This window comes from Amia ocellicauda, chromosome 21 (genome assembly GCF_036373705.1).
Source record: "Amia ocellicauda isolate fAmiCal2 chromosome 21, fAmiCal2.hap1, whole genome shotgun sequence".
Classification (NCBI taxonomy): Eukaryota; Metazoa; Chordata; class Actinopteri; order Amiiformes; family Amiidae; genus Amia; species Amia ocellicauda.
Window position 1 is genome coordinate 11,165,701 of NC_089870.1, and position 243,793 is coordinate 11,409,493.

Below are 243,793 nucleotides of genomic sequence, written 5' to 3' on the forward strand. Positions count from 1 at the left end.
TTTAAGTTCCTTGAGTTTAACTGATTCAACTTTGATCCAGATGTTGGCACATTTTGGGGAAAATTATCCTTTTTACAGTGGTAAGAGAGATTTGACCACGAACCTGCCGAGACATCATTCTCACGCTGACGTTTTGTTGGATATACTGTTCTCAACAAATCTGGAAAAGTAAAGAAAACATGGGAAAACGTAGCTGTAGAAATACATTTTGAAAAGACAGAAAGGACTGAAAGGTCTAACGAATGGACCGCTGAATGGAAACTAGCAGGACAGTGCTTAATGTGTGTATACTGGCATCGGTAAAATCCATTAGATGAATTGAAATATTCAGTGCAAATCAATGAAGACCAGAGAAGGCTGCATTAAATAAGATACTTCTCAGTCTTTCCTAAGGGGAGGGGGGGTATCCCTGAAACCTATTGTACTGTAGGAGTTCCTTCTTATAGTACAATTACATTACTTCCACTGTTCATCTTATACTACATACTGGCACAGCCAAACAGCCATATACAACTTAGGCATCAAATTAATAAGAACACTTTATGAAGAGCTGAAGATCAGTGAAAAGTTGTAGTATGTGCAATTAAGTTTTTCCCCTTAGAAGAAACCCATCACTACACAGTATTGATTCTTGGCAAGCTAAAAACCTTTGGATTACAGTTTTCTTCTACCACAGTAACCTAAGTAACACTTTATATTATATGCAGTGAAGTATGCAGAGAAAACATGGCCTTTTGCATTGTAATTCTAGGTTCCATGCTGTTTCAGAAATCCCTAGCAAATGAAGTGTAGGACTGGTTGATAGCCAAAAGGCATTTGGTGCTGAAAATAGCCACCAGAAGTGAGAATACTTAAAGGGGAACTAGTGTGCTCACCAAAATAATTGGTGTATATAGACTCATGTGTTTAGTAGAAGTCTATGAATAAAGTGTGCTGTGCTCTTAAGATGTTGTCCTTCTGTTGTCTAGTAATTGTTCAAACGTTCCTGAATCACAGAAGAGCTCTGCTTTGGGATATTTACAGTGGCCATGATTGTGATGAAAGTAATTCTTTTTCATTTTAAATGTTACTAAAATGATGGGAGAGAACAGAAAAATCACAGATACTTACACGTTCCTACTAACACATGATTACATTGAGTAAATGAGTAAATTTTGGTGAGTGCGCTAGTTACAGTTTAACAGCGAATACAGAGAAATTTTATTTCATCGGTAGTTCCTTATAAATATATATGCCACAGGAAGTCAGGGAAAGCTGGGGGCTTCTCAGGGGGCTTCCGTCTCCATCTCCGTCTCCAGAGCCAGGACTGGCGGTCAGAGGGTTTCTGACATGGCATCACAGATAAGAAAAAGATATTTAGAATAAAAACAGAAAAACAATGCTCAAAACATGGTTGAGCCTTGATCACGTCGAATGTCGAGCAAAAATTACACTTGGTGGATCACGAAAGCTAAAGACAGTCTGATACTCACAGAGAAAGGCTTCTCCTTTGTTGTGAAAGACAAAAGAGGAAGTGGTATAAGGTTTCAGCTGCTACCTGGTTGAGAAGTAATGTTCCATACTCCCTTTGCGATCAGTTTTCAAATTGAAAGATAACAGCTGCTCCACAATAAAGCTATCCTTGTTGTTCTCCTTGATTATTTTTTTTTGTCAGTTTGAAGTTCAAAGCTGTAATTATGTTCAGCAGTGTTGTTTGTAATAGATTTAACTATGAATTACAGTAGTTAAACCCTTTTTAAAACTCTTGTATTCAGCAAGAATGACTTCACATTTCAAGGCAACATTGCTGGTCTACACCTGGTTTTTATTTTTGTTTTTGGAGGTTTCCCAAAGGAGCCATGATTTTAAACTTCGATAAACTTCAAATTCACTGTTTATGTGATGTAACAAAATGTTCAATTCATTAATAATGTAATTAATGAAGAGTGTTTACCCAATTTCTCTGACAGATTAGAGATGCTACTATAACCCACTGATTCGGTTTGGATTTCTATTTGTGCTCAATATTGGTTTGACAGATGAGACGAGATTAATGTTGATAGTGACAGCAGCTATACTAACAATGTGCGCTGAGTCTTTTTTCCACTGTAAAGCCAGCTTGTGTCCTCGGAGGACACATGGGGGATTTTCTTGGTTTATAGACCTTCTAAACCAGTTCTGCACAGTCAGCCTTTTTATAAAGATATCCATTTCTTTATATCATGGACCCAGTGTTAAAAGTAATAGATTTTGATTCATTTTCCTTCTGACCAAACGCCTACAGCAATACTCCTCCTACTTGCTAACAATTTGCTGATGATAAGACTTGCTCTGAAAGTTTAGAAAACAGACAACCACCTCACATCTCAGTGTCAGTCTCTCTTCCTATGTTAACAATCTGTTCTTTGATTGCATTTACAGACTCTATTCAGCCTTATGTTACCTGTTGATTTTGTAAGTCAAGGAAACTTGTTTTATAATGTAGAAAATATTGTACAATTCAAATGTTATTGCATATTGCTGTGTCTTTGATTTTGTAAATTTTATTTTATATGGGCATGGCAAAGAGCCAGATGTTATGATATTCTAGTAGACAATTGTTTCATCTGTGCCCCCTATCCCCCCTCCAATGTATTTAAGCTAATCCTCCCCCAGTTTAATCATTAAGGCACTGATGATGATAAAATCCTGCAAAAGTCAATTTGTCATTTGGTAACTGAGAACTAATAATTTATCTTTATGAGCTGGTAGTAAGTGTGAAAACCCCAGAGCCCTCATTAGATTGGGTACTGCTTTAGTGTGCCAGACAATCTCGGTATTTTAAATTATTCTTGGATGTTTCCCAAGATTGTATGCACATACCTTGTATTTTTAGGCAGGTGCATAAAGAAATCTTTAAGCTGGTAAAAAATATATATTTATAATAAGATAATAATAATAAACTACCTGATTTGGCATTTATTTAACCCTTTCTTTGACTAGATGGCTGAAAACAGCTGTATCAGGTCTATGTTCATCATCCCCAAAATATAATAAGTGGAGAATATTTTAAATGGCTCTGGTCTCATCTCATGTACGCCTGGAAATGTCACATGCTTTCTGTGTATCTGACCCAATTTATCCTCATCTGGAGCCTCCAGAAGAGGAGCCAGCTTACCACTCAGGTTCAGCAGTATGTGTTTGAAACCCACATGGCACAAGCACAGATGATATAGGAAAAGTAGGTAGCTGCCCAGGCTTGGTAAGTAAGGTTACTTTTCCTTTTCGAGCAATGTCCAGAGCAACGTTCTGTCACTGTAAAGAGCCATTGAGTACTTTGAGTACAACTCTATTCGGAGTTAAAGAAATGTTTTAAAGTTTACAAGCAGTTCTGAAAAGGTTTTTGTTTATAATCTTTAAAATTGGTTTATATGTGACAAGTACAGGAAGTGAAAGGAAGTGTGTGTGTGTGTATATATATAGTATACATATTGTATGTATATATAGTATGTATGTATGTGTATATATACTATGTAGAAATATAATATGTTAGTGTGTGTGTGCATTTGTTTGTAATTTATGTGTGTGTATCTGTGTTTATATTTGTATGTGTGCATTCTAGTTCATGAGTCAATAAAGTGTAATGAAACATCGTTTGGTGGACACCTACTAAAACATTTAGAATAGGACCATGAAATAGATCTCATCTTGAACTGTACTGCAGGCTGCATCTCTCTGTGAAAACTATTACATGGCTGTGGGTTCTACAGTATATAAAGGGTCCAATCATATCCCCCTGGAGCTTTACTTAATGTGTTTTTAATTTTTGAAAACCTTTAATTGTACGCTGGCAGTATTGCCCTCTAGCACACATAAATCACCTGGAAAAAAAGTGTGAATATGAGCGTCACCTGCTCTAGGGTGGTTGTAAAACAGTTACGTCACTTTAGAGGCAGTAAATTGTACAGTGCTGAGAAGTGGGCACAATGTGATACAGAATTGAAAAAAGCAAAGATACTGAGGATTTGGTCTTCCCTGGAAATGTGGCATTGCAACAGCCAAGCAAAGTTGTGCCATAGGGAGATCTTTGCTTTGATTTACAGAATTAATTATGTATTTCAGTATGTACATGGTCTGTCCCATACATGTGCTTTATATTCCTACAGCCTACTCCTGCAACATAATCTTATATTGTCACCATATTCCATAAAGTTGCTTAAAGCTGTAAATGTTTTGTATGCTCCTGGGACAGTAGAAAAACACTGAACAATAAAACAGTGATTCGATCCAGGTCCATATTTGCCACAACCCTTGAGTGCCATACAGTTCTCGGCAAACTATCCTACTTTCTTATTCTCTACACTAATAGAAACTCCCTGACATATTGTGCATTGCTGTACTAACTTGGTTATCCTTATATCAAAACAACACTGTCAGTGAGACCCGGGTTAATCTAAGCGCTGCAGGAGGGTGTGTTGCAAGATTGTTTTTGTTGGCCTTTTTGGTTAAGAAGTGTCCCATTCTTTGGAAAACTAATCTCTCTTTTAAACTCAGGAGCCTGAGGTGTGCTTTTCTTGCCTGCTTCAAGGAGTCTTGAACCTCGTGTGATTCCACAGTCACCGTATGAACTTTGGCTTTTTCTGTAGTAATTTGTACGTTCTTGTGACCAGTTACTTTTTTTGCCATTGAGTATCACCTACATTAATATTTTATCTACTCTGTACTCTACCAACATTAAATTGAGATTTTGGTTAGAACTATATGTGTGTCGTAGGGTGTAGGGAATCAGACCAGAAGTGTTTTGGAGGCCTTTTCTTCCTCCCATCTGCCTTCACCTAATTCTATGTTTCTGTGAATCTTGTTCTCTCTCTCTCTCTCTCTCTCTCTCTTTCTCTGCTGTTGGCCGGGCCAATGTGCAAATCCCAACCATTCAAAAGTGCTAGAGAGTAGATTGTATTAACCTCAATAATGGTAGTTTCTTTTCGTTTCTTTTTAACCCTCAACCCAGATGATGGGTCCAAACTGACGCCCACCATGGAGACCCACGTCTTTGATGGTGACGGTAAGCAGCTCCCTTAATGTTTTTAATGTTTTCTTTTTTAATTGACAATTTTATGTGATTTTTTTTCATTGAAAGCTAAACTTGTTTGCAATCGCCAGTTCTTAATCAGCTCAGCTCATGGCCAGATTGTTTGTACCATCACACTGGGAGCCCACAGCGCAAACTGCAGAGCTATGGCATTGTATGGTGGAGTAATTCAGCTCTATTTGTAACACTGTGTGCAGGCTTGCAGGCACAGGAGTAGAAACCATAGCTGACTTCATATCCACCAAACCCCAGATGTAAACCAGCAATGTCTGTAGTATAAGAACCAGTATATGTTCTGACTGGAGGCTTTAATTGGTGAATCCATCTGATAGGCCCATTTTTCTTTTAAATAGGTCACATTGACTTAGGTGCATCTGTGCTTCTGTCTAATGGCATAAAAAAGATGATTAATTATTGCAACTTATTCTCTTAAATTTGCTTTTAAAACGATTCATTATTTTCATGCAGAGATCACCGCTCCAACTCTTTGGATTAAGCAGCTGGTCAATAAAGACAACAAGCAGAACAGCTCCAGCACTCGGAAACCAGGTAAGATTACGTTTTTATTGGGACAGTGATGTTAATATTGTGTGGACAGAATACATATACATATGAAAAATGCTGAGCATGTTCACTCAATGTGAAGGGAGTTTATCTTGCATGACAAAATGGAGAACACTTTCAATCTTTCAGTCAATTGTGTGACTGCTTCTGCCAAATTTCTGTTCGTGGAGCTCACTACATAACAAAAGTTGTCTGCATTGATTGTCGATGTGAATTAAGTTATCACCGCAGCACGTCGAGTTTAAAATATCACTTGATGGCGAAGCATACAACTGATGCAGAGAGCTCTCCTCCCCCTTGCCAAAGGCAGACCACACTAGATAATTTGCAGCGGAGATGGATGGACAACTCCACAAGCAATAGACTCACCACAGCGATAACTAAATGGGTGGCTAAATAACTAAATGTAAACAGGCTTGTGTAAGTAAATTGCTCAGTGCACAGAAAGAGAAGTAATGGGAACCTGGTATTTATATGTTATTTTTTTCATGTGTCTAATAGGCATGAACAAGTTCTTTGAAAAACATCTATGACCTTTGAAACATGTCTAGTCTTCATGATCTATGTTGAGTATGGTTTCACTAATAATAACATAGATTTGCATAAAGCATCCATATTTGTCCATGTCCATGTTGATTAGAGTATTAAAAACTTGAAAAGTATTAATTAAAGGTACATTTATAACAGATAAAAGTGTATGATTAAATTGCGATTAATCACGAGTTAACTCATGACAATCATGCGATTAATCGCGATTACATATTTTAATCGATTGCCAGCCCTAATATGTATATGTATATACACTCACCTAAAGGATTATTAGGAACACCTGTTCAATTTCTCATTAATGCAATTATCTAACCAACCAATCACATGGCAGTTGCTTCAATGCATTTAGGGGTGTGGTCCTGGTCAAGACAATCTCCTGAACTCCAAACTGAATGTCTGAATGGGAAAGAAAGGTGATTTAAGCAATTTTGAGCGTGGCATGGTTGTTGGTGCCAGACGGGCCGGTCTGAGTATTTCACAATCTGCTCAGTTACTGGGATTTTCACGCACACAACCATTTCTAGGGTTTACAAAGAATGGTGTGAAAAGGGAAAAACATCCAGTATGCGGCAGTCCTGTGGGCGAAAATGCCTTGTTGATGCTAGAGGTCAGAGGAGAATGGGCCGACTGATTCAAGCTGATAGAAGAGCAACTTTGACTGAAATAACCACTCGTTACAACCGAGGTATGCAGCAAAGCATTTGTGAAGCCACAACACATACAACCTTGAGGCGGATGGGCTACAACAGCAGAAGACCCCACCGGGTACCACTCATCTCCACTACAAGTAGGAAAAAGAGGCTACAATTTGCACAAGCTCACCATAATTGGACAGTTGAAGACTGGAAAAATGTTGCCTGGTCTGATGAGTCTCGATTTCTGTTGAGACATTCAGATGGTAGAGTCAGAATTTGGCGTAAACAGAATGAGAACATGGATCCATCATGCCTTGTTACCACTGTGCAGGCTGGTGGTGGTGGTGTAATGGTGTGGGGGATGTTTTCTTGGCACACTTTAGGCCCCTTAGTGCCAATTGGGCATCGTTTAAATGCCACGGCCTACCTGAGCATTGTTTCTGACCATGTCCATCCCTTTATGACCACCATGTACCCATCCTCTGATGGCTACTTCCAGCAGGATAATGCACCATGTCACAAAGGTCGAATCATTTCAAATTGGTTTCTTGAACATGACAATGAGTTCACTGTACTAAACTGGCCCCCACAGTCACCAGATCTCAACCCAATAGAGCATCTTTGGGATGTGGTGGAACGGGAGCTTCGTGCCCTGGATGTGCATCCCACAAATCTCCATCAACTGCAAGATGCTATCCTATCAATATGGGCCAACATTTCTAAAGAATGCTTTCAGCACCTTGTTGAATCAATGCCACGTAGAATTAAGGCAGTTCTGAAGGCGAAAGGGGGTCAAACACAGTATTAGTATGGTGTTCCTAATAATCCTTTAGGTGAGTGTATATGGATGTACTTAACAGTATAGGCATGAGGTAAGTATAAATTAGTTCTCTGTTGCATTAACTTAAATTTTGAAATGCATAATAGAATCAAGATGTGCAATTTGTTTTTCTTTTAAAAAAGTTTCTCAATTCCTCATAAAATCTGTTAGTCATGAACGTTCATGCAAGCTTCTGTAAAAATATGAGAAGATTGATGCGACCTACCGCAAAGCTTATTAAAGTACTATGAAAAATATTTGAATTTGTTCATTTGTTTTGTAGGTTTAACACAGAATTTAAACACTAACTGCCAAAGTGAAAAATAGGGCATTGTATTTTTGTTTTTGTCTCAGTTTTCAACTTTATAATGGTAAAAGCTTTATTCTGGTCATGTATTAATATGGTTATGACCATCATAGTACTGAAAAAATATAATATATTCTTAAAGGGTCAGTTTACTGTTGTAGCATAATATCAAATAATTATTACTATTTAGTAAAAAAATTGTACATTTTCCCAATATTTTATTTATCAGGTTAATTAATTCAAGCACAATTGGAAATATAAACCATTTCAAAACACATACAAAAATGTGTTTTTGGACTTTTTATCCGAGTGTGTGGTATTTGTTTGGTAGCAGTACATTTAAGCATAAAATGCACGATTCCTAAAATCACAGTTTTATGCATCTTTGTATTAAAGTGTATAAGTAAGACATACCACTTTTCCATATCGATACTATCATATATGTAAGTTTTAACTTCCCAAATAATAGCCAATTTGAAACCCCTGTATGTATGCTCCTTCAGGTTTTCTGGATGTATTGGGTCATGACTTCCTGGATATCGGAAACATTACAAAAACTACCGGATTTGTTGCCCCCAAGGCAAATTGAGTGATTATTTTTATTTATGTATTTATTTATTTATTTAAATTGGAGACCATTTCAAAAGGATCACACAGGATTTAAAAGTAAAAATGATATACATTTATATTTATTGCCAAAAGTGAGCACTGGGCTGAAGATGATGATGATAATGATGTACATGTATATAGCACATTTCTTTTTGCTGTGTTTTCATTTACTTGCAGTGCCTACACTTTGTGTGTCTACTACTATGAATATTGTTGAAATACTTTGTGTTGAGAAATATTCTCAGAAATGTGCCTTATTTTACATTATTTCAAATATCTTTAAAACATATGAAACTGAACATTCTTATGTGAAAAAAAGTAACTTGCATGGTCAAGCTGAGTAATTGTGTAACATTCTGTATTGAAAGTGCCCACGTCATTCTAAAACATGTAGCAGAATAGAGGAGGAGAAACGGTTTTTGCTCAAATTTAATCATTCTTATGTTTTTCATTGTAATTTGTTTAGATTTCTGTGTCTCCTGTAAAATTATCCCCAAATGATCTGTGTACCTTCTGGGCCTAAATTGCAGATCTCTGAAACAATCTTGCCTCCACGCTTGAACTCAAAGTAATAAAGTGTAGACTAAGACAGAACCTGACAATGGGGCCCACGCTGAGTCTGTAGGCAGACTTTACATAGTCCCATACACTGGGTACAGCCCCCTTTACTTTGTACGGTCCATTTCATGACCAACATCAGCTGTGTTTGTTACCCGGGTCTGTATGGTACCTAACTTGTTGTGGAGCAATCAAGTCAACTTCATTAACCTTAAGTTCTTCATGAAACTTACTTGTGCTTCTGCCAGCACTGTTGCATGACTGCTGTCTGTCCCGTAAGATGGCAATGGCTGACTTGAAAGTTAATCAGTTGAATTACCAGCAGCAGCTTTGTAGATGACAAGGAAATAAAGTCTTGAGGCTATATATTAAAATAATAGCTGATCCTTCATTGTAAGATCCTACAGGGATTGTGTTGTGGTGGCAAGGTCAGGGATCAAACATCCACATTATGTAGGTAGTGCAAGAAAGAGTTTCAGTAATTTTTTTTCTCTCATGGAAGGATCAGTGTCCACAGCTGGAAAGTTTGGAAGATTGATTTGCAGGGATTGAACTGGAAGTGTGTGGTGTTGCTCTGTAGATTCTGAGGGATCAATATAGCTCTTGTTTTACACTGAGGGAAAAAATTATTTGATCCCCTGCTGATTTTGTACGTTTGCCCACTGACAAAGAAATTATTAGTCTATAATTTTAATGGTAGGTGTATTTTAACAGTGAGAGACAGAATAACAACAAACAAATCCAGAAAAACGCATTTCAAAAAAGTTATACATTGATTTGCATGTTAATGAGGGAAATAAGTATTTGACTCGGTGGCAAAACCCTTGTTGGCAATCACAGAGGTCAGACGTTTCTTGTAGTTGGCCACCAGGTTTGCACACATCTCAGGAGGGATTTTGTCCCACTCCTCTTTGCAGATCCTCTCCAAGTCATTAAGGTTTCGAGGCTGACGTTTGGCAACTCGAACCTTCAGCTCCCTCCACAGATTTTCTATGGGATTATGGTCTGGAGACTGGCTAGACCACTCCAGGACCTTAATGTGCTTCTTCTTGAACCACTCCTTTGTTGCCTTGGCTGTGTGTTTTGGGTCATTGTCATGCTGGAATACCCATCCACGACCCATTTTCAATGCCCTGGCTGAGGGAAGGAGGTTCTCACCCAAGATTTGATGGTACATGGCCCCGTCCATCGTCCCTTTGATGCGGTGCAGTTGTCCTGTCCCCTTAGCAGAAAAACACCCCCAAAGCATTATGTTTCCACCTCCATGTTTGACGGTGGGGATGGTGTTCTTGGGGTCATTCCTCCTCCTCCTCCAAACACGGCGAGTTGAGTTGATGCCAAAGAGCTCGATTTTGGTCTCATCTGACCACAACACTTTCACCCAGTTCTCCTCTGAATCATTCAGATGTTCATTGGCAAACTTCAGACGGGCCTGTACATGTGCTTTCTTGAGCAGGGGGACCTTGCGGGCGCTGCAGGATTTCAGTCCTTCACGGTGTAGTGTGTTACCAATTGTTTTCTTGGTGACTATGGTCCCAGCTGCCTTGAGATCATTAACAAGATCCTCCCGTGTAGTTCTGGGCTGATTCCTCACCGTTCTCATGATCATTGAAACTCCACGAGGTGAGATCTTGCATGGAGCCCCAGACCTAGGGAGACTGACAGTTATTTTGTGTTTCTTCCATTTGCGAATAATCGCACCAACTGTTGTCACCTTCTCACCAAGCTGCTTGGCGATGGTCTTGTAGCCCATTCCAGCTTTGTGTAGGTCTACAATCTTGTCCCTGACATCCTTGGACAGCTCTTTGGTCTTGGCCATGGTGGAGAGTTTGAGAGAGTACTTTAAGAGAGTGCTCCTAATCTCGGCTCGTTACCTGTATAAAAGACAGCTGGGAGCCAGAAATCTTGCTGATTGATAGGGGATCAAATACTTATTTCACTCATTAACATGCAAATCAATTTATAACAATTTTTTACGTTTTTCTGGATTTTTTTGTTGTTATTCTGTCTCTCACTGTTAAAATACACCTACCATTAAAATTATAGACTGATAATTTCTTTGTCAGTGGGCAAACGTACAAAATCAGCAGGGGATCAAATACTTTTTTCCCTCGCTGTAAGTCCTTGTATGGGACTTTGGCTATGTGCAGATATCTATTCAGTGTCTGTATAAACATTTCCACTTCACCATTGGGTTGTAGTAAACTGGGAAAAATCATCACTGTTAAATGGAAGACTATTAGCTGACTTTGTAGTTCTCTTGAATAGTCATCCATCATAAGTACTTGAGTCCATGGAGCAGATGGTAAAGACGTTGTTTTCAGTGGTGAGCGGGTGTTGCTGTTGGTGGCTTCTTGACAGGTTATGTATGATTTCATGCATTTTTCTACCATTGCATTGCCAGGGAACCATACTTTTTCTTGTAGCAGTTGGTTTGATCAATGCCTTGATGGCCTTCAGGACCAAGATAAACTACAAGGCTGTACAGCAAGTCAGGGATTACAATTACAAAGATGATTCATTGCAGATGCTGTGATTTCAAAAAGCCTCTTCAACAAAAGTTTCAGATACATCTGCTATGCAGTAGAATTGTCATTTTCACAAACAAGTTATTCCATGTGTCCAGTTCTGAATAGGTCAGTCAGATGTTGAAGACAAGGACCTGATTGTGTTAATTTGTGGATGTCATCTTCAGTAATTGCACAGGGATGGAAGAAATGACAAAACTATCCTGTACTTCTGCCAGCACTGTAGCATGACTGCTCTCTGTCCCATAAGATGGCAATGAGTGTCTTGAAAAGTTATCAGATTGATTACCAGCAGCAGCTTTTTAGGCAACAGTGAAATTAAGTTTTGAAGCATGTGCACCCAACTAATGCAGTTTGAGGTTAGTTCTACCAGCTGGATAATGTTTTTACCTTCAATACTGCAGGTCAGGTGCAGTAGGTCATAAGCTGCAGCCTTAGTAATGACAAGCAGTGTGACAGCCATGTTGATCTACTTCATATGTTGCATCTTCTGCGATTTTGTCAAGGAACGTCAGTTTGAAATGTGACTCACATTGACAGAGGTTTAGTCAAACCACATCTATCTTGACTGGTGGGGTTAGTTAAAGATTAGCAGGTAGAGAATTGAGTGGGCATGTGCATAATATTCAAGGATGCATTTTGCTTCCTTCTAGTCCTTCTGGATCTCATCTCAACAAGCACATTGCTTGGACACCACTCGACTTTCCTTTCACTCATTGTGCTAGCTTGTTTTTTTGTTTTTTGTTTTATAGATCTGTTAATCGTCAATTCTGCCAGTTACAGCCTTGGGATGCAAGTTGCAGACATGTTGAATATGTCTTAAGACTTGCCCTGACGGTCACCTTTTAAAATCTGTACACAAGAAAACAGTGAAGAATCAAATCGCTTACAAACTAGGTTGGTTAAGATAAGATTTTAGCATTGTAAAAATGAACAAAAGAAATGCCACAGAGCAGGGATAGCTTGGAGTGCTTTATATGTTTTATTGGACTATTGTCAAGTCTCTTTGTGATTTAGATCTGCCCCCCCCCCAGTGAGCAGGAGTGTTCAAGCAGACAGGGAGGCTGCTAGCTTGGACAGGGCTGGGAGTGATGTTGATCTTTAATGAATTTTCCACAAAAATGCAGTGCTGGGAAAGCTCTCTGGGAGAGGGATTTAGCCAGGAGGTAGGAGTGACGAGCCTAGCCTTTGGAAGGATGCACTGTATGAATTCAGAGTGGTCAGTCATTTCTCTTCAAAATCATAATTTCATATTCAGCTGCTCTTCACCACTGTACTGATCTCACCTGGGTTTTTGTCCAGACTGATCTTCTACATCTGTAGTTTCATACATTTCTATTGAGTGGTATTCTACCCACCCCTTATTTTAACTCGTTTTAGTTAGCTGGCATCTTTAATGTTCTCTCTCAACTGAATCAGTGTTGTTTAATTCAGAAATAAGTATAATTTAAAGAACAATATTTCTTCAATTAAATGAAAACCTCTACTCTGGAAGGAATTGACAGACCTCAGACAACCATACAAGCTTTGCAGGTACTACTTGGTGTCTGGGATCACTAGGAGATGAGAAACGTTCTGCTTCTTTGCGATCTGCTTCACCCAATCCTTAAATGGGGAATACAGCAAGAGGGGACAGTTTTCCAGATGTCAACCTGTAGCCTTTATGTAGAGAGAAATGCAACATTAAAAGGTGGAAGATAATGTTGCAGTTTTTCTACAGTCTTGGTGGGTGTTAACCTTGCTATTGTTCTCCACCTACAACAAAGCAGGTATTCGAATCTGCCCTGCCTAAGGTCCACCAACCTTAATAAGGTTTAAGGTTTTGTTGCTTCTGTGTGTCATGACTGGTAAAAATGCGTGTTGTGGTTTTCCTCTTTATCCTGAAGGAGTCTGGAATGTGGTAAAATGGTGTTCTATTGTTTATCTTTGTTATCTAATCTCATCTTGTTGTTTGTTTTTACAGACAACAGACCCATAGAGCAAACAAAAACAAAATCTGTGTTTAAACTAATACATTTTCCTCCACTTTAGCTTTACTATATATATTACTTCATAATCTGTTCCTTTTGGTGTGAATGAGTATGACACAAGAACATAAGTCTTTATTCCTTGCTTGTTTTTGTTGTAGCTAATACAGTGGGGGGGAAAAGTATTTGATCCCCTGCTGATTTTGTACGTTTGCCCACTGACAAAGAAATTATCAGTCTATAATTTTAATGGTAGGTGTATTTTAGCCGTGAGAGACAGAATTACAACAAAAAAATCAAGAAAAATGCATTTCAAAAAAGTTATAAATTGATTTGCATGTTAATGAGGGAAATAAGTATTTGACCCCTTCGACTTAGTACTTGGTGGCAAAACCCTTGTTGGCAATCACAGAGGTCGGACGTTTCTTGTAGTTGGCCACCAGGTTTGCACACATCTCAGGAGGGATTTTGTCTCACTCCTCTTTGCAGATCCTCTCCAAGTCATTAAGGTTTCGAGGCTGACGTTTGGCAACTCGAACCTTCAGCTCCCTCCACAGATTTTCTATGGGATTAGGGTCTGGAGACTGGCTAGGCCACTCCAGGACCTTAATGTGCTTCTTCTTGAGCCACTCCTTTGTTGCCTTGGCTGTGTGTTTTGGGTCATTGTCATGCTGGAATACCCATCCATGACCCATTTTCAATGCCCTGGCTGAGGGAAGGAGGTTCTCACCCAAGATTTGACGGTACATGGCCCTGTCCATCGTCCCTTTGATGCGGTGCAGTTGTCCTGTCCCCTTAGCAGAAAAACACCCCCAAAGCATAATGTTTCCACCTCCATGTTTGACGGTGGGGATGGTGTTCTTGGGGTCATTCCTCCTCCTCCAAACACGGCGAGTTGAGTTGAGCTCTATTTTGGTCTCATCTGACCACAACACTTCACCCAGTTCTCCTCTGAATCATTCAGATGTTCATTGGCAAACTTCAGACGGGCCTGTACATGTGCTTTCTTGAGCAGGGGGACCTTGCGGGCGCTGCAGGATTTCAGTCCTTCACGGCGTAGTGTGTTACCAATTGTTTTCTTGGTGACTATGGTCCCAGCTGCCTTGAGATCATTAACAAGATCCTCCCGTGTAGTTCTGGGCTGATTCCTCACCGTTCTCATGATCATTGAAACTCCACGAGGTGAGATCTTGCATGGAGCCCCAGACCGAAGGAGACTGACAGTTATTTTGTGTTTCTTCCATTTGCGAATAATCGCACCAACTGTTGTCACCTTCTCACCAAGCTGCTTGGCGATGGTCTTGTAGCCCATTCCAGCCTTGTGTAGGTCTACAATCTTGTCCCTGACATCTTTGGACAGCTCTTTGGTCTTGGCCATGGTGGAGAGTTTGAGAGAGTACTTTAAGAGAGTGCTCCTAATCTCAGCTCGTTACCTGTATAAAAGACAGCTGGGAGCCAGAAATCTTGCTGATTGATAGGGGATCAAATACTTATTTCCCTCATTAACATGCAAATCAAGTTATAACTTTTTTGAAATGCATTTTTCTGGATTGTTTTGTTGTTATTCTGTCTCTCACTGTTAAAATACACCTACCATTAAAATTATAGACTGATCATTTCTTTGTCAGAGGGCAAACATACAAAATCAGCAGGGGATCAAATACTTTTTTCCCTCACTGTAGAAACAGAGAATCCTGAGTATTGAACAGCTTAGCAAGCTTGTACCCATGGATATTGTGTGCAACACAACTATTAATGCCTCAGAAAGAAAAAATCCTGGACAGAGATTTACTCTGACAGATGTTTGGAAATGCAGTTTTGTAGGAATTCCACTCCCTGCCTGCGTTTAATTAGTACCTCCTGTCCTCCCAGGAAATCTAACCAGGGGAGTAGATCTTGTCACATGAGTGGGTGCCCACTCTTGGTCCTGATGGGCAGCCTCACTTGGATTGTGGATTTCTGGTTTGATCATCTAACTTATTTTTCCCAGATCCTGTGTATTGAACCGGAATTTAACTTATAAGATGTACATCTGCACCATTTGAAACTATTTAATCCTCTTCTAATGAATAAACAACAATAAAGTGCGGGCCAACAAAATGTACAGCAATACAAAGGTTAAAAATGGTTTACTGTTGTGTAATCTAACTTTAAAACTTAAAAAGGAAATGTGTTTTGATTCCTGATGCTTAGGATTTGATTTTCAAATATTTTTACGGCATTGTTACGCAAAGTAGGAACACACTCTTAACATTGCCAAAGACAACCTTTTTGAAATAGTTTGCATTTTCGTTCAAAGGGAGAGACTGCTTTTTCTTCAATTCATAAGCCTTGCACATTTATTATACAGTCACTAGGACAAACAAACAACTGCCACAGAGATTTTTTTTTTTTTTTTTGCGAATTGTGTAGTAGGATGTTTCTGACCAAGGACTTTATCATGGGCAAACACTGTAAGAGAGAGCAGAGAAAATACATTAATTATAAGACAGGGTTGACAAGAAAATGGAGGGGGCATACCTAAACATTGTGTTTACAGGAATCTTCTTGGTCAGTCCCTATATACCTTTCTCAAAAGTTCAACACTATTTGTGTTGGCTTTAGCTATGAAAGCAATGCAGTGTTTTGGTTTTGGAAAGTCAAATGATTAATCTCGCAACACATGGGATTATACAAGTCCATGTTAATATTTCCATATCCTTCCCGAGCCTAGATTTACCTGCACTTGTGTTGTATGGGCAAAAATCTGCCGTGTTCCTGAGACAATAGAAGGTATGGTGTGGAGTAGCTATCTTAGGTGTGCGTTTGTATTTGCCATGAGAATTGCAATTCTGTTTATTATACAAGGTCAACTTGTTTGTGTATAATGCACATTTCTCACGGTATGCACTGCAGTTGAAAAGATAAGTGGAGACTAAAGGCAAAGCAAGTTTGACGAAACGTTCATGGAGGAGAAATGGATATAGTTTCACAAAGAAAAAAAAGAGCAAGGGTCCAGCTTTTTCCATTTATATATATAAAAAACAAGTTTAGTTTCAGAATCACAGCAGCCTGGCGCCAGTTTACCCTCTGTATAATAAACAGTGCTAAATAATTTGGAAGTGAAAGAACTTTGGCGGGACTTCGAGAGCCTTACAGCACTACAAGCACTTAAAATCAAGCAAGCTCTCTTGGTAGGGAAAGAGTTAGTGGACAAGTTCAAGAGCAGTATTTTAAAACAGAGTAGCTCTGAAGTGCTACTATGCTTTTGGGTTCAGAGATGTGTTCCCTTTTTATTAGTATGAAATACATTTTAAATTATTTTTATTACAGAAAAGAAGACTTAGATTAGGTTCTTTCACCTACCTAAGCTTGTGTCTTTCCCACTTTTTTCCAGATGGAAAAAATTTTAGACAAAACATATAAAGTGATATGAAAAGATTTTGAATTTGTTATTTAGCCAACTCAGGTTATTGCAATTCCTGCAGTCAATTTTGTATGTGATTGAAACCAGGTAGGTAATTAGCCTTCAATTGCTTTGAAACTAATCTACTATTCTATACTATCTAATCTGTTTTACTGGTGTAACTTATTTAGCCCTGTGGAGCTGTTTGATATTGATTTTTATTTTAGAATAAATATGTGAAATCTGCACCAAATATTCAAATATTGATTTGTATATCTGATGGGTTTGTTTGTGGACATTTCTCCTCTTGAAAATGCCAGGGTTGGGTTGGAATTGGGCATCCATGGCCCTCTTTGGTAGCCTTATCACAACTGTTCAGGAGCAACACAATTAAATTCATAGTGAATAGTGGACCATCCAGCATCATAGACATTTCCTGCAGTGTTTGTGACTTCTTGATATCTCATCACCTCCCTTTATTTGCTAGCATGGCATGGTAACCTTTTATTTAGACACTAACTGTCAGATGTAGGATTTTCTACAATTATAGGCATAATAATAGGACTGCTTTGATCTAGGATGAGCATTTTGTATGTCTATTTCTGAGTCTATATATGGAGCAAGTTGGAATGTGCAGGATAAATTGTAAGGCTTGGCCTCTGGAGACAAAAAGAATGCGTCTGAGACCAATACAATACATGTTAGCCGTCAGCTAGTTTTATGTGCAATGGACGCCTTTTACAGTTTACAGTTTTTTTTAACTTTTTTTTTTTTTTTAACTACTAATATTTACCTTTAAAAGGTCAGTGTCATCTGATTTATCCCATGGAGGTCTACAGTAACAGAGCAATGATACAGTTCACTGATTCAATTTTGTGTGGGAGCATTTCCCCCTTTGAAGTGGGACTCAAAAGCAATTTCCTGTTATTGCTTTATTTTACTAGTTTTATATTTCGTAGTTTTCTCTCAGTTCTGTTCTTTTGTTTTCCTTTTGTAGATTTGCAATTTTGACAATATATCCATGCAAAACCTGCTGATGAATTGAATGTGTGCAGATGAGGTGTGGGAGAAATGTAGGTGTCTGATATGCTTTCATATTGAAATGAAGAGCATTGTACAATGCTTGGTTTTATGCTTCCTCTGTTTCAGTATTAAAAAGTCTTTCCAGACAACTGCTTGCTGGAAAAGTTGGCATAGATCATAATGGATAAATCATGCAGAACACACACAATAGGATGCACAACAATTAAGACATTAAATATGAGGAAATTCCAGATGTTTAAACACAGCTGCTTCAAATTCGATGTTAATGCTGGCCCCTACTTTAATAGAGTGTAATCTGTTTTATTCAGGTTTTCCTCCTGTCAAACCCATATCTAATGCTAGTGAACCAATAACACCAAGGTCTGGTCCTCTACCAGGCCTTCATGGAACTTGCATTTGAAGTGGTTCGCTGAGCACTGAGGTCCCAATTGATCCTGCTTCCATTCTCATTGCAAACTGACCTCATGGTTTATGATACGCAGTGCTTTCATAATGTATTATACTGTCTCGTTCTATCCTAGAAATGGTTTTACAAAGAGTGTCCCTGAACTGAAATGCCACAAGACCACTGGCTCCATCAACTATCTTCTTTTCTAAAGATGTTTATTTGAAAGTTACAATCTCCTTTGTATGGAAGCATGAAGCACTTTATTTTGTCCCTTCCCTGGTATTGTTCTTGCTTCTCTGTACAGTATCCAAAATCTCTCTCCAAAACAAACAATGCCCCCCCCCAATATACAATTATCATTGTTGTTGCATTGTCCTTATTCAGCAAAGTATTTGAACTTTATGAAGATGTCATTTTTAGGGATGTTTTGATTTGGTCAACCTGGATTCATCTAAGACATGATTCAAATTGGGAATGTAGGAGAATTAATGAATGCCTTTGACCACCCTCTGCATTTTTTCTTTGACCATGTATTTGGTGTAGAATTGGAGGCTCACCTTGTGTGTGTCTCTGTATTGAGTGTGTGTTTTCGTGGTTTTAGAGAAAGTTCCTTCTTGTGACCAGGAGAGACAGACTGCCCTGGAAGAAGCAGGGATGAACACACGGGAAGCTGCCTTTATCCCCGAGTGTGATCCAGGAGGCCTCTTCAAGCCTGTCCAATGCCACCAGTCCACAGGCTACTGCTGGTGCGTTTTGGTGGACACTGGGCGGCCCATCCCTGGAACCTCCACAAGGTGAGCCTTCAGAGTTTCTCACAGGAACATGATGTACATAAGAATCCCATTGTGTAACAGTTTGTGAGATTCAGGGTTTTATTAGATGTTGGCACCTATACATCAACGACACAACATGCTGGATACTTTATGCTAGTGACCTTGTTTTGAGATAGATTTAAATGTTGAATTAAAATGTTTACAAAACTTGTTCTGTTCCATAGCAGATCCTGTATCATTATGCATGGTGTCATCTCTGGGCTTTTGTTTGAACAAACAAAAGTCAGCATGCCCCTATAAAATCAAATCTGCTTTTCCTAATCCTTGACTATAATATGAGACAGATCTTTCAACAGACTTATTGTATCTTGTCTTTCACCCAGTTTAGACATGTTGCGAGTGTTTCATGTGACCAAATGAGATCACATGACTTAAAGCACTTTCATTTGCTAGGTAGGACATGATTAAGGTTTGTTGATGGAATAGAATATCTTAAGACGTGTTGAAATTTGTCTGAAGGTTGCTTCTATCACATGGTTATTTTGATAAGTTTTATGATGTGAACCTCACCTGCTTCTGTCTCTTCCGGTACAGATTATTATAGTGCTTTACTTGCTTGTGCTTCTGTGCATATGTTACTGTACATTAAAGTCAGTTTGTCACCTACTGATCAATTCAGTCTCCTATGGCTACATAACTCATGATTTTGCATTCTTAAATTGGCTGCCTGATTATAAAACTTTGATTGGTCAGTCAAGCCAACCTTATAAATATACATTTTGGCTAAACCCCCTCATGTTAGTCGTGGTCTGCAGACTATAAACAAATGGATGTATCTACAAACTAGGACTGGTTTTGATGGGTGGCCGGACAAGTACTGCTGTACATGCCAAGATCATTGCTTCTCCACCAAAGGATAGTAAGCATTAACTATGTTTAGATAACATTGTTGCATACTGTTTATTTTACTCCTGTTTAAATTTGATCAAGTCCTAATATGCATGATATTACTGTGGCATTGTGTTTAACTGCATTATGATAGCACCATTGTATAGTGCTTTAAAGTTAATAATGATTAATTTAATTATTAGTAGTATTATTAATGTAGGAGTTGAACTAATGAAAGCACAGCCAAACAATGCCCTATAGTAAAGCCTAGGAAAGAATGCATTAATGGTTTCCATGAACTCTGATTATCCAATTGCAGAATGTTAGTTATCTGATTCCTGGAGACTGGCGAGCATATCCATGATATTGCCATGTCTCTTACTCCTACAGAGAAAAACAATGTGTGTGTATATATATTTCAAATAGTGTTCTATTAAACTGCTACCATCACAGTTTCAGATTTTTTTTCCCAAAGGAGGAAATAAAGAAAAAACGTATATATGTGTATATTGCATGGATTGTTTTTGGCCAACCCTGTTCTGTGGGAACCACAATCATTCACTGAATATTTGCAAAATCACTTGAAGATCTGCAGATTCAATTTCAAGAACTCTTAGATGCAAGCAAGAAAATTGGACTTAAAATTAACCTGAGTAAAGTAAAGTAATGTTTAATAGCTTTGTTAAATCTAAGAAAACTTAAGTAGATTAATTGATACTCAGTTACGTCTTATTTGGACAACAAATGCCACTATATATCATCACCATATATATATTGGCGAGCTTGTATTTTCAAATATTCATACTTAACATTTCTGGTTTGAAACATTTGGCAGCTGCAAATGCTTTCTGTAAAACATGCCTTTGCATTTTTTTTTTTTTAAGAGCTATATGTTTTTGCTGTCAAGTGTATCTGTACCACATTACAGACAATTCAATCTGTGGAACTGTTGTGGCTTTGTCTTCTACCTCCTGCCACCGTTGCTGGAGTTGTGTATTATGTCACATATCGCAAAATCTGTGTTATGTCTCCAAATTGGTATAACCTTTCTGTGGGTGAAATCAACTTGACAGGACACTTTCAATCATTAGCAGCTGTTGCTAATGGGTGATTGATGCCTGCTGGCAGACACTGGACTTCAAAATGTGATTTGCATGTTTTATGAAAACTGGGGGATTTCAAGTTTGTTTTTTCTTAATGCTAATGCATTATGCTACATTTTATACAATACAGACCATGTCTTGCAGCTTTTAAACTGATCAAAGCATTCTTATTGTCATTTATTTTCTTATAGGCTTATAAGCATTTTCTTATAGGCATTTATTGAATTACTGTTTGCATTATTATAATTTTGGTATAACATGTTTTAAATACCTCGGCAGTTTTGGAAGACAACTCTTTTTCAGATTAACTTGATCCATTTACTGGCTTTTTTCATTTTGTAAACATTTTACATTTGTTGGCAGTTTTCCATGTATTTTTTAAATGTCAGTACATTTCATTTTTTGGCATTTCAGAGTTTACAGCTTTCTTCCAGGCACAGCTGTAATTGTTATATTCATGAAGATAACAAAACAAAAAGTCTTGGCAAAGCTCCCTGGGTTTGGCATCCCTAGGTAGACCTTGCCAATAGCACTTTAACACCCTCATTTAGATTTTCTAAAATCAATCATGTATAGAGGGAAAAGTTTTAATGTCACTTTTGGTCAGATCAGCATTTCAAACACAAATGCACCGTTACAATTTTGATCTCCTTATTATTCATTTTTTCCAATTAAAAACGCTTGATACTTTTGGAAGACAAACGACAATCGATAAGGTTTGTACTGTAAATGATACATGAATATGACTTTACAATGCCCTGAAGTTCAGTGTTAATAGCTCAGCCCACAAAGTTTCTGGAGGAGATGTAGATTGAGTGTGCAGTGCTCAGTGAGTTTACAGTGCTGACTGCTGACTGGCCCGTCTCTATCTCAGGTACCAGACCCCCGAGTGCGACAGTGCCGCTAGGTCCCGGAGCTCAGAGGTGGAGGATCCTTTCAGGGACCGAGAACTGGCAGGTAAGGATTTCTTAGTGGTCACAAGGCACTCCTTTCCTAGTTCTTGGTGACCCCGGTGTCTTCTGGGTTTGTGTTGGGTGAATTTCTCTAAGTCAATTGTGTCAATGTCAATGCAGCTTCATACTTTTTTTTTTTTTTTTTTTTAAAACAACTTTGAGCACTGCTGTCCTACTTAGCATCCCTAGTTGGTAATCGCAAACCTTTTTTAGTATAAAAAACTAGACCTAATTAACATGACTGTCATAAGATAAGTCCAGATTTTTTATTCTCACTATTATTTGTGTTACACTCCTGATTGGATTCCATCCCCCTCAAAAATGGAAAAGTAAAGCTTTGAAGATTTTATAAGACAATTTAATTTGCAAGACCAAAGCAAAGCAACTTCTAACATGTTTCTCAGATGCAATAACATTTTAAAGGGATCAGAATTTTTAAAGGAGGAAAGCCACATTTCTGGAACACTAGACATGATTTAAGAGTTGGCACACTGTCGTGATTCCTGCGAGGAAAGAATGACGAGCAATATCCTACCTGCAAACATCTGACAATAGTCATATTTTATCAGTTTCTTGCTTAACACTTAAAAATAGCATTTCCTCTCTTAAAAAGGTAGCAGTGAAACAAGTCATTAGATCATTCTTTCAAAGAGGTGTAATACATCTTTAAAATAGCACACAAGTATGAACGTGTGTGCACTTTCTATAGACTTTGTTGTTGTTGTCGTTGTTGCTGTTACCTATTACTTTATGTTGTACCATAATAGTTGTTAATCCAACATCTGGTAACTTCACAGAATGAGTCAAGCATATTTTCTCACTGTGTAAGCACATGTGGATATTTCTTTTGTGTCTTCGTGGAGGTGAGGGGCCAGTAGTTATTTTTATATACTGTACAAGGATGTTTAGTTTAAACAACAGCCTCAGGTTATCAAAAATGCAAAAGGCAACTGCAAATGAAAGTTAATTAACTTGGGCCTAGAGGGCATTTTTTCACAATTACAAAAAAGAAAAAGAAAACCGGTGATTATATATACAGTATGTGCAAGCTGAGAGATTCAGTGTCGTCATGTCTGATGTTACACTCTGTTAAAGATGAACTCAGGCGCTGAGTCGCAGTATTTGTCATTACTCAGAAATGCTAATTGGATTCACCTGGTATGCCACAGGACCACTGCCCCCCCACAGCATGCCCTGAGCCAGCAGAAACTCGAGTGAAAAGGTGGGAGTAGGGGGCTTGGTGTAGGGAGCTGAGGGGGCAGAGAGACCCAGAAACCGTAAAATGAGACGATTAATTTATTGCGTTGTGGCGTTTGAAGTTCTCTTTAAGAGACTCAATTAAGGTGGAAAAATTTGCACTGGTCGAGCGTGCTGTAAAAGCATCTGGACGATTAAAGGAAATGGAGGGGGTGAAAGCGCTACCTTAGGTGTTCGGCGTCATGTCGTAAAAGTTAACAGGGCTGTGGGTCTCCACTAGGGCCCCTCGTGGAAAGGCAGGGCTGCGCTCTGTCACCTCGCACTTTTCCCCCTCACTTGACTTTCTCTCCTCTTGCAATTTTCCCCTTTTATTTTCTGCCCCCAAGGCATCATGTGTAGTTGGTGTGTATGTAATATATATATATAATGTATGTATGTGTGTGTGTAGGTGTGTATGTGTATAATGTCTACAGTGACCTCCAGAATAATTGGCACCTTGGTAAAGATGAGCAAAAAAGGCTATGAAATAATGTCATTGTTGTTTATCAGATTGATCTCACACTCAAAATATAAGAGAAATCTAAACTTTTAGTTTAGGTAAAATCGTTCAAAGGAAAATAAAACATTTTACACACACACACACATATATTTGCTATAACACTATTTCCTACGAATCACTGCTTTACTGTTATGAGTACGGAGGGAATATGGGGTGGGGGGGGGGCGCACTCGTGTCCTATAGTGTCCAAATCCAGTATCACATGTTAAATATATTTAGAATCCTAAGTCTTGGATATGAGTACATGGATATGAGTTTCTTTCACTATGGTCTAGAGAATAAGAATTAAAGATTGTACTGAGACTTACCTTTCCTTCCACTACCTCACTTTTAAAGCATTGCTGCTTAAGTTTATTTATTGCAGAAGCCTTCAATATCTATGTTCTGACTAAAGCAGCAGTTTTTAACTTCCAGGTATGAATTTTAAAATACAATAACATTGTATACTTCTTGTTTAATAGCATTTTATTATGTTTTGTTAGTGTGGTTGTCTTTATTTTTCTCTGTCATCTGCAATGACAAAGTCAGATAACTATACACCAATCAGCCATAACATTATGACCACCTGCCTAATATTGTGTAGGTTCCCCTTTTGCCACCAAAACAGCCCTGACCCGTCGAGGCATGGACTCCACTAGACCTCTGAAGGTGTGCTGTGGTATCTGGCACCAAGACGTTAGCAGCAGATCCTTTAAGTCCTGTAAGTTGCGAGGTGGGGCCTCCACGGATCGGACTTGTTTGTCCAGCACATCCCACAGATGCTCGATTGGATTGAGATCTGGGGAATTTGGAGGCCAAGTCAACACCTTGAACTCGTGATTCATCAGACCAGGCCACCTTCTTCCATTGCTCCGAGGTCCAGTTCTGATGCTCACGTGCCCATTGTAGGCGCTTTTGGCAGTGGACAGGGGTCAGCATGGGCACCCTGACTGGTCTGCAGCTACACAGCCCCATACGCAACAAACTGCGATGCACTGTGTGTTCTGACACCTTTCTATCAGAACCAGCATTCACTTTTTCAGCAAATTGAGCTACAGCAGCTCGTGTCTTGGATCGGACCACACGGGCCAGCTTTCGCTCCCCACGTGCATCAATGAGCCTTGGCCGCCCATGACCCTGTCGCCGGTTCACTGCTTTTCCTTCCTTGGACCACTTTTGATAGGTACTGATCACTGCAGACCGGGAACACCCCACAAGAGCTGCAGTTTTGGAGATGCTCTGACCCAGTCGTCTAGCCATCACAATTTGGCCCTTGTCAAAGTCGCTTAGATCCTTACGCTGCCCATCTTTCCTGCTTCTAACACATCAACTTTGAGGACAAAATGTTCACTTGCTGCATAATATTTCCCACCCACTGACAGGTGCCATGATAACGAGATTATCGGTGTTATTCACTTCACCTGTCAGTGGTCATAATGTTATGGCTGATCGGTGTATGTTATCTATACTATACCTGATTATCCAGGAAAGGCAGGAGCTTTAATACTGTACTTCTAGGCTGTTTTGGATGAGTGCCAACTCTATTAATTAAGGACTCCCTTACTACATATCTCAAAATCACACATGCTCTTATTTTGTGTCATAACAAAATGAATGATTTCAGCTGTTCACTGGGCTTTTCACAAAAACATATTTATCAGTGAAATTGGCTGCAAATGCTCTAAAGATAACGACTTTAGTAAGAAAGATCAACATTTAAAAGCTTGTCCTTGTCTTCTGATGATCTCTGGGGCCACAAGGCTTATAACAGTGATCTTCAACTCAAGCCCCAAACTAATTAATATTACAGATCATTTGCTCATTTGTTTATGAAATGGAAGTGTAGTCCTCACAGGCTGCATGGTAATCGTGTTTTTCCAAATGATTTTGAAATTTAATTTACCAAAATTTCTGCTTAATTTAGTAGAATGTTTCCATGTCTTTGTAAATTAGTTTTGTGGTGAAATCTAAAGCCTGGTAAAACAGGGCTCCTCAGAGTCAGAGCTGGAGACCCCTGCCATACAGGAGGGGAAACTCTGTCTGACTCACTGAGTGACTGGTCTCATGAAACACTTTGAATGTAAATGTTAGAAAGTCCACTGCTAAAAGGTCTTGATGTGATGATGTGAGCAATATGTTTCCACCCCAGGAGACAGATGTTGTGCGGTTGAGTCAGAGTTTTGCCACCTGTTTTCGACTCAACTTGGGCGAGTCCCTTCTGACTGTCTGTGAGACCTCAGGCTTCAAGATCTCCAATGACATCTTCACCCTTTCTCTCTTGGCTTAGGTTGTCCAGACGGAAAGAAGTCGGAATTCATCACCACCTTACTAGATGCCCTTACCACAGACATGGTGCAAGCCATAAACTCACCCACTCCCTCTGGTGGAGGGCGGTAAGTGATCGTGCCAGCTGAAGAGCACTTGATTTGATTTATGTATTTGTTTGTTTGCTTGTTTGTTTATTTAATATTATTATTATTATTATTATTATTATTATTATTATTATTATTATTATTAATAATAATACATTATTTATACGACACCTTAAGAGGAGAAAGAGTGAGAAAAGGATATACAAGTTGTATATCTCTGCATTGAATTTAGCCATTTTCAAATAATCAGAAATGATGATGCATATTCAATATGACTACAAGTATCTAACAGATGTCTCCCTTTTTCTATATTTTTGAACCTGACATAGTGTGAAGTTTAGGTAGGCTGAGAGCTCAAATGCCCCCAAGGAATGCAATTGTTCAGAAAGAGTCAGAGACAGGGTCATTGAGTAATAGCTGTACTCATTAACCACTGCTCTTAAAGTTTTACCTTTGTGGAGAAGTGAACATATTTGACATCACAGTATGGCAAAAAAAAACCTGTTCTCTACCAATTCATGATCTGAAAGCAAGGCCTATTGCAGTAGGACATGGATTGTTTAATAGAAATTCTCCTCCAGTCCATACCAATCTGTTCTTTAGTTTGACCAGCTCTGTATTATTGTCATTGAATTGTCACATGATCAGGAACTTTGAGTTGCTTGTTGCGCAGCAATGGAACGGCTCTGCCTCTGCAGCAGGTAATAATAAAATGGCCCCACTTTCACAGCAAAGATGTTTTTGTTGCATTTAATATTTATCTTATGGACTTCAGGGCTCACTTAGCAATCCGAGCGGCAGTTTTTTTTTTTGTTTTTTTGTTTTTTACTGGTTTATCAACTCGAAACCCCTGCTGTTTTCTCACTTGCCTTTAGGTTATAATGCATATGCCAAGTGCCAGGAAATACAGAATTAAATACCAGGGTGTTTCTAATGTTGCACCTGCACTGTGGCAATAAAGAACCACCATTGCTGGCGATTGATTCGTGCTGATTTTCTCTTGTTGCTCTTGTAGAGCATTTTCACATATCTGCAATTAAACGGTTTATTTAAGTTGCCTACAGATTTAATTTCTGATAGGCTTCACACTTCAGGGGAAGGGAATCTACCCAGCCTTTTTTTACAGAAAAAGTTACTGGCTGTATTTCACCTTAATATGGAAGATGCCAGTATCAATAAAGATTCAGAAAATAATACATATATTTAAGCCCCAAAATTAGCTCAAAAATAGGGTTCAGTTTATGCATGGGTGTAGCGAAATTTTTATATTTGTTTTTACTTTTATTCACCCTGTACTCATTGCTGTGTTGGTCTGTGATGACATCACAGAAGCCGACTTTCACAAGTTATCTGGCGACACTGATGAGGAGAATTCTGAGTTTGAAGGGTTTAAGTTACCTTTTTTTATTTAATATTATTACTATGTAGGCCAGACAGTTATTATTTAATGAAATGAAAGACTTCCAAAACAGTACAAAACAAAACTAAATTAGTTTTATTTTGTTTGATAGACATTTTTAAATGTCATCAGTTATTGTTTATTGGTGTGTGCTTTAGAAATTTATATTATATATGCAGTAGTACTGGTGCATGCTTTTTGTTTCCACTATCTTGAGGATTATTAGTAATTTAATATTTGGGTGGTCAGCTTATGCATGAATGGACAATTATATATTTTCTTATTTTTACTGAAATAGATTTATATTATAAGTTTCTCAGTTTGAAAAAATCAGTAAAATCATATTTACTAACTTAATCTCATGAATGTGTTTGTCTTCTGTGTGAGAATACAATACACATAACTACTATACATGTACATCCTATAGCTCATGTATGTGATACAATTGTGCTCTTGTCTTTTTTCATCATTATTCTTCCTTGTCTTTGCTTCTTTTCACAGGAGATTCATGACATATTTTTACACCTGCAATTTAGATGTTTATGTATTTATATGCCTTTTTTATTGCTATATGTAGTAAGCTATGGTTTCAGACTGCCGTTCTCTTATATCAGTTACTTGAGATCTTTCAGTATCTTTAGCTCAGATTCTAGATTATCTGTTAGTGAAGCAGTAACTTTGAGGATACCAGCTGAGCTGAAATCATTGACCATTGAAAGTGAGCATCAGATAATTAGTATGAAAGAACAGTACATGAAATCAAATGAGGAAATGGATGCCAAACAAACAATATTTCAAATTTGTTGGACAGGGGCCTGTGAAAGCATTAAAGCTGCTCTGCTCCCACTACTGTTTTAGGAGTTTTTTCTGATGAATCCACCCTGTCATTCCCCAGGTTCATGGAGCCAGACCCCAGCCACACGTTGGAGGAGAGAGTGGTCCACTGGTACTTCGGGCAGCTGGACAACAACAGCAGCCATGACATCACCAAGAAGGAGCTGAAACCCTTCAAGCGCTACGTCAAGAAAAAAGCCAAGCCCAAGAAATGTGCCCGCAAGTTCACAGACTACTGCGACCTCAACAAGGACAAGGCCATCTCCCTTCTCGAGCTCAAGGGCTGCTTGGGGGTCAGCAAGGATGGAGGTGATTCATTAATAATATTAATAATGGCAGCAGCTGCACTAGCTGTTCTGCATGGTTTGCCTTTAAGTTCTTCTCTGAACCCAAAAGTTTCCATTGAAAGTATTTGAAGACGCACAGTTAGGTGCTGCTGTGTATGGTCTCCATGTGCTTTCTATTCTCTTCTCTTCTATTCAAAAGGTCTTTTCTACTGCCAAGCGAATGTTGTTTAGCTTAATTTTTTAAATCCCAGTAGAAAAGGACTGGGTGTTGTAACTACTAATGGAAACAAGAGGGAGCACTTTTTATTATTATCATTAGACATTACCAGCTATTGTTTTGTCTACATGTATTTAACGTGTATCTAAATTGGATATCTCAAGGAATAAAATGCAGACCGCACCTTTGGTGAATTAGTATGACTCGGCACCTTTGAAACGTTATAGCGAATTTCACCAGCCCTTGCTTAAAGATTTTTATCTTGCCTTCAGCTGTATAAATACATTTGTGCACTGCTCAGTTTAGGAAGGAGCCCTATATCTCTTATTATTTTAATGATACCACTGGATTTTACAGTATGAATAAGGTGCAATGTAAAAAAACTGACCGGAAATTCAAATTAAAGAATAGCTTCTTCTTGGGGTTTGTCTTGGCATGTTTGGAGACATGTATATCATAAACTGTGACTATTGCTCATTACACACTTTATTACTGGTCAATTTCCTAGGGCATTTAGATAAATTATTGCTCAAAAATAAGAACAGCTTTTTTAGTACTATTTTGTGAGTCTTGTGTGCATTTTTCTGCAATAGGTAATCTTTTTCCAGTGATCGTTTTGCAATGCTTGCTTTATTTAGAGGTCTTAGGATGTACATGCTAATGCGAGTCCCTGCCTTTCTGCTGAGTCATTTGGAAGCAGTTTCACACATAATTTTCATTTGAAAGATGGATATGTAATTTACACACCTGGGAATTTACGGGCTCCTGTGTTCTTTTGTTCTGTAGCAGGGGGACCAAGTTCTGTATGTCTAATGTAATTAATTATAACAGAGCAGAATTTAAAACTAAAAACAGGCAACGCCAGTAGTTTAAATTAATAAAGATGTTTTGTTGATGGAAACAGTTTGGAATGCACCAATCTTGGATCCTTATTTATTTTTTATTTTTTTGCTCCTCTGATTTTTATTTGAAGTAGGTAACATGCACAGGCCAGTCAAAACATTGCTCTGAGCCAATTAATGTCTCATAAGGTGGTGGGAAGACAAATGGAAAGTGTGTGCAGATCCCAGTGAGATACTCCATCTGTTTGTGAAAAAAATAACTAATAAAAATTCATAGACACGTTTTTAGAATGCTCAGCATGGCAAGTTACTAATCTTGAACCTTTCTGGGATTATTGCACCACTTATTTATAAAGCATATAAGGCATGTGTCGTTGTGTCGAGTGTGTTGTTAACTTTGTGTTTGTTTTTCTCTTCCACAGGCAGTACTGTGAGCAGCATCCAGAATGTGAAAAGGCAAGGGGCTAACTCATTCAGTAAGGCATAAACAGTACAGCTTACACCATTATATGGCTGTCCTGATACAAGCTACTGATCTGCATAAAACACACCGCAATTATTTTTAATGAAATCACATATTCCGTATTTTAGTTCTCTTTGAAGAGATAATACCTGTACCATACTGAGTGTTTGTGTAACACCTGTTGCATTAATTAGCCTGTTCCACTGTCCAAATCCCCTCATTTGACCTTCATTTGAGCTGTATGAATTGACCACCGTGAGATGCACTTTATGATGGCAGTGTGAATCTGAGATCCTACTGATGCACTACACTTGTATTGACCTGCAACATTGGACCGCTGTCTGTGGATTGTGTGTTGGCAATGTAGGACATAGTGTCTCTTGGAAATGAAATGGCAAAGAAGGATGTGTTTTGTAGGGCTATTATGAAATTATTGTGCAGAATGAAGGTGTTCATAAATGTAATATTTGTTCTAGGCTTGATCCTTGCGTTCACAGTATCCCCAGTGCCCCCCATGATAGCCCTTGAATGACTTAAATATATACTGTAACATTCACACAAGAAATGTGTTTGGCTTGTTAAGGAGGTTTCCTAATTTTACAATTATGTCAATCTGATCCATTGATTTGGAGTAAATTAAATAATTGTGTCCATAAGCTAACCTCTGTAACATTCTCAGCTCTAGTTCTAAATGGAAGGTAAATGGAGTTCTGTGGAACATTCCCATTGAACCGTTTCTTACTGGAGAAACTTCACATTGAACCATTTCTCATTGGAGAAACTTTCCCCAAGCTTTGTTTCAAAGTCTTTGTGAAAGGCACAATTAATATTATTATTATTATTCGTGTTTTGCTTTCCTTTGGCATTGTTTTACTTTAATTTTAACAAACACATCTGCACTCTCGAATTCACATGCCTTCCCCTGTGTTTTTCTTGGCTGTTTTCCAGTGCCACCTGTTTTTACAAAAGTGGGAGGCAGTAAAGCCTATGAAAATTGGCATTGCCCCAGCACCCAGTCCTTCACTTCAACAGCCGTACCTGTTAATAAAGTGGTTTTCTTTTTAATAACCTTTATTTGAACAAATCCAACCAATCAAGATCACAGTGAATTGGCCCAGGCTCTGTTAACCCTTTACACAAAGTTATTCCTTATCTGAATTTGCATTTATTTTATCCACCCTAATGCAAAAGTAAAGGTGCTTGAATACACAAACTCTCTCACACTGTAATCTATCCTGTCCATGTAGAAGGCTTTTTTGTTTTTAAGACCTGTTATGCTTTATTTTGACTTTGAATGGCTTTTCAAAGCCGTCCAACTGCTTCCAACTGGAATTCTGTAAATTGGGGGCAAAAGCACAACATTGGTGGAAAGAGGTTCTATGCAAAATGTGTTTCTTTCCTCTCCTCCCTGATTATGAGTTTAGCTTAGGACTGATAAATCCAATGCCATCTGCTAATATTGCCAACTGAGGCTGAGTCAGTTCTGTATACTTACTGTTGTCTCCAAAAATTTGCATTAAGCCAAAATTAGAGACTTCACTCTGATAAGAGGTAACATTAGAAACTCTAATTCTATTATTGTGTTCTATTTAATTTTGTACGTTCATAAGCCAGAGGTGTGGACAACTCACATATATCCTTGGAAGCCAGCACTTTCTAGCCATCAGTGTCTTCTCTCAATGCTAAATCAAACTAAAGGATCAAACTAAATCATAATGTAATCCAATACTAAAAAAGTTTTTTTTTTTTTTTTAAATACCTTATTCCATTAATTATGGCTTGCTTTCAGGCACATTTTGCAACATTTAAACTAAGCCTATTATTTTTCCTTCAGTGTAATATAATACCATCGGCTGTGAAGACAATCTTAATATATACCTGGCAAGGTGTCGAAAAGTTCAAGTTACTGCAGGCAATCTGATGATGCAATTTGGGGCTCTCAACATGATGGGAATCTGGAAAACGCTTGTGATTAAAATAAAACAATTCCCATACTGATGCCCAGAGATTCAAGAAGATTCTGTCATATTTTTTTGTATAAACTACACTTTTCCCTCTACATAATGCATATTTTGCATGCATTAGTCAAGAGGATGAGTGGGGGGTACTTACCCTGCATAAATGTTCATTGCTCCACCACCTGGTAAATGACGGACCTCTTTCAGCTTACAAATCTCTTTGAAATAATAGAGCCTGCTGAACAAAGGGTGACATCAGCGAATTATTCTAAAATAAGTTTCTTCTGCTTACACTGCACAAAAGCAGCAGGAGAGCTTCTCAGGCCCACGGGCGATTTTCTTTTGAATTTTCCATCTCTTCAGATTCACCGCCAGCTGGTAATTATAACTCCTTTTAAAGGCAAAGTGTTGGAATTTGCATAGTTTTTCACTGTTGCTCCTCATCTCATGAAGTAAGGTTTGACTTTGTTGTTTTTTTAATTTCTTTTGTGCATCGGTTTGTTGTATCTGTGAGTGTTGTGGGGGAGGGGGGTTGCATTTGAGTGTTCTGTCCACTGAAGATCTTTGCCTGTTTTCTCTTGCAGAATCATTCAAGGATTTTAATCAGAGTTGCATATTCCAACTAATAATCCCTTTCAAACTGTTTTATGATTTCAATTTTATTGACAGTAATTATTGTTTATTGTAATTATAGTAATTATTGTTTCACTTTCATTACGTATTAGTGCTTGTTGCAGTAATATGTTTAATCTAAAAAGGTCAGAAGGTATAGGAATTACAGTCTTTCAATGACCCACTGGGTAGTTGTTCATTTCAATACAGTTTGAATTCCTACAGGGATGTGATTTAAGTGAAACATTTTATCAATCTGACTTTTTTATAGCCAATCACAATTCTAGGAAATGTAATGTATTATTTTGAAGGCAGTCAACTTGATGTTGGCACACTCATCAAAATGATTGATTGGTTTATATGGACTCATGCGTTAGTAGAATGTATGAGTAAAAGATCTCTCTTGAAATTACTACTCCTTTTACTCTCTAAGCACAAGGGCTCATCAATAAATTATCAGATGACATTACAAGGCATACCTATCAATATAACATCTCGAGTTAAATAATTATAAATTATTCATAATTAACAGGAGATAAACATTGACTTTATCCTATTTATAAAAAAATGAATAAACAACAATTAAAGAATACGAATGCGTTATGGGCCTTTATTAGATATAGTTATTGCAATGCAACAGGACTCATGTAAATAATGCCTGAGTGCACTAGTTATGCTTTAAGAAAAGTGGGTGTTTAAAGGTTTGAACTTAGGTCTATAGAGTGTATAGTTCAGTAAGGAGGGCGTTTCCGTGATTAGGCAGTTTATACACTGCAGCCAGTTATGGCGCCGTTGCATGGTACATAAGGATTTGTCAAGGCAGAAGTGGAAGATGACTTGATTCAAACTGCTTGTTTATCCAACAAATTGGAAGACTCCGAGATCCAGGGACTTCCAAACAAGTCTTTTAAAGGTCCCTGCTGTGGATGGTACAAACCCAGATATCTGGAAGTGTACAGTTCTTCCAAAAGTTTCTTGATACCAAGTCATCACATTAGAGGAGACCATTTAGCCCCTTAATGACCGCTGAGCTGAAAGCAAGTAAGGCATCGACTGTGTGGCGGGGGAATTTGTCCAACTCTTCTGTGTGAAGAAGTCTCTCGTTTTCTTTGGAAGGCTCAGAAACCTGCTTTCCATCCGCGGTGGCTGTTGAGGAGGCCACTAGTTTACAGCCCTGTATTGACGTAGAGAGAACGTGACCCTGTTGGACTACTTTGGCCAACATTAAATTGGCAGACCAGCTGGTACATTTTTTCAGAACTAGCTTTTTGAGAGCAGTGATCCATGTCCTTGTTTGCACAATATATCAAACCCTGGGAAATGTGCCTCTAAAGGAAAGCCCAGTTCGAGTCTAAGCAGGACATTTAATACATGTGAAAAGGGGGTGGGAGGATGCCAATGCATTTACCCTTTAAGGATTGAAAAGCGTTTCACATCACTTGTTCATACTTATGCACTGTATCCTCAACAGACCTCATATTCTGTACCTTTGTTTGCACAGACTTATTGTGTTCCTTTCCAGCATGTTTTCTGTTTGCATCATTTACAGGAATTCTTCTAAAGGTCATGGCTGTCTCTTTTTCCAGCAAGTGCAACGTCAGTAAATACTCTTGACCAAACCAAAACACCCAGAATAATAGAAATGATAACACTAATTCTCAGAACATATTAAGAAACATCATCTAGATGAATAACAGACCTCACTTAGTGTACAGAAAGAGGAGTGGAGATAGAAGTGGTTGAAAATGTTTTGAAGGAATTGGCCATTGGGATTTGTGTTTTCTTTAGCAATAGAAATGTGAAAGTGGTAACCACCAGCACTCTTCAGACAAAAGAAAGGTTATGACATCAGTCACTAGTTATGTTTCCTAGGTTGTAGTTTGTTTACCATTATTATTGCTTCTCCCCATTTTGTAGGTGAGAAAAAATATGGCGTCGAGAGATACTGCTAGATCTTTCTTGTAGTTAGTTTCTTGATTTAGGATTGTGCTGGGCTGAACTAGTCATTATACTGCCATGGTACGTCCTCTACCATGAACTTACTTTATCAAATTAGGGTGCATTTGGCTTTTCGTCAGAGATCCCACGCTTTTATGAAGAGAAGCATTATTGAAACCATTATCATCACAATTTTGCAGTTGCTTTGAAGCCCTTGGTTTGGGCACATGCCAATAGATGCTGTAACAGAACAACCAGCGCATTTTACTCCCTTCAGAACCACCAAGCATGGTTCATATAGTGAAAAGCGTTATGCCTATTTTCTGCAACATTCCATTTCTTGTGATCACTTAAGAGGAATTGTAGAGTATGCATTCTGACAAGGCATGACTTTCTGGTTTAATGCTGACAGACATGTGGTTTCTACAATAACAACCATATGAAGTTTCATGAGTCCCCTTCATGTTGTTCTCATCACATTGAATCTGTAAGTGTTTTCCTTCACCTTTATAGACTTATGCACTCCATAATCTGTGAAAATGTATCCCCATACTATACTTAAGAAATGTTATAAATGTGGAAAAGACAATAAGAAGCCAAATGAGATCTGCCTGTCTTGCTCATTTATTTTGTCTTAGGGAATTTTGTCCAGCCATTTCTCGAAGAGAGGCAAAGATCCAGTTTCAATTAAACGACTGGATAGCTTTAACCAGACCACCACAACCACCACAAAGAAATGCCACCTGTTTTTAGTCTTAAATGTTCCTACTGCTTCATTGTTGAGGGCGAAGCAGTTCTTGTGGTTGACTGCCTCCATCCCATTCAGCATTTTGAATTTTAGTTGTCCTGGTTGAAGATGGTTTAAACTTAGTTTTTGTCTATGTTTGAAAGTTTGCCTCTCAGATCAAGACCAGTTAGCTGTTGGCTCTCCTTTGAGATTTTGAATAATTGACTAAAATCCCCTTGTAAAATCCTCAGTGGCCGACTAAAGATATACTGTTCCATTAAGCTGTCTGCGTCAGGCGATCCTTGGTCACCAGGGATTACTTTAATCTTTGAGCTCTTTTCATGGACAACAGAGTTCTTCTTGTAATGTGTCTTGTAACGTGTCATTACAATTTGCAGCTATTTCTGCAGCTTCAGGCAAATCATCTTTATAACATTTTTGACCAATTGAGCATGGCGCTAAACTATGTTGCTGTCCTCCAACATGCTTACCATCTCGGCTCCTCTCTCCTGCTGTACCAAGTGTTCTGGGATTCCCCTGCATGTCTCCCTGCCATGTTTACACAGTCCTGCTGGTTACCACAGCAAAACCACAGAGAACCATTAACTCATTTATTTATCCTGGCCCAGTGTCTTCAACTAAAACAGTGGACCCTAATGGGCATAACGTCAGACCTTTTTCAACAGCTATTGAATGCAGACTCTGCCAGGATAAACAGCGAGGCATTTGGAAAGCAGGGGTTTACCAGCCAGATTACGTTTTTTTGTTATGTTTCCCTTTAGCTCACGGGAGAGCAAAAGACAGATTTTGTATCATGCCAGTCGAGCCGTTTAACACGTGATGCAAGTGACTTATTAGGATAAGCCCTTCCAAAAGCTATACCAGGACTTTGGTATAATGAGGCAAGATTTGGAATTCCAAAACAAAATTTGAGGCAAAGGCTTAGCATTTGGTTTTGGGTTTCTTGGACTGTGTACCTTCCTTTCTGGTGTGGTGTGTGTTGGTTTATTTTTTCAATTACATGTTCAAATTTTCTGATGATTATCAATAGTCTATTGTGTAAATATATATATAAACACACACATGTACACCAAAGCCTACTGTCCGTTTTACAGCACTCGTAGACGCAGGGGAAAAGGCAACTAAAGTCACTTAAGTTACATACAGTGAGGGAAAAAAGTATTTGATCCCCTGCTGATTTTGTACGTTTGCCCACTGACAAAGACATTATCAGTCTATAATTTTAATGGTAGGTGTATTTTAACAGTGAGAGACAGAATAACAACAAAAAAATCCAGAAAAATGCATTTAAAAAAAAGTTATCCAAACTCTCCACCATGGCCAAGACCAAAGAGCTGTCCAAGAATGTCAGGGACAAGATTGTAGACCTACACAAGGCTGGAATGGGCTACAAGACCATCGCCAAGCAGCTTGGTGAGAAGGTGACAACAGTTGGTGCGATTATTCGCAAATGGAAGAAATACAAAATAACTGTCAGTCTCCCTCGGTCTGGGGCTCCATGCAAGATCTCACCTCGTGGAGTTTCAATGATCATGAGAACGGTGAGGAATCAGCCCAGAGCTACACGGGAGGATCTTGTTAATGATCTCTAGGCAGCTGGGATCATAGTCACCAAGAAAACAATTGGTAACACAGTACGCCGTGAAGGACTGAAATCCTGCAGCGCCCGCAAGGTCCCCCTGCTCAAGAAAGCACATGTACAGGCCCGTCTGAATTTTGCCAATGAACATCTGAGTGATTCAGAGGAGAACTGGGTGAAAGTGTTCTGGTCAGATGAGACCAAAATCAAGCTCTTTGGCATCAACTCAACTCGCCGTGTTTGGAGGAGGAGGAATGACCCCAAGAACACCATCCCCACCGTCAAACATGGAGGTGGAAACATTATGCTTTGGGGGTGTTTTTCTGCTAATGGGACAGGAAAACTGCACCGCATCAAAGGGACGATGGACGGGGCCATGTACCATCAAATCTTGGGTGAGAACCTCCTTCCCTCAGCCAGGGCATTGAAAATGGGTCGTGGATGGGTATTCCAGCATGACAATGACCCAAAACACACAGCCAAGGCAACAAAGGAGTGGCTCAAGAGGAAGCACATTTAAGGTCCTGGAGTGGCCTAGCCAGTCTCCAGACCATAATCCCATAGAAAATCTGTGGAGGGAGCTGAAGGTTCGAGTTGCCGAACGTCAGCCTCGAAACCTTAATGACTTGGAGAGGATCTGCAAAGAGGAGTGGGACAAAATCCCTCCTGAGATGTGTGCAAACCTGGTGGCCAACTACAAGAAACATCTGACCTCTGTGATTGCCAACAAGGGTTTTGCCACCAAGTACTAAGTCGAAGGGGTCAAATACTTATTTCCCTCATTAACATGCAAATCAAAACTTTTTTGAAATGCGTTTTTTTCTGGATTTTTTTGTTGTTATTCTGTCTCTCACTGTTAAAATACACCTACCATTAAAATTATAGACTGATAATTTCTTTGTCAGTGGGCAAACGTACAAAATCAGCAGGGGGTCAAATACATTTTTCCCACACTGTACAGGTAATGGACAATACAATTGAACCAACAAGTCCCATACAGGGCAGTGAGCCATCATATGTGGCCAGAGCGGCCTGTATGAACCATGGCATAGTCTACCAGCATCTGGAATTCTTCAGGAGGGATGAGGCACCATTCGTCCTGGAGCAAATCAATCAAATCACAGGTGGAGGTTGTTTCATTCCAGAATATCCCATAAATGCTTGATTGGGTTCAGATCTGATGACTAAGAAGGCCATGACATGGATAACATCAGTTTCATCTTCATTAAACCATTGGGCGACCACATGCGCTCTGTGGATCCATACCATAAATTAGCAATTAACATTAACAGGGAATGAGTGCACCCAAACCATGCCAGGAAAATGCACCTCACAACATTACAGAACCACCAGAACCCTTCACTGTTGCAACCAAGCACTCAGGCCTCCAGAGTTTTTCAGGTCGGCACCACACGTGCACTTGTCCGTTAGTCGAGAACATGATGAAGGACAGTTCATCGGACCATATCACATTTTTCCACTCCTCAGTAGTCCAATGACTGTGGTCTTTGAACCACTCGACTTGCAAACGTGCACTACCAGGAGTTCTCGGCAGAACATTTTTGATGAAACTGACTGTTCACGCCCCAGGTTGAAATGTGCAGTCAAACGATCTGCAGTTGCTCGCCTGTTTTTTCATACATCGAATTAATCACAGATATCATGATCCTGGAGTATGCGGTCCACCTACTGTCACCCTTTGCTGATGCTGTCTTTCCCTCGCAGTTCAATGCTTACATCACCTTAGACACATTGCCAAACATGCCCCAAAAATAATTTTTCTATATGACCCTAAGCATGCTGGGATGTTATTTGGTGTCCCCTCATTTACCCAGGTGTTTCTATTTGTTTGTCTACTACCTGTACATGTAGTAGTTTTGTTGAGGGAAGTTTCTGTGAGTGACATCAGTGAGTGACAAATCATACTCTAAAGAGAACTTCCAAAAGAAGCACAAAAAATAAAGCCACTAAAACAGGGGACAAGGGAAATACCTGGAACAAAGCATATATTTGTCTTTGTCAGGCTTTACATCAGCAGTCTTTATTACTTAACATGTTGGTGGAGAAAAGTCTTACTTGTACAGTGACTGAATAATGTCAATGCTATCATTCTGTGAATAACTCCCAACTTCTTATCATATTATACATTATACATAATGCGTTATTGCCATTTCAGTTCCACATATGTTATCCTGTGACAATTAATCTACGAGGTAATAGGTACGATATAAGTCATGATGGTGGGTTGATGGCAGGAACAGTACTGTCAAAGATGCTTTCTTTCAAAGACATCTGCACACATAATCAGAAAGATTGGCAGATGGAATGGGAAACATCTGATCGTTGTGCATTTGGTGGGTGGGGGTCTGTGGCATCTACTATTGTTTAGCCACAATTCATGGGGGAAAAGCCAGCTGTTAAAATGCAGCCAGCATTAAGCTATTTTTCAAACCAACTGACCCTTTCGATCTGTGAAGTTTGTGCTGCGCCAAGAACAGTTTTGTTGTCAAACTCACTTATACTGTTCGATGTCCTGACAATGTGGGAACTGTGTATGCTTCTTGATCGGTAGTGTTTTCTTCTCCTTACATATCAGGGTGAAAGGAAGTTAAAAAATCATCTAATCTAATTGAAATGTCCAAAAGCAGGTTGCATGATCTCATTGAGCTGTATCAGAGCACATTGGTGGTGATCTCTTACACCATGGGCGAATACCAACCTGAATATAATCTGTCCTAAATTGTGCCTCAGTTTGACACACAAAAATATTGTGGTATTCTCCATGTAACAGGCAGAACATGGTATATATCACAATATATTGAAATGTGCATCTTGCCTGTTATAGCTTTCAAACACGGTTCACAGTTGATGGTGCTCTGCTCAGTATCTTGTTTCAAATATTAAATCACCCGTTATTTCTTAGCAGTCAGCTCACATCCACTAGTGAGCTAAAGTTTCATCATCTTCCTCTAACAAATGATCATTTTTAAACCTTCCTATGCTGTTCAAATGAGTACAGATGAGAAATTAAACCTGTGTTAGAACATATTATATTTTTGATATAATAGCTTTCGCTTATGTTTATTTTTGATCTATGGGTGACAGGAAAAGGTACATGAAAATGTTATAATACTTTCCCTGTGATATTTGTATCTTCATTAAAACAAATGATACCGGTATATCTCCCAACCCAACCTCTAGGAACAGGTATTCAGCTTGTAACAACATGAAATCATTACAGAAGTAAAAATAATGTTTGCCAAGTTTTTGTGATAAAGACCAAAATCAGCAAGAGCTTCACAAAGACTGAGTAACCCCAGTCTTTTTCTAAGAGTTTGAGTTCCCATGGTGTGAATGTATTAAGTAAAATATAATTTTGCTGAAAGACAATTTCATATTGTATGTGAAGGCACTGAACAGTGTTTCTAAGAGGAAACTATTAATTTACTCCTAGTCAGAGATAGAAAACAGCAGATTGCTGCAGATTTTATTGTTAGGTCTTTCAGGTATGTTTTTTTTTTTTTTACTACTGGCAACCTTTTGATATTGGAGTCTTCTGCTACATTTCAAGGGACTTGCAAAATATTCTGCTTTTTAAGCACATCTTAAATTCACCAATATATTTTCAAACAGGGCAGAACCTGTTACGATTGTGTAAATTGTGAGATCAGGATATTGTTTTTCCACTGGTGTCACTCCAGCCGGGGAGTGGGAGTGTCTTGAGTCTTTGCACATCTCTGAGCATTTTCATAGGCTAATTGCTTTTGCTGACTGTGTACATATGTGAGCTTATCCCCGCAGTGTATGCTTACAATGTCATACTACCACATTATAACAGAAATTAGATTTGTACAGTGGTGCCGCAATTTATACTTGTATGGTCTGCCACTGCTTGCCAATCTTAAATGCCCTGTTGTTGCTTTGTTTTTGTAATTTTCAGCTCTTGCTATGGGTCAGCCATTTAGGTTAAACATTCTCTCCATCTGATGCGATCGATGTTCCTTGAGGATTGTTGGTGACATCCTTATGCCATCTCCGGGTGGTGCACAATGTCTGTGTTTGACTGTAACTGTAGATCGACACAGTCCACCATCCTCTTATTGGCAAGATAGAAAACTTATTTTGCAGACCTCTAGCAGACGCAGTGTGTTTGTATGGCTATCTATCCAAGAAAAGCTGGGGAAAGAACAACCGACCTTTGGAGATGTGCGGTCATTATGCAGAGAGAATTATAGAGCGAGTATTCTTGTACCAGCTCGATTAGCGTTTTTTTTTTTTTTTTTTTTTCTCCACCCCCCCTTCCCCCTTAGTCATTTTGAAATCCCATCTGGCTGTTTTCATTATTTTTGGAATGAAAGGAGAGCATTATGGTCCAGTCTTGCATAACAACCTTCAGAGACATTACAGCGTTACTGATGCCCTTTTGAAGGAAATTGTGCAATGCATGTAATGCTGAGTGGTACCTTTTTAATGTATTTTATTTAAGGTAACGTCAGATAGATCTGTTCGGTCTATTAGGTGTTAATTGTTCTTACTCATAACCCGAAACACGGCTTGTTTATTTAGTAATGTAGAAACAGCCAAAGCATTCCATTGACTTGTATAGAATTGTACGCTTTAGTTTCTCAGCACACCTTTTCACAAGCTTACACTAGCTGTTGCCTGAATTGATGTGTCTGCATTTTATACATTTTTAAATATACATAGATATTGTGTTTACATATTGTAATTTTGAAACCAAACCTGGGAAAAAATTGTCATTGCCTTCAAAGAGCTTTTTCTTTGACTCTTGAAAGCTGACAGCCAGGCTAAATCAGTTTCTCGTGACCAAGTCTCTTCTAAATCTTTAAAAATGAACTTCCCCAATTCTTCAGTCTATCAGGATCCTCGGATTTCATAATATCATGTTACTATTCTATCAGATATTGCTCCAGTTTGGCTTGGGCGGGTGAGGTGTTTTGTGCTATAATGATATGGGTATTTCACCAAGTCAACAAATGAAATAATTAGAATGATATATGTCATTCAGCTGGAGCCATATAATTGAGCCATCTGTTCTGGAGAAGAGGCTGAGTATAAAAGGAGACCAAAAGAGATGAAAGTAACTTATGGTAGTTTCCAAACTTTCCCTCCGTCAAGAAAACTAGGTAGTTAATTCACTTTGGTTCACATTGAGTCCAAAAGAAACTTGAGCCTTTATAAAGTTTGTATGGGACAATTATAAGTCAAAGACCGTCAGAAGCAGGAATATAAAACCTGAATTATTTGCATAGATGATGAATAACCTATTAAAGCTTGAGCGTTGTGTATGGTGGGAGGTTTTTACAACACCTGAAGTGAAGTTATTTGCACACAACCAAAGTGAATTCAAAAGCAAGAACACTGCTTTATAACCAGCATTATTTAGACTTTGGGGGACATTGTCTTACCTCAGTCAAGTCTGATTATTGTAGAATATGTTTTATAAAAAGATATTTGTAGGCAAGTTCAATTTGCTTTTTCTTTGTACCCTGAAATGGCAATGTTATTCGTGTTGATGTATAGAGCAACATAATTTAGATCTGAGCTATACAAAGCTTGATTTTGTTGTTTTACAGAACACAAGTAGTAACAAGGTTATTATTCTCCCACAACATAGCAATTTTTATTTTCATCCTTTTCATCAGTTTATCAGTTTATCAATGTAACATATTTTACATTCATCAGGCTTTAAATCCTAATAAAGATCCAGTGTGGACTAGTGGTTAGGGCTCTGGCCTCTTGAACATAGGAGCATAAGTTGCTCCCTGTCAGCAATGATAGTCACATTCAAACCAACAATATCTCGATGATAGGTCCCAACCTGCAGTACAAATGGAGACTTTTACTGGCAGAGTCACTTGCTATCTCTGGCTTTTATCTTTTCTTTGCCTTTCAGAAAGGCCATTTTCCACCCAGGGCTGTTGAATCCCAAACATTGCTCTCAGAAATAGGATCAGTTTATTTAATTTCTCCCCCCAGCTCCTGACCTCAGTAAATTTAAACTGTTTTCTTTGTAGACTTTTTAAAGGCATAAATGTCAAGATTTATGGTTGTATAAATGTAAAGTGAGCGCTTGAACGTGAGCACTTGGGGAAAACGTGAAAGGTTTGTTAGTTGAAGGTCATTCCTGAATGGCACGGTTTGTGTATCCTAGAGGATCTGTCACTGTTGGCCTTGTCTACCTCTTTGTAGCTTCTAGTCCATATCCTCCCACTGTCTGACAGTTTACTTCTATACTGCTCCCCTGGGAGCTATTGCTCCATGAAGCTGTTTATTTGAAAGGGGGGGGGATCCAGATTTTAAAGAAACCATTCAGAGTTAAATCTCTCCTGGTGATTTTTTAAATACTATTTTAATTAGCAATTACATTATGACATAGAAATGTCTGTTTTATGTTGTAAAGATTTATTTTTTTATTTTTACAGCCTTTTTTTTATGGCTGTGAAACTAAAAGTTGTCATCTGCGTGCTTGGTTGTCGAAATGAGGGATGAGAAGCCTAGTTTGCTATAACATTAGCCTGCAGAGACTAATCCAAAATAATTTCTTCCATTGGGGCCTATAAAACCTGGACCATTTTCATGAAAAAGACATGCACAGGTGCAAGTGCTTAAGTTGCCTCTTAACAAACTAATCTCAGGTTATCCACCTGAGCATGTTCCTCAATCCTGTGCTACTATATCACCATCTTTATTGTGCAGTGCCCAGCGCAAGACCCCCACCCCAGCCCCCATTGGGAACAGCGTGGAGAAGAATACAGGAACACACACTCCTCTTTCCAGAGCATCTGCAAGCAATCTGGATTTCCTGCTTCTATTCCGCCTCCAATCAGAGAACTTCAAGCCCCGATTGATTGATGGGGCTCAGAAGGCGTCCCATCCAAAATAAGCATTATGCTCTTAAGCCCTGGCAACACAGTACCCCCAAGAACAGCTACCCAAAGGAAATGTCCCGGACTCCTTCTCCTAAATCTACAGTGGAACATAATTCTAAGATAACTCACAGTTAAACATTCATTACATGTTGGACAGAAGATGATAATATTGCTGTGCATCAAAAAGGTGAAATGGAGACCGGCATCATATATTTAAATAGTATGTAATCTGACCACCTCATTTGGATTCAGAAACCTTTCTTATTGTTCAGTGGCTCGGGACACAATATGCCACAATCACAATGTCATTTTTTATCACAATCATTGCCTAAGGCACTTTTGCTTCAAAAACATTTGTTTGCACAGTGCCCGGAAGTAAAAGGGTATTCCTCATATTTTTGTGAATGAGGATTCATGTGATAACATTCACTATAATAACAAAATGACTTGTGTCAGGACGATGTTTCTCCATTGCCTGTAAAACGGACAGTGATATACAGATTTTGTGATCCAAAGCTTTTTCCAGAGAGTGTAGAACAGATTCCTTCAAGGTCAATCACAATAGCATGTGGCCTGAATGTGGTCCTTACACCAATGACAAACTCTTGGGCGAGCAATGCGAAGATCTGTCACAACCTCCCGACAGCCACTCTTCACCTCGGCCCTATTCAGTTATGTTTCTCTATGGATTGTTTTAAAGGAGGCATTGACTTGAGTGCTGTTTATGCAGCTCGGAGTACAGAGCAGTACAATGGACCATTCTCAATAGAGCAGTGGAGAGCACTTGGCCAAAATGTCTGTGCTCTTGGATCTGACACAGATAGGCAAATGTTCCCACACTTAGGTGTGTTATTTGCAAATTCAATAATAAGAATCCTTTTTCCTATACGTAAGTTCCCATTCCGTATGACAGGTGTATCTCATTATTTTGGATTAAGCATTGCACAAACATGTCCAGTCCTTTATTTTATAATAGTGGTTATTTTCTATACTTTTTTTTATGCTAGCTTTTAAATTTGCATCAGAATAGTAAATGGAATATACGAGTAATGAATTCAGAACCAAGGCAAATTGGCAGAGGAATCAAACTTTTAGTATGGATTGTTGAATTTTTGATATGCAGTGTTGAAAATTAATATTTAATGTGTATTTTCAGTGTACATTTTTTATAACCTGTGTACCAAATGTAATTTTTCCAGTAGTTTGCTTCTAAAAACCAAACCTGTCTGTTCAAACCTCAAACCAAAAAATGAATATAAACCTACAAAATTACTCAAGAAGAAGAAGAAGAATATAAACATTTAAATATGCAATAGCTCCGTTTGTGCTAACATTTCAAATGTAACCGTTTGAGATTCCTGTGAATTTGTAATCTGGCAATATTTCGTCTTTTTGAACGTATTTGAAACAATGGTGCCAGCTGTAATTATGAACAGAAGGAAATCATGCTCTTTCTCTGTATTTATTTGCATACTCTTTGAGACACATGAACTCATAATATCAGGAGTAATGAAAACGTTAGGGCCTGCACTGTCCAACCGGCTGACTGGGGCTTCATCGCACAGTGAACCCAATTAGCATATGTTTTTCCAGTTCTTGAGCACACGAGGAAAGGCATAAACCCTATCTGTGGGTAGCAAAGGTTTTATTGCAGTACTTTTGATTTCCATGTCAAAGAACAAGAGCTGTTACTACTCTATACATATCAAGTAAATAATTGCACAACTTACACTCTTCTGTAGAAATCACATGATGGATTAATTTACTCCTGGTTGACCAAAGCAAAATGTTTCCAGCAATGTCTAATTTGGTACATGTTTCTTTGTTTCTGGTAACACATCAACATACAACATACAGAGGGAAATGTTTGTCCAGTTTCTAGAAAATGTTTCTTGCACGTGTGTGCTGCCATTACACAAGTGTGTTTAATGAGCTTTTTTCAAATCCTCAGCTTTCAGTCAATTCAGTCATGTTACTCCATTGGGTTGTTTTGCTTGTCTGCTTGATGTATGGCCCTGGTCACAGATAGAAGCTTGCAGTGGTGCCATGTTTGCCTTCAGTTGTTGAATCACTCAGCATGTTGCTGTTCAAACAGCATGTGCAACTGTGGGGCATATTCATAATACCTCTACCACTGAGTTACATTTGCCTGTGTATTTCTTCCTAATAATATGTATTTTTTCAAATAACACCATGTGATTTTAAAATGACAGATAAATCTTGAAAAGTCTGCTGAGCAGGATTTCAGAAAAACAAACTAACACTAGCCACTTTGTTTCCTTATGAGTATTGGGATTCGTTTGATTTATCATGTTCTGGAGCTTAGCTAATAATGTAAAAATGGCAGACATTTGAAGAGGCCTAATTCAGGGACTTCTAGTTGTCTCATGTCACCACTCTCTCAGGGGCATCACACCACCATTTTAACCCATTCTTCATAATGTGTACAGAAAGAAAGACTGGGAGGGAGGGGTATAAGCTGCCATCTTAAGGTGACATCATGTGTTCTCCTCACCTACATTTCTGGAATGGAATGATCCTGTAGTTTTTCTTATTCCTAATTATTCTTAAAAACGATCTCAAGAATGTATTTTTGCATTAAAACTACATATAATTGTTATAATAATAAGGACATTGAGCAGTTAGCATTAATAATGCTCTTTTTAAGGATAATAAGTTAGGAATTTCAAGCACTTTTGTTTTCTACTTGCCTGGCAGAAAATGTTTTATGAAACAGTGAAGGTTCATGTTAATGTGACTAAAGAGCTGTTTCTGTTCCAGTAGGTCGTCTGGTCTGAAGAGGGACGGTCTCAGGAGCTGAAGCAGGAGCAGAGGCAACAGCGGGCTTTCATCTGTAAGCGCTCAGAGAGAGTGAAGGGGGGGTAGAGAGAGAGAAGGAGGAATAAAAGGAGATAAAAACAGTACCAGTTCAAGCAAGAAGTGGTGCCAAAATATTTGCACTTTCTACTCACAATGTTAGATATTTAGTTGTTTTGTTTGTTTGAGGATGACTTTAAAAAGTTGAAAGAAAGAAAAAAAGACAATGAAAGCCTTCTGTAATGTTCTTTGAAACTGAATAGCTTGCACTCTCTATACACCACTAATCTAAGAAGTGCGTGTCCGTGATTCCCTCCCCCCACCCCATCCAACATTAAAGCATTTACCAGGTCTAGCCCCATGAAATGTAAGAAAGCTGTTTATCACATCAGGTGAGACATAACAGTCATATGTCCTAATTCTCTTCCCTTATCAGAATCCCACCTCCTGCAGAGCAAGTAGATCAAAGATTAGCAATCCGGATTTTGTAATTATTTAATTAGTGTACGATACTAAACTTTTAAGTGCTTTATTCCTTGATTTTCTACAGAAGGTCTAATGCGGTATACATTGTACTTTCATATGCTTCCAAAACAGGAAAAGGAAAGTCAAGAGTTTGAAGCAGAATGTTTTTCACTAGCAATTATATGGTGAGTAATTTAAATAATTTCTAGCTGTGAGTGTTACCTGCTACCTGGGTAGGCACTCCAGAGGGAATTTCCAAGTTTGTCTTTTGCCAACATGAGAGCAGTAACTGTAAACCTTATTAATTCTGGCAGGTTTTGGAATAATGTACCATTTTTTTTGTACACACAATCCTGTACGTTGTCCATAATACTTTTTTCATTCTACTATCAAGTTACTTATTAGTGAAAATTAGAGGTTGTTGTCTCCAAGTCTTTAGGTTTCCTGAATAAACAGACTAGTCCCTTTTGTGCCATTGAAATCAAACCACAAAGGCAAATTGCTTGGGGGATTCTCACTTTTATTCCACATTAACAAATAGTATATAGTGGCAAACCAAACCTAGTCTTCCCACAGAGGGATGAAACATGCAATTATGCAGTGCAATGCATACATGCACGCACATTACACGGGGTTGGGGGGCGCCAATTTAGGCATTGCCTATTTAGCAAGGCATAGACCGGATTGGAAAATTGATTTTATATTTGACTTATATTTCACATTTTCAAAGGTTTGGTCATATATTCTGAAATGCATTTTGAGGTTTGTTTTTATTTTGTTTTTGTTGTTGAATTTTTTCTTTTTTTTAAATCCACACAACTTTGTTGTTTGCAAAATTCACCACAAAATCATCTTTACAGTTACACTGAGCTTGTTGAGCTCGTTTCTTAATAATAATGGAAAGAAGATGATGATATTTCCGAACGTAGCTTTTTCGTATTAGAAATCGAGAGCTCTGAGAATGACTGTGGTTGACCAAACCCAGCGGATTAGTCTCTGAATACAAACAAACTATTTGACAGTCTTATAACTTAATTTCTCATGCAACCCACACAGCAAACAAAAAACTGACATTTTGGGGGAGAATTGGATTCTAGTGGAGGACGTTTAAGAGAGAGATGTCCGTATTTAAATATAAGCAAATAAATATAGCCCGTTGGCTAGAAGTCCTCTTTCTTACTTACAAGGACAGATTTCTATATAGTTTTTTGTTTTGTTTTTTCATTTTGGTTGTGTATTTTTGTTTTTAATGGCATATAACTTGTACAATGAAGCCATTGCACCGGCTCTTGGAAGTAAAGTAAAATGCTTATGATGTAAATATGTATAATATGCTTTTTTGTTTTCATTTTTTATTATTATTATTGCGAAAGCTTGGGGTTTGGCGTGTCATTAAAAGCTGTTACACTAATCTCACTGCTGAGATCGCTTTTATACCATTCTGTAGTTTGAACAAAGCATATTTCTTACCAAGGTTACAGGTTAAATTCAAAATAGGTGTAAGACATGAACTGCATTTAATCTCTATAAGTGTTGTAAGATGTCTCACACAAGCAAAGTGTAGATGACAGGAAGTCACCAGTGTTCAAAGATGCGTGAGTATCTGTCAATTTGCCTTACAGACGAGTAATTACACAGTAATTAAACTGTGCCAGACCTCCACCAACAGAACACACATGGGTTTAATTAGTTATCGTAATGACAACAGCAACAGTAATAAAGAAGCTTCGTACTTTGAAATACAATTTTAAAACATGCAGCCATTTGGGTTTATATTGTGAAAAGCGCTACAAAAGTCATTTGAGATGTACACCAGGGAAAGAATGTGAAGTTTTGAGTTAGACTTCTGAGAAAGCATTTAAATGATGTTCTGACCTGAACCCAAGATTCAGGGGTAAGGAGCGGAGGGGGATTCATGTGCTTTAATTGTAAACTCTGTATATGAGTAGTGTACACTTGAACAAAATAAAAATTAATCTTGGTTTAATTTAACTCTGTTAACTTGCTCATCTAGTGATTATATATTATTATTATATTATTATTATATTGAAAATTAAAGTTGAGCAACATGCTAACACAGAAGAGATACTGGCAAATACTGTAATCAGGAAATGCTGTGTGTAGCATAAAATAAATAGTTTTTAAATAGTTGTTTCCTGTTTTAGAGAGATATATGTCTAACATTTTCACAATAGGATCACAGCAGGCAGTGACTGCAGTTCACTCACTGCAGTCTCCGTCAGTAGCTCTTGATATCCTACGGTGCTGCGACTGCCTTCAATCTCCTGCTGTAACATCCCAATCAGACACACCAGCAGGGCCAGTGAAACCGTTCCAGACCCGTGACTTTAAACATCTCAATTATTCAGTTAGAGCACAGTACTGTGTGTGGAGGGTGGGAATGTGAGAAACAAGCCTTAATAGGTTGTGATATTGCTTCAGATTTTACGCTGTAAAATGTACTGCAAGACAACTTTTGCATACCTAGCTGAAGGGGGAGGGGGAAGTGAGAGATTTTGGAGCAGATTAGTGACACCCGCTGGTAGCAGATTGTAACTGCTGCTAATGTGACTCGGCAAAACCCAAGTTTGTTCTGGTATTTAATGCATGTCTCATAGACATGTCATTAAATATGAGGAACAAAAGCAATGCCTTTTGATCTGTATTTTTTTTATTTAGCCTGTTGACCTCTGTTATTTGAAATAAATATTTTAAAAACATTTTTTTGTTTGGGATGTGAATTTCAATATTTGTAATGGATTACAAAAAGCGGCAGGAATTGCTCATGGTGTAGAATCTTATATATATATATATAGTGTGTGTGTGTAATCCTACAACTTAGTTAAATAAATAAATACATACATTTTTACTTCAAATGATGGATCCTTAAAAGAGTCAGCTGTGTATTTAAATATTGAAAAGTAATTCTCTATAATTCAGTTTTAAATACATTCTCTATATTGATTAGTCTCTCTTAACTAATATTTTATACTAATTGATATTATGTTGTGCTGTACAACCTCCTTGATTTAGTCATGAGGTAAATACAAAACGTCCATGTAGAAGAACTTATGTCTTTGTATATTAACATTATATACAATGTCTGCTATCATCATTCAAGAATTATTCTTATATTTTAATCATACACTTTTTTTCTTTATCACATTCATATTGTATATAAAAGATTACAAGACAAAAAATGTAACACTGCCAGAATTATTACTGTATACAAATTTACTTAGGTGCCTTATGCAAAATAAACATAATTTGCAAGATAATGCTGCTTAGCTTTTAGCAAGTAATATGAAGAATTGTTGTGGATAAGTTAGGTACTAAATCTATGAAAAATCTTGTCTTTTTTAAACCTGAAGCTTAATCAATTGATTAAAAAACATAAACCACTTAAAATGCAAATGTATCTTGGTGCCATCATGACTATTGTAAGATTAATAATCACAGTGGCTTTCTTTATTTCTTTCCTTATTTGATGAAGCGATTGACATTTTGGAGAAAATAATTCCCCCTTGCACTTTTTATTTGAGATAAACCAGTGCATCACTAAAAGAACACAATTTCCTTTGTATGTATTCATATTATACATATTTCCTTCAGTACTTTCATTGTTGGAAGGTGCTCAAGCTCCAGCTGAAATTACAATAGTAATAGTAATACAATACAGTAATATTGTGGAAATTACATTCCACAATAGTTTTAGCTGGAATGTGAGCACTTTTCAACAATGTCCTTATTTACAGTACAGTATGCATGGCTTTGAGGTGTCCTAAAAGCAAAATCGGGGACACTTCCTCGGTTTCTCCTCCCTAGTCCCGTATCTCAGCAGTGGGAAATTAACCGAGGCCGAGGCCGTGCCCGCGCCATTGAAGTGCAAATGAGATGATGTGGTACTGGAGCAATAGCACCCTCCAAAGTAAAAACCAGGGCTGCATGAGCAAACTGAGCTTGGGAGGGGTGGGAGGTGGGCATGGAGGCTGAGGTAGGGGGGCAGGGGAATGGGGGTGGGGTGGGGCTCCCTAGGAGATGAAATGGGACCCAGAAACAGCTGGAGCACATCTGTCTTCCAGTGCCACATGTGGCATTTGACATCCAGTGTGAAGTTCAAAAGATTTTTATAATGACGCAGCTGCTGAGGGATGCGAGATAGCATGGGGGCGGCTGGAGAGTGGGTGTTGGGAGTGTGTGTGTGCTGTGAGGGGTGTGTGTACGGGGCATTACATGTAAGTGTGTGTGCTTGTGTGGGTTTGTAAAAATACAGGTCTCCCAAAGAACTCACTAGGATGCATTAGTCACCCCTGGGGATTTTTGGGGAAGAGATCCCAGCAAAACATATCCTCACCTCTAATTCACTCCAGTCTGTGTTCTTGAGATGCAGCTGTTTTCTCTCAAATGGAGATCTGTGATCAACTTTTGTATTCCTTTTTAATAAAATGCAAAATTAAAACAAAATAATGTTAATTCAGAACTAGTGACGAGTCAGAACAGTGTGCTAAAGCTTGAATATGAAATTAAATGGGGGGTAATTATGTTTATGTATTAAATAATTAGTTATTCTTGGTTGCATTAACCTGCACTGAATGGATGTAACTGGGCTATTATATTGATATTGCACAAAAGAAAAGTACCCTCAGGCCTGTTGATCTGGAATAGAGCAATACCAGTGTTTCCATCTTTCATAATAGGTCATTGACACACTGATTTAAAACTAAATATATTTAAGTACACATTCCTGTGTGCCTCTTGATGGAAATTAACTGCAATTTCATTTTTGGTCTGTTTGGTTTAAAAAGATAGTTAAATTGCACAATTACTTTGAACTACTTTAAAGAGAATTAGGGGTACCATTAGGGCTGTAATATATTTAATAGTTACAATGGGAGAAGCTCCCTGGAGAGAGGGGGTCACTGCACAGGCCTAAGTGAATGTCCTGGGGCTTCCCCCTGTTTACCATCTGTGCTTGTGGCCTTTTGGTCTGCCAAACCCATCACCTGCTAGGCAGCCAAGACCCAGAGGGCAAATGTCAGTGCCCAGGCACACAGACCAACCCTGATTGAGAAGTCAGCTGGATAATTTTTAGGGCAAAAGTGCAGGTGTCCTTTTTTTCCATTCCTATGTCAGTTACAGCTTGCTTACAATAACTGTTCAATGGATAATGTTTTCCAAGAAGTGTGTTAATGTCATTTCAACTTTCCCCCTTTGCCTAAACTGCCAATCAGTCAAGTGTAAATGATGCTTATCATGAACCCAGATCCTTTTATCTTTATGCGTGGACAATTGTGTGAAGATAACACAGTAACTACCAGGCTTTCTAGCATTTATGTAGTTAATGCAAAAGTCTCTCTCCAGTTCTGTTGGGATGCAAAAGTATTGTTAAAATTTCCTGGAAAACATGTAGCATTGTTCTAATTAACTTTGAACGGTTTGACTGCGTGCACTGTAAGGCAAAGATTGAGCAAAGGTTGCTAAACATTAAAATGTTGGAGAATGTATTGTTGACTAAATCGGTTGGCAAATTTGATAGTAATATGGCTGGGATTAATGCCAGCAATGTAATGTGTGTTTAATCACTGTGCTATGTTGGTGCTGCATTCAGGAATCCTGATTTGTGTGTAGGTGTGGCAAGAATGCAATATGGAAAAAATAAACCTCTGGATGTGTACATCACCTAGAGTTTAATCTAAAATGATGAGTGTTGGAATGCTGTACCGTTTTCAACCTGGCTCCGATACATCCAGAAGAAATGAATAGTAGTAATATAATATGACTAATCTTATTGTTTAATTGCCAGTTTGGTCACTTGTTGTGAGTTGATTTCTCCAAGATGCAAAAACTGAAGAAAACAAAGCCACTCATTGTGAAACCTTTCAAATAGAGGATACTACCCAAAGGGGGAGGGGTTACTGTATAACCAAGCCTTTGAGTAGCATCAATGACTCGAAAGATAAGTGTGTGTGTGTGTACAAAATGTAAAATGGTTGGTCAGAGGTTCATACTTTTGCTAAGATACTTTTGTATCTATAATATTAAACCGACAACACAGTGTTAATAGGCGTCAGTATTGGCAGTATATTGAAGAACTTGAAAATGTGAAAGATTTTTTGGTATGATTTCTGCACTTCTAAGACATGAGTCCAGAATATACAGACATCTAAGTTGTGAACAATGATTACAAAACTGAATTGCTTTCCTCTGGGTCTTATGCGGATATGGAACCATGGTTTCGCACTGTTGTATAAATGTAATGGCTGACATGATATCTTTCATTGTTCAGACCTTTTGTTCAAGATTAGCCCTAGTCCAAAAACAGATCTAGACACTAGGAAATACAGACATTAGGAAATAGACATTACATTAGTTCTGGTGCTCACTGCAGATTTGAGTTATGATTATGTTATGAAGTTATGATTTATGGAAAAGTATGCAAAATATGACAGCAGTTCTTGGAAAGTTTCTTGCACTACTTTGGCAACTGCTAGGAAGGAATAGCAATTTCGCCATGTTTATACCTCTGTAGAAAGTGAGTTTGTTGTTACCGGCTGGAGGTGTTAGGTTTTTTACTTTTTTAGCTTCTGTTTATAAACTCTTTCTAAATTTTGATAGTTTGATTTGATATTTACTACTTTAAGAAATAAAAAATAACTGAATTACTAATTTGGACTGTTGTGAATATTCTTTAACTGCTCAAGGAAAGGGAAAGCTGTCTTCACACAGAATAGAAATGAGTGCAAATGTGGACAAGCCATGGTGATATTAAAAGACCTCGTTTTATTTCAAGAATATGTCAAATGCACTTCAAAACCAGATTTCACGCTGCGGTAACTTTCATATTAATTAACACGGGAATTCCAAAGGTTTAAGGTTTAAATTCCTCACAGCAGAGAACTGCTTCCTGCACAGGTTTCCCACTCATCCTGGAAAATCTAAAGGAAAACTATGGAATCCATACCTGGAAAAGTCATGGAAAATCAGGAACACATTTGATTTGATAGAATGAATTATACAGCAGTTGGTTTAGATTTTGAGGCATGATGACAGGGCTTCCAATTATCACAAAAAAGCTTCCGAAGTGTCAGGTAAAAGTGTGGATGGTTGTTTTTGAGTGATTTAGAGAAAAGTGATTTTAACAGAAAAAAATAAAAAGCAAAAGCAAAGATCCAAGTTAAATCTGATATTTATTTCTTCATTTCTGCCAGTACTTATCAATTATTCTGTTCGTCTTTTGGCTTATTCTCTGTTTGGGCCGTGCAGATTCAGTTCTCTGAGGTGTGCCTGAGGTGGTAGTTCGGATCCCAGGAACAATCTGACTGCACAAGCATAGGCATGTTGACACGGTTTGTAAGGTTTTCAAAATCTCCTGATATGATTTTTGAGATCTCGGCAGATCTCTTTGAGTCTTTCTGTGTCTTGAAGGCTTGCTGTACAGTGGTCTAAGAAGCTGAAGTTTTCATGTCTGGAAGTCTCTATTGGACTTTTCTGCCAGAGAAAGAAGATTCAGTTTAACTGCTCTCTGTTGGCATTTTCTAGTGACTGATAGTGCTGAAAGGTATGTGTATTTTGAAGTGTAAAAACTCTCGGTCGCAGCAGAAGAGCCAACATGATTTCACTATTGCTGTATCCAGATTAGCAGGCCAGAGAAAGAAAAATAACTGCTGAGAATATTCATTTTTGACAGATATTCTCTCTCTCCTGATTATATCCGTCCTGTTACTGAACACAATAAACAGGGACAGGAATCTGTTGGTCTTTTCACATTCAACTGGACCAGGCGTCCATGATTATAGATGGCCTGTGATAGAGATTACAGTCTAAGAAAGACTCCAGACAGATTTTAGGTCCAAGTGTTTAGGGCCTCCTACAGTAGGTTTTCCGAGACCCTATTGCCCTCTAGGTTAAGGGCCCGAAGTGACAACAGCAGTAGGTTCTAATGAACTGCCACTGGAATCTGCTCTAAACATGATTAAACCGAATAGCATCTTGCCACACCCTGCATCTCCAAACGGCTGCACCTAATTCCTGATCAGGCTTTTATCTGGATCTGGATTAAATTACTCCCTGGTTTATGTTAAAGGCTCCCTGTACTGTGTAGTCTACTCTTGCTCTTAGGTTAGGATTGTGGATTAGCGGAAGTGTGAGTAAGTTAACTGGCAGTTTGCCTGACTGCCCTCCGCTGTTTAAGAGGGAAAAAAGAAAGAAAGAAAAACTCTGGCACCTACATGTTTTTAAGAGCAACAATGTTCCAGCAGCCTTTGAATCTGGGGAAGAGGTGATTTTTATGATGGTTTAATTGGGCCCCGGACTGAGTTGGACACATCTACCCAGATGTCGGGAAACCACACAGATATTTTTCTCCCCTCCTATTCTTGGCACTAGAAAAACTGTGGAAGAATGAACTGACTGCAGACGTTTAATCCTGGAAAAACTATGGGAATGTCATTGTATTTATTTTTGTAGTGTTTTTCTGTTTTGTGATTTTTTTCTTTCAGCCACAACACTAAATTAAATTCTACATTATCTTATCAACTGCACTCCATGAAAAGTGAGGTGATCAGGAAATATCGGGAAACGTTTGTAAATAATAGTTATGTAGGATTTTGTTAAGTATGGTTTTGAAATCTTATTTACACGCCTTCTCTGACTTTATTGTATAATACATTTCTCACATTTTAAGCTTTATCTTCCAATAGGTCATATCACAGATGTTATTTGACTACCTTTTCTCATTTTTATTTTGGTTAAACATTGTCAGTCACCAAAAAAAAAGCCATATAGTAATAAGAAAATAAACGTGCAGTCCTCTTTGCTAAAAGTCCATGATCTGAGAAATTCACAGTAAGCAACAACACACTCACGTCCTCTAGTGTTCAAATGTTGTAATGGTATTTATGCCAGTTTCTGGAAATTTCCTCAGGCAGCCATTTTCTCCTGTATGAGAGCTTGTAAAGTAAACCGTAAACATGCTCTCCTTTCTGTGCCATTGTTCTTCACCATCCGTGCATCAGTGGTGGGATCTGAATTTCTGATTATGTTTATAAAGAGCTCAGGATTTCTGTAATACTAAGATTGACATTTAGTGTATCTTTCATGTTTTAATGGTGAAATGCTTTTATTTAAACATATTACTGATGCAGATCTTATTGTAAGAAATGCAATACTTCTGTTTATTTATAGACCATGGGCAATTTATATGGGTTAACAAGAAATACCCAGTTGTGGAATACTGTTTCTCATGTCCAGTCATCTGATTGTGACTCCTGTCATTGGCCATCTGTTTAATTTCACCTTACGAAAACCCCTGTCCTCATCCACATGCTATTCAGGCCCCTATCCTGTTTTACATGATCCTTAGAGTCAGTTTGCCAAAAAGAGTGTCCTAAAGATAAAATGGGAAAGAAGCAAAGGTCTAATGGACCAGTCCCCATTCACTGCAATGCCAGTGCAAATGTGATGGATGACCCCAGTGCTACACAGATTAACTCCTCATCCTAACCACAAATCACCAACACACAAAGCCAGCCATCAGTACAGGGCCGTGCCCACCAGTAGACTTGCACTCCAATTCAGCTCATTGACTTTGACTTGACCATCGTGGGAGAAAGTACCGATCCTACCAATTCACCTGGATTTCTTTCTTCATCTACTAGATGGATCTGCTGATTCTCATCCTCTGATATTCCAAAGAGTTGAGAGTGGCAAAGAGTGTGAATTCGCTCTCCTCATGATGGCGTTGTACAGTCTGATTGATAGCCTAACACACTTCAATGAGCAGTACAAGAATCAAGTGCTGTAGGAATGCCTCAAGCTTCCCAGTGCATGTAAACTATCCAACCACCCCAACCCATATTCCACTGCACTGCGGGCTCTGAGGGATAAATATGGACAGCCCCGTCAGCTCATCCAGACTAAGATCAACATCAAACATGCTCCACAGACCAAGATTGGAGATGCTGAAGCCTTTGATGAGTGCTCTGTCTATCCACTCCCTTGTTGGCATGCTGCAAGCACTGCAGGGAGAAAATGGCTATGAGCTAAAGTGTGCTTCACACCTTGCCAACTCGTTAGCACCAGCCAGCTCATGTGATTGATTTGTGGAGTGCTACATCAAGTGTGGCAAACTGAGAGGAGATTCAGACTGAAATTATATGCTCCATGACCTTTCCATCTGGCTGCAGATCAAATCACAAGCCCAGTGTATTCCTGACCATGCAACAGTCTTTAACAAAGGAGAGAGCCCCAAGCTAGATAAAAGAGAGCAGCCCTTTACCTCCAAGAAGAAGGAGCTCCAGCTGATTCAAACTCATGCTCTTCAGCCAGTCAGTCATCACATACAAAGACTAAAGACAAGCCAAAGCCATACTTTCCATTTTGTAACAATGAACACATCCTTGATGCCTGTGCAGAATTCATTCCTCATGGAGTAAGCAGGAGAACAGAAATGCATGCTGACACATCCAGCATCTGATCTGCTTAAGAATGCAAGACTTTGGCAGGTGGGCAGCCTACCTTCCATCTGTGAGACATATGCTCAGTCAAAGCAGGATCAACAGGCTGTAAAACTACTTCAGGCAAAGACTATAAGAGTGCATATTTTTTAAATGCAGCATTACACACCCCACTACCTCAAACACTACCTTCCCAGCCACCAGGTAGGCAGCCCTTCCTAACGTACGACACACCAAGTGATGTCTCAGATAGTCAGCAGATATGGAAGATAATGGATGTAGAGTATGTCACAGAGGAAATTGAAGCTTCTGAAGAATTCTGGTCTTAACCACACCACATCATAAGAACATAAGAAAGTTTACAAATGAGAGGAGGCCATTCGACCCATCGTGCTCGTTTGGTGTTCATTAATATCTAAGTGATCCAAGGATCCTATCCAGTCTATTTTTAAATGTTCCCAAACTTTCAGCTTCTACCACATCGCTGGGTAGTTTATTCCAGATTGTGACTACTCTCTGTGTAAAGAAGTGTCTCCTGTTTTCCGTTTTGAATGCCTTGTAGCCCAATTTCCATTTGTGTCCCCGGGTGCGTGTGTCCCTGCTGATCTGGAAAAGCTCCTCTGGTTTGATGTGGTCGATGCCTTTCATGATTTTGAAGACTTGGATCAAGTCTCCACTTAGTCTCCTCTGTTCCAGGGTGAAAAGGTTCAGTTCCCTCAGTCTCTCAGTAGGACATTCCCTTCAGTCCTGGAATAAGTCTGGTTGCTCTCCTCTGAACTGCCTCTAGAGCAGCAATATCCTTCTTGAAGTGTGGAGCCCAGAACTGTACATAGTATTCCAGATGAGGTCTAACTAGCGCATTGTACAGTCTGAACATTACTTCCCTTGTTTTAAATTCTACACTTTTGACAATATACCCTAGCATTCTGTTTGCCTTTTTTATTGCTTCCCCACATTGCTTGGATGGAGAAAGTGAGGAGTCCACATAGACTCCTAGGTCTTTCTCATGCGTTACTTCATCTAGATCTGTACCTCCCATAGTGTAATTATAGTGGACATTTTTGTTACCTGCATGTAATACCTTGCACTTGTCCACATTGAATTTCATTTGCCAGGTGTCGGCCCACAACTGAATGTTATCTAAGTCCCTCTGAATAGCCTGTGCTGCCAAGATTGTATCTGCTGAGCCACCTATTTTAGTATCATCTGCAAATTTGACAAGTTTGCTAACTATCCCAGAGTCCAGATCATTAATATAGATTAGAAAAAGCAAAGGCCCTAGTACTGATCCCTGTGGAACTCCACTAACAACCTCACTCCAGTTAGAAGCAACTCCTCTAATCGACACCCTCTGTTTCCTATACATCAACCAGTTCATAATCCATCTACTTACATTACCCTGAATGCCTACAGCTTCCAATTTGAGGATCAGTCTTTGGTGTGGAACCTTATCAAAAGCTTTTTGGAAATCTAAGTATATCATATCATATGCTTTCACATGATCTACAGCTGCAGTTGCATGGTCAAAAAATTCTAATAAATTAGTAAGACATGATCTGCCTCGTCTAAACCCATGTTGACTATCTCCAAGAATATGGTTTTCATTGAGATGCTCCTCTATTTTCTGTCTAATAATTTTTTCCAACATTTTACAGGTGATGCAGGTGAGACTGATTGGTCTGTAATTTCCTGGCTCAGTTTTGTCCCCTTTCTTGTGGATTGGTATGACATTTGCTGTCTTCCAGTCAGTTGGCACATCCCCTGTTCTAAGTGTCATTTGGAATATTTGAATTAGCGTCCTATAAATAATTTCCCTCATTTCTTTACGTACTGTTGGAAATATCCCATCTGGCCCAGATGATTTGTTTGTTTTTAATTCTGCTAGTCCCTTTAGTACCTCCTCATTTATCCTGATCTCTCTTAGGGTTTGACTGGACTGATTGTCAACCTGTTGCATGTCATCTGTTTTTTCTTTTGTATAAACCTCTGTGAAATACTCATTTAGAATATTTGCCACATCTTGTTAGTTTTCCAAGATACCTCCATTTTTGCCCTTTATCTGTTTCACTTCCTCCTTTATTGACCGCTTGCTGTTGTAATATTGAAAAAAGCTCTTTGCATTGGTTTTAGCTCATGCAACACATGCAACACATGCTCATGCAACACAATGGCAAAAACTGCCTAGTGTTCATCTGCTCTTTTCAACATGACACCCTGGTACACAACCATCTGTTTCTATGACCTACCCTTGGTTCATCCCTGCTGGGAATCCTGGAAGGCATCATGTAGAGCCTACCATGAGGAACATTTACCCCTTGGATTCTTCATTCAATACACTGTGCTCATCCAAGACCAAGATTGGGATGATCCTATCAAACCTGAGAGCCTGCTCAAAAGATGGCTTATCTAGGAAAATGAGCTTGGAAACCTTGAACAAGTTACCCTTCCTAGGTGTTACATCCCTCCTTGTGCTGACACACCAACTGCAAGGAGAGATCTCCACATCTTCTGCTACACTTCTGAATGTGTATATGGGTCAATTGCAGTGCCATGTGTGAATTTCAGTTTTGTGTATCACTGCAGGTAGGTTCAGATCAATGTCTGTGTAGCTTGTTTTAGAATAAACACTACTATATCTTTTAAGGTCATATAGACAAAGAAGCAAGTGATAAGGTTTGGGGTTCCTCATTGACGTCATGTGGTTGCCCAACAACCAAAGGGAGTAATCCTCTATATGATAGTATGTTCTTTAGACTCCAGAGCACTTCGTTATTGTTGAATGAACAACTTTAGTATTATTGTAACCAATTGGGCCCTGGATATTCTGTATCCGCCTATCTATTTTAAGATACATCTCCCTATCAATACAAAATTGGGGGTGGAAAAGTTCCATTAGCATATTATATGTCTCCCTCCAGTGTTCAAATGTTGTAATATTTAGTTCTTGACAGTTTCTGGAAATCTTCTGCTGTAGGAGAGCTTGGAATGCTCTCCTTTCTGTACCCTATGTCTTTATCATTCATGCGTCAATGGAGGGATGTGAGTTTCCGATTATGTTTATAAATAACTCATTTCTATAATGCTAAGATTGATATGAACACATATTTAACAGAAAATAAACAAGGGTTATTAACATGGATAAATAAGAATTACCCAGTTGTGGAATACTGTTTCTTGTGTTCAATCATCTGCCCTTGACTCCTATCCTTGGGAATCAGTTTAATTTTAATTTTAATTTTAATTAGGTGTGTGAATATATTATTCATGACAGAGAGTTACAATGAAATGAAGATAAAATATAAGTCCCATTCCGAGTCCAATGTGCTTTTGAAAGATCTCATTGAACATGGTACAATACAGTACAGAAAGCCACAAGCACACAACTGGTTCCCAGGAGCACTTGCTCTTCAAATCGGGGCTTTAGCAATTCAATTAATCCCTGCAGTTGTGAACTGTATCGCCTGTGTGTGAGGGGTTGGGTATGAAGGGTAGATTCCAGCCACTTGTTCCTGCTGTCTCTGCTGTGTGTTCATCTAATGTCCAAATTAAAGAAGAGTGTTGGCCTCAGACAGTTTTCTATTAGAATCGTTCCTCAGGTGGGAGTAGGTTGCTACAAACAAAGACATTTCTTCCAAACTTCATTCTTAGTATAAATGTTTGCACAACACGGCCTCAGTAAGCAATCTCATTGTTGCTGTAAATCTTGACCTGCTTGACACAATGTATGGAGATAAATAACAGAACTCCCATCATGGAGGTGGACTTTGTGGTTTAAAATAAAATTCTAATGAAAAGTATTTAATGAGAAAGAAAGATAAAATGGCATTGCAATGTCCTTCGCATGATCTCCAAAATTATTCTGTAGTGAAAACGTAATATACACCATCCTCGTCAAAAGGGGAGAATATTATGATTGTCTAGATCACTAGATGTTACCTCATATTGTATGCCTACTCAATCTATGTTTGTGGACCTTGATCTGTTCTGCCCCACTTTCCCATAACAACAGGTTACTCAAGTTGTATCTCCAACCTCCAGCTCTATCACCAAGCTATGGACCTACAGCTGCAAGAGAAAGAGATGACAATGATTAATACCTTTGTGAAACATTATCTTCTGAGCCTGAAGAGATTTCTTAATCCATAAACACATATATCAATATGAATTGCGTACCATGAACACGTGGCCTGCCTTTCTCTTAGGCTACAGACCCAAGACAGCTTATAGATGAGGCTTCTAGCTCATAGATGCCATTCTCTCAGAGTTAGCACAAATTCAGCAGGCTGGTGTGACTTCATCATTACTCCCACGGGACAGAGGATGCAGGTTGTAAAACTGACCAGCAAACTCAAAGTGCCATGATGGAGCTAGACAGGCAGAGCCCAAGATAAGACCAGAGAAGATGACACAGTAGGCCTATGAGAGAGTGTTACACGCAGGCGCTTTAACCACAGGGACGGAGTTAGGAAGCACATTGGAGGAGAGACTTCAGCAGTCACTTCTAACAGAGAGAGGGAGAGAGAGACTTGGAGAGGATCTTGACAACCTTTTTAAAACTAGAGTTGGCGGCTCATATAGAGATGCAGTAAGTTAAGGTACTTATTTAAAGAAACAGTGGGATTCTAGCGCTGATGAAAAAAGGTAAGATATATATATATATATATATTTTAATACAACATTATCAAGTGTTACAAATTGTGATAATTGTAGTAGTATCTTAGACGTGAAAATGGCTTATGTCTTGAACATTAACAGCTGAAAGGAAATACTATATATATATATATATATATATATATATATATATATATATATATTTTTTTTTTTTTTTTAATTTTTTTTAATCTTTTCAATAAAATAAATCTATATCTGTTATTAAAGTTTGCACTATTAACTGTAATTTAATCTAACAGTCTAGTCCAAGTAGTTAGATGGATATCTAGGCAACAATATATGTACATTTGTCAGAATTTGATGTATTTATTGTTTACTCTCTCTTGTTTATATTTTCTTTTTATTAACTGAACACAATAACTATAATAAAGAGAGAATAGTAAAGAAAATCGGTAAAGCATGCTAGCATAGTAAAGCCAAGAAACAATCTATTACTTTTGTGCAGACATGCAGGTATGAAACTTTAAAGCTATTCCATTCCATGGGGCCCTGCCTGACTGTCAGTTTTAATTGTTATATGTACCCTATATACTGCAGCTACTCTTCACAACACCTACTCAAATACTTCCCATAACTCCCATGCTTGGGGCTTGCTATCACAACCTCCTGCTTTCTGTGTCAGATGTTGCTTAATTGTAAGATCTGTTTCAGAGCATTTCATGGAGGTCTCTTAATACCGAGGCATAGATGCTTACAGGCCTATCTGGCCCATAGTGGTGTCCGATGCAACCAAACCAACTTATGAGAAATAGAATTGCACTGCCTGCCTTTCCAGATCTCTTACCCAAGAGAAACCGTCAGTTAACATCATGGAGAGCCGTGGTGTATGATCTTGCATGCTGACTAAGACTTATCCAGAGTATATATGCAGCTTGTGACTTTCAAATTAAGGGGCATCAGGGGTCACATAGGGGGGTGTTAGAGGAGCTCTTTATAGGAGTTACCCCAATCAAAACAATAATTAGTTTGAATTGGTAACTATACAGTACTAATGTTTGTCACAGTTGAATAAAAAGGAATGCACCTTCTTCCTTTAGGAGCTGAAGTGTCAGTTCACACAAGTTAATGGGTTCAAAGGAGGTAAGTAAGCCATCTTTAATAATGACTGACTAAACATTTTACTTTTTCTATCATCCAAAACAGCCATGCAAGATGTCCTACTTCTGTACTTCTGACATCTGTAAATATTACATTTCTAGTGAGGGCAATTTTTAAAAGCTGAAATGCGATTTCCAAATGCAGTCTTCAGCAAATATATTGAAAGGTTTTTTTAATGCTATTAATGAATGTGGTATTTTTAATACTAGCATGTTTCCTGTCCTGTGTGCAAACATACCTGAGCACTCGGATAGTGCCCTATGTGGTGAAGACATTAACTTTCATTTGTTAAATCATTTGTGCATTTATTTCCTGTTATCTACTTAGATTGATGTTTCCAAGATTGTATTTAATTAAAGCCAAAAGAAAACCTTGTCTCAAGTTTTTTCAAACTTTAATGTCAATGGAGAGAGGAGTATTTTAGTGTCGCTCTTACTGTACAATATCTAAGTGAAGCTTCATAGCGCTGTCTCCATATTTCAGATCCCCTGCTACTTTTTTATAATTAGTTATAAATATAAATTATGAATTTTTTGTTACTGAAGTCTGTGTTCACTGTCTTTCCTTCTTTGCATTCAGAGCCCACTGACGGCCACGCTCCTGACCTCTATCATTGCAGCAGTTTTTGGGTCTCTTCAGATCGGCTACCATACAGGCAACGTGAATGCCCCTGCCCGAGTGAGTGGGTCCCAAATCCATTATTTCTAAAAGTCAAGGCATTTGTTGAAGCTCAAATAGGAAAAAATACATGACTAATGTCTCTGATTCTTCTTTTCCTGACAGTATTGCCTTACAGCCCTTGAATAGCCAATTGTTAGTGTGTAAGCCAAAGTGAGCTCCAGAGAGCTATCTGACAGGTGAATTTAAAACGTGCCACTCAAAACTGACATATTGACATATAGATATAGTTTACTCTCAGTTGAGCTAGGGATATAGACTGTAACAGTGTAATTATGTGTACAGTGTTTTTAATCCTTTCTTTGGTGGTTGTAATATCTTTAAATTAACCACAAACAGGACTGGTCTTTGTTAAATCCTTTGTGAGGATCTGTATTCTTTTCAGTTAAATTGAACCAGGCTTTTGAGTAATTGACTGTGTCTTCTGTAATTTTTGGAGTTCTGTAGCTTCAGCAGAGTGTTTACTTAATTTATAAAACAATGGTAATATAATTCAAATCAATTCACCCAACAGTCACAACCTCAGTACCCTCACAACCACACCCTCTGCAATGTGCACTGTTGGCATCACATTTGCTTTTTAAGCATGCTGCATTCCCATAGTGCTCAGATTGAACTAAGGCACCGCATTAAGGTTTAACACACATTAGTACAGCTCCCTCTGACAATATGACCAATGGCATAATGAGTCAAGATCTGAAGCTCAGATCTCTGCACTGTAGGACCCAGCCTACACTTAGCTTTGAGGTCTTGATCCCGGAGGTCCACTTGTGCCCTTTGGGATCCTCAAAGTATATATTGTTAAGCAAATCATCCAAATTGTGTAATAGAACTAAGGTTGTATGAATTTGAAATTAAACCTTTCCTTTCCCTACACAAAGATTATTGAAGAGTTCTTCAATGTGACTTGGAGGTCCCGCCACAATGAGTCAATGCCGGACTCCAGTCTCACATTCCTGTGGTCTCTCTCGGTCAGTATGAAAGACTTTGGCGCCTTGCTGGGCTCTCTGGGAGTCAAGGGACTGGCTGACTCCTTTGGTAGGTAAGTGAATGATTGAGTTTGTGCTGTACTGTTTGTTTAAAGGGCGGCCTTTTTTATGGGGTTTTGCTACTTTTCCAAACATATAATATCACAAACGATTAGTTTAAAAGGAATGTATAAACATGTTTCAAGAATAAAAAATTGACATAATCTGGCAACTTTGCCCAGAAACATTACATCATATTCATGAAACAGTTTTGTTTCTGCATTTTGTTAATGGCAAATGTAAAACAACAGAGGATATGAGACTCACTCAAAAGACCTTGAGGGAACATGACTTCAGAATTAGATCAAATGTAATTTTGATATTGCAGATTACTCTTGACTGTGTGTTTTGATTTTACATATGGTGCATTGTTACTAATTACCTTGTCTGTTAGTTTCAACTGAATTATTCAGATTTTGTATTAAACTTTTATATAACCAGGAGGTAAAATCAATAGTAAACACTGAAACTTTAAAATGAATCCAAACATTTACAGGTTGATCCATGACCAAAGAGCAAAATAACTGAAATCCTCCTTCCCAAATTCTGTACTCATTTCTGAAATTGAAAAATGTATTACTCACTGTGATCTAAATTGGTAAATATTAGTACTGGTGGTTACCAAGGCACAGGATGATAAGATGGAAGTTTTCCCAGAATAACATTATAAACAAAAATATACCCATGATCCAGTCTGCATGAACAATTAATGTATACAAATTCAGTGTATATTATTGCCATCCATAATTTGTTAAGAAGGATTAGATTAACTAATTTCAAATAAAAAACATTTGTATTGCTTTGCAACATTTATATTGATTTTTCAGCAGTTGCTTCATGACAAATTTCAGATTTTAGCTTGCATGTTAAGGTGGTACATTCATTTCATAGCATTCTTAAAGCAAACCAATCACATGCATTGTCTGTAGGTCAGGTTTTAGCCTATACGTCATTTATTGTATAAATAATATGATGATAAATCATCGGAAAACCAGGGATTATCTCTGCCTTTGTCCTTATACGATGTACCCGGTGAATGCATATTAGCAAATTGCTAATAACTTAATCAAAAAGTAAAATATATTTTATATCCCAAATACAAAGGTTTCAATCATGAAGAAAAGCTTGGTCTTCAAAGTTCATATAACATCATAAATGTGTGTTAACCTGGGAATTAAATGAAAGAATCAAAAACTTTTGTTATTGGAAGACATGCATCATTCTTGGGACGGTTCACTTATTTTTGCTTCAATGTAAAAATAAAAAGTCTCAGTTCAGTTCTGAACATAATGTGTACCAAAGCATCAATCGAACTCCTGCATGCAGAATCAGTTGTTTGTGTTTGTTTATTACACAACACTGAAGTACAGCACACAAAAACAGGACTTTCTCAATACTTGTCTGCATGTAGAACTTTCCAGTGCGATTTGTGACTGAAGTGTGCTAGTAGTTTGAAACTGTAACACTGATCAAAAGGTTATCACCCTTTACTAATGGTCAGTTTAATTCCAGGCAGCAGATATTCTCACCAAATACCTAAAATACAAACCCCATAAACACACAACCTTTATATAGCAGAATCTAAGAAGCCCAAAGAGAATTAGTGTTATACATATATCTCCAAATAAACGTTATAATAACCCACTAATGTATAGTTACTATAGGTAACCCACTAATGTATAGTATTAATAACATGCTAATAATTACATTATAAACAAAACAATAAAAACAGTAACCATATGAATAAAATAATAAAAGTAATATAAACAATATAAGGAAAATAATAAAATAAAAAATCCCACTGCAAGATAATTAGCTTTTCTTGTGTTTGTAGTACAATTGCAGATGTGTAAGTTGAAGAAGAGTTGTTGGTAGACTTGAAAAGTTTACTAAGCACACATCCAGTGTTAAAGAGAAACGATTTCCCCCTGAAAAGAACTGAGCACACTTGGTACTATACACACCACACCTACAAGTGTTCCCAGTGTGAAAATGGGGTAAGAATTACTTAACGCTCAGCAATTTTAAAAAGGAATTGGATGTCACATGTGGATAAGATTAGCCTTTAAGACTGAAGATAGGAGGCACTTCTTTACACAAGGAGTTGTGGTCTGGAACACATCCCTCAGCCAAGTTATTGAAGCTTACTCTCTGGGTTCTTCTAGGAAATATCACTTATCTGCACTTGGCAAGACAGGCCCTTCTCATGTATTTGTCTTCTTATGGGGCCCATATTATTGTGAAATTGTCTTGTCTTGCTAATGCGTTGTTTTACACTTGTCAAGGCGAAATTCAATCCTGATAGTCAATGGGCTGTCCATACTGGGGGCTTGCCTGATGTTTGTGTCTAAGATCAGCGAGTCGTTTGAAGTGCTCATCTTGGGCCGTCTGGTGTTCGGGCTCTTTTGTGGCCTGGCTATGAGCCTCAACCCCCTCTACATCCAGGAGGTGTCCCCTACTGAGTTTCGGGGGGCATTTGCCACCCTCAACCAGGTCTCCTTCGCAGCTGGCATCTTGCTTGGCATGGTGAGTTTTTAAAGTCAATGGTGTGATGGTGAAATAGGTCAACTATGGAGAGGTTTGAACTACAGCATGGATTTGTTTAATATCAGGAAGTATTTATATGTATCTTTAATTTATTTATTTGGCTGAGGCTTTAGTCTTAACCAGTTTAAACTGTGTAAAAGTTCATTCAAGGTTTGATCATCACCTCGTGTGTTTCTCATGATTTCTGTAGGATGGAAAAGAACAGCAGTGGCTGTGAATGTTATGCTGAACAATTTGTAATAACAAATAAGTTATGGACGATCAAAGTTCCTTGGTCAAGGGTTCAACAGTAGTTTGCATCTACATCTGCAAGTCTGGGGCCTTCACCACTCCATACAGTGTTTTAGGGTTCAGTGTTATTCTGATGTTTCTGTTCCCATCTCCATCATTGTATTCCAGGTGGTGGGGCTGGACACAGTGTTGGGCACCGAGCACTTGTGGGCTCTCATGTTGTCCCTGTCCCTGGTCCCAGCTCTCCTGCAGTATGTAATTCTGTCCTGCTGTCCGGAGAGTCCCCGATACCTCCTGATCAACTGTGGAAGAGAGGCCGAAGCTGAGGCAGGTGGGTCAGCTGGGATCTTGACACAGGGCCTGAGACCAATGTATTGGTCGGGACAGCATTTACATTGTGAAAAGTAAACAAGGAGAATTCTAAAAATGATTCACCAATGCTTTAGTCAAAATAGTTCAAATGTATCTTTACACTTCTAAGCACAAATATATAAGTGGGGAATAGGTTTCTATCAAAAATAAACAAAATAAAATGAAGCGCTGAAGTAAAAATATGTTCCACATTTTCTCATATCTATACTCAACAGTTTTAGCACTTTGAGTCCTGACCTTCATATATTTTTCTAAACATAATTTTTTGGCCAACAAACTCTTGGAATGAGAACATGAAGAGATTGTTCCTGGGAGGAGGACCAACGCGTTTTATAAAAAGCAAAGCTTCCAAACTCCACTGAAGCACATTAATATCACTGTTAATAATAACCTACTGGCTGAATCCTCTTCCACAGTCTCCTGTTGATACCTCAACTGGATTGATTCATTTTGGCATCAACAACGCTTACAGAATGTATCCTCCTCTCTCCTGCACTGGAAAATCTAGTGCCAGCCTCTCAATAGCAGATTTTCTACTTTTAAGAAAATATCTACTTACAAACAGTACTAACACTTTCTCTGTATTAATAACTGTTCTGCACAAACTGAACCTTCATTCAGGAAATCAACATTTTAAAATATTGTAATGAGATTAAATGAATTTGTACAACACTGTTTGAGGCAACCTGGATTGTTTTGCTTACCTGTGTTCCCCTGTGTTAAACTGCTACCTGTCTCTAAGCCTTGCGCAGGCTACGGGGAAAGACGGGTGAGATTCTCAAAGAGCTGAAAGAGATGAAAGACGAGGCGTCTCACACCCAGGCAGGTGTCACCATAAGGGAGTTATTTTTGAGGCGAGGCTACAGGCAGCCAATCAGAATCGTCCTCATCGTCAACCTAGGGAGCCAGCTTTCTGGGTTTAATGCGGTCAGTGTGACTTGTTTGTGTGTGATCTGAGAGATATAACTCAGTTATATTTCATTGTATAGCTGTAGTTCAATGTAGCTTATAATATTGCGGGGATTCCCCAACAAGCAAACGTTTCCATACCTTTCATCAATGCATGTCCGCATACAGAAGAGGAATCTAAAGAAACACTGTCTGAAGTATATCATAGATACTCTATAAATTGCAGTGTTTAAAACATCTGGAAATCTAGACTAAATGAGGGTTAATTTAAAAACTAAGACCCAAAATAAATCAAAACCTTTGATAAATTCCACTTTTGCAATATGCTTATTTTCCATAGGGTCCTGACAATTCAATGCACAAATACTTACTTCCGGGGTAAATAATGAAATAGCTTGGTTAAGTTATAAAAATAAAATGAAACACAGACAATTGTGTGTCAAGATTAAGTAATATTATTATATTTGTTTTAGGATTCACATATTTAGTTATTTGTACTTCTTAAACACAGATAAAGACAATAAAAGATCTTCAGCTTTTGGAAAGTTGATCTGTATGCCTTAATTTTTCCAGATTATCAATTATTCTACCAAGATGTTCTCTAAATCAGGATTCGAGGAAGCAAAATACCTGACTCTAGGGGTGGGAGCTGTCAATGTGCTTTTCACGGTAGTGGCGGTGAGTAATAGTTCTTTCCCTTATGAGTTTTCCTTCTGTTTACTCTTCTTTTTCAGTATTATATTATTGTCATTTTACATATACATATATATACATATATACATATACGTATATACATATATATACATATATATATATATATATATACATATGCATAACAGACAACGGAGAAACATAACAAATATGTAATCACTTCAACCTGAAAGTGTCATCATAAAACTAATGGTAAAATGCTTTATGTAGTTAATTCAATGTTCTTTTATTTCTTACTTTGAAATCATGATTCAGATGTCTTATGGAAAGATTGAAGTACTATTCTAAATCAAGCACAGTTTTAATATATCTTTGAACATACAGATGCTAAACCTCAATAAAACAAACCCCACCGCTCACTGTATTTTAGTCTTTCTACGATGATTGCACAGGTTTGGGTTTTGAACTGTGAAATTATTCAAAGACTGCCTTCCTTAAAAGACTCAACGTAATAATCCATTCAGTTTCCTTTATTCATTCCTTTATACCATGACATTAGCCTCCACTGTGTTATAGAGCTCTTTTGGTTACAAGCTGCAGAGGCCCAGAGACCACAGACGGCCGTGTTCCCATGGGTTAGGGACTGCCATTTAGGGGGGGTTGATCTCTCTTGCTGTCATGGCAACTGGTAGGGTGTCCTGCTGGAGGAAAATCTATACCCAAGCCGGACAAAAACAGTATCTGCCTGAATAAGGAGTTTAAAGAAAGGTTGTGTACTTTTCGGTCACCTGGGTTCACATATGGGATCTTTGAAGCTCACTTCTCTTCTGCACTTCGTACTGTCCTGAATGAATTATAGTACAAAGAAACTATATAGAAATGCAACCTGTTCTAATCTTACAATTGCTGACAGTAAGACAAATTACAAATGGGGGGTGCTGATTGGAGAAGAACTCAATGAGGGGAAACGACACCAGACATGAAACATGACTTTTTTTTTTATGGAGTTGTGCTGTCCTGGGTTTCTTCCAAACTACTGTCCTTTATTTTAGGACTGGGTAGGTCTACTGAGCCACATACCTTTCCTCAGTAATGACTCAGTAGAAAATGTATTCTTGCAGCAGTAACTGAAGGCAAAACAACAAGCTATACTAGAATCCTGAATAACTCTGTATACTGTACCACAACAAGCTTGGTTGTATATATTTGAAGAGTTTGTCAGCCTAGAGCAATTCACAGCTAGATTGAGCAATGTCTGTATGGTGAGGGTGGCCCATTCTACAATCTGTAAAAGGTCAGTAGCATAAAGCACACCATAGAAATGTATATAGTTATACCTCATTGTTCTTCCTGATATTGCTCTGTAGATCAGTGTCTTTATTTGGTGCAATAAAATTGAAAACATTTGAACACAAAAGATAAAATATATAAGCCACAGTTGGATTCACCATGGCTCAATCCCCTGCCTGTCAGCTTTACATTCCCCCCTTCTTTCTTCCTAGTTTTTCTTGGTTGAGAGGGCGGGGCGCAGGAAGTTACTGATGATTGGTTTCCTGTGTTTAGCCATGTGCAACCTCCTCATGACCATCACAGACGCCATCCTGGTAAGACTCCCATCATAGATTCAGTTCCAAAAGCAAGCTGTTTTGTACCATAACCTTAAAAACAGTCCTGTATCAGGCATTTAGTATAATGAGCCGTATTATGGTTATTATGCAGAACATTGCAGGCAGGTTACAATACACACACACATACACTCCTTTTTTGGTAATATGTCCTCAAAACACTAATGCCCCCCCACACAACCCTACTCAAATCTCTATGGTTTCTGCTAAATTAACCTCTGATCACAAGATCTGTTGAAATGTCTCTTTCTATGTTAAGGTTACTGCATCCCGCTTATAAATGTCGACCTAGGTAGTAGAGCAGAAAGATTTGTATGATAAATAGGACACAAAGACGCATACTGTCACATTAATCAATACCCCATTGAAACATTTTACAATGAGTTTGTTGCCTGCCAGCAGGATGGTTGAATGCATTGAGTGGGGACTTCACATGACAAACATTCTTGTCTGTGTTACACCCTGAATTATTCATCCCTGGTCATCTGGCCATAAATATCTTCCACTTTTCCAGCCATCAATATTGAATCGTTCCAGAATTGACTAAAGAAATGTGATACTGAATCAGTTTCTCCTCTTTGAGTCAGTTATTGATTATGATATAGACCTCAGGGAGGGAATCAATTTTTAAAGAAAGTTGATACAGAATTTCCAATATAACAAGTATTTTGGACTGGCACTTTGTTTGTATTTCTCCACGCATCCAACTTGAGTGACACATCTCTACCCTTCCTCATATGTCTTGCAGCACATTGTTCCAGAGCTGCGGAGCCTACAGGTTCTGGTCGTGTTCTTCCTAATCTCTGCCTATGAAGTGGGACCTGGCCCAATCTCCTGGTTCATCGGAGCTGAACTTTTTGACCAGTCTGCTCGGCCCATTGCAATGGCCTTCACCAGTATGCTCAACTGGGGTGGCAAATTCGTGTTGGCGCTGCTGTTCCCACCACTGCTGGTACTGTCTGTCTGCATCATGTCTTTTTCCTAACCTGCTGAAACAGTGTTCATCTCTTTGGGATTTGAAAAGTATATTTAGGTCTTAAATTACATAAAGGATGCATTATTGTCACTATGGCCCTACTATGTGGATGAAGCGGTTATTGATGCTTCTTATATTTATTCTGCATGGGCACAATGTTACAAGAGTGATTTTTAAACACCTCCCCCTCCTCCTACCAGACTTTCCCCTAATAGTCTCAAATGAACTGTAAGATTTTAAAGTTTGTGGGAAGGTGTTTTTTCTTGAAAGTCATCATAACACTAGAACCAAAGTCATAGCTCCATCTCTCCATCTCTGTCCATTTCCAGAAGCTGTGTGGCCCTTATGTCTACCTCCTCTTCATGAGTGTTGCCCTCTTTGCCTTCACCTTCACACTGCTCCGTGTCCCTGAAACCAAAGGACGCACCTTTGACGATATCGCAGCTGATTTTCGGGAGAGCGACGCCATCCCACTGCACAACAAGACAGGGTTTAACACGTTCCCTTGACCAAAGAACCCCCTGTCACATGCTCCAAATGGGATCCAGACTGTTCCAGAAGCACACCATGTTGAGCATTGTCCCTGCGCACAAAATGTAACACTACCATGTAAGACAGGGTGGGGGAAAAGTTCAACCATTCCTCTAGAATTCATTTCTATGTCAGGTTCTGACCAGTCTGAACAGGGAGTTCCACTGACCAATGCAGCACCCAGAAAAATACGCCCTGGCTCCCATCAAGGCTGCGTTAATTTCACTCACTCAAGTGGTTTCCTGCCTCTCAGGAAGTGTAGTCACAGATACTGGCTATGGCATCATTTTAATAAAATACAAAACACACCTTTCTTGCAGACCAGAAGAGAGAGCTCTCTCTTCTGGTCTGCGAGGAATAAAATCCAATCTATTGATGGACAATAAAATCTCCCTTTGTCTTCATTAATACCTGCAGAATCTGCCACAGCATTGGCTTCATGATGAGGGAGGTGAAAAGAAATGTTACTTGGCACACACCCAGTTCACAGGCATCAGGGCGGCTTTTCTGATTATTTTTGTTTATGGAACTTAAAGAAAGGTTAACCATAAACCATGAAAACAGAAATCGCAAATTGGTTAGAATCCGCTATCAAGGTGGAGCAGAGTTTACCTACCTATTTACCTACCTCACGTTTTCCAAGTCTTCCAGGTTTCACTTCTAAATATAAAAACAGTAACAAACACAAAGACACTGAGCCAACAGTCCAAGTCGTAATCCACAATCCACGTTCAAGTCCAAAGCCAAAGTGCGATTATCAGTTTCTCTGTTTCACTCTCACTCTCTCTCTCTGCTGCTCCTCCAACTCCTATCTTTTCTCTTTTGATGTCTAGCTTGACAAGTGCAGTAAAACTACCAAGTTATGCAATATCTGAGCAGCACAGAGCAGAAGAGCCATCTGGGTTCATTTAATATGCTTTTGCAACTTAAATAAAATAACATCTTGTGGTGAATGCTTTCTGCAGCCACATTACAGTGAGAACATCTATTGGCTATTAAGTATTCTAGCATGAAGACATGGCAGGCCCAAAGAAGGGAGTCACGTCCATCACTAGAGTCTGTGCATTTTTAATTTTATTTGTCATAGAAGGAGCGTTAACAGTCTCAGCGGCCTTAACACTCAAAGAGTTTTTTTTCCATTTGTCTGTCACTGCAAATCAGTGTTATGAAGGACAGTAACAAAAATAAAGAACATAATTCATTTTTGTGTTGTCTTTTTTTTTTCCTATGCAAGAACTTCAGTGCTCTGGTCTACAGGACACAATTTATTTCACAGTTTTTCAGACAATAAAGAATTTGTTTGTCTATGAAATAGATCTGGCCCATCTGTTGAATGTGGTTTTGCTCTTATTAAATCGCATTAGTTTCTATTATGCACAGAAGTTCCTTATTTGTATTCAGAGATGCATTATAAATATGTAGGCAACACATTTCCACATTTGATACATAGGAAAATGCTCCCTGCGGTTCCCATTTGTAGCTACTTTGATGAACAAATCCTTAAAATAAACAAACGCATACATTAATCTGTGATATTTATTATATTAGTATGATTTAAAGTAACAATATGAGATTGTAATTGTAACGGTTATTGTGTCAGTAAACGTCTGGACCGTCAGTGCACAATGTTGGTACATCCAAGACATGTTAGGATGCTCTTAAAAATGAAGAAGAGTATTATCATATAATGATTAAATTCAACCACAACAGCAAGATAAGAATGTTTTTGTTTTTTATTTATAACCCTCAACATGCATATTTAATTATGACTTCTGTGCTAAATGTATAGAGATTGCCTTAATTCCTTCAAGTCTGTGATCTGCTATGTCTGTGTTATTATTTTTCAGGTCTTGCAGTTGAGCAGGTTCCAGATGTCACCATTGAATCTGGATTTAGTATGTCTCTGAACTGCTCTCGGAGAGATGCCAGAACCTGGAGCTCACAGTGCATTGTGATGTCAGTCAGATATCAATGGAGAAAGAGTTGCAGGGACAATTCCCTGCAAAGAAAGGAAACTCTTTGAATGTGACTGCAGCTGTCTGACAATGCAGCGTGCTTCTGTGCTAAGCAGGATGTTTTTCAGCTTAACCTAGAGCGGCGACAAAAACTGAGCCGATTTACATCGAGCACAATGATCTTGAATGTGATTCACATTTGTTGTTTAATCAGAACATTGATAAACATATAATTGTATTCAGGTTTTGAGGTTTTGAGGATTTGACAGTTTTATTTCATTCCCATATGCCACATCTCTTGGTTTGCTTGTTCTGATCTCTGAACAACTCAGCATTGCATTGATGTTGGATTGCTCTACACACTTTTTGGTAGTACCTTTGTATTAGCTATTTACCAAGTCATTCAGTAGTGAAAAGTGCAAAGTGGACTTCCTCAACCCTTCCTACGCCATTATGACCCCTTCAAGGATAAGCATGAACTATGTCTTTACAGAAATTCCCTCTCCTCTGCATTGTTTCCTATATTTGCTTACGAGTGTCCCAGCTACCCAAATTTACAGAACATCTGGTAAATGTGTGTGTGTGTGTATGTGTATGTATATGCATATGTATTTGTAGTGAGTAAAGTGAAATGTTGGCAAAGTAGAAAACAAAAACCCATCTCTAAGCAGTGATTTAAAATGCTGCAGGTTAACCAAAAATAACCTACTAAACCTTTAACCAGATGTTAACCTGCTCTGAACTTTTATATTATTTATAGTATTATTAAAACCATAAGTGGCCTTTTACTTGGTTTGTGTTTTGCATACATTAAAACTCCCCAGCATTTAAAAAAAAAAGTATGTTTTGTTCCCCACCAGTTTAAGTATTGTGCTGAATATAGGTTTCTGTTTTTAACTTGTATTTATTATATACATATTACCCAAAACACACAATTTGCACCCTGGTATACAAAGTATCACAAATCCAAATCTAACTAATCCACTTTTTTTAGCTGACAGCAGATGTACAGTTGTTGCCAGAGGTTTACATACACTGGATTATATTTCCATGTGATGCCAGTTGTGTGTGTGTGTGTATCTTCACATTGGGAAGAGCAGGACTCCGGTGAATGTGTTGAAGTTATTCTCATTATCATAAATTTGAGCGTTGGGATAAAGACGGAGGTAGACCTGATCTCCCACGTCCAGCTGCAGGACGGCTCTGTTGGATCCAGAGTCTTGCGTGTCTTGAGGATTATTATCATAAACAATCACAATACGTTTGCCATTCTTATACAGCATTACACCCATGACTTCTCCGCTATTTTTGAATGCAGAGAAGCTAAAGTCGTAGACTCCTTTCACTGGTGCTGTGAAGATACCTGTATCAGGAGAAAGCAGTGAAAGATCAACTACTCTTCCAAATTACATTTTCTGTGGAGAATGTGTATCTTGGTACCAAGGAGGGATGTTTGTTGAAAGGATCGTTTTTTTATGTGTGAAAAAATGTAAATATAATTGGTAAGAACCTGATGACTCTTAGTGGACACCAGGGGGCGCCATCTCACTACTGCCTCCATTTCTAAAAGTGTGGGCAATGATATACAATAGTTAATCATACATACGTAACTACAGGCAAACACCTAAGAAAAATGTGGGGTTTGGCTGCAGGAGTCCTTGTTAAAGGTTCTACTCAGGAATTTCCTCGTTATAGATATTGTTGGCCAGCTTTTGTGTGTCTAAAAAGATGTCGGTGCAATTTAGGATCCTTGCTATAGATTATAGAGTCACGAAGTGTGACTGCAACCACTTTCACATGACTTTTAATAGGTTGGGATTGCAATGTCTAATGTTACAAAAGCTTTTCCAAAAGAATGAATCTCTGAAAATGCTCATACCTGTAGTGGGGTTGTAAGCGTTGCCGATGTTTGTGAAGAGGTTTTTGTAGACCAAGGTGATCTCCGTATTGAAGGGTCCAGTTTGTGACACAGCCGTTTTGGAATCATATAAGAAAGCAGAGAATGCCACCTTCGGCATGCCTGTGGACACAGGATAGTAAACACAATGTCAGACTGCCGGGGGAGGGTCAGTCCCATTCACTTGCATTAATCTCTCAGATAGTGGTTAGTTGGGCTTACTGCTCTCTAGCAATCACAGAGGTGCTGCCTGGGCTCAACAGCAGCAATTGACCAATCTTGTTTTTCGGGGGAGGTGGTTTAACAACTGTATCACCTCCACAGAAATAACCAACACCAGTGGTGGTGGGGCACGATTGGCATCCTCATTATGTGGGAGGGGCAACTTTTGGGGCACGTGAATGCAGGGTTTAGAATGCATTGTGGTGAATTAGCTTTGCCTTGCTAAGCCGTGGGTACTTGTGTACAGTAATCCTTCTGTAAGTGCTGATATTCTGTTGATGATGCTTAATGCTTAAATTTAGGGAAAAGGGGATAGTGTTAGAAAATGTTCAAATGGACGACAGGAGCATTATGTTTAAGAAACACATCATTGTTAGTGCGTTACCACATTTTAATCACCCTAATTGTAAGTATATAATCTCATTATACCCTCTAACAGTACACATCTCTTTTAATACAATAAAACATTGCCTGTTTAACTGCCATAAAGAATAAATTAAATGAATATGTACATGTGCAAACCAGAGTAAAATAATGATGGTGATGATGATAATGAGGAAATTGCCAGTCATGGCTATATGGACACATGACCGGCCTGCTTATTGTGGTTTTTGAGTTGAGCAGGGTCTATGTCACAATCTCTCTCCCAGGCGTGGGACTGGGTTCTTCAGCACAGGGTTTGTAAACTAAGATGCGCAGATGGTCGCGCCCATAAAGAGGTTCAGAGATTTTGAATTAACAAAATAGGGTTTCAAAGGCACCATTATGAATGTAAGTGTTTGAATAAGTAACTAATGTGGCTTACTTGATCAAAAAGCATGTTAGGATTATTTATTAAAAATAAGTCATCAGCTTCATTTAAAGCATGCGAATTCCCCAATGCAAATGAAACCATTGGGTCACCCTACCATGTATCTAATATATAGTGAGCTGTGATATATTTACCTTGGATCAGTCTCTTCATTTCCTCCATCGTGGCTCTCAGCTCTCTCAGTTCAGCACAGATATTAGCGGGGCAAGTCTCCTGTCCACTGCTGCATGCTGGGACATCCTTGGTGGCCTGGGGTTGCACATCAGTCAAGCAGTCCAGGAGCAGCAGCAGCAGGATCCGAGCGGTGGGCTTCATCCTGCGCTGGTGTCAAGGGGTTCTGTGTGCGTCTGAGCCTCTGCCAGCTCCTTTAAAGACTGCAGCCCCAGTTAACCATTCGCTCATTTCACAACTGATTTACGATCGTGGCTCTCAACTAGTGAAAATGTTTTACTTACTGCTGTGGATGATATCATTTCAGAGATAAGCTCTATTTAAACATTGTGAAACCACTCAAAATGTTCAGTTTGAATGATATTAAGTGTAATCTATTCAATTCCCTTTCCTACTGAAATGATTAACTTTAGTTTTGACACAAAAATGGGTTAAGATAAACAATAGAGATTTAAGTCCCAGACCTTTCTACATTTGTGCTGATAGGTGTGTTTCTCTTGCTTTGATATGCATATCCTTTGTTGACTTGGCAATGCGATATTTACATTACAGTGATTCCTGCAGTACAAATGTTTATTCATTTTTCCAGGAAGGGTCTTACTCATAGGTGGATGGAAATACTGGCATTTCCACTGACTTCTTTCACAATAATTATCGTTTTTAGTTTACATTTTAGCATAAACAATAGTTTGTTAACTACAATACATAGGAAAATGTATGTATCTGTATGTGCCACAAAAGCACACAGTACCATCTTGGTAAAGTTGAATGGTGTTTCTGGGCAATTTAGTTTAGATGCTGTGATGCCCCAAAAATGCCCCTCTTGACAGTCAAAACGAGTGTCCCTCTCAATTTTGATGACCAGCTACAGAATAGACAATCATGATTTCTCATTTTGAATTACATTTTGTCTTGCAGTTTATTAGACTTTATAAAGTTCTAGTAATTTTTCAGCCTTATTTCATGTTTTTGCTGTGGATTTGATATTATTACTGGCTGCACTAGCAGTGGTTGAAAATCTATATATTTTTTAAAAGGTCATTTGCACCTCACAATTACTAATGGTCATTGTCCTTTTCAGGTGTTCGCCGAATTCAGTCAGTGTTGATTTCATTTGAAAATTGGAAAAGCAGGAGAGAAACTTTCTGAGATCCTGGGGCAACTAGACACACAGATCAGGTGTTACAGTGGGGGTGGGAATGTCCAGAACTATATTTTAGATTTTAGACTTTCTACAATGAATCTCAATGAGTGGGCATTTTGAGAAAAAACACATAGGTTGTGTGGTCACTCTCTAATTATGATTATTTTTACATTGCAGCTGACGTATTTTTGATTTTATGGAGTGAAGAAACAACAGTTTAAGAGGTAAGACAGCAGCCACATCACAACACTCCTCCAGCTCCAGGAAAATGGTGATGTTAAACTGAATCGTCTGCCACTAGCCAAGAATAATACATTTGTTATTTTCTCCCACCAGTGCAGTAATATTTCAACAAAGTGCACAGTAATGCATCAAGGCCTTGCAGTTCTCCTCAGGGAAGACCAACAGACTATTTCCTGACTAGCTTTCTGCATTTGTATTAATCTTCCTGTATCAAACCTTTTTTTACATAGCTATCATGTACAATGCATGTATGATATAGTTATTCTGGTTACAGTTTGATCTTTGCATGTAACGGGAAACTGATGGAGAAGAAATACAGGATGCGTCTTACTGCGTCCTCACTGCTGTCAGCGGAGAGAAAGACCTTGCCTGCTCAGCACACTTGCAACCCACAACTGTTGCTGTCATTCCTAGGGTCACATTGTAGCGGATGATGTGGAGGATGTGCTTGCCCAAAGCATTTGGCATTTTATTTGATCTCATTTATGTGCTAACATCTAAAAGGTATACAAATTACCTTTGGATTAATTAAGAAGAATTTTCTACCCCTAGATGATGGTAACCTGAAGCCAAAACTGCAGATTCTGAAGAGTCACCACCTTATGCAGAATGCAGGCTGGATTAGTCTTAGAATCAGAGCTGATTACAGTTTTATTCTCCCGTTGTGATGTTTTCTCTATGCCAAATCACTGTTCAACTTACCCTAAAATGAAATAACTGGTATATAAGTATTAGTTTGATTATAGTACTTACTACTGAATTTCTGAATACTATGTATTTCAGAACAATTAACTATATTAAGAGCATTAGGCCAAAATAAAACTTTTGCTTTTACACATTAGAAACCTGTGTCAGGTTGATATACCAGAACTTTTACAGGGTAGCTGTGGAGTCCTTGTGGCTCACTGCATGGAGTGCTGGTCTGGAAGCTATGAGGACCTGGGATCAAATCCTGCTGTACCACCTGTCTTGTGGGAGTCTATTGGTCATGTACTTGTGCTTTATTTTAGGGTCAGAGGGGGCAGTGTGAGGTAGATATACCAGATCTTTGATCAGTGACTATGTGTGTCCTGTGTGGCTCACTGCATGGAGTGCTGGTTGAGAAGCTATGAGGACCTGGGTTCAAATCCAGGCTGATTTGCTGAGGTAAGTACATTAAGGGCTATTACTAACCAATGTATAAATGGCAGTGATAGAGTGGGTTGTGCTACAATGGGGAAGGGTAACTTAGGTTGGAAAGCTGCATGGGGTGGTCTGTGGTAAGATAAATGTGTACTGGGCTAGAAAGCTGGGTGGCCTATGGTAAAGTGGGTAGGCTACAAGGTGGGGTGGTAGATAGAGAGGGGTTAGGTCAGGAAGTGAATCAGGGGTGGTCTAGAGTTAAATGCAAGTGTGGGTAAAAGTTGTATATAGTGCAACTCACCTCTCTCTACATGAGCTTGCCCCTTCCTTCTTACCCTAGAGTGACCACACCCAGCTTTCTAGCCTAGCTAGAACTTGCCCACCACTTCTCTAGCCTAAGCTACCCCTCCCCCATTGTAGTGCAACCAACTCTACCCACACATTGGTTATTATATCATTTAATGTACTTACCTCAGCAGCATGCTCCTCAGCCTGGACTTGAACACAGGGCCTTTGAACTTTCAGACCAGCACTCCATGCAGTGAGCCACACAGGACACACATATTCACTGATCAAAGATCTGGTATATCTACCTCACACTGCCCCCAAAACAAAGCACAAGTACATGACCAAGAGATTCATAGAAGACAGAAGGTCTACCAGGATTTGAACCCACGTCCTCATAGCTTCCAGACCAGCACACCATGCAGTAAGCCACAAGGATCATCCTTTTATATTATCAGAGTTCTGGTGTATCAATCTGACACTGCCCCCTCTGGCACTAAAACACACCACAAACAATAAAAGAGCAATGTTTTATCAGAAGACAAGGGGGTCTACCAGGATTTGAACCTAGACCCTATTAGCTTCCAGCCCAGCACTCCATGCAGCGAGCCACAAGGATTCCCTCCCCACTTTTTCCACGTTGTGGTCTATCAGCCTGACACTGCCCCCTCTGGCACTAACACACACCATACACAATAGATTTTCAGAAGGATTTAATCCCAGGTTCTATTAGCTTCCAGACTTACATGGCATGCAGGAAGCCACTTACACGATCACAGATGTGGAATATCAACCTTACACTGCCCCCTCTGGGACTAAAGCTGAAGACAACCAGTAGATTTTTGGAAGACAATGGCTCCACCAGGATTCAAACTCAGGAAATCTGGCACATATAGCCTTGTTAAATGATTAACATAAACTGTTTTACTGACCACTCTGAAAGCCCTGCTGCCACATTATGCAAGACCCTCAGTCTATTTATTATCTGTATAAATTATGTTTTTATATTTTATTTAAAAAAGAATACTGAAAATTAATGTTAATAAAATTATATATTTTTTATGTTATGTTGAGTTACCTACATGCCTAATGGATTTATATTTCAAAATCCCCATCTAAATTTATATTTGGACACCTACTTAAAGCACGGTATAGATTATGTCTAGCTTTCCTATCTTCTTATATAATTTACATTTTTATTCTCTTTAATGTATAGATTATTTTTACATAATAGTTTGTTAATGCTTCGTAAACCATGCAATTTGTCTGGGCAGTTCTGGGACAGAGCTGTTTTGCTGTCTGGGCTGTGATTTAGAAAATACGAATAGTTGTTTTTTGCTCTTTGTTTTATTTAAAGAAATATTCTGCTCTGCTGTTCAACACTGTATGTAAAACTAAAAGGCAGGCTGCATTTTATAACACACAGACACATATTTCAAGACAATTACAAATAAATATACAAATTATTTTAGAATGTTTATTTCTATAATTATGACTCAGTTTGTGGGCACTGTCTCCCCCCTGTGGCCAATCGGCAGCACTGAACCTCGATGCTGCTGTTGGAATCAGGTTGCAATTGCAGTCAACCAGTAAAATAAGGTTGATTTTAAAATAAGCATTTTTAATTTTTCATTGCCACAGAGGTTTATGATTTACATTTCTGTAAACTTAGCACAGGTTTTAAAGCAATTCATACAGATGTGCTCAAATTTGTTGGCACCCTTACAGCTCATTTAAATAATGCTTAATTCCTCCTGAAAAGTGATTAAATTAAAAGCTATTGCATCATGTATAGTTGCATGCATTTGGTATGTTGTAGAATAAAGCAAAGAAGCTGTGAAAAGAGATGAATTATTGCTCATTCTACAAAGATATTCTAAAATGGCCTGGACACATTTGTTGCTACCCCTTAGAAAAGATAATAAATAATTGGATTATAGTGATATTACAAACTAAATAGATTATTTAATTAGTATCACACATGTCCAATCTTGTAATCAGTCATTCAGCCTATTTAAATGGAGGAAAGTAGTCACTGTGTCATTTGGTATCATTATGTGCACCACACTGAACATGGACCAGAGAAAGCAAAGGAGAGAGATGACTGAGGAGATCAGAAAGAAAATAATAGACAAGCATGGTAAAGGTAAAGGCTGCAAGACCATCTCCAAGCTGCTTGATGTTCCTGTGACAACAGTTGCAAATATTATTAAGAAGTTCAAGGTCCATGGAAGTGTAGCCAACCTCCCTGGGTGCGGCCGCAAGAGGAACATCAACCTCAGATTGAAAAGAAGGACAGTGCGAATGGCAGAAAAAGAACCAAGGATAACTGCCAAAGAGATACAAGCTGAATCCAAGGTGAAGGCACGTCAGTTTCTGATCGCATCATCCGTCGCTTTTTGAGCGAAAGACTCCACTTTTGAAAGACAAACGTAAAAAAGCCAGACTTCAATTTGCTAAAATGCATATTGACAACCACAATCCTTCTGGGACAGATCCTTTGGACAGATGAGTCAAAACTGGAGCTTTTTGGCAAGTCAAATCAGCTCTGTGTTTGCAGATGGAAAAAAATTAAGCTTTCAAAGAAAAGAACACCATACCTACAGTGAAACATGGAGGAGGCTCGGTTATGTTTTGGGGCTGCTTTGCTGCGCCTGGCACAGGGTGCCTTGAGTCTGTGCACAATGAAATCTCCAGACTATCAAGGCACTCTGGAGCGAAACTTACTGCCCAGTGTCAGAAAGCTCTGTCTCAGTTGCAGGTCATGGGTCCTCCAACAGGATAATGACCCAAAACACACGGCTAAAAGCACCCAAGAATGGATAAGAACAAAATATTGGGCTGTTCTGAAGTGACCTTCTATAAGTCCTGATCTGAATCCTATCGAACATCTATGGAAAGAGCTGAAACTAGCAGTCTGGAGAAGTCGCCCATCAAACCTGAGACAGCTGGAGCAGTCTGCTCAGGAAGAGTGGGCCAAACTACCTGTTAACAGGTGCAGAAGTCTCATTGAGAGACACAGAAAACATTTGATTGCAGTGACTGCCTTTAAAGGTTGTGCAACAAAATATTAGGTTGAGGGTGCCATCATTTTTGTCCATGCCCTTTTCATTTGATTAATTATTTACAATATGATGTTGAAAAACAAAATCAAAAGCAAAGTCTGATTTCTATTAAATATGGAATAAACAATGGTGGATTTCAAGTTATTTCACAGGAAATTGTGCATTCTTTGTTTTTTGTGGAGGGGTACCAACAAATTTGAGCATGTCTGTATAGCACATCCCCACCCCCGCACACCAGAGTCCTGCAGAGTGATTCATGTACACAGACACAGACAGTGTTCAGTGAGAGATGTGTGTGTGTTCAGGCAGCGTTCAGCAAGTGTGTTCAGTGAGTGTTCATTTAGTAAGGGCGTAGATCAGTCGATTGTATTCTGAGCGGCTCACACAGCCACTCGCATCCACGTCGGCAAAGGCCCACATGTCCCACAGCAAGTCCTGGTGCAACTGGAGAAAGCGAGAAAGACAGAAAAGTGATCAGCCAGACAAAAAAGATAGAGAGAGAATGAGAGATGGGGGGGAAAGATCGGGAGACAGAGAGAGAGAGAAGTGTTCGAACAGCCAGAGGGAGAGAGATGTGGACAGTCAGAGGCACACACACGCACACACACACAATGTATCAGTCAATCAGTCAGAGTGACAGACAGGCGCACACCGCCAGGAAGGGGTTTGAAGGGTCATTCATGGGTCAGGGGTCTGAAGCTGACCTTGGCGTCGTCCCCAAACTCCTCAGTCAGCAGGTTCAGCAGCTCTTGCTTAGTGAGACAATTCTTGTTGCTGGAGTAATGTAGGAACAGGTCCCCAGCCACAGTAAGAGAGTCTGGGGGGAGGAGTCAGGAGAGCATAGTAGCAGTATGAGTCTATTATTCAGAGTAGTAACAGAAAAAGGAGCAGTGTAATATGGTAAAAGCCATGTAAAACCAAAAAAGCATTAGCAGTTTACACTCTGGCAAACATGGCTTATTATTATCATAATCTCAGTGCATTTATTCCTGGTTTCCATAAGGGGTGGGCTTTCTCTGTCTCCCCTAACTATGACATAGATCCCAGGAAGCCTCCCACAAGCGTGATGCAATTTCCAATGATGATGGCTATTCTCCTTCCGAGAACCAGGGCTGCATTGCAAGCTAATGTTATGTGCTGTTGAGCAGCGTTATTGCAGCAGTGTGTACTGACCTGAGGCAGAGGGCCGTGACAAAAGGCAAAGGCTGAAGAGGAGCAGACACATTGTCACTCCCTGCATTTTGAACTGGGCCATTGCTCTCAAGGCAGCGGACTGGAGGGAGAGGAGAGGGAGAAAAAGAGAGAGGGAAGTTTAGACATGTTTAGACATATTAGCGATACACTGATAGATTAATAGACTGACAGTCTGACACAGTAAGAGAGAGACTGATGCACTGATACATTGACACACCGAGACAGAGAGACACACTAGTAGGAACACAGGCACTGTACACAGTACTGTGATATGCCAAAATGTATTTTTCTCTCTCTTTTTCTCACAAACACTCCTCTCTGGTCCATTGTATTTATTCCAAATTGTATATCTCAAGTTCCTTATATTCCTGTACACTGCATGGCACCCATTACACACTACTCCCTGGTTCTACGCGTGTGTCTGCTTGCCTGTGTTAGTGTGTCTCTGTGAGTGAGTAGGCACCGTTGGGTGTGTTTAGGTGTGTACCGTTTGCCTGGGTTACCATGCAATTACTACAGTAACAGGCCAGATTTGTGTGACAACCCCCAATTCCAGAGATATGCAGGTACAGGGCACAGCCTCAAGAATAACACACACCCAGCAGCGATGACCAAGAAAACAACACAACAGCAAGGGCAGACAGACAACAGTACCCAACACACAGCAACAACAACACACTCAATGACACACAACAGTAAGTACAATTACAAACCTAAAGCATTCACACCACACACCACACACCCAAATACCAGCCCTGTATCACTGAAACTATAGTTAGAGTGCAAAATGCTACAGTCTAGAAATTCAGGTGCTTTGTTTGCTTTCCAATGGATGAACGAGAAGAAATTATTAGTTAAATATGGAGAGTATACTGAAGATCTCATATGACAGCAGGAGCTCATAGAACTGGCTATGATGTCCTTCCTTTTAAAGAAATTACTGCATAGGAATGATCACTAAACAATATGAATACATTTTCCAGTTAATATCTTGCACTTTAATCAAAGGATTGAGTCAGCTTCTGTTTCTGGTGCCCTATACCAAGCCATACAAATATGTAATGTCACTAACTGTTGCCCATCACTCACACACACAGAGACACAGAGACACAGATATAAACTGCCACACAAACTAACATACAGAGATAGATATACACAGAGACACTAACACACATACAGTGACCATTTACACACACTAATATACACTGACACACGCTCACTCACAGAGACACTGACAAAATACGTTTGCAAAATAAGACATCAAAACAGATGATGGGAGACACATTACCTGAAGCGAACGTCAGCTGTACAGTGTGGAAATGCCAAAGATATTGATGCGGGAGGTTTGTGAATTGTGGGCTGTTTCAGGAAGACGAGCGTCACTAATTTTGTGAACATATAATGACACACAATGTTTGCAACATTGTCATTGTTCCTGACTCTCCCACTTTGTCAGAGCTGACATTAACACACCTTGGCTCATCAATGCTGCAAGACTAGTTTGTCTGGCCACCGTGTTACTATAACATTACACAGAAGAAAAACGTGTTTCTCACTTTGTATCATGGAAAACACATTTAAAATTGATTCACAAGAAAAAAAAAAAAAAAGAATTTCCTTTAAATTATACACCGTATATAAAATGTTATATTAGACTTTCTGCAGTGTAATTGAAGTGCTAGGATTACTGGAAAGCATTCAACATTTTATAAAGTAAAATTGGTATTGGTTCTGTCAAATATATATCAGTAATACAAATTTCATTCAAGATTGGTTTCTTTACTTTGTTGGTGTGGCAGGTAGAGGTTTAGTCCAATTCATGTTTCAATTATGAAATTAAAGGCTTAGCTGGAACACAAATCACATTCATAAGTGAGCACCACTAGTATGCACTGATAAAATACTTTCTTCTTCAGGGACATGAGTAGATGCGTCCTCATGTTTTCTGGATATTTGGGTTTTGTTTGTGTCTTTTGTTGCTATTAATTCAAGGATATGTAGTGGAGCCTTGGAGAGAAAGAACCTGGTGCTCAGATCTTTCAAGGGTTCAACATCAGCAACAAAGTCAGATTAGAAAAATATGATGGTGTGACAAACCAATTCATAATTGAATGGTAACCTACTGTCAATTTCCTGTTAAAACATGTGATGGGAAATACGCTCTCTCTCTATGACCTTTGACCCCCTCGTCCCAGGGGTTAAAGTACAGGAGGCTGTGGATATTAAAACATATTCGACCAGAAACATCAAGTGTAACCAACACTAATACTTAATAATGCATATGAATAACGATACATAATTAATAATGTAACACGTTTAACAATGATCTCCTTTTAATGCGGGAGAGATGCAGGCTGACACTGGTGAGAGCTGCAGAGCTTTACTTTGTGCTTCTTAAAGTGTTCAAATCGTGCTGCAGCGAGAGGGGCAGGGCTGCGGCTGTGCGAGTGCCAGTGCACTGGGCAACAGAGGGGCAACAGGAGCTCAGTTTAAGGCTGACCTGGACCCGTCACACTTTAACCTGCAGCTCCACTTACTTATTATAGTGCTGACAGGCGAGCAGCAAAACAGTTTTTTTTTTCCCCAAAAGTGTAAAAGACCTAAGAAAATGTAAAATTGGAAAAACAAGATCATAATCGCATTTTTCCAAGTTTAGGCAAGGTTGCGAAAGTTGAACTGATAAGCGTTGCACAGACCTGCATGTGTCCCTCATGACTCCTTATCATCAGTATGTGTGCCAATGTGTCCGTGCTTCACTGTCTCGCCTGGTGTGTCATGGTGTGAATGAACAGGATTGTCTCACTCAGGCATAGGTCAGATTTCCTGGTTTGATTTTGTTATTTAAAAGCTTTAATCTTAAACATGACTGAGTATGTTTCTTGCTGAAGGGTACAACCACCTGGTCCACCACCTGGGATTGAACCTACAACCCTCTGCTCAAGAGTCCAGAACCCTAACCTGAGCCGCTGTCTATCTCCTCTGATTGTCTCTCTGTTCTTAGGAATGGCTTGCCCCAGCAGTCTCATGTCTGAAGAGCAGTTTCATTGCTCAATATGTCAGGATATATTCACCAACCCAGTCTCCACTCCTTGTGGGCACAACTACTGCATGGCATGCATTGGAGGGTACTGGGACAGCAGTGCTGTGTGTCAGTGCCCAATGTGTCAGAAGACATTCCCCATCAGACCTGATCTCAGTGTTAACACCGTTATCGCTGGAATGGCTGAGCAAATGAAGGAGAAGCTCGTCCCACCGGAAGAACGCTCTGCTCAGCCCGGAGAAGTGACCTGTGACGCCTGTTCTGGGAGGAAGCTCAGAGCTGTGAAATCCTGCCTGGTGTGTCTGACATCATACTGCTCCGTTCACATCAAACCTCATTATGATGTTGTTAAATTAACCAAACACAAACTGATTGAGCCTGTAAATAACCTCGAAGACTGGCTGTGCAAGCAGCACGACAGGGTTCTGGAGCTGTTCTGCAGAAGTGACCAGACTTGTGTCTGTGTCCTGTGCACTGAGACGGACCACAAGACTCACAGAACTGTCTCTCCGGAGAGCGAGTGGACCGAGAAGAAGGTGGGTGTGATGAACAGACTTGAACCGCCATCCCTTGTTTTAAAATAACAAAACTCAGGTTGTGTGTGTAAATGTTACAAAGTCCTTCATATCTAACAGATTGATAAAGCGCTGTAATTTACAACCCATACAGCTACAGCTTATACATTTCCAATATCTAAAGCTAATATCACCTTTTCAAATGAGCTGTATGTACACACACACATGCGTAAACAGGAGAAAGTGTTTAGTTAAATGTGTTTATTTACCTTTTCTTTTGTTTCAGGTCAGTGTCTGCCGCAGGGCTCTTTTGTTTATGTAGTATCTAATTTGTAGTCCATATGCCTGCAGTACTTGTGTAAATTCATAAATACAGATTATAGCAGGAGGTATACAAACATTGTGCACATAGAATGAGCTGGACATGAAAAACTCACTCCTCAGAATATGTTTCTACTTGTGGAATATGCATCTAACTGCCTGTTGCAAATAATAATCTAAGGTTGTATGGAAGTAGCACAATCACGAGTTATAATAGGCATGAATATTCCACACTGCAGTATTATTCTGCCATTGGCAGTGACTGGAGTGCCTGTGTTCCCCCATTTCTCCACAGACTCAGCTGGGAGTGACTGTGGCTGAAGCACAACAGATGATCCAGGACAGACGGAAGAAGATGGAGGAAATCAGACAGTCGGTGGAGCTCAGCAAACTGAGTCTTGCCAAGATACCCATCAAACTCTACTGAGGAGGGCACCACAGTGCAGCACTGGTCTCTCTCTCTCAGACGAGTATGTGCCCACACAGGATGAAGAGTATTGTATTTTCTCTAGAATATCTCTTTGATACTGTTAAAGATCCCCGTGAGATCAAAGCTAGCCCTCAGCTGATTGAACGTCTGTGTTTCTGTGTTGTGTTCCTCTTGTCCCCCCAGAGCTGTGCCCAAAAAGAGGTCCAGGACAGTGCGCAGGTCTTCAGTGCTCTGGTGCGCTCCATTGAGAGAAGCCAGGCCGAGCTGATTGAGCTGATTGAGGGGAAGCAGAGGGTGGCGGAGAGGTGGGCCGAAGGGCTCATTGAAGAGCTGCAGCAGGAAATCACGGAGCTGGAGAGGAGACGCACCGAGCTGGAGCAGCTGGAGCACGTTGAGGACCACATCCACTTCCTACAGGTCAGCGCCCTCTGCCTCTAAAGATCAGCCACACCTGCAGTGATCTTCAACAGGGTTGGCTGTTTATATTCATGTTTAGGTTGCTCAGTGCAGACTACAGGTGACCTCATTGCCACAGGCTCTAAACCCCTCTGTGATGACTGTCTCCTCTTCCTGCTGTAGAGTTTCCCAGCCCTCTGCCCCCACACCCAAACCAAGGACTGGTCTGGCATCTCTGTGCACCCTGACGTCTGCGTGGGGGCCGTCAGGAAAGCGGTGTCTCAGCTGGAGGAGAAACTCGGGGAGGAACTGCAGAAACTCGCTAACACCGGTTTGTATTGCAATTTATTTTTTAACTCTGTAGCAAAGTTACACAATGTGTTTTACCGACAGTGTGGCAGGGCAGATTTCTCTTAGAAATTGACATCTATATATTTTTGTTCTGCAAAATAATATTACAGCACTTTTTAAAGTTTAAAGGGAAACATTCACGCTAACTCCACATTGTGGTATTAGGTGTTTTACGAACTGAGAGAGCATACATGCATGGAATTTGACAGCCACCATTATTTTACATTTTTAAAGTTGCTTATATGATTGACTCGATCTGTGGTATCTTTCTTACTTTTACACTATAACCACACATGAAGATGCATGAAACCATGATTTTAGTGGTAGTTTAATACAATGTTTTTATTATCATTGTTGTTTAACCGCAGTCATTTTCTCCCCAGAACTGAAGAGGATCCAGCAATATGCAGGTGTGTGATTTCTGTTTCGTTCTGCTGCTTGGTCTCACATTTGGATGGACAGATTGAAAAGGAGACTGAAACGCTCAAGAGCCAAAATGCTTATGAAATTGACAATTGTAAACCATATAAAGTGTGAATTGCTCTCTCCTTTTCTGTTCCGAATTGTTGTGACTTTTTTCCTTTGGTTCTCTCCTCTCTGCTCCACAGTGGATGTGACTCTGGACCCCAATACAGCTGCTCCCTGGCTCCTCCTGTCTAAGGACGGGAAACAAGTGAGACTAGGAGACAGAGAACAGGATTTCCCCGACAATCCAGAGAGATTTGATACGGTTGTCAGCGTCCTGGGAAAGGAGGGCTTCAGTTCAGGAAGGCATTACTGGGAGGTGAAGGTGGAGGAGATCACTAACTGGGATTTAGGAGTCGCCAGAGAGTCCGTCAATAGGAAGGGGGATATTACACTGAACCCTGAGAGCGGCTACTGGTCTGTGATTCTAAGGGATGGGAATGAGTACAGGGCTTGTGCTGGACCCGCCGTCCTCCTCCACCTGAAGCAAAAGCCCCGGAAGGTGGGGGTGTATGTGGATCATGAGGGGGGGCAGGTCTCCTTTTACAATGCGGAGGCCGGATCTCATATCTACACTTTCACTGACACCTTCACCGAGAAACTCTATCCATTCTTCAGTCCTTGTTTCAAAATGGGAGGTAAAAAGGCAACCCCACTGATCATCTCTCCTGTCCGGCACTCAGACTGAATGATGCTGTCATCTGTTGAGCATACTTTTGAACAAAATGTACACAGATTACAGAAGAATGCTGTTGCAAAGTGCCAGATTTATACTGATAATACTTAAAAAACATATTTTAGAATAGTGTTTTCCATTGATCTCACCTGTGTGTTATGAGTATTCAGTAGGGTCTAATTATTTGATTGCTTTTGTGTAGGTAGAGTTGCATTTGATGTTTGGCCAGTAAGGTGTGGGTTTTTTGTTTTCTGTTTATAATTTTGAGAATATCAGGACATTTATGTAAATAATTGTGAGAAACTATTAGGACTCGGTATACCCTTTACTTTTACAAATTGAGGTACCTCCTTCTAAATAAAATGCAAACTTTTAGTCCCTTTCCAACACTTTACATTCGTATGAAATCATGTATCCCTCCTGTAACTCTGAACATGTGCCTGAGAATCAAATATAAATCTACTTGGATATTAAATATTAATATTAAACTAACAAAATCAATGTTGAAGCTATCATAATCACTGTTTAAGCTAACATAATCAATATTTACCCTTCAATGCAGATTACATTTTGTCCCAAACTAAAATATTTGATGCATTAATTAAAAAAAACAAAATGCATATTAGATTTACCTGGATAAAGACAAATAAATGTCTATTACTTTACATCAATACACTACTTCACCGACTAAAATTGCACAGGAATGATTCACATATTTGGGAGATACAATAATAAGGGAGCCAGGCATGTTACAGAAAATGACCTGCCAATAAAGATTTGACCAACTCAAGCAACATTTTGTATACATTATTATTATTTTTCAATCACATAGTATTTTTAAAATGTTAAACTTGATACGGGGCTATCAGACAGGCGGAGTTCCTATGCAGCATCTCTGTTAACCTAAGTTCATGGGGGGTTTTGGTCTTGTTTTAGTTCTAATACTGGGCAGCCAATTCTTTATTTTTATTTTATATTAGAAGAATCGTAAGACTCCATCCTGGGCATAAGTAAATCAGCTTCTCACAACCAGAGCTCCTTCCCTTGCTTGCTTAATGCTCCAACCAAGATAAATGGCTCTCTTTCATAATTAACAACTGTCTTCCAGTTTGAAAACAAATGAAAGCACATTTAAAGCTGCCTGATATGACCGTTTATAGTCCAATATGCTTTAATCACATCTTTCTCTGCAAGGGGGGATGCTGTGTTTACTAAGTGAAGGGAGTTGGGAATAGTTACCTTGATGTTGACATTATATCTTTCGATTGGCTGAAGAGAGTTTTTTGACAGATTCCTTTATTTGACACAGTTCACACAGTTGAAACGTACCTAAAGCTTATAGTCTGGTGCATAAACAAGTTAATATATCTACAGATTTAATTAGACAAGAAGAAAGAAGAAAGGAGATGGGCTCACAGGTATGGGACAGCGGCCTTGAAACATTCACTAAATTAAATGAATCCTAATCTGATGTCATTTTAAGATTATACATAGAAAAACTTGCACAGGATTTTTACAGATATTTCAGCAACATGTTAAAGTGAATAAGGGCACTTTAGTCCATCATTTGTGGTCATGTCCAAAACTCCATACATTTGTGTGAAACAATTTACCACCTTCAATATTATTGTCATGCTCCTAAATAGTACATATAACAGATTTTGGTGGAGAACATGAGACTATTATTTTAGAAGACTTATTAAATGTTATGCATTATCTGTCACAACAGTTGCCTTTCCAAGAATATTATAATATACTATTATTAGTTAAGATAATGTCCAATACAGATGTGTTTGTTTAAAAAAAAAGTTTAAAAGGGTATAACTTACTGATGTTGAAGGCGGTCAGATTTCCTGGATTTCATTTGACTAATCAGACATACACGGTACTGGAAAACACAGAACATGAGATGTAAAAAGTGAGGCAGTGACCCATATGCAATACCAAAGCTTTGATCCAAATTCTGCCAATACTCCACTTTCCCATTTCACCTTATCAAAGCGGTAATCACATTGAGCATTTTGTAATGGAATAATAAATGGGATAAAACAAAACCTAATTCGACTGGGTTAGCGGACATCCTTTCTGGCATTTCTGCTGTGGCCTTTTCTTCAAGAAGACCCATTTCAAAAGAATTGTGCTTCTCTGCTTACTCCCTGTCCTCTCTCTTTATAGAGTCTTTACGAGTCACAATTTTGAAGACACTCTCTCGAAGGTAATTGTCACAGGTCAGTCTTCTTGCCGTCTCACGCAGATCCTTCAGGCTAGCCTCTTCGCTGGGAGTCATGATGAAGGACTGTGAATGCCTTACTGTTGAAAATAATTGAAAATTATATGGATTTTAATTTAGTCCGCCAGCCCCAAGACTACCATTACTACAAATGAGGAGTTTATTGACAGATAATGAACCTTGTTTTCAAATAAAAAAGAATTAGACAGATTTGGAAGAAACAGAATAAGAAATGGCTAATTATGGCTATTCTACACTAGTGTCATTTATAAGTAAAAAATAAACTACAAAACATCACTACATGAGCTGGAAAATTATGCATAATATATATTTCACATATATATTAACCAATAACCAATATCACACCTCAATTGGAAGTATTGCTAAACTCTAATAAGAGAAAAGAGATTAAATTCAGATGTTCAGATTACTTCTTGACAATTTACAGTGTTTCACAACTGATAATTTACTCATATTCTATCCATTCTCTTACGAGTTTGTGTTATTCTGTCATGTCAAGAATATAATACTACAGATTAGGGTAAGGTTAGAAATCTACAGATAAGTTTGCAAATTAAAAGAAACCAAACTTGCTAATTTGGTTTCTCTTAGTTACATGCAAAATGATGCGCTACTGAAAAGAGTTCAATATTTCATTTAAATAGGAAGTACTGATACTGGAGGCATGTCTGGTCAAATAAACATTTACAGCGATGATAACAATTGAGCTGACACTACTGAGGAAAGACTGGATAATTGATTGAGATTTACTACAGCCTGGGCTCTTGACTTTTCAAACAAGTGGGATGGAAAGACCCTACAGAGGAACACAGTACTTACTAAGGCCCCAATTATTGCCAGAGGATTTTCTCTGAAACCTGCAGCTCTTTATCCTGCGGGCCGTGGCCTTGTGGATATACACCGAGTTCTTCATGATAACTGGCAGCTTGGCAGCAATTTCTGCATCTCTGATACACTCCTCAAAGAACTCTGCAATATAAAGAAAATATAACACATTTTGCCTCTCTCTTTGCAATGGACAAATTACCTCTCTCATCTGCACAGGGGAAATGATGATAACGTGCACAGATAATGACAGGTTATACATAGTGCTGGATAATAGCGGAAAACAAGTATCCCTGTTAGATATTCAGATGACGACATTATAATAACTGTATTCGGTTACAGTTACTCAGGTCAGACAAGTGTTCTGAATATAAATACTGTAAAAAAGTAGGTGATTACGTTAAGGATTACTTGCCAATTACAGTAAAAGGCAGAAGACTCGATTAAGGAAATTGCATTAATCTGTAGTGGTCCACTTGTAGTGACATCGGAACTGTGAATTATACAAAATTATCACAGTAATAAATTAATAAAAGGTTATGTCGCAAACAAAGAAAAAGAATGGCCAAAAAATAGAATTGAATGAATGAGTGAATGTCTTATTTACTACTCAAATTTCTGTCATTGTTTGTCAAAATGAAACCGAATCTGCAAATCTAACACCTCTTTCATCCCTGTTGCCATATCCATAATTACCTACTAATGTCTCATCATGTTATTGTTTTCCAGTTGTAGCGACCAGCATATTGTGTTGGTTTAATGAATAAGAATTGATATAAAGTGGTGATTCTTTAAATTTTCTCTCTCTCCAGATCTTTGACTCTTCAGAGTCTGGTCAGTTGTAGCAGGCCATACAATGCATCAAATACTATGTTGTCCACCATTTAGGGGTTTGTCATAAAAAATATATATTTATTGGGCTGGTTTTGGGCTACTAGTGCATTTTTATTTCTGGCAACACTGGTTCTGGTGCCTTTTTGTAATGTGACATGAGTTCAGGCAGTGAGTCCTCAGTGACCCTAGCAGAGCTCCAGAAAATGATAAAGTAAACATATGCAATATTTTACTGTAATCAGGATTTATTTTATAGTAAAGTTGACTTTTAAGACACTGACAACTACTTTGCTATCCCCTTAACCTCCTCACGTTTTAGTTGGCTGACATCCCCCTTCATGCGCTCATCCTTCTCCCGTGATCTCTCCTGTGAGTTGAGGCCCTGCTCCAAGCTCTGTAGGGCCTCTTCTGCTACCTTCAACCTCCTTTCCAGCTCCATCCGGGCCTTTATTTCAGCCTGGCAGAGATATAGAGGTTTAGCACTGTAGACAGCACAGATGAACACTCCTGAGCAACTACATCTGCAGTCAACTCACATTAACAGGAGCACATGTTACTGTGGCTGGCCAATCTGACATCCCTTTACCTCTTACATCCCCTTTAACTCTGCCACATGCAAGCTGTGCTGGTGCTGAGCTACATTGTTTCTGACCCTGCACAGTGGGAAATTATGTCACATACATGAGGTGAGTTGCATAGCAATTAAAAAAAAAAAAAAATCATTGCTGCTGGCAGTGGCTTTACAAAAGCATATGGATTTTAGTTAAACACTGAATTATCTTGTTTATGTAATACTGTGTATACCCGCTAAATCAGCTTTTAATTACATTTTAATCAGGGTATGAATACTTACCTTCAGCTCTGCTTCAGTTTGCTGTTTCTCGGCGGTCAGCTCAGTCAGGGAAAGCTGCAGGGCCTGTGACTGTGAGGAGTAAAACTCACGCTCGTCCTGAAGAGCTCGTGAGCACGTTTCCTTCTCCCGCAGCCTGGAGACACACAGCCAATGACAGGACAGAGTCACCCCTGAGCTCATCATAATCTATAATCTATCATGCTTTACAATTGATCATAATCTAAAAATCTATGTGGATTTCCCTCAAGGCAAGACACCAATAAAATGTTTGCAAGGGCCCAAATGACTGAAAAATGAATGCCAACCATTTCACAACTCACTTGGCCCTGAGGGTTTTGAGCACTATATACAGCTACTGACATTTTTCTAACCTAATGCAGTCCGGTATAGATTTTTTCAGAAACAGGGACTGAATCGATTAACATTCTCCAGCAATTTCCACAATTTGATTCCTGGAAGGGCTGCCTGCTAGCTCTCTCTCACCTCTCATCGGCACAGACTTTTTCCTCCAGCAGTTTCTTCATCCTCTCCTCGATGTGTCTCAGGTTCCCATGGAGTTTTCCACTGTCCTCCAGGCCTTCATGGTTGAGTGTTTGCTCAGTTTGCTGCTGCTCTTTGGCCTTCAGTAGCTGCAGAGTCCTCTGCTTTTCTTGGGACAGTTCCTTAAGATAACCATAATATTGGGTGGGGTTTTCAAACGATAATAGTTAACAAATGTGTAACAATCTTTTTGGAGATTTGATAATGCGACGGATGTAATGATTTTATATACACAAAATACTAATGCAATTAGTTTAACGTGCTGTTCCCCCAGATAGTAAAAGAATCTGACTATTTGAGAGTTTCGGATGCCAAGCATACTTGGGTGGTGTAGTCGGGCTACTGAATTATCATAAGTGATTCAATGAACACAAGTGCAAATGCAAAATAAATTAACATGAAATATGCCTTGCTTTCCCATCTTATGTATCCAAACTCTAAAACTGAATAAAATAAAGGAATACATAACATGTTTTTGTGTGCTGCTACTAATAAAATTTGAATTATGTTATTGTTGTTTTGCTGTACTGTGTTTGAGAAGTGTGTACCTCCAGAGTCTTCTGCAGTGATTCTGTCAGGCCGTGGAGCTGTTTCTTCTCAGCCTCCACCCCCATCAGTGACATAGCTGTCCCATCGAGCTCACTGTCGGGGACACCAACAATTGTTTTAGCGTTGTTAGATAGAAATTAAAAAAACAAACAAAATGTTAGGAGATGTCAGGTATACTTGGACACGATGGCTACATAATACCAGGAACAGACCTGGGAAAACTCAAACATCTTATTTGAGATATTTAAATATTTCACATTTCTTAGATTTACTTCTAAACTACACAATATTGTAAATATCATTTTAAAAAAGCTTCCTGTTTTATCAAGGTGAGAGTCAGTTACGGAGGAAGCAGGAGTCAGGTGTTCCTCCTGGTAATTTTCCTCATGGAGGTACAGGGCAGTTTAGGGTGGTCCCTCACCCTGTCACCCAGCGTGGCGTCACATGTGTGTGTACGTAGCGTTATTTGTGGGGGACTGCACAGACACAGTTAGGGGGTTTATGGTTTTCTTTGTAGTTTGTACGAGAGGTGTGTGTTCTTGTATGATGTCTGTTTGTGTGTTTCTTACCATTTGATTTGCTCCTGTTCTGCCCGCAGCTCCTGTACAACTTCCTCAAACTGCTGCTTCTCACCCGCCAACACTTGATTGAGCCTTTCCAGTTCCTGACACAGCGATCACATGAAACATTTGTATCTCATACAATAGTGTTGTTTTCTACAATCACATTGTGTCATCTTAGACTTTGGATAATAGGATAATTGCCACAGAAATAATCAATTATCAATGATTTTGTGACATGTAATAAACTTGTTAATCTAGAAATGCTCACTCACCTCCTTCTGCTCCCTCTGTAAACATAACTCCTCTGTCTCTTCCATCAGTTTATCTGAAAAAGACCGTGGGTACATACTTTTTCAGCTTTCAAATATATTTTATGTTAAAAACATAAATACAGCTGCATGCTTAAAAGGTACAGTAAGGTAAATAGTAGCTTTCCAATTCCAATACAAACTGCAGGAAGTAACTTGTTTTGCAATAACTTAAATTGTTTAAAACTCCAGCCCAAATTTGTATGATTGTAATCATAATTATTGCTTGTAGATATTATTGTTTATATTACATGTGTAATGATTGATAACATTCAATTTTTTAGGTACCCAAACAAAATAAAACAAAAGCATACAATGAAAAATAACCATGAATTTGTTTAAATGTCACACTAAATTTATGGAGTGTTGGGACAGCATTTATTTTAAACGACCCTTGTTATTGCAAAAGACTTCTTGCAGATTGTGCTTTAATAAGAAAGTTACTATTTACCTTTCAAACACACTGTAACAGGCATTATTGTGTATTAGCCAATTCATTAAAAAAAAGAGTGTAGGCAAGTGCCATGATCAAGTGATATAAATGTTAGAATGCATTGCAAAGTTACCACTGCAGGCTATTTTTGTTAATGTGGTTATTTGTTGGTGTGAGTTACACTTTAAATATTTATTACATTCTACTCATACTTCTATACAGTAATCTTGCTTTGCAATACAATTTCAATAATTAACCACAAGATGTCATTAGAGCTCTATACTTATATTATAAGTTATAGGCAACATGTTCAGTTCTTTGCCTAAATATCAGAAGAAAACATTTGGATTGGTTGATAGTGTAAAGCTAAGGCAAAACCTGAACAAACTTGAGCAATGTTATTCATGCAAAGTTTCACCACAGTTTTGGAGAAGTCACTGAAAGGTTTTCCAATGATGCAACACGACAGCCTAGCTGTGTGACCAATCGACTTCTTTAGCACAAATCTCAATTTTCAAAAATGACTGTTTAACACAATATGATGTGGGTTTTAGAGGCTTTGAAAGTTTTGGCAGAATAATAACAATAATCTGAACAAAAAACACAGATATCCAGCAAACAAAACTGCTTAGAATACATTAATAAAATATCACATTTCCATGAGCTACATTAATTGTGATTTTGAATTGTGACTGTTTCAATTGACAAATGACTGGACAAATGGTTCAGAACTACATTTGAATATCTTACCAATAAACAAACCTTCTAACAAATTAATATTTGGACACAGCCCTCAAAATACATTTTTATCAGCCTCTAACAAATGTGAGTTCAATTTACCAAGGTACTCCTGCTTCTCCTTTGCCAGTTGTAGTCCCTGGGCCTCAAGACTCTCGATCATGGCTTCTCCCAGCTGGGCATTTTTCCAGGTGCTGAAAGGTAGAGAAGTAATTATTTATATACTGTGATCACAGTGTGAAATGGAGTTGATAGCCTCCAAGCAAATTTTATCTTTACTGGACTGACTATTATGATGATTTGGATTGTAGCATCAAGACGAGTTGATTGTACACAACTAGTTCATGTATATATGGTGAGAATAATATAGGGAAAGTAATCAGCAACTCTAATATTAGCATTACAAATGTATGTTTTTTTTTATAACTGTTTTGGATTCCTGTCTGCCAAAAGGTTAGTGTTGGGTTCAGCAAGGTCCTATAATTATCCTCAGGAATCTTGAATGTTCAGATGCCTTAAAATGAGGAATGACTTAACTATGTTTTTCTCTGAAAGACTAGCAGTACCACTACCAGTCCAGGATATGAGGAAGAAATGAGATGTTTTTATATGTGGTGCAGGGCAGAGATGTTAAAAGTCAATTATGGTAAGACAGCAGATAAAAAACATGTTATATTACCATGATATGCCACATTCTCTAGAAAACGGTAAAGTTTATGTTAAATAAATACTACCAATGCATTTGATACAGATCAGAAATGGCAGTGTAAATGTGCCTATTGTAGTAACTGAAGCACTTGATATTGTAATACCTTGAGACATTCAAACCCCAGGTTCCTGAAGTTATAATGTCTCTACAGAAAAAAAAGTTATTGGCTACATTGTATTCCAGTTTCAAAAATGGTCTGCCAGATGTGTCATATTGTGTAATACCACTTTAAGTGTTTGTAATACCACATGATACAAGAAGAGTGAGTCCCAAACAGCAAATTGTCTTTAAAGTTTCAATACATTTTAGGCTATATTTAGCTTTAGGGACGCAAATGAAGAAATTAATAATCTGCCTCACAGTGTATATACTACTACAGTAATGTGACGTGTTGTTCATAAATGATTGAAATATCAACATTTCCATATGAGCTGTAATTGTGATTTAGACAAAGCTAATCCAATTCACACAGTGTCTTATATTTTTTTCTAATTGTAGTTTCAGACAGAAGGTCATTTTTTCATTACATATATTTAATTGACAATGTTAATCCATTGTTCATAAAAACAAGGTTTTCCCGAAAGCTATTTTCTTGTTATGGCTTTCTTACTAGCCACCATGATGATGACCATTATATGCATTACAGTCCAGATCGCAGTTATACCTCTTGCAACCCTAAATTAATGTCAAGCTGAGACGGATGGAAATCTCCATCATTAACATTGATAATCCAGTGACATTTCATTTTCTTGGTGGTAGTTTTAGTATTATCTAGGACTAAACCATTAAAGGGACTTGCACCTCCCTATTTAAAAGGTCGGCCATTGTATAGTGGAAGACTGTTATTTACTGGTCCCAAAACTACACAAGAAAACCACAAGTGGCAGAGCATTTAGGCCCCAAAACTGTGGAATGATCTTCCAGCCTATGGAGGGATGCACCCTCTGTCTTAGCCTTTAAATCATGGCTGAACACTCATTATTTTGAATCTTTTCTGGTCACTATTCCCATCGTGCCACAGGTGTGCAATGGACATGCTATGTACAATTTATTATCAGTGGTTAAGCACATTTTTCTCTTTTGGTCTTCCACCAATAGCCCCCTCTGAGGAGCTGACAAGGCACCTTGACCTTATAATAATAGAATGTGCAATTTAAATAATGTTTGATTACCTTGTTCAGTGCACATGTAGTCAATTACTAATTCATACACTGCTTAAAATAGGGAGTGAAAAATGTCTGGTCCACCCGGACAGTTTTCTTATTTTTTTTTATTTTTTAATCTCATTTGGAAATATGTATATGCATATGTAACTATTGCCATTCAAAAAGTATGGAAATATGGCTCACACTTTCCCAGATTCCTGCAGTAGCTCCAGCCACTGTGTCTGTTCAAATTCGGACTCAGCAGCCAACACAATGTTACCCTAGAAACACAGGGAAATCTGTTTTATAGCATCATTATTGTGAAGAAGTCAAGGAAAACAAATGGAAATTAAGAAAGGGCATCAATACAGGTAATTTGTAGTAGACAATTAAACTTCTCAATATAGATTTTGTCAGCAAGGACAGTGTTTGGATTATAATTAAGTAAAATACAGAAAGGATCTGGCAACAATATGGGTTCAGGCCATTTTGTGGATTGGTGTGATGATATAACTGAACTGGGCATTTATGAGACACAAATAGGAAACAATATGGATTAGCCTGCACTCACTGAACCTGTCAGTTCCGGTATATTGACTCTTTGTAGACTGGGACACAATCTGTTAAATACTTACATGGAAGTCTTCATGAGAGATACTTATGGCAAATTGCATGCCCTGCTCTTCTTTGGGCTTCACCACACACCCACCAAGAGGGATTACCCCCTTGAAAAAATGAGACAGACATAGAAAGCAAAAGAAAGAGACCGATTTATTAAAAAACAAACAAATGTAATGTTAAAACTATGCAATGTATTTGTATAACCAGTCCTTTTTGAATATACCACGAAGAGTAAGTGCTGCTCCAGAAAGAGTTCAGGGAAGAGCAACCAGATCCATGCTTAAATCAAGTTTAAAAGAAATATATATCTATAATTAAAAAAAAAAAAACAACGAAATTCCAGAAATCATAGATAGTCATAGACTTAATAATCATAGATTTGCTATTAAATCAGAGCTAAGAGAAGTGCAACCCAATGCCCAGTTGGCAGGTGTGGACAGAAGCATAATAATAATAATAATAATAATAATAATAATAATAATAATAATAATAATGTTCAACAATAAACCAAGAGTTATGTGTCATTGATAACTGGGGACTCCAGGCTACTGTCAAGAGTACAGCAGTGATTCTCCCTCAGTACTGTATTGAAAATGAAAGCTCTTGGATTTTTAACCCATTTTCACAGAACTTGGGTGTCATCTGAAATTTATCCTTTGAATCCTTTAGCTGATCTGGAGTTGAAGTGTCAGAATATCTTCCTGTGCAACTAGGACTGTCAATCTAAAGATTATAGCATTTTATTCTGAGGAAACAAGTGTAAAGATACTACATAATATATTAAAATTAATGTTATACTGTAACATAATTTAATGAACACAAAAGAGATCACACTGCCTATTGCAAGCTTTACGATGCTGTGCATTTTCACTGAAAGTCTAAGAGAGGAATGCCGGAAGAAGCTTTTTTTTTGTTTAGGTCCATTTTGAGCATCTTGACTAAGATAGCCCATACAATATAAATTGTGCATTAGCAAGTGTTCTGTGCTTGCAACGTGGGCTTTCCCTAGTAAAAAAAGATTGATTTTGATTCAAGGACAATTTTAGTGTACATGCTTGTTCACACAAAACACCCTGCATTATAGATGAAGTGAAAAAGCAGCCTTCTCACCTTAGGATGAATGTTAAAATATTTATTTATCTCAAAGTTCTTCTTCTCATTCTCAGCATAGTAAAGTAGGAAGCTGTCCTTAATGATGAAAAACCTGAAAAAAGACAGATTGTGAAAATGCTGGTATACTGTAACACCATATACTGTCTATATCTACTAAAATGAATGAAATGTATAAGCAATATTGTCATAATATTCTGAATGTGTGATATTTGGTTATCCAGTTGAATTGTCAAGTACAATGCAAGAAAATATATGTTGGTTAGATTAATGTACAAACTGTTCAGAAGAATATTTTTACATATAAACATGAGGGTCAAGAAACGAGGCATTTTTGTGATTTTTTGTTTTGTGGTTTCTGGTTTTCTAATTTATTTATTCATTTGTTTGTTCATTTGCAGCTCAAGTTAGTCTCAGGACAGGAAGACTGATACTAGAGGAAAGAGATATATTAAAAGTGGCACCAATGATATTTTTCAAATGATTGTCCTACACAAGACAGGTTAAAATAACTGAATTTCTTTAATCTAGAATAGAGTAAAATTCCAGATATTTTCCATGGGAATTTTGCACAATTTCATCATAACATTTTATCTTATAATAGTGAACTTTTTGGGGGGGAGGGGGGATAGGCACAATAAGGCAATTCTAGGTCTAATGGCATGTTTTGGTTAAAATATCCCTATTAAATGGGAATCCAGTATATAATTGCAACCCTCTACATGCACAGTGCACTCACACTCCATCACATGTACAGCTGATCTTGCTCACTGATGCAGTGCTATTGAGCCCACACTACTGCACTGTCTGAGCCAAGGACTAGATGCTTTCAGGTCAGTTTTGATTACATTACTGGGGTGAATATATTTTATATGACATATGATATTTCAGTAAACTATGAAATAGTAGTTGCTTAACTCATTAATAACTGATGTGTTCACAGTATTTAGAAATTGGCTATTTAGGGTAACCTATAACATAAAGTGGACTGGGGCTCTCCAGGACCAGGGTTGGAGACCACTGGCCTAGAATAACACAACAATTCAAACTTCAAACTCCAATCCATTAAAAGAGAAATGCACACCTACTACTAAAATCTGAAACCTACTGATATAGCTTGGAAGCCTTAACATTTGCATGCAACTTCTAGTTATTATTTTTATCATAAGTAGTCATTTCAGGTAAAACATGGTCACTGCCTTCAATGTCGATTGTTAAATCATCAGCTTTATATGAACACACTTTGCTTTAGGCTATTATGATTTTACAGATTTATGTTGAAAAGGTCTTTTAGGAGGGGTTCAACTCATAACTAAATTGTTGATTTTATATTTCTGTTTGCAATTATGTCTGCTTATGTTAAGGTACAAGGTTTGTTTCTGTCTATATATGACGTGGTAAAAACAACCTATACAAATAACCCCTACATTTCCATCTTATTCCTGAGAATTCCCACGGAAAGTTTCCACCTTCGAATATTCCCAAAATTGTGCAGCCCTAGTCTAGAATAAAGAATGTTATGGGGATTTAATAGAAGTATTCAAAAGCCTAAATAAAAAAGTAAACCCAACTGACTGGTACTGGTAGTATTTTGATGAAAACCACTTAGTTTAGTGTTTCTGCTCCTAAACCTTTTGCCTAACTCTTTAAGTCTGTCTTGGAGAATGTCTGGCCTAAATTTAACTCATTTTGTGCCCAACTACTGAAGAACATTGTATCCCCAGCTGGCCCAAGCAAGATGGCCACCAATATTGTAATATAGTCTAATCTGAAAAAATATGATATTCTCTTCCTGTGCTGCCATCTACCTGTCATACTGCACACTGTCACTGTGATTTATTTGTATTTTGTTGTACAATAAATTACTCCCTTTGATACATTCTTGTGCATATGACAGCAACGTCATTTCAGAGCATACTCCTCCTTACCTTAACTCCTCTTAGAGTTAACTTTTCCTAACCAATCTGCTACACTCCATTCTTGCAGATTCAATCCATTACTTCTTTCTGAACGTAACTTTGTTCACTTCATCACTGCTGAGCTCTCTCTCTTTTTGGAAACAAATACCAGTCTTTATTAGAAAACATCACCCCTGATGATGTCAAGGCAATTAAGTTCATGCAGAACAGCAAATCCCCTGATGGCTTCCTTATATAATTATACTAAACATTTCCCAACAGCTTTCGCCTATTCTAGTTTCTATGTTCCTGCATACATTTTATAATCTTTTTCAATGCATTCCAATCTTTATTCGTAAATTCTTCTTCAACAAGCTGACGCAAATTATCTTTTCCTTCATTTGGAATAAAATATCCCCTCGCATTCACAGTTTTCCTTCAAATACCACAAACAATGGGGGGCATTACCCAAGTTGTATTATTGGGCAGCTAATATTCGGAATTTGTTCCACTGATGGCACCAGTCCCATTCACAAGCCACCCCAGCAATGGAAGTTAAGAATGAAAGCTAATTCCTGAAAATGTTCATCCCTTCCTGCCTTTTATTTAAAGGGGCATGCATCACTTTATTTCTAATATGTCTTATTCATTATTATTTCTTAGAATGTATATGTTAAATAATTGAAATGTTTAGGAACACAATATCTTGACAAAAAATAATGCTAAAAAAACAACATGAAGCACTAAGAAAGTCAGTCAGTGATTGTAAAGTTTAATTATGTGCTGCTTAGTTGAGTTTACAAATTCTCAGATCAGTCAGTTTTTATTCTGTCTGAGTTTATACAATGAAATATAAAGTAGTTGTAATCTCCTAAATTTTAATCTTTTTTTTTTAATACAAATGTAAGAATTTCATAAAATTTTAAAAATAATTTTACTAAATAATGATAAAGCAGGGAGAGAATAGAATACACCCTAAATTGTACAAATGGGTTTTAAGATCACTGATATTCAAATCATATGGTTGTCCACATTTTAAAACAATGAAATATACTATAGCATTCTTAACTTTAATCATAGATTTGTTATTATTATTAGTTAAAGAAAATTGATTTATTAAAATTCACAGCACAAGCAAGAACTTTTTACCACTAAATATGCAAGGTCTGAGACATTTAATATATCCCCCCATTCCTTCCCCGACTGTCCTGTATTGTACCTTTTGGACCACTTGGCCGACGGTCGTCCGAAGGGCCTTTTCCACAGCACTCCGTGGAGCTGCACCTTGGTGCTGATATCCAGGGCATTGATGTCGGTCTGCTCCATGCAGAGAGATGGAGAGGACGTGGAGGATTTGGAAGTGAACATTGCTCCGGCCATTTACCAAGACGAAAACAATATATAAAAATAGCGGGTGCAAATCAGATATTCAGTCAGGCAGAAAGATGTGACTGCCAATAATGCTGGAAGAGAGAGGCGTATTGAGAGAGAGAGAGAGAGAGAGAGAGAGAGAGAGACTAAATCTGCATGGGCAGGTCAATATATTTCTCCGTTATTCCCTGCCAGTAAAAGGTCTCTTTGTAGATTACTCTTAGTGATGAACAGTGGGCATGCTAACTCCATGCATGTGATCTACTAACTGTTTTGTAAATTGTATCCTGTGATTGTTTCTACTTAAAAACAAATACATTATCATTTTACAAAGCTTTCTCATCTAAGGAAGAACATGTATTTGCATTGTTTTAAAGCAATGTAAAGGTATACATCTAGCAAGAGAATTAAGCTCTGGAAAACAAAATGTATATTTCCTACACATATTTTGTGAGACTTAACTGTAAGAAAACAGTAATGTGAACTTTTAGTAGAAAAGAGTTATTGGCAACTATTATATCTATAAGTTACACTACAGGACCTCCAATTTCCAAATATGGAAAAAATCATAAAAGGATTTCATGGCACCTTAGCTCTCACCCTTGCCTCTCATGACTGGTCTTTAGAACTGATTTACTCATCGCATTTTCTCCACGTAATGCATCTTAATCCCGTGACTGAAGGAGAGGCATTATTTTTATTGTAGTAGGCGATTAGAGTACAATACTTTTTGTATAGCTAATGGTGCAGTTTCATTGATCGATTAGCATGGATGCACTTTTTTTTTTCTCCTATTATCACTCACGTTCAATAACATAACCATGTGTCCCACCAACTCCAAACAATAGTAGCAGTAACCTTCAAGCTGAAATGGGTTGAGGCAACTGACTTTATACACACCATGTATAAGCAGATAAACTAATAGTATCTGTTGAGGCTCGTTTTGCATATACATTTACAGACGAGTGACAAATTAAAGGAAATACCTGAATAAATGAGTGGAGGAACATAACAAATGCAGATGCCTCAAAACAGGTGTACTGCATGATGCAATTAAGCAATTAACATCCTATCATGCTCTGTGGCATGTATAAAAATGCTGAGCAGACCCAGTCGACCTCAATTTTGGATCAAAATGGCAAGAGGAAAGGATCTAAATGACTTTGAAAGAGGGGTCATTATTGGGGCACGAATGGCAGGAGTTCAGTCACACTAAGACTGCTCAACTGGCTAGTGTTCTCCACAAGTGGGCGAGTGCAAGTGAAGCGACGCCGAGAGAACGGTACAGGCCTGACTGCTTGACCCTACAGTGAGGGGGTCTGTAGGCTCTGTTATGCTGTGGGGGGCATTTTCCTGGCATGGTTTGGGTCCACTTGTCCCCTTAGAGGGAAGGGTCACTGCAAATCATTACAAAGTTATTCTGATTGATCACCTTTATCCTATGGTGACACATTTCTATCCTGATGGGAGTGGTCTCTTCCAGGATGACAATACCACATCCACAGGGCATGAGGGCTCACTGAAGGGTTTGATGAGTATGAAAATGATGTGAATCATATGCTATGGCCTTCGCAGTTACCAGATCTCAACCCAATTGAACACCTATGGGAGATTTTGGACCGACGTGTTAGACAGCGCTCTCCACCATCTTTTGGAAGAATGGTGTTCATCCCTCCAGTAGAGTTCAGAGACTCGTAGAATCTGTGCCAAGAGCATTGAAGCTGTTCTAGCGGCTCGTGGTGCCCAACACCTTACTGAGACACTTTATGTTGGATTTTCCTTTAATTTGTCACCCATCTGTATGTATATAAATGAATTGCTATACAGTATAACTAGATGAATAATTAGCATCTCATAGGCAAAAAGGTAAGACAGAATTTGTGCAGGTATTTGAATTAATATTAAATCATGAAACCAAGCTATTAACAAGTATAAGATTATATAATAAAAAACTGTTCTATCACTGGACCTGTGTTTGCAGAGATTTGGGAAAATACATCTCATTGAAAGATGACTTTCTGCTGACGAAGACCACTATAAATATTTCATTTGGATTTAATTGCAAGTTAAATACACTTTACTGGCAAGTCTGCTTTAAGCAGAAAGAAGAATCCCTTGTCAAACAAAAACAAGCACTAGAATTGCAATTTGCAGTTGTCATATCAGTGAAAGTTTGTATTTGGTCTGAGCTTATATAATGAAATTTAAAGTTGTTTTACTCTCCTGACCTCAGTGGTTTTCAAGTACAAATGTATGAAATGTTAAGATTGTGAAACTTTTCAGTAATTTCAGGATATTATAAATTATAGTGAAAAGGCTATTTTTCAAATATATTTCTTTAGAGTGTTTTAAAATTTAGAAACTATATAAAAAAAAGTGCTGTTCTGGTTCTGACTGTTTAGAATTTAGTTTTTATCAACTTAAAGTGTATAATGTAACGAATTTCTAAATTGTATTATTGAAGCGAATCTTTAGAATTAACCACATCACATCTAAACAGAAAAATGTAAAACCACACATTCAAGAAATGCATTTCAATGTTCAGTTTTACAGAGGGTCTCTCACTCCCCAATATCTCATTGTTTGGGGGTAATGTTAAGAGTGAGGTAATCATGGGTGAGATATGTTCAAAACACATCAAATAAGATATTGAACTGCTGCTTTAAAAAACACACTTAAAGATGGTATTTAATGTACCCTATTTAAAAAAAAGTTTTTTATTAAAACATCATAAAACAGACATTTGCAACAACAATTATATTTTCACAATCAAGATAAATAAGGCAGTCTTCCCTTGGAATGATTTGATGTAAACCAATAACTTCTGACCCAGTTTATGATTAAGTAAAAGCCCAGAACAACAATATGTGGACAGAGAGGAGGGGTGAGTCTAGGAGCTTAAATAACAGAACAAAGATTGTATAACAGACATGGAATAATGTGGATTTATTCATCTCAAGAAGCGCATCCTCACACTCAGGATAGTGAAAACCAATCCCACAGGAGCAGTAAATAATGTCACCCAACCAGGAGCAAAACTGTTTTACTACAATGATAACTATCTGAAATCTGCTTTGGGGTTCATTTATATGCATTGAAGAAAACACTTTAGAAGATCCCAGGTTATATATTTATGACCCAAAGTGGGACAGAAGAAAAGTTCACAGCCTCTCCTTTATATTATGCTAATAATTATGAACTTCTTGTTTGTTAGCCCCATAGTTACAAACTGGTTATTCCTTGTAAAGTAGAGAGTTCACCATGAAATGTGAAATACCTCAATATATTTGTTGGTCCATATCGTGCACCTCCATGGTGAACCACACTAAACAAGATGACCAAACAAATGAAATGCTTGACCATACACACTAACATCTCAATCACAATGGGCATAACCCTGTTGGAATGTCCACCACAGACATTTCTATAGCACGGAGAAGGAAGACATACCCCAACAGAAATAAAAACTGGTGTAATGGTTTATCATGAGAATATTTCATAGACAGAAGTTGAGTCTGTAGAAGACTAAGAAAATTAAGTTTCAAGATTCAGGTTACAACTAAAGTAGGTTTCCCTTCCCATGGGGACAGCACTTAGGTTCCATTAAGGGAAAAATTGCCTCTGCTTAAGGAATGAGCAACACAAAATGGATTATTGACCAAACAGGTAGAGACTCATTATCCTGGGCTGAAAGAGTGGTCTTGGTCTGGGCTGACAGGGACAAAAGTACTTATGGACTTGGTAATAACTCTGTTCACAAGTAAGTTGCGATCAACCAATTGCATATTGGATGCAGTTAGTGTCGCCACCGTTTTCACGTTCATACTGAGGTCAAACTTGTATATTTTAAAATGTATACTTACTATTATTTGACCTGTAAAGTGCAGTAAAGACACTTTCCCATAAGTTCATCCAAACTTACATTGTCATGAAATCAGCACAGTAGACTCAACTATACTGTATATTCTGGCACAATATATATAAAATTAACCTGGTAGCAACCTTACTGACTTAATAGAATTGTATTGTGTTATGCCATTTTCTAGTCAGGACTTTTAACATTTGTAAAATGTAATTCCCAATATATACTGATGCAAAAACAAATTGGTCAGTATCACACTAGCGAGGGGATTGGATCGAGTGCCACCTTAGTCTCAACTACATTACTGGCCTCTGCTCAGGCTTTCCAAAAACACAGGATGTGTTGAAACAGGACTTTGGAAATACAATCCCATAAAACATCGAGCAAAATGAACTGAAGAGACTTATTTTTGTATTACAGAAATACAATTTTTGTAACCTAAAAAAAAAAAAAAAAAAAAAAAAAAAAAAAAAAAAAAAGCAGACAATACAGAACTATATACAGTATATACAGTAAACTTAATGTGTGCAAGAATTACTTTGTTACAAAGGATGGCCTCTGCTGGATGTTCTGAATAAATATTTTTGGACACAAAGTTTGAAAAAAAAAAAAAGGGGGCAAAGCTGAGTAGTTCACAGGAGATGCACTTCATATGAGGTATTGACTTCATATCAATCCCAGAACAATAATTCTGTCTACACAAATCGTTTAGGTGAATAACTGTTTTCCATAAATGTATTTATATAATACTAATATCAGTGGACACTAAATCTTAAAAATTAAAGTAAAAAAAATAAAATAAGAATAGCATCTGTTAAAAGCACAGATACATCAATGTAAGCTGTATGCATAGGATAACATTTATACCAAGAGGTATTTTTGAAAATGTTGCTCTGTTATATGTGATTTTAAACAACATACCACTGGCTTTAAAAATACCAGTATGTTGTTCAGTACTTAGCTTAGACTGCTTTTTCTCTGCTATAAGGAAGCCATGGGAAAAATAAAGCAAGAGCGAAGACAGGTGTGTGTGTGTCTGTGTGTAGGTATGCATATATAAATAAAATAAAATGTACCACTTCCTTTTTAGGATACTTGCTGAACAAGTTCAGACAACTTACTGAGGGGGGGAAAAAATAGATAAAAAATAAGATAGTGAAAAGAATGCTGACAATTTAGGCCTGATGCATATATTCTGAACATTTTAAATGAATAGTTAAAAAGAAACACTGAACCCCCAAAACCCCATTACCCAATTCATTAGCCTTAAAGAGGAACCAGTACACTAACCAAAATGATTGGTTTATATGCACTTGAATGTTAGTAGAAGTGATCCATTCTATTAATTTCATCACAATCATGACTACTGAAAATACCCCAAACGAGGGGTCTTCTGTGTTTCAGGTTGTGACAGAATGTATCAGAAAAATCACAGATTCGTTAGTCCTACTAACATTAGTGCATATAAACCATGTTTTGTGATTGTACTAGTTCCCCTTTAAGGTCTCCAGATGATACCATAGAAACTTTTGTAAGTTAAAATTATAAATATTAAAATGTATATTATGATTTCTATATTTTGTCAAAACTTGCAAAATATACAGTAGGTATAAAATGAAGGGCTATATGAACAAAAGTATTTGGCAATATACAAGTGAAAATAATGTATAAACCCTATTGGTAACACAGGTATTTGTTAAGCAATAGTCTGTCTAAGGCATTTGTTATAATATTTGCTAGATAAAAAGCAGGAAAAACAGTTATTTAACAATGATTCACCCAAGTTCAACTTATACAAAGAGATTATATTTTAATGCATTTCATTGCACATGAGTATTAGGCAGAATACCAAACAAACAAACCAGTATCTCATTTAGTTTGAGCTCCCCAAAGCACAAATGCCTTTATCTGCTATTTGGTTAATTAATTATTCAGAGAATCTGAATGCTTAAGAACCATTTCTGACAATTACTACTACTATAGAAATTGATTTTGGTAGTTTGGCTTTTACCTCCCTAGACTAAAAAAAAAAAAAAAAAAAAAAAAAGGCTAAATCTGTAATATTCAAGTGATAATCTAATATATACAGATCTTTGCGTAAAGTCTTTGTTAAAGATCTGGATAAAATATGTGCCTTGAAAAACTTCCATTGCAAATACTTTCATTATAGGAGTCATTTCTATCCTTAAGTGTTAAAATAATTAACAATTCTCAGAACTTGATCAGTTCTAACCCTAGATAAAAACAGCCCCAGTATAGCAGCTTGATGTACAGAGACTTTTCAATGTTTTATTTTATTATTAATACTAATGTGTGGACTAAAGGGCTGTAAGGGGACTGTTCTAATGAGAATTCATTTATTTCTTATCTGATCATTCTCATGTCTCTAAAGGTCACAATGTCCTCTGTATTTTCTGAGTTCTTCGGTTATTTAATTTGTGTAATTATTTGATTGACCAGACACTACTCTAGGCTTTATCCTATATTGAAGCATCTTAAATGACCTCCACCTATGCACATCAACAAAATGAAGTATAAGATAAAAATGGAAGACCCTCATTTGATAGAACTGCTTTAACCGAGTCAGTTTCAAATAAGGTGTTAACTTTTTTATTTTTCTCAGTCTTCTGGAAGAACAAAAATTAAAATTGTTATTTGAAGTTCATTGATTATAAACAAACTAAAATCTGAAAAGGTGGCTAGATTGAAATGCTTTTTAAAATTGTTTAAAGAATCTAGTGAGTTTATCAAAGATGATAAATGACACTCAAGACATCAATTTAAAGGAAAGAGAAGAAGGATAGGTATTTGTACCTCTATTGTGAACATATTTATTTGATTGACAGGGGTTCAAAGATTTAAATGTAATGTGCACTACCACCTATGTAAGACTTGGATATATTTTATTGTTGAACAATGTCTCTGTAAATAAATTTCAAATATTGTTTCTTAAAAACTTTCAGAAAGTATATTATAGAATTATAGATGTGCTCTTAAGACAAAAACATTGGGGGTTAATTCGTGTATTGGGGGGGAAATAGGCATTTTATTTACCTTTAGATATTTAACGATTAATGCATAATACATTTTCATCAGTCGTAACACATTATGTCTGCAATGTGATGCCTATCAAAAACTAAAATCCTGAAGGAAATTTTCTACCACCCCCCACCCCCCACCATTTTTCAAAACATTAAAAATAAACATGAAACCCACCCATAAATCCTTAAAGATACTTTTCATTACTTTCCGTTTCCAACACAGGAGGGAATTTACCTCAGTCCCCCCACACCCCCTCCACTCACTCGTTTCATTATCTACAGGATTTCACTGGCTTCCTGCTGGGCAAGGCATCTCCTCAAGAGATGGTTGGTTTCAATTGCCAAGAGAAAGTTCAGTCTGATTCCGATATCATTAATACCATGATTGATTCATACTCCTTTCAGGTTTAATGCTGGTGGCCTACTGATAGGATCAGAGGAATAAGACAACCCACGACAAGTGCCGCCACCTCCAGCTTGCTCAGTCCCTTCCCTGCATTACCACTGGTAGCATGGCTGTGCCCAGTGCCACCCACCTCTGGCAGGACGTGGACGGTGGCCACGTACAGGAAGGTTCCTGCGGAGAACAGCATGGCCACCCCTGTGGCATTCACCTCTGAGAGGGCCTCCTTACTGCTCTGAAAAGGCAAAAAAATAATAAAAAAAAATGTATAGGTCAGCAACAGGGTGTTTGTGTTTCACCATCTGCTGACATTACCATTTCAAATTAATTATTTAAAGACACTAAATATATCTCAATTTTAAAACAACACACTGACTAGCAAAATCTGCAGTGATTTTCCAACACCATAATGCACTCCTTTCTGGATGCTTCAAAGTGTCATGACTGCAAGTTAAAGCCAAAAAATGTGAGAACTGTGAGAGGGTCGGTATATAAAATATCATGGTATTGAACAATTTAAAACAAAGCTAGAACAAAGGCTGAAATGTATGTGTGAAAGTGTCTTGAGTTGCTCTGGATATGGGTGTATGACACTTATACTTATGTAATAGTCATCCAGATACATATGTCTTTCAGATGGTTTCATTTGACTTAATAATGGAGTTGTGGACTTTGCTACATTTGTGATTATTAAGTTTGAATCTCAAATCACCTTCACATTCACAGAGCTGGTGTGTTTTCCATTCCTATAAATGTGTTCAGAATAAAAGGTTTTGAAGGCATATTTGTAGTCTGTTGCTCACAACTCAGTTACACAATCTCCACCCCATTTTTGCAGCTTTTGACAGAAACACACAATTATATTCACCATTGCCTTAACTGCCGACAATACTTCTGCAAAGCAGTTCTTTAAGCCACCCAAAAGTAATTGCTCATTAAGTACGTCACCTGACATTTCAGACTCGTTTGCAACTGTTTTATGACTCCTAAATGTGCACAATCCTTTAGTACATCTAGCCTTAAACAATTTGGCTGAGTGTAAAGAGTTCATTGTCTCTTAACCTTAGATTCATTACTCGTGTGATAATTAGTAAATCAGAAAAGACATAAGGGTTTCTACCTTGCTCAGTCCCATATAAGTCACCATGGACATGACCGGGGCGGCCAGTGCAAACACCAGCAGGTGCTTCCGGATGCGATTCCTCTCCAGCCCAGCGTGCATTAGAAACGAAACCAGTCCGAAAGCAGCAGGAGCCTGAATGAATGACATTCAAATTAGACATTGATTACAAAGGTAAAAGTGTAATTGCCAGAGATCATTGTACTAGAAATCTGGTGTTTTTAATTATGCACAGATTATTATAGTAAACAAATAGGATTCAATTATTAAAATCACTCATAGGAACACTTATGATAATATTTGTCATTACTTATGTAAGCTGTTGATTTAAATATTCAATTCTGAAATGACATTTTGATTTATTTATAACCATGCATAGGGGTCTCTCTCCAGACTTTTACTAGAAACATATCTAGGACTATGCATCACTCCACACCGTACAATCAAATAATAAAGATGAATTCTTACAGGATAAATTGCGATGGAAGTTATTTTATAACACTCATTGGACACATATAGGATGGGAGATCGAAACTAGCTAGGACATCAACCAGCTTTCCTTGTACCTTGTGTAACATGATGGCAACAAACACAATAAGCTGAACACTGGTCTGAGAGGTTGAAGCAGCAGCTCCCAATGCAACTCCATCGGCTGGGGGGATAAAAACAACCCTGATTAATGATTTACCCATGAGATACAAAAACCAAATAGGAGCACCTTGCTGAACTGATAAGTACAAACAAATGGGCCATGTTTTCAATATGCTATTAGTACAGCATTTTGTTTCACAATGCATTGCTTTCCTGCTTGTTATAAGATTGATATTTTACCTTCACATACAACATGTGCTTTTTCTATGTAACACAAACTAATTCTGTACTTAAATAACTTTTTCTGTGAAATACTTTGTTTGGTACAAAGCAATTTGATAATGCAGTGGAAAATGTTTATGCAAATTACTTTTACAATTCCGAGGCAGGTACTTCTCTGTTATAAAATAAATACACACATGTAAACAATATACAGTTTTAAATCTGAAGTTTGAAATATGTTCCCTTTACCTGCTGCATGCACAACCAGTCCCAATGTGGTAGTGATCTTTGAACTTGCTGTTCTCCCAGCCTCTGGATCTAAATGTAATAGAAGAATACAGAAGAGACAATAGTGTTTAGAATACAGCTGCAGTTGAAAATGTCCATAATCTTCACATTTAATCGATCTCCAAAATACTGTCAATTGTAAAATGATTTACAAATGTGTGTGCAGAATTCATTGTTTCATTGAGTGAATTGATTCTTAATATCTAAAACATCATATTGGAATCTTGGGACTGTGGGAATTTTTTTTCTCCATATTTTTTGTTTTGTTTAAAAATAAATCTGATAAGCCTGCAAATGCCTCCACACAGTGCTCCACTTAGCCTACATTATTTTGAAGAAAGTTCAAGATTCTTCTTTGCTTTTATACACATCTCACCAGATTTCCCCAAAAAAATGTAGAAGACTTACAGTGAGGGAAAAAAGTATTTGATACCCCTGCTGATTTTGTATGTATGCCCACTAACAAAGACATGATCAGTCTATCATTTTAATGGTAGGTGTATTTTAACAGTGAGAGACAGAATAATAACAAAAAAATCCAGAAAAACGCATTTCAAAAAAGTTATACATTGATTTGCATGTTAATGAGGGAAATAAGTATTTTACCCCTTCGACTTGGTACTTGGTGGCAAAACCCTTGTTGGCAATCACAGAGGTCAGACGTTTCTTGTAGTTGGCCACCAGGTTTGCACACATCTCAGGAGGGATTTTGTCCCACTCCTCTTTGCAGATCCTCTCCAAGTCATTATGGTTTCGAGGCTGACGTTTGGCAACTCGAACCTTCAGCTCCCTCCACAGATTTTCTATGGGATTAAGGTCTGGAGACTGGCTAGGCCACTCCAGGACCTTAATGTGCTTCTTCTTGAGCCACTCCTTTGTTGCCTTGGCTGTGTGTTTTGGGTCATTGTCATGCTGGAATACTCATCCACGACCCATTTTCAATGCCCTGGCTGAGGGAAGGAGGTTCTCACCCAAGATTTGACGGTACATGGCCCCGTCCATCATCCCTTTGATGCGGTGCAGTTGTCCTGTCCCCTTAGCAGAAAAACACCCCCAAAGCAAAATGTTTCCACCTCCATGTTTGAAGGTGGGGATGGTGTTCTTGGGGTCATTCCTCCTCCTCCAAACATGGTGAGTTGAGTTGATGCCAAAGAGCTCGATTTTGGTCTCATCTGACCACAACACTTTCACCCAGTTCTCCTGTGAATCATTCAGATGTTCATTGGCAAACTTCAGATGGGCCTGTACATGTGCTTTCTTGAGCAGGGGGACCTTGCGGGCGCTGCGGGATTTCAGTCCTTCACGGCGTAGTGTGTTACCAATTGTTTTCTTGGTGACTATGGTCCCAGCTGCCTAGAGATCATTAACAAGATCCTCCCGTGTAGTTCTGGGCTGATTCCTCACCGTTCTCATGATCATTGAAACTCCACGAGGTGAGATCTTGCATGGAGCCCCAGACTGAGGGAGACTGACAGTTATTTTGTGTTTCTTCCATTTGCGAATAATTGCACCAACTGTTGTCACCTTCTCACCAAGCTGCTTGGCGATGGTCTTGTAGCCCATTCCAGCCTTGTGTAGGTCTACAATCTTGTCCCTGACAACCTTGGACAGCTCTTTGGTCTTGGCCATGGTGGAGAGTTTGGAATCTGATTGATTGATTGCATCTGTGGACAGGTGTCTTCTATACAGGTAACGAGCTGAGATTAGGAGCAGTCCCTTTAAGAGAGTGCTCCTAATCTCAGCTCGTTACCTGTATAAAAGTCACCTGGGAGCCAGAAATCTTGCTGATTGATAGGGGATCAAATACTTATTTCCCTCATTAACATGCAAATCAATGTATAACTTTTTTGAAATGCGTTTTTCTGGATTTTTTTGTTGTTATTCTGTCTCTCACTGTTAAAATACACCTACCATTAAAATTATAAACTGATCATGTCTTTGTCAGTGGGCAAACGTACAAAATCAGCAGGGGATCAAATACTTTTTTCCCTCACTGTACAAGGTTTATAAACTCATTGAATCTGGGAAGGATCAAAATGCCATGTAATACAATTGTCTGATTCTATCCAGATGGTCATAAACAATGCAAATATTTGAAAGCTAAACTGTTAGCTGCTTTGTTGGGAAGTTTTCACTGCTTTTGCTCCCTCCCACCTCACTTACCCTCTGTGGCATGCATGTGGGAGCTGCCAATCTGGTCCACCAGCAGCATGAACACAAACCCCAGCACCAGAGAGACGCCAATGTAGGCATGGAGCTGCTCATGGCCGTGTACGTGTTCCCCTAGCACTGCTACCACAGAGCCCTCTCCACTTTTCAAAACCTTCTCCTTGTTCTGGGCTTCATGCTCCTCATGGTGCATTCCTGTCAGGACAAACAATCATGGCATGAGCCCCTGTTACTCAAACTCGACACACCACCTCTGCTTGGAGTTCCCACCAGTTCTGTAGTGAGACAGCAGACTGAAGTAGCCAGGAAACAGCACAACATGTCAAAAAATAAACGAACAAACATGTATTTGCAGAGATCCCGTCGCTGATTCGTGCTCATTTGTTTCTTTTCTTTTCGATACGCATAATACTATAATTGCTTCTGTACCTCTACAAATAGATTAGCGATTGCTATTTAGCATACATATTGTAGCTAGATCACACACAGAAAAGCTACTGTAGTCAGCAAATCAAGATAACCAAACAAATCAACCTGAGAATAGCATGGAGAGAATATAAATTTAACTTAATGTCATAACATTACTGTCTGTTGTACAAGTTAGCAGAGGCAGAAGAACAATTTAACAACCATGTTTTGAACCTTTGCTGGCTGATCATTGGCCCAGTAGTACTGAATGTTTAAACATTTGAGAATGACATATACATACTACCTTATAGAATGTACCAAATAAAGTTGGGAAGGTATACAATTTCTACAGTATTATGACCTTAAGCAAAAATACTACAGTAACCTTAGTATCACAGTATAAATCATGCTACTTATTTCCCTATAGGTCTACTATATTTTAGAGAATAAAACATTAAGTTTCTTGGAAGTGGTGGCTACATCAAAAAGTCTGGAGGCTGATAGTGATATATTGCAACCTGGTAAGGTGCCAATCATTGGCATCATTACCAATCATACTTAAACTGCATATTAAAGCAAATAAAAGTCACTCTCCTATTTCAACGATATATACAAAATTAAAAGTATATGCTGAGCATGAATTATAATGTACACACAGTTCTTACACCACTATTTTACACAACCTTTGTTTCAATGACCTTACCCAAGGACTGAGGCTGTTTGCAGTTACAGCAACACCTGAAGTAAACTGGATTTTATTATTTTTCCTTAGAGGTGTTTGTCCTAACAACACTCAATTTCACATAACAATAATATCATCACCACCCCCACACTCCACATTTCTATCTCTGTCTTTACGTTTGTTCAACTTCGGGCCCAAAGTCTTCATCACTACGCAAGTAATCCAGGGGACACAAAATGTATTTGTTGATAATGCCCCTCAATAAATCACACACCAATAAAAAATTATACAAAAAAAAAAGTATGATTTGGTTCATTAGCCCTTCACTTACCTTCCAAGACCTCTTCATACAGAGCATGCACTCCCTCTGGGATGATCACAGCCAAAGCAGTTCCACAGAGCAGCCCTGCGCCCAGCACGGTCACCAGCTTCAGTTTCTCCTGGGGATAGAAGGAAAAAGCACATGATTGATTATTAATCAATAGGTTATTTTTGTACATAGGTCAGACCTATCTAATAAAGGCTTATAGTGTTATATAAATATTAGCAGATGTGTTTATATTTCTATATTTCTAGCTATTAACCTATCAAATGCATTGACCATGTTGGGTTTTTACTGATAAAAGAACTATGCACGGTCAGTGTCATGACATATTGTTGGGTTGTTATGTGTTGCTGTAACTTGTTAAGTAAGGTGGGTCTTATTTATATAATTGTTACCACTGTGCTTTAAAGCGCATTGTGTGGTACCCGTTTCCAAGATAGCATAACGGGTAACTGCTCAACTACATTTCCCATTATCTGGCAGTTCGCATAGTATCTGAGATGGATTAATAACTGAGCATAAGGATGATGGGAATTGTAGTTCTGAGAATGGCAGGAAACAACCTTTGAGCAGTCCTGGAAACAGAATTATTGTGCATAATAAATCTAAATAAATAAGTAACTAGTTTTAATTGCAAGTTGCCAATACCTCAGAGAGAGGTAAACAGGGGTGTCTGCATTCACACAGAGAAGTGAATGGATCTGATTAAGTAGGAGTAACAAACATAAAGGGTTTAAAATATCAGTTACATCTCCATCTAGGTAATGACTAATTTATTTGGTGTATAATTAAACATCGCACAAGATGGACGGACACCATAGTCGACAAATGTGTGAATTACAACATTAATAAAAAATATTATCAATTATAAAAAGTAATACAGCCACCCTACACGCAGAATCGAGATCTCAAACTGCGCTTCTCTAGAATAAGCGATTTGAGTCGTTCGAAAAGGTATATCGATTAAATAAAAAGGACAGTGTTAATTAGCTTAATTTCATAACGAAACAACACGTCTTCTACATATATATGCAAAATATGCATGTAAACTAGACACGACAAGCATCACGAAAACGTGTATTGCGAAAAGGGGTCCAAATGTGTGCTATGCGTGAATCATATTTTGTATACTGTAGGAAAGATATGTTTTTATATTATTTAAAAATATACCCTATGCAATATGTTTTGAGAAAATTATAATATACAGGCCCTCTTAACAAAAGAGACAGTGACAACGTGTACAAATGAACTGTTGTGAAATTTAACCCATGCATGCACTCTTCAATTCCTGATTTGGCCTACTGATGTTTCTGTACAGCCTAATAAGACCAGACCTAGAGAGCGACATCTGTTCAATATTTTCATGCAGCCTAGGTTATAATATACAAGAATAACTACAGTAAGTTGCCCACTATTAATGTCAAACTGAGTCAAAGAATGGTTTTCATATCATAATTATATTGGCTTGTATGTATAAACAATGGTTTGCAGTGTTTGGGGTTTTTTACAAATGGAAACTGCTAGTTGAGTATGTTAAGGGCGTAATAAGTTGCTGAAAAGCAATCAAAGACACAGTAGAAAACGTTACAAATACAAAGAAAAGTTCCCAGTACTCACCTCTGAAAAGTTGACAGCTAGCGGAATAGTCCCAGCTACATAGCAGCCCACTAACATTGCCAGCGAAAAAAGACTGATTGAGCTAAAATCGTCCATTTTCGGTCCCTAATGTTGATCTGCAAGTCAGATTACACTTGGAGCAGTTTATTATTATTTTATTATAACCTAATCAGTGTATACACAATAGAAACTAGAACGGTCACCGAGCCAATCAAAATGTGAAATGTTAAATAACACTTGTAATGTACGGATAAACTGACTATTAAATACTATTAAATAGAGAAAATATCCGGTTTTATTACGAGCAATTCCCGTGGATCCGATTTAACCCGCACAAATAGGTAAAAATGTTAATTTAATAAGGTGGTTTAACCTATAGTTGAATTTATCTCAAGTAAGAGCAAAGTGCTTCCTCGTTATTGCCTCAAAAGTCAGATGCAGAGAAGCAGGGATCGGCGGGTTTCTAATCTGATCGCCTCATATTATTCCTCCGATTCCTGATATGAGGTGAAATAATTACATGGCTATTTTCTCGTTCAACTGGACAACAGCAGCAGCAGCCATGGTGCAGAGTGGCAGTGGGAACAGCATCCGGTTTCAGTCCCGCCCCTTCCGGATAACCCCGTCACCAAGGCAACCGCCGTGTAGACATGGCGGAAGGTGTGCAGAGCTTATCCTCCACCGTAAGACGTGTTATTACACTGCAGTGCCACAAGCAATGCAAACATTTACACTGCTTCCCTTTTCTGACTAACATGTTTTTCATGAAAGTTTTCAATAATGTCAACAATAGGTTGATGCAGTAAAAACATTTACATGTAAACTTATACGTGTCATGAAATTGTGTCATGGGAGCAATTTAAAATGTTGCATAATAATACATGCATGTTTATCATTGCATTGGGGAAATATTGTAGCGATCCTGACTTGCTAAACGTGCAACTTAAAACCTCAAGAGGAAGCAAACACATCTGTAATAAGAGATGTTGTATTTTGGTGACTGAGAATAATCAGTACCAATTGATTGCTTTTTATTTATATCCATGCAGTGAAAATTAAGCTTGATAAATATATCTGGAAAACAGTTAAAGCAATCTGCAACACCTGAATTAAATACATAAATAAGACTTTAAGCTGACAAGACTGCAATGCATTGTGCTTTATTCTACAGAGCTACAGTGTCCTCTTGTTTTAAAGCTGCAGCAAGAGAAGCAGGCATTGATGGATAAGAACAACCTCCTGGCGGAGAAGATCGCTGGTATCCAAGCCTCTTCTGGATGTACACACAACTGGAACAGGCCAAAAAGATGAAGTACACTCTTATTCACACACCGTCTCAGCACTAACATCGGGAAACAAAAATATGATTGTATCAGTGTTGATCTATTTTACTGTTATTTGGATTATGGACACAGCACTGACCACTAGTAATGTATTGCATCTTTTTAAATAAATGTAATGTGATGCATGGTTACAACTATGGTTTTAAAAATAAAAGTTTCTTGTTGTAAGCTAGTGTATAAAATAGGTAATCTTCTGTAGCTTTGTTTCCAATTCCTTTTTTTTTTTTTTTTTTTTTTTTTGTGAATATCACAAACAAGCTTCACCTGTAATATCTTCTGGGAGGCCAATTAGTTTGCTTTTTTTTGCAAGATATACCTGTGAATCATTCTCATCAAAAACAATCAGTGAAGCTCCAATGCTGCCTACCTCTGTTTATAGTTGACCGACAGCTTCAGACTTTTCCTTAATGTCATGGATCCCAAATATTGCTCAATCTCCAGGTCTACAATACCATCAAGCAAAATACCTCAAATGGCCCTCAAAATCAAAGAAAAAAAGAAAATGTCAGTCACAATGGACGTCTGGACTGATAGGAAAATGTGATCGTTCCTTGGTGAGACAGCACACATGATGCAAGTTAACCACAAGAAAGAAAAACTTGGTATTGTATGTTCTGTGTAGTGATTGAATCTAGAGAACCCATATTAGAGAGAATCAGTGCTTCGCTTTAAGGCTATAGCTGAAGAATTCAACATACAGCACAAGATCAACTTCTATAATGCCACTAACATGAAAAAAACATTTACTACTAGCTTTCTTCGGAATGATTGTTGAGGTTCTTCAAGATGCAAGAGAGGAAATCCAAGAGGTTTGGGAGGATTTGTGTCAGAACAGGAATAAGTTAAAGCTGCCCTTGACATGAACTGTAGACAGCAGAGACTCTGCTCCTCGTTTAGGCATGAATTTGAGAAGATGTTTGATTCCCTCATTCAAGTTAAAGCATGTATTGCTCTTGATAGCCAGAACTTGCTGATGTGTCCTGGAGGCACTCTCTAAAGTTGAGATTAAAAGTGAGGAACCAGTTTACTACCAAAATATTAACTGAATATTGAACTGTGAGGATATAGATATTCTACATATATTCACACTAAAGTTTATTTAAATGAGATATGTATGCGGTCTATTAATTTCAGTATCAGGGGAATATTTTTTTTTCCAGCAAAGAAAACCAGTTAAATTATCTATTTTTATCCTTGCCATTATAATTCTAACAAAAACGGTTTCAAAATATTTTTTTAGACTGAAAAGCGTGATAAAAAACTACAAAATTCTAGATTATCATAATTAATAGGAAATACACTTACAAAGTTTGCAACTTACCTATTGTTTGTATTACAGAAACATTAAGTTAGTGTGGTCACATAATACCACAAGGTGAAGAAGCCATGGTTGTATCCAGTAGTAGTGGATGAAGAAACTCTTCTCCCCCGCTTTTACAAAGTCATTTAAACTCTTCTCCAGCTACAGGAAGAAACCCACTTCAGGTTAAAAGGTCATCAGCTAATAATCAGTTTACCCAGTACTTGGAAGGAATCAGTGAAGGTACTGAGGATGAAGTTCTGGTACCAAAACAAGAAAAATCAACCCATTCGGTTTGCTTTAGCTTACAGAGTGCTGTTAATTCCAGCTTCCAGTGCCCCTGTAGCATTACTATACTTCCTCACCAAGCAAGATTTGGAAATGGCCTCTCATCACAACTTATATTTTTAAACTGTAACAAGGCCAACAGGGGTTAGTTGAAGAGGCTTACAGGGTTTTTTAAGTTATGCATGACAAATGTTTTTCACTTTTTTGAGAGAAGAAATGTACGTGAATGGTGCACAGGATTTTTAAGTTAATTCCACACTGGCTAACCCTAATTATATATGCTGCCACTGTTGGTCCAGACATTTGTATCAGTTATCGGATTTAGAAAATACTAACTGCAGTATAACAAAACTTAACACTTGGCACAGCACAATAAACGATTAAGCACAAAATCATACAAAATAAATAATGCACATTAAAATGCACTCACCTTAGTAGAATAGTCCAGTTTTCAAAGTGATTTTATCATATTCCTCTACCACTCGTCGATTCATTGCTATTGCTGTTCCCACAGAGTCTGTATAAATTGAGTATTTATTTGAGAGGACTGTAGTCATTAGGCGATTTTCACTGCAGTTATTACTCTTGAAAATATTTACGTATACGGAATAGCATTGTGCAGTGCAACTACAACTATGTGGCGTTTGTATAGAAAATGTACTTTAGATTACTTTTTTAGCTAGTGTTAAGCATATCATTATGAAAATTGACACTGGCAGTAGTATTAGAGTTCAGATTTTTTATTTGTCATTTCGATAATGTTCTATTAAAACAAAAGAAGATAAAGATATGGAAAAACCTGGGAAATGTGGGCTCTCTGAATTATAAGTGGTGTTCATTAGTTAAGTTCAACTTTAGATTTGAGGCTTGAAAATCAAGCACTCGGATCATAGTGATTCAGTCGTAATTGAACTATGGCGACTCTATAGCGACCTGACTACAAGTCTATCAGGAAATAACAGATCAGAAACAGAAATACCCCCCCAAAAAGCCTGGGATAAGATCTTACTTATTTGTAATTGTGAAAAGTCTAGTTTTGTATTATATAGACCTGCTGAAAACAAAATACTTGCCTGACTTATTGTATTACAACAAGGGGGAAATCATCATGAAGTCTCCCCTCTATCTATGAGAGATGGATGTTTAGCAGTATCTGCAACAACCATTAACTATAGCAAAATTAAAGATTGAACATTTCAGAAGTTATACTATCCAAAAATATGTTTATTTAAAACAAACAAAAAATGGTGGGCAGTACAAAAAGGGTAAACAGATTTCCCTAAAATGTCACTTCCTCAAATCTACAACAAAAAAATGGACAAATAAGAGAAAATATTTTCTTTTCTTATATATGCCAAACAGTCATGGACAGATAAGATATATAATAAAGGACCTAAACTTAAAATAATTACCTAATTAAATAGCCAATACATACACCAGTGATAATGCAGAAACTACATAAAAAATGCACTGATCTATTCTTAAATTGAAGAATCTCTCCAGTGTACTAGCAACAGAAATCTACAGTAGGTCCTGTTTTTTAAGGAACAGTTAGAAATACCCAAAGCTGTGAGGCAAAATGCAAGTCTACCACTGTGATGCTGGCATTAATTAGACAGACTGAAAGAATACAAATGCAGGAACCCCAGATGTGAACATTATCAGTAGACTTCATAGAACTGAACGCCATTTAAAAAGTAAGTTTAATTTAGCAAACCTTACAGAGATTCAAGCAGTTTTAAAGCAAGAGGATCAGCTCAGAATACTAAAATGTCTGAGTTTCAGCAACGAACATCCAAGATTCTCCCCAATGTTCTCATAATCAAAAAAAAAAAAAATGTAAGAAATTAGAATTCTCATGAAAAGTCTGCTATACACAGATTTTAAGCTAGCTTGGACAAATTCTGTACTGAAATATTGCAACTGTATTGTTAGACAATATATTACAGTTTAATTGACTTGTATGCTACAAGTTATTTAGATTTTATGGATCCCTGGACCAGAATCATATCAAAATGACCAGAGTATTACTTCACACAGACACATTTATAAACTTAGACATTTGACTGAAGGTTGACATGAAGCAAAAAAAAAAAAAAAAAAAATGCTACCTTGTGCTCCAGCATTTTGAGCCACTTAGCGACAAGATTCTGAAATTAAAGTTTGGCCATGCGGACACCAGTTGTTCATCTGTGCACACTGAAATTAGTGCGCACAAAAATGCAGTCCTGTAAAATGTACAATTGTCTCTAGTAGAAAGGAACAAGTGAACAAAAATGGAAGAAGTAACTTTACAACAATCTTGCTTTTAAAAATCGAGAGCCCTCCTTATACTTTTATGAAACATAGGATAGGAGTCGGCTGGTCTGAAGAGTGGATAGAAAGAAAGCCAACTAAAAAAAAAAGTTTGTTTCCTTATTCCCCTTCAGTACTTTTATTTCACCAGTCCAATCTTCTTTGCTTCTGTTTCATATATTAACAACCTCCACATTTTCACTATGAAGACTTCCGCTTCCTCATCAAGTACCTAAAGAGAAAGAAACACACTGCTTTAGCCAACATCAGGATTTAAAAAAAGTCAAGAACAGTCGTGCATTCATTTTTAACTAATGGTTAAGCAATTTCAGTGTTACCCCTACAACTTTCCTGGGATCCTTAAAACAAGGAGGGATGAATAAAAAGATAACAGTATTGTACTTCTATAGATGTTGTATAAACTATAGTTGTTTTTTCAGGTATGTATTCAAATTGTCTTACATAATTATGTTTGGTAATACTCACCATAGCAACATCATCTAGAATGCCCTGGGGTGTACTGTGAGCCATGACCTGTAAGAGAAACACGTTTAAACAGGAGTCTAGCAGTGTTTGAGTAAAAATGGTATTAAGAACAGTACAGAAGCTGTGGTAAAGTTCTGAATAAAAACAAATTATAATTGACATTTTCTACAAACTGAATATATTAGAAATCTAAATGTGATTTTTATTTCAGAGAATGCAATTAAAACACACATAAAACATACATGTACACGCACAGTTGAAAGTATTTACACACCAATCATTTGGTGATTTATTTGGTTTAATAAATATTGTTCATTAAACTATTTAACAATTATGTATTTCCAGAATGTAACCTATCTACTGTAAAGATCCCAGATGTACATACAAACTTTATTGCTAAATTATTCTAAAACAGTCTCATACACTCAAGTATCTGCATTTACTCAGACAGCATAAGAGATTACAGTAATTGATAATATTTTACTTATTTTAATACCAGGCGACAATGACTAATAAGCCATTATGCAGCACAGCTACTAAACAACCACTAGCTCACCAATGTTTGACAACTATTTTTAATTATAGTGCATCCTGGCTGGAAAAAAAAAGTGCTGCACTTATAATAACCTTATAATAAGTAGTCAAGGCATAAGCAATTGTAAACATGCTTAGTTTTTTGCTTATTTAAAAATATGCTGAATCATGGATTTTGCAGTAAAATATTTCTACTTTATGATCAATTATAATAATGAAAGATCTGTGTCATAAAGTACAATATTCAACATTAAATAGGTTTTGATTATAGATGTTATGGGAGGTAAACCTCAATACAGACCTTTGAACAAACAAAGTCCACTAAAGTAGCCTCCTCCTCTCCAATGTACTCAATAATCTTCTTATTGATCCATGGCCTGATTCGACGCTCCATTAGTGTCTATAGGGAAAGGGAAACAGTTTAGCGAAACCAATCCTTCTTTTCACAGGGATTAACTGCCATATTTATGGTTTAGAGGAAAATGTATGCTAATGATTCCATAAACATACATGCATTCAAAAAATATAGCTGTAGTTTGCGTATTTAATTCACACTTTATCTAAATCTAAAAAAATATATATGTAGTGCCATTTAAACACTACAAACTAGACTTGGACTTCTAGCCAATAAATCAGCTTTGTGTAATTGTACATCCCATATACAAGTTGTAAAAAATGTACTGATGGTGCTCCTTACCGTGTCTACAATGGACCAGTCCAGAGGGTATGAGAACAGCTCTGGTTTGGCAGTGGGGATCTTTTCTATTAAGCTCTTGATGTGCTTTCGCTTCTCTTCTGTGTTAACATTGCCCTTAGTGGACCCCTTCTCATCCTCCCCATAGTCCAGAGGCACAAGCTTCCTCTTGCGGGGGATTTCATCACTCTCCTCATCATCAAATTTGTTGAACACACTGTCCACCGCCAGTTTCTTCCTCTTGCCAGCATTAGGCTGACTCGGGCTGGTTGAGGATCCTGTACACAGTAATACAGGAAGCGGCAGTTTAGGAAACACATTTCATAAAACACAGGCCAAATGTAGCCAAACTTTCAATGTTCACTAGGAGAACCCCCATTACATATTTTTCCTATGGGATTTGGACTAGTCTCAGAACTGGCCCATGTCATTTGGCCCATGGCTAAATGTCAGAGTTCCACCAAAAAATCTGAAATCTCAGGTCTGATCTATGGAAAACCTTCATTCAGCTGTGGATCAATTTATATAAATCAATAAAATGAATAAGGCACACTACTTATTAATTCGGAATTACAGAGGATTGCTGCAGGTTTGACAGATTAATGTTCCTTCATGAACTAAGGTGGCCTATATGACAGAGTAGCTTTATTTTAATACACTGTCTCACTGCGGCTCCACCGTTTGAATATAAACTGATTTTGTTGTGACTTTAAATACGATCGGATACAAATTAATGTATATAGCACATATAACATCGATGCACACATAAACACACTTGTATTTAGCTGTAGGGTGTTTATGGTTATATAGATACAGCTTTTAAGTAGTTGCATATTGCATATGAAAGAAGAGATGAAATGTGTTTTATACTTAGAAACATTGTTATTTTGTGAATCAGAAGTTTTATTACCAAACATTTTCAATTAAGTAATCCTGTAAATAAACTGCTAAATTTTAATTATGGATTATAAATTCTAAAGGACACCACGTGATGCATATAGGTTACCGAGAGTTTCTTGTACACATTAGGTCCTTTGTACAGTGTCTTGTATCCATTATAGGCGGGCAAACACAGGCATCTCAATGTGCTTGTAAGTGTTGAGAAGAGTGCATTCTGCTGAATGAAGGTGCTATTGCATTTGTATTTTTATACATTTCATTTGGTTATGATAAATTCATAATTATATGAATTTGAGTATTATGATTTGTATATATGTGTTCATAGAAAAATAAATCTAAGGTGTATTATTGTAAACAGTGCTTGTATGTATGATTGTGAAACATTATAGCCTGGTCATTTCTTCTAGTGGTTTAGCTGGTGAGGAATTAAGGATATTCACTGCTATAAGAGCCAGTGCTGCTGCAGAGGGGGATGTGGAAGGTCTGTACATTGAGATCCTGAATGTGGTGAATCCTTGTAGTGCATGTATTTTCTTGTTGTTACATACAGATCCTTTCTGTAATGTGAAAGGATTTATTTAGGTTATAAAGTTAGTGCTTTGTTACTCCAACTCTGTACCAAACTAAGTTACAAAACTGCTTTCTGAGTCTGTCAATCTCCTTGTTTGGGGTCAATCTCCAACATTACTTTGCAACAGCCTATTAACACCAAAGCAGCAATGATTTGTAGGTAACCAGTCAATTTGAAATTACTTAAGTTTGTGAAATTATGTCTAATTCTGAGGTTAGTGAGTGAGGTTAAATTAAATCTGGAACCATTCAGCCCTCAAGGACAAGACAGTTAAGGTACATAAATGGCATCAAAAGCTATATTTAAAGCACTCAAGCCAAAGTACATGGCTGCAAAAAGATAATTCCATATCAGCTTGGATTTGGATTTCAAATCTGTCTCCTGGGTTTTTTCCAATATTTTCCTTTCAACTTAAAAATACTAGAACAGCCCCCCACCCACCCCAGAATGCAGGAACTAAAATGTTAGTAATGCTGTAAGTATTTCCTGGAGGTGTCTTCCAAATTTTGAGACAGTTTCAGTTTCAATCAACCACACCCCTGAATGAGGTTTTGAAATTCATTCAAGCACTGCTGACATCCATTTTGAGTAAGATAAAGTACTAAATAGTGCTTTCTGATTTTGGGGATGAGCAACCATAATGAGCAAGACACAATGCCAGGCCAGGCTACGCTCCATTTTGTGCTTGATGATGTGGTGTGATGTGTGCTAAAATCTCCATGTCAGGAGCTTCTTATTAAAACATGGTAAGATCCCCGAGATGCAGCTCACAATTGTTCTGATAAAATATCTTTCTAAAACTGCAGGTCTGGGAAGGGCTAGCTCGACAGACTTAATCAATGTCATATATGTGATCCAACACTCAAATGTCTAGTTTAATTTTAAAGCTGCAACAGGTTAGAGGGGCCAATCAAGTGTTACAATAAAGTTTCAATACATTACAGTCAAATTAGCTGCTATACATTATAGTGGCATGTTAAGCAAAAAGGTTACATTACAGGTTAAAAGTTCAGATAAATACATTTTTAAATGTTATATAATTACTACATTAATATGATTCACCTGTCTCTACATGCAACTCTAAACTCTGCATAAACCATTAGTAGGCACAAAGTGAAATTTGCAGGAAATGTAGGTCTGAAATTAACCATTACAAACTGGGGAAGGAAAAAAAAAAAAAAAAGAAAGACAAATGAAAGTGTTGATATGATGTGGGTGTCAAATGTCACAGAATGAGAGCTACCTTAAGTTTAGTATAAAAACCAATACTATAATTAGTCTTATGAGAGGTTTAAATCTTAAAAGCTGTTGCACACTGGATGCGATACGTCATTAGTAGTCTGTCATGCGAAAAGCCGTCCATCAAAGACTTTGCCCATTGGATCATTTAAAACCGCACCAGTTATACTGCTTTATCCCCTTTCCCCACTGATGTCTCTCATAAGCTACGCCACTGTTTCTTTACCTCCTCAACTTCAACTATTTATTTGAAAGTGCAAATCCTTGTACATCATGTAGGTCACTTTTGTGTTTATCTGTGCTTAACCACTTTCTAGGAGAATTCTAGTAACATTCATGCCAAGCTCCTCTGTGATAGCTTGCCATATATTGTCTATTTATTTGCTTTGTTGTTGACTTCTTCGTGGTTAGACAAGCAGATAAGCTCTTCGACAGGACACAAATGAAGTGCATCAACCCACATCTTCGTCTCGTTTTTCATTGTTCAGTGCAATTTAAATGCAAGTAAAATTTAAACAAATCTAATTTCGATTAAAAAATTGCAAAACGGTGCAGTAATGTAGACAGTGATGACAGTGATTTGGAAGAGAGGGATGATGATGGTGAGGAGGATGTAGATGCAAGGACAGGTGACAGTACAGACAAAGACGTTTATTTAATTCAGGTGGTCAACACAAATTTCAGAGTCCCTTTTTCGACCGAAATCGCCACAGCAGAAAACGGCTAACATTATGAAATGCACAGACAGTCGTGGTCCGAGACTTATTCCACACAGCACAACCCGATCTGCTGATTTCTTACAGCTGTTGTTTTCAGCGGAGATGCAAGAGAACATCTGCAAGAAGTCGAACAGATACGAGTTGGAAATCAATGAAAGTACAGATAAGCAAGTAGTATTAGTTATTAGGAAAAAACTACATTTGCAGATGCGTTTATATTTATTCAACACTTCGTACGACTTTAAATTAAAGGGAATAAACTCATTCCTATCGTAGTAAAATGTATATCATATAGGGACAAAGAAGCAAATGTGTTATGGTTGTGTTTGTATGCTTTTTGAGCAATTTATATGAAGAAATGTCTTTTGAAAGAGACTGTAGTTCTGAGCTTGTAGATCGATGCGCTTCTTGAAAATATGTTACTCTTTGTAAACGTGTTTTTTTATTTATTTTAAAAACGAACATGCTGGAGATTTGTATGTATGATTTATAAGCATGGTTAATTTTGAAAATAAAAGTGCCGTCTGTTAACAAGTTTTTGCTAATGCGCATTTCTATAGTCAGTCCAAACATAAATTAATAGAAAGAAGCAAAACACTTCTTGTTTCTTGAGATATACAGGTTTTACCGTAATTTTTTTTTACCGGTAAACTTAATCTGCTGCGCTAAGTGCTGTCATTTGTGTGAGACCACTGAAGTCCTTGACATATAGTGCATTCGCCGTTATGTTAACACCCTGAGGGTTAAAACAAAACCCCATTAAAACCGCCTTTCAATCATCAAGGTTGTGAAAGGGTCCAAAGGGGACCTAAACTTTGTGCATTGGACAAAGAACACATAGAACATCGATATGGACAGTGAATCATAGAAAAGGAGGAGAACATCTTATGACAGGTGGCTTATATCGAGCTTACCCAGTTTGAGGCTGAGTCCTATCTTGGGCCTCAGTTCCTCCTGTGGAGCCGCCTCTGGCGAGTTCTCGTGGGGAATGATGATGCCGCAGGGGGACTCATCCCCAGGGGTGTTGGGAGAAGCATTGCAGCTGCCAGAAGACACTGAGGGGGCAGAACTGATAGGCCTAAGTGTGGGCTTGAGGCAGGGTTTGGACTCAAGGGGCTCATCATCTTCCTCCTCCTCCTCCTCGCCTTCCTCAACTTCATCCTCAGACTGAGGCTCAGGTTCAATATCCTCCCGCCTCTCTTCCTTTGGAGGCTTTTCCTCTTCCACTTCCTCCTCCGATTCTGGTTCCTGCTTCATGGGGGGTTGTCTGCGTCTCTCTGCTTCCTGCTCCATCTGCATCACAAAGACATCAGATAAATACTGCTGCACACCACTTTTCACACTCTTAAACAACCTAAACAGGGAAAGCAATCGGCTAGAAACTGTGACATTAGAATTAATAATTGCACTGCCTTAGTCAACTGCAGTTAGTCGTTTCCACAGTTGCCAGCCTTGCTATCTCCTACCAGAAGGTGCCAAAGTGACTGGAAAAAGTTATTTTTTTAGGCTCAAGGTTACATTAATATCCAAGTCATTTATGTTCATAATGCAACAAGAGCATAAACAATTTATTCAAACACATTACATTACCAGTAAGACAAGAAAATATGGTGCTCAGCACTTTTCCACACAATGCTGACCTTCCTAATATAATTGCATAAGTATGACTGTGCTGTGTTCAGTCCATGTGACACTCCACTGGAGTCATTCAACCCTTCTATTATATATAAATGCAACAAACTTACTGTAAAAACACATTTACACACCAGTGAATTCTGTGCTTGAAACCAGAATGATGATTCTCTCATCATTCTGGTCGGCTGATGCCAGTATCTTACCCTCTGCAATTCTGCATCGGGATCTGGGTGCCCCTCCGCCAGGAGTCGCTGTCTGATCTCTTCTAGCTCCTCCTTCTCCCGCTTCCGGTCTCGCTCATCTGCTTCCATCTCCTTCTCTCGGTCTCGCAATCTTTTCTGAAGAGCACTTCCCCTGCAAATCCACCAATTTTGATTCAAGTCAATTACTGTCAAAATAAAACCACTGTTTCTTATTTCCATAATGTAACCATTCCTCTACATTGGACTTTCCAGTCCATTCCAACACCTATTTGTCACAATGCAGCTCGTCAGAAAGTACAATTATTCACTATACTATTGTTTTACTGGGTTGTATACGATCATCACTGCCTTTTTGTTTTTACTCACCTACATGTTTTAATCTTACCTATAATATTTTGGATCATCTCTATCATCATCATAGTCTTCCAAGAACTCCTTCAGCCTTTTAGCTTCTTTGGCCTGAAATTTTCAAATGAAATACATTACAAAAATAAATGTGAGCCTTATGAAAATGAAACGTGCAATACAAGCCACTATAAAATAATGACGTGCAAAATACGTGGTATTTTCCAAAAGCAGACACCCGTCAATTTATTAATCAAACATGCATGTATGAAGCATTTATCTTCAGCACATCTATAAAGCATGTTTTAATGAAGCATTTGTAGTAAAGCTTTGTTTTAATGTTTAATAATTGTATGAATGATTATTCAAATAAACCTGAATACATCCAATACTCTCCCAGAAACCACCTAATATTTTATTTTAGTAATATTTTAGATGGCGTTATTGATATGGTTTTCCAAAAGCTGTGAGGTTAGTGTCAAAATTGCCACATTTGTTGGAAAATTCTCATTATTTACCGTTTCGCGCCTCCTCTCTTCCTCCCTCTCAGATTCCTTTGCATACTCCCGGGCTTTCTTGCGCTCTCTGATCTCCCAGTTTTTCAAACGCTTAAAGAGGAAAAAATATTGAAAATGCAATATACCACAGTTAAAAGGATAACATTAACAAAAAGTACAAGATTAATTATTGATCAAAGTGAATAACTTGGTCATAGCCACATTTTGTTCAGTACTATGTTGCTACCAAGCAGTCTCCCCTGACCTCCTTGATCATATAACAAAGTGAACCAGTAAAAATATATTAAGTGCTTCAAACAATAGGACACTTGTGCATATATATCTGAGCAGTTTTACGATCATAAAAAGTTAAGAAAAACTAATTTTGCTCTTTACTTCCAAGCCTAAACTACTTCATTATTTACCTCCTGGTAAGCTGCTTCCTTTTCACGCAATTTTCTTTCCAGTTTCCTTCGCTCATAAGCCTCCTCTTCATCTTCCTCTCGGTCCCGTTTCTTGTCTTTATCTCGGTCACGACTCTTCTCGCTGCAGAATATCCGAGAGAATTTGTCTTAGCAAAAACATCTAAATCACAACTAATTTTTACAACCTATTATTAAAGTTATAAGATCAACTGAAAGCAACATGGTGAGAATTGGTTATGCTTATACACTAAATAGAGTTGAGTCCATGTACCGAGATCTGCTGCGGTCCTTGCTCCGGTCTCGACTGCGTTCTTTCTCTCGTTCTCGCTCTCGTTCCCTCTCCTTGTCCTTGGTCCTCTCCCGATCCCGATCTCTCTCCCTTTCCCTCTCTCGCTCTTTTTCTCTTTCCTTCTCCCTCTCTCTCTCCCGTTCCTTCTCTCTCTCCCGGTCACGTCGTTCTCTCTCCCGTTCTCTCTCTTTCTCTCTCTCCCGTCTCTCTCTTTCAATCTCTTGTCGTTCCTTCTCCTTCTTCCCCTTCTCCTCTTCCAGTTTCTACAAGTCCACAGAAGAAAAAATATATATATTTTATTAGTTTGGACAAATGTTTATCATGGGAAAAAGGTGCACAATAAAATTCACAAAACGTGCACAAAAACCTTAAATATGTACACCAGAAGTGGTTTACAGTCTCCATCCTAAAACAATTTTCACATCTAGGTGCAGACTACCCCTTACACTGAACTTCAAGTTCACAGCTCTTTTGGAGTAAGGTTCACTGGCTTCTTCAGGTATAAATCTGTTAACCTCTTCCATAAGTGTTTGCATTCCACACATTCAGTACATGTTATCCAACTTGTAAAACCATTATTTCTATTGAGAAAACTCTTGAAGGGATAAGTTTGGGTCCTAGTAGTCCCAGCTATTCAACATCCCAACATTAAAATCTGTCACACCACTAGTTTGAAGAACTAGTAGAATAACTACAAAGAAAAATTACATTCTAACCACAGCTGAAAAAGCTAGTTTCAGTAATGATGGGCCAAGCCAATGCAGTAATGACCCATGCGCATTACACTGCGCTATACTGGGGCTAGTGATTATTCCTGTAGTTGCTATCATTGCTTAAATTATGTGGGGAATTGAAAAGAGATTAATGATAAGCCCGGAAACCACTTTAAAGAATACAAAAAATTACCTTTGTTCTACATTTCAAATGCAAAGCATTTAAAAATGAAGAAACACTGAAAATACTTCTGAATGTTTTTTTAACATACATATATATACATATACACAAACACAAACATATGTATATGTATATATACATACATATATACACACACATGATAAATGTCATTACAGCAATGTAAAAAATATATTTTTCCATTTAAATTATAGAAAAAAAAAGTATATATCCATCCTTTGGAAGCAACTGTTTGGTTTTGACTTACAGGTGTTGTGCTATGGTTTTCATCGGCAGCACAGCGATAACAAAGCCTATAAGCTAGGTCTGGGAGGAAAAGCAAGTAAAATGGTTCACAGAAAAAAAAGTAACTCCATTCTAAGCATCCCTAAAATATAAAGATCCATTTAAAAATAATTTAGACAAATACACCCTTTCAAATACAACACACGTTTTAATGTTTCACAAATGAATATTTTTTATTCGCAAAATAAATTAAATCATAGAAGCCATCTTACCCTATAGTAGTCTTCTTAAGGATCACTGTGGCTTGTTCTCACCAACAAGCAAAAATGACAATGTTCCCAAATAAGCAAAAAATATACCCAACGTTAATCTTCCAGCAAGAAAGAAGGCCTTTTGATATCGTTCACATTTGCATAGCAGCTCAAAAGTGCAACATTATTGCTTTATCTAGCATGATAAATACATCACATTTAAATATATTCTCACTCATAAATTCACATTAATCCCACTTCAATACATTGAACAGTGGAGTCATTGTTAATGTCTGAAGTTCGAGACATTTACAGCCTACTGTAATGTGACAAAATACTAAGGAAATCAAAGCTTTAACGTTTTTACTGCATTCTTCCCTCAGAAATTTGAGAATGTAGACCAATTATTAATACAGTTAAATTCACAATGGGTCAAATTCACGTCTTTCCAAGTTTTGAGAAGAATATAAAGCTTGAATGATAAAGCAACGCTGGGTATACTGATGCCGTTGACAAAAAAAAAAAAGTCACAGATGAGGACACAGAAAGGAAGAAAAGACAGTAGGAGTTCACAGTTATCAAGATTAAGGAAATTATTTTAGAGGGGTGTGGATGGTGGTGGGCAAAAGCTTACAAAGGTATATCTGGATCCAAGTGAATATTAAATAAGGTCCTAAATATGTACATTGCATTATTAGACTTACCTCAGAGTTATACGAATGGTGTTTACTTGAAAAGATGGGACACTCTACAGTGCATCTTGGCAAATTAATTCTCAAATATTACCATTCAAAATTATTTCCTTCTCTTTAATAATGTATAAAATGGAATTCAAAGATTAAATTAAATGCTGCTGTAGCTGGAGGCTAAAGTCTAGAAACTTGGTTATACTAGCTAAAGTTCAAGTGCCAGTTTGAAAACAGCACAGCGGTGCTTATGGTGGGATTACAGCACCCATACATAGAAATTAACAAAAATGTATTAATTGGTGTACAGAAGTGATGTCAGTCTTGTAACATTTTAAAGTTACAATTAACCTAATTCAAGAGAGACAATTATACTATATTCGAGGGATAAAAAAAAACTCCACCAATAAATAGCATTTCAAATAAAAGAGCCCCACAGATTTAATCATGCTACATTCATTAAAAACATGAATCCAACAAACAGAAATAGGAAAAGCTAATTCTACAAGCTCTGCTGTGTAAATACCTCCACTTCCTACTTAGTATGTAGCACACTGTACATGTACCTGGCTACTTAAACTTGTTTTCATGTATTTTTAAACAAACAAAAAATTATTAGTGCTGCACACACCAACTCAGTGAGTAAGGGTTTAATGTCAAAAGGAATACGATTTTGAATTCTACAGCTGCTGAAACCTACACAAATTACCCTATACAATATATTCAGGGTTTATTGTTCATCATAACTAGGACCCTGCATTTTCCAAAAATGTTTTAACCTATATCTGGTGCAGATGCCAACATCACCTCCTTGTTAAGTACCCTATTATGCAATCATTACTATCAATTCTAATAAGCATCTAATTTAGTAATTTCTTACTAAACTCCAAGATGAAGGGTGTACATAGCTACTGATATTTACTAATGATTTAGTTAGCAATTTTTGTATTATATATAATTTCAAAATAACTTGAGTAAACAATCACTTTTCCAAGTATTCATCACCAACCTATAATTATATCTATATACATCTATCTACATAAATATCTGTAATGTTACAATGTCTTAATTACTTAGGTTACTTTAGTGAAAAAAATTAGGAAAAAAATTTACAGGAGAAAGTAGTGCAAAATGCTGGCTCTGGCCTTAACTATTGCCAATAATTTCAATAAAATGTTTTTAAAAAAATACACCAAACATTAGGTTTCTTACATCAATAAAAAGGATTTGAGTGCATAAATCTAAGTGCTCTACATGAATTGTAAACTTAGTGCATACACTGACCTATATAAGACTTTTAAAAAAAGTTTAAAATAAACATTTACTACAAACTGCTTTATACAACAGATGGTTCCTTCAATAATATTTAGTCAGTTTTGTATTTTTAAATTGATTTCCTATACATTTAAGTTGAAGTACATCAAAAAATAGGCCTAATCAGTGCAAGATAAAGGACTCTGAAACAGTTTAACCTCTGTAGTGAGTAACAATCTTAGTCCTAGAAATCTCAACTTGAATTATCAGATCATGCAGCACTGTTAACTGGTCAAATAAATATCATAAAAGCTAATAAAAATACAGAAAAGATCAGAAGTACAGAAAAGAACAAGAGGAAAAGGGATGGACATAAAAAGTAAGGAAGACAAAACACTGAATTCTTACCTGGAACTATCTTCAGAGACCTGCGTGCTGTAAAGGGACGCCCCCTGCTATATGGACAGTCTACAGTCTGAATAACTGCAGTGGTTATTGCTTTTGTTTTCCCTTCTGCTTTAGATACTGTAATGATACAGTAAGACAGGCAAAGGTTCACTGGACTAACTGGCCTCCAGATATGTTGCCTTGGATCAAAGAATCAAATTATGAATAGAGTACTGCAATTTTTTAAATGTATTTAACCTTCACAGTCCAGATTTTAAATTAGTAGATAATAACGTATTGAATTCAGAACAAGAAGATTTAATGGGGTTCACTCAAATTAAAATTGCATGAATAAATATATCTTATGACTGACATGCATTCCAGCACAACCCTCTGATACCACATTTTGCATTTGGTGAGCCGTGCGGAATACCAACTGAAAATGTATTTCCAAATTGCCATCAGGGAGACTGAATTTTACCTTGAGGCATGCTGTGAGATTTGTTACGAAAGCAAGAAAATCTGTTGCCTTGTCGAAAGCTGCTTTATAAAAATATGTAATATCCCAAGATGAAAGCCAGTTACCCCTTTGCAAATCTTCCTGAAGGGGGCGCCCAAGAGTTGTAAAATAGAAATGAAAGCTCATACTTACATCCTATCCTTGTAACTTTTTCCAAAGTTCTTTGATTCATCTTGCTTTAGTCACCATATGATCTCTATCATAATGGTGGGGTTTAATGAATAGATTAGCTTTAAGGTAATTTTACATTATGTCCATGCATTTTATGTGTGGTTACTGATCCCTGCCCTTTACAGAATTACATGAAATGATCTATCCTATTAAACTTTAAAAGATAGGGGAATCCTAACTGTCTGTTCTGTCCCTACAGTAAGTCATCACTTGGCCTTTAGCCCAATAAAGTGATCAGATGAGGGTTTTACTGCATGGAACCACTGCATGTAAAGACTAGTCATTACTGGTTCCAGTGCTCAAACTACAGAGCTATGAAACCATCTTAACTCGAAATTTGTGAAATTTGTAAAATTGAGAACACGTCTAATCGAAAATTGAGACAGTTCCCAAACTAGGCCTATTTTATGCAATTTCAGGGCAGAGATTCTAAGAACCTATATCTTCTTAACAACCTAAATTTTAGGGGAAGTACTTTCACGCTGTTAAAAAATGTACAATTATTAAATTAATTTCCTCCAATCAAAACTAAGCAAAGGTTATAATATTGTCTGAAGTAAAAACTGTCCAGTACATTCAGAGCCAGATTTAAAGCGTCACTGTAGCCCTTTATCTGATTTAGCCACATATTCAGAATGATCCGTAACACTTTATCCTTATGTGCAAACTAGACTTCTGTAGCTGCATTTTCACTTCCTCCAAGGCTATGCTGATAAAATATTAAATATTTGACAGTGTTACCTTGTGTGTGTCTCTGAATTTACTGATCTCTCTTGAAATCAGGTCTCTTTTATCTTCTTCCATTTCTATTGCATTTATATCCTCCTGTTGGTAAACAAAAACACATGTCACTTTCTACTTTAGAGTCCAGCAGCTATTGGTTCTAAGAAGCAGACTACTGATGAAGTTCAAAATGTATAGCATTGATCTTAAGTAGCATCTCTTTTCAATTAATCTCTTAACATTTAACAGAACAATAACATACATCTTCCTTCTTTTCCTTCTTCTTTTTTCTGTGGTGGGTGTCTGCCTCCTGAGAGGGTGCGTTGAGTTCACTCGAGTATTCCCGGATGAGCCCCTCGATGGCTCCCTTCACTATTTGGTCCCGTCGCTTTGTCTCGTCATCAAGCTCCTCTTCCTCCTCTGCGTTGTCGTTTGGTTTTGCATTCTGCACAGAATGGCACAAGCGCTTAATCACACAAGGGCTTCTTTTCAAGATGCATATAAAATCTTAGGTTTTTTTTGTTTTTGTTTTTTAATGTTGCTGGTATCATTATCCATCAACTACTTTATTTCAATAATATAACCAACAATTGTATTCTCTCTCAAAGTTATAAAGTTATATAAAATTACCATACACACCCCATTGGAACTTCTTTTCTTGGCCTTCCACTCATCCAGCTGGGCTTTAGTTTTGGCATCTACTTTCACCAGCAATTTCTTGTCACCAATCTGCAGTTCATGGAGCAGCCGTAGTGCTCGTAAAGTTGACTCTGGTTCCTTGTACTCACAGAAGCCAAATGCTGTAAAGGGAAAACAATGCGGTAATTGTTGGGGCAACCTGTTTCAAAGCACTACAGGGAGTCTGAAATAGGAAAGGACTAGTCTTCACTGAGCCGCCAGTTCTCCACCTCAATTTAAATCACTTGTCATCAGAGCTCTAAACAGTTAATTCTTGTGCTCATTGCAGACAAAGTGTGATTGAGATATACTGTGGCTAAGCAAAATAACTTTTTATTTTTATTTCCTTATCCAAAGGGAGATATGGGAAGGTAAAATGACAAACTAGATTTGAATAGTACACAACAAATACCACTGAAGCAGGGAAACCTAAGGACTTAATATACCTATAAATACCTTGTGAAAAACATAAGCAGACAATTAGGCAAATAAACTCATTTGGAAGTAATTTACAGTTTTCTAACTGTAGATGTATGCCTATACTCATTTAAACATTTAAATTATATTTTTTTTTAAAAAGTGATCAACATTAAACTTACCTTATGAATACCCACATGCAGACATCAATTGGAAGAACAGATAAGATGAATAAGATGGTTCAAGCTAAATTTTTGGTTGACTTTCCCAGTCACAAAATAAGTCCCAGTAATAAATTAGCTGTGTAAACCCAAATGTGTCTAGACCCATCTTTCCTACATAACTGCATGCACCTTAATCCAAAATAACTTATACAGACATATCTTTCAACATTGCAAACTCAACATGCATTCCATGAGTGCACTGCAAGTTAAGCCAAAAACACATTTATGGCAGTCAACACTTAGCAATTCTCAAATGTAGTTGTGTTTTCACAATATATGCAAAGTTTTCTATGAAGAATTACGAGATAACCACTCTCAACTGATCATCTAAACACTAAATTAGTTATGACTGATGGGATGAAAAAGGTATTTTCACTATTCGACAAAATATGGGAAATGAGAAAAGTGAAATTAAAGCTAAAAGTAGGGATGCACCGATACCGTGCTCATGTACTCGTACTCATAGAAATGTTCCGATAACACTCACCAATACCACTTCATGGTGAAGCGCGTCTTTTTGTCAAGCACTTCATCAGCAATATGCATATTCAGTTACAAATTACACACAGTCTGTCTGTTTTGATTTAGACTGAATATTCCTTAATATCTAAATTATCTTGTTGGAAACCCAGGTCTCTGGATCATTACCTTGATCAATCAGCTGTTTGATGCTAATTTTTGTATTAGTGTACGCACTGTAAATTTGAAAAGCGCGTTTTCTGCATTGATACGCAGCTGTACAACGGAGCCGTTTCAAAGCACTATTGTTTTACGCTATTTTTATAACTGGTTATTTAAGTTTATGTTGTGATTATATTGCACAAGTCTGCTAAAATATGTGCATACCAATTTATACACAAGTTTACACCGTTAAAAGTTAATTTGATTTTTATTTTATTTTTTGTTCTTGTTTATGTAGCCTTTATGCGCATTTTGTTAAACTGAAGAATCGCAGGTGATGTAGCTCGTCTGCCTGTCCTCTGATGGGACAGATGTGTGTTGGTGCAGGACAGGCGACAGGCTTGCTGGTGTGGCGTTTAGACTGCTGTTGCTTCAGCATCGATACAGGACTGAGGAGCCTCTCGCCTTCAGCCAGCTGCCCCCGGGCACACGGGTTAAGACACTGCTGGGTTACTAATGCAAAACAAACAGCCCTGTTGAACAGCACGTTTTCAGCACTGATGTACGCAGCTGTAATAGATCGGCAGATCTATTTCAAAGCACTTCACGTTGTATAAAATAAAAAGTAAAGCATGTATTTCATATTTCGATTTAATAAAATATGTATAAACAGTTTTATGTTGTAAAATATAACTCGTCAATAATTGTGCTATAGCCCTATTTTAAACACCCCCTCCTCCCAGCTCTCTCTCTCGTGTTATTATTATTATTACTCTCCTCCTCCCCGTATCTCTCCTGACTAATTGTTATTATTTAATAATAAATAGTTACAAAATAACATTAACTAAGAAGTAAAAATAAATGCAACATGTACAACAACAAAAAAACTTTGAGTGACCACAAACTACAAATATTCACCTGGTGTCCTGCACATTATGTACTCATGCTGGTTCATATGTAAGCTCACAGCTGATGATACTGAGATTATTCTATTCATCAAAAAGAACCTGCCTTGAGTCTCACCTTTCCAAAACAGGCGTAGTCCTTAGAGACGCACTAATGTATGATGATTTTATTTAATACTCAAATACTATTTATATTTTATTTTGTATCAACCAGAGTGCATCTGACAAATAAAAACTTTCTTCAAATGCATTGCACTTTGATGGTAATTGTCATTTTTATGGGAAAAATACTGCCTTGTTAAGAACTTGGTATGGGTACCGGCAAGTACCCAAATGTAAGTACTCGTACTGAAAAAAAGTGGTATCGGTGCATCCCTAGCTAAAAGCTATATACACACATTTTAGGAATCTTTAAATGAACATTCTTCGCAAAATCACTAAGAACAAGACACATAATTGTACAATATTTCCCCCTTCTGATTAGGTTTTTAAACTAACAGATATTGAAGGAAATTGATTTACACAGCATGCAGACCTAGGGCTACATTTCTTTACTCCAGTATCCAGAACTCTCATGTTATACAGAGGAAAATCTTGTTGTTTCTGAAATCACTCACTTATTTGTATTTATTGAATTTGCACTGGTATCAAATTTCTCAATTCTAAATCATATATGGATTAATTTCTACTTGTTGTATAAGATTTCACGAGACACAAGCTTAATTTAAGAATTAAGTAGAAAATATTCATACATAAAATATGCCACAGCATGATATACAGTTGACAAATGGGTTTAAACCCAAATAAATAAACCAAAATCATGTAGCATGCAAGAACCCATTCTAAGAGGTTAATACCTGGTTAAATACTATTTTTTTCTTTTCAACAATAGTGGTAAAATATCTTAGAAGTGTTGTACCTGTTTTATTTTTACCTTGGAGTTTTCCAGAAGCTCCCTGAACCCTCTTCCAACTTAGAACCAAGCCACATTTCTGAAAAAAATAAGAAATGAAAAATTACATCCACATTTGTTTTCCTTTAAAGGAAAAAAAATAATATTAAAAATAATGCTGCATTTCCAGAATATTATCACCTTGTGCTCTTTTGCTAATAAAGCACAAGGAAGTAATCACCCAACAGTGATATAAGTTTCACAAAAAGAAGATGCACAATACAGTTTGATCCATTACTGCTATTCAATCATGTGCCACATGATCAACATCTATGGTTCAACATCTTACAATACACTGTAATGCAAATCTGAATCAATTAAAACTTATACTCACTGCTAACAGCTGTCTGATGAGCATGTCCGAGGCTTTTTCTGAAATGTTTCCTACAAAGACTGTAGTTGTGGGTCCCCCGCTGTCATCATTTTCCTTGTTTCTCACCCCTGGGAAATCTTTTCTGGGACCCATTGGTTTCCCCACCATGGGCACAGACGTCGGGACAAGGACCTACATCAAACACAACATACAGTTTATGGACTTTTAAAAGCAGGCATTTTTATCGTTGTTAACAATTATTAATGCAGTTCAAATTATGGTTAAATCATAACGGTACAACCATATTTTTTTTACTTAAACAAGACACTAAAAAGAATGCCATACTCAGATTTGAAGACTTATGAACACCAAGAGGTTTGCTATTTCTTGACTGGTGCCAATATAAGAATTTAAAATGCATTTTCAGACACTCCCCAATGACAGAATTTTGCACATATCGTTGCTATGAAAAATATATATATTGCATTTATTCTCAAAAACTGCAAAATTTGATATTATTGAAAAAGATAACTAGTTCACATTATTTAAAAGTAGTATGCTTTTAATGTGTTGGTTTGATTCTTGCTGTAGGTTCTCTCTGCTCGGTAGTGCATTTCAAAGCAAAGACTCAACTGTGAGCCCCAAGCAGCCATAGATCTAGGAACTGGTATTAAAAATATCAGAGGCCTTGAATAATTATTGGAGCATGGCCAAGATTATTAAGAAATGGAATGTGTATGGCACCACCAAGACCCTGCCTAGATCAAGTCGTCCCTCCGAACTGGATGAGCGAACAAGAGTACTAAGGCTAGCGGCTACCAAGAAACCAATGAACTGAGGTGGCTGTGCATGAATGAAGTAAGAATTTGAATCAACTGGAACGATTATGGATTGATGGATAGTCAAAAATAGCTAAATAATTAGGTGAAAAGCTATTTCACAAATACGCTAATGATTTATTATTGCTAAATGCCTCAACATTTTTCTTGTCAGAAAATCAATTTACCAAATATAAAACACAAAAGTGAAATGATTAATTGTAGAAATCCACACAAATATACATTTTACATTCCCTGAAGGGAATGTAAACATTTTATGACAGCTGTATAGTCCTGAACGCATTGAAAGCTGACAAGTTGAATGTTGAGTGAAATCTTATATAGACGTGAGAAGTTAACACACATTAATTGACAACAGCTGAACAATGTATTTAAATCAGCAATTCGACTTTGGAAAAACTTACAGTAGGAGCAGGAGTCATAATGCCCATGTGAACTGGAATCATTGGTGTTCCTAAAGTGTAAGGGGAAAACAAGAATAATAAATAAAAAGAACAAACAAATTAACATGCCATGTCCATAGTATCAATGCATGGCTCTTATCAATGGAACACTTAACTAAAGCTATATTTGCAGTGTACATTAGTTCAAAACAAAACAATTTACCAAGTAAATGAAGGTTAAACACTTAACCCCTGTACTCCTATTGGAATTCTGATACGCTAGCACTCAACCCAGCTCCAGTCTGACAAACCTCATTTGAAGTGAGCGTTACAATAGTAACAAATGTGCAGTAATAAGTGAGTCTGTATGTCTCACACCCAGGACTGATGTATTCCCCCACAAGGTTAATTATTGCTCTCAATTGTAATACAGAAATGCCCCTTTATTGCCAACTTCTCAAACTCTTACCATCTATGAAATAAAGCATTAAATATCAATGAACTTATTCACTACATTTTCAGCACTTTAAAAGGGAAAAGATGATTCATGGATTTTATAGATACTGAAATTATGCAAGTAACATGCAATGAAACTAACACCAAAATTATGTATTTTAATTTTCAATTAATCATTTTCAATACAAGTTTCTGATAACTGTTAAAATGTTTTGAAGAGCCCTGGATACGTTCTTCATATGGAACTGACACATTTTGGTGTCTTCAGTATTTAATACATTTCTTGGTGAGTATGTATTTTTGAATAATTGGGCATGTATAGGTTTGGTAAGTTAATTTCTGCAGTGACTCAATTATATGACATACAGACTCGTTCATTACCCTAACACACACATTATGTGATTGCAATTTAAAATTTTTACATTTAACAGAAAGGAATTAACAAATGCTTGATAGATCATATTTCTATGATTGTAAATTTTAAATTGAATTACAGCTTGAACAGGCAGGTGGAGCTAGCAGAAATAATAGCAACTTAACTTTTATCATATTAACATGTTTTGATGTTTCAATGTGTGACAATAAATCGCTTTCCAAATAGCAAAATACGCAAAGTGCATGGGATTGGATTTTCACTCAGCAAATCAGGTTGTAATTATGTTGAATAGTGTTTTAGCCTTAAAATGTTTCCCTAATAACTGTAGTAGTATTTCAAGAACCATATTTGTTCCAGAATAGAACTGGGTTGAAAAATGTGAAGAACTTCAACAGGCTTAAACTTGATTCCAATTAATGGGGAATGGTGAGGTAAATTTAAATCCCATGGGACACAACCTGCACATTTTGGCACCTTGAAATTCATAAGACATAAGCAAGTCAGGATTTTGGATCTTTACACAGATATTACATAGTATTTGTGAATTCCTGAGTCACATCAACAGAAAAGGGCCGTTCAAGTGTAACTATAAAATTTTTAAGTTTAAATAAAAGAACCTGAAAAACAGTTGGAGCGAGCATTCCGATGAAATATTGGATTTTAGAAGAGTACTTACAAAGACTGTCAGCAAAACATGACTAAGAAAATCAATAGAAGTATGAGCAAAAAATAATTAGTACCCATTTTAGATTTTAATATTACTCTTAAACAGAGACATAGCATTTTAAAATAAGCAGCTTTGACAAGAGATAGAATAAAACCATTACAAATCACCAGGTATAAATGAGAGCTGACAAGCATCTCTAAATGTAGCCTGCAGAATAATATAGCGTAATGCAGAAGGCGAATATCTATACCAATACCGTAGTATTGTTGGGGGGGGGGGGGGGGATTTAAAAATAAAATAAAAAAAAAGATAATGGGTGATCAGAGAAAAGATTAAGAACTTTTAAACTATTTGACAAAAGTTATTTTAGTTATACAAAACAAAATGTAGATCATTGTCATATCTGCAGATAAAATTCCATCATTTTGGATGGGAAGTGAGCAGTTTAAGATCTAAATATCTGTATGTGTAGTGGTTAAGACACTGATTACTATTTTAGTAAAAAGACAAGACAAAAGTGCAGTCAGTAGATTTCTTCCGATGTAACACTAACCAGGAGGTACAGTTGGAGGGAATCCTGCAAACTGAGGAGGGGGGATGCCTGGAGGAAGGGGTGGGATGCCAAGTTGCGGGCGATTGAGGTGCGGGGGGAAAGACATTTTCTGTATGGCACCAACCTGCAGAAAAAACAAAAACAAAAAACAAGAACAGAACTATCAGTACTCACTAGGCTGGAGGGATTCAAAATGAACATTGTGGAGTCTCAGAATGTAACTAGTTTCTGGATACCAAATAATTCTAGAATGTTCTGTCTGAGATTTGGGTTTAAAAGAAAAGAAATCAATATTACAAAAAGTGCATTTAAATATACATCAAAAAGTTTTTAAAGTCTGCTGTAATGTGATACAGGTAGATATTTATGCAGTATTTAACATTCTTCTACACCAATATTTTTAAATTATATATATATATATATACACACATATATATATATATATATATATATATATATACACACATATATATATATATATATATATATATATATATATATATATATATATATATATATATACACAAACATGTACAGAGAGAGAAAGATACATGGCAAAGAAGCAAATATTGAAGTAAAATGTCAACAAACTGTAAATTGTTGCACTGTATTTTCACTTCTCACAATTAAGTTAAAAGCTTTAGTAAATATATATTATATAAGGCTTTGAAAATACATTTGTCATACATGTGTCACCCCTTAGTTTCTTTTTTCCTTTAGAACTTAAAAATGTACAAAATGTAAAATTAATTTCCTAACGCAACAAAACTACAGTTCATTTTGAAAGGTTAAGGGTGGGGTGGGGGTGATCACAGTTTTACACAATTAGCAGCACAGTGGCCTTTTCAAGTTCACAGACCTTTCTCTATCTATTATGTTTACATCTTACCTGGATCTGTCCAGACCTCAGCCTGAATAGCATGGAGGCAGTCTCTGGTTCCATCTAAGTACCTCTACTTTCCGGTATTCTCCTTAGATCGATCCCCACTAGAGCCCCCTTTGCCAATGATGAATTATTTATACTATCGTTAATACTTCAATTGTATGATTTCGTACCATTACAAGAGAGACAAACACCTGCAAGAATTCATTGTAAGGACAGGTCACATTGGGCCATATCTGCTAATTGGTTAATTCATACTAAATCTATGTAATCAAACGTGTCCACCCAAGGTGTACAGTGTTATTCAAACGCAAAGGCAGATGCTCTCCGGTATCTTTCTGTTGATTGTGCAATTTATACTCCAGTGTTGATCTAATCCCACTGTCTTTAATCAGGAGGGAACATCTGTATTGTTCCTCAGGGCTTAGGCCTTGCGGTACTTAGGGCCTAGAAAATTGCACATTTTCTCAAGACAGTACACGATGCACAGAAACAAACTTACTTATAACCTGATTAACTCTGAAGTAAACATTACCGAAATAAAACACATGGACACTTTAACTTAATACAAAAAAACATAATCGACGAACATTGTGTAGATACCATAGCTATTCGTAACGTGTATGAAAATACCCCTGCCCCTTAGTAGCGTAACTGAAAACACGCTGTGCAAACATTCATATTTAATCAGTCATATACCTATGTGCTACGGAATTACACTAGCCGTTTCAAACACTTATTCAGTGTTGGGCTCTGGGGCAAACGTTTTCCCACCCTAGCTTACGAAACCAGCCGCCGCAGAAAGATGGAGGCTCCATTTTTTTGTCCTCGCCGAACACTATTTTCTCGATTATCTACACTATTCCGGGATTAAACACAAAATATCCCCTCACAAACCAGTCAGCGAGAGGTATAAGGTGTTTACTTACCCGAAACCAGGCGGTTTATTGATTATAATATGCGTTTCGGCCTACAAATGTAACACTTTTTTTTTTATTTTAGCCGTCTGCCTCTCTGTCTCACAGTCAAGCAACAAGACAACAGAGTCACGTCGGCCTAGAGCGACCCCCTTGCCGATCGTGTCGCGTTGCAATATGGGATAGCAGAAGGTGCTGTGGAGGTCTGTGGCGCAGTGCTCGTTACGGTCTAGGATTATATTTAAATATTGTTTTACTTATGTGTTTACGGTTTGCTTTTTTATTATTATTACTGTATTTAAAAGCTAAATACGACGCAGTGGCTCTGAACCCAATCTATTAATCCAGGTAACTTCAGTGAAGATGGACCATGGACAAAATAGTCACATAAAATACATTTGGTCTATTAATCCCCATTTGGGTTTTCATACGATGTCGTAGGGAGATCTACGTTTTTCAGTAAAACACCACATAAACTTTAAATGCACAGGATGTTCTGTTCAATGATATTTCAAAAATGCACTTTATTAATCCTTTTATTTACATATCCACCAGGTTCTTATGGAAGGAGAGAGGGACAGTGTGGTACATTCTACAGAACTGAGACAGAATAGAATAGAGTGAAGAGGAGGAGGGAAAGAATTGAAGATCAGATCATCTGCCTAGAAGTAGAAAAACCAATGGAATGTGATGAGGGGCCCTAGAGAGCAAATGTAGAGAGAGAACAGGAAAGGGCCCAGGACAGATCCTTGGGGTACATCTGTTAAGAGAGGTTGAGGTGTGGCCAATGAACCATGCCATGTCCCCTGGTAGGTGGGCTGGTTGAGGTAGGACAATCAGGCAAGAGCAGTGCCAGAGGTTCCTAGGGCAGCATGGGAGGAGAGAAGAATGGATTGATCAAAAGTCTCCAAGGCTGCAGAGCTTGGGCAAGATTAGGACATAATGGAGGGAGGCAGCAGGAGCAGAGCTCAAGGGATTTAGTGAGAAAGCAGAGAAGGGAGACAAGATGGTAGTGGAGAGATGTAGGGTCAATAGTGGGATAGGTTAAAGACATGTATGTGTAGGTCATGGATGGTAGTGGTGTAGAACAAGTGATGGGAAGAGAGAAGAAAGTCCAGTTAATCCAGAAAGTTGTGCAACTCAATCGAATGATAAGAAACCTCTAGCTCTGGAACAGGTGCAGGCTGTAGCTAGAAGTGCAAGGGGCAGGGCTGAAGACCAAGAAGGAGACTTCAAGAATTCCCTTTGTTGAGTTGCTTAATTGATTAATAACGCCCATGTGTACCCCATTATTTAGAACTTGGTGATTTAAGGTGACCTATACAATTAAGTGGATTGGGGCTCTCCAGGAACAGGGTTGGAGACTACTGTGCTAGGGCATATGAAAAGAAAGTGTGGGTGAGGTATCACGAGTGTTATCCTATCAGTTTGTCATGCATATTTCATCAGGAGCATTTAATCACAAGTGACAATTAATCAAAAACAATCAAGAACAATAAATCACGACAAAAAAATGGGATCCACACATTTTCTGTTAGAAATCACTAGTCACCAATAAAGGCCACACTATTTCATATGCTGTGCTAAAAACTATTGGTTTTATCTGTTTCTGTGAAAAGGTGTTGCATATCCTAGGAGAGCACATATTGCACACGTTGCCTTGTTTAACGATGGTACTGTAGAAAACGTGCAATAAACACATTTAACCGTCTCCCTATTGATAGTTACTGTAGGTTCATTAACATGTTTATTTGTACAATAGCTGACAATCAGTAAATGTATTGCTTAAGACAATACCGCAATATACTAACATTTACTGATTTCAGGATACAGATATTGCATGTATATTAACAATTACAGACAGTAAAGGAAATAGTAGTACAAATTAGATTATTTTAGCTGTACATACTGGGAGAACATGTGAACATACCCTCTCTACAGAGGAGTGTCACAGAGGATATAAAGTTTTTCAAGATGAATATGTTTCTCAAATTGTGGTAGATGTAAGTGGGCCTGATTGGACAGCTCAGAGCTTCTTCTATTTCCTGTACATATTTACACCTTCTCTATATTCCCTATGTGCAATTCATATATATTTTTCAACCCGACTCTTTATCCACTTTTATTTTTTGTATGGGTTTTCAGTTGTGTCTTTAGTGGGTTCAGCTTTACATGCCACATGTTGGACCAATTCTCGATTTCTTGTATAGACTGCTGATGTTTTTTAGCTGCAAGCTGGGGACACTTGAAGTTGGACCAGTAATAGAGGTCATCTGCAAACTGAGAGAATTGGCCTATGTTGGGTGGGGGATAATAAATATCTTAGATGTACAGTAGAAAGAGTAGTGGACTAAGGGACATTGCTGTAGAGACCCTTACTTTTATTGTGGAGAAACCTGCTGATGATTTTCCCTATTGGCAGTGGAAGTTTGATGAGTCTGAAAGCCTGTAGCATAACCCATTGTGCCACATCTTGTGAAATTCTTTCTCTGTATCAAAGAAGACTGCCAAGGTGAAATTTTTTTTCTTACTTTTGAGAATGTCTTTTGAAAGTCTCAGAATGTTATCAGTAGTTGTTCTTGTCTATCTGAAACCAGCCTGGTGAATTCCAAGAATACCCAAGACCCAAAAAAGGCTGATTGGTCTGTAACTTGTAACATTGCATGGATCTTTTCCAGGTTTATGGATCATTGTGACAACTGAGATTTCCAGGGAAAGTGACCATGGGTAAGACGTGAGGTGAAGAAGTTAGAGAAGATGAAGGTTTCTTGTTTCTTCAACGGTGACAGGTTGGATAAAAAGGTGGGCTACAGATGTCAGGTAGGTATTGTTTTCTGCATTTCTCTGTCTACAATATTTTTCCTGTCTTGGTCAAAGTGTGGATCATTGGGACAGGAATGGACATTTTGTAAATTATTTCTAAACAGTATTGCTTTCTCTTTGTTGTTTTCTATGATTTGACCCTTGAGATTTAAGTACAGTTATGATGTTGTTGGCCTTGTTTCTGTTCAGGGTTTAGATGTTTGGGGGGTTGGTGTCTGTATCTAGCTGGTGGTAGAAGGCAGTCCAGTTGATTTCTGATATGGTTCTGTAGCAGATTTACTTTTCAAGTTTGGTGCTCTGGTTCTGATCAAATCTCTCCTGACCTTTCTCTGTTTCTTGAGGCTGAGGATATGTGGTGGAAGTTGTTGCTCAGGTGGTCTACTGATGGTAAGGGGAATAGTCTCTTCCCAGGCCTGTATGAGAACACTCCCAAGGTCCTCCGCTAACTGGTCCAACTCCTGTGGGTCCTGTGTGATGCATAAATTTGAATATGTTTTATATACTTGGAATTTATCTTATTATCAGATATTTGACTGAATGCATTGTTCATGCTAGAGTTGATCTACATGAATTTATCTATCAAAAGTAGTTAATTGATCATGTAAATGGAAAGGGCATCTACCAATAAATAATAATAATAATAATAATAATAATAATAATAATAATAATAATAATAATTATTATTATTATTATTATTATTATAACAATTATTCCAGCAGCCAGTAAAGCCATGGCCAACCACTTGTATTGCTGTAACAAAAAAAGAGGTGTATAGCAAATCGAATAATGATTATTCATATCCTCTCTCTGTTAGTATGTGAACATTTCACACTAAAATGTACAAGGTTTTAACTGATTTTTAATATACCTCTTTATATAACATAATACCTTAAATATGTATACAAAATGCAACTGGGTACCAAAACATGTACCAAAAAAAAAAAACATGAATACATATCTTAACATACATTGTTAGCATGTAGGGTATACAACATTTATAAATAAGTATGATAGTTTCAATAGCGGAATTCTTACCATTTTCAAGTGATAACTCAATAATTTGATCATGAAAAGTTGCAGTTTTTTAGACAGTATTTTGGTACATGCTTTGTAGTCTTATCTTATCTAAAATGGCTCAGAATTGTCTGCCTTACTTATTCATTATAAACAGAATTTAGACTGATACTATAACATATTAATTGATAACTAAATAAAATGTTTAGATATTGAATTAGTATTTTTTTCCCACATTTGGACATTCGGTGTCTTTAAGCACACATTTGTTTTGCCCATCGCAGCATTGATAATGTTCAGTCGGTACCTGAATTGGACGCTTTTTTTGCACTCAGTATCCAATAAGAGCAGTTATTCTGCATTTCTAAATAACCTGCTGTTATAGTTTCTGACTAAAGGTTTACTATGTGTATATAGTGAAATGAGCGATTTGATGATTTTATGATTCAAGTTACGACAGAGACCTCCGTCAGCAAACAAATATAAGACTTTTTAAGGTAATTTAAGGTGGTGTTCTGTGACCATGAGTCTTGTCATGTTGAAAACAGGTTTTTTTTCTGTGCTTAATTTAGTTCTGTTGCAACCATGATCTCACGCATCATATTTAATTAACAAATTGTGACCTGTTTGTCCAGTCTACAAAAGCAAAACATCAGAAAGAAATGATAAATAACCCAAACAGGTGGGAAAATGTTATTTTGGGTATGCAAGAGAATGAAAAATGTGCATGCCTGTTTTTAGTTTTTGTGTCTTTGTTCCACTCACAATCCGGGGGCGTGCTACAAACATGCCACTAGCACAAAATGATGCTGGCTTTTTTAAAAATTATTATTAGTATTATTTTTTCCATACAGATCAATTAAGTAATTTAATAATAAAATAAAAAACACGAATATAATAGATAATGACTCTGGTGTAACACACACACCAACACGCTGCAACACGCAAAATACCAAATCACAATAATCACCGAGGAAAACTCGTGAAGATATGCACTTAAAGCCTACGGGTATATTATTTTGTATTTCAGCAAGACAACCATTTAAAATCGAAATAAAGCAAGAAATGCTAATCCCCTATTTGCTCTTAATTTACTAGGTGAAAGCAGGATGCAGACCGCGCAACGAACACACCTTATGCCATCTTGGCAATCTTTGTAAAGCCATTAGGCTGGCTTTGATACACACGTCTGCTAACTGTTCATCATAGTAATAATACTTTATTTAATTCCCTACCGACAAAACAATTATTTATAGATACAAACTGAACAGTGGAATTTTCCAGTATGCTGGAAACGTCCCAACACAGAAGTGTGCAAGCTGTTTTCACACGCCCATTTTGACAAACCCCCCTCAGGGACGCTTCTCATTGGACGGTGTCTCTGGACGAAGATCGGGGTCTTTTTCGTATACATCTTATCAAACTTGACAAAAAAAAACATGTACAGTACGTATTGTTCTCTCTGATTTGGGCATGGGGGTTCTTTCTGCCAGTCTGGCGGTGGTGAAAGCTCTTTCGACACTACTTCCGCCACCTCATGAATATGCATGAGGCGGGGGCTGTGACGTCGGACTTCATAAGCGGTAACCGCGGAGCAGGGAAGTGCATCAGTGCTGCCTCATTAAATAGGAGAGCAGGATACCGCCAGCCTGAGTCTTACGTAAAGGAAACAGGCTTGAACTGGCACAAGTTTGAAGATGGCTTTAAGAGGAACATTCGTCCGTCTGTTCAGAAAGCAGCTCAGTAACATTTTTCGGCAGCAGAAATGCGCCCATTCTGTAGCCATCATCGGCGCGCCTTTCTCCAAAGGACAGGTATCTACCGCTTGCTATTCCCCACAAATGCTAAAATGCTGTTATCATCATTTAGCCATTTATCATCCGTGCTTTTGTTGGTACATTACGCTTTTACGGAAATACTGATGTACAATGAAGACGTGGATGCGCTCGTACAGATTGGTGTGTTTTGATTTTATTTATTTTTAGAAAAGAACAGGCGTGGAGCGTGGACCTGGCGTAATCAGGGATGCGGCGCTGATCGACCGATTATCCAGTATGGGTGAGTAAAGATCAGTCTGTAATCTGTATAGTATTGGGAGTTTAAATGGCAATATATGTGAGGAGACCCAGTAGGTTTCTGAAAAGTCAACGTTTGGCTTTGTTGTTCATTACATAACGCAACACCCGGCTTCAGAAATCGACGTTTTATACAGAAATAGTAATTTGGCTTGGTAGCCACATATACCACGTTTTCTAACACAGGGCTCTTGTAAAAGTATCCGGGGCTTGACTGTACTGTACTGTACTGTAGCTGACGGGGCTGCGGCGCCCATGTGGTGTGCTGGGAAAGGATGGGCACTTACGTCACAGAGGACGTGCCCAGCACCGCGGCGCCTTCGTGCGTTTGTAGTCTGTAATAAGACGGGCTGTATCTATTTGTGTCATTGCATTGAACCTTCAGGCTTCTGTTAAAACCCTTCCCTTCCTGTTTTGATCTATCCCACCGCAAATTTCTGATTCCTTTATATATATCAACTTGGATTGCTCTGCTGTTGCAGTTTAAGTATACGTTGCGGGGATGGAGATGCGTAGTTTCTGCTCCTTCTATAGCGTTTATTTTTGATTGTAGCTTAACCGTATTTTGGTGATGCTTCGATTATTAATAAAGAAAGGGAAGGAACATATTCAAATACACTTACTGTGAGGATAAATATATGTATTGGGCAAATTATATGCTGTTGGCATGACCAAAAGCAACATTAATCTATTAAGGACCATTCGTTTTTGATGTAATTTGATTAATTGAGCACAATGTATTATGGAATACACATTTATCAATTATTTAGTCCAGGGGATACTAGTAAAGCTTCCAGTGATTTTAACTTTTGATGTGTAGTTAGGCATTAAGCACTGCGCTAGAGTTTGTCTTTATATTTATAACATTTAGGTAGGAATAATAATAATAAATGACCCAAAACTTAAGATAAATATATCCTCAATTGCCACACCCAAAAATGTGTCCGTAGAGAAGAGGGCAGTATTTCAAAATTGAACGGAACTGCTGTCGGCATGATGTTGTAATCTGGATCACACTTACGTGGTGACAATAGCCCATCAGCAGTGGGAGGTTGTGTGTTAAAAGTCACTGTTTCAGTAATAAACACTTTGGCCATGGGCAGTGCACAGGGTAGGGGAAAAAAGCTACTAAAAGCAACAACTTGAAACATTTTAATAAAATGTACAGTATAGCCTTGGGCTTTGAATAGCAAATCTGATGTATAAGGGCAGTGGTTTTCAAATCGGTCCTGGAGTACCCCATGCCCTGCTGGTTTATGTTCAACTGAGGTTTGAAATGCTTAATTGAATCCTTAATTGACCTAACAAAGCAATATACCATTTGATTAAGTAATTAAGACCTAGGTTGGAACAAAAACCAGTAGGGCAGGGGGTACTCCAGGACCAGTTTGAAAACCCCTGTATTAGGGTAATTTGCTGAACGACATTGAATTATATTGTTGAGACAGTTAAGTGAAGAGAGGAAAAAAAAAAAAAAAAGCACATTGTTTAATTTCTATGAGTTATGTATAGTGACAAAACTATGAGTACATTCACTGGAATTGTAGATGTGGATTAAAAAAGGCTAAACATTTAAGTTGTCACTTCTGCAAGTAATGCATTTTATCTATTTATCTACTCTGAATTTTTAAAGTTCAGCAAAAATACCTGGTTATGGGTTCTTATTTTAGGTTATAGTTTTGTGGCAGACATAAGAATAAACCTAAACTGTTAAGGAACTCTTGTGCAGTGGAATTTGCAAGTCATGTAGGGTAATCTGACCAGGCGCAGTGCTATTCAGCAGGGATAGGATAAACAGATTGTTCAACAGTGCTTAGCCATTAGATGGTTGTATAACTAGACTGCTATAGCCCTGAAAGACGAGAGGCCTCCTATAATTAGAAGCTGAATTTTCAGAACTGGGATGTAACTAGGATGTACAGAGGGGAGTTAGGAGCGATATATGTTTAAACTTTTTGACTATTTGCGTTGGTAATAACATAAACATGACCTTTTAAGATATGGATTTATCCTTAAATTGTATGCACCCAGTAGTGCATTCATTAAAATAATGTATAGCCTGTTTTCATTTGCATGGCTTCAATGTGGTGGTTCATACTGCATGCTGTATTTCAAGCTTGAATTCAGTTAATTTAACATCGCTGCCAGAATCATATAATGTTTGGCAGCCTAGCTAGGGATATTTCTGTCAGTGCTCTCTTGTAAAGGTAAGGGGATGTTGTACTGGCATCAAGGACTGTGGAAATAGCCCTGCAGTTAATGTTCCAACTGACTAATAGATTGTGTCAAGGGGCGTCTTTAGTTTCTTGTTTACTCTGTGATTTCAAGCCTTGTCGAGTCAGATTTAGAGTGTTTACTTCATCCTAAATCAAGGTCAGGTGAAATCCGACCATGCAAAATGCTGTTAGACATCTGCTGCAGCTGATGCAAACACTGTCTTGATTGAGTAAGAGTTCCAGTTTTGACCCAATGGGGCAGTGAAGAGTGAAGGTGGGGAGATGTATGACCTAACAGTCCACCCAGCAGGATTTGGTATGATTGACAATTCCAGCAGAGCCAGAGGCGAGACACCACTGAGAATGCAAGACATTGAGAGCATCAACCATTTTTACTGTTATGTAATTTTGAGATCCTTTATTTTAATCTTTTAAGTGGTTAGTTGGTGTTATTTTGTTATAATTTTTTTTGTTAGGTTAGGTTTATTATCTTAAAATATCAAAAATAAAACTGCTTCAAATGAAATGTCCAAAAACATTTGTATTATGTTTTATCAACTTTCTTTCAATGGAATTTCAATATAAATTGGGAAAGCTCAATTACAACAGCAGTGTTACATAGTCAAGCTACAGTGTACCAGCTGTTTCCTTTTCAGTTTCAGTTCCTTTTTATACCAAACACCCTTCCTGTTTACATTTTATGAAGCAATTAATAATCCCCTGCAATATGAATTTCATTTTAAATTATCTTTTGTATTTGTATCTATTGACAGCCTTTTTAACTTTTTTTATTTATTTACTAAATGCCAAACCTAAATGCCTAACTGTAAAATAATTAGTGAAAGCCTAGGAGGGTGATATTACTATTACTAGGGTGACCAAAACTACCAGGACACTGAGACGGGATATCATTTTAAAATGGTCTATTAAAAAAAAAAAAATTACACCTAGAGTAATAAGCAATAATCACCAACTATAAGCAATAACAATGTATCCTATATTTATTGGCATGATTTTGTATTGTCTCTTATTTTCATTTAAAATTATATATTAAACCCAATATAATTTGACTTCCAGATTATCCTATTCATGACTTTGGAGATCTCAGTTTCACACACCTGGCCAAAGACGAACCCTTCATGCACGTGCCCTTCCCCAGGACCGTGGGTCTTGCAAACAAAGTCCTGGCAGGTGCGGTGAGCAGCGCAGTGGGGGCAGGACACACCTGCATCACCCTGGGGGGAGACCACAGGTAAGGACCTATAGTTAATAATGAAGGGGGCAGGAAAAACTTAAAACCCTATTTTAGACCCTCTGTTCATACTTTACCAGCTACTTGGTTGAGGAGTTAAAACAGTGTCTTTGATAACATCTGATGCCTGAAGAATGCTGACCAGCATTGAGATTGAGATTTTATGAAACCACTACAGTGCCATACCACTCCAATACAATGTCCTTGATCAAATCCGTTTCTTCAGTCTAGCGATTGGCTCCGTGCAGGGCCATTACCAGCACTGCCCTGACCTGTGTCTCATCTGGGTAGACGCCCATGCAGACATCAACACTCCACTCACCTCGCCCTCGGGAAACCTGCATGGCCAGTCTGTCTCTTTCCTACTGAAGCAGCTGCAGGATAAGGTAAGATTCAGGTTACTCTTGCTCTGCTCTCAGAATCAAACATGTTTTCCTACTTGTGTATGTTACATTGCACGAAAAACAGACCAAAGATACCCAAAATAAACTCTAGGATGAAAAAGACCTAGAAGAAAAGACACAAAGTAAAGATGGGAAGATTCAGTAATAAGCTTTGCTGGTGATATTGCAGTATTATATTTTAATATTTTTTTCACAATAAAAAAACGTTTTCCCCCATAAGTGTGTGGAGTATGCTGTGTAGATAAAAGGAAAAAAGGCAGTGATGCAACAAAATGTTCTAGCGAGTGTAGATGGATAAAACACAGCAAAAACATCACCCCCTCACCCTTGGACAGACGTTGTAACGTTTTCTGTACTTCTAGTACTAATGCATACTAACACTGTTTCAGATGCCTGCAGTGCCTGGATTTTCCTGGGTGAAACCTTTTCTGTCCTCCTCAGACCTGGTCTATATTGGACTGAGAGACGTAGACCCTGGAGAGCAGTATGTATATTTTGATACTACATAATCCATTTTCTTTTTGCTGTTATGTGGTTTCCACCATTATTAGCACTAGCTATTTTTTCTCTTGCATGTAACTCAATTTTCCTTCCACTGAGCACTGGCTTAAAAATCAGATGGAGTAGATAACCTTGATAACCTTCATACTAATGCTCATTATTTAATGCATTCAGTAATTGACCTGATTTGAAGTATTGAAATGGGAGGATTGTTAGGGACTGCTCAGTATATGGTCAAGAATAACCTATATTGGCAACACCCTGTCTATGATGAATGGATTGTAATTTAACGTTGTTGTTGTTTTTTTTTTTTCAGCTATATTCTCAAGAATTGTGGAATCCAGTATTTTACAATGAGGGATATCGACAAAATGGGAATTCAGAGAGTAATGGAAGTCACATTTGACCACCTTCTAAGCAGGTATGTGTGCATTTCAAACATCTATTTTCTAATTTTGGTCAGTAGAAGAGTATTGCACTTTGATCCCACACCCCAGTCCATCAAAATACAAGACCACCCTTTCAATGACCTTGCAAAAGTAGATGGATTCTTGACGAAATGTAGAAGGAACAGAAGATAAGTGGTGATAAAGTGACTTTCTGACTAATAGAATCCCTTGTTTTGTTCTCACCCTCCTCTCCAGAAAGCAGAAGCCCATACATCTGAGCTTTGACATTGATGCCTTCGACCCCGCACTGGCCCCTGCCACGGGGACTCCTGTGAACGGAGGGCTGACCTACAGAGAGGGCATCTATATTGCTGAAGAAATACACAATACAGGTAGGTGAACAAAGAAATCTGTCTGCAAAACTATTCATGCAAATCTTCCCGATTTGTTGCTTGAACATCTACGCAGCTTGGATTGCTCTCCATTCTCTGGTTTTGTGAGCAAGTGTTTTCACATCAATATTACAGAATATATATATATGTGTATACATGTGTGTGTGTATATAAATATGTATTTTTTTTTTAAACGCATACAAAAAAAGCCCAGTTTATCACCAGATAGCAAATAAACTTCAGTTTCAGTCAAATGGACTTCCACCTGGGGACACCCATGGTCTTACTGTGCTTTTATGAGACTATCAGTGAGCAGATGAACAATTCTCAAACCCAAAAATGGCTTAACTGGAAAGTAATAATGATTTGCCATTTAAAAACTAAAGTGGTCTACAAATCCCTGCCTTCAAACAATGCATCTCTTTGTTTCCATTGCAGGTCTGCTGTCAGCAATGGATCTTGTGGAAGTCAACCCGACCCTTGGAGCCAGCAGAGAGGCGGTGGAAGCCACAGCCAGCCTGGCAGTGGATGTGATTGCAACGTCGCTGGGTCAGAGTAGAGAGGGGGCACACATTTCCTTTGACAAGCTCCCCTCTCCAAACATGGCATATAAATCGGAGAATGAACAGAAAGTTTACCTTTAATGACTTTTTTTTACATTATTTGTATTACTTCGCATTCCAAAGCTCCTTTATGGTTATTTGTGGACTGAAGTTTAAAAAAAAAAAAAAAAAAAAAAAAAAAAAATTCTCTCCATTAAACTAGAAGATATGTCTGCACATTATTCAAAACATCTGTGGTGGAAATGTTAGATTAGTATCTAATACAGGCTTTTGCACCTTTTGAACCATTTAAGGTTCTTTGTGAAGTTACTGGTCACTGATATTCAACCAGTCTTGTTTTTTGTACCATATAATCATAATGATTGAATAAACAAGAAGATGAAGAATGATGTTTTGTGCTGGTTAAAGACATTAAAGAGTTGCTGCAGGTTATAAATAATGAAAGCCCACACTTGGGCTGTTTCGTTTTTACCTTCTTGAAGAAGATCGTCCATTTCATATTCTAACTGCACATTAAGTATTGAACTGTGGTTGTAATACAAATGTTGAAACCACTTTTGGAGTGTACAATTGTATAACAGTATTTATTAAACCTAAAATTGTAAACGTTTGTTTTAATAGATAAACTAATATGGTAGTGGTTAAGACTCTAGTGGAGGGTTGTGGGTTTAGTACCAGGTGGGAGATTTGCTGTTGTACAAGTTGCTGTACCTAGATTGCTCCAGTGAAAACTCAGCTGCATAAATGGGTAATTGTATTAAATAAAATGTGATACTCTAACAGTTGTAAGTCACCCTGGATAAGGGCATCTGCTAAGAAATGTAATAAAAGGTTTTACAAAGCAAGAGAATGAATGCTCTTTATGTCTCATGCAGTACATATGAAGTATCTTAGTGTTGTATTCCTGAAAGTGACTTAAAATCTAGTTTGCAGTAGTGACCACTCCCTACTCATAATGGACATGGTTTTGAAAAATAAACCTCATTGTTCTGTGGTGTACATTTCCTAGCTTTGCAGCTAGTGTCATCATTTCTTTACAAATCCTCCTCCCTGAACGATACATTGCACTGAAAATGAATTTATGAAAGAAGGACATTGTTATCTTAGGATATATTTGACAATGAAAGAACAAAAAGTTCATTCTCAAAGAGAATTAAAAAAAAGTACACATAAGTGTTCTAAACTATCAAGTAATGTGAGGTTGACAAACAGAAATTTGTCATTGAATGTAACAAAACTGCATTAAAACAGCACTTTCTACCCAAAAGTGCTTTACAGGACAGGGGCCACTTGCTTTCAGCCACTAAAGCTGCACACTCTGCTCATTACACAGTAAGTAAGGTGGAAACGTATGATATGAACCTAGGTCCATGCTGCTATACATCCAGCGACTTTGTTAGAAATCCATTCCATAGATGGTCTACAGTTCAATCATCATCATTTTTTTTTTTTGTATCTTAAAAGTAATCAGTTGAGCCTGCAAAGTGCAAATAACTCCAAGTACCATCTTTGTTAGTATGTTACGGATACATTACAAGTGAACAGAGAATATTAAATAACTATTTAATTAATGGTAAGGTGCAATCTGTTATCACATACAAATCTTTGCATGTATTGCTCCTTCAAGATGGACTTCAATTCCGGAATATTGAACACAAATATATGGCTCAAGTAAAATAAATTAACAAATGTCTGAAAGATACACAGGTTTAGTAGCACAGAATTTGAAGCTAGGTTAGGTGAATTGGAATTGATAAATTGAGGCTAATGAGATGATTAAGAGTGTGCTGGATTTAAGATGTTCTTTTGATAATTAAATCTGTTCATAAATCTTCTAGCTCAGCAATATTTTAGGTCCAGCAGTCATTTTAAATGTCCATAACATTATTGTAAGAGTTTGTAGAGTCAGGCTGTATGATTCACTTCATCCTTTCAGTGCTCCAGTGGGTAACATTGGTAGTGTTCATCACACTTATTCAAAAAAAGTCTATAACTTCAGTCACTACTTCCTGAAAAACTTGAGGTAAACCACTGCCCCCAGGATGGCGATCTCCATGATGATAATGACTGAAAGCAAAAGTTTGTTGGTCATCAATCTGCAGAAAAGAAGACAAGCATTAACATATCACAATGCCAGAAAGTTATCCGTCCTCAAACTGCTGTTTGCAATCAGAGCCAATCAGATGAAAGATTAAAAAAGAGCATGATTTTAAGATGTTAAAATGTACACGTGATATCTATGTTCCTTTGTTGCTGAAAATCTAAATCCAAGAATCTGTTGAAAATTCAGGAAAAACTAAGAAAAATGCAAAAGTTGTACTTCTGTGCTTTCCTTTCATGGCAGCAAAACACACTGGGAGGGGCACAACATGTTCACCAAAAAGATGTAGGAAAGAAAATTGAAAGAAACCATTGAAAATAAAAGAAAAATGCAAAACCGCTTCTAATAGGAACAAATCAAATCATTGACAGCTGTCAATAATAGTTTTTATTAAATATTGTATTACTAGGTTATTTACAATATATGTAAGCTATGTATACTATGTACATTTTTAGATGATAAATCTACAATGAATACAGGTACAGGACATGTATGTAAACGTATACATAACTATATATAACTATGCCCTCCAGTAAGAATCCCCCAAACCAAGGTGCAGTAGGCTACTTAACTATGGTGAAGAACCCACAATTATTATTACAAATACTATGTAGGTGTGAAGGTATGCCATGTGTATTGTCTCTGTCTTTTTCTATGCTGCTAATATTATTGGCCTTTCCTCTCTTCCTTTCCCTCCCTCTCTCTCTCTCTCTCTCTCTCTCTCTCTCTCTCTCTCTCTCTCTCTCTCTCTCTCTCTCTATCTGAGTTGTACAGAAGGTTCTGTCTGAAATCCTGTTACTCAAGGTTTTCAGACATATTTATGTCATGGCTTACAGATAACCTGCTGCTGCTAGATAGAATAAAGAACCTTATTAGGATTTAAGAGAATGTTATTATTCCACCTTAATTATTATTTGACACTAAGATATGCTATGAAAGCTGTAACAAAGCTGTAATGCATTTTAAGTGGCCTACAGTTGGTTTGTTTTCAGATTATATTTTCTCTAAAAACAATCTATATTTTTACCTTTGTTTCAGAAAGACAAAACTTAGAAGGACAAAGGACATTTGTTGCAAATCCCAATCAAGATGTAAGATGGGTCTTCACTCACACAGGCCAGCTTTGTGTAGGGAATGGGATATTGTTGATATATGAAACTGACTCCCACCTCAGGCAGAGCTTTGCAAATCTTTCAAAGTCACGGTTGGCTTCACAGTGGCATCCCTAACCAGTTTCCTACTTGCCTACTCAGTTTATAAGGGTGGGCTGATTTATATTTAGTTTAGCAGATGGCTTTTAATAAATGTTGGGGAACAATGGGGTGGGAGGTGGATTAAAAGAAATACCCACTTGCTAATAGAAAACTACACACCTGTATATGACAGCAGTTCAAGTACATTTGTGAATAGAAGAAAGAAGGTCTGGCAAAATGCTGTACTGAGTATGGGTTTTTTATTTTCTAATAGCAGGTGGGTCAAAGTAGGAATACAGGGATTTATTCAGATGGTTGAGAAGATGTTAGGGTATATAAAACAGAATAGTAATAACTGGTGAACCCTCAACTTAGCAAGGTAAATGCAGAGGCACACATACTAATCCACATTGTTCCAGACATGTCAAATTACATGTAATGTAGACAAGCACAAGACTCAAGAGTATTGAATGTGTAGAATTTCCACTATTAATATTGAATTGGGGTGACAGGAGGAGCACTGAGCTTGAAGAAGCTACAGATAAAAAGGATTCTGACTTTTGTACGTTGTGGAAGCAATTAGAAAGGCAAACAAAGTATTAGGATATTGTGAAAAGTGAGGTAGAAGCAGGTAAAACAGTGGACTGTGCTCCTCTACATCCACCTGGAGCCTATGGGGAATTAATACCTGAAGCTGTTATCTGATCAGCTCGCCATTTGTTCAGCTGTTCACATAAAAGAGCAGTAGGGGAAAGCAAGAGACCGAGTAGTTTTACTTATATATTAATTGTACAATGTGATCTCATCTGTTTATTATTGGGTTTAATTTGAATACTGAATTATTTTTAAAGTGCAAACAGAACAGTCAAAAGCACAATCATATAATAAATCATATAAGTACAAAAGTTTATGATGAAATAATGATAAAATAGATCATAAGATAACACTTGTTGTTAGTCTAGGGATCATTTACATCTTACATAATGATACAATAATGATACAAATCATAACAGTCAAAAAACTAGTTTAGAAAAGACAGTTAGAAGCACAATGTCCTCTGCTGCTTTTTCTTTTTTAAAGTTATAAAGTTTCATATACAGAAAGTTAAATAATACAAATTATTCTACAGAAGGATTATCTATACTTTTGGTCATTAGTGTATACATTATATAGGCATAAGTATAAAGAAAAAACTAAATGAAATAACTGTTCACGTAAAGCTCATAGTAAAACAGTGCCTCGTACATTCATATACACACACACATACACAACAAGATTGTTTTACACTTGGCTCTGCTCCAAAGATTTTTCCACTTACATCAGAAAGCCTGGACCCACCCTCAAACTGTCCAATGAGGATAGATTAAAGACCATGAACAAAACTGAAGCAAATAGATCATGGACACTTGTAAACATAAACACAGATCATTTATAAATATACTTAGCCCCTCCCCATGTATTAGCTATTACACATTTTTCTTAGAACTAATGAATGAGTCACAAACTCAAAATTGTGAATAATATTTTCATTTTCTTAAAGATTACAATTCTGACAACTTTAGCATATTGTCACCTCATCAACTACTTTAAGATCTGTTCAAGAGAAGGGGATTGGTGGCATGGTTTGGTGGCCATGTTGCATTTTTTGAAATCTCGCCAAACCGCGCCTTCTCTAAAAGCCTGTGGCAATTTAGTGATATATGGTATGCATACACCGTCATATCTCTGTGAAGGTTGTTAAAGGAGGTCTGAGTGTGTTAAAAACGTGGCTTGCACAGACCAATGAAATTCTAGCAGTGCATTACAAGCATACGTTGATCTCTGTTTCATTGGAACGATATGTTAGACTCATGAAAATGATTGTAAATACTAATATTCACAGCAACTGCAGCTAAGAGCTGAAACCACTTTAATACATTTCATGTTTGGTCGAATGATTAGCTAGCCATATTGCAAGTTCATTCTAAATGCTATTACAGGCTTCTCTGAATTTCTTTGTTCGATTGAAATGCAACTTTACATGCTTCAGCTAGATCATATTATCTCTCTTGCCATAAACTATGGCTGCTGTGGCACATGAAAATGTCCTTGGATTCCACAATCTGTTTGCGATCTACTACATCTCATACAATGCCATACTGTAGGGGGTGACAAAATTCAACATACTATATTTTTCATTCTGCTCTGGCTACTTTCACATGTATTCCCAAAGTCTCAAGACTTTGCTTCCACCTTCCAATTGTATCATCTGCTATATCATGTAGCATGTAACACTTTATACTTATATATACAGCCAGCTGACACATATATTTCCTATCATATAGCATGTTTTCCATATTGCATTTCCACATACTGCTCTATTTTGTGTGCTATAAAGCCAATATCTTGTGCAACAAGCACATCTGGCATCTGGTCATACTTTACTTGCTAGGCCACTGTTGATTGCTGCTTGCAGCTATATTTATTGTTATCAATAATATTAATACATAGAAGAGTCTCATCCATAGTTACAGCAATAAAGTATGTGGCTTTTGAAGATGATTAGACTGGATGATACACAACTTAGGACAGGCTCGATTCTGTTTCTGTGCATCAAACATGGAGTTTGGTTACAAAAGATACTTTTTGTTCCCAATTATATACACTCATTGGCACAAACACAGTTTACTGAAACATTAAAGATTAAACAGAATTCAGAAAAGATTCTCTTCGTCTTTAGTTTTTTCCCTAGAATTGAGAGCCCTTACGGATTATTTTTGCAATGTCAAGAATCACTGGTTTCTGTAGGGACATTATGCCTTGAGGAACAGTGAATTATGCTTTCATTAATACATTACTTTAGGCTGTTTGTAGTACTTTAATTTTGTTAGAGAGGCTTTGACAAAAAAGTTTGTGATTTGGACTCAAGGTTTTAAGAGCATAGTAATGTCAAGCATTTTTATACACACATTTCCATCTTCATTGTCCATTAATTACTGAATACAATGCTGCAGGTTATTCTTATTATTGTGACTCCATTAACTAGACCATTCACAAGCATTTTAAAGCCAAGAATAAACAGAATACAATTGTGCATTAAAAAACGTCTTAATTTTTGGTTATAGGGCAATATATATCAACTTTTTATTCATCAAGGATTTGAATACATCTGAAGGGTACTGTACAATGACGGTGGCATGGTTCTGTAAAATTAAAGGATATGTTGAAAACTAGGGTTTAAAAGAGCAATTAGTGGGATTAAAAAATATATAACTATAAATTGCTGAGCTACAACTATTTAAGTAATGTGGCTTTAATTTTCCTTTTCTTTGTTCACATTCTGAGAAGTTTTCAAACTCCACCACACACATTCCAAAGATGATCCTTACATTCAGTACTGAGATACATTCTCAAAGCCATTGTCTCTGAACTCTTCTGACATTGCATCAAAATGTGTTCATTCAATCGGTGTGTGAAAGCAAATGGTACTTAGTGCGGTTCAAAAACCTTTCTGAATATCAGCAATGAAAACAATACAGGCAGGTCACTAGCTGTAGCAAAACATGGTGATGTCTGAGATCTAATCTTTCAATCCAAATAGGGCAGGCAAACTATAGAAGATCCATCCTGTGTCATTTGGGGTGAATCACTCTTTAAAGCCTGTGAAACCCATAACAGCAGGATTTGTTTTGTGTGTACTTCATGTGGTCTTTTTAAACCTTATCAGAATGATTTGAGCTCTCTAACTAGTCAATGAGTTCTATTACTTGCATAATAACAATACAAGCTATATGAATAAGGCCTATATAAACCATTCTTCCTTCAGTATAACCTACGTTTGGCACAGGTTGCCACCAAAGTAACTTAGGAACATTACCTTCTGGACATGGAGCGAAGAATCCTCCGACTTCGACTGAGATTCTCCCCAGTGTGGACCAACTGAAAAAAGCAAACATCATTTTGAACCAATGTAGTAGTTTAACTCAATAATAATGTCTAATGCAAACTAAGTGCTGAAAACATTTTAAATGCTTTAGTTGTTTTTGTTTATTCAAGTTTTTTACCTACATTTTTTTTTTTTCGTAGAAGGGAAATATTAAAAGCACAGCAGTGAACAAATACTATGTTCAGGATTCAACTAAACCAGGTATAAGCATTTGAAACACAGAATGTAAGTGTTATTTCCCTCTCATTGCCAAAAAAAAAAAAAAAAGAGAGAGAAATTATATATTGTGTGACACGTCTTAGCGCTACTATTCTCACTTTCTCTTACTCACTCTGTCTCTGGTGCGGTCCAGCTGTTCCCTCTGTTCTCCCAGCTCCTCAATGATGTCTGTACCGATGTGGTCTGTCTCAGCTGCTATCCGTTGGGATCGCTCAATGCTCTGAGATGCCCGGTTGAGAGACTCTGTTCCCTGGAGAAGCAGGGCTCTCTGAGACTGCAAGTGTGTCTGGAACACATTGGACAATTTAGATAAGTAACATATGCCTTCGAAACAAGGTCAGTCATAGGACAGACTGTATTATACAAAGTGATTTGTATTGTCAATTAAATAATGACAATGTAATCTAACTAATCACACAAATTCATACTGTTGACAAATGCATGCAAATAAATGCTCAACCAATCAGTAAAATGTGGTTCAGCTCTTTTGTGATGTCATTGAGGCTCCATGCTTCTGAATCAGTGTTGCCAGACCATAGGTTATGCCTCTAACCCATGTAATGTAATGGTTCTGCTATAAGATATTCTTGGAAGAACATTACAGTAGAATCTGTCACACCAGTGCATTCATAAAAGGGAATGGTAGAGAAAGCGATGGGAAGACTGTACCATTACACGTTCAGCCTGCACAGTTTCTAAGGAGTTTTAAATGTCCAAACCCATAGCTATAGCAGGGGAGCGGTTCAGGACTCACACTCTGCTCATTTTCTGCAGTGTAGATCCCATATTTGCCCTCTCCTCGATATCCAGGCCCAGTGCCCAGGTCTGTGCTCTTCATGTCGCGCTGTAGCTTCCCAAGGTCCCTCTTATAAATGCGGATCTTAGTAGACATAGAGTTCCGGTAGGATGGAGGTGCTCCGACCAATTCTTTCTCCATCCCCTGGAGCTGCAGACAGGTAGATTTGTTAAAAATATAGATTATGTATTCATCGAAAACAAAGCAACATATTGATAAACATATTGGAATAAAAACACATACAAATAAGGCTTAACTAAAGGTATTTTTTCCCTTCTTCCACAGCCCACTTCCTAATACAGCAAGACAATTATAATCCCTCACCATAAACATACAATTGGTAATGGATAGTTGTCCTTTCTCAAAAAACAACAGCTCCTGTCTAAACCATGTGCTAATAGATTAATAACAGTGTGTAGCATGCATGACAACAGACTATGGCTTCAGGAAAGCTGTAACCATGCCTACAATTTCACACCTTTAATCACTATGTTGTGATTCACATCAGGCTTCAGTGTTCATCACCTCATGTGACTTTGTCATATCCATTACATTACCTACCATTTCACCCGCCTCTCCTACTTTCTCATCGAAGTCTCTTACAAGCCGTTTCTTTTCCTCTGAAAAAATAACGTATAAAACAAGCTAACTTCCTTCCAGCACATCTCATTGATGACAATATCACATTTAAATTGAACAAATACATGATCTGTGGCAAGCAGCTCAGCAAATTGTGATTTATACAAATAATTTAAACTCCCTCAGACCCCCAGTTATGTCACTCAGCCCCTGCACAACAACAGATACAAAAAAAAAAGTATGGAGCATTACATGAAATCTTTAATTCTTAAAATAATTAGTAAATTCATACATTGATTTATTAAATTATTTTGTCAGTTCAGTGATTTACTTATTTTGCTTATTGCCAAATTACCTTTCAATTTCATTTGACAAGCAAACTCTTTATCAATCACCCCAAGGAGCAGGTCTTGGAGGTACAAACTTTAAACCAATCAAACGTAGGAGGACAGACGTAGGTGATTTAATTGTGACGCAAGGCTTCGAGTTATTTAACCAATCAAAGTCATGTTGCTACATGCTTCACCGCATATTAATCTGTCCTTATAAGTAGTAGAGTAATGCGTAATGAGTTGGATAGTAACTTACCTTCCTTGATTATATATTTTGTTCCCACATTAAACTGTTAATATTATCTTGTCTATAGCTAGGAAAACAATTTTTACTGCTTATTATTTGCTTGTTTTCTACAGTATTATCAGTTAACATGACAAACACATTTGAATGTCTCCTTATTTACAGTTACTTTAATTATCACGTCCCCCTGGCACAGTCCCACACCGCTTTTGACTTTCTTTCCGTCGTCATTTTCATTCATATTTTCTTGAGGTGAAGCAGGTAGTCACATGACTTCTCTCGGCACTTACGTGTTGGTTACGTCATTTTGCTGCTACAAAATCAAAACTCATTTGCTCATGTCGCAAGCAACACAGTTTCTCGAATATGTAGAATTCACGACAACATGCAGACATGTGTCCCCTCAGCTTTACTGTGGTTTAAACTAAAGAATTACACAAATTTTAATCAACTTCCATACACATTTTAATAAACCACCCCCACCCCCAACCTTACAGAACGCAAAGTACTGGTTTCTGCTGTTATGTTTAAACCATACACAAATTACATATTGGATTAAATAGATCACACGTTTTGAGCAAGTAGGAATTGGTTACATCGAATTGTCACATGCAAAAACATACGATTTCGCATGTGATTTATTTCGTTCTCTTTACCTCCGTAACATCTGAACGCTCTATCCGGCATCAATTTGAGTTCTTCGTAAAGACTGCTGTATATTTCATGGAACTTTTCAAACTCTTCCGAAGACATTTTATTTAAATAAATATATTTGTTTTTATATTTTTTATTTTGTCGTTTAGCCAAACAGCTATTGTTTTGCCCACCCTGCAAATGTATGATATTCACTGGCGTCCATGTAAACATAAGATCAGTGTTGGGACTTCCTCATGGTCCTTGCAGTAATTCGCCCTCTTTCATTGCCTGAAATGTATATTTAAATTATATGAAAGAATATTATCAATATAAACATCACAATAATAGTTGTACACACAAATGCTTAATTTTTAACTAAATGAAAGATTAAATTATTTTAAAAAAGGCTTCTACGTAGTAAGCTTCAACACCAATGAATTATGGGTAATGTAGTGCTTGTTACACACAACTCAGTCCCGAGTGGTGGGTTTAATCACATGATTGAACGCTTGTAATTTAGTTTGCAAGTTCATCATTGATAGAAAGAAAAAAATGAACAGCAACACATTTGTATTTGTTTGAATGTATTTTTTATCCTGCAACCAACAAAAACTACGTCACCCACAATTCTCTTCTATAAACATTTGGTCCGCAAAGCACAGTATTCAGGGTTTGAACTGACAGTGCAAAGAGCAGAAGATAAGCGATTTTTGTAAAGGACATCATGATCATATTAATTGGAGGTGTCGGGGCTTCTATTATTATTTTCTGTGTGTTAAAGCCTTACATCAGGTATGTACACTGTCGTATTTTGATGTAGCAGAATTCAGTCTTACGCAAGTTTAATTTTTTCCTGTATCATCGTGTGATTAACGATTATCGATTACAAACGATTTAAGACGAAATAAATACTTTATTGAGGTAAAACCCTGTGTGGTTACAATAATTCAGTTCAGTTAAGACTGCAGTAGAGTATTTTCTGACTTCATGTCAACTTGTTCTGGCATGCAGGCAGCATGTTCTAATGAAATGAGCTTAAAATGTGCAGTGCATGTATTTACTGGTATTACAGTGCCATTTGAAAATTAAGTTAACAATAAAGTACTTTAATGCAAGAATATTTCGCTAAATACACTTATGTATTTTATTTATTTCCCTAATTAATAGCATGTCCGGTTTTATCCTGGGACTGCTTGATTAAAAAAAACTACAATTACTATAGGTTTACTACCTCTGTAAAGTTGATTCCTTATTAAAACAAAATAATGGTTATTAAAATTGTATTTTTTTTAAAAAGTAATTGTTAGCTCACCAATGCCATATTTCGTTTTTTTCGAAAGTAATGATTAGCCTACATATTTTTATATTTGGCCGTGTTTTTAAAAAAGAAATGGATAGCCTACTTATTTCTTGTTTTTCAGCAAAATAAGTAATGTTTACTGATTGTTGGTTTTTGAAAAGCAAGTAATGGTTATCATTCCTTATCCCCTTTGTCCAAGAAATAAGTGGTGATTCCTCATTTCTTATTATGAAAAATAATAATTAATGACTATACTTATTTTTTTATTTTCCCATTAAATAAGTAATGGTTATGTATTTTGAATTTCTGTTTTCAGTTCAGTAATAGACAACATGTTGATAAGACAATAATTGTCATTATTTCATTTTCCCAAGGAAACAAAATACTGTCTATTGAGGAGGTATGTTCTAAGTTAATCCAGAACAGTTCCAGACAAGCCTATCTATTCTTTGAGGCGATGAATTAACATTTCATGGTCCACAGTATGGAATGCAGAATAGCATTTGAATCTTCACAAATAAGTAAATCAATTGCCACTTGGACCAAAGCAGACTCTGTGCTATGGTTAGATATAAACCCAGATTGAAACTTTTCCAATATAGTATTTCTACCTATAAAAAACAATTATTTGTTAAATACTACCTTTTCAAGAACCTTGGCTAAAAATAGGAACATTTGAAATAAGCCTAAACTTAATCAAAACTTAATTAGTTAAATTGTATTATTTGATTTTGAAGGCTTCACCAGGGTATGCTGAAGATTTCATCTGCATTACTATCATCTTTAACTCTTTTGTACTAATGAGTGAAGAAGAATCCAAAGCTGATTCAGCCTGTCCAACAGTCCTGTTTCAGTCAGGGTTTAAAGCACGAAACACACTATCTTTTTGCACAGGTGGAGTTGGAGACAGTGGAGGGAGAATGACAGCAGAGGTGACATCCTCTTATTGTAATTGAAAGCACCTGTGTGGCAGGACTCCTCTGGTGGTCATATGGTGGTAGTGACAGAGATTGTGAAGAGGAGATGACAAGAAAGGGCATCCCTCTGACTATTTGAAAGCAGTGTGTTATGAGCTTAACACCCCTTATATCCTAAAGTGATTGGCTGTTCAACAACCAATCAAATGGCAGTATAGTCATCTTGTTGTAATTTGAAAAAAATACACCTCATTGAATAGAAGTATGGCAGGACTCCACCCCACACTGCAAAGTAAAGAACATTTGTGCATATTTTATTCACATTTATAGATATTGGTTGCAAGATTTAATAGATTTGATAAAAATATTGCTGTCCATTACAACGGACAGTAGGATGGAAACATTGTTATTGCACTAAGTTCTCCAGTACTGATGAATTACCTCATTTACCTTAATTACTACTATAAACAAAGTACATCAGAACAAGAAAATGAGTTGATAATAACTATAAAATAAAATAATAAATATTAATAAAATAGTAAGGAATACAATAACCTCACACTGTACAATAACTATAGTACAGTCTAATAATCTCACAATACATTAACACTGTAAATATAGTGCAGTCTAATGACCACACACTGTTGAGTAACTATAGTGCAGTCTAATGACCACACACTGTGCAGTAACTATTCTGCAGTCTAATGACCTCACACTGTGCAGTAACTATAGTGCACTTTAATTACCTCACACTGTACAGTAACTATTCTGCAGTCTAATGACCTCACACTGTACAGTAACTATTCTGCAGTCTAATGACCTCACACAGTACAGTAACTATAGTGCAGTCTAATGACCTCACACTGTACCGTAACTATTCTGCAGTCTAATGACCTCACACTGTGCAGTAACTTCTGCAGTCTAATGACCTCACACTGTACAGTAACTATACTGCAGTCTAATGACCTCACACTGTTGAGTAACTATAGTGCAGTCTAATGTCCTCACACTGTACCGTAACTATTCTGCAGTCTAATGACCTCACACTGTGCAGTAACTATTCTGCAGTCTAATGACCTCACACTGTACAGTAACTATAGTGCACTTTAATTACCTCACACTGTACAGTAACTATCCTGCAGTCTAATGACCTCACACTGTACAGTAACTACCCTGCAGTCTAATGACCTCACACTGTACAGTAACTATCCTGCAGTGTAATGACCTCACACTGTTGAGTAACTATAGTGCAGACTAATGACCTCACACTGTACAGTAACTATTCTGCAGTCTAATGACCTCACACTCTACAATAACTATAGTGCAGTCTAATGACCTCACACTGTACAGTAACTATCCTGCAGTCTAATGACCTCACACTGTTGAGTAACTATAGTGCAGACTAATGACCTCACACTGTACAGTAACTACTCTGCAGTCTAATGACCTCACACTGTACAGTAACTATAGTGCAGTCTGACCTCACACTGTACCGTAACTATTCTGCAGTCTAATGACCTCACACTGTACAGTAACTATCCTGCAGTCTAATGACCTCACACTGTACAGTAACTATCCTGCAGTCTAATGACCTCACACTATTGAGTAACTATAGTGCAGACTAATGACCTCACACTGTACAGTAACTATTCTGCAGTCTAATGACCTCACACTGTACAGTAACTATAGTGCAGTCTAATGACCTCACACTGTACAGTAACTATAGTGCAGTCTGACCTCACACTGTACCGTAACTATTCTGCAGTCTAATGACCTCACACTGTACAGTAACTATCCTGCAGTCTAATGACCTCACACTGTACAGTAACTATCCTGCAGTCTAATGACCTCACACTATTGAGTAACTATAGTGCAGACTAATGACCTCACACTGTACAGTAACTATTCTGCAGTCTAATGACCTCACACTGTACAGTAACTATAGTGCAGTCTAATGACCTCACACTGTACAGTAACTATAGTGTACTTTAATTACCTCACACTGTACAGTAAATATTCTGCAATCTAATGACCTCACACTGCAGTAACTATTTTGCAGTCTAATGACCTCACACTGTACAGTAACTATCCTGCAGTCTAATGATCTCACACTGTACAGTATCTATAGTGCAGTCTAATGACCTCACACTGTACAGTAACTATAGTGCAGTCTATTGACCTCACACTGTACAGTAACTATAGTGCAGTCTAATGTCCTCACTGTACCGTAACTATTCTGCAGTCTAATGACCTCACACTGTACAGTAACTATCCTGCAGTCTAATGACCTCACACTGTACAGTAACTATCCTGCAGTGTAATGACCTCACACTGTTGAGTAACTATAGTGCAGACTAATGACCTCACACTGTACAGTAACTATTCTGCAGTCTAATGACCTCACACTCTACAATAACTATAGTGCAGTCTAATGACCTCACACTGTACAGTAACTATCCTGCAGTCTAATGACCTCACACTGTTGAGTAACTATAGTGCAGACTAATGACCTCACACTGTACAGTAACTACTCTGCAGTCTAATGACCTCACACTGTACAGTAACTATAGAGCAGTCTGACCTCACACTGTACCGTAACTATTCTGCAGTCTAATGACCTCACACTATTGAGTAACTATAGTGCAGACTAATGACCTCACACTGTACAGTAACTATTCTGCAGTCTAATGACCTCACACTGTACAGTAACTATAGTGCAGTCTAATGACCTCACACTGTACAGTAACTATAGTGCAGTCTGACCTCACACTGTACCGTAACTATTCTGCAGTCTAATGACCTCACACTGTACAGTAACTATCCTGCAGTCTAATGACCTCACACTGTACAGTAACTATCCTGCAGTCTAATGACCTCACACTATTGAGTAACTATAGTGCAGACTAATGACCTCACACTGTACAGTAACTATTCTGCAGTCTAATGACCTCACACTGTACAGTAACTATAGTGCAGTCTAATGACCTCACACTGTACAGTAACTATAGTGCACTTTAATTACCTCACACTGTACAGTAAATATTCTGCAATCTAATGACCTCACACTGCAGTAACTATTTTGCAGTCTAATGACCTCACACTGTACAGTAACTATCCTGCAGTCTAATGATCTCACACTGTACAGTAACTATAGTGCAGTCTAATGACCTCACACTGTACAGTAACTATCCTGCAGTCTAATGATCTCACACTGTACAGTAACTATAGTGCAGTCTAATGTCCTCACTGTACCGTAACTATTCTGCAGTCTAATGACCTCACACTGTACAGTAACTATCCTGCAGTCTAATGACCTCACACTGTACAGTAACTATAGTGCAGTCTAATGACCTCACACTGTACAGTAACTATAGTGCAGACTAATGACCTCACACTGTACAGTAACTATAGTGCAGTCTATTGACCTCACACTGTACAGTAACTATAGTGCAGTCTAATGATCTCACACTCTACAGTAACTATAGTGCAGTCTAATGACCTCACACTGTACAGTAACTATAGTGCAGTCTATTGACCTCACACTGTACAGTAACTATAGTGCAGTCTAATGTCCTCACTGTACCGTAACTATTCTGCAGTCTAATGACCTCACACTGTACAGTAACTATCCTGCAGTCTAATGACCTCACACTGTACAGTAACTATCCTGCAGTGTAATGACCTCACACTGTTGAGTAACTATAGTGCAGACTAATGACCTCACACTGTACAGTAACTATTCTGCAGTCTAATGACCTCACACTCTACAATAACTATAGTGCAGTCTAATGACCTCACACTGTACAGTAACTATCCTGCAGTCTAATGACCTCACACTGTTGAGTAACTATAGTGCAGACTAATGACCTCACACTGTACAGTAACTACTCTGCAGTCTAATGACCTCACACTGTACAGTAACTATAGAGCAGTCTGACCTCACACTGTACCGTAACTATTCTGCAGTCTAATGACCTCACACTATTGAGTAACTATAGTGCAGACTAATGACCTCACACTGTACAGTAACTATTCTGCAGTCTAATGACCTCACACTGTACAGTAACTATCCTGCAGTCTAATGACCTCACACTGTACAGTAACTATAGTGCAGTCTAATGACCTCACACTGTACAGTAACTATAGTGCAGACTAATGACCTCACACTGTACAGTAACTATAGTGCAGTCTATTGACCTCACACTGTACAGTAACTATAGTGCAGTCTAATGATCTCACACTCTACAGTAACTATAGTGCAGTCTAATGACCTCACACTGTACAGTAACTATAGTGCAGTCTATTGACCTCACACTGTACAGTAACTATAGTGCAGTTTAATGATCTCACACTGTACAGTAACTATAGTGCAGGCTAATGATCTCACACTCTACAGTAACTATAGTGCAGTCTAATGATCTCACACTCTACAGTAACTATAGTGCAGTCTAATGTCCTCACACTGTACAGTAACTATAGTGCAGTCTAATGATCTCACACTCTACAGTAACTATAGTGCAGACTAATGACCTCACACTGTACAGTAACTATAGTGCAGTCTAATGATCTCACACTCTACAGTAACTATAGTGCAGACTAATGACCTCACACTGTACAGTAACTATAGTGCAGTCTATTGACCTCACACTGTACAGTAAGTATAGTGCAGTCTAATGTCGTCACACTGTGCAGTAACTATCCTGCAGTCTAATGACCTCACACTGTGCAGTAATGTCTGCAGTCTAATGACCTCACACTGTGCAGTAACTATTCTGCAATCTAATGATCTCACACTGTACAGTAACTATAGTGCAGTTTAATGACCTCACACTGTACAGTAACTATAGTGCAGTCTAATGACCTCACACTCTACAGTAACTATAGTGCAGTCTAATGATCTCACACTCTACAGTAACTATAGTGCAGTCTAATGACCTCACACTGTGCAGTAACTATAGTGCAGTCTAATGATCTCACACTCTACAGTAACTATAGTGCAGTCTAATGACCTCACACTGTGCAGTAACTATAGTGCAGTCTAATGACCTCACACTGTACAGTAACTATAGTGCAGTCTAATGACCTCACACTGTACAGTAACTATAGTGCAGTCTAATCATCTCACACTGTACAGTAACTATAGTGCAGTCTAATGACCTCACACTGTACAGTAAGTATAGTGCAGTCTAATGTCGTCACACTGTGCAGTAATGTCTGCAATCTAATGACCTCACACTGTACAGTAACTATAGTGCAGTCTAATGACCTCACACTCTACAGTAACTATAGTGCAGTCTAATGACCTCACACTGTTGAGTAACTATAGTGCAGTCTAATGACCTCACACTGTTGAGTAACTATAGTGCAGTCTAATGACCTCACACTGTTGAGTAACTATAGTGCAGTCTAATGTCCACACACTGTACCGTAACTATTCTGCAGTCTAATGACCTCACACTGTACAGTAACTATAGTGCAGTCTAATGATCTCACACTGTACAGTAACTATAGTGCAGTCTAATGACCTCACACTGTACCGTAACTATAGTGCAGTCTAATGTCCACACACTGTACCGTAACTATTCTGCAGTCTAATGACCTCACACTGTACAGTAACTATAGTGCAGTCTAATGACCTCACACTGTACAGTAACTATAGTGCAGTCTAATGACCTCACACTGTACAGTAACTATAGTGCAGTCTAATGACCTCACACTGTACAGTAACTATAGTGCAGTCTATTGACCTCACATTGTACAGTAACTATAGTGCAGTCTAATGACCTCACACTGTACAGTAACTATCCTGCAGTCTAATGATCTCACACTCTACAGTAACTATAGTGCAGTCTAATGATCTCACACTGTACAGTAACTATAGTGCAGTCTAATGACCTCACACTGTACAGTAACTATAGTGCAGTCTAATGACCTCACACTGTGCAGTAACTATAGTGCAGTCTAATGATCTCACAGTGTACAGTAACTATAGTGCAGTCTATTGACCTCACACTGTACAGTATCTATAGTGCAGTCTAATGATCTCACACTGTACAGTAACTATAGTGCAGTCTAATGACCTCACACTGTACAGTAAGTATAGTGCAGTCTAATGTCGTCACACTGTACAGTAATGTCTGCAGTCTAATGACCTCACACTGTGCAGTAACTATTCTGCAATCTAATGATCTCACACTGTGCAGTAACTATAGTGCAGTCTATTGACCTCACACTGTACAGTAACTATAGTGCAGTCTAATGATGTCACACTGTACAGTAACTATAGTGCAGTCTAATGACCTCACACTGTACAGTAAGTATAGTGCAGTCTAATGACCTCACACTGTACAGTAACTATAGTGCAGTCTAATGACCTCACACTGTGCAGTAATGTCTGCAGTCTAATGACCTCACACTGTGCAGTAACTATTCTGCAATCTATTGACCTCACACTGTACAGTAACTATAGTGCAGTCTAATGATCTCACACTGTACAGTAACTATAGTGCAGTCTAATGTCCACACACTGTACCGTAACTATTCTGCAGTCTAATGACCTCCCACTGTACAGTAACTATAGTGCAGTTTAATGATCTCACACTCTACAGTAACTATAGTGCAGTCTAATGACCTCACACTGTACAGTAACTATAGTGCAGTCTAATGTCCACACACTGTACCGTAACTATTCTGCAGTCTAATGTCCACACACTGTACCGTAACTATTCTGCAGTCTAATGACCTCACACTGTACAGTAACTATAGTACAGTCTAATGACCTCACACTGTACAGTAACTATAGTGCAGTCTATTGACCTCACACTGTACAGTAACTATCCTGCAGTCTAATGACCTCACACTGTACAGTAACTATAGTGCAGTCTAATGACCTCACACTGTACAGTAACTATAGTGCAGTCTGACCTCACACTGTACCGTAAGTATACTTCAGTCTAATGACCTCACACTGTACAGTAACTATCCTGCAGTCTAATGACCTCACACTGTACAGTAACTATCCTGCAGTCTAATGACCTCACACTGTTGAGTAACTATAGTGCAGACTAATGACCTCACACTGTACAGTAACTATTCTGCAGTCTAATGACCTCACACTGTACAGTAACTATAGTGCAGTCTAATGACCTCACACTGTACAGTAACTATAGTGCACTTTAATTACCTCACACTGTACAGTAAATATTCTGCAATCTAATGACCTCACACTGCAGTAACTATTTTGCAGTCTAATGACCTCACACTGTACAGTAACTATCCTGCAGTCTAATGATCTCTCACTGTACCGTAACTATTCTGCAGTCTAATGACCTCACACTGTACAGTAACTATCCTGCAGTCTAATGACCTCACACTGTACAGTAACTATAGTGCAGTCTAATGACCTCACACTGTACAGTAACTATAGTGCAGACTAATGACCTCACACTGTACAGTAACTATAGTGCAGTCTATTGACCTCACACTGTACAGTAACTATAGTGCAGTCTAATGATCTCACACTCTATAGTAACTATAGTGCAGTCTAATGACCTCACACTCTACAGTAACTATAGTGCAGTCTAATGACCTCACACTGTACAGTAACTATAGTGCAGTCTATTGACCTCACACTGTACAGTAACTATAGTGCAGTTTAACGATCTCACACTGTACAGTAACTATAGTGCAGGCTAATGATCTCACACTCTACAGTAACTATACTGCAGTCTAATGATCTCACACTCTACAGTAACTATAGTGCAGTCTAATGTCCTCACACTGTACAGTAACTATAGTGCAGTCTAATGATCTCACACTCTACAGTAACTATAGTGCAGACTAATGACCTCACACTGTACAGTAACTATAGTGCAGTCTAATGATCTCACACTCTACAGTAACTATAGTGCAGACTAATGACCTCACACTGTACAGTAACTATAGTGCAGTCTATTGACCTCACACTGTACAGTAAGTATAGTGCAGTCTAATGTCGTCACACTGTGCAGTAATGTCTGCAGTCTAATGACCTCACACTGTGCAGTAACTATTCTGCAATCTAATGATCTCACACTGTGCAGTAACTATAGTGCAGTCTATTGACCTCACACTGTACAGTAACTATAGTGCAGTCTAATGATGTCACACTGTACAGTAACTATAGTGCAGTCTAATGACCTCACACTGTACAGTAAGTATAGTGCAGTCTAATGACCTCACACTGTACAGTAACTATAGTGCAGTCTAATGACCTCACACTGTGCAGTAATGTCTGCAGTCTAATGACCTCACACTGTGCAGTAACTATTCTGCAATCTATTGACCTCACACTGTACAGTAACTATAGTGCAGTCTAATGATCTCACACTGTACAGTAACTATAGTGCAGTCTAATGTCCACACACTGTACCGTAACTATTCTGCAGTCTAATGACCTCACACTGAACAGTAACAATAGTGCAGTCTAATGTCCACACACTGTACCGTAACTATTCTGCAGTCTAATGACCTCCCACTGTACAGTAACTATAGTGCAGTTTAATGATCTCACACTCTACAGTAACTATAGTGCAGTCTAATGACCTCACACTGTACAGTAACTATAGTGCAGTCTAATGTCCACACACTGTACCGTAACTATTCTGCAGTCTAATGTCCACACACTGTACCGTAACTATTCTGCAGTCTAATGACCTCACACTGTACAGTAACTATAGTGCAGTTTAATGATCTCACACTGTACAGTAACTATAGTGCAGGCTAATGATCTCACACTCTACAGTAACTATAGTGCAGTCTAATGATCTCACACTCTACAGTAACTATAGTGCAGTCTAATGTCCTCACACTGTACAGTAACTATAGTGCAGTCTAATGATCTCACACTCTACAGTAACTATAGTGCAGACTAATGACCTCACACTGTACAGTAACTATAGTGCAGTCTAATGATCTCACACTCTACAGTAACTATAGTGCAGACTAATGACCTCACACTGTACAGTAACTATAGTGCAGTCTATTGACCTCACACTGTACAGTAAGTATAGTGCAGTCTAATGTCGTCACACTGTGCAGTAATGTCTGCAGTCTAATGACCTCACACTGTGCAGTAACTATTCTGCAATCTAATGATCTCACACTGTGCAGTAACTATAGTGCAGTCTATTGACCTCACACTGTACAGTAACTATAGTGCAGTCTAATGATGTCACACTGTACAGTAACTATAGTGCAGTCTAATGACCTCACACTGTACAGTAAGTATAGTGCAGTCTAATGACCTCACACTGTACAGTAACTATAGTGCAGTCTAATGACCTCACACTGTGCAGTAATGTCTGCAGTCTAATGACCTCACACTGTGCAGTAACTATTCTGCAATCTATTGACCTCACACTGTACAGTAACTATAGTGCAGTCTAATGATCTCACACTGTACAGTAACTATAGTGCAGTCTAATGTCCACACACTGTACCGTAACTATTCTGCAGTCTAATGACCTCACACTGAACAGTAACAATAGTGCAGTCTAATGTCCACACACTGTACCGTAACTATTCTGCAGTCTAATGACCTCCCACTGTACAGTAACTATAGTGCAGTTTAATGATCTCACACTCTACAGTAACTATAGTGCAGTCTAATGACCTCACACTGTACAGTAACTATAGTGCAGTCTAATGTCCACACACTGTACCGTAACTATTCTGCAGTCTAATGACCTCACACTGTACAGTAACTATAGTACAGTCTAATGACCTCACACTGTACAGTAACTATAGTGCAGTCTATTGACCTCACACTGTACAGTAACTATCCTGCAGTCTAATGACCTCACACTGTTGAGTAACTATAGTGCAGACTAATGACCTCACACTGTACAGTAACTACTCTGCAGTCTAATGACCTCACACTGTACAGTAACTATAGTGCAGTCTGACCTCACACTGTACCGTAACTATTCTGCAGTCTAATGACCTCACACTGTACAGTAACTATCCTGCAGTCTAATGACCTCACACTGTACAGTAACTATAGTGCAGTCTAATGACCTCACACTGTACAGTAACTATAGTGCAGTCTGACCTCACACTGTACCGTAAGTATACTTCAGTCTAATGACCTAACACTGTACAGTAACTATCCTGCAGTCTAATGACCTCACACTGTACAGTAACTATCCTGCAGTCTAATGACCTCACACTATTGAGTAACTATAGTGCAGACTAATGACCTCACACTGTACAGTAACTATTCTGCAGTCTAATGACCTCACACTGTACAGTAACTATAGTGCAGTCTAATGACCTCACACTGTACAGTAACTATAGTGCACTTTAATTACCTCACACTGTACAGTAAATATTCTGCAATCTAATGACCTCACACTGCAGTAACTATTTTGCAGTCTAATGACCTCACACTGTACAGTAACTATCCTGCAGTCTAATGATCTCACACTGTACAGTAACTATAGTGCAGTCTAATGACCTCACACTGTACAGTAACTATCCTGCAGTCTAATGATCTCACACTGTACAGTAACTATAGTGCAGTCTAATGTCCTCACTGTACCGTAACTATTCTGCAGTCTAATGACCTCACACTGTACAGTAACTATCCTGCAGTCTAATGACCTCACACTGTACAGTAACTATAGTGCAGTCTAATGACCTCACACTGTACAGTAACTATAGTGCAGACTAATGACCTCACACTGTACAGTAACTATAGTGCAGTCTATTGACCTCACACTGTACAGTAAGTATAGTGCAGTCTAATGTCGTCACACTGTGCAGTAATGTCTGCAGTCTAATGACCTCACACTGTGCAGTAACTATTCTGCAATCTAATGATCTCACACTGTACAGTAACTATAGTGCAGTTTAATGACCTCACACTGTACAGTAACTATAGTGCAGTCTAATGACCTCACACTCTACAGTAACTATAGTGCAGTCTAATGACCTCACACTGTTGAGTAACTATAGTGCAGTCTAATGACCTCACACTGTTGAGTAACTATAGTGCAGTCTAATGATCTCACACTGTACAGTAACTATAGTGCAGTAATGTCTGCAGTCTAATGATCTCACACTGTACAGTAACTATAGTGCAGTCTAATGATCTCACACTCTACAGTAACTATAGTGCAGTCTAATGATCTCACACTCTACAGTAACTATAGTGCAGTCTAATGACCTCACACTGTGCAGTAACTATAGTGCAGTCTAATGATCTCACACTCTACAGTAACTATAGTGCAGTCTAATGACCTCACACTGTGCAGTAACTATAGTGCAGTCTAATGACCTCACACTGTACAGTAACTATAGTGCAGTCTAATGACCTCACACTGTGCAGTAACTATAGTGCAGTCTATTGACCTCACACTGTACAGTAACTATAGTGCAGTCTAATCATCTCACACTGTACAGTAACTATAGTGCAGACTAATGACCTCACACTGTACAGTAAGTATAGTGCAGTCTAATGTCGTCACACTGTGCAGTAATGTCTGCAATCTAATGACCTCACACTGTACAGTAACTATAGTGCAGTCTAATGACCTCACACTCTACAGTAACTATAGTGCAGTCTAATGACCTCACACTGTTGAGTAACTATAGTGCAGTCTAATGACCTCACACTGTTGAGTAACTATAGTGCAGTCTAATGACCTCACACTGTTGAGTAACTATAGTGCAGTCTAATGTCCACACACTGTACCGTAACTATTCTGCAGTCTAATGACCTCACACTGTACAGTAACTATAGTGCAGTCTAATGATCTCACACTGTACAGTAACTATAGTGCAGTCTAATGACCTCACACTGTACCGTAACTATAGTGCAGTCTAATGTCCACACACTGAACCGTAACTATTCTGCAGTCTAATGACCTCACACTGTACAGTAACTATAGTGCAGTCTAATGACCTCACACTGTACAGTAACTATAGTGCAGTCTAATGACCTCACACTGTACAGTAACTATAGTGCAGTCTATTGACCTCACATTGTACAGTAACTATAGTGCAGTCTAATGACCTCACACTGTACATATAACTATCCTGCAGTCTAATGATCTCACACTCTACAGTAACTATAGTGCAGTCTAATGATCTCACACTGTACAGTAACTATAGTGCAGTCTAATGACCTCACACTGTACAGTAACTATAGTGCAGTCTAATGACCTCACACTGTACAGTAACTATAGTGCAGTCTAATGACCTCACACTGTACAGTAACTATAGTGCAGTCTAATGACCTCACACTGTGCAGTAACTATAGTGCAGTCTAATGATCTCACAGTGTACAGTAACTATAGTGCAGTCTATTGACGTCACACTGTACAGTAACTATAGTGCAGTCTAATGATCTCACACTGTACAGTAACTATAGTGCAGTCTAATGACCTCACACTGTACAGTAAGTATAGTGCAGTCTAATGTCGTCACACTGTGCAGTAATGTCTGCAGTCTAATGACCTCACACTGTGCAGTAACTATTCTGCAATCTAATGATCTCACACTGTGCAGTAACTATAGTGTAGTCTATTGACCTCACACTGTACAGTAACTATAGTGCAGTCTAATGATCTCACACTGTACAGTAACTATAGTGCAGTCTAATGACCTCACACTGTACAGTAAGTATAGTGCAGTCTAATGACCTCACACTGTACAGTAACTATAGTGCAGTCTAATGACCTCACACTGTGCAGTAATGTCTGCAGTCTAATGACCTCACACTGTGCAGTAACTATTCTGCAATCTATTGACCTCACACTGTACAGTAACTATAGTGCAGTCTAATGATCTCACACTGTACAGTAACTATAGTGCAGTCTAATGTCCACACACTGTACCGTAACTATTCTGCAGTCTAATGACCTCACACTGAACAGTAACAATAGTGTAGTCTAATGTCCACACACTGTACCGTAACTATTCTGCAGTCTAATGACCTCCCACTGTACAGTAACTATAGTGCAGTTTAATGATCTCACACTCTACAGTAACTATAGTGCAGTCTAATGACCTCACACTGTACAGTAACTATAGTGCAGTCTAATGTCCACACACTGTACCGTAACTATTCTGCAGTCTAATGTCCACACACTGTACCGTAACTATTCTGCAGTCTAATGACCTCACACTGTACAGAAACTATAGTGCAGTCTAATGACCTCACACTGTACAGTAACTATAGTGCAGTCTATTGACCTCACACTGTACAGTAACTATAGTGCTATATGATGTTGGTATTGTTTTTTTAAAATGATGTCCTTTCAAATGGACAAAAAATGTAACAAAGTTTTGATTAAAACATTTTTTTATTCAGTTTCATTTCTGGTTGCCTTAAAGATAATAAAAAGGCATTGTTATATTTTTCAAAACCTTGGAACATAATTCAGGTCTACAATTGACCCATTGTCCATATTTTCCTTGTTTTAGTTTTAGTTTTTTAATCTTTGCTGATTGTCAATGAATGTAATATTGTGATCCCATATTTGCAGCCCTGTGATACTATATACATACATGAGACCTGAAGCCAATTTTTTTTTTTTCAGGAAATATGCCGCAGGTGGAGTATGTAAGTCAAATGCTCGTCTCGATGGAAGGACTGTGGTCATCACTGGAGCGAACACTGGGATAGGGAAGGAGACAGCGAGAGACCTTGCGTCACGGGGTAAATGGCATTTTTGTTTGTGTTCAGTGTAATGCTTAACAAGTGAGCCAGGTGACCGGGAATGTCCATAAAGCAGGCAGTATTCTGTATTTTGATGTTCTTTGTAGTAATTTCAGATCACCTAGCAGGAAGAATAATATTTGCATTTTTTTGTAGCAACTATAAGATCCATACAATAGATTTTTTGTTCTGGCTTACTGTTGCAGGCGCTCGAGTGGTCATTGCCTGTCGAGACGTGGCGCGAGGAGAGGCCACAGCGGCAGAGATCCGCTCTGAAACAGGAAACCAGCAGGTTGTGGTGAAGGATCTAGACCTGGCTAACACTCGGTCCATAAAGTCCTTTGTCGAGGGCTTCCTGAAAGGTATGGGAATCATTCTGGTTATACAAATGGATGGATCAGGCAGGTAACTCATTTTATACTTTAAATAATGTTAAAGCATATCCACTTGATGGCCATTTACTACCTGCATCAACTACAACAGCTTGAATAGTCAAATGGTCAAACAACAACTTTCAGTGAACATGAAATAAGGGATTTGTTTAAAAGTTGTCTTACCTGTTCACATTTTGCTGTGCAGTTTATTCACTATCTATTTGTATTTATTTGTATTTATTTGTTTCTTCAGGCAAACTCAGGTCATTTCCTTTCAACAGCATGCTGTTTCTTCCAAATGCACTCCATCCTATTTTTACTTTTTTATTATTTCTTTCATAATATATCCGTATATGCACTGATTTGTAGACATAACTTTTGACTTTTTCAAGTATCCACTGATCTACTTTTCTAAGATTTCATTTGAAGTTCAGTTGTCTTGCTGGCATCTAAGAGTTCTTGAATTTGAAGCTGCTGGTCTTCACGTGTTTTTGCAATATGACAAATTCTTGAACACTTCTTCAGCAGTTGCTGTGAAGAGGTTTGGAGAGATTGTCTCTCCTAGACACACACTCCTTTGCAGATCTTGATCTTGTCAGTATCTTGGTGGAGTCGGATTGTTGATGTGGAATTGCTTTTGCCGAGTTTGTATATATTGAATCAAATGCTATATTGTAATTAACAAAGCCCAGGCACAGAGGACTATCATATTCTTTGCATTTTTCCAATAAAATCTCATCGAACTTGTATATGATCCATTGTGTTACATCCACTTCTAAATCCTGCTTCTTCTCTTGGCTGAGTGAAGTCCAGAATGTCTTGAAGGCGATGTGTTAATATCTTTGTAAATACTTTGTATAAAATAAGTAGACTAATGGGCCTATAGTTCAACAAATCTTTTGTCCCCTTTCTTGTGAAGGAGAATAGCAGCCGTTTGTTCCGTTTAAGTGGTATTTGATTAATACATTTTCCACTGCTCACTTATGCCTGTGAAACCTGGTTATTTAACACAAAAATGCTACAGAATCAGCAGATGATGAAGCATAGGATGATGCTTGGAATAGAAGTAATGAATGGCTCCAAGAACATACATAAATGTGATAATTGAAAGAGTGAAAAAGTTTTCTAATACCAGCATTATTCATTTTTCCAGATGAGAAACAGCTCCATATTCTGATAAACAATGCTGGGGTGATGATGTGCCCATATTCAAAAACTGCTGATGGCTTTGAGATGCAGTTTGGAGTCAACCACCTGGGTGAGTCTGACAGTGAGGCATCCCAGCTCACAAACACTCACACTCCGTAAGAATTTCAGTACAAAAATTAGACCAAAAACTATAGATTGGATGAAGACCTAAAGATTAACCTTTTATTGGCCAACTGTAAATATTACAGTATATTATTCATAGAGATTTATTTTTTAGATCATGTCCCGCACAGGTCATTTTCTCTTGACTCACCTGCTGATGGAGCGCCTCAAGCAAAGCGCACCCTCTCGCATCATCATCGTGTCCTCTCTGGCGCACAACATGGGCCGAATCAAATTCGATGATCTTCAGAGTGAGCGGAGCTACGACAGTGGTCTGGCCTACTGCCAGAGCAAGCTGGCCAATGTCATGTTTACCAGAGAACTGGCCAAGCGGCTGCAAGGTACTGGATCTGAGACGGGTGACTTGGTAACAGACCCCTGCTGTGTTAAGAGGAGCACTCTCGCTATCATACGTGTCTAGTACTCTCTGCTTAGTAAACCCTCTTTGCAAAGGTGTCTTGGCTTTGATTAGATGATAGAAGCACCCAGCAAAAATACATATGCAATCAAAGAATTTAGAATCTGATATCAGATCAGATTTTAAACTTGATTCTGTCTTTGGTTATGATTGTGTGGTATTATTTCAACACTGCAGTGTTAGTGCTGTATCCCAGTGTGCTCTGCTGTTGTGCAGGGTCAGGCGTGACGGTGAACTCTGTGCACCCCGGCTCCGTGCGCTCTGAACTGGTCAGGCACTCCACCATGATGGCTCTGGTGTTCCGGCTCTTCTCCTTCTTCATCAAGACTCCCAGGGAAGGAGCGCAGACCTCGGTGTACTGTGCCGTGGCAGAGGAGCTGGAGTCGGTCACCGGAAAGCATTTCAGGTGAGGAAGGTGAATCCTAGTCTAAAGCAAACAGGTACTCAGTAATATAGCTTTATACATTACCTCATTTTGCTAACATTAAAGTAGCTCTTTCAACACCAACTTAACAGCTTACCTACACATGCCCAATTGAACTTAGTTTTACACTTTTCTTCTGCAATAAAACCATTTTATTTTCCTTGACAGCTATTCTATTTTTCCAGCACATCCTTCATTTTTCTTGAAAATAATTTCCACAAAAGCACCAGATTGTTTCTCGGTCTTCACTCTCACTCTTGGTAGTAGCCCACTCCTGCTTCCCCACAACAAGGGCGTGTCTGCATCCTGCTTTTATGCAGGCACTGGCCAATCATGGAAGCTCTGTGGGTCAGGTGCTCGACAGTGCCAATTCATCACCCCAGGGCTTCTGGGCAAAGTAGTGCATTCCAAGTCGGCCATTTTGTGCCCCTCCTAGCACCATGTTACAAAATGTACACATGCATATACACTCACCTAAAGGATTATTAGGAACACCTGTTCAATTTCTCATTAATGCAATTATCTAACCAACCAATCACATGGCAGTTGCTTCAATGCATTTAGGGGTGTGGTCCTGGTCAAGACAATCTCCTGAACTCCAAACTGAATGTTTGAATGGGAAAGAAAGGTGATTTAAGCAATTTTGAGCGTGGCATGGTTGTTGGTGCCAGACGGGCCGGTCTGAGTATTTCACAATCTGCTCAGTTACTGGGATTTTCACGCACAACCATTTCTAGGGTTTACAAAGAATGGTGTGAAAAGGGAAAAACATCCAGTATGCGGCAGTCCTGTGGGCGAAAATGCCTTGTTGATGCTAGAGGTCAGAGGAGAATGGGCCGACTGATTCAAGCTGATAGAAGAGCAACTTTGACTGAAATAACCACTCGTTACAACCGAGGTATGCAGCAAAGCATTTGTGAAGCCACAACACGTACAACCTTGAGGCAGATGGGCTACAACAGCAGAAGACCCCACCGGGTACCACTCATCTCCACTACAAATAGGAAAAAGAGGCTACAATTTGCACAAGCTCACCAAAATTGGACAGTTGAAGACTGGAAAAATGTTGCCTGGTCTGATGAGTCTCGATTTCTGTTGAGACATTCAGATGGTAGAGTCAGAATTTGGCGTAAACAGAATGAGAACATGGATCCATCATGCCTTGTTACCACTGTGCAGGCTGCTGGTGGTGGTGTAATGGTGTGGGGGATGTTTTCTTGGCACACTTTAGGCCCCTTAGTGCCAATTGGGCATCGTTTAAATGCCACGGCCTACCTGAGCATTGTTTCTGACCATGTCCATCCCTTTATGACCACCATGTACCCATCCTCTGATGGCTACTTCCAGCAGGATAATGCACCATGTCACAAAGGTCGAATCATTTCAAATTGGTTTCTTGAATATGACAGTGAGTTCACTGTACTAAACTGGCCCCCACAGTCACCAGATCTCAACCCAATAGAGCATCTTTGGGATGTGGTGGAACGGGAGCTTCGTGCCCTGGATGTGCATCCCACAAATCTCCATCAACTGCAAGATGCTATCCTATCAATATGGGCCAACATTTCTAAAGAATGCTTTCAGCACCTTGTTGAATCAATGCCACGTAGAATGAAGGCAGTTCTGAAGGCGAAAGGGGGTCAAACACAGTATTAGTATGGTGTTCCTAATAATCCTTTAGGTGAGTGTATGTCACATGAATCCGTATATTACAGTTAACCACTTTTTTCACTCACAGTGATTGCAGTCCTGCTTTTGTGGCGCCACAGGGGCGCAATGAGGAAGTGGCAAAGCGGCTCTGGGATGTCAGCTGTGACCTGCTGGGAATCCAGTGGGAGTGATGTGTGCCACCCCCTCTCCCAGGAGTGAAACACTTTGTACTTCAGTGGTCCAAATGGCTTTCAGAAAAATACAATGCATTTAAAACACTTAACATTATACAACATTCACAACATTAAAGGGGAACAAGCATAGTCCATAATTTTTTTTTATTGAATTATACATGCTATACCACACACTGCGTTTACCACCTGCTGTTCTTTCTGAACAAATGTCTACCAATATTAAATCTATGCCTACCTCATTATAGCACCAATTAAATACATTCCTGCTAGAGACTTGTCAAGCTTTGCATACACTGTTTAGCTTTTTTTGAAAAGTGATGGCTGTGTTCCTGAAGATATATAGCATTTGACCCATCTAAAATCTCAGGTTGATTGGTTTCATGTGAAAAGCTTGCAAAACCCAAAAGGACAAAAGAAGAAATTTACAGTGCCAGGTTTGTAATGTGCAGGTTCTGCCTAAATTGAGTACTATAGATTTGTCTGAATGTAGGCTTGCAAAGTAAGTGATGTTGCATTGAGGAAAAATATAAACGGCGTTAAATACTATATACGTTTAAATACTGTACACAATGACTGTACTATAGTTGGGCCTACTAGTGTAGCCTACTGTAAAATGCCTTAAATACTTTTTGAAGTTTTGTAAAATCTGCATCTTTATTAAAATATCCTGGGAATAAGCGTCATACTTAAAATAAAACCCTTGAATTTATTGCAAACATCGTGTAGAAGTTTTTTTAATAAATACCCTCTCTATAACACCACCCCCCACTATATTGCCAGTATTGCCCATGGTTTTTACCAGGTGGTATAATGAGAGCTGACTGTAATTATCAATTACTTGTATAATACATACAAATTAGGAATCAAATGATCCAGTTAATAAAGTTGTCTTTAATTGAAATCTCATTTGTTGGTTAATAAAAAAAATCATACAATAAATGAAATTAACAACAAACTAGTATTAAGTATTTTTTTTTCCATTACACACAAAACCATTCCAAAAAATAGAATTGTGATCACAACGAAGCTATTATTATTGGGGGCACATAAATGTAAAACAAAATGTATTTAACAGTACAATATGTTTACTGTGATTAGGGCAACTCGTTACTGTGAATTCAGAACGCAAGTGAAATGCAGGTTTCTACACAGAGGTAAAGTGCTTATCTTACAGTGCATTTACTGATCTAGAAAACATCGCCATTAGATCTCCTTCGCATAAACCAGACAACCGTAGGATGAACAAAAAGGCTTGAAAAAGAAAAAGAAAACAAGTCTTTGCAGTGGTAAATGGTGCTCCATATTAATACATATTCATTAAAGTTATCCTGTAGTAAGATAACAGCCAAGTTTTACTTTCTGTTTTACAAATAACTGGGAAGTAGCATACAAAGTTGCATCAAAGGCAGGCTCGATTGCCCCTCGTCTATATGTTTAAAACGTGAAAAGTGTTGTCTATCTACACAGAAGTGACAGCATGAAAAAACTAAATCTGATGTAACCATATACCTGGCTTTCAACTAGTAGCTGAAAAAGTGAACCCTGAAATCATTGTTCTGGAGGCTTGTGTCATGCCTTTTGACCTGTGGACACCTGTGCAACAGTTACACACAATACATGAAATAATAACCTACAAAGAGAGAGAGATGATTCTGCTGAATAATAATGAGATGTCTATAGTGCAGTTTCTTAACCATTCATGATACACTTTTTACACATTACTTTTTCTTGCTTTCATTTAATCCCAATTTGCAATAAATCACTGTGATCCCCAGTATGCTAATCATAGACAAGAATATACAAGCACACTCTGGGATCTGATTTGAACCTCTATTCCCAGGCTGTAGTCCACATCCTGGAAACTGAGCAGAGACTTTAAACCAACCACTCAACTCTATTTTATGCAGAACCAAATTATATAAAATATTCAATATAAGCAGGATAATTATTTTTAAACTTACTTATGTACATTCTGGTCAATGGCTAACTATGCATTCCTTTACATTTTCTACTTTTAATTGCACATATTTAGTTAGATACATTTAGTAATAGACACTTGACTATTCGTAATTGAACACAAACTGCTACAGAAAACATTGTGAGTATAAAAATACAAAAAAACAATTGTTCACAAGGTCAAATAACAGCTACAGACATGTAACCCCACCTCACAGTGTAAGTGATCTGGCAGTATTCCTGTAGAGCAGCTCTGTTATAAACTGAAATGGCAAATCAGACATCAACTTCTCTTGCGTCACTAATAACTATACTGCTGGGGGAATCGCATTCATCAAAAGGATGACGGTCATTAAAGGCAAGTGTAGGCCTTCACCCAATACACCGTGAATGGCTGTTTTTTATAGTTTTTCTGCCGCCTATTACCTTTTTGTTACATAGTGTATATATCAATTAATACAAAAATAAAAAAAGTTTGTACAAGTAATTATACTAGATGTTCTGCACTGAGATACACACACTGTGTATAGCCCTCAATGGCCTAAATAGCATTTCCCTTTTTTCTGATTTTTTTCCCCAAACAATGTCTCACAATGAAAAGCAGATAATGTCCCAAATTAGGCCTTTAGCATCCCCCTTAGGAGGTAAATGTATTCCAAAAGACAGGCTACAACCAATTCAAGGTCCAATTCCCTTATTCACACCCAGTCCAAATTCCAATTCCAATTCTTTTTACTATCGACATAATAGGAACTGAATTGAAAAAGGAATTACAAACAGAATTGGAATGGAATAACTGGAATTGACCCCAACCCTGTCAGTTTGAGCTTCAAGGCAAATTATTTTGTATTTATCCCTTTAAGGTACTGTGCAAAAAAAAAAAAAATAATAATAATTTCCTTTCGATTTCAACAAGAAGATAAATAAATGCGTGTTGTTAAGCCAAGGATTACAAATGTTCAAGGTTATTATTTCATTTGGCGGTAATCACAGGAATTGTTTTTTGGTTTACCTCTGTGACCATCACACTGGGATGTTACAGAATCAACACTGTCTTAGTGGGTGCTGCCGATTTGAATGTGTGTGACAACAACTTCCTATACAAATAGGATGTCCCAAATCTTCCAGCTGTAGTTGCAGAAAATTAAAGTGATATTTGGAAATGAAGGCAAGGCATAATTACAAATAATATTGTGCAGTATGGCATAGCTAAGTTTCTATACAGTATTATACACATTTAATACAGGGAGGAAGAATGCTGACCAAAAAACACTTTTTTTTTTGTACATTTGAAAACAACAACACATCAGTATATAAAAGGACTGACAGAATGACATGATTTAAACAAAAAGTATAAGATTAGCTACACCTCAGCTTTCTTATAAACCCATGAATAGTGGCATGCATTTTAATTCTGGCAAATTCTGTATTTTTCTTTTTAAAAAAGCCCCCATTACTCTTTTTTTTAATCCTTGAATAAAAAATAGATTCTTCATACAATTCTGCAGTGAATGAAGCACAGAAAGTTGATTACCCTATACTCTATGCATTTTTTATTTTTAATGTTTTAATCAGTTTTGTTAAAGGGTCTTTCCAGATAACAGGCAATAACAATAACAATAGGCAGCTAAATACTATTTCTGTTGTGTGTTATGAAATAACAGCTGGTAAAGTAGAGAATTCTGGTAGCAAAATGTTTGAGCTTGTTTTTATTAATTATTTCTGGCCTTATTAGAGAGAGGGATGGATAAATCATATAAATTACATAAATCAAGCAAAGTCATCACAAATAACAAATAATCTCAATATTTTGCCTCAACAAAAGCCCTTAAAGATATGGATACACACTGCATTGCCGATTGCTACTATGCAGATATATTTGTCAATTGAAAAGAAAAAGTAAACCAATTTGTTTGAAACTGAAACAAAAAGCTGCTACACATAGTGCATTGCTACTTGGCTTGAGCTCAGAAAATGAAGCACTTCATTCAGATGCATTCGGAAGAATCCCTTACAGTGAGGTAGGAAAAAACAACACTCTCAGTTACACCACAACCAGTTTATAAACAAAGGCAGCATTTGTGTGTCTGATATTCAAGGTCTATTTCAGTAATCTCAATAATCTCAGTAATCTCCCATTACATTTACACATCTGGTGTTGGCAAGAGCGAGGAAAGGGTCCTTGGGTCTTGGGTCATATTGCTTGTGTTGGCTGCAGTGACTCTGGGCTGCAGGGTTATCTGTGAGTACCTGCTCGGCTTTGTCGCGGTGTGGCTTTGGCTTGATGTTCAGAGAGCCACTGCCGGCAGATGTCCCGCATGACCATGTCTCCGGCACTTTCCGCTGCCTGGAGGACCTCCTGCACCAGCTGCGAGGCACGGGGCAGTTCCAGCTTCACTGCCAGCAGGTAGGCCGAGCGCAGCTTACTGCACAGCAGATAGGCCTTGATCTGGGGGGAACCAGCAAGACAGCACACACTAAGCTCAGCCGTTCAGCAACCCCCCGGCAGTCTATTAATAATATATAATTTTTAATTGTAATGCATCTACAGAAAAAACAGACTAATAACACACTATTAATATTCTGTTACATACTTAACGTTAAGGAACAGCTGCTGTAGTTTTAGAAATTACTGGTTTATAGGCCATCATATGTTGTTTCAAGTGTGCATAAAAAATTAGACTATTTTTTGGCTTCTTGGATAAACACCATTTGTTACTGAATTTACTGAAATTAATTGTGTGCTTGATGGGGGACTACATTCCGTGCGGCACCTTCTTACCTTGTTGTCTGTGCTTTTTGTTTCCAAAATCAAACTGTCAAGTTCCTTTACCTTTGTGGAAAAATAAAGAAACACACATTATGATCTATTTAACACAGTTTAGCTATTAATGATTAAATATGCAGTCTGAAACAAACCCACTGCTCATTCTATAAAGTAATGCTACAGACATTCCTATCTTAATCAGCTAAAGACTAATTCAGTTAGATGGTTAGAAAGGGAAATCAGTAGCAAAACTATTAAAATTGGCAAGACTCTTTTGCATCTGTATGTCCACTCCTCCCCACAATGTGCTCTGTCCACAGGTAGAGAGAGTAAGAGAGGGTCTCACGTCAGCAGGCCCCTTGTCAGCGGCGGCCACGCAGCTCAGGATGATGCTGTCGCAGTCGTTCTTGGTGGCGGCTCCAGACTCGCTCACACACTTCAGCAGCTGCCGGATCTCCTTGAACTGCCGTTGCTTGACCAGCCGCTTTGCTGCCTTGTTGTATACTGCCGCTGCATCCAGCAGAAAGTCCTACAGACAATGAAAAGAGAACTGAGGAAAGGCAATTTTGTGGTGACTGATATTACATCAGCATGTGGGAAAGCAAATTGCTTAATAATGCCTGACAACTAATTGAGACCATCTCAAGTGGTGGAATTTCCTCACTCACTTCACAGTAACATGCTGCTCTGTTTAAGATCTCCCCCTAATTTTGTTGAATGTCTGTATAGGTATCTTCAAAGGCTCTAAGCATTGCCCAAAAAAAACTAAATTGACTTAGGAACCAAACAAAAATAAGTGGGACGTTTTATTTTAACATACATAAAATTTGTTTAATTATGTATTATTATATGGGATGTTCATTTGTCCTCAGTACTTTTGCAGACACGTATGATAGAAAGGAGTGATAGAAACTGAGTACACTTGAAATGATGGAAGTGTTCTTCATACACACCACATGTGAAAGAGAAAATCTGAGGACATTTCCCATAAGAGGAAAGCAAAAGCATCTTGCATTCATTCCTTTATCGTTTTATTTATTTGTAGATATTATTTCTATTTTATAGTATAGTACAGCATTTTAAAATGTCTCTTAGGAATTTAAACAAAAAGTATTATTCAGGTACGGGCCTGTCTACTTATTATTACCTGTATAACTCTGAAAGCAATTCCAAATCCCTCTTCAATGTTCTTTCCACCAAGCATGACCTGAAAAGTACATTGTTACAGAATAAAAAACACATCTATTGTCAGTCTTTTACAGTACTTTTAATGTATGTTCACATTTAAGTACCCTCTCCTTTCAAACTAGACCTAACATACCCTGAACTACTATTTCTACTATGAACTACAATGTATTAACTTGCATTTGTCCCCACAACCCTCACCAGGATAAGCGGTTTCGAAAATGGATGGATGGATGTTGCCTTTGCCGTACTGTCACACAGAGCTCGTCAGAAAGACCAGTAAAAAGAATAATGTCTATCCATTAAATAAATACAATTTAGCCAGTAAGTGGTAGTTTTAGGATGGACATTTAATAATTATTTAATTCCCATAACATATATAACTAACTACCCCATGTTACAACTCCTTCAAATTCTTAGTAGTACAGCACAGCACTTATGTTACTTCAGATATATCATGCTCATCTCAGATAAAGTAAAGAATAATACAAGTTTTTCTGAATATCTACATCTGTCAATGCTTTCTATAATAATATGGGAGGCAACTGGTCAATAGTTTTATTTTACTGGGGTTTATCTGTGTGTACAGGAACTGTGCAGAAAACGATTTCTTTCCTTTCTTGTACTTGCCTTGCATGCCACATCAACCTTCATAGCACTGTTCCCAAACAGGGTGGGAGGAGGGGCGCCCGTGATGCGCGACGTCCCTGAACTGTCGCAGCGGTGGAGGAACCGCGTCACCTCGATCTGCAGCTCAATGGTGTTGATATGTCTGAGGAATAAGAACAATTCAATCATATTTATACAGTAGATAATACGTTTGCCTTTCAGCTCGCTAACACTTGTATTCCTCTGCACACAATTCCTGTGTTTTTTTCATCCCTGATTCATAATTTCAAACTGAGAAAAGGTTAGGCGTTTTATAATTTCTAATTTATAATTAATGGATTATTTTAATAATTGATCAAATTGAGCACCCCCCCAAACAAATCTTACAACTCATACAAACTACTGTGTCACATGGTGGATCCATCAAGGAACTTATTTTCCGGACAAACAAACTTATGGTTAATCATTGGCCATCACAGCAGATCTGTCACAACTTTTGCAGTTGCCAAAATTGTAGAAGACCGTTTGAATTAGCCAAAGTAATTAATAGCTAAGATGCAATATAAAACCACATTTTGAGGAAGTGCTTCTCTATAGAATCATCATTCCAACCACCAGAGACTCCAGCAGTTTTCCATGTGGAAATAATTTATTTTACTGCATCATGCTAACCTGGAGACATCAGTGGAGGACATCTTCTTGCGGAAGGAGCTGGCGGACTTCTTGCGGCCAGAGCTGCGCCCCTGGTGTTCCTGCAGGTAGGTCTTCAGGTGGTCTTTAGCCTTGATTAACCACTTCTGCTTCTCTCCCAGGTCTACATAAGACTCGGCTTTGTGTGTGGAGAATCGAATACAGGTCATGGCTGCCCGCACGTGATCCTGAGCAAAAGAGCAAATGAGAAGTTACTGAAAATACTGTCACATAATACACAAGTATCTCCTAAAACAACTCCTAAAATGCGTTGTCTATGTTTTATCCCAACAGATATTTCCATAATTACACCTTTTAAGAAAATAGATAAATCACCAGCTCTTTAAATACTGGATATTTCAATAATACAATACTGATATCATTAAGGTTTCAGTAATTAAGAGTTCAGTTGGATCAAAAGTAAGAAGAGACTCAGGAATTCTCAATATGTCTGCTTACATTTTTGCAGAACGATGTCCTTAAAGCTGTTATCGGTCATCACTCAAAGCTACTATAGAAGAGACCTTCTTAAAGCCACAATAATGTCAGTTCCATAGAATGTCATAGTCCTGTGGCTTGGCACCGTATGATCTTTTAACACCAAGGATACCCAACTCGATCAAACCCCAGCTTCTATCTTCACTCTGCCTCATGCATTCTGTACCTCCACAAAATGCTCCAATAAAGTCAACCCACTTTGTAATGTGCTAGTATCATCTTTAATTTAAAAATTCACTGTATTAAGTTAATAAATCTGTCATTATAAACAATGAAAAAAATAATAATATGCACATTTCCTATTATGAATTGTTGGACACCTCAGTCCTAGACGTCTCAAGTTCAGCAAATAAAAGACATATGCAGTACTAAGGTTGCTCCTTGCTCCTTAAAACCATCAAAAATATATAGATATATATCCATATTTTAATATTTCAGGACAGGTAACAGAGTTTTTATGGGGGGGGGGGCTTATTTTGTAAATCAACCATGAGGCAGTCTATTGGCTAACATCTTTACTCAGGAAACTACCCAGTTCTATTTATAACATACTATTCACTCTACACATCCTGTTAAGGTTACATCTACTCTGCACAATTGAAGTCAAAATGACGAGTAGCATTGAAAGTCAAATGCTTCTGATCAATTCTGAAAGTGACAACCTTCATGAACTGCTGCAGCTCATACAGGATGTTGAAGAAGCTGCGCTTCTGTAAGTGCTGGCAGGAGGCAATCAGATAGCGGCTCCAGCTTTCCAGACTGGCATCAATGGTCTCCATCAGGTTTTCCAAAGCATGCAATTTCCCACTCTCATAGCTTGGCACGAAGATCCCATCCAGGAAAACCTCTGCTGGGCTCTCCTGAGACAGAACACAAAGGGAGACAAGGAAGCCCACAAAAGCACTGATCAGCAGAACCCAATTAAAACATCAGTATCAAATAAAAAGGTACACTGCAGTATTACATTTGCGAATACTGTGGATGTGTGCACAGATTTGGAGACAACTTTCTAACAGCAGAACATTACAGTAAGAAAAATAGTACCCATAAACAATTAGCCTACATCTTGTCAAGGTACCTCTAAGTGTTATATTGAGAAAAATCAACATGGCATCAAACTCCAAGGACTTATTGGTCCTACCAAGACAACAGAAGTGGCATGAAATTGAATCCCTTATTTTAAGACATCTGGCAGCAGAACATATGTCCGTTGAGTTAACTTACACAGACCAATAACCTTCTGACTTGACCATCACTATTAACCATTTGTTTTTTAATAAATCAATAATTTATTGGCAGAGGATCAAGGTCCAGGTACAGACCCAGGTTTAGTTTGTTTATCACTGTAAATGGTAAATTGCCATACCCTTTGTCTTGCAAAGTTATTTGTCAGTCCTGGTTGCTTACCTTGTTCAGCAAATGGAGGAGTGCCTCTCTCATGCAGTCATGCCTCATGTAGAAGCTGATGATGGCCAGGTTTGTGCCATAAGAGTGCAGGTAATAGAGACACTCCTGGTAACAACTGCTGTGTTGGATCCTCCCTTCTGATTTGTCTAGCATGACTGTCTCAGTCAGTACATCCTCTAGTTCTCTCAGAGAGGCCAGGATATCATCACCTGGCTGCTGGGACACAGAGGCATCCTAATCTCAATCAGAAGTCATAACTTTTCTTTTTCCATCTAATAAATAATACATTCTTCAGTGATATTTTTTTTTTAAAGAAAAGAGCGCAATACATAGAAAATTGTTCTAGAGGTTAAATTCAGACATTCTGGATTCTGAATGAAGAAGAAAAAAGCAAAAGGAAGCATGTCCCGTACCACTGAGTGTGTGGGCTTCACCGTGGACTCCAGGTGCTGGACTATCTCCTGCAGCAGTCGAGAGCCGTGGCTGAGCTGATTGAGGTCCAGTGGGGCCTTCAGGCAGCGGCCGAAATTCTCCCGGGCAGCTGGTAAGTTGCCTGCTTTCAGAGTGGCCATCCCCCAGGCCTGCCACACTCCACTGGGGTCCAGGCCACTCTTGGTGGAGACCTAAACACAAACACAAACACATAGGGGGGGGGTTCATTTCAGACTAGAAGCAGCTGCAGAACTCAATATTGCAAGCTTACATCAATGATCATAATGAAAAGACTAACTACTTGACTTTCTTATTTAACTATGCTCTCTCTTTTCTTTTTAGTAATTCCATCATTGTACTGTGACTTCTCCTAGACTTCCCAACTCTTTGCACATTATTATTATGTATATTGGACTGATTGTATTTACTGCAATTTGTTATGTTTTGAAAACTGTAAGTTGCCCTGGTAAGGGCATCTGTGGAGAAACAAATAATATTAACAATAGTGCTGGCCCTCACCTCCACAGCTAGCTGGTAGTACTCAGCCTCTAGTAGCTGGTTTCTGAGCCGCGTCACGGCGGCTGGTTGCAGGATGTCATCCAAGGAAGGCACATCCATGTAGTTGGCAGTGACTAAGATCTTCAGCACATCCACTTTGCTTATATAACTGAGGACAAAATCAGGTGGGACAGCAGAACGGGCGTGTCAGTAAGGCACATCTTTAAAATCCTTCGGCTTCATAACCATTATCAGAAAAACATGTGCAGAGACCAGTTTATCAGTGTTTTAGTAGCCTGTGTCTATATTACATTGGTTCTGCCAAACTGGAAAGGAGGGAAGGGGGTAGTATGGGCTCAGCTGTTGGCTGCACAGTATTAAGTCTCGAAGGGCAGAACTCAAGTCCTCAAAGCAAAGAGCTATATTAGTTATAAAGTGATACTTTACTATAAAACTTGAAACGTTTACATTTCAACTACTAATTCAAGCTTGTCCTTTACCTGTCACACAGGGCCAGGTCCTGACTCCGCCCCACTTTGACAAACATCAGTTTGGCACTGAAGAGCAGCTGCTTCATGATGTCACTGAGCAGCCGGGCATCCACCTCAGGGTTGTTGAGGCCCTGGGACAGCTTGCGGCAGTGCTCGATCAGCTGCTGCCCGCAGACTGTGTAGTTGCTGTGAAGGTTGAGGATGGCGATGCAGAGCGAGGAGCTGGGGGCCTTTTCATAAAAACAGACGTGGAATATTGATTTTGTTTTTGACACAATGCACAATGAAATAGAGTGCTTTGCAGCAGTATCCTCAGAAGACAGCAGAAGAGCTCACCTGCTCATAGTAGAACTCACTGCGCTCAATATCGTTCTCAGCGTCATTCAACGTCAGCTTGTGCTGTTGCTGAGATGTCTCAGGGAACTGCAGTATGATGGAGAAGTCTTCAATCTCAGGACTGGAACTTTCAGTCGCTGCAAATCCAAAACAATCCGAGAAACCATTGGTTTTTATTAGTTTTCATCTTTAAATATTTCAAACTGCATTATATTTGTTAAGCTGGATTTTTTAACAGAATCTTCTAAGCTTCATAGAGCAGCTAGTGCATCTTTATTCAGGTTTACAGGCAGCATGTGTTAGCAGTGGGTCTTATTTTCTTCTTTACACAGTTATTTACAACTGTAGTCTATGTATCATGCAACAGCCCAACATTTGACTGACAAATCTGCAAAGCTTAAAAAGAACAGTGCCCTATATTTTGTGCTTGAATTTAGTTTACTTTAATTAAGATTTTAATTATATATGTTAATGAGTAGCCAATACAAACTTTACAGTTGTTCTTTAATTGGAAGTGTCAATTACTTTAGTCAGTTTCATTCTAAATCCCTCCCAGGTCACACTATATCATATTATTTTGACATACACTACCGGTCAAAAGTTTTAGAACACCTACATCTTTCCATTTCTTATTGAAATTGACACAGCTTAATGTCTCAATGTACTCTGAAATTAAATTATAGCACAAACAATTGGCGATAAAAAAAGAAATCATGGAATAATTTTGTTTAACAAAATGTTACACCTTGAGTTGACAAACCCCTCTGGCACCAAATTCGTGTGCTTCTCTTTAATCCCATGTGTACTCTTCAGTGTTGTGATGTTGCCAAGTGTTTGGTATCCCATGAAAGCTGAGACTTTGTTAGAAAGCTGAGAGTCTCGGATGTGAAAAAGTTGGTTTTACACCATTCTGAAATTTGGGGGTGGGGGGGATACTCGGTCTGAGTAGGAATACAAAATCTCAGAAAATATACAAAATTATAATATATTCTGGAACCAGACAGTCTACTGATCAAAACAAGACCATCCATGTTTTGGTAGAAGCAACACACACCCGTAGAGAGCTGAACTTCTCTGGGTTTGATAGAACATCAAATAATAATCGTTTGGTTGTTCTGAACAAAACAAGCCTATTTGAAAAGAAATTTGATCGAAACTGAGTGAACTGTGACCATCTGAATGAGACCCCCCCCCTCCCCCGAGCAGACTGCACGTTTACCCCAGGGGCTCTGAATGATGGTGGGTGACACGGAAACTGTAGATGGGATTTGTTTAAGAACGAAACACGCTGGTAGTCAAGAGAATACGTTTTCAAACTATTTGCGCATTGTAGGAATACAGTGTAACTTGGACAGGAGCTGCGCGTAACACTGCCAAATAATGCTTAAGAGGGTGCACTATATAACACAGTATATATATTTTGTTTAACCTCTGGCAGTTTACCGCTTACCTTTGTACCATTTCAGGTTATTCACTGGACTTGAACTGCTTAAAGTTAAAAACTGGAAAATTGGGGGTGTTCTAAAACTTCTGGTAGTGTACACAGAAAGGACATCAAAGTCTCCACTACTACAATGTTCTTACCTTCTGTTTGTTCAAGATCCTCTTCAGATCTACAAAAACAAAAACACACTTTTAAATAAATATATATATATATATATATATATATAGCTTGAGAGAGAAGATTATTTCTTAACAGATAAAGATAATAGTAATCCAGATTTGAGAGTGAATAGGACAATTGGGAATGACCAGTCCCTTGTCATACATTGTTTGGAGTTTCCACACTTGACTGGACCTGTACGAAGGAACGTAATGCAAGTGGAAGCCCTTACTCTTGGTTGAAGTAGCTGTAGCACTGGTCACACACACGTACGGCCTCTTCCCTACAGCCTTCCACCTGCATCTTCCTGGTGGAGCAGGAGTTACAGACCAGCCGGCCACAGCGCCTGCAGTGATGGCGTCTGTTGAACTGGGAACAGGAAACAGTACTGTGAGTTTTACTGCCTGTGTATCATTATAATACATCTCCAGAAAAAACTATGCAAGACAGTGGATGCCAGGCTATTTTTATTTTTGGTATCGTCTTAAATGTCTAATTAGGTCTTCCCCCCAGAATAAAAACTCCATATCATACTGTGAATGCACAGAAGTCTAGCTGCTTTTCAATAAGACCCGCTCACCATAGTGAACCTCTCCTTTCGGCAGACCATGCACACATGTTGGGTGTGATCAGGGATCCAATTTCTCTTGTCTGGGGTTTTCTTGGGAGGGGTGAACTCAGTCGGGATGACCCTCCTGCGCACAGTCTTCTCCTTGTCTCTGGAAGTTGTGGGGGTGAGCAGTGGGTTGATGCCTAGGCAACATGAGAATAGACAAAAAGTTGCACATCATTAGGTTAAGACACTCTTGCTCACCTGATTGTAAAAAGCTAAAAGTCAGTGAAACAAGAACAGGATGGTACACACATGAGTATGTTGTTAAGTTCAAACTGATATTTCAGAACAAATCCACATTTTTAAGTAAGTTCTGGAACTCAGTGAAATATCGTGGTTGGAAAGAAACGGCTGGATCAATAACTTGGGATTAGGAAGAGCAGCCCAGGACAGTGGACAGTGATTGCAAGTGATGGCAAGGGTCTTCAACAATAATATGCTCACCTGCAGTGGAAGGTGAGGGCATTTCCACACAGGGAGATGGAGGCACGTTCTCTGGGTTGGGAGTCTGATTCAGAATGTCCTGCAGACTGATCACAGAGTCTGAAGAGAGGACAGATAACACGTTACAAAAACTGTTGAGAGGCACATCCAGTAAAAGCTTCCAACAGATGAGTACTTTTGCTATGATCAAGTTGGTCTGGTTATGTTTGAATCGGCTTTAGCTGGGAGATTGCAGACTAGCAATGTCCATTGTTACCGATTTGAAAAGTCCCTGCCTCAAATGCAACATGTTTAAATCGGTTTGTCCCGGCAAAAAAGATATTCATTACTCTGACAAGTGCTTACAAAATAAAGAACCGACAAAGAAATTATGTATTGGAGAAACAAGAAAATTAAAGTGATTGAAAGTTGGCTTGATTTGGTCTCTACCAGTCCTCCTGTACACAGAGAGAGGGTTAAATATATACAAGGTTGCAGCCTGTTTGAAAACGGGTATGAAACAGGCAACACAAAATGTGCATGTGAAAACTCAAGTACAAAATGCTGTGCTAACTGGTCAACTGGTTCCCTTTTCCCGGACCAATGAATAGCACTGTCCGCTTACTGACCTGATCTGCTCCTCTCTCTGGGAGCATAGGGGAAATCTAGAGCCTTCCTGGCATAGCTGGACAGCAGGTTGTCGATGTCTTCTGTGGTGAAGCCGGCCTCCTGGCCTACGAGTAGTTGCCGCAGAGTGCAGACAGCCATGGCGGCCCAGTCAACCTTCATGTTCATTAGGAGCTGCTCCAGCATCAGCAGGGGACTTGACAGCAGTTGGAAGTAGTCCTGTCGCGCAGGTTCTGGCAATGTCAGCAACAGCTACAACATAATAACAGCAAAGAAGGGTCTCGAGATATTGAAAAACACATCTTGTTGTACTGCTAAGTGTCGCTATTAACCTTTCGAAACTCTTCTTGTTTACATGTTATTGTAGTGTAAACACACACAAGGCATTAACACAAGGAGATGTAAGGAAAAAAATAATACCTAACATCTATTGTTGCAAACCTGTATGTACAAACAAAGAGGGGCATGAATTTCTCCGAGATCAAGACAAGAGGAGATCATGAGCGATAGCAATATTGCAAGGTGTAAAAGGCAAACTGTTGTAGAGGCCTTCTTACAGTATTGTTGTTAGAAATCACTTTAAAATATCAAACATGGTGTTGTTACCTTGGACCCAATGCGCATAGCTTGGATCTCATGCTGCCGCAAAGAGGACATGCTGCTGTGGAAGTGTGAGCTGAGGTAATCCGTCAGAAAGTGGCAAGCAGCTAAACCCGGCCGCTGGTCCAAGGCCTGCTGGCTGATCTGCAGACACAGTTCATGGTCTCCGATGCTCTCCAGCAGCTGCACAATCAAAGATTTGAGGAGGAAAATGTAAAGTTAATAGTGAATTAACTCATACAAATGGTAATTGTTGTGCGTTGTTTTAAAATACGATACCTGGAAGGCTTCTTCTGTGAGGCCTCTCTCCAGAAGGTGCAGCAGGTGGTCCCTCTGTAGCCTCATGAGAAGTTCTTGAGAAACGGGGTGCAGTTGAACCCACTGCTCACAGAGCTCAAACTCCTGCCAGAGACACAACCAGTACTTCAAACTTCCTCTGCAATGCATCCTGTCACTGCCTCACTCACGGGTCTCAAATGCATTTCCTTGAAGGCTGCCGTGTATTCTGGCTTTCATTCCTGCTCAATAAAATTCAACTGGTCAAATTATCCAAATCACTAGACACTTTTTCTCCAAGGCTTCAAAAAAGAATATGTAATTCAAATTGTGCATTTTAAATTGTAAAAATAAGTTGAGATTGCCAGTTGAGACCAATAATTAATGATGACAAAACCACAGACTCTGTTGATTTTGAGAGCCCTGAGGGGAATCTTTTTCTCACTCTAGGTCACATATGCCACTTTAATCTAACACAGAGTTGTAAAATACAATAAACAAATCATAAAACTAGAAATGCAGGCTGGTCCCTATCCCTATTATGTAGACACCAATGGTTACATTTTGCACTACATTATAACCAACTGTGAGCAAGTTTCACCACAGGTTGCAATGCAATTGGTCAAGTGTTGGTAGGGTTGCATGGGCTTAAAGTCTGCCAGAAGTCTTGCCATAAAACAAACACTGTAATGTACTTGGGACCTGAGATACTAATCCCCTTAATTCTATAGTACTGCTGCTTGCCCAGTGTATTTGGAGAGAATTTGGCAAAACTGAGTTCCACAATCCTAAATCTATGATACGTTGGTGATCATTAAAAAAAAAAAAATGTATGTATTTATTATCAGGATATATATTGTTACCAAGATGTTGAAGACAAGAGGAACCTGGGGAAGAGGTTAGGGAGTAGTACTTGCTATGTTGTCAGCTTACATTGGCATCCAGCACAATAGACAGCACTGCCTCCGGGTCACTAGTGGAACTTTCACTCAGATCCTGCCAGTCACTCCAGGGCAGGTCGGAGCTGAGACTCAATATCTGGCAAAGGCAAATACGAAAAGGCACAGTGAGAAATAAACAGGTTTAAATTTGTAAATTGTAAATATCCCTGACTGACGGGAAGTTCAAAATGTGTCAACAATTGTTCACATCATTGAGTTTTCTAATCTGCCTAACCTAAATCCAATTATTTGTTCTAAAGCGTATAACATGCTCCTTATATTGTGCACTGGATGAGTGCAGACAAGATGAAAATAAATTCAAGTACCAAGATCTCTTGAAATACAATAGAAGTGTTCGATAAATCTAAATCGGCCATCAAATCTAGATATTAAGTTTCAGACTTATATTGTACCCATAAAACACAATAAGAATCCAATTCTTCACTGTCGCTTCAATGCAGAGACAGTTATGAGAGAAAAATAAGTGATAATGGCAATAAAATTAACTCCGACAGTTAAAAAAAAAAAAAAAATGCCTACAACAATTGACTCCAAATCCCTTTCAGATTATAGTACATTTTATGTATTACCCTCTGGTAGATCTGGAGTTCTCGTTTCTTCAGCTCCAGCTGTTCCTTCAGCTCTTGTGCTGTCTGTGTGTCACTCAGGCAGTACTGGAGGACCTCCAGACAGGACTCCAGAGCCCACTTACACAGGCACTGAAGGACCACTCTGGCTCTGAGGTCAGCATCCTTCACCCGGAACACATGCTCTGTTCCCTCAGACTCTGCAAAGGATGACAAAGTCAGTGGTGGAACCTATTAAAGGGATGCCATGTTTGTTGTAATATTTGTATCAGAATTCCAATAAGAGAGGGAGGTATAGAAAATCAAACACATAAAAGAGGTTAACTTTCAAAATGAGGTTCATTATGTTCATTATCCTTTAAAACATAAGATTTCAAACTAAAACAAAGTATGAAGTTAGCATCAGCAAAACAAAAAACTAAGTATGATCCCACCCTTGTTCACAGAGTACAAATAAAACAATACATGGTTATTGGAAAGTTCAGTGGGATATAAAGTACCTTTAAAAAATGTTATTTTAATCAGTTAACTGAGCTCAAAAGGCTGAAAGTGGAAAAGAAGAGGGGATAATCCTAAAAACTACAGATAGATAAACTTCAGTATGCGTTGTGTAATGCAGAAGTACAATCGATTTTGAATTTCGCTATAATAAATACTCAAATTGATTTAACTGTACAGCCTTACCTTCCACAGCAGCACAGGTGAGTATAATGTCTTTCATTCTGTCCACTCCCTCGCTCTGCTGCCCATACAGCTCCAGGATACTCAGAGCTCTGACAAAGTCCTTGGAGGAAAGCACCTGCTGGAAGGCATCAGCTGCTACATCTTGTGTGGCTCTACAGTGCAAGCCAGAGAACACCAAGGTAGCCACAGGCTTGCCACATAGAGACACCACCAGCCCACTGTCCTCCTCTTGGGCCCCCAAAACTGGTTCAGACATGGTATTGAGGAAACTCTGCAGGATAGGGAATTCCTTCAGTAGCTGCTGACACTCCCTGGAGATCTGCTCCAAGTCCAGTTGAGCTTCTTTCTTGCCTCGAAAGTCTCTCCAGGAGGACAGGCCCGACTTGGCAATCTTGGTTCCCTTGGAGGCATTCAGGCAGGCGATGGTAGCCAGCAAGCTAGAGCGGGACTTCAGGAAGTTCAAGGCAGAGGCAGTAAGGAAAAACTGTGTGGAGCCATCAGGAGATAAGGGTGGAGAGCTTTGAGCTATAGTCTCTTCACTGGGACCTCCTGGCAGGGGTGACTGGCCATAAAGATCTGGAACATACTGCTCAGCATACTGCCGGACAAGTGTGCCTATTCCGTCAAGGAGAGAAGGATCCTGTTTTTGTTGGCATGTATCCCAGAGTGGGAGACTCTCACAGCAGCGGTGAACTATAACCTGGGAGATGCTGATGTTCAGTTCTTCCTGATTCAACAAAGAGGAGATCCTGTCCAAGACACAAGACAGACAACATTGTCTTTCAAATCTATTGAGCAAAGAGCTAATGGTATAGCTGGCAAGGAAGTGGTGAACCCTCAGCTTTCAGGAGTTATATAATATATAAAAGGTATAAAATTAATTAGCTGTTTTTACCTCAATGGATACCTTCACCAATTAAAAATGTAATTACAAATGGGAGCCAATAGAGGTTCTGGGAATTAACCCCATGACTTGCTGATACACACCAGGACCGATGAGTTTCCAAGTAATACTTCCCTTGATTCACAAGAGGGAATAACATCACTAATAACATCACATTAAAGGGAGGACATGCTAGACAGACAGAAGAAAGGTTAATGTGGCCTACCTATCAGGGGGGACCTGCCTCTCAAAGAGTAGGTGAGTGAGTAGCTGGCAGGGGGTCTCCTGAAGTACCAGTAGGGGGTTGCCCAGCTTCACTTCTGAGGCCTGGTCTACAAATTGATAAAGAGGAAGACATTATGTAGAAAGAAGACAAGTTGAATTCAATTATAAGAAAATTATTTGGGCAACAATGTGGAGCACAGATATGGGTGGGACAGGCCTATAACATACCAGCCTCGTTGCCCAAGCTCCGGACAAGGACCCCCGCCAGCGTGTTGATGTAGTCGAAGAAGCTGCGGATGTAGTCCACCCTGTTAGGCATGTGATAGTCCTGGGACTGGAAGTGTTGGTCCACCGTCCGGAGCAGTTGCTTCATGTGGGACCGCACAGGGTGAGCCTCCAAGTCTGCCAGCTTCAGGCCAGCCTGCTCCACCAGCACTCCTAACAGAGCCCCACCTCTCACCTCTGAGAGACAAAAGACCCTCTCAGCATGACACTCAGAAAGGCAACACATGTCCCATTCAGAAAGATCATTAGAACACGTTGCCAGTGGAAACAAGGCACCTGTCTCTGGATGACCATGGCCCAGTCACTGACCTGTTGAGTCGGAGGCTGAGGACAGTGTGTGCAAGACCTGCTCCAGCCGCTGAATGGTGAGGAGCTGGGAGACAATCCCCTCTTCGGTCAGGGTGGGGTACCAGCTCAGCAGCACCTCCACAGCACTGCAGCTGAACGGGCTTGGGGCCTTGTCTTCAGCTCCCTCTGGCACAACACACAGAGCAGGACATATAGGTTATTATTAAGTTGTTGTTAATCTTACTCGCCAGATACCTCTAAAATGCCAAACTGGCACTGGACTCTGACTGTCTTACCCAGTTTGGCTTGTCCTTTGGCACTCTGTGTATGATTCAGGATTTTACTGATCTGCTGGAGCACGGCTGGGAACCCTCTGATGCCCTCAGGGTGGGAGATCTTGAGATCTAATTTCAAGCCTGTGTTAAATAGAAAAGGGGGAAATAAAATTACAACAGTACTTCAAACCATTTTATCCTTATTTATCCAGATTGCTATACGAGGTATGATCAACTCCTGCAGGACAGTACCTCTGCTCTCAAGGGTGCTGTGGAGTCTCCTCTCCGCTGTCTCTAGCAGCTGCTTCGAGGTCTTCCAGAGATGGCAGTGAGTGCAGGCCAGGTCAAATGCTGCCATCCCAGGGGGGCTAAGCTCTTCCAGCAGCCCTATCAGGACATTCCCGGGCTCCAGCAACACGTTGCTCAGCCAATAGTTCTCTTCCAGAGTTGGCACCAGCTTCCCCGGAGAGCTCAGCAGCTTGTCAGCAACATCTGAGATGGAGTAGAACACCATGCCTGCATAGAAAACACATTTTTTGGAAAGGTTATTACACATACACATACATCAGGATCAGAATATCAGTGATACATCTAAAATGCGGTTACCTGCCGCTGCAGCACTGCCGATGGCCTGCAGGGTAGAGCGGCCACTGCTGACTCTTCGCCCGACGCCCTCTGCTGACTGGCTCTCTATCTTCTGCTCCACCTGTGTCAACTCGTTCAGCACCTCCTGGTATCGCTCCATGAACAGCAGCTCCCCGCAGCAGGCCGACGACTCCAGGCCAAACATCAGAGCCACCTGGGAAACAGGGAATATTAAAGGAAAAACACCAGCCAGCTGCGGTGTGTGCCTGTTCACCTGCACTATATTTCAGTAAGACTGCAAGAGCACTGTGCATAATGTTTTCTTGTTATTTATTTTTTTAATTTATCTTCTCCAATTACAATAAATCTGTCCTGACCTACGGACTTCTCAAGTGTTTATGCATTTATTTACCAATGACTACAAAAAGCACTAACTTGTTATACAACATCTATTAGTCAAATATACAAGAAAAAAAATTAATGGTAAGAAAAGGCAGAAGAAAGTAATAAGGAGAGAAAGCTTTCAGTCAATTTGCACACTAAACATCCAGGCTACAAAGCTGGCTTCAAGCTCTGCCATTTCTCTAACCAAACAGCCCAGTTACCTGGTGTGCCTCTGTGAAATTCCCTCTCAGGATGCAGGATATCAGGAGAGACTCGGGTGGGGACAGCATCATGGGGACCAAAAGACTGTGGTGAGCTCCCAGGGTCTGTGGGTCCTGCTCTCTCAGAACAGGGACGGCACCTGCACTGCCATCTGGAAGTTTGAACTAGTTTTAATAGCTTTGGCGATTTGTCACTTCTGGAAGGCTAATGTTTACTTTTACAATTTAATGATTCCCATTATATTCACAGTTGGTAATAAAGCAATTGTTATGACTGGAAATTGGGAAGATGTAATGAAAGCAGAAACTTGACCAACCTGAAGTGCTAGCACTGATCTCTCCATTCTGACAGTCCCCAGAATGACCACGAGCTGCATCTTGAACAAGGGAACAGTGACAGTACTTTTTTAATGTAGAATCTCCAATTATATTTCCTCCTTTTTACAATTTAAGTGGGAATCAACAATTACTGAGCTTGGACCACCACTGTCACTTCCATGCTGCTTTAGGAGAGACGATACAAAGTTTCCAAAGTCATCTGCTATTTTTACACCCAATAAACCTTTACACAAGCCTCACCTGTTTTATGTCTCCCTGCCCTTCTCCTCCTCTTCTTTAGTCCACTGCATTGGATGGACATCTGAAGAGGTCTATTTGTGCCACAAACCAGCCGTTCTACAAAACACAATCAACCATGAAAGGTCACTGTAAGCCATGCAGAGAGAGACAACATCACATTAAAATACAAGGCTAAGATTAGAGGTGCTAAGCGCTTGTCTAGGAGATCTACAGCCCAGCAGGACATAATTAAAACAGGGATATATACAAAGACTGAATCGTTTTTCCTAACATAATTGCAATGTAAAACTTTCTTCTGACAAAACTAAAGTCACAAACAGCATTTGCCACATACTTGCACACCACATCAATAAATTATTAATAAATAATCAATACTGAGCTTTAATGTCCTTACCAGTTGTCTTGTTACTGGTGACCACCTGGAATCTCCACTGAGCCTCTGAGACGTGCTTGGACAGCCTTTGCAAGCGAGTGTTAAAGGTCTCTGCTGTGATAGAACAGTTCAGGCACTCTGCAAACTCCATCTCCCTGGTCAGAACCTTCTCATCCTCCCACAGTGTATCATTGTCAATTCCATCCAGGTTCTCCTTCATCATTTTTAGGAAAACCTTCATGGCCACTTCATCAGCTAGAAACCCACAGACTCCTTTTGCAAAGTGCCTCAAGTTCAAGTAACTAAAACACTGACTCTGCACATATGCCTGCTCTGCGGGGTCCTGGGCAACCTCTTTACCACTCTCCCTCAGTTCGGAGAAGTCCATGGGCTCTTCTTGGGGTGTCTCTTGTGTCTTCACCCCTCTCGCATCTCCCTCTGGACCTACTGGTTTACTCTCCGTCTTCTCGTCAGCAAAGTTAGCATCAGACAGAAACAACAGGGAATAAATATTCTCCAAAAGCTCCAGACGAAACATGACGGGCACAGACTCCAGACAGTGCTGGCATTCGACGGCATACTTTCGAAAAAGCACAGGGCATCCTGAGTCGATACAAATAGGAAAAAACATAAAAACATGTATATAATTATTAATCTTTGCTAACAAAAAAAACTAGACAACCTGACATTACATTATCTAAAGTTGAACAAATAATAGTTAAATGTAGTGTCTTGACTGCACTTCTGAATTATAAGAACGTCTAAGTTAATGCTAAAAAAAATATCTACAATTTGTTAAACATAAAAGGCATGTGTGTAAAAGTCACATTATACTCTACTAATTATAGATGTATAACGGATTATATGAATTTAACTGAAAATAACTATTGGTATTTATTTTTGTAAAATAAGCTATTTATCTTAAAGCCTGGCTGTGCTGTTTTCTGCTGTTTCTGCTTAAGGTAAGGGACTAACATAGCAGACTGGTGATCAAATTAATGTCACAGACTAAATATCATCCCAGGTTTTAGCAGAGTTTTTATTATTACAAATAGCTGGTATGACATTACCTGGCTCTGCACTTGGTAGAGATTCCTCTGGCTGCACCTCAGAGAAAATGCTGGTACAGTCCTTGCAGCGGGCGTGCTTGTGTGCATTGATAAACAGGGCATAGGCAGCATATTTCATTGCACAGAAACCCTGGAACAGCACCACATTACGGCGCACTACCAGACTGGCCCAATCAGGTTTCCCCGTCTCTCCTAAAAGATTGGAAAGCACAAAACATTTCATATACAGACCTGCAATAATACAGCTGTGAGAAAATATCTAGAAAATGGGTGCAAACATCTGGCATCCAATGGCTGAAAATTTACAGATAAGAACTGGAATGTACTGTGGAAAATTGGAGAACAAACCAAAGCTGTTTGTACAGGACATTATTTCAAACACAGTTGACAACATGTGACAATGTTGGATGCCATATTTTTTGCAAATCTTACAACTTTTCCTACAAGCAGGTCATAATTCATACTATAAATCTTGATGAAAGGCAGCAACTTGTGAGTGCTTGAAGCTCAGGGTTTGTCCTTTCAGAAATAATTGTTTTGAGAGGAAGAAGAGAGATGGGGCAGCTAACCAGGGGAGGGAGGCGGCAGGAGGCCCTGCAGCAGTGTCAGGACACGGCTCTCCTCCATGGCAGGCAAGTTGGTGAGAGAGTGCAGGACATACAGAGCCGAGTGACAGTCCACACTGTGCAATAGCCTCAGGAGCTCTTTGGCAGGGATCCTCCTAAAGACACAAGAACATGCAATCAGAGGTTCATCACTAACACATCTGAAAATAACGCGCTTCAACATTTAAAGCGGACAGCAAGAAATCCAATACAAGTGCTAGTTGAGTCACCCTGCAGTCTCCTTCTGTTTGAGTCAATGATTTCTGCTTCTCTATCGATTGTATAATTAGATGACTTCTCTGAATACATTATAGAGACTTATTTGTTTCCAAGGGTGAAACGATTCATAGTGGAACGATGATTCGCAATACTTCTCAGTACGATGTATTACACCATGCATGTATCGTGCAATATGTTTAAAATGAGTACAGCAGGGTTTGAATTTCAGCGTGAGATTGGAGGAATCTCTCATTCTCAGTCTACTGCAGTAAAATCCCACGGATATTTGAAGACGGTAAGTGAATATACTAGTTATGTTCTTGTATCTCTGCTGATGTAACTGCTGCTCATAACTGACTCTGTATGTGACATCCCATGCAGCTACTACAGAACCCTATCTGCACAGAGAAGCATGTCACACAGTGAGTGAAGGAGGACTCACATATTGTTTTGTGAACACCATTCTAGGACTCCCAGCTGTGTGGACAAAACATCTCCAAACTCCTTCAATACAGAATCACAGTACAGGTCCTGGAAAAGAAAAAAAATTAAAAGTCAACAGTCATTGCTGGGATCAACCAAGGTTAAGTAGGTATTAAATGGGTATTAAGTGTAACACTTCACTAAAACAGTGTACACATTCCCCCTTTTTCAGAAAGTTTTTTGAGGGGACTACTTGCAAAACAATCAATCAAGGCAAACCATAAATCCAGTAATAAATAAAAGAACATGAAAGTGAGATTTAAAAATAGTCCATTAAGAAAAACTGTTTAAAAAAGTGATTTAAATATCTAGACATGGAAAGCACCTTGTTTTCATGCAGAATGTGTAGCAGAGATTTTGCAGATTCTACACTCTGGCAGTGAGTCCATCCTAGCAGCAACAGAAGCCTTGACAGAGGTTTGAACTCCTGTTTGAGGAGGTGGTCTAGACCAGAGAAATCTTCCCTTTTGATTAGACTCAATGCTGTTACCTAGACAAGAGAGCAAGAAAATCCATTTGTGCACACATTTTTATTTAGAACCATTCATGGTATGGTGATCAGATCATATCTTTAGACATTGAATGCAAGTACATTCTAAAAAACTATTTGAAGGATTTTAATGTTTGATGCCTTAGTTTCCTATGGTTCTTAAAGCATTAACATACTAATAACTAGCTAACAATAACAAATATTAAACAACGGCATTAATCCAAAGAGATTCTACAATATGTTTTGAACAAATTATACATTTGCTGACATTTGCTCTGTATGGAAATTCAACAGAAGGGTGGTGCAATTAAAAGTTTTCTGTCTGGTGCCATATTTAAAGATCTAGTTATTCACTTTTTCTGAAATAAAAATGCTTTTCATCCCTGTTACATATGAACATACATGTCTGTGTCATGCTTAATGTTTATGTCAAATCCTCTGCAAAACAGAAATATTATAATTAAATGCTGTATGCAGAGAAAAACCCTTTCTTAAAACCCTGCATTACACTCAAATTCCCTCTTTGTGATACTTACTAACACTTGCTCCAGGAAATGTTTACCATTGCTCACACAGTCGAAGTAAATGGTCTTCCAGGCTGAGGTTCGTTCACAGTGTGAAAACAACTCCAGCATCACTTTCTCCACTTCAGACAACTCGGCAGAACCTGGGGGGTTCAATATTATATTGTGTGTATATAATATATATTATATTTTGTAATAGTCATAATAATCATCATCATGTACATTATGTCACAAGTTGGGTTTTTATTTCAATGTATTGCATTTCACAATCACTGACCATGCACTTTCATTTCCTTCTTTCAAAATGCCCCATTTGATCATACAGATGCACAAATACTCAAAGGAAATACTGAATACTTATTTGGTTAATTACTTTTCTCCACCCACTGCTCTTTCATTTGTTGGGCGGTCTTTGGTACTTGTCACCAAACATCTAAATCACATTTTTGTGCTTCTTATTTATTTCAAAATACATTTTTTTTTTTTTTTATGGACATATAATTCTAGATAAACATGTTATGCAGGACTCACTTACTGACAATGGAAAGCTACTTTTATTTAGACGTACTGGACAAAAAAAAACATTTAAGTTTTAGTACATTAGTACATGATAACCATGGAATATTTGCAGAAACTATTTTTAATACAGTATTTTGTTCTTGTGTAAAAACTGTGGTTAACACTTGGGCAGTAAGCATCTAGGTGTGAAAAATACTTAAAACTAAACATTTAATGTGCATACTAGTCATCAGGAAAACTATTACAAAGGTAGAGTTATAGTCCTAGCAGAACTTCATCTGTCACCACATTTTGTGAAAAAGGAACTTGGCTATCTCGATATAACATTGCAGTACTTGCCCGTGTTGTTGCCCGAGTCACTTAAGTATAAATATATTTATCTTTGCAGTAATTTTATTTTAATTTGGTGTTTTATAAAACAAAATTAAAGGAAAAACCTGAATAAAGCTGTACTGTTTAGAGGCATAATACAATTAAGCAATTAACATCCTATCATGCTCTGTGGCATGAATAAAAATGCTGAGCAGACCCAGTTGACCTCGATGACAAGAGGAAAGGATCTAAGTGACTTTATTGGGGCACAAATGGCAGGAGCTTCAGTTACAAAGACTGCTCAACTGGCTAGTGTTTCAATAGGAACAGTGACTAAAGTTACATCTGCATTTAGATCTATGGGAAAGACATCAGTAAATAGGGTTGGAAATTGTGGTTGAAAGTGTACATTCGATGACCGTGATGCTTGTGCATTACTGTGATATGTAAGGAAAAACAGAAGAGCAACTCTTTCCCAGGTGACTGAGAATGTCAATGCAGGACATGATCAGACTGTGTCAGCAAGAACAGTCCGTTGAGAACTACATGTCAGGGATATGATATTAGGGTTGCAATGCATAAACCCCTCATTACAAAGACTAATGCACATTTGTTCTGTTATGCAGAGGTGGTCATTTTCCTGTCATGGTTTGGGTCCACTTGTCCCCTTACAGGGAAGGGTCACAGCAAATCATTACAAAGTTATCCTTTATCCTGTGGTGACACATTTCTATCCTGATGGGAGTGGTCTCTGCCAGGATGACAATGCCCCCATCCACAGGGCACGAGGGCTCACTGAATGGTTTGATTAGTATGAAAATTATGTGAATCATATGCTATGGCCTTCACAGTAACCAGATCTCAACCCAATTGAACACCTATGGGAGATTTTGGACCAACGTGTTAGACAGGCTCTCCACCACCATCATCATCAAAACACCAAATGAGGGAATATCTTTTGGAAGAATGGTGTTCATCCCTCCAGTAGAGTTCAGAGACTCGTAGAATCTGTGCCAAGAGCATTGAAGCTGGTCTGGCGGCTCGTGGTGGCCAACACCTTACTGAGACACTTCATGTTGTTTTTTCTTTTAATTTGTCACCCGTCTGTATATAGCATGCAGCATCATACTAATGAAAACAAGTCAGTGAAGAAAACGAATACACTGCAGTTCACAAGAAACAGACGCACCTTTGCTATGGGGGGCATCCTGAAGTAGTTTCTCCTTCCTGCGAGTGGTAGCTACAGTGCTGTACAAGCTGACCAGGCGGTGGCAGTTGGGCCGCAGCAGGCAGTTCAGCACTCGTTCCTCCTGCAGGGCGCTGTACTGGCCACAGGCAGCCTCCCAAAGGGCCTCGCAGAGCTGGCGCAGCTCACCTCCCTGCCTCTCGGGGTCACATGGCAGGACAGACAGCACCGAGTACACCAACTCTGCCATTTCGTTCTGGGAGGCAGCTCCATTCCCTGCGCCATGGCTCCTGAGGTTGCCCACAGTTTTCAGGAGGAAGTCTGTGAAGACTTTCTGAAGACAGTAGTTGTATTCCCCTGTGCCACTGTCTGAATTCTCAATCAGCAGGTAGCTAGTGAGAGCCTGGGCAAGCCGCGGCTTTTTTGCCAACAGGTCCCACAAACACGAGAGGGTATCTTTACTGAGACTCTGGGCCCGCATTTCCTGCTTCTTCTCCTTTGTGATGGTGGGACTGTGGCCGTGCAGGAAGGCTTGATACAGTTCCTGCAAATAATTCAAATTCGTCACAAACATCAGACATTTACATCCTTAAAAAATAAACAACTGGGATGTTTTACAGAACTAACACCTAGTTTCAGTCCTGCCAAATGTCAGGTTTACATAGACAGGTTCTTTTGTTCAGTGCGTTACTGTCCAAGCTCTGCAGTTGTCATGTGGGTTCCTCTTAAGAGTAAAAGAAAACACTTTAAGTGGAATGATTTAAATGTTAACTGGGTTAACAGACATTACTGTGCACTGAGATCAAAGTGATCGTGGCAGACTGCAGATTTTTTTTTTTTCCTTTTATGAATGTGGGATTGTTTACTTGCACAAACAATCTCTACTGCATATGCATCTCTGTTGTTGGAAAGGAGAAAAGAATAATGCCATCTTCACTTTTTTCCCCACAGTAGAACACACATCAGCACTTCACGTTGTCTACGGAAACTATAATTACTATCAAAGAGTAAGGCAGTGAAATGCTAACACACAGTGGACTTGATAATAACGACTAGTGACAAGCATGTAATGGCTTCCTCAGGTAAAAGGGTTTTAACTTGGGTGTGGTTTGGGTGGTAAGATCCAAATGACATGTACAATTACATACCTGTAAAGCACTTAAATACCAAAAAAATTGATAGGTTTGAGAGAAGATGAAGAAATACCTTTGGGACATTTTCCGGAACATCATTTTCCAGTTCTTCCAAAAGTAACATGAATTCAATTTCGCTCCTGACAAATTCTGGTATCTAGTGTAAACATTAGGCTGGGTTAGACAAATAATAAAATGATCTGTTTTTCAAGATCAGTTTCCTCTTATTTTCTTTCTTCATAACCTTGTGGTCACAAATTATCAGTACCTCAAAATCAAATTGCACATTTCTTTCAACAATAAGAAACCAACTTAAAAAAAAATAAAAAATCTAGTTTGTTCTTTTAAAATTAAACCAATATTAGCTTAGATCACTTTTAACTTAATATTTCATAAATGCCTACCATAAGTGCAACAGCACATTTTCAGACATTTAAGTATTAAAAACCTTTATCATACAATGCAGTGAAGTCTGTGTTCAGTAAGAACATATCATCAACAAATAGAGTCAGGTCTAAAAAATAAAAACTCAAGAAAGAATACAATACAAGGTAATTTTTCATTATTAGGGACTTACTCATTTGATTATTATTATTTTTAGGTACAACCCTAGAAAATTAAACCTTAATTATAGAATCGACAATAATATAAAAACTACACACACTATAAGGGAGTTTTACCTTTTCTTGAGACCATTTCTCTAGCACCAGTAGCCAAAGCCAAGCAAGGCGATGTGGACTCCCTACTGTCTCCCATCTACAAAAAGAACATTCTTATGGCACTTGCAACCATTTTTGGAAAATAAAGAAAATAAAGAGGTTGATGATTACTCTTTCATTTCAATCATTCACATTTGCTATTCTGCATGAATGCTTAGATTTTTTACTTAATTGTTTTTAGAAACATAGTCAATCAGATATTTTTATAAATCAATGTTGGGATTAACCCTCTGAAACCGTTCAGTTTGGATTTCTACACCGATAGATGAGCATACCTCTGACAACTGCACCAGCTCAGAAGCCCTGTGATATTGCGCCAAGCTTGAATAAAATACAGTCAGTGATCAATGAGCAGAATTATGGACTCCCTGAGGAGAAGCCACACACTTTCTCACCTTAGGAGGTAGGGGCAGGCGATGATGGCCCGCAGAATCTCCTCCACCTTCTGGGCACCTCCGCCTTGCCACTCCTTCAGCTGGGGTATGCAGGCCTGGGCCAGCTCCCACTCCCCACGCCGTAGACATCCACTGAAGAACTCAAACAGCTTCTCCAGGGAGGTCTCCGCTTCCTTGCCAAACGGGTGCATGGCTCTGATCTCTTCTTCACTTTATGGAACGGCACAAGACAGTCAGCGTACAACGTCACTGTACAAAGCACAGAAATGCAAGCATCCATTGTGAAGAAAACCACCATTTCCTGTGACCAATACGACCTTCTCCTTTCAGCCAGTTTGTAAGGGCGGCTACAAAATTGCAGATACATTTTGGTGACTGTGATTAAAAAACACCCCACTACAAGACAGTTGCATAATGATAAAATATGTATTCATACCAAATCTGCAAATACCATTAATGGCAATGGAAAAGTTTTCTTAGAACCAATTTTATACTTTTTTCATTCTATAGCAAACATTTTAATGACAACGAAATATGCTGAAACTGCAATTTTAAACTGTAAAAAACAGCCTAAAACCTCTCAAACTCACAGAAATTCATCTTTAGGAGATACAGTTTCGTTTCATGCAGCTTTCAAGACCTGCCCATTTCTAAACATTATTCTAAAACTGTGCTCCTGGGCTAAATACAATGCCACAAAATAAATAGATAGTATCACACATAGCAAACATATGTTGCTGGTATCTAACGCGCTGTTGTTATTGTACTTGCACACTATTTGTATATTTGTTTAAACACACCAACACTGCAAACGTAAAAGTATTCAAACATAATCTGATATTTACTACAATCCGTGTTGTAATAAACTGAAGTAACAGCTCGTCTGAGACTCAGAAAACGCCATAAAATGCATTTAAGAGAGAGTCAATTCCGATAGACGTTTACAGATGTGTGTAACTGTCGAACAGTGAACCATTACAAATAAAATCTGATATATCGATCAAGCAAGCACTTCCTGAGTCTCGCTGCATTTCTGAAATATATCGTTTCAATAAACCTAAACAATCAGAAATTAAATAATGCTATAACTTACTGTGCAGTGTGCCTTACCCACAGTCTTACAGATATGTATGCAAACGCGTTTTGATAGTACTTTCACATGCATGTAAGCGTCCGTTTCTGCGCCGTCTTGTTGTCATTCAAGCGGCGCAGCGGCCATGTTGGAGAGGCGCTCATGTGACCGCATCAGCTGTGCACACACGGGGGTCAGAGGTCACATGGTGTGCAGGCTGTTCTTCATGGAAGTAGTTATTCCCAGCTTAAATGTCAAAATTAAACTTTTTAAAATGCATGACTACATTCAAAATATATATAATACATCATTGTAATGTCATAAGTATAATAATTATGTATTAGCGCATGCTCTTTAATTGGCGATTTACTTGTCTTTAAAGAATAATCGTTAATATGATATGTTGTATACGTTTTATGATTTCCAAATTATATATGATACTATTTACATAATATATACTTAACGGATAGTCAAGAAACATGAAAAGGCACTATTTTAGTTTCATAAACAGACTCGCAATCTGTGTTCTTGTATTGAGTAAAACAAAATATGTGGCCATAATGAATCGCACATTTGTTTTGCATTGACTTTGTATATTTACGCGTGAATATTTAAAATGCCAGTGTGGATTATTTTGATTAGCCCAGCAGTGATGTTTTATCATTATGAAAGATTTTATAATGGAGAGGGAAGGGGGTTAACAATAGTTAAAACAAATACAATAACACATAGAACAAAACTGTTTAAAAAGCCTTGATACAAGGATGAGTTTTTAAAAAGGTTTAATAATATCTAATATCTAATATTTTCTGTATTTGGAGGTGTAGCATGTTTTTTTTTAAAAAAAAGGGCACATAACTGGCAAACACACCCATTACTGGCCCAATAATCCAAGGCTTGTTTTTGGAACAACCAGCAGTTTTTGTTCACCAAAAGGCAAGAGGTTGTTGAATTTATGATGGCGATGGGGGAGTTAAAAATATTTCAGATTACTTTATCTTTTCAGATTATTATTTTCTATTGCAATGGGTTTAGAGAAAGAGAAAGAGACAGGAAGAAAAGAGTGCACATCACGTTAACCTCCTACACATGCGAAGATTCAAGTAGTGAAGATGAAAACATGTATGATTCAGTTTTACAAGCCCTTTCCTCACAAGAAACAGAAAAGCACTCTGAAGAAATCCAAAGAGAAAAATCAGGGTAACCTGGACTTTCTGGTGTTTCTCAGTTAATATCTGATGGCCCCACGCAACCCTGTCTTAGAAGTTACAAAATATGGACCTGAAATTTTAATCAGGACTGATACAAACTGTTCCCTTGGATTACATATAATGCAACAACCAATTGGATTTTCTGGTTTTCATGTAGATTCTTCCGCAGCTGAAACAAAAATCCAACTGCCAAGATAACCTTTGTATATGTTGGCTTCTGCAACTGGCAGAAAGCCTTACAGAAAGATTCTGGATTGTGTCTTTTTCATGACAAAAATTAGTACGCTTTCAGAGTTCACAAATTGTTTTGCATAGTTCACCCCTGACACACTGTCATATCAGCAGCTGATGGGGATGTCATTTTATTTGAAAGAAACTTGATTATTAGCAAATTTTCTCACAAAGCATGCACTCAGATTTTGGTAGACCAGCATACTAGAGATGCCTAGCGGCAGTTGTGAGAACTGCTACACAAAGTTCCTCATGGGACAACCCTGGCCACCGGCCAAAGTAGTGCACAGGGTGCCATTTGAGACACAGCCTTATTATAGTCTCATTAAATCTAATTTCTGCTGTTAGAACAATATTTGTTTTTTCTGTTGTTTTTTCATGTACTAAATGTCTTTGTGTTATTTTCCCCCATGTCCTCATTTTGTTGTTGCTATTTTTCTCATTATGTGACCGGATTTGTTTCTTTCTTCATCATTTATTTTGCATACTTTTTCCATGTCTTCAATGTTTTTTTGTGTCTTCCATTTTTTTGCTTTTTTGAAATTTTGTTTTGCATTTGTTTTGCACTCTCAGTTTGTGAACTTGTGTTTTGTGGGCCACCTTATACAGTTCCATTCTATTTGTAGCAGAAAGCAGGGCCCCAATGAAATATAACTATGCATCACTTTTAAGGTAATACGTTAAATTTGAATCTTTATTGTTAATTATCATTCTTCTTAAAGTCTACTTAACTAACTTGCTAGATATTAACTGGCACTCATTTTGAGATAAGAGGGGTGTGCCCTCAGGGCTGCTGTCTTACTGACATCAGTTGCAACAGCTGTGGGAACGCCTTGTCGAACCGTGATTCAGTGGAAGTGTATTATTTATCTATATGGAAGCCTGTTGTTTGCTGCTTCTGATGCTTGTGACAAACATGTAATAAGTTTCATGCCAACAAAGTGACATTGGAATGTATGGAATACATAGATGCAATATATATGAAGGTACATACAAGTGTGAGAAGAACGTGCAGAACAAAAGTGTACGTTTGATAACCCTACTATGTCACATATGTCACAGAGCACTGCTCTTTGAAACCCAAATTATCTTGCAATACAAAATATAATGAGCCAGTTTAACTCACTTAACACTGAATGAAATATGTGGAAGAGCAGCGGGGGGTTGTGATTTCCTAGGTGAAGTATTGTAAACGAATTCCATAAAAGCATACCAGAATAAGATTAGAAATATTCATCAAAATAAGTGAAACAATGCAACCTAGTTTTTCTCTCATTACAAATTAAACTGATGCTGATACGTCACCCTGAAGAACTGTATGAATGTATTTGATCCCATTCTGTTAAATGACTTATTCATTAATGCCACTGAAGGATCAAACAGATTTTTATGCAGGAATCTGAATACACCTTCTAGCATGATATACCTTTGAGAGCATGCCTCATTATAGCCAGAGAACTGCGGCGCCATGCAGTACCAAGAGATGAGAATAACACTGGGCTGACCCTCGGGGCCTCGACACTGCTGTCAGATTACACCTGCTGTAAACCCATTCTGAATTACAGCTCAGCAGAATGGTTTAAACAGGTGTGTGTTTTTATTATTATTACTTATTACTGTATAAAAATGTACACACATTCTGTTAATGTTAGGCACACTTTATCACTGTATAAAACTGTACAGATATTGATCCTTAAGTATGATGGTATATTTGCATTGAAAACATATGCCCATACAAATTAGCCTTCTATAAATAATTGTTTAATAATGCCCATAATTATAATGTTTCCTTCACAGAAGAGTTTAAAGGTTTTGGAACTATGGGCCAGATTAAATCAAAACTTTGACCCACCCGCTAATAGCAAACTACAAACCTGTACATCATAGCTGTTACATTTGTGATTAGAAGAAAGTGGCATCTTACTAAAAATGCAGCTGCAGCTGAGTACAGGTTTGTAGTTTTCTATTAGCCGATGGGTCAAAGTTTTGATTTAATCCCAGCCTATGTCTATGAGGTACATTTAAGATAATGCACTCATAATGCACTCAAAAATAAGTTGGCTACTGTGAAATAACTTAACATGAAAAAAACGTAGGGTAATATTTAAGATTGTTTGTGATCTCCAGAAGACCGGGTAAAGTTATTTTCTAGAACACATATGCAAATTCTGAAAACATCTGAAATATGTGAATTATTCAAAAGTCAGCATTACACTCTTTGTGCTTTGCTATACATTATTATGATGTATTTGTATATATTTAAAACTGAAGAAAACATGCTATTTGGTGATTTTATAAGAAAGAAAACTATTTGAATAGAAAACCATTTGGGGAAAGCGTACTGCTAGTAGTAGTATCGTTATTGTTAATAAAATAATAATACAATGTTTCATGATAACCGCGGTATGTCAGTGTAGTTGATGTTCCCATGGCTACAGTGGGCATTGAGCCGGCGAGGCGGGGTTTCTGCTCATATCTGTGTCTCTCTCCAGCACTGCTTAATGAAGATAAAGGCTTCCCTCCTTTTCATTGTCACTAACCTATTTGACAAGCTGTGACAACTACAACTCACACAGGCTAAAAGTGTGGCTTAGGAAAAGATGGCAGAAAATGACGATATCAAAAATGTAAGTACAGCTTTCAATGTATTAAGCGTATTCTTTGTTTCGGGATCATAATGCAGCCTCAGTCATTCATCCATTGCACACATGTGGATACAGTGCATGTCGGGTCTCAGTTTGTCGTTGCATTTACATGATTTTGTTCTCATACATATTAGACAACAAATGAAACATAAAGGTGTTAAATAGCAACATTAGTGATAGCATAACAATAGTCATTGCAATTGAATATCATCTCAGTTCAAATACAATTCTGAAGTTTGCAAAACCTTGCATTTGATCATTATATTAAAGAACCACTACAATCTTTAAAGGGCTGGGAAGGAACATTGATTTAATATTAGGCCATTCAAATCTATTACAAAAATAGGTTGGAAATATCCTATACATCAGCTAGTGTCTGTTTAAATTAGCTAGGGATGGACCTCAGACAGTGTCAATCAGTAGGGTGTATTGAACGCTTTGGATGTGTTACTGTTAGTTTTGTGAACTGTCAATAAGGAGCCGTTGGGGACAAACAAAAAAAGAATTGTCAATGCTGGTTAAAATGCTGTTCTGCATCTTATATATATGTATATGTAGGTGTGCGTGCCTTTGTTTTCCCAGGAAGGTGTGTACATTGGGGAAATTAAAGGAGGTTTGAAACCATCAATGAGACTGGTTGTCATGGGAATTGTGAAGAAACAGCCGAAAAGGTATGTGTGTCAAAAATGTATTTCCTACCTTCACTGCCAGTAATTGATACTGTATGGACATCACATTTTTGAATCTTCTGCATGCTGATGTGTTCCACGTGTATGGTCTGCTGTTACATTTGACCCATCATCAGTGACACACCTCCAAGCATTCAAACCACATGCACACTGGTTCAAATTAGATCTTTTACATCGTAGACCTGTGTTTTTCAGGCATCAGCAAAACATACAAATGACAGACATGGGGAAAACATATTCGTATCTAAAAAATATGATGTAACGTGTAGTCTCATATGCACGTTCTCAGTGAAATAGTTGCTAAAATTGTCTGCATATCATCTGAGGTAAAAACAAGAAGAATAAAAATATAGAGGACCTGGAGGTCGTTTTTAATGTAATAAAGCGCATTACAGGTTTGTTCTTAACATATTCTAAACATGGTAAAACAATTAATTCCAAAATTCTGGATCCATGTCAGATGAAACTTAATCATTTTGTGTTGGGGACTCAGAAAACAGTATAATATATGGTCAGGAAGGAGATCTTTGTGAGATTGTAACATTTCTCAGACATGAAGATCTCACGATCTAACTGTGCGTCTCCATGTAATAGTGCATCAGTGTGCAATAAAGTGTGCAGTAAAAGGGACTTTCAAGAGTTGGCATGCAAGATGGCTCATATAGTCTTCAGATCACAGGCTCTATGAGACTGTAAGTGGAAGATGCAAAGGATTAGGGGATTTCATAAGTTCAAAATCCACCAGGGTTTCCTCAGCTTCCTGCACAATGACCTCTGTGGTTATCTAAGATTACTTGACACTTCAGCCGTGCTGTTTACTCTATGGGCTTGCAGTGAGAAGAGAAGTTTATGAGGATGTTTGTAGCCTTCATTTTTTCTGTTTTAGTGTGATGGTTGTACACTGAGCAGACTAAGAACCGATAATTACAAAATGAATTGTAATAAATAATAAAGTAATTGGTAATTTAAATAAAATAATGTATCATGTTTGGAGGATGTAGTCTGAGAAAGTCTGTTTTCCTTTTTAAGTTTTAAATTCCCTCCCAAAAATATTACAGTGGGAAAGGCATTTAAAAAAATATATTTTTCCAAGAAACTTCAAAAGTAATAATTGACCTATCAGGTTTCTTAGATTTCAGTAATCTACGTTTGTGTGTGCTCATGCATATGCTATTATTAACATCATCATCATCATCATCATCTGATATCCATTGATGGGTTGATCAATGAAATCAACCATTCTGCAGCTTGGAGTATATTGCATATATTTAACTGATAATGGTGTCTTCTTTCATGTTTTACGCTGAAGGCAATCTTCATGTATAGTAACAAAGACCGCATAGAGCAAGTACTGAACTTATCTGAAACATTCACTGTTACTGAAAAAGAAAAGTGCTCCCTACCAGAAAAGCCAATATCCTGCAGAAGGATATAGTGCTATAAATTAGCAGTGTGGTATAATCAGCGAAGGTTGAAGCACTGTGGTTCAGACAAGGACATTGGCATATTCATACATCATCCATTTATGAAACAACACAGGAATATAGAATATACAATTTATGGTAGCTAATAAATTATAAGGTTTTTAGTGCTTGAAGTTAAAGATGGTATGTATACTATTTTGAGCTTTAGAAATTGCCTTCACAGATTGTGGGAAAAATGCAGCTAAAATATTCAGGGACTTCACACAGAATTAAGTGTTTGTGTCATGCAAACAAATTGTTTATAATAAGTGTGGGAAAAGATTATATCACATTGTGTAATCAGTCTTTAATAGCATTTTGGAATGAAGAAGCTTGTTCATATTTGTAAACTACCAAATATGTGAAAATGAGCTGTTACTAAAAATGATCAAAGACCAAGATGGATCAACAGTTCTGTGTATTTGTAGTTCATACTCCAAGAAAAGCTTTAGACATTATTCCCTTGTGCTTTTATACTGGGTCAAAGGTTGTAGCTTTAGTCCCAGAATCCAGAAAGACTTCATCCCAAGAACTAAACCAAACATGGGTATGTTTTTGCCTAACTTTCAATTTTATTATTTGTGGCTAATAGCCAAAATCGTTTGCATTGGTCATGCTGTCATCCTCAAACTGATAGCCCTTCGTGGGTGGTCATGGAGTCAACCTCCTGTCACTTTTCCACCCAATCTCCCTGTTGTTTTCTTCTCTTCCCCTTTTGACTTTGCAGTTAAGTGATAATCCAGTATTGTCACTCCCTTCAGATCTGGTTCTAGTTTAGGAGGCTATTTGGTCTGCATCCATGTCTGCTGCTGTTGATGTAAACCGCTTATTCCTGTCCTCAATGAAAGACTCTGCTTATAGTCTATGATATAGAAGGGGTAAGACACTTTATACATCGATTTATACATTGACAATAACTTAAAAAAATAAATAAAAAATAAATCTAGCTCAAACTCACTTTTTATATCTGCTGATTTGAAACTTTGTTTCTAACAAAGTGGCTCAATTTTCTCCTGCCTATCAAATCTACTATTGATTCTCTACACCTCCTGCTGGACAATGAGAATCAGTGTATAACCCTTGAGTATCCACCAATCTATTTTCCCATTGCAGATGCGAGACACAGACTACAGAGGCACCAGAAGGCCTATGTGCCGGGCTCGATTTTTGGTGACGGCTCCAGGGCTGACTAATACCTTCTCCCTAATGTTTTGTCCCCATCCCATGTCAAAAGGCCAGTAGAGTTGAAGGATTCCCATTCTTCTTTTCGGAGGAGGGGTGCCATTTCTATTTGCTTTGCCTTGTAACATTGCAGTGTTACACTGACAGGATGTGCTGTATTCAGCAGACTGATCAAAACATTGCCTGTCTCTTTGGATTGTGGATGCCCCTACTTGTCTTACAAGTCACCTGGCCTCCAGGTTCCAGAGCAGCTAGTGGCGCATTCCACATGTGGTGTGGCTACTTCTTAGCCCCCTTGTCTGGGTTGTTAAACTGTCAGAGCTGGTTGAGTGTCTTCCTGCTATTGTGTTGACTGGATGTTGAGCATTCCTCCATCCATTCTTCTTATTATATGTGCTTTGCCTCATGACTTGTCATGGCGGGTCTCCCCACTATTTTGTGTGCTGGACTTACTGACTTTTGCTCTGTCTTTTATATATGACTGATTTGACTTCCATTAAATTGTAGCAGCAGGTTAAGTCTCTCCCTATTTTTTATGCCATGAGTTCCTTGGGCGTGGAGATCCACTGTTCCATTGCATTCTCTTGCAAGTGTCTCTGCCAATCAGCTCTCTATTGCAACAAATTTGGTAGACAGTCTCCCAACGCTGGGATCCATAGATTAATGTCCATAAATTACTAGTTTTCCTGAAACTGCTTCCATATTTTTTTTATGTCCCCCCAATTTGGACACTTGTAAAGCAACTAAATTAATACCTACAGGATATTCAGGAAAAGATAATGCAACTAAAATGTGCTTGACAATTTGCACAACCAACCCTTCCATGCCTTTCACACCATGCAAACACCAGAGCTTTAGTGACTGTAATTCACTGTAATGAATCGTATAGAATAAATCCAAATGTTATCCTGTCTGAGGTTTATTTTATCAGTATTTTATTAGAAAATATATTTGAATTTACTTTTTATGTCATTTATTTTTGCTTTGATTGGGTATTATTAAACATAAAGTCTAAACTGCCGTTTTGATTCAGCTATGAGTCTTTTCAGCTTAAACACCAGGACTTTAGCAGATGGTGCTATATAGAGACCTGTAAAACCTGCAGGAACAGATTTTGGTCATTCCTGCATATGTGTAACGGTAAACAATGAAAAATAAAAAATATATATATTTTTGTAATGCTGAATCTTTTGCATACAAAGTTTTGCATGTTTTATGTAGTTTCTAGATCCAGCTTTGCATTGGATGGCTCTTCAGGCCACTAGTGGATAATGCTCACCGACCCAATAACCTCTGTCTAATTAAACATTACACCATTTTCAAATTCCAAACACTCACAGCAATGACCCATTTTATCTCGCAACTGAAGGGACCTCACAGTCAGAACTGTTAATGAGAAAACTACATGAGATTTTAGTTACATGACTGCTCCCTTCATCACTACAATACCCCAAAACATACACTGCTGGATTCCCTATAAACATATTGACAGATGCAACCCAGCACTGCATTGATTTGCAGCAAGATTGCAAATTATAATTGTCCAGTGGGCATCAATACCACTTGTATTTCATAATACTACAATATAATTATTTTTGTTTTGAATTATCTGGGCAGGAGGTGATTCTAATTATTATTAAACAGATAGTTCTGCCTCTACAAGAATAAGGGAGATGAAACTGCTAGTCATAACTATATAATTTATACAACCCAACTACAAATAGAAAAAGTAAAATTCTACTGTAACCTTTCAGATAATTTGTTGTATGTTTCTTTAAAACACTAATCTAAATTGTTACTGGATGTCTGTTTATTTTGGGCATACATAGAAAGTGTATTCCTTTGGGATTATTAGTATTTTGCCAATTTCAAAGTTCATGTTTGGTATAGAAGCCAATGCCAGCGAACACAGTCAGGGAACAGTTATAATACTGTTATCTGGTAATAGTAACCATAAAATTGTGGTGATTATACATTATATTTGCACAGATGTCCTGTAGTTTAATTGTGTAGTAGCCATAGAGGAGTCTGTATTATGCAGAATTAGGTAGATTAGGCTTCAGTAAATATTAAAGATCAGTGTCAATTGTAATGCCAAGTTTATCCAGGAAAATAATTATTTAAAACCAGTAAAAGTGCATTTCATGTTTCCAATAATTTTGTTATTTTTGTATTGCCAGCCCCCACATAGTATGTTACAAAAGTATTCAGACCCACTCACAGATTTCTTTTTTCTTTTTTCTTTAAAACTTGCAGTATTGATACTTTGAAGCAGGAATTCCTATATGTTATATACACATATGTGGCAAACCTAAATTAATTCAGGTGCACAAAAGGGCCTCATCAAGCCACACAATTAGTTGAATCTCTGAATCTCCCTGTGAGCACACTCTACTCAATCATCAAAAATGAAAGATGCATTGGTGCATTGTACCACCCAGACACTGCCAAGATCAGGCTGTCCCTCCAAAACTAAGCAGCCGGACAAGGAGGAAACTGGTGAGGGATGTCACTGTGAAGCCAACCGCAACTCTGAAAGAGTTCTTGAGAGCTTGATCGAATCTGTCAAAAAGAACAGGCAAAAATTTCACCAAGCCAGTGTGCGATGTTGGTAGAGACTTACCCAAAAAGACTTGTGACTGTAATTTCTGAAGTGAGACACAGACTAAAGGTGCTCATCCACCAGATCTCATACATTTCTTGTTACACTTTAAACTCAATCAGCATACCTGTTTGTTTAAAAAATAAGTATTCTAAGAACCTTTTACAAACACAGACCAGAGCACAGAATACATTCCCTATGTAACCTTTGGATTTCCTTACAATAAGATGCTGCTTTTTTTTTGTCATGTCTTATTGTCAACAATAAAATTGCCTTACTCTATCTCTCCAAAGTATTGCTGTGGTCCTAGCCTGCCACCCTAACGACCCTGATACCGATGTGGGGCTGCAGGTCATTGTCAGCTTTCAGGATCGTGCCATTCTGCGCAACGCCAAGGTCTCAGGGGAGTGGGGAATAGTGGAAAAGAACATCTCCTATTTTCCTTTCGCTGCGGGGGAAGCTTTCAAGGTAACGATTTGCAAATACCCTAGGAATACTACAGAATTACATAGGCTTTTTAATTCATACAATTATTAAATTAAAGGTCTAGAAATCATTGATTTGATTAAAATTAAAGCCAGCCAACAAGGTAGGGTATTTTGCTCCCTGCAATTCGATCCAAGACCTACATCTTAGAAGTCTGTCAAGTTCCTCAAGTTCCTTTTTTTCCTAACTCACAATCAGCCCAGTTCAATTCTATTTAAGTGAGCTTGAGCCAGCACTGGCTACCAAAATATATCTACACAACACCAACCACTAAAGACAGGATGCACAAACAATGCAGTATGTGGCAGCTCAGCCAAACTAATTTCAACCGACTGGAACCACATGGAAGTTATTGATCAATTAAGCAATTCACTTGTTCAGTTAAGGGAATTCTGGTCATTGAGGGCTGAAAAGGGTAGTTTATTTTCTTTTTACCAAATCTCTACATTACTTAATTTCACAATTCACCTGCTTAATTGATCACATTGATATGGTGCCACGTGTTTAGAAATGGATAATTAAAGGTAACCTATACAACCTGTTGGATAGGGGCCCTCGAGGATTGGGTTTGGGCAGCACTATCTTAGAGCAGTGGTTCCCATCCCTGGTCCTGCAGGACACCCTGTTGGCTTTTGTTCCAACCAAGCTCTCAATTACTTAATTGGACCTTAATTGAAGTAACAATCTGCTTAGATTTGACTTTTTAAAGTGTGTAATAAAATAGTTGGTTCTTTAATAAGTTATTTATACAATTCTAAACTTAACTTAAAACCCTAACTGTTTAAAATAATGAAAAGGCTCTGATTCAGGAAATTATTATGGGTTCAATTAAGTAATTGAGAGGTCAGTTTGAATAAAATAAAAAATAAAAACAGGGCAGGAGGTCCTCCAGGACCAGGGTTGGGAACCACTATCTTAGAGGGTCTACTCCAGTGGTTTTCAAACCGGTCCTTGAGTACCCCCTTGCCCTGTTGGTTTTTGTTCCAACTGAGGTCTTAATTACTTAATTTAACTGTATATTGTTTTGTTAGTTCAATTAAGGATTCAATTAAGCAATTAAGACTTCGGTTGGAACAAAAACCAGCAGGGCAGGGGGTACTCCAGGACCGGTTTGAAAACCATGGTCTTATCAATCTATCAAGCCTTCTCCAACAACAGCAGAAATAGTGACCATTGATCATTATTTGATATCTTAGATCAGTGGCTCCCAAACCTGTCCTGGGGGACCCCCTACCCTGCTGGTTTTTGTTCCAACCGAGCTCTCAATTACTTAATTGAACCCTTAATTGAACTAATAATTTCCTAAATCAGAGACTTTTAATTATTTTAAACAGTAGGGGTTTTAAGTTAAGTATAGAATTATATTAAAAAACGTATTGAAGAAACAACAATTTTCTTACACAATTTAAAAAGTAAAATCTAAGCAGATTGTTACTTCAATTAAGATTCAATTAAGTAATTGAGAGCTCGGTTGGAACAAAAACCAGCAGGGTAGGGGGTCCCCCAGGACCGTTTGGGAACCACTGTCTTAGATGAAGTATAAACATTATAGAAATAAGATTTATAATAAATATCATAAAAGACCAATATGTTTTTATAATGTGCAATTAAGTAATAATACAAATATAGCAAAGGTTTAATGTTTACTTTATCGATTAATTTATTAAAACTTGGGGACAATTCAAATGGCTTGTGTCAAAGTTGGATAATCGGGCCAGGTGCAATCCTTTTTTCTCCCATCACCATGCTTTGCTGTCTTTCAGATGGAGATTCTCTGCGAACACCAGAGTTTCCGTATCCTGGTGGACGGGCAGCCACTGTGTGGCTTTGCTCATCGTATTGGGCAACTGGCCTCCCTCACGGCCCTGCATGTGTCTGGAGACATGCAGCTCACGAAGGTAGCATAGCTCCCAGTCCATCGAAGGATCCAGCAGAACAGGCCGTGACAATCATGGGCTTAAATGATACTGGCACCTTGTTAGTTTAGCTGAATTGTTTTTTTATTATACTTTATACCTCAACTTTTTTACTTGTTTTTTAATATTTTGTCAATATGAATTGACATCTTTAAGGTTTGGTTATGATTTTATTAATAAATTGTTTAAATTCTAAAACGGTTATTACAATTTCTTTATTTATACTAGTACTGTACTGTAAATAATTCTCCTTTGTGCACATTATGCAGTGTGATTAGGGATTTGGAAAATGTAGATTTGATCATGCATCCCCTTGTAGTGCTTTTTATATTAAGAGTGGGTTTTTCCTCCATTAAGTTTGACCAGTATAGCTCGATTCATTACAATACATTGGATACAAACAAGTTCAAACAAACAACTCTATAATACAATTAGGTGAACCCATTACATCCCCTTTTAACTATACACAGGCCCCCCCGCAGTACGGTTGCCAGGTCTCTACAACATTTTTAAAGTTAGTGATGTAATCACTCCTAGCTGGTCTATTTGACTTGATACAAAAACATTTTTAATTTGATTATTTTGTTTCCTGGTTATGGATTGTGACTGTGGGTTGTTTAGATTTAAGATACACTAGCTACTAGTTTTGCTGTATGACATTTGAAAAAGTTTCCAAATCCCCATAGTGTTTTATTTTCTGTGTATTTTTGGTGGGGCTGTGAGGAAAGGTTCTGTGCATTCATGCATCCACTTTTGTCTAACCCGCAAAGACTGACTGGATCTCAGAGATTACAAAAATTATATTAACAGTGAAGAAAATAGTGAAGAAAACTGAGGAATCATTACAGTTCCATTTACAGATGAGCATTTTTTTCCATTATTGATTTCCTGACTGGTAACTGGGAAACAATATTAATATTAATCCCATTATGTAATACTGAGGACAACGTAAGATAACATTGAAGAATACGCCTCTGAGAACCTGAACTAAAAGAACAGATTATATTTTAAGTAAGAGTTGTAATTTGTAGTGTTTAAATAGTGATTTTATTAGATATAAAATTGCAGTGCACAACATGCATACATGACAAAATAAATGAAATGAAATAAATACTATGTCTTTCATTACACATTATATCGAAGAAAAAATATAATGTTATTCAGTCATTCAAAAAAATTCACATTCACAGAATGCAGTCTACAAAAATAGGCAAACAGTGTCCTTAAGACCGATTGCTATTGACATAATAATACAATAATTTACAATGCCTATTTGGAGTGCTACTGTCTTCAGAGAAGCTGTTTTGACTGGGTACAAATAGTACTTATTAAACCAATCCAATATAGTTTTGAAAAGCTATAAACAGAATTCCTTAAGTTATTGAAATGTCAGTCATAAGTTATTCACATTAAATCAGTCAAATCTCAACATTTGTGAGTACTCTGTTCATATGTCAAGAAGGTCAGAGGATCACACTGTGGAAGACCCTTTATCCTGTCCAGGTACTAAGTCAGCTGCTTTATGGCAAGAATCCATTCCATCTTTTCTTCCTTGGATGTGGCTTGAATGAAGTAGTGAGTGTCATTCTGAGTAATTATTTTGAAAAGATTGCCTTGAACATTGCCTTTGACACCTAAGATCAAATAAAATGTATTAATACAAATACATATGTATCAGGTCTTCCAGTTGGACTGCAGCAATAGAAACTGAATAGAGACGGAAAAGGCCTGTGATTTCTAATATGATGGTTTTGTACTTCTTATTATTCTTATTTGTGTTATAGTATATAAGTAAGATACATACCACTCTTCCGGATTGAGATTGAAATGATAGACTCGATCTGAAAGAGTGGTATGTATCCTTTTAATACACTATAAACACATAAAGATGCATAAAACCATCATTCCCCTTCCCCTTTAAGTGTGAGTGCTGACTGAGAAGAAACAAACAACGTTGACATTTTTTTGTAATTGTGACGAATTGTGACACAAATCTTACCTGAGGGAATGCCGTTGTCTTCCAATGCAGAAACAAGGCAACCGCGCAAAGAAAACCCCCCCACAGGGTTACTGTCCTCCTAAAAAAGATCAAATTCAGTTTAAGAAAGTCAATGAAGCTGCTGAATTTATCTTGAAATCATGTGAATCACTACATTTGAACACAGGTAGGTACTTAATATTCTGTCACTAGTTTGAATTTCTACTTCCTCCAATAAATTAAGCAGGTTTTGAGGTAAAGGAATTTTAAATCTAACAAGTTAAATTGGAAAATGCTTCCATTATCTATTATTAATATTACTATTTATGTCCTACCAGATGCCCCTATCTAGGGTTTATTATAGTTTTAAAGCAATACAAAAGTGCAGTAATACATTCTAGCAATATAATTGAAGACAGCTCTCCTCAAACAGATGGTTTGATACTGTGAGGCAATGATGTTGTTTTAATATAACTTTATAATAAGAACTGAAAAAATGCAGAAAGGCTACTTACCCTGCTGGGATCAAAGTAGTGCAGGAACCCTGGCTCCGCCCTCAGTACAAATAACCGCACCTTCCAGTTTTTCCTTTTGTGACCCTGATATGGAAATTCAAACATTTCAGTGAAACAGAAAATCAATCACCAGACTCTGGAAGCCCGCTGAATTGAATACACTGAGGCTTCAGATTTCACCTGTGTGGTGCAGTATTTGGCTAATCATTTTTGCAGTTTTATTTCCTTGCCTTTCTTTTATTGTTTTCATCTTATTTTCATCAATTCGCTCCAGGCCTGAGCTATGAGCTAAGAACTCCACCCTACCTAATTCCTATCCTATGTCAATTTGATAATTTAAAGAGGATGATATTTAAAAATGTATTAACTGAGTTTAATATATATATTAAACAAAAAAATAAAATATACCAATAATTGACAATTGAACAGTGGGTGAACTCACTTGTTTCAGCAGGTACCCCCTCTTCACCACCTTCCCACTGAGGTCCACAGCAGAGAGAGATGGCTCTGCCTTCACACTGCCTTTTCGCTTATAGCTTTCTGCCTTTGGAGGTAAAAAATAAAAATACATAAATTACCAATAATACACAGCAAATATGCTAAAAAATGTAAAGACACTATTAATTACCTTTCTCTTTTCAATACCAATGTTTTGATATCTGCACTTCATTAAAATAATGACATAATTGAAGTAATGCAGATGAATCACAGGCTGTCTTTATTTACAACATTGGGAAATCATCATCACCCTATCAAAATTAAAAAGATTGACATGATACATGCTCATTTAAAAAAAATGTATACAACACCAAACTTACGAATGCATAGAGCGCTGTCGAGTCATCCAAAAACTGCTCTGTCATATTCCCAACTCTGCTGGCATCCACACTCTTGATTCCCATTGGCTTCACAAAGTTCTCCTCCATCAGAGCAGATGACAGGGTGACCGCCTCCACACGAGTCAGTACAAAACCCATAGACACCAGCCAGTCCACCAGAGCAGCACCTGCAAACAAGCATCCGGCATTTTGAACTGTTTCTAGCAATGTACGTATGCATTCATTTTATTTTGTATGTGTGTATTTTGTATTCTATGTGGAATGTTCTGGTGATTTAGTATTGTAGTAAATAAGGTTAATACGCTGCTCTGTCCTGCAACACATCCTCAATTCTAACATGCATTTCTATTGTAAACCTGCACTCGTTTTTGTTTTCTTTTTGGTTTGCACCCTAGTTTTCAACGCAAAACTGAGTATTACTGTATTATATTTAGATTGTCAAAATACTTAAAAGTATGATTTAACTGAATAGATTTGGAACCTCTTACCTGAGAAGCATTTCTTGAAAGAGCTGCCTTGCTCCATGTGGTTTACCAGTTTGACTCCACTATGAACATCATGCATTGAATCCACCACCTGACTGGAATAAACAACAGTATAACAGTATATAATTTCAACACCAAATAAAACAAAACTTTTAAGCTCAAATGTATAACCTTGTTAGTTCAGTTGTTCAGTGCCAATATAGTTTGAGCACATACTATAGAACTGCAACCAACCAGATCTATTCTGCTTTCGATCATAATAGACCATTAGCAAAGAGCATAAAAGGAACATTTTCAGATGAAAGTTTTGTTTCCATTTGAGAATGTGCATGGATTTCACTTTTTGTCTCTGTTGGAAAAAAACAATCCCAAGCTTTTGAAGGAAACTGTTCAATTCACAGAAACTCAAAACTTACAAATCTGTGAGAACTTTTTAATTCAAATTAATTAATTCAAAAATATTTAACACATCAAATATTGACCTTAAGGTAAGAATAGAGGTTCTGTAATTAGACAGTTTATGTCACATTTTGCTGCTAATGCATAAAACTATTCACGTCTGAACTTGACAGGTTTACCTCAGATAGAAAACTAACACTTTAGGGCATTACAAAGACACGTACTTGAGGCTAACATTGTTGAGCTCTAGATGAGCATGTTCAGACAGGGGCTTCTGGGCTGAGTCTGGGCGCAGGTTTTGGATTGTGCTTGTGATGCTGGCAGCCCATGCGTCCCGCTCCTCCCGGGAACAGGCTTCGAGAAAATACTCTGCTGACTTCTGTGTCTTCAGTTTGATCACCAGCTTTTCATAACACAAAACAAACAAACAAAAAAATATAGAAAATGCTGCTAACAGAAATCATAAACCAGATGTAGTGCTATCCGATTGTTGCTTTAGTTTATCAGGAAAACCTTTCTTAAAAATACAACAGTAAGAGATACATCCCATTTGTCAACGAGTTTCACATATTCACTGTGAAATTGTGTATTACCTTTAATGTATGATTAAGCATGAGGGTCATCCAAAAGGTAACAATGACAGTCCTTCATTGAATACAGCCTATTTGTGTTATTATGAAGAATAATTTAGTAAAAGTATGAATTGTAGGAAATGTGAATGTAATTCCACTACTTACCGGTCTGTTCTGATATTCTAAGCAGGGACAGGTGACTTTGCACCCTGCCAGGGCCACCTTGCCCCGCAGACTTGAATCCTTTTTGCCACCATCATACTTGTAATAGAGGAGCTCGTCTGGCAGCAGCACAAACCAGCGCGCCTTCCAGTTCTGGATGACATGCCCCTGCAAAAGTTTGGCGTTTAGTCCTTTTTCTTTTCGGTTTAAAAAATAACTTTTGTTCTTGCAAGTTAATATGTATTCAGAACTTACCCGCTTAACCAGGAACCCTTCTTTCACAGTGGTGTTTTGCCTCTGAGCTGTGTCCATCCTGTCACAGGTAACTGTAAAGAACGCAGGGCTTGCGGCTGCAGTTATTAAAGGCTGAGACGCATTACATCACATCCCCTCCTTAAGCACACCTTGCCGGGGTGATGACGCACTGTTGACTCAGCGATGGAGTCATTATTTCTTCAGGTGAGGTTTCCGCCTGCAGATAGTTAACCCTTCTTTCAGTTGCAGATGAAACAATGTATGTTTCTTAAGTGTGGCTATAGACGACAGTTTTGTATATAGAAAACCAGTGAGAAACATATACGCTTATACTGCAGGCATGTTTTATAGTAAATCAGGGGTTCCCAAACTTTTTTTGTCCCAGGGACCCCTTTGCTGGCCAGATTTTGGCTGGGGACCCCCACCTACCAAAGGATGAAGGTTGTGGGGGAGCTGCCAGTAAAAACGCTTGAGGGGGTGAGGGGGATTTTTCCGCGGACCCCCTTGCACCCCCTCGGACCCCAGTTTGAGAACCTCTGACGTACATAACGTGTGTGTGTGTGTGTGTAGCTGGTGGGGGTTGTGTTTCCCTTGACACTAACCTTTCTGTGAGTAACAGTAGTGGTAGGCTACTCAATCTCTCCTCTCTACGTGGGTACCGGACCTTACTAGATATGGAAGGGTTATTAATGAGTCAATAGGCTAATGGACACTGACTCAGCAACAGGTCACTGTAGATCCAGTACTAACATGTGGTACAAAGTAGGCTATGTTAAATGATCCCGTTTTTGTTTCAAGTAACTAATGTATTCTCCTACATGACTGTGTTTTTGTGGTGTGTTTGGCATCACATTAGACTAAGACAGATTTGAGACCAGATCACTCTCATCTTTGCACCATATGTTAGGTAGATCTAAATGATTGTCTGTATAAATTGTGCCCAGATGTTGTATGTATTGTTAAATACCTCACTGTGTTATGTTAGTTTATGCACTGAGATTTCAGAACTTCAGAGCCATTTGACACCAGGTTTTATCCGGCTTTTCCATACAGCAACTCTGAGTCTCTGTTGCAATCCAACAGTGCTATAAAGGAGCTAGACAAATACAGAAAAAGGAAAGACTGAAAAAAAAATTAGTAAATGTGAAATTGAAAGCTGTAATCCTAATCCAGTCATTAGCTCTGCTCACAGCTGTGAATGAATCATGATGCATTCAGTGTGTTATTGAAATGGATGTCTGATCAAGATATTGAGGAGTGTGGAAGGTTAATGTCTAGACAGATGAATGAGTTTGCCCAGATTACAGTCATGATGTGAAGTTAAAGTCCAGTTACTTTATGGATCATTTATAAATAAAATGTAACACAACAAGACAGTTGTTAGACTCTGATCCTCAAGGGCTGCATGGTCTGGTAGTTGTTTTCTTTAGCTATAAGACACAGAGGATAAGTGCTGGATTTGTGAGCAATGTCTACAGATCTTTATCTGAATTTAAAAACATAAATTTGTCCTTTTTTGGTAGATGCCGCTGTACTGAAACTAAGCACGTTAAGAAAATAAGAATGTTATTTAAGAAAAGAGAATGTACTTTTAGTTATAGTTAAATTACGTTTAGTTATAATGATATTGTAGTAATGTGCACAGCATTTTGCATATGTGATCAAGATAGTTGTCAAATACAGAACATATGAATGTTACAAAATGTGTTCGAATACTGAAATATATACTGCTGAATGAAAGCACATTGTCTGTTGCTCAAACCCAGCATGAAATAAGAGGTCTTGAACAGACAAGTTAATTTATTTATAGAAGCAGCTGTGGAGGCATGCTTGTCATTTTCAGCTGTTTCCCTGGATTTAAAGTTACATTCACAAAGAATCCGTTATAGGCAATACATTACCATTTATATTAGAATTGTATGATCATGTTTCTGTAACATGCAATTTGACAAATACATGCAACAAAAATGAAGAGTTAACAAACATTAAAAGGTGGTCCCTCCATTGAGTACATAGTTAAGAATATAATATTTTATGTCCAAACAGCTCCATTAACACAAACACAGATCTCCAAAATGATATATCAGTAAAGAAACACATGGTAGTTGTATATAATGGTGCCAATTTATCTTAATGATTCAAAAAGTGATGGTATTGTGGGGGCTTAAAGCTGTGTTTCAAAGCAAACATTATGTTTTGCCTTCAATACTCCAAGTGACATGATACTGCCCCTGAATTAAGATTAACAATTACAAATGGTACATTCAAATTTCATTCAGTTTGATATTTTATTTCAAAACACCGAAACTCAATCAATTATTGTAAGGTGACATTGGTTTTATGGGGAATATTTATAAGAAAAATAAACTGAAGTATGTTGCTTGCATAAGTATTCAACCCCAGTGCCGTGGAAGCTCCCAGTGTACAAGAAATTGCAAGGACACAATTACCTTACCATTGTCCTCCACCTGTGAATCATTAAAGTTGCCGTGACATTTTCTCGATAAAAACCCCACTGTTGGAGGATCATTGGTCAGGCTGTGAATCTGAATGAAAATTAAGAACAAAGAGCATTCTACAGGTAAAGAAAGTAATATAAATGCATAGATTAGGAAAAAGGGTGCAAAATAATATCCACGTATTTGGATATCCCTGTGAGCACAGTTGGATCGATAACCAGGAATCACATCACATGCATCACATCACCCAGGTACTGCCAAGAAAAGGCCGTCCCTCAAAACTCAGAGCTCAAACAAGACAGAGGCCAACAATCACTTTGAAAGAGCTACAGAGTTCAATGGCTGGGAGTGGAGTAATGGTGGAGTAAGCAACCATATCAAGGGCTCTGCATAACACTGGCCTGAATGTTACTCAAAAAAGTACCATCTGAAAGCACGTCTGGATTTTGCCAGAAAGCATGAGAGTGACCCACCTGGGATTTTTGTGGTTTTGTGGTCAGATGAGACCAGATGGCCAAAACTCAAAGCTCTATGTGTGGCACAAAGATAACACTGCCCATGCCTCCAGACACACCATGCCTACAGTGAAGTATGGTGGTGGTAGCATCATATTGTAGGGATGCTTTTCATCAGCAGGGACTGGGCATCTTGTTAAAATTGAATGAAGAATGGATGGAGCAAAATACAGGGAAACACTGCAAGAGAACCTGCTTCAGTCAGCTAATAAACTACATCTTGGGAGGAAATTCACCTTTCAGTAGGACAGTGATCCCATGCACAAGGCCAAAGCAACGTTGAAGTGGCTCAGGAACAAAAAGGTGAATGTCCTACAGTGGCCCAGTCAAAGATGCAGTCCACAAGCATTGTCCAACCAACCTGAACAACCTGGAGCAAATTTGCCAAGAATAGTCCAAAATCACTCCGACACTGTCTGCAAAGCTGGTACATACCTACCCCAAAAGCAATTATTGGAGCGTAAGGTGGCTCTACCAAATATTAATGTGTGGGGATTGAATACTTACGCAGCAACATATTTCAGCTATGTGTTGTGTGTGTGTGTGTGTGTGTGTGTGTGTGTGTGTGTGTGTGTGTGTGTGTGTGTGTGTGTGTGTGTTTTTTTTTGTCCGCTTTCTCTTCTTACAAATATTTCCCCAACATAAAACCAATGTCATCTTCAAAGTCACAGCCTGACCAATGATCCTTCAACAGTGTGTTTTTATGCAGAAAATGTGACAGCAACTTTAATGGTTCACAGGTGGAGGCCAATGGTAAGGTAATTGTGTCCTCGTTAGGGCAGTTTATTTAATCTGTGTAAATTGTGAGCTTCCACAGCACAGGGGTTGAATACATATTCAAGCAACATATTTCAGTTTTTTATTTTTCCCAACACAAAACCAATGTCACCTTACAATAACAGATTTTGAGTTTCAGTGTATTAAAATAAAATATCAAACCGAATTACATTTCAATGTACCATTTGTAATTCAGTAATATGATAGAATTGGTCAGGGGTCTGAATACTTTTGCAAGGCACTGTATATGCTCTCATCCCATCATAATCAAAATTGGGTGTGAGTTGGGTTTGTTGTCATATCAATAGGGGTTTCTCCTGGTGTGCCCTATAACTAGGTTTAAAATTACAAAGTGATTTTGTGTTGCCAGGGCTCTACATGCACGACCTCCTATTCCCAATAGAGGCCACTTAAACCTTACTAACATATTTATCAGTGTAGATGGTTCATACTGCATCCCAGACATACACAAATATGGGGTTGGTAACCTTTTGCTGTGAATGATGCACCGCATAATTGCAGGGGTAGTAAACTGCATTCCACAATCTAATGTGGATTTCCCCATAAACCAAAAACACTCTCCGGTGACGGTCTGTTGAGGTGAAAGAATGACCTTATATGTGGTTATTTGTCCTGGTTATTAACCAAGGCTGACGAGGTGGCTGATACTAATCCTATGAAGCCATGGAAGGCAGGGAACTTTCCAGACATGCAGACAGAAGTTACACAGGACTGAATAGCCAAAATAAGACTTTACCTGTATTAGTCATTGAACAAAATACAATATTTGTTTTCTGTTAAATACCCAAATTGCAGTGCAGAGCCGGGGAATGCCCTTGTCCCAGACAGATCAAAATGACTCAACTGCTCTCAGAAGTTTACACAGGCAACAATAGAGTAAGGATACAGTGGCATAATAATACAATAAAATCCTAATGTGAAAACATTAGCTTTGGAAGGGTTTAGAACTGAACTAGAAACGATGTTACTGAAGAGCAAAACAACCCCAGAGAAATAAAAAAAAAATCTATTTGTATCACCAGGATGTTTTGTAAATACCAGCTGTTCAAAGTGCATTGATTATGGTGTGGGCCTATCAAAACCTGGATAAAGTGATTTCTATAGTCCGTTTGATAGATAACTGGAGGAATACAGTACCATGAGCCCTGAATCACATTTATAATGCCTGTGTTTTTCTTCAAGTTCATCCCAGTGGTGTTCTGTGGATTTGAGGTCAGAAATGTTAAATGTTTTCATTCTCAAAGCACTTTTTTTACATGGTATTATCATCCATTACTGGAGGGGTGAGGGTTATTCCTTTACTTTTTATAACATAAGAAAGCAGTTACACAGATACCTGAGCAAGTAGGAATCTGTGGATACGAGTATAGGTGCTCTCTCTCCTCCAGCAAACAAACAAGAACAAAGAGAATTGCAAAAGGTGTCCATAAGAGCCAATTACATTAAATGTTCATTTCCAAAACAGGCAAACTACACACTTGTTGCAAGTTAAATAT

General features: G+C 38.1%; 13 protein-coding genes and 1 long non-coding RNA gene across 33 annotated transcripts in view; 6 read left to right on the forward strand and 8 right to left on the reverse strand.

The window, feature by feature from the left end:
• smoc1 (SPARC related modular calcium binding 1) overlaps positions 1-49,997 on the forward strand; it is a 103,646-nt gene extending 53,649 nt beyond the window's left edge. For 2 of the 7 annotated variants that reach the window (XM_066694972.1, XM_066694977.1), the window contains 8 exons: positions 4,934-5,020; positions 5,516-5,596; positions 19,003-19,195; positions 22,040-22,122; positions 26,141-26,246; positions 28,520-28,767; positions 30,227-30,260; positions 46,777-49,997. In XM_066694972.1, the coding sequence (XP_066551069.1) occupies positions 4,934-5,020; positions 5,516-5,596; positions 19,003-19,195; positions 22,040-22,122; positions 26,141-26,246; positions 28,520-28,767; positions 30,227-30,260; positions 46,777-46,816 (872 nt within the window). In that variant the 3' untranslated portion in view covers positions 46,817-49,997. Of the gene's footprint in view, positions 1-4,933; positions 5,021-5,515; positions 5,597-19,002; positions 19,196-22,039; positions 22,123-26,140; positions 26,247-28,519; positions 28,768-30,226; positions 30,281-46,776 lie in introns of all 7 variants that reach the window. The other 5 variants (XM_066694976.1, XM_066694978.1, XM_066694975.1 and 2 more) reach the window with 4 other exon arrangements.
• An 11,948-nt stretch (positions 49,998-61,945) lies between these two features.
• On the forward strand, positions 61,946-74,250 carry slc2a1c (solute carrier family 2 member 1c). Its single transcript, XM_066694184.1, has 11 exons — positions 61,946-62,372; positions 63,440-63,482; positions 64,080-64,178; positions 65,060-65,220; positions 67,492-67,732; positions 68,153-68,315; positions 69,099-69,283; positions 69,839-69,943; positions 71,419-71,520; positions 72,290-72,493; positions 72,847-74,250. Exons 2-11 carry the CDS (start codon positions 63,468-63,470, stop codon positions 73,024-73,026), a joined length of 1,455 nt encoding a protein of 484 aa, XP_066550281.1. The 5' UTR covers positions 61,946-62,372; positions 63,440-63,467; the 3' UTR covers positions 73,027-74,250.
• Positions 74,251-74,763: 513 nt separating this feature from the next.
• Positions 74,764-78,329, reverse strand: LOC136716799 (complement C1q tumor necrosis factor-related protein 3). Of its 3 annotated transcripts, none has more exons than XM_066694185.1 (4): positions 78,068-78,329; positions 76,883-77,023; positions 76,176-76,366; positions 74,764-74,980 (listed from the first exon to the last, which is right to left on the reverse strand). In XM_066694185.1, exons 1-4 carry the CDS (start codon positions 78,246-78,248, stop codon positions 74,885-74,887), a joined length of 609 nt encoding a protein of 202 aa, XP_066550282.1. In that variant the 5' UTR covers positions 78,249-78,329; the 3' UTR covers positions 74,764-74,884. The 3 variants fall into 3 exon arrangements, with proteins under 3 accessions (XP_066550282.1, XP_066550284.1, XP_066550283.1); XM_066694187.1 differs by having other exon boundaries at positions 74,916-75,047; positions 78,068-78,324; XM_066694186.1 differs by lacking the exon at positions 74,764-74,980 and having other exon boundaries at positions 75,191-76,366; positions 78,068-78,321.
• A 9,831-nt stretch (positions 78,330-88,160) lies between these two features.
• Positions 88,161-91,363, forward strand: LOC136717125 (E3 ubiquitin-protein ligase TRIM39-like). Of its 3 annotated transcripts, none has more exons than XM_066694608.1 (6): positions 88,161-88,733; positions 89,329-89,434; positions 89,657-89,880; positions 90,043-90,190; positions 90,594-90,620; positions 90,819-91,363. In XM_066694608.1, the coding sequence occupies exons 1-6, from the start codon at positions 88,161-88,163 to the stop codon at positions 91,361-91,363; spliced, it is 1,623 nt and encodes a 540-aa protein (XP_066550705.1). The 3 variants fall into 3 exon arrangements, with proteins under 3 accessions (XP_066550705.1, XP_066550703.1, XP_066550704.1); XM_066694606.1 differs by having other exon boundaries at positions 89,329-89,433; positions 89,647-89,880; XM_066694607.1 differs by having other exon boundaries at positions 89,329-89,425; positions 89,648-89,880.
• Positions 91,364-92,239: 876 nt separating this feature from the next.
• On the reverse strand, positions 92,240-106,117 carry plekhd1 (pleckstrin homology domain containing, family D (with coiled-coil domains) member 1). Its single transcript, XM_066694609.1, has 13 exons — positions 105,948-106,117; positions 102,831-102,924; positions 101,735-101,824; positions 101,304-101,380; positions 99,348-99,439; positions 98,039-98,091; positions 97,773-97,867; positions 97,203-97,296; positions 96,598-96,776; positions 96,115-96,247; positions 95,574-95,718; positions 94,422-94,571; positions 92,240-93,661 (listed from the first exon to the last, which is right to left on the reverse strand). The coding sequence occupies exons 1-13, from the start codon at positions 106,106-106,108 to the stop codon at positions 93,501-93,503; spliced, it is 1,524 nt and encodes a 507-aa protein (XP_066550706.1). The 5' UTR covers positions 106,109-106,117; the 3' UTR covers positions 92,240-93,500.
• Positions 106,118-108,800: 2,683 nt separating this feature from the next.
• slc39a9 (solute carrier family 39 member 9) lies at positions 108,801-121,441 on the reverse strand. The gene is made up of 7 exons (XM_066694133.1): positions 120,828-121,441; positions 119,217-119,325; positions 117,790-117,990; positions 115,588-115,656; positions 115,092-115,177; positions 114,526-114,660; positions 108,801-113,640 (listed from the first exon to the last, which is right to left on the reverse strand). Exons 1-7 carry the CDS (start codon positions 120,921-120,923, stop codon positions 113,410-113,412), a joined length of 927 nt encoding a protein of 308 aa, XP_066550230.1. The 5' UTR covers positions 120,924-121,441; the 3' UTR covers positions 108,801-113,409.
• A 530-nt stretch (positions 121,442-121,971) lies between these two features.
• LOC136717048 (uncharacterized) lies at positions 121,972-122,674 on the reverse strand. Its single transcript, XR_010805180.1, has 2 exons — positions 122,538-122,674; positions 121,972-122,169 (listed from the first exon to the last, which is right to left on the reverse strand). It is a non-coding gene; the product is annotated as an uncharacterized LOC136717048 (long non-coding RNA).
• Positions 122,675-125,443: 2,769 nt separating this feature from the next.
• Positions 125,444-149,041, reverse strand: rbm25a (RNA binding motif protein 25a). Of its 4 annotated transcripts, none has more exons than XM_066694519.1 (19): positions 148,916-149,041; positions 147,993-148,100; positions 147,104-147,227; positions 145,073-145,122; positions 143,851-144,021; positions 143,499-143,556; positions 140,359-140,519; positions 139,982-140,164; positions 139,738-139,821; positions 134,573-134,853; positions 134,302-134,422; positions 133,898-133,987; positions 133,420-133,493; positions 133,035-133,185; positions 132,111-132,489; positions 127,771-128,045; positions 127,375-127,473; positions 126,540-126,587; positions 125,444-126,285 (listed from the first exon to the last, which is right to left on the reverse strand). In XM_066694519.1, exons 2-19 carry the CDS (start codon positions 148,044-148,046, stop codon positions 126,193-126,195), a joined length of 2,496 nt encoding a protein of 831 aa, XP_066550616.1. In that variant the 5' UTR covers positions 148,047-148,100; positions 148,916-149,041; the 3' UTR covers positions 125,444-126,192. The 4 variants fall into 4 exon arrangements, with proteins under 4 accessions (XP_066550616.1, XP_066550615.1, XP_066550617.1 ...); XM_066694518.1 differs by having other exon boundaries at positions 143,484-143,556; XM_066694520.1 differs by lacking the exon at positions 147,993-148,100 and having other exon boundaries at positions 143,484-143,556.
• Positions 149,042-151,645: 2,604 nt separating this feature from the next.
• arg2 (arginase 2) lies at positions 151,646-161,382 on the forward strand. Of its 2 annotated transcripts, none has more exons than XM_066693975.1 (8): positions 151,646-151,723; positions 154,726-154,798; positions 158,109-158,283; positions 158,510-158,669; positions 159,077-159,171; positions 159,505-159,609; positions 159,833-159,969; positions 160,408-161,382. In XM_066693975.1, exons 1-8 carry the CDS (start codon positions 151,661-151,663, stop codon positions 160,611-160,613), a joined length of 1,014 nt encoding a protein of 337 aa, XP_066550072.1. In that variant the 5' UTR covers positions 151,646-151,660; the 3' UTR covers positions 160,614-161,382. The 2 variants fall into 2 exon arrangements, with proteins under 2 accessions (XP_066550072.1, XP_066550071.1); XM_066693974.1 differs by lacking the exon at positions 151,646-151,723 and adding an exon at positions 154,333-154,554.
• On the reverse strand, positions 160,592-170,806 carry vti1b (vesicle transport through interaction with t-SNAREs 1B). The gene is made up of 6 exons (XM_066693976.1): positions 170,578-170,806; positions 169,328-169,386; positions 168,725-168,916; positions 168,083-168,256; positions 167,683-167,744; positions 160,592-162,628 (listed from the first exon to the last, which is right to left on the reverse strand). The coding sequence occupies exons 1-6, from the start codon at positions 170,786-170,788 to the stop codon at positions 162,535-162,537; spliced, it is 792 nt and encodes a 263-aa protein (XP_066550073.1). The 5' UTR covers positions 170,789-170,806; the 3' UTR covers positions 160,592-162,534.
• A 246-nt stretch (positions 170,807-171,052) lies between these two features.
• Positions 171,053-191,802, forward strand: rdh12 (retinol dehydrogenase 12). Of its 2 annotated transcripts, none has more exons than XM_066694813.1 (7): positions 171,053-171,349; positions 186,358-186,476; positions 186,683-186,838; positions 188,004-188,108; positions 188,293-188,502; positions 188,802-188,985; positions 190,742-191,563. In XM_066694813.1, exons 1-7 carry the CDS (start codon positions 171,282-171,284, stop codon positions 190,842-190,844), a joined length of 945 nt encoding a protein of 314 aa, XP_066550910.1. In that variant the 5' UTR covers positions 171,053-171,281; the 3' UTR covers positions 190,845-191,563. The 2 variants fall into 2 exon arrangements, with proteins under 2 accessions (XP_066550910.1, XP_066550909.1); XM_066694812.1 differs by having other exon boundaries at positions 171,055-171,349; positions 188,796-188,985; positions 190,742-191,802.
• zfyve26 (zinc finger, FYVE domain containing 26) lies at positions 190,977-221,051 on the reverse strand. Of its 3 annotated transcripts, none has more exons than XM_066694811.1 (42): positions 220,917-221,051; positions 219,824-220,033; positions 219,390-219,465; positions 218,783-218,866; positions 217,580-218,120; positions 215,572-215,702; positions 214,871-215,035; positions 214,505-214,593; positions 213,808-213,959; positions 213,239-213,430; positions 212,190-212,771; positions 211,796-211,891; positions 211,534-211,593; positions 211,217-211,368; positions 210,633-210,825; positions 210,279-210,542; positions 210,048-210,167; positions 209,773-209,937; positions 209,407-209,640; positions 209,180-209,285; positions 208,071-208,819; positions 207,390-207,586; positions 206,792-206,896; positions 205,862-205,984; positions 205,589-205,765; positions 204,985-205,234; positions 204,377-204,475; positions 203,900-204,072; positions 203,552-203,688; positions 203,301-203,329; positions 201,717-201,853; positions 201,390-201,610; positions 200,911-201,058; positions 200,373-200,582; positions 199,960-200,172; positions 199,215-199,412; positions 198,037-198,242; positions 197,386-197,527; positions 196,718-196,777; positions 195,917-196,099; positions 195,586-195,636; positions 190,977-195,252 (listed from the first exon to the last, which is right to left on the reverse strand). In XM_066694811.1, exons 2-42 carry the CDS (start codon positions 220,012-220,014, stop codon positions 195,040-195,042), a joined length of 7,614 nt encoding a protein of 2,537 aa, XP_066550908.1. In that variant the 5' UTR covers positions 220,015-220,033; positions 220,917-221,051; the 3' UTR covers positions 190,977-195,039. The 3 variants fall into 3 exon arrangements, with proteins under 3 accessions (XP_066550908.1, XP_066550906.1, XP_066550907.1); XM_066694809.1 differs by having other exon boundaries at positions 199,960-200,175; XM_066694810.1 differs by having other exon boundaries at positions 199,960-200,175; positions 219,824-220,072.
• Positions 221,052-223,855: 2,804 nt separating this feature from the next.
• On the forward strand, positions 223,856-233,518 carry LOC136717180 (galectin-related protein B). 3 transcript variants are annotated; one of them, XM_066694672.1, is made up of 5 exons: positions 223,856-223,924; positions 224,830-224,964; positions 225,541-225,653; positions 231,212-231,386; positions 233,168-233,518. In XM_066694672.1, the coding sequence occupies exons 2-5, from the start codon at positions 224,938-224,940 to the stop codon at positions 233,309-233,311; spliced, it is 459 nt and encodes a 152-aa protein (XP_066550769.1). In that variant the 5' UTR covers positions 223,856-223,924; positions 224,830-224,937; the 3' UTR covers positions 233,312-233,518. The 3 variants fall into 3 exon arrangements, with proteins under 3 accessions (XP_066550769.1, XP_066550768.1, XP_066550770.1); XM_066694671.1 differs by lacking the exon at positions 223,856-223,924 and having other exon boundaries at positions 224,803-224,964; XM_066694673.1 differs by lacking the exon at positions 223,856-223,924 and having other exon boundaries at positions 224,806-224,964; positions 225,565-225,653.
• Positions 233,519-234,330: 812 nt separating this feature from the next.
• plek2 (pleckstrin 2) lies at positions 234,331-238,582 on the reverse strand. Its single transcript, XM_066694675.1, has 9 exons — positions 238,526-238,582; positions 238,274-238,438; positions 237,761-237,939; positions 237,141-237,232; positions 236,632-236,819; positions 236,256-236,357; positions 235,814-235,897; positions 235,320-235,398; positions 234,331-234,954 (listed from the first exon to the last, which is right to left on the reverse strand). The coding sequence occupies exons 1-9, from the start codon at positions 238,580-238,582 to the stop codon at positions 234,827-234,829; spliced, it is 1,074 nt and encodes a 357-aa protein (XP_066550772.1). The 3' UTR covers positions 234,331-234,826.
• Positions 238,583-243,793: the final 5,211 nt, after the last annotated feature.

Bases quoted from the DNA above. Each gene is read 5' to 3' on its own strand.
- slc2a1c (XM_066694184.1), top strand. The intron at 67,733-68,152 runs GTGAGTTTTTAA...ATTGTATTCCAG, and splicing joins CTGGCATCTTGCTTGGCATG to GTGGTGGGGCTGGACACAGT. The intron at 69,284-69,838 runs GTCAGTGTGACT...TAATTTTTCCAG, and splicing joins AGCTTTCTGGGTTTAATGCG to ATTATCAATTATTCTACCAA.
- LOC136716799 (XM_066694185.1), bottom strand. From the start codon at position 78,248: ATGAAGCCCACCGCTCGGATCCTGCTGCTGCTGCTCCTGGACTGCTTG. The intron at 77,024-78,067 runs GTAAATATATCA...CTGTGTCCACAG, and splicing joins AATGAAGAGACTGATCCAAG to GCATGCCGAAGGTGGCATTC. The intron at 74,981-76,175 runs GTCTACCTCCGT...TGTGAGCTCCAG, and splicing joins AGCTGGACGTGGGAGATCAG to GTTCTGGCATCTCTCCGAGA.
- LOC136717125 (XM_066694606.1), top strand. From the start codon at position 88,161: ATGGCTTGCCCCAGCAGTCTCATGTCTGAAGAGCAGTTTCATTGCTCA. The intron at 89,881-90,042 runs GTCAGCGCCCTC...TTCCTGCTGTAG, and splicing joins ACCACATCCACTTCCTACAG to AGTTTCCCAGCCCTCTGCCC. The intron at 90,191-90,593 runs GTTTGTATTGCA...TTTTCTCCCCAG, and splicing joins GCAGAAACTCGCTAACACCG to AACTGAAGAGGATCCAGCAA.
- plekhd1 (XM_066694609.1), bottom strand. From the start codon at position 106,108: ATGGCCGGAGCAATGTTCACTTCCAAATCCTCCACGTCCTCTCCATCT. The intron at 99,440-101,303 runs GTGAGCCATATT...TCTACCTTTCAG, and splicing joins CTGCAGGAATCTGGGAAAGT to CACCTGGAAAAATGCCCAGC. The intron at 95,719-96,114 runs GTAAGTATTCAT...TATCTCTGCCAG, and splicing joins AAACTGAAGCAGAGCTGAAG to GCTGAAATAAAGGCCCGGAT.
- slc39a9 (XM_066694133.1), bottom strand. From the start codon at position 120,923: ATGGACGATTTTAGCTCAATCAGTCTTTTTTCGCTGGCAATGTTAGTG. The intron at 117,991-119,216 runs GTAAGTGAAGGG...TTGTCCTGACAG, and splicing joins GTATGAAGAGGTCTTGGAAG to GAATGCACCATGAGGAGCAT. The intron at 115,178-115,587 runs GTAAAGGGAACA...TTATCCCCCCAG, and splicing joins ACTGGTTGTGCATGCAGCAG to CCGATGGAGTTGCATTGGGA.
- rbm25a (XM_066694518.1), bottom strand. From the start codon at position 148,046: ATGGAACCAGAGACTGCCTCCATGCTATTCAGGCTGAGGTCTGGACAG. The intron at 139,822-139,981 runs GTATGTTATTGT...GTTTACCAACAG, and splicing joins AGAAGGAAAAGAAGGAAGAT to GAGGATATAAATGCAATAGA. The intron at 128,046-132,110 runs GTAAGCTCGATA...TACTGTGTACAG, and splicing joins AGGACTCAGCCTCAAACTGG to GATCCTCAACCAGCCCGAGT.
- arg2 (XM_066693974.1), top strand. From the start codon at position 154,438: ATGGCTTTAAGAGGAACATTCGTCCGTCTGTTCAGAAAGCAGCTCAGT. The intron at 154,555-154,725 runs GTATCTACCGCT...ATTTATTTTTAG, and splicing joins CGCCTTTCTCCAAAGGACAG to AAAAGAACAGGCGTGGAGCG. The intron at 158,670-159,076 runs GTAAGATTCAGG...ACACTGTTTCAG, and splicing joins TGAAGCAGCTGCAGGATAAG to ATGCCTGCAGTGCCTGGATT.
- vti1b (XM_066693976.1), bottom strand. From the start codon at position 170,788: ATGTTTACATGGACGCCAGTGAATATCATACATTTGCAGGGTGGGCAA. The intron at 168,917-169,327 runs GTAGGTAATGTA...ACCTGTCTGCAG, and splicing joins TAGGAGAGGCGGGTGAAATG to CTCCAGGGGATGGAGAAAGA. The intron at 162,629-167,682 runs GTAATGTTCCTA...TCTTTTCTGCAG, and splicing joins CTTCGCTCCATGTCCAGAAG to ATTGATGACCAACAAACTTT.
- rdh12 (XM_066694812.1), top strand. From the start codon at position 171,282: ATGATCATATTAATTGGAGGTGTCGGGGCTTCTATTATTATTTTCTGT. The intron at 171,350-186,357 runs GTATGTACACTG...TTTTTTTTTCAG, and splicing joins GTGTTAAAGCCTTACATCAG to GAAATATGCCGCAGGTGGAG. The intron at 188,109-188,292 runs GTGAGTCTGACA...TGTCCCGCACAG, and splicing joins GTTTGGAGTCAACCACCTGG to GTCATTTTCTCTTGACTCAC.
- zfyve26 (XM_066694809.1), bottom strand. From the start codon at position 220,014: ATGCACCCGTTTGGCAAGGAAGCGGAGACCTCCCTGGAGAAGCTGTTT. The intron at 200,583-200,910 runs GTGAGGGCCAGC...GTTTGTGTTTAG, and splicing joins ACTACCAGCTAGCTGTGGAG to GTCTCCACCAAGAGTGGCCT. The intron at 195,637-195,916 runs GTGAGACCCTCT...TTTTCCACAAAG, and splicing joins CTGACAAGGGGCCTGCTGAC to GTAAAGGAACTTGACAGTTT.
- LOC136717180 (XM_066694672.1), top strand. From the start codon at position 224,938: ATGGCAGAAAATGACGATATCAAAAAT. The intron at 224,965-225,540 runs GTAAGTACAGCT...ATGTATATGTAG, and splicing joins AAAATGACGATATCAAAAAT to GTGTGCGTGCCTTTGTTTTC. The intron at 231,387-233,167 runs GTAACGATTTGC...GCTGTCTTTCAG, and splicing joins CTGCGGGGGAAGCTTTCAAG to ATGGAGATTCTCTGCGAACA.
- plek2 (XM_066694675.1), bottom strand. From the start codon at position 238,582: ATGGACACAGCTCAGAGGCAAAACACCACTGTGAAAGAAGGGTTCCTG. The intron at 235,399-235,813 runs GTAAGTAGCCTT...GATCTTTTTTAG, and splicing joins ACTACTTTGATCCCAGCAGG to GAGGACAGTAACCCTGTGGG. The intron at 234,955-235,319 runs GTAAGATTTGTG...ATTTGATCTTAG, and splicing joins AGACAACGGCATTCCCTCAG to GTGTCAAAGGCAATGTTCAA.